Below are 210,388 nucleotides of genomic sequence, written 5' to 3' on the forward strand. Positions count from 1 at the left end.
TATAATAGAACTTAAACAAATCCATAAGTTTACCACATCAATTTTTTAAAATATTTAACAAATATTCATCTTGACAAGTTAAACGAATTATAATCTATAAGTAGATTATGAAATAGAAGTGTATCAAATACTACAAATTCTCAATAAAATTATTTAGGAAATTTTTGCCTTCTAACTTATTCGTAAAAAGCTAGAAGAGTAGAAGAACCATATTTACCACTCTATATTAAAGTTATATGTGCTTTTCCATTTGATAATTACTTTTTCTTCATTTGTCACACCGAGACAAGTCTATCAAGACGGTGGTATGAAATATAGGATGGACTATTTCAAAATGTGTGGTAGCTAGTTTAGTTGTTATACAATCATGAATGTTATTGAATTTTGTTATGTATACTCAATCATTTCTTTTAGCACAAAAGGAGATCGAAATTTAAAGATAAGGGAATACTTTGGTCAATTTTTTATACTCTTTCATGTGTCGAAAACTCTTTTTATGTCATTTTTTTCTTCCTTGCATGTCACATCATGCATCCATTCACAAACTTCAAATTACGTGGCATCGGACAAGATAATTAATTATTGAGATTTTTTTATATGCAAACTCTTCTTCTCCTCTCTTTATATATATATATATATAGAAATTTCTTTTTTATGGTACGTCTATGTCAAGTGAGTTTTTTTGATGTGGCAATGTCTTTATCCAAGCTAACTTTGAGCAGACCCGGCATCTGTTCTATTCTACATTATAATTTGACAAATGCATTAGGTGAAAAAGACCGAATACAAATATAATAAAGGGATGTATGATACTAGAAAACTTTAAGTATTAGATAATTCAACTGCTTTTGGCTCCATGCATTCGGAGCTTCTTTCCACAAAAAATGATGCACCTCTTTCGATGGTATCCTATGCCTTTTGTTTCAAAAATATAAGTAGAGACACATGCAAACGAAGGGACACACACAAAAACCCATGTTCCATTTGTTAGGGTTTTTTTTTTCAAATATTTAAAAAACCCTAATCCTCAGATGATGAATCAAGAACTGGCCAAAAAAATTTGATGATGAGTCAAGAAGAGAGGGGAATGAATTTATAAATAAAATGTGTCCGACCAAAAACGACATCCTTCACATTCATCCATTGCATAGATTCCCAATCTCTGTCCCACTATGCTACATATTAGAGAATTAATGCCCATTTTCTTACTTTGTTATTCTCTTCCAAGGGCCTGTTTGGTAATATAGAATTAAACTATCTAAATACACAGGAAAACTGATCACATTTTTTAAAATAAAAAATAGATAAGGTTATTCCATGAAATGGATTGTTTTGTTTGTTTTTTTAGCTAGTGTTCAATTGCCCTATATAATTGCTCTAAGATGAAATTAAGAAACAAGCATGGATGTTTGTGCCTCTTGCATTGCTATTGTATATGTGTATCCATCTTGAACCGAGGAGATTTGGGATTTCTCAATCTGTTTAAGTGTACCAGCTCAAATATTATTAAATTATTAATTGATTTACAAATATTTATTTTATTTGGTTTCAAGTGAAAGGTAAATTTAAAATGCCCACTTGATAGAAGTATTTCTGATCAAGGACAATACCAAATGCACATATAATAGTTGAAAAGTGTGTTTTTTTTTTTTTTTAATTTTGTACATATACAAGGAAGTTTAGGAGAGAAAAAAGACATTTTTTTTTGTAAGAAAAATATGAGGATAGATAGATTGCTAAGTCCTTCAGGTTATGGTAAGATGTATCATACCTGATAGTCTAAGATAGGTGACTGTAAGTTGTGTATTCGGGATGACTCTGACGAGTGATCACCGGTACCGATAATACTCTTAGGCTGTAAGTTATGCATTCGAGATGATTCTGACAAGTGATCACCGGTATACTCGAACCCAAAACCTCTTCTTTGAGGAGGATGAGTCTTAACTAATTGAACAAACCACTTATTGATGAAAAAAAAAAAGAGATATTCAAATCTTAAATCTTATCCCTCTTAAAAGGATAGATAATAATAATCACTATGAAGAGTAAGGATGATAGCCTCATCCATATCCTATGAGTTTCGATTTAACCCTACTTTTTAAGGTAATTTTTTTTTTTTAAATCGAGTTTTAAATCGGGTTGGGCAGGGTAATAAAATAAAATTGGATTGAAATTTAGACAAATTCATCTTGACTCGACCTGATATGTATAATTATTTATTTAATTTTATATTTATATATTTATTTAATTTTATATTTAAAAATAATATTTTATATTTAAAAAATAATATTTTATTAATTTCAGATCTAATCTACTATTTCGTAAAATATTAGATAAGGTTCAAGTATAAAAAAAAAAAATTTTTAAATCAAGCTGGGTGGGATTTAAAACAAGCAAAAACCTATTCTGATCCGACCATTACCATCCCTAATGAGATCTATAAGACAGAAAATTTTTTTTCTTCATTTTTTTTAATATTTTAGTCATGGGTATTCTAAAAGTAATTTTAGAAAAATGAAACAATTTAGATTATTAGCCGAACATAAAGCATTATTTATTACTTTGATTGTATACACGTTTGCCCATGGCAAAACCATTCTTCTCCCTGGATAATAGCCCTACATGGGGCTGTCTTTACGAGCTAATGAGGCTGCTTCAATTGAAAAGGGCATGGACTGAAAGAAAAAAAATACTTCAGTAAATACGTGAATTAATTATTATCGATTGGATTTAATCTATTTACATGTAAATGATGTGAAAAGAATAGGAATAAATGAGATATTGACTCATTGATATATCGTTTATTTTGACATAACGGTCTTCGTTAGGTTTAAGGTCTTATTGTTGGCTTTTCATTATTATTAATCTTGAATGTTTATATCAATTGCATGTGATCATGATACATCATGCTGTAATTTTGAAGAAATAATTATGTATTCCGATTTTATTGGCTTAAAGTAAAACATAGAAAGGAATAAAGGTAAATGTGTTGATGGATCAAGCTAAATCGAGTTCGGGTTCAATTGATCTTTTGAAAGGCCTGTCAAGACATGATTCATTGGTTTTAGAGGTTCAAATTTTTTAAAAATTATATTAAAATAACAATATTTTATTTTTTAAAAAATATTTGAAGATTAAAATTAAATAAAATAAAATTTTGAATTAAATCAAATTCCAAAATTCATGTTCAGAACTTGATCCGAATTGAAACCGATTCTTGAATAGATCTAAACAAGTTTAGGGAAATTTTTTTTTAATTTATTCGATAAATTCACAAATATCAAAACTTTTTTCTTTTTTTTTACGAACTTAATTAATTTTATGTCCTCAAGACTCAAACATATTTTCATGTATAATTATTTCTTCCAAATCCATATTTCTATTAATTTATAAGAAGGAAGATAAAAATGGAGAAACTATTATTTTTCTCTTTGTTGTTGTTCTTTTATTTTTTTATCTAATATAAGGAGGAAATAATATTATTTTTATTTCTTCCCCTTTTTTCCTCCATACACTGAGACCTTCAAGTCCAACGGTGAGGCAAAATTAATCCAAGTATGTGACATTGGTCCGACCATTAGGCCCCTTTTTTATGACTCACGTGATTGTCGCTCTCCCAATTTCCAGAAGCCAAAAGTCAAAATGGACAGAATATTTCTACTATTGTTTGATCTTTCCTATTACTCTTATTATTATCATCAGCTCAATCATGCCTTTAATTCATGTTGTTTGTTTGTAATTGTTGATAGCTGTCGGTGCATCCCAAAAAAATTTCTAATTAAATCGATTATTATTTGAATAAAAAATAATTACGTAATTATAACACAAAAATTAATCCAATTACTACATGAAAAATGATTTTTATCAATTTATAAAAGAAAAATAGATTTCAAAATAATAAAAAATATAAAAAAAATTATAACTAGAGTTGTGACTTATTTATCTTTTTAAGTATATTTAAAAATTTAAAATATGACAAAAATGTTTAAAATTATAGTAATAATTATATATAGATTTAATAAAATAAAAAATATTATATTTTATATTTTCTTATAGATATGAATTGTGACACATAATTTTCGTATAAAACACGTTATTAATATATAAAATTTGATATTTACATGATATAAATATACGAATTGATATATTTACTTTCGAGAAAATAAGAAAGTCACTCTAGGATTGAACGTTTATGTTGTCCATAAACGATGTAAGCGAGGTTTATTAATTATAAGCAAGAAAAACTACATATATTTATACAGTCAGTTGCCATGCAAACTCAAAGTTAGGTTGTCCATAATTTTATATTTTTTTGAAAGATTTTTTCATTTGTTTTAATTTTTAATATTAAAAAAAAAAAAGAATCAACATCCGTGCAATAAGACTTTGAATGGAAAAGGGATGGGCATGGAGCTGGAGTGATGCTGAAAGAGACATTTTAGGGTGGATAAAAATGAAAAAAAAAAAAAAAAAAAAAAGGAAAGAAATGGGGGAGGGAGTTTCCAGGCGGAAAAATACATGCAATCGAATCCCCTGGTATCAAGTTGGCCTTATTATGTCCCCCCTCAATATCCCACTTTTTCTTATGTTCTGTTTCTTGGAGTTTTGCACACATAAGAAAGCAAAGGAAAGTCTAAAATAAACAATGACACCATATCTAGATTATAAATCCCATATATATATATTTTTTATTTTCTTTTCTTTTTACTTGTCAGCCAGTTAATGATAACATACCTTAAATTTTGAATTTTAAATATATTAAATGTTACATTTTAAAAATAATTATATAAATTAATTAAATTAAATTTCGATCGAATTTTTTTTTAATTTTTACAATTTTAACTATAATAAATTTTTTTCATCTCAAATTATTTTATTTCGATTTAAATTCGAGACTCTTAAATTATGTTTGCTGAGATGTCCAAAGGGGTAGGTCTTTTCTCGCTTGATTAGTCACCATTAAGAACTTTGTATCAATTAAGTTAGCCAAATACTTTAATTATAAATCTTAAAACGCGATCTTTACAAATGATTAATCATTTTAACTACTGATTATCTGCTGGAAAAAAGCCAATAATTGGGGGATATAGCTGAAAGATGAGCATAAAAAAATATATGCATGTTAATGCTGGCTAGCAATTGGTTATTATGGGAGAAAAAGAAAGGACACCCATAAAACAACATGGAGTGCAAGCAACAGAAAATAGTGTGGATAATTGTCATTTGCCAAGTAGGTTTTGCTAAAAATAATTAAAGGCGACAATCGTTCTTGATCAAACATGGGCCTGTCTTAACCGACACTCCTTTTTTCTTTCTCTTTCAACAAATTTCCCTTTAAACAAACAAGATCTCATCATCATAAATTTGTTATATACCATCAAAACCTACTTTTGTTTGTTCTTCATATGTATAAATCTCCTACTTGAAAGTAGCAGTATTGGAAAATCTTTTTGCCAGCCTACTTGCCAAATGCTCTCTCTTGTCATATAGAATATCCAACTTAATTTTGGATTCCTTCCGCCAAAAGATTGTGCCTTTATTTTTTTGATTAATTTATATTTTATTATCCTAGAAACAGTGAATTTACTGTTACAAGTGAACATATACAAACAGTCAATTATACGGCTAAAACAAGAATTACTCTACAAATATGTCTCTACTTAGCCCCCATCTCTCGTATATCTCCGTATTGACTTGATCAAAGCTAATGTTTCTTAATCCTGTCAATCTAAATCTGACCATTTCCATAATTTGTCTCAAGACCTGCTCTTTTGTGTACTATTCATTTTTAAACTGCCCCTCGTTCATTTCCCTCCATATCTGATAAACGTATGCACTCCAGGCTAGCCTTATTAGGATTGAAAGCAAAGCCTTCGCTTTTAACCGTCTGATTGCCCATTGAAGTTCCTCTTTCCAACCATCAACCTCCCTTTGCAGGTTGCATAGCCTCAGAACTTGCTGCCAAACACCTTTTGAGTTGTTACAACTAAAGAAGATATGATCTCTGCTCTCTGCCTTCTCTTCACGCAACACAGTTTCCATCAACATTCATTCCCTATAAGCGCAGTCTATCCTTAGTAGGAAATCTATTAAGGATAGCCAACCAAGCAATGATAGCGCGTTTGGGAATGTGTAATTTGCACCAGCAGAGCCTATGCCACACCACCTTTGCCTGCTTAGGCTGAAGTTCATCCCAAACTGCTGCAATAGAGAAGTCTGCTCCCCTAGTATTCCATACTACCCCCTCCTCCGTTTGCACCAAGAACATTAAAGCAAGATTCCTTATCCGCAATAGCTTTTTCATACTCCAACTACTACTTTGATTTACTGATATCTCCCATAAGCTTCGTCCTTTCAGCACATAGTTGTGCACCCATGCAATCCACACTGATCCAGCCTTCAAGAATATGGCCCACAGGTGGTTTAACATGCAAGCTTGGTTCCACGTTTGCAGATCTTTTAGCCCCAATCCTCTCTCTGATTTTGAAGTACATATAGTCTGCCATTTAACTCCAGCTCCTTTTGCCGCATTAGTCTGTCCCTTCCAAAAATAACTTGAGCATAATTGTATTACCTTCTTTATGACCTTTTGAGGGAGTAGGAAGGGTCTGCTTCAGTAATTATGAATGCTGAAAATAACATATTGCATTACCTTTTTTTTTTGTTCTCTTGTAGCCTCCAATCATCTCCAATTGATTGGCAAATGCTTGTTTCCTGCAACCTAGAATTAAATATTGAATTTGCTTAAGCTAATTAAAAGGTTAGATCCCAAAAAGCTATGACAACAGGTCGTTTGGACCAACTGTCACAAGATCATACCAAAACATGTCTCAAATTCGTTATTCTCATCATGTCAGGATCTTAAGCTGTTAGATTTTATGTTTTTGATGACTATGCCATGCAGTCTAGCTAACTCTAATTGGGGATGGAAGGTAGATATCAACCCCGTATAAAATTCAGGGACCTGACCAAAGTTGAATTAAACAATGCCAAAGAAGTCTTTTGGAATAAACATTGGATATATACTTGCATCACTCTACAAGATAAAGATATATATCACTTGAATCCAAATTGTTTCTGAAGGGTATTAAACAAAAAATGCACCTCCTTTTATCATATAAGATTAAATGGTTCACATAATTTTTTTGCACCAAAAAGGTGAAATCTAAAAGAACAAGAGAAGGAGAATTGCAAGTGTTTGGACTAATGGTTCATATAATTCACCATATATATGATTTAATTTTGATGTTGCAACAAAAAATGGCTTACAAAATGTGCCATTTAAAATAGAAAGTTGTGAGAAAATAATTTTTCATAAATTCATTAAGTTTAATGTAAATAAACCTGCTTAAATCAATATGAAAAAAAAGATGTAACGAACAAAACTTAAGAAATTTTTGCGGTAAATAAAAAATTAAAAAAAAAAAGGAAGGGGCTGCAATACATTAGGGCCTTTGGTTCCAAACCCATCTGCCCACCTAGACGCTGAAATCAAATGTAGATCTGGCCTAGTTATGGCAATGATAACGTGAAGCACTTGAACCGTTTCGGCATACAATCTCTCCAACTAATAATTCCTAAAATAATACGGAGGGTGACAAAACAGGTCCATTGAAGAATTTATGTTCCGAAAAAGGGTCACAATATGGACAACTTGGTAGCTTTCGAATCTCTTTCGTCAAGTATGAGCCAATTTTAATAGCGTTAACAATGTCGACGTCTGCATGAAGATATAGAAACTACCACCCTATGTAATCTTTGCACTGTACTGTTCTTATATTTACAGCAATTTTGGATCGATAACATCGGCAAGAGTCATTAATCCCTAGGATTATTTCTTTAATTGATCATCTCCAAGAACAATGTTGGCAGCTTCTTCCATGGAGAAAACTAGCTCATCAAAGGTTCAGCTTCCTCATGGTTTTAGATTCCACCCTTCTGATGAGGAGCTCATAGTTCATTACTTGAAGAACAAAGTGACTTCGAGTCCTCTTCCAGCTTCAATTATAGCTGAGATAGATTTATATAAATATAATCCATGGGAGCTTCCAAGTCTGTATAATATTGCACTTTCAATGTTCTTCATCTATATTTTTTTTCCTGGCTGATTAAAAGTTTCTGTAAACTTGCTAGTTTAACTCTATCTGGCCGGCTTGTTTATTTGTCATATAGGTAAAGCTTGGTTTGGAGAAGATGAATGGTTCTTTTTCTCTCCAAGAGACAGGAAGTATCCTAATGGAGCGAGGCCTAATAGAGCAGCTGCTTCAGGGTATTGGAAGGCGACAGGGACAGATAAACCAATCCTAACTTCCTGTGGAACCAAGAGTATTGGAGTGAAGAAAGCTCTAGCATTCTACAAAGGACGTCCTCCTAAAGGAATCAAGACAGAGTGGATCATGCACGAGTATAGACTGCTAGAAACCACGATCTGGACTCCCAAGCGAAGAGGGTCTATGAGGGTAAGAAGTTTAAGTTGATGCGTAATGATTGTAATCTGATGATACAAATTGGTTGTAAAACTTTAGGTTGATGGAAATTTAATCATTTTTTTTATTTTATGTCACAGTTAGACGATTGGGTGCTTTGTCGAGTGAGGCAAAAAAGCAGCATACAAAGGAACAGTTGGGAAGATAGAAACATTAACAATCATGAACCGGATAGCTATCCCCCAAAACTGAATAAGCCATGGCCTTCAAACGCGAACTACAATATTGAGATGGCCAAAAGCTATCTATTCAATGACTGCCCCATGTTACCTTACATTTTTGCATCTCAAGACCTTCCCTTCTTTGACACAACTTCGAGCATTAGCTTTCAAAGCCGTGACAAATCTTGCACTTCTGTCCAGGAGGCCAATTCTGATAAGGATCTGCAGATTTCATTTTCATCTCTTGAAAGCCTGTTTAACCCTGTGAAAAGAAAGTCCTTGGAAGCCAGTAACCAGGCCACAAGTTTTATTCCACCAAGCAAGAAGCTCATCAGGGAGGATAAAGAGAAAACGGAAGTAATATCAGTAAGCGATGATTTCAGTGACATGAACTTTTATGGAACAGACCACTCCAAAGGCAACAATTTTAGTCCAGATCAATGGAATTCCATCATGCAGTCTCAAGAGCTTGATCACCTGGAATTCACGGAAACTGACTAGATTCACAGGGTGGGAAAAACTACGTACCTAAAATACAGATTTGGTGATTTGTTCAGTGTGTTGAGGTGTGCAGATATACAAAAAGTTTCTAATTATGGCACGGATAGACTGATTTGGTGATTTACTTCATCAGATTAGTAGGGTGATTGCGAGGCTTGAAGCCTTCATGGATATTTATTTTTGAAATTTTTACGTTGTATAAATGTATGTAGTACAATAAGTACATTTTGTAAATCAATAAAAGCCTTACGGGCTACACCAGAGCCCAGATTTAAAGCTCTATTCATGTGTTCTGAAGATGTAAATTTAGAAAGCCTTGATCTCTTGGTTAAAAGCATTGTCGCTGCAATTTACAAAGTGTTAGCAAAATAATAATGTTCAGTTCTTAAAAAGCACTATATATATCGTTCAGGAAATGTCGTTCAACCTAATGCTGCAGATGATGCCTTAAACAGAGCCATGAAATCTTGTTTTCGGCCAACTCGTTTCAGTGGTATTCTTATACAAAAGTCTATTTCCTGAAACAGAGAGGTATGTTGGGAAGAATACGTTCAATTGTTATTCAGAAATTAATTCCTTTCATTTCAATAGAAAATTTGTGACTTTCTCTTTCTTTTAAATACTAATTTCAATTCTACCAGTTCTTAGTATCTTTTCCCCCTTTTTCATCTATTATAAAGCAATGTCACTTAAAATCCGGAAAAACTTAGAAAGAATTTTTAGGTAAAATTTGTGATTTTTTTTATTAAACACGATTATATAAAAATTTAAATGAAAAATTCAAATCGGTAGATTAAAAATTTTTGTTACATAAATTATGTAAAATTAAAAAAATAAATTTTTATGTATTTTTTATATTTATATATTTTTTACTAAAAATTTTAACAAAATTTTTACCATTAAATTATGTACTAATCAAATTTAAATTATAAATAACATTTTTAATAATTTTTTTACATATTATTGCTCTTCTCATTAAACCTATTAATCTATTAATTTAAATTTTTTATTAAATTATTTTTAATAAAAACTTCAGAAATTTTACTTAAAAAAGCTTCATCCAAGTCTACTCTTACCCCTTAAAGCTCTAAAGTCTAAACCTCCAATCTATCCAATTACACATAATCTTAACCGAGTATATGACTGAAGTATTTTGAAATTAGATCTTCTTTATTTGTTGTCAACCCCAAAAGGGAGATACAAACAAAGCATGCTTATGGGCTCCTAAATAAAACCCAGCAGGCCAGGCACTAGGAGTGGACCATAAATCATGCCCTCAAGTTCAGAACTGGTAATGCTTACAAGGCCGATCGATAATAAGAAAACAGCCTGTAGCAAGATTATTCCAACAAGGGCTACATACACTAGCAGATATGATAAAGCCAAATGCTCTCTCTATCCATCGCTGCGATTCTTCAAATCCAAAAATTACGACAAGCTCTACCTAAATGAGAAATGTATGTACTAATATTACATCCCTATGAACCATATCTAAGACTAAATCACTTGAAAATTTAACGGTGGTTAGCAACAATGTTTAGTTCCCATTCAGCTATACGGTGCTGCTATGGAAAATACTCGCTAAGTTTTCATTTTTTAACTTACCTCTATTTCCGTACTGAAATTAGTTTCCAAGGGACAGACTACAGAGGGTTCAAAGCAGTCGTCTTTGATCTGTCTGCAAATCACAACTTGTATCTTTAACCAGTGTGAGATTTGAATATCACATCCTTAAATTGTCTGCATATGTGGCAAAACTGTAATGAAAGATATTTGACAAATGTACTGTGAAGAAGGGCAATGAAAGCAGAAGTATAACCTTAACCTAATGTGATCAAATCTCTACAAGTAACCTGATATACAAACATTTTCGTTTGTCCTCAATTTGTATAGAAAGACAAACTCACATTTTACCAGTGTGAACAATGACTTCTACAAAAGAAACAAATCACATACAGGATCAAGCACGAGAGCACGTCCTCCAGTTGAAAGACAATGCAGGAAAAGCTGAGAGCCTACAAGGGAAACACATCAACTCATCCTTTTATCGCTTCACTTCTTCAGAACACTGCAAGTGAAGAACACCCAAGGATGACTTCTCAATTATAACAACAAAAGAAATAAGAGAAAAAATCAGTTAATCCATTAACAGAATTCCCACCTATATCATTGCTAAAAAATCCAAAATGCATCACCGAACATAACTGAAGCACAGTATGAGGAGGTCAATTAAAATTAAACTGCATGTCCATATATAATATAGAACACAGTTTATGAATCACTTTAGCATTAGATGGAAGCTTTCCATAATGATTTTCTCTTTTTTTTGTTCTTTATAAATTCATGAGTTTGACACTTACTTGTATAAATAGGCAGCAATTCCCAGAACTATGCACAACAAGACGATATCAATACAGAAATTTCGGCTGGACCTCAACTGGAACAGAACCAAAACTTATGTCAGATCCAGCATAGAAGCAAAGAAAGCTGAAAACGGATGGGAATCTACACGTAATGAAGTTATAATGAATCACCTGGGTGACAGTAGCTTTGAGTCTAACATTGGTATTCTTAAGGTCAGCAGCAGCCTTGTCCACCTGCAAATGTGTAAGGAACAGAATATATAATGTAAATTGGTAATCTTTAAGCATTTATTAAGATACAACATGATGATCATGGTGTTCACCTTGGTGTCAATTTCATCCATCAAGGGAACTTGCCTATCCAATTCCTGCACAAACAACAGGATACAATCAAGTAGCCCACATGAATGTTACAACAAAAATAAATCATTACAAATGGTTATATGACATCAAGACAACTTCACCTCATTAATATCATGAGCCATGTTCTTTAAAGTATCCAAACCTTCTGAAATCATATCCAAACCTTGGTCCTGGAAGGATGTCAAACGAAACAAAAAGTAAATCATAGACAAATAAAAGTGGTGTATGAAATAAGAAGGCAAGTAGCTTCCTTCCAATAAGAAAAAAGGATCATAAACACTAGCATCTGGACATCTTTGACTTGCCTGCTTCATTCTCCGCATTTCATACTCCTGCCTGAATTGACTTGACTGCTCAGATTCTTGAAAGCATTCATTATCAAATCTTCCATCTATTACCAATAGGAATAAGTAAGTGCAACAAGCATAAGATCTTCCAGACATAAAAATTTCACAGATCATAAGAAAGAGTCACTGATAAGCTATGCATTATAAACCAAAAGATTGAAAACTTTCCCACCGCAAAGTGCAAATAGTCAGATGGTATTGCACTTATAAGCATAAGTAAGCACCCTCCTTAATTTATTATTCTCGAGCAATAAAAATTCAAGTACAATAATTTAAATATATTTGAGATAGCATTCAAATGCTCTCTCTCTCCACCACCTTGTTGGGTTCCTAGTTCCCACTATTATTTCTATTTCTCCATCTTTATCTCCCAAATTCTTCTCTTTTATCTTTGAATCAAATCATTGTTCTTGATCCCTTTTTTTTCTCCCAACTTTTCATTTTATGTTAGCAGCAGCTAGTGAAAGACAAAACAACATTCCTTACAGGCTCACATCATTATGGAAGCGACCACCAAATAAAACAAACCATTCGACCCCACCTATCCTCCCCAACTACAATAAGGAAGAGGAGAAAAATATATCAGCAGATGCGGGTGTTCAAGTTTACTAAAAATGGTACAAAGATAGATTTAAATCGAAAGATTGACAGTTTGGAACAGGTCAGCATATAGCTAAACATGAAGCCTACCTACATACAATCTAAATAAAATTAACAAGCAATTTCAATGAATTTAAGAATCACCCGAATCAAACTTAATTTCAGCAGCTGAAGGTGCTGAAGACATCCAGCCTCCAGCTTGTTTAGGAGCAGCAGTTCCATCAGGTATAGCTTGAATCTTGTCCGGCAATGCAAGGACCAGTTCATTACGAGCAGCCATCTCTTCAGTTGAAATCCCTTTAACCTGTAAACGAATTCCGAAATCTATCACACTGAAAAGTCCAAACTAGTCAATTCTCAAGTCCACAAAAGCAAATTCTAAATACCTCTAAACATGTAAAACGAAATACATTATAAAAAATCGCCTCTGCTTGTTTATATAAAAACATTACCAATCTATCAATAATTAAACGAGTTCACATTTAGAATAAATTGTTAAATATAATTTCGGAAATTTTAAATAGAAGAAAATTTTAACCTTCTTAACAGCCAATCTCTGCAACTTAGGGACTTCCTCAAGCAATCGAGCCTTGGTTCTACGAATCTCAGCATTCACTGCAACAGCAGATGCTTTACTTTTCTCCTTGGAAGCAAGCTCCGCTTTCTAAATCAAAACAAATTAAACATAATCCAAATTGAAGCCATAAAACCCTAATTCTAACTGAACAACTCTCGATTAAGTATAGAAAAGACTGACACTCCAAGTCTCAACTAACATAATCATAAAGCAAGCTTAAACCTAACAAATGTCAACAAAAATAAGCTTAAACCATTAGATTAGATCGGGGTTACCTGAAGAGCGGATTCAATGTCGGCTTCGACGACGGCGTATAAACGAGCGAAGGCATCGTCCCCGGAGACATTTTGGTCTCGCTGCTTTTCGACGTTGTATTTGTCGTACTTCTTGCAGATCACATCTACTCTTGTCAATATATCGATCACACTCATTTTTTTAACTAATCTGTCTTGAGTTTACAGATCAGTTAATTTAGCTGTTTGGATTAAGAGAAAATTATGAGAGAAAAAAAAAAGAAAAGAAAAGGAGTTTGATTTTCTTTGCTTCGGTTTGTTTCCCCCGTTAATGTTGGTGACGGAACAACTCCATATTCAAAGAACAAACGGTTTAAAAAATAAACTATAGCCAGTAAGTCTAAGGTTAAAATAAATATTTTAATAAATATATTTTTAAATGAGGAATTAATTAGGGGTTTTTAATTTGTTTCTTGTTTTACAAGTTAATAGCAGAAAAAGTACTTAAAAACTGCCGTTTGGCTGGAAAATAAAACCCCGCCTGAATGGTATCAAACTCTAACAACTTTTTAGTCGACACGTGGACCGATATCAATGATGGAGCAGAATGCGGGCGCCAAACCTAGACAGAGGATTTTTGTTCTCAAAATTAATTACATTTCTATACTCTCCAATTATTTGAGCTTAAAATTGCCCTTTTTTGAATTAATGCAATTAATTTTTGTTTGGTTTTAGCATATTATTTTTCACTTCATCATAAATTAATTAATGTGACATCCATATTCAAACAAAAAACAAAGTAAAAAAGTGAAGGTAAAAATTAAATTCCATTAGGCAAAATGGACCACCCAAATTAATGAATTAACAATGCTTAAATCTTAAGCCATCCACTCAAAATCTAAATAATTAAAACACCTTTTGTTCTTTTATTATTATTATTATTAATAAATCTTTCATGTTAAAGAAAAGCATGTGAAGTCATTTATTTATATTTTTTAGTCAATGAAAACCAAATTTTCATTAGTAAACAAGGTACTCAGATGAGGGTTATTGACTACATACGGTGTGGAGCAAGTGGTTAGTAATGGTACGCACTTTGGCTTCGCGTACATACTTGGTGGTTGGGTTTTTCCAATGATCGGTTAGGCCTACACATCACCAATTGACAAATTCCATTATTCATTCATTAAAGCTATGTATGAAGTTGAAATAAATGGTGGTACCATTATAAAGATAATAATAATTTTTAATTGTTTTATCAACTTCACTTTAATTTTAATTTGATCAATAAAACTAAAGTAGATAAGTATTTTAATTTCTTAAATCGTACGTAAATGTTAATTTAGTAACAAGAAAAAGGTTTTGAAATTATAAAATTTTTAATTTAAGTTTTATTACATTTTGATTCAGTCTAATTTTATGTGAATTTAATTTATTTACATGTTAATTCATTCATTAATTAATTTGTCTATTTAATTAAATAATTTTTTTATGTGTAATATTTGAATAATTAAAAAATTTTAAATCAAATAGATCAGGTATTTAAAAAAAATTGAATTTAAAATTAAAGATTATACTTACATTGTTTATGTGATGTATTTTTATCCCGTTAATAGCGCAATTAAATAAAAATAAATGTTTGAAAATTTAAATAGATTGTCATAAATCAATAAGAGTTTATGTTAACAAGTTATATTTTTAACGTTATGTATCTATCATTGGTTAGCAGCCACGAAACCTCTTTAAGGTGAAAGGGTGGCCTGAAAGAAATAGTCTTAATCCATTGCATTGTTCCCAATATTCTCATGTCTTATCGTATGTCTCTATTCACTCAAGAGATAAAATTTGATGTTAGATAAGGAAAGGTTATTTTTATAAATTTTATAAAAAAAAAAATAGTGAGAAAAACATATCATTTATTATTTATTATTATTATTTTTTAAGTTATAAATGCAACCATCAAACCAATGATGCTAATTTCGAATACATGTGCCATTCACTTTGTCCAATTCACAGTCTCCATGATTTCACATATTTTACATGTCAAAAATCATGAATTAAGTTATTTTATTATTTAATTTAATGATAAAAATATGCGTTTTTTTATAAATTAAAAAATAAAAATTAAGATTCCACCCAAGCGAGGCACAAAAGAATCACGCATTGAGCCACCTTGAGGTGCGTGATTAGCACGCCAAACAAGGATTATTATTTTTAATTATTTTTTATTAATTTAATAAGTAATATAAATAATCTTTTTTCCTTTTTATATTTTATATTAAAGTTTTTTCACATTCCCATTCCTCTCCTCTCCTCTGTTTTCTTTTCTTTTTTTTTTTTTTTTAATTTTTTGGTGGTAATTTTCCCTTTCTCTTATTTCTACACAAAGCCAGGCAAAACGCACCCAACCGCCTTATTTCATTGTCTTCTTCTTCTCCCAAACACAACCTTCACCACTTTTTTTTTCTATTTTTTAAATAATTATCATTCTAATTAAATTCTCTCAGATTTTTATCCAAAAAAAAACGAGGTACGATTTCCTTCTCCTTTTTTTTTTCCTTTTATTTTGTTTAATTATTTTTTTTTGAACCGATTTTTATCATAAAAATATTGTTTATCTGAGGTCCGATTACTGTATATTTGATTAGTTTGGTTAATTTAATGTTTGATCTTAATTTTAAATAATAATCTGTAATGGTTTCTGCTTGTTTTATTGCTTTTCATGCTTAGATTCTCTGTTAAAATTCTGTATTTATTAGAGATATTAAAAAAAAAATTGCCGTTAAAATTGGTTTCCGAGTTGTGATCATGGCCATGATCATCTTCATCAGCCTGAGATATTTTGTTATTGATCATCCGATTATGGGACTTGACTTAAAAGGTGATCAGTTGTTTAATTTTGACGTGGTTGCTGTAGCTTAAAGAAAGAAATTTTGTTGGTTTTATTATATTTAAACTACGTTTATAGAAACTAATTCAATGTTTTGTTGTCGTTTTTTTCGGCCTTTTCTACAGAGAATCATGAGGTTTTTAAAACTGATGCAAGAGTTCATACTTCATACTCATTTTTCAATGGGAGTGTGTTGACATGTGAAATTGTTATCCGGAATATCATTGGGTTTTTTTTTTTTTTTTTTCTGATTTCCTGCATAGGGTTAATTTCAAAAAATCAAGGGAAAAGAATTGGGCTTTGTGGCATATTATATCCTATATTGTGCTTTACTAATTGCTGTCCTGATTTTTATCCTGTGTTTGCGCTCAAATCTCACCTGTTCCTTTGCACGCTAATGTGGTAAGCTAAGCATTCCATTTTTTTTTGTCCAGCACACTGATGTTGTCAGTGTTGGTTTGAAGATTTAATTTTTGGAAAGAAATAGAAAATGATTATCATAAGTTGCTTCCTCACTTGAGCTCCTGTTACATGAGAAGTCAACTTTCAGTCTTTGTTGTGGTTCAGATTCCTGTTCAGAGTTGAATTACTTGTTGTAGCTTCTAGCTTGTTCAATAACTGTGTAGGATTGGACCTTGTTTTCTCTTGCTTGCCTTAGCTTCAACTAGGTTTAGCTGTTTTTCATTATGCAGGTTAGGGACTTGGTGTTTCGTTCTTGCCTTACATCTTGAGTGTGCCCTTGCACATAAACTCTAAATAGTATGCCAGTTTTGGAATAGCCTGTCTACATCTGAAGGTATGAGGCTTTGCTATTCTCCTCTTTCTCCACGCAATTTGTTTTCAAAGTAGTTGATTAGAGGTTATATGTTGATACTTCTTATAGTTGTTAGCTTTTGGGTGAAGTTTCGCAATATCTGTCCAGCAAGTGGTCTTTCATTCCCTTCACTTTCCATAATTTTCTTCCTCATAATATCTTGCAACACCGTCTCCTTTCGTTATATTTCCTATCTTAATTCCCCAGGCTTTTATCAATGTGTGTGCTTAGCTGCAAATAGTTTTTGATGTTTGTTAAGCAACTCTTTGAATGACTTATACATGGATACTGGAGTTTGTAAATATCTTAGTTGTGTTCTTTCCTGGTTCTGTTTTCTGAATTGCAAATGGTGTTGCAGGAAAGCTTCGGTCGAATGGACAACTGAAGGAAAGATTCTTCTGTCTTCTTATTAGGATCATGTGCACTCATTTTGGAGTGTTATAAGTCGGCCTTCATACAAGAAAAGAGAATTTAATGGTACTAGAGCTACTATTCTTTTTGGAGAACTCTTAGACCTTGTTCAATTGGAATTCACTTTGCCATCGGGGTCCTTCTGCTCCATAGACTGGTGACTGCTTTGAAAATGATCAAAAGAAAAATAAAACTAATGATTATAGACATGCCATGATCTTAAATCCATCATATTTGACATTCTATGTTAGCATGCTAGATGCTTGGTGTAGAGTCTCACAGGAGGTTTAGGGAGTGATATTGAGGAATTGAGAATAGTATCTTCTTTTGTATCTTGTGTTGTGCAGTTCTAAGAAGATGTAATGACCTAAGAATCCCTAAGAACCCTAGGGGCATCTGCAAGGCCTTACAGTTTCTGATAATCATCCAATCTGCGGTTTCTGCTGAAAGGTTGATTTACAGCGTAGGGCATCATGATGGCTTTGCTGAACATTGAGCTCAATATTGTCTGCTGGACAACCATTGAAACGTGCTATTTCTGGAAACTTGTTTGGTGGTGCTAATTGATGTAATCTGGCCTCTTATGGTGAAAAACTGGATGCTTAGATGATGACTGTAGCCAAGTAGTTGAGATTGTCTTTTGTTGCGTACGGTGGATATAGTTAAACCCAAGTGGTTTGAAAAAATTTAGGAATTGATTGCGGGGACTAGATACCTGTGAGGAGAAATGGTTATCTTAAGAATTTAGGGGTTCCAGTGATTATATAAAAGCCTGATGGCTTCAGGTTCACATATTTAATTGAGGTGGAGGTTCAACTTGTATTTGAATGTAAATAGTTAAGTCAACACTTATGATTGTTAATTTCAAGAATGCAAGACAGTAAAAACGCTGGACAGGAAAGCTGAATGCTTGTTAACTTTTAGTTAAGCCAATTTTGCGGCTGATATGGTCTTTCTGCTTCTTGATATCAAAGGGAAATCACTGGAGTTGGGTTTTGTAAGATTTTCCTGATTGTTTATTAGGCTTTCTACTTACTGTTACCTGCTCTTACTGAGGACTGTTTATTCACACAGTCTCGAAGCTTCTGTGTTTCTAGGGTAATAATTTCCTCTTGATTTCTATTACTAAAGCTTCATGGGTGAACCATTCAACAATTATGAAACATGCCCTTAAATTGATGGCAGATTTCTTGTAAGTAACTAAATTTATGGCAAAGTGAGGCTGGCAATTTTAAGTAATGTACATAATATATGTATTTTTTTTAGTACTCACCTCATCCTCTGACCTTGAAAGTTTTCAGAAATCCATTGTGAGGCACAATAATGTTCCTAAGAGATACAATTATGTATCGACTTCATCTCTACTTCAAATTTTAGATGAAAAAAAAGGTACTGTAGGAATCAATCTAGACCTTTCATATTGAAGCCAGATATGCTTTCGGTGGACATTATCTTTACATTAGTGATGGTGATTGACTGATTGTCACCTTGTTTATAATCATATCATACACATTCATGTTTTCTTATTATTTTCTTATTTTTTTTCTTTTTGTGATTTTATCAAAAATATAATTTATTGGATTTAGATGATACTTTTAATTTCATTTGTTTAAGGGTGCTCTTTCAATGATTGTTTTGAGGGTAAAAATAATGGCAATCACGGCAGACTATGTGCTTGCCAACAATTACAGATTATGGAAATCATGCTCTGCTTCATATATATGAATATATGGTCAATTACTTAACTTTCCTCTTGCTTTAGAAACAATTTATACATCCACACGGCATTGACTGTAGTTCCTTATGATGATGAATGATTTCAAAATTTTAGTTTCTCTCCTTTTTCTCCTCATCTATTTCTTTGAGGATGCTTGCTTTTGCTACATATTGTTCCATGTTTATGAACTTTTTTTCCTTAAAAATTTGAAATCTTCATTTCTTTGGCCAGGTTTCTATCTCAATTCTTTGGTATTCTTCTAACATAGATAGGTTTTGGTTCCCCCCCTTACAGAGTGGAAGTTCAATATTATGGAGGTTACCTCTTACTTTTATTTTCTTTTACTGAAGCAAATGTAGGAAAGAAGGAAGTTAAATTTTTTTTTCTTGGTCTGATAACTAAATTCATGGTTGGAGTGAAAGGCCTTATTCTTCTGCTGTTACTGTGGCTCTACAAACTTTGTAGCCATGGTTAAGTCATGACTACTTCCATGACTTGTATCTGCTATGAGTTATAAATCAATTCCAGGTGTGTCCTGATAAGTAATCCTGCTTCTAGTGCTTCCTCTACGAGTCTGAATCTGAGGTACTATTGCAGTGGGGTTTTAGGGTTAGTACTGGCAACCAATTTAAAGTCTGTATTTAATTACTAATCTAGTGTTATCTATCTTGCCTTCATTTTTTTACTTCTTTGATTCTTGCCCCAGAATCTGAAGGATGCTCTCCAATTATATGGAGAGGGGCAATATATAAGCAGATAAATGCAAGAGGCTAGTATGCCAGTTTATAAGACCATAGTCATGCAACTGGGTATTTAGGGTTGACAACTTCCTGTATTTGCAAAAGCCTACAAAAGCTGCCTATACATTGAATGCTTTTGCTGCAGTGTCATTTGTTTCCTATTCCTAAGAATAAACTCACATGTGTTTTTGTTGTTCTTTTATGCACTATTTTGATTTAGTGGGCCAAAGCACAAAGTTTTTGTAGTTGTTAAAATTCTAACTGAGATGTCCTTTTCATGTATCAATTTGTGTAGATGTGTATATGTGTAGTAGGTGACCTTTTGTCTGCTGGAGTGTCTGTGCAATGTATATAGAGAGCTTACTTCTAGAGTTTGATTTCAAAAGATTGATATTTATAAGGCAATATGTGTATGCTTCTTCTCTTTATGATAGCGCTTTTCAAATCAATCATTTTAGATTTTTTATAGCATAGAAAACTGTCTTCTCTTTTAGAAGGATTAAGCAGCTTGTGTTAGGAGCACAAAATGAGGATAGCTTAATATTCAATATATCTCTGATCAGTGGCAAACTAATTTATGATACAACTGAAAGATATAAATCTTGGGGTTGCATTTGTTATTTGATTTCAAAAGATTGATTCATAAGGCAATATGTTTATGCTTTTCCTCTTTTCACTAGTGCTTGTCACCTCATGTCTTTTTAGATTTTTGATAGCACTGCTGGACCTTCTTCTCTTTAGAAGGATTAAGCAGTACGTGTTAGGAGGAAGAAAATGAGGGTTGCATAATATTCAATATATCTCTGCTCAATGGCAACTAATTTCTGATACAATTAAACGTTGTAATTCTTGGAGTTGCATTTATCTGTTTTTGCTATGGATACATGAGATTCTAAACATGATTGTGTTTGTGTCAAAATTGTGGATTGCTTATAGAACCTTATGGAGGTTCTTGATAAGAAATGAAATGCAGTAATGAGTGTATGTTGCTTGGAAAAATAACACGGGACGCTGAATGCTTCCTTTTTAATTTTTTTCCTGTTGTTAGACTAAATATTTTTAATAACTCCTTTATTCTCTCCGACATATTTGATTTCTTTTTTCTTTTTGCAGATTGACACTTTTTCCAGAGTATAACTTATCTTTAGCTTTTAAGTGACTTGGTTATGGGGCATAGACTTTTATTTGGCACATCCCAAATGTTTGAGGGTGAACACGAGCAGGGCTGGAATCATATGCATACAGAGCAACCTTACGCAAATATAGGTATTGTTCTTTTAATGCCCTCGCTTTTGCATTTTATTTTTAACGGGGATGAGGTTGATTATTCTCCTACTGAGAAAGCTGGGCCTGTGTTTTGGGTTTTCCCTGCCTTTTTCATTATATTGTATCCTTTGTTTGTACACTAGCTATTGTTCTAATGGCTAATACTGCATCTTGTTCTGTTTCAGTGAGGGCAAGCACTACAGAACATGGCTCCTTCTTCTGTCCTGTAGAAAATATGTCTGTTGATGCGGTACATTTTTCTTCTCATCAGAATCCTGTGCCTATGTCAAGTGGTTATGCTACCTCAAGCCATAATGTTGAAGGTCCACATTATCAACCTGACACTTCAGGCCCATCTCATGATCTTTTTCTGCATTCATCAGCGCCTGGTGCATTTGGTGCATCTCCCGAGGATTACATGCCTCATGCATCTTCTTCCAATTATGATACTCAGACTTCCCATGGAATTGAGGGTGGTTTTGTTGATCTCACAATGGGTGGTGGAAGAGGACCTCACAAGCGAAAAAGCCCTGGAATCCCTTCAGTCTGTGAGAGGGGTGGCTCAAGCAGATATGTTGGTGCTGGAAGTTCATCTGATCTTCCTCTATCTTCTGACTTTTGGCAAGAGAAACCTAATATAGATCCTCAACACATGCATTGGGATCACTTTGCCATGCCCCCGAGTTATAGAGGCAATGGCCTCTCAATTAGGGGTGATGGTTCTATGAGGAATGTGAGAAGCCGTCCAGCACTTGATCTTGAATCCAACCTAGTTAGGAGCCATTTATCAAGCAATCCTTCTCACACTTCCTACTCTACAAGCCACCAAGTTGACCATTCTAGCTCAGTGGATCTCTCAGGTCAGAGTTCTAATGCTTTTTCAAGGGAGTTGGAGTGGGGCCATTTAAGAATGTCTCCTACTTATGAAAGGATTCAAGCTTCAGGTTAGTTTGTTGAACATTTCTCTGTTTCAACGTTTTGAATCTCCCATTATTTCTGAGCCTGTTGCTGTTGAATTGCAGATTCAAGTGTTTTTAATAATGAGACAAACCACTTTCCGGGTGGTAGCAGTGCTACAAATGCTTCTGTAGAGATTGGGGGACTTCAGCGTGATTTCGTTTCGGGTAGAAATCCTGTTCTTCCTCAGAGTTTTCATGGCAACTCAGCACAATCTGTAAGGAGTGTTCGCACAAACTATTCTCAGAGATCTGGCCCAACTTTCAGGGCTTCTTCCAGCAGTGTGCGGTTAGGACAAGTAGCACCCTCAGACGAGGATGTGCAGGTTGTTGCTGAAAGTTATTCCTCCAGACATCCTCGGCCATTATCAGCTATAACATGGCGTAATAATGACCGGAATGGTAGGTCAAGGATATCTAACCGATCACTAGCTGATGATGCAGCTTTCCATGATCGATTTTCATCCGAGGTAATTTACTGCTTTGAAGGAATTATGTTCTTGCATTAGCAATTGAGGTGGACTTTCATGTCCTCTAGCAATAGATTGAAAACCCATTCGACACAGCTTTCAGCATGTTGCATTTCTTCCAAGAGTGTTGTATTGTTTCGCCTTGGTTCACTTTTTTGACTTTATTGCTTCATAAGTGCCCTTCTTTGTTGAATGATAGTGGCCTTTTCTGTTAATGACAGGGCCGTGATTACTTTTGTTTATTAGTTTTAATAATTCTAATATAGCCAAATGCTGATGATAAGTGTTTTGCCAATGAGATACGGGAAAATTTCTTATTGGTAGCACAGCTCCTATTTATCAGCTTGTCAACTAACTTTCCTGATTTAACAAGCTATTTTAGGTGAATGTTATAATTTGTTTTCACTCTGCAGGGTTTTATGACTATGGACCGCTCAGCCTTTTATGGTTCTAGAAATATGTTTGATCAGCATAGAGATATGAGGCTAGACATAGACAACATGACTTATGAGGTATGTACATATTTCCCTTCTCTATTATGGTGTTATTTCGTTCTTGTTGCTACTTCTTTCTAAATGACCTATGCTTGGGCAGGAACTACTTGCACTAGGAGAGAGGATTGGAAATGTAAACACAGGCTTGTCTGAAGACTTGGTATCTAAGTGCTTGACAGAAACAATCTACTGCTCTTCGGATCAAGTCCAGGATGAGAGCTCTTGTGTGATCTGCTTGGTAAGAATTTCTTTTTTCTGTTTGAAATGTAAATATCTTGGATTATGTGATATGATTCAACATAGAATTGTAAAGAGTAGGCTAGCACATGTCTATTATGGTCCACTACTCACAACCTAAATATTTGCTACCTCTTTTCTATGATCCCATCCCATTTGTCCAGGCTGTATCATCTACATACCTTTGATTTTATAAAAAGGTAGGGTAAATGTTACGAATGGCCCATGAATTGTATTATAATGTTCAATGTAATACTTGAATTTTAAAACTATTTAATATGATGCTTGAACTATGAATCTGTTAACTAATGTGATACTTAAAAGGTTGTTTGTTCATTACTTGTCATCATTTTGAGCTAATCACGTTAAAGGTGAGTACCACATTAGTTAATAGATTCATAATTTAAGTAACGCATTAAAAAATTTTAAAGTTATCATATTAAATATTTTTCTATATTTCAGGGATCATTAGTTATCATAACAAGGGCTAGTTGTCGTCATATTAACTCAAAACAAGGACTAGTTCTATATTAATATTTAAGTTATCATATTAACTCAAAACAAGGACTAGTTGAATTTCTCACAAATCTTCGTAATTCACAGGAAGAGTATAAGGACATGGATGAAGTTGGGGCATTAAATACATGTGGTCATGATTACCATGTGCCCTGCATCAAGAAGTGGCTGTCAATGAAGAATGCATGTCCGATCTGCAAAGCATCGGCTCTGGCCGGCAATATGAAGGAGAAATAATAACTTTTATTATGGTTTATCATTTATCATTCTTGTATATATATTTAGAGACTTGCTAAAACAAATAATACAGACATTGTTAGGAAATTTTTAAAAAAGGGGAATGTTAAATTAATTTTAAATCCATTTGTTGTTGGCTTCCATCTCAATTACGTGGAGCCTCAAAAGTTGCCAATGTTTGATTGATTTTCAGTCCATTCGTTATCTTTAAACAAGTTTCTTCTGAGTTTTTGTTAAATCAGCAAGCAAATCAAAACAGAAAGGAAAAGATCATCAGAAGATGCAATGCCCCTTTCATTCGCTTGTCCCCTTTGCTTACATTCATGGTCTTCTCTCTAGTTAATAGGAACTTGGCAAACAAGTTGTTTCTTGTCCCCTCATCCAAAAGTGGAACTAACCCTTGTACTAGCACAAGGCAAATAGGTAGCTGCCTATTTACTTATAATCCAGAACCACAAGGAATTGGAGTAAAAATTTAGATGTATTTCTTTGTATAATTCGTGAAGTATTATATTAAAATCAATTAAATAAAATTTAAAATTTAAATTATACATTCCGTGTAAAATTTAAAAATTTTTAAATAAATTTTGTTATTTAAAAAAATATTAAAAATTTGACAAGTTTTATCTTTGAATTTTGCAAAATTTTTAATATTTTTATATAAATTAAATTTTTTATCGAATATCTTTTATTGAATTATTTATAACAACCAGTTTCACTTAAAAAATGTAGCTGTCTTATCTTTGAGATGCGCCAATTTCGTCGAAAAAATGGAATAAAGACCGAGGAAAGAAAGCAGAAAATTCTGGAATGAATTGCGGAGTTGCGTGAGTTAGCCGTTGGGTAACCATTGGCCAATTAAAAAAACCAAGTGACGTGTGCCTAAGGTTACGCCCACTCATCTGATTGAAACTTTCGTGTTTTCTCCAGACTTCTCTTTGGACTAAAGAAATCAAACTCATCGGTCATATCCTCTCCTATATAACTATTCCTTTGCCAGCCTCTTAATTTATATCGAACGTCGAAACAAAGAAAATCAAAATCTTCTGTTTTCTCTGTTATCAAATCCCTTTTCAAATGATCGCCATCAGTTTTCTCATAATAGTCTTTTAGAAGATGCAGATCTTCGTGAAAACCCTGACTGGCAAGACCATAACTCTCGAGGTAGAGAGTTCTGACACCATCGACAACGTCAAGGCCAAAATTCAGGACAAGGAAGGGATCCCACCTGACCAGCAGCGTCTTATCTTCGCTGGCAAACAGCTTGAAGACGGTCGTACCTTGGCGGATTATAACATCCAGAAGGAGTCAACTCTTCATCTGGTCCTCCGTCTTCGTGGGGGTATGCAGATCTTCGTTAAAACCTTAACAGGCAAGACCATAACTCTTGAGGTCGAGAGTTCGGACACAATTGATAACGTCAAGGCCAAGATCCAAGACAAGGAAGGCATCCCTCCCGACCAGCAGCGGCTCATCTTCGCTGGGAAACAGCTTGAGGACGGCCGTACTTTGGCTGATTATAATATCCAAAAGGAATCAACTCTCCACCTTGTCCTCAGGCTGCGTGGAGGCATGCAAATCTTTGTCAAAACCTTGACAGGGAAGACTATAACCCTGGAGGTCGAGAGTTCGGACACAATTGATAACGTTAAGGCAAAGATTCAGGACAAGGAAGGGATCCCACCAGACCAACAACGTTTGATCTTTGCTGGTAAGCAGCTTGAGGACGGGAGGACCTTGGCTGATTACAATATCCAAAAGGAATCGACCCTTCACCTTGTTTTGAGGCTTCGTGGAGGAATGCAGATTTTTGTTAAGACCTTGACTGGAAAAACAATCACCTTGGAAGTGGAAAGTTCCGATACAATTGACAACGTAAAAGCAAAGATTCAGGACAAGGAAGGAATCCCCCCAGATCAGCAAAGGCTTATCTTTGCTGGCAAACAATTGGAGGATGGAAGGACTTTAGCTGATTATAACATTCAGAAAGAGTCCACCCTTCACCTTGTTCTTCGTCTCCGTGGTGGGCAGTGATTATTCTAAAAGAAAGAAATTTGTCTTTGTTTGTAGTTGAGATTGTCATAATAATCCATAAGGGAAGGTGCTTGTTTTTCTTGTTTTTTTAATATGTGATTTCCAGGTCTTTTGTCTTCTGTAAGATGTTAATCTAAGTACCTTTAATTCTCCTCTGGAATAAAAGTTGGTGATCTTTTCGTTATCTGCTTCTATCTTGCCCTTTTATGAAATAAATGCGCTTGGAATTTCCATTAGAACTCTTTGAATCATGATGAGTAATGTCAATAACAGGAGGAGGGCTGGCTTGAAATTTTGGGGTTGGCTCTTCCCTGTTACTGATTGTTTTATCAATCAACAATGATCAGCATTAAAATCAATTGAATTTCAAGCATACTGATGATTGGTGTATTGGATACTAATTCTATTTGGTAAAAAAAGAAAGTTAATGTCTTCAATATCTTGGCCTAGTGGAAGTTATTGGAAGAGCCAAATCTAAAAATTTGTGTAGTTTTGCCAGATAGCAACCTATACAAGTAGTTGAAAATCAAAATTCCAGTGCTATATTATTTCATCTTCTTGTCCTTTGATCAAATGAGAAATCATAAGGTTCAATGTCAATTTCATGTTGTAATAACAGCTTGTTGTTGTTTCACCACTAGCTCTAGGACATAACCCAAAAAAGCCTTGAAGGACCCATTAAAAAGCCTAAACGGCTAGAATCAGACCCAAAAAGATGAAAACAATGCCCAATCTAACCCACGATCATTTCGGGATATGGTCAAAGATCAGGAAATTCCCAAGCCTTAAATCGGCCCAAACTTAGCCCAAATGGCTAAAAGTTTGTATTAAGTTCTTGGAATTCATTGCGTAGTTGCATGACTTTCTCACATTGGAGCTTCAATTCAAAGCACTTGCTTGTTCTGGATTGGTTTTTGACTGCTTTGGTTGTCCACTTTTATGGCATCCTGTGGTTAATATTACCTTGAACTTGAGTTAAATGAATAGAACAAATAGTTTCCACATCAAGTATGGGCCAAGGAGTCTCATTTGAGCTTGTGAAAGATGTAGAGTTGAAGGAATCCAAGTTCATGACCACATCCTCCATTATCCCAACCCAAGGTTCCACCACTTAACTTTCTACTATATTCCTCTACTTTTGCTTATTCTTTCACCACCACAGAAACTCCCCGCAGTGATGCCGATAACTACTCGGATTTTCCCTTTTAAGTGACCTCTCTACCCCTCTATCTCTCTTTCCCCCACTCTATCTAGCCATGGCCGACAACTTCTCATTTTGTCTCATAGGAGCCATGGATAGTCTTTGGTTTCACGAAGTTATTCTCTTCTCAGAACCCTTTTCACTATATTTCCCTAAAACTCTTAAACCACGGCTGCCCTACTCAGAATATAGTACCACTACCACTACTACAAGCCCATCATCAAGCCTCTCTTTATCATCTCTTGCAGAAGATATCTCAACGGCTGTTTGTCCTCTCCTTCACCAAGGAAACTCTGCAATTCCATCTCCACTAACTCCACTGGTAACAATTTATGTTCCTCAGCAATCTTTAAATATATATCTCCAAGTTCAGGCTTTCACCAACTTTCTTTTTCTTTTTGTTCATTTCCTATTGTTTTCATGGTGGTAAATTCTAGGATGATTCTAAAAATGAGGAAGAAGTGAAGAAAAGACCAACAAGAGTGACTCTTAACTCTAGTAGAAGTCGTTCGCATTCTTCATCACCATCAACTCAAAAACGTCAGATCAGGAATCACAGACTCTCAACTTCAGGTTCGCTTGCGGGTAAACTGCAAAAATCCACGAGTTGTAGGAGCTTGAAAGATTTGGAACTAGAAGAAGTAAAAGGGTTCATGGATCTTGGTTTTATATTCAAGAAAGAACACTTAAATGCAAGAATGATTAGTGTTCTCCCTGGCGTCCTCAGACTTGGATTTTTCAAAACTGAACTGAATCGTGCTGCTGATGAACTACCTAAAGATGATGATATTGAACAAGGGGAAGGGAAAGGTGTTATAAGGCCATATTTATCAGAGGCTTGGCTGATTAAAAGACCTGATTCTCCATTGCTGAATATAAGAGTACCGAGGGTCACTGCAGCTGCTGATATGAAGAAACATCTCAAGTTATGGGCTCGAACTGTTGTGTCTGTAGTTCAGCAGGAATGCTAAATGTAAAATCTTGTAAATTTTCCATTAAAAAAAAAAAAAAGAGACTGTCAAATCTAGCAAACAACAACTAGCTAGCTGCAACTGCTACTGCAACTGTATAAAAAAAAAAAGGAGATTGTAATAAAGATAGTATGCTATAAATAAAGAGATGAGTCAAATGCTCTTTTTAAACCACTTGTGTTTAAGGTAAGTGAAAAATTGGAACTAGGATCTTTTTTCTTTTGTTTATATTAAGTCATCCAATTTCCTGAAGAGCAAGATGATCAGGACGGTCCTACCATGTTGTGGGTTGAGACAGAAGAACCAAAGATGGCTTCCAAGAACAGCCAAGAGCTCCATTTTCACTGTTCCATCCCCAGTTTTGTCTTCATTTGATTCTGAGAGTTGCGTTACTCATGTGTCGTTTCTGTGAGATGTCGATATCATGGCCTCCATACCATGCCCATACATTTATGATCATGGTTTTCTTATGAAGTCACATGTTTTAACATATCAAATCAGCGGGAAAATGGGTAACTTCTTTTACAGTATTTGTCCTGCATTTTCCTTGTTCCCAATCATTTTACACTTTTCCTGTGGCAGCTTTAAACATGTCGTCCCATGCTAGCCAAGAAAACAATTGACTACTATAGAGACTGCAAAGATTATCCCACGGCGATGTTTCTTCCGCTGTTTTGGTCTACGAACCAATCTCAGACAGGACAACTTGCATTTATGAATTAGGTTCCAATCCAATCCCTTTGTCAATTTGTCAGTTAAATATTTTTAATATTCTTTCAAACTTCAAGCATCTCATCTTTGTTTTTTTTAAGTGATTATCAAATATACTCAATTAGTATATAAAATTTTAAAAATTTTTACCGTAACATTTAAATTATAAATCTATTAATTAAAATATGATTGATGTGAAATATGATTTATTTTAAATGATAACGTATAACAAACAAATAATTTTTGAAGTAACATGTTAATTAATATATTCATAATTTAAATATTATATAATAAATTTATAAAATTTAAGTATTATATTAAAAATTTTATTATAATTTAGATATCATTTATTATATTAAAATTTTTTAAATAATAAAAAAAAATTACAGTAAAAAAAACTCAAAAGATACCAAAAAAGAAGTCCTAATCCAAAATATTAACAAAGGAAAAGAATTCGTTTCATTGCTTGAGCTTACAAGTATCGGCCTGAAGAAGGTATGAATTGGGGAAGAATGGAAGAGTCCAGTGAAAATGAGCAACTGGGCAACCTAAATATAGAAAAAGCCCGAGCCAGCCCTGCAAATGGAACCGACATTGTAATTGAGCTTGAAAGCCATAGGCCCAAAAAGCCATGGGATAAATTTAAAGAATTGAAGGATGATTGAGGCTAAATTCTTAATAAACCATCAAACAAATTTATCAAAATAAAACCCTATTTGATCAACTAAAAAAAAAAAATTATAACTTTTACATGTAAGGTCCATGCTTATCCATTTCTTCATGGCCTTTCTTTAAAAAAACAAAACAAAAAATAAGTCAAGTAGATGAACATTCTCATTGGATTCTTTTATTATTATTATTATTATTCTTAATCTATTCTTAATATTTTTATTTTTGTACTTATTTGACTGAAAAAAATATTATGGGTATAAATTATTTTGATTTTCTTTATGTAATTAAAGGAGAAAAGAATAAGAAGAAAATAACAGTAATTCACATAATCTAAAACGTACTTTAAAATTTTAAAAATTAAATATTTAGACTTTACTTTTTTTTTTTTAATCAATTTGCATATCATCTATTCGACTAATAATGTTATGCTCCTGTGTAAATTGATAGACATTGCAAAAATCAAGTATTTGGTTACATTTTTTATACAAAATCAAGAATTTAACTATAATTCAGATGTCAAAAACAATTAACTTTTTTTTTAAATTTGATTTTTATAAATTAATCAATTCATTTCCATCCTTCTATAAGCGAGAAGTAAGGAATTAAAACACTCTACGGAACTAACTATACGTGGGGAATCCAAAAATTTTTGTTTCTCCTCAGATTCAAACAAATATTCCATAAATTCAATGGCCGAATTCAAAAGAGAATGCTTAAAGATGTGAACGATGACACAATGGCTGAATTTTTGTTGCTCTCGATAGATCAGCAACTGACTTCTGATCCAACTACGTCCCCTTATGTGAAGAAAATGGCTGCTGATGATGGACATTTCCATGACCAATTTGCAAGAGCTGTGCTGTTCGTATCAGAGAATAATCCACTAACGGAAGATCGAGCGGAGATTCGAAAGGATTGCAATTATTTGTGTACCCAAGTAACTATTTCAACGAAGAATTATCCTCAGAGTAGGTGTTCGATATTTACGATTTATTAAACTTTCATTAAATGAAAACAAAAAAAAAAAAAAAAAGAAAGAAAAATCGTTCTTTGGGACAAAATGTCACCAGCCGAAAAAAGTTTTATTTATCCAAAAACGAAAAGGACAGAGAAAAACTTACCCTAAAATGAAAGGCTTTGATTTTGATTTGCAAGCTTAAAAAATTCTCCATTTCCATGGCTCCACCTGGACCGTCCAATTCAACGGCCGGAAAAATCATCGACGATTGGATGTCTCCAGCTAGTCCATCTCCACCAAACGTAGGGCCCACCACATGCGATATATACAGTTAAAAAAATAATTTTACCAATGAAAAAAAATGTCATTGGTGGGGCCAAGTGATGAAAATTTTATAGTTGCAAAAGAAATATTGATTTATGTGTAATGTGACAACAACTTTACCGCACTTAATAAATGCGAATGGACCAAGAAAAGAAGCCGAGGAATTAGTACGGCTCCCCTGAATCAAATAAATTTCATTTTTTGTATACATACAAGTATATTAAAATTTTCATGTTAATTTAGTGTACAATTTTATTTTATGCTGGAATTAACACGAAAATTTTATGTTAAAAGTAAAAATTAAAATTAATAATATCACACAATATAAGATTATTTTTAATAAAAATTTATAATTTATAAATAAAATTCAAAATTATTAATGTTAAAATTCATCCGTTTAATTTTATGTTGAGCATGTATTAAATACTAACAAATAAGAAACTCATTCATTGAGTGCTAAAAATCATATTTAATATTTTTCAATTATTTATACTAATTTACATCAAATTTCTTAATGAGTAATGTTGCGACAATAATTCAGTCGCTGAATCAACAAGCCGCCCTCCCTCCATACCCAAAGGCATAAGCCAAAAGGTTATTTATGAGAGCGTGAAAATCACGCTTTTTTACAGCCACCTGCAACTGAATTCCTTGTAAAATAACGATTTAATTCGATAATTTATGCATACATATCATATAAAATATTAAAATTTATATTATATTTTATATAAAAATTATATATTATAATTTATATTAACATAAAAATAAAATATATTTTTTTAATTTTATCAAATTTATGTACAATTATTATTAAAATTCCTATTTTTATCTTATATTCACGTTTGTATTATATCCGATTAAGCTGTGAAGTGTGCAACAGAAAAAGAAAAAAAAAATTTTTTCTTCTTTTATAATCGCCGAAAAAGAAAACAACCGTTGCAAATAGCCACGTGTCGTCTTACCTATCCACCTGTCTTGTTCACTCACTTCCCCCTTGGATGCTCTCACTATCTCCTTCAAACTATTCCTTGTTTGTTTGTGTTTCCTTCACTTTGTCCTGTTTTAAGCCAAAGAAATATACTCTACCCCATCTTCCTTCTCTATCTTCCTCTCAAAGTTCGTGAATTTCACAATCTCTCTTCCTCATCAAATTCCCCCACCGAAACAAAAAATAAATATTTTCCATTTTTCTTCTCTTCTCTTTTCTTTTTATTTCTAATGGGGTTTCAACAATAACCGGAAACTGAAGCAATGATGTTGCCATTTTCTTACAAGGTTACATCTTTTTTTTTTGCTCTGTTCCTCTGTTTTGTCTTAAACTTCAGCAGAATCTTTGCCACGACAGAGTTCGATTTCGGAACGTTAACTCTCAGCAGCCTGAAACTGCTTGGTGATGCTCATTTAAACAATGGAAGCGTGAGACTCACTCGCGACCTCCAAGTACCCGACTCAGGCGCCGGCAGAGCTTTATATTCGAAACCGGTGAGATTCCGGCAACCAGGAACCCATTCTCCTTGTAGCTTCTCCACCTTCTTCTCCTTCTACATCACCAACCTCAACCCTTCCTCCGTCGGCGGCGGTTTAGCCTTTGTCATTTCCCCAGATGGTGATTTCGTAGGTGCCGGTGGCGGCTCTTTGGGACTCCTCGATGATAAGGGTCAGGCCTTGGGGTTCGTTGCGGTGGAATTCGACACTCTTATGGACGTAGAATTCAAAGACATTAATGGAAACCACGTTGGTTTGGATCTCAACAGCGTGGTTTCTTCTCAAATTGGTGACTTGGGAAGTTTAGATATTGATCTAAAGAGTGGCAATCTCGTTAATTCATGGATCGAATACGATGCTTCATCAGGAGCTTTTAACATCTCCATTTCCTACTCAAATTTGAAGCCTGAAGAGCCCATGTTATCATTCACTTTAAATCTTGATCAATATGTTAATGATTTCATGTACGTAGGATTTTCAGGCTCAACCCAAGGAAGCACTGAGGTTCATAGTATAGAATGGTGGAGTTTTAGCTCTTCTTTCGAGTCAATTTCAGGTTCTGGGTCAGGGTCAGGATCAACATCTCCGCCGCCTCCAACGTCTACTTTAATGAGCCCAACGGCTAATTCTGTTAAATCACCGCCACCTTCATTGGCTCCTTCAGGTTCTGATTCGATTTCTAGCACTCAACAAAAGAGTGGTAAGTCTTCTTCGTGTCATAACAAGCTTTGCAAGCAAGGTCCGGGGGCTGTTGCAGGGGTGGTAACTGCTGGGGCTTTCTTTTTAGCCTTATTTGCTGGGGCTTTTATATGGGTTTATTCTAAAAAGTTCAAGCATGTAAAGAAATCCGAGTCTTTTGCATCGGAGATTATCAAAACGCCAAAGGAGTTCAGTTATAAAGAGCTGAAAGCAGCTACGAGATGCTTCAATTCCAATAGAATAATTGGTCACGGCGCCTTTGGGACTGTCTTCAAGGGTATTTTGCCTGATAATGGCGACATTGTGGCCGTGAAAAGATGTAGTCATAGTAGTCAAGGAAAGAATGAGTTTTTATCTGAGTTGTCAATAATTGGGACTCTTAGGCATCGAAATCTTGTAAGGTTGCAAGGATGGTGCCATGAGAAAGGCGAAATTTTGTTAGTATACGATTTAATGCCTAATGGGAGTCTTGATAAAGCATTGTTTGAAGCCAGAACGCCCTTGCCATGGCCTCATAGGCAGAAAATTTTGTTAGGAGTTGCCTCTGCTTTGGCCTATTTGCATCAAGAGTGTGATCATCAGGTTATACATAGAGATGTTAAGACCAGCAATATAATGCTGGATGAAGGTTTCAATGCAAAGCTAGGAGATTTTGGTTTAGCAAGGCAAGTTGAGCATGATAAATCTCCAGATGCCACGGTGGCTGCAGGTACAATGGGGTATTTGGCTCCTGAATATCTTCTAACAGGAAGAGCAACTGAGAAAACCGATGTGTTCAGCTATGGAGCTGTGGTTCTAGAGGTGGCTAGTGGAAGAAGACCAATCGAGAGAGAGGCTAACGCGGTAGCAAAAGTTGGTGTGAGTGGCAATTTGGTGGAATGGGTTTGGAGTTTGCATAGAGAAGGGAGATTGTTAACGGCAGCTGATGCCAGGCTTGAAGGTAATTTTGAAGAGGCTGAGATGAGGAGGGTTCTTTTGGTTGGGTTAGCTTGTTCACACCCTGACCCATTGGCTAGACCCACGATGAGAGGTGTGGTCCAGATGCTGGTGGGTGAAGCAGAAGTTCCTATTGTTCCAAGAGCCAAACCTTCAATGAGTTTCAGCACTTCTTATCTATTGTTGAGCTTGCAGGACAGTGTGTCTGACTGCAACGGCATGATTACCATCTCCAGTTCCTCATCAGAAAATAGCTACATCGGTCCTGACCTAGTGTAACAATAGAAAAACAAAAATCAAAGGGCTGGAATTGCACGATCTTTTTTTTTTTTTAACTCATATATATTATTCATTTGTTTATGTATGTATGTATGTATATATGCATGTATGACTACACAATAAACATGTAATTTATTGCTTCAAAAAAAATTAAAAATAGTCAATGTTTAGTTTGGGGACTGCAAATTTTGTGTTAATCAAGCTCACAGTTTCTTCGCACCTTAATTTTTTTTTATTTTTTAAAATAAAATTACTTAATTAACTTTTTTATAATTCTATGAAATTGTATAACTTTCTAAAAATAAATTTACAAAATATATGACTTTTCAAAAATTTATTTTCAAAAGATAAAATAATAAAAAGTTTATTTAAAATATTTTTAAAATTTTCACTATTTCACTTTTTAAAAATTCATTTTCGAAAAGATTTATAATATTTCAAAAAATCTCTTTCGAAAAGGTTTATAACTTTTTGAAAATTTATGCAAAGAAAAAAATAATTAAATAATTTTATTTATAAACAAATTAAAAAAAAAGGTTGAATTATGAAGAGAAAATGCGGTGATGTGTATTTCGCAAGGAAAATGGTAGGAGTCATTTTCTTTCTCCAATATGGACTGGGTATTTTCCTTTGTGTAAGGTTGGGTAACTGCTTTCACAAGCAATCCCCATTGCCAAGGACACAAGAGTTTGATTAGAGGCTTGGTTAAGTAAAGTGAGAAAAAGGGTGCATATATCATTGACTTTTAATGAAGGGACTTCTGCCGTGGTGTAAAGGATCACATGAAAAATCAAAATTTAAGATCCAATGATTTTATTATATAAATTAATTGTACAAAATTTTAAAAATTAAAAAGTTTTAATATATATTTTATAAATAAATAATTTTACTAAAAATTATTACAAAATTTTAATATTGAATAACTATTAATAAAATTTTAATTATACAATATTTTTAATAATTATTTATATTCTTATTGAACTCTATTAATGTATAAATTTTAATTTTCAGAATAATTTTTATGTGATGGCTTTTAATAAAAGAATTTTATGAATTTCACTTGAAAATTTATTTAAATCTTACCCTCCTCAGTACAGGTGGATCAGGATATGGATCAATGAAATCAAGAAAAAAAATCATTAAGACTCTTTCCCCCTTCAATAAAGTTTCAAAATTATCATCATTAAAAATATTATCAGGGTTTAGTTTCCCCTTTTTCCATGCTCTTATGTTTATATATTTTTACATTTAAATTAACATCAATCTCACATTTAATATTGTGAATGAAGTTTTAATTTAATGATAAAGAGGAGGTTTTAGAATTCTAAAATTTTAGAATCAAGCGTTATTGTATGTGAATTGATTCGATTTATGTTAGATTTATTTAATTATATTTTAATTTATTAATTAATTATTTAATATATATATGTAATATTTAATTACGATTATAATTTTATAAAAAGACGCACGTCAATATATGATTATGTGAGATTTGTAATTTAAGACATGTTTGTGTACATCCAAGAATAATAAAAAATTTAATTGCTTAAATTTTTTTTTTTATCAATTTTGGTAGTAAGGAAAATGATTAAACAATTGCATGGTTGGTTGTTGGAGAGAAAGGTATGAAATAAAGTTAATGTAACCTTAGTTCTGATTAACTTTTATTAAGACTTTATTTAGACGCTAGTCTCTTTTGTATCTTTTCAAAAGCATTAAAAAAAAAAGATTTTTTTTTTTTTTTTTTTTTGCTTCAGAAAGTGGGATTAAAGCTGGCTTTTCTCTATCAAGATCAAACACTCCTTGAGGTTAACATCAAAGATTCAACAACACCCTCAACTCACACCAAACAAAGGAAAGGGAGGCAAATGAAATCAAAACAAGTGTCAAAACTTTTTTTTGGTCAAAATTGAGTGTCAAATTTATTTCAATTGATTCAGTGACCTTTAAAGTAGTATCTGATAAATTTAAAGATCAAACTGCGGCTACATTTGACAAAAAAACAGTTGATTTGCTAAACTCTGATAAAAAAAAAAAAATCACCATTTGAAGATGCCTAAGGACAATTAGTTTTACTGTTGATCAAAACTTAATGACGTTTACAGATTGAGGCTGAGAGACCTCTTCCTAGGAAGATTCCAACGAGTGGCAGTAATCCAGGGTAAAATTCTCCTCCACATTTTATTCTCATTGTGGCCCTGATCCAGCGAGTCATGTCAGCTTGTACCAAAAATGAATGGCTGTTTCCTGTATACCTTTCATCACCTAGATTGGACTTAAGTACTTAACAATGCAATGTTTCTTCCATTTAAATCCAGGATTTTATTGCAACTTTCGTGCACCATATGGGACCGTTTTGTCAGTTACTCATTTGCCACGTGGGAATTTTTTTTTTCCCTTTCCTAGATGGTTGTATTTTACGTTGTTTTCATTCGGGGTCCTGGATTTTTGCCGACGTGCATTGAACCTGTTCAGACATAAAGAGCCACCACCAATGTCAGAGTGCCCGACCAGCTCTAAATTTTATGTATACTGAAACGTGCCTCGATGCCGACAATTGGTCCAACCTTCAAACAGGTTTAACTCACAGAATCATGTCAGCTTCATTATCGAACCCCTATAGGCTTCTGGTCCTGAAGTTGCAGAAGATGACTAAAATAATTTTGAACTGAACAACAACCCGGTTTTTGAACTTTTACTTTAAACCTGTCTTAGATCCCACCGCACTAATACTCTCAAAATAGCATTATGAACATAATTCACTGCAACAATTTCAATAAGAAATTTTATTTATTTTAATTGGTTAAAACAAGGGAGGTGGTTTTGGATGTTTCTGCTTTACAGCAAACAGAGTCAAGACTTCACCAACATATTGATTTCGATGTTAACACACAACAGCCCACTTGCATTAAGCATTTCTAATTTTATGTAACATATATTTTGATATTGACTAATGTTATCTTGGTTCCGGTCCCTGTCTGATGATACTTTCTAAGATATATCATCTCTGTTTCAGTGTCCCCACAATTTTTTTGATAATTGATGTGCCCAAAGTTGTTTAGAATGAAATATTTTTGACATTTCCAATGTTTTCTCCCACATATATACACTGGAGATGGATGTCATCTAGTGCAATTCATGTCATTAGACAAATTCCGGGCTTTGGTCAGTCCAACTGTTTCGTTTCTCCTTCTTTATTGGGCTGGTCCTCTTTCCCAACATGCCTTTAATTCTGACGTTGTCTGAGAACAGTAATGGCAGTTAGAACTTGGTGTATGTTACTCGAATGGGCTTTAAGCATAGATTTAAAGCCCATCCATCAGTTGGATCTGTTGGACTGGCAAAGTTGAGTTTCAGATTTTAGCTCTGAATCATGAAGTTGAATCAAGGCATAAAAACAACTAAGGGAACCCGAAACAGTCCTATAAAACAAGTAGCTTCATCACCTGAAACTGGGGTTTTTTTTTTTTTTTGGTACTCTTTTTCCAATTTGTGCAACGTTCTTCCTTTCAAATTCGTGCTGGTAAAGGAGCTCCACCGTTGAGTTGCAGCCATGTCAGACGAGTTCGAGTTCGCAGATAATGTCCCTCCCTCCTTTGACCACTTGGTATTTGTTTTTTATTTTAATAATTTTTTAAAAATCTCTTTAAATCTCAATTCCAATGGCTATTCACCGAGATCAGTACTAAATCAATTCGTATTTATCCTTCTAATTTAGAGATATGCTCTTGTTTCCTTTTATTATTGCTTGTTATCGTGCAGATCTAGTGCTTTTCCAAGTTTACTTCGATTTCTTTTGTTTTGAGAGATTTGTATGCTGATTGTCTCGCTTGATTGGCTAAAGTTAACTAAGTTGAGCAGTGATCCTTTCATGACAATAAGCTTTTGCTGTTTGCTCTCTTTGGCTTTGTGAAGTTAACATGTTTTGAGCAGCTAGTTGTGTTTGTGCGTTTCTGGTTTTTTTCTTCTGCGTCAAATGATGTGTTCTTACAGGGTAATAATTTCGTTTCCTCTGATGGAATAGGGAAATAAGATTATTTATGAAACTGAAGCCAAAGGGTTCAATCCTGGGTTGATGGTGCTGCTGGTTGTTGTGGGGCTGCTTCTGATATTCCTTGCGGGGAACTATGTACTTTACTTGTATGCGCAGAAGACTCTTCCTCCTAGGAAAAAGAAGCCATTATCCAAGAAGAAGATGAAGAGAGAGAGGCTGAAGCAAGGAGTCTCTGCACCAGGAGAGTAGGATGTTAAAACTGTTTGGTCACAATTTTCTCTGTTTCATGTCCACAGTGTTGCCTCCCATAAAAACTTTAACATCTTAGTCAGAAGTTGACCCTAAATTTGGGTCGTAGACTAGGAAGTAAAATTCTGTTCTTGGTTCATCAGGCGCAGTTTACTTGTCTCATTTCTATTACATTTACTCTTATTTCTTTTTTTTTTTTTCCTATTAATCTGCATCATTTAGTTGCTTCCACAACCCATGTGAACTATTTACAGGACTGGAAGCAACCAGGATGATGCCTACTTAGGTGATCTTGGTTCCAATATGCGAGAGAGAGATCTTTAGCATTCACCAAAAGAAGCTGATGGTGCTTCATAGGTTTTTTCTTTTCTAGAGGGCATGTGTTGGTGTCCAAACTTTGGATTCATTGCATCCTATGTTGAAAAGAATGTTTCTGATCTCATCATTTTGAAAAGAAAGCATTAGAACGTCCTTCAAGTACTTTACCCATGCATTTAGACTTTCCCCTTAATACTCTTTTAACTATCACTCGCACTGGCCTTGGATCAAATGAAGGAAAGCAAGCCATGGATGAAAGGATATAGTATTTTGTTTCTTTTAGCATCCCTATTAAATTAAAAATCTTTAAAAAAGGATGTCTGAAAGGAGACCGCAAAAGGGTATAGCAAAATGTGAAACATCACACCAACTTGTTTTGAAAAAATCAAGTGTAACATAAACACACAAAATCGGTGAAACCCATCACATCAAATTATTTTGAAAAAAGAAATTGTAACACATAATATATTATACACACAAAACAGGTGAAACCCCATATATGATATGTTGTTTTGGTCTGGCCAAACCAAGCAATCATCCTCTGATGGTAGTTTAGACAATGTAGATAAAACATTTAAACATTATTCTACAACATGACATCACACTGATAAAAATATAGTCGAGCTATTAGAGTTCTTTAACTGTAAGGCAGGACATAGGCATCATGCACTCAGGCACCACGGCCCATTGTCTGCTCACCAGGAGGGATCATGACCAGGACAGGCTGAGCGTTGAACCCTGGATGAGGCAACTTTCGACGAAGCTCGCGGCCCTCCTGGCAAAGTGCACATGCATGGCAGAAAACATGTGTTGCAAAGTCACAGGCTGACTCACACTGTTCACGTTGCACCTCATCTTCAACACAGCTTCCACAGCATCCACATGACCTATTAAGTGCCTCACAGGTGCCCTGTTCTTCCAAAGAAACCCACAAAAATAAATCTTGGCAAGCTATTCCATTAGTTCATATTGTTCCTTTCGATTCTAAGCATAAAATTCCTAGTCGTCCCTCCACAAGAAAAACACAATGAAGAGATCAACTAACTCAATAGCTCATGGTACAACAACAACGCATATAGAAACGAAGATACATCGGAACATTTGACTTCACCCCCCCCCCCCCCCCCACCATCACCACAGGGCCAGTATAAACTTCCAAAAACCAAATCAAACAAGGAAGATAGAGGGACATTGAACTTTAGTCATTACTATAGGAAAAAAAATTGATCCACAAAATGTCATATAGATACCGGACAGAAAAATAAACCAAACCCATAAATTAGAATTCTCTAAAACCAACTGCAAAACCATACCATGCTTAATGAGTCAGTTAAAATTATCTTATAACCTGAGAAGCAAAGTTAAGCAAGATGAAAGATAAGGATTTACTTGCCTCCAGATTAAACTTCCGCCGAATGGCAGTACGGGTAGGGTATGAAAACCATGGTGCAAGAAAATTCCAGCCAAAAAAGGAATTTCCAATCAGGTACAGACCAGTGTAAGGCAAACAGTGATTTGCAAAGATCCCAGGAGCAGATCCAAGTCTTTCAACATTGCTTCCATACAGCACACAGGGGACCATGCTTCCAAGTAGACCTGGCCAAAATATCATAATTAGAAATCCTGAGCAAAATAAGCATACAAAAAAATTCATAACTGACAAATCAGAATACACAAAAAATGTCTGGTAAAACATTCTATTTTACTTTTTTGAGAAACAAATAATCGCATAAATTGGAACTTTGTACATATCAAAAGTAATAGATAGCACTACCCAAAACTTAATCGATCATGCAATTAAAAACAATAAACAAGGTTACAATTACAACCCATCTTTTTAATCATTGCAAAAAATACAAAAACATCATTGGCCTTTAGATTCTCCTTTCTTTTCCTTTTTTATCCCCTTCTAAATTCCAAGTTTTCTACAATCAAGATCAAAATTTTCACCAAAAAAAAAAAAAAAACCAGAATTACAGCTTTAAGTTTATAAAGTATGTCAATCATTTGCATAGTTTATATATGGAACAGTCCCAAAAGAATAGGGTTCACATCTATTATAATTTAGCTTCTAATTGCAGGAAAAATCTCCACATTCCATAAAAATTAAAAATCCCAATGTAAAAAATTTCTACAGCATCAGATCCAATTAGAAAACCTCAAATAAATCATATAAAGACTTACAAACTTCAATGTCGCTGCTGCAAAACTCATCGTTACGACCAAGACAAGCAAGGAGGGAGGAGTCCCACTGGGAACGGCCCATGGGTTCTCCGACAACACTCCCGTGGACCAACGGCAGCCCATCGGCGGTCCACCCAAACCCAGCCCCGGTACTAACTTCCGGCGAAGCTTCCACCTTGGTTGTTGCCTCCTTTGACTTTTGACCATTCAATTTCTTCTTCTCATCTTCTTCAACAACTTGTTTGCTCAAAAGAGGACTCGATTCCTCGCGATCATTGCCGTTGCTACCATTGTTATTTGCCATTTTTTGGGGATTTTTTTTTTCGATTCGATTTCAGTGCAGAGAGATCTAAAATTTAAAAAGCTTTAGAAAATTCTAAAATTAGATTTGGATCTAAAAATTGGAACCGAAGACAAAATAATAAGAGGTCAAAAAACGTTTTGATATTTCGGTCTTGGTCCTTTGATTCCATCGTAAGAAACAAAGCGCGTGACATTTTTAATCTTTATTTATTATTTTTCCTTTGCTGTCTTAATACGGAGTTTCGATCTGTCCGTAATTTGTTTGTCTTTATCATGTTCAGAGCCCAAATAGGGCCCAATCAAGGGCCCAGTAGTCTCCCTTCCTCCCCTACCCTTCTTACATGCGTAACTTATTGTCGACGACTGTAGATATATTTGTCACTAATTGTCAAAACTATTTTTCTTTCCTTATATACTAAAAAATTGCTGTTTTCTTTTTTTTTTTTTTTGTTTTTGAGTTATAAAAATAAGTGTTTAATATACGGATTTTATTTATGGAGTAACTATTGAAATTCTCATTTTAACTATTAATTATTATATTTAATATAAAATTATTATTATAAACATTAATTTAACTAATTTTAAAAATTATTTAATGAGGTACTCACTAGAAAAAAAAAAAAAAAACTTTCAGGGGATGAGCTGGCCCAAGTCCTTAATTTGGTTTCTGTTACCTAAAAATTTAGATATACGTTACTTTCATTTATAATAAAACTAGCAAAGCCGAGCATGCTTTATAGTTATGGCACTCACATTGTGCAAAACCATTGATGAATTATCCATTAAATGTAAGGAAAAATAGATAATATACTACAATAATTCATAAAATAAAATAATGAGCAGACCCAACAAATTTTTTCTTTCTTTTTTATTTATTTATAAAATTTAAATGATAAATTTGATATTCGATATCTTATAATTAAGCATAATCATTATTGGACATAAGTTAAAAACATTCATTTAATCGATCATCAAAATTTAAATTTTAACAATTTCAAATATAAAAAAATCATTTGATTGATATGATTGAAAACAAGAATTTTTTTTTTTTTGGGAAAGGTTTACGTTTTAGCTAAAATCAGGAGATCTTATTTCTTTCCCATTCCCTCAAGTAATCAAATCTTACAAGTCAGATGAGGATATGGTGATGTACTTTGATTTGTGACAAAGGAAAAACTTGGAAGAATTCAGAGCTTAGAAGAGATAGAATAATAAATAGTAAGGTTGATGTAAAATTTTTAAAGCTGAATAAAGACAGAACACTACCATTCATAATCAACAATTTCTCAATTTTCACATATAGTATTCATATCTAGAACAGAAGTCACTAAGTAACTGATAGAGCTACAAACTAGTATAAAATTTAACATTCAAGGAGGGTTCCAAAACCCTTGTTCATCACCCATGAATTTTCTTGGCCTGCAAAACAAAAGCAAATAAAAAAATTTTGCTTGTCTTTTAAGAATCTCAAATTGGTTAAGCAAAGTTAATTTCTTTGATGTGTTCTTTAATCAAAGAATGGAAACTTACAATTCTTCCTTTATTACCACCACCCCTTAAGCCCTTGGAAGATTTGTGGGGTGGCAAAATATCGGTTTCCCGGTGAACTAGATGACTGTGACCATGAGAATGATCGGGCGGAGGGATTGAAGTGTGTGTCTCCGGACCTCTATAATCAATCTCATAAACCTCCTTATCCGAAACATCCGAGCTCCCTTAACAAAAAAACGAACACTAAATGAATCGAAAGTTCCCCAAAAGAAAAAAGAACAAATGATTCTACAAACCTGTTGAAAATTGAGATATGGACAGGAGAAGAAGCAGCAAAATAATGAAGATGGGTCTAGACTTGATGGCAATTAGCTCCATGGAAAATGGTTGCTTTTCCTAGGTGATGAATGATAGTAAGTTCTGTTTGAGAAGGTGTCTAAGGGTCATTTTATAGAGGAAAGATGAGTCACAACTCACAACTCAAATCATGGGGTGTTCACGGAACAAGCAAGGACCAAAAGCAGTTGAGGAATTCCATTTTTTTTTTGCTTTGGGGAATTGAAACCGTCACCATCAACACAGCAATAAGTTGTGAAGGATCGATGTAGATGTGTAGGGTTGGAACATTTACGAAGCATAATTAGAGACCCCACGTCTAAAACATTTTAATTTATTTTAAGAATTAGATCGTCATTTTTAAAAATAATTATATAAATTAATTTAATTAAATTTCAGATATTTATTCTTAATTTCTTTAGTTATATTTTTTTGTTTTATTTTATTTTATTTATAGAGCCATGGGACAGCTCCATGTGTATATTATTGAAATGTCCTAACGAGGGACATGCCATGCCATTGGGCTCTAGTTGGCTGGATTTCACATTCTTCACACCTACTCTTATGTGTTTTGTTTCCTTGTTTATGTACTCTAAATTCGATTCATATTGTTTTAGTAACGGTAATTAATATTATTGCCAGCAAAACTCCAAATTAGTTAAGTTGTCAAGCCATATGTATATTCTTCATTTTATTACGACGGTTTTTAATCCGACAACAGAAAAGATTGGTGGGGTTTTTGTTATTACTACTATTTGCATTTTAGTAAAACAAAACAAGCACAAAAAACGAAGTACTCAACTCTCATGTTCTTCAAATAATGCAAGATTATACTGCACAAAAAAAAAATCAGCAATTTATTAAGAATAAACCCAATTCATCCAACTGATTTTGAAAATGAAAAGATGGTTGATGCTTGTTAATGGTCCCTGTCCGTCGTCTCTTCAAGATTACATGCCCATATGATTTTCTTGAATGAGTGTCTGGTAATCTGGTTTCAGTCCAATGTCAAATAGCTATGCCATGGCTGGATGGGAGTGGACAGGGGAGTGGGCATAATTTCCAAGGCAAATATATGATACTAGGATGTAATTACCTGCATGCTTTAAAGTTGTTGGATCCCAATTTCCAACGCCAGTCCTTAGAGACAGCAACTTAAATCCTTCATCTCGACCTGTCTTGGAAAATCTACGTCTGACATTGTGTATCTTCTTACAAAGTTATGTTATTGTCTTTGTTCTTCCTTCTCTAATCTAATTGTTCAGTTCCAGATCAGTGTTGAAACTTGAAAACAGGAAACAGTGAATCATAAGTTTTGGGGTTTGAGGTTGTTAGGAAGTTGAATAATTCAGAAGATGGTTAATGACCTTATAATGGAACTATGGTCAATCTCATAGTATCTTGAACAAAAAGAAAGTGATTCGGAGCCTTGGCAGTCCATTGAATTGATTGATTCGTATAGACTAATCTTTTTGGCCTTTGGTTTGATCTCTGTATCATTTATAACCTCGGACTTCAAGCTGCCAACTCAGAAAAGCTATCTTTCTGTGAGCCAAAGGCTGTGAATACTGTTGCTTTACCCAATGTCTTTTGGTGTTTATTTGAGCATCAAAATGTACCCGAACACTAGGCTTCTGCTCGACATACATGAACAAGTAAACAAACAACTGTTGGAGTCTAGTTTGGGCTTTCTTTCAGTCTAGTGGTTGACCTGAGGTACCAAACAAAATCTTAGGGCAAGATCCTGCAATGTTGGATCATAATTTGGTTCTGAACTCTGCATCTGTTAATTGCAGAGGTGTTCAAAATCTGATGCATCAGACACCAAAATCTGCCTTGAGTCAGGAATTTGGAGCAAGAATTTTCCCTGAGGGACTAATATTTGGCACAATCTTGAAAGTTAAAGGGTCAAAAGCACGCTCAAACAAAAATTTAATAATTATTTAAATTTTTATTATTTTATTATAATTAATTAAATTTTTAAATATTTATTTTCATCAATTGAATTTATATTAATAAAAATTAATTAATCATCAATATTAATTTTTATTTAATAAAAACTTCAATTAGAGTGAAAATAAATATTTAAAACCTCAATTTATCCAAAATAAAAAAAATTAAGATTACAATGAAATTTCAAAAACTTAAATATCATTGAGTTTTTATTGGAAAACTTTTTAATCTTTTTGCCTGAAATCATCATATTCACCAGCTAAGGACACTGATGTTTTTGTAAGGTTTCCATTGAAATTTTCAGGTCTTAAGTTTTTCCTTGTATGTCTATTACCAGTACTTTTAGCAAGGGAAGGTCGAGCTATAGCCTATAAAGCTAAGCTGAAACACTTAACAAATAACAATGAAATCTTAAATGAAGCCTTAGCTCAATCATGCATTCAAATGATTGATTCTTAGCTCAGCCATTGAAGAAGAATAGAATAAATGGCAAAAGATGTATCTAGAATTCAGGGTTTGCCTCTCCATTTTCCTTTTCTTTTTGTTTAGACAGTTTGTTGTGCAATGATACCTAACTCCCAAACCTAGGTTTCAAATCGGAATCCAATGCCATCTCAACCCAATTTAGAATTGGAAAATTTCCATCCCCAAGTTTCTTATCCAATCTGAAAAGAATGAATGACCCCATTTTGCTTCAATTAGTGTGGTTACCAACTTGCCAATTGCCATGTAGATTCCTCACAAATAATCATGAAAATAATCCGTTGACTAAAGCTTTCCAATCAAAGTGAACAGATCTTAAAAGGATCATTGATATAAAAATCCATAACTAAAAATTGATAGGGGATTGAGACATTCAATTTAATATTGTTTTTTCTATATCATTGCAAGATTTTAAAACCAATAATTTTTGTTTCAATTGAGTTCCAAAATCCTGCATTTGCTTTCCACCAAATATAAAAGCTGGTCAGAGTATCCAAAGATGCAAAAACCCTGGTAGCGGCTGAAACTGAAAGCAGAGAACACTTTTTCTGTCAAACAGACAAAAGCCAACTCCACTAAAGACGGCAGCCCATGAGGAAGTTTCAGGGGAAAAAAAAAATACACACAAAATTTATCATTGATTTCATTTTCCAGTGTAATAAACAAAAATATTCAGAAAATTAACTAAGAAAAGAAAGAAAGAAGAAAATTAAATGTATCACGTGAAACCCAACCTTCTCTTCTTCCAGAAACTCATCTCAGGATCGAGTCTTTCAGCTGTTCTAGCCGGTTCTGATTTACATCTTGTGAGAATTAGAAGCCGTACATTTCCAAATTGCTCGGTTTTCAACTCTTGATTGTTTTCAGATTTTTCTATTTTTTTCTCTTCAAATTCATTGCAAAAATCCGACTTTTCTTCAGTTTCCGAATCCATTTGCGAACCCTGATCCGAATTTCTACAAATGGACTCTTTTTCTGAAATGGGATTCTCTTCTTTAAATCCTCTGTTTTCTAGCTCTGTTTCTTCTTCTTGTTCTTCTTCCTCTTCTTCTTCTTGGTTAGCTAAGGGTGACCCCCCAAATCTACAAGCCAAAGAAGAAAATCTGTTCGGAGCTGATCGACAACGTGTTAAAATCAAAGCATTTTTGGGTGGTGATGAACGGGAAGAAGATACAAAAATCTTAGCTTCCTTCTCATCTTCTTCACTTTCTTTCACAGAATCTTCAATTTTGTTCCCAAATTTCGATGAATCTTCCCTAACTTTGGGTTTTCTACACAACCCCATATGGGAAAACGCCCCACATTTCTTCCAAAGGAGTCTAAAAAGAGGTTTGGCCTTGACATTCACAGGGAAATGATGGCAAAGCAGAGCATTTCTGATCCATTTACAGCGGCTGCGACAACAAGTCGGGGCTCCGGGTCGACCGGGTTTTGAACCAGTTTGTTTGACACTAACCTGACCCATGCAAGTCACTTTAGGCGAAGAAGGCTCCTGGGTTTCAATGACGGTGTGTTTTCTTCTAACAAACATTGGGCTTGAACGTAACCGTCCCCTGCTTCTGCTCCCAACATTGCTTCTCAAAAACCGCATCAACGGTGGCGGATACTTCTCAGCCTGACCCGGACTCGATATGGGTTTTGATGATAGCTTCATTTTCACAAAAAAAAAAGAGTACCCCTTTCTTTCTATCTGAAGATTGCAAAGATTTATGCTTTCTTTTTCTTCTGTGTAGAGTCTCCGTCAACACGAGCTTTGTGTGTGTGTGGCTTTTGAGTTTGGAGATTGAAAAGGTATGCACTTTGGTTACTTGTCTTTCTCTAAAAGCATGTGGGTTTTGCTTTGCGTGTGATGACTCTGGGAATGCCTGTCTTTGGTTCTGATAATAAACTGAAGAAGATATGGTGGCCACCTTCCTTAAGTTTTTTCTCTCTACTTTTGCTTTCTTTGTTTTTCTTTTTTACATCTTTTTCAATCTATTTGCACAGGAGGGTGAATCCACTGTAAATATAATTTTTTCCATTTCCTTTTGAGGCCGTAGGGTTCTGTTTGGTTGGGCCTGGCCTTGCCTGCGAGGTCAGTTAGTATTATTTTACCTGTAAATTATGAAGTAGACGGAAATAAAGTGAAAAAAAAAAAAGTTTAAAATTTAATTTAAAATTATAATATTGGATTCGATTCAGATTATTTTTTTTTAAATTTAGATTAAATTTAGATATTAAATGTATTATTAAATTTGGATCGAATTTTTAAAAAAATTGATTTAAATTTTAAATTTTTTAGTTTTTATATATTATTTAAATTTTATAAAATAAAAATAAAAATTTTGTATTAAATTTTATTTAAATATATTAAAATTTTATATTAAAAATAAAAAAATTAATAAATTAAATCAAAATGAATAAAATTCATTTCAATTAAAATAAAATAAAATTTAAATTTAAATTAGAATCAAATTTTAAATTTTTATAATATTATATAATATAAAAAAATTAAATCAAAACTTATCCAAATCAAATCGAGCCGTTATCATGCAGGGGAAACGACAGATTCATCAAAGTGCAGTTAGTTTGGTGTAGTGATAACCGTTGGATCTTGGTTCAGTGTGGTAACATCTCGGGGAAGGTGCTACATGCGTTCATGATTCCATGGTGATGAATGCATCTTTTTAAACGGAAAATCATTCCTAAGCAAATTGATTCTTTGGCTTAATCCAGTAGCATGTCATTTGTTTTTTTCAACGAGAAATGATGAAAAGGAAATTGGAACCCACTCCTTGTAGTAATTTACACAGAAAATTCCCATTTGGAGTTGGAATTCCATTCATTTATCATAATGATTTTTTTTTTGGAACTTTTATCTTGTCCTTTTCCTTCTATTAGTAAATGTACAAATAGTAGCTGCCAAGGTAAAAAAAAAAACTGTAGATTCTATAATCTGTACAGTAACTAACAATGGCTAAATCAATGCTCAACTGTTTTTTTGATCCCTAGTACTCACATTGCCAGCCTAAAGTCAACTATCTTTAAATGAAAACATCAGATTTCTAACACTGATGCGTTAAATATCAGTCAATGTACTTATTTTTGAAAGAGGTTTTTTTTTTTAGGTCGAAATCTCAAAGAGAGCACCTGCAGGACACATGTATTTGCTACGTTATCCGACGTATATGACAGAAGCTTTCAACCATGAAAGTTCTTCACTTTTTATGACTACAAAAAGTGAGATTAAAGGGAAAATTCATTTTCCTTTTGTAGATAACTCAGAGTTCTCTGACTTCGCTTGTAAGCTCTCGAAAATCATGGGAACTTGTATTTTGTAAACCTCGGCCATATAAGTGTTCTTTTATCTAGCCTTGAATGGCGCCTATATGGTGAAAGGGTTCTATCATTTTAAGTCAAAAAGGAATGCACAAGTTGAACTTGTCAGGCGAAGAACAAGCAATGGGGTCATCTCCATCTGCCTAGGATGGGAAAGGCAATCTTTCCATACCCCACCAATCTTGTATCTGTCTCTGCACAAGCAACCACCACCGCCCTATAAATTAATCTACAATTGCTCGCTTCCAACATTACCCTTTGGTACACTCAGATCAAATATGAATGGACACATTAGTAATTTTCTCTCCCAACATGACAACAAAAAAGTCAACTATGATTTCAGGTTTCCTATATCTGGCACTCAAGAAAGAGCTTGACCAAGAAGCAGGCAAACTTGCTAAGTCAGTAGGAATGACATCACTTGGTGAAGAGAGTTGAGCTCCAGACAGACAACAGGTATAAAAAATATAAACATATCCTACTAAAATATTCAGACAGAATGCAATAAACAGATTACTATTTCTTTGGTTTCTGATACTACAGAGTATAATAATATTGAAGGGTCCAGGAGATACACAGGGAATATGTAAAGCTAGAGTTTAGAATGCTATGACCTACCCCATTGGTATTGTTTTCTGATGGCATCTGATGATTGCCTATGGATTACCTTTTAGCTCTTGGCCATGGAAAATATGGTAATCATGCATCTTAATTGCACTCAGGACTCGATAGGTCTTTTCATACCAACGAATGATTTCCTTGTCTCAGATCCACTATGGCAATCCTGATCGTTCATGCATCCTTGCTTCTCTTGGAACTCGGTATCATCATCTGAAAAATATTTCATTGGTATTAAGATACACACTACAGTATTTAAAATAACTGAGAATGAGCGTAATATGGTCGGTGGTAGCCCTACAATTATGAGACAACAATAAAGCAGCCATGAAACTGATTTCTTAAGACACAGATAAGATGGTAGAAGCAAGAAGTCTTACCTGAGACTGTTGACAGAGAGAAGTTAGTCAGGCGTCTAACACAATCCTTTAGTGCTTGGAGTTCAGCTTCCTTCTCGCCGAGTTTGGATTGAGCCAAATTTAATTCAGATTCTAGCTCCTCAATTTGGTTTTCCTGCTGCTCAATTAGCAAATGGCACAGCTTCTGATCTAGTTCAGAGGGCAATACTCCCTGGCACTGGTATGAATCAAACCTCTGCCCCACTGACTCATGCAAACTTTTGGCTGAAACTTCAGTCTGCAGAAGATTTCTTAGGTCAATAGCAAAAAATTTGTAATTCCAGAAGATGCAGACTTGTTAGAACTCAAAGCAACAAAAATACATTTATTGCAGATGCATTTACATATTTTCCATGTTTTTGATGCAATTTTACTCGTGCATCAAATGCTATACTTCTGTACTCGGTCTGACAAACTGGCATATTCTATGTCTTTAAGGTCTGTGCAGTGGCCACAGTTATCAAATTTCTCCAAGTAGTGATGCGATAAAGATATTCCCTTCACCAAGGAAAGTAAATAACGGATTTCACATGCATTTTACGTCTTGATCACTCACAGAGTAAAACCTAAAAACATTTCATGCTTTTAAATTTGGTCAGGTATGGCTGTTCATTCAAAAGTGATCAGAAAAGTCTTTTATGGTGTGATAAATTTAATTGTGTCAAATAGAGAAATGCTGTATCTAGAGACAAATTTATCCCTTTATTCAAAAACTAATTTTGGATAACTCTTGTCGTAAAAATTTAGCAAAGGTGGAGATATGGGACCAAGCAAACTGGTCAAAAGGAAGCACGTTTAACTGGTAGTAATTTAAATAAAGGATGTAAAGGTACTTGAAAAAGCTCACCTCAGTCAATTTTTGCAATTCTGACTCGAGCTCTGCCCCTAGTTGATCCATTTCCACCAGCTCTGGCTCCGGTTCTGGCTCTTCAGTAAGAATACTACAGGCATATTCACCATCATCAATTACCGGCAGGCTGCATACTTTGATCTCATTATGGTCTCTGTACTTATCAATCAGCAACTGCATATTCTTGCCACTAAATTTCTTTGAGCTAGTAGCAACTTCATTTGCAGAATTTGAAGCTTGTAGATTGCAAGATGATTTTCTTTTGCATAGCTCAGTTTTTAACTCCTGAACCACTTTTGTAGTCTCCTCCATGGCTGAGTTCAGTTTATTGATCTCAGCCTTCCCAGCTGACATCATGTACATGAGACCAAAGCCAAGTCCCCGACGAAATACAGAGCTATCTAAGGAGTAAAACACAAAGTAAGATGAGATGTCAAACTCAGAGCTCTAAACAGGCTAAAAGCATAAATCCTGAAAAGGATAACTACGCCGATGCAATGCAAACTAACATAGCCAATGCAGATGTACAGTCACAGCCAAGACAATCAACATTTTGAAGCTATTGTTAAGTAATGAAAAATATCTGTTCTATTAGTGCCTTAAAAATATAATGATGGTCAAAACAAATTTAACAGTCTTCACCTGATTCCAGACCAAGTCATATAATTTTAATAGAATTAATTTAAAATACATCCCTCAGTATATCTTGAGAAAGAGACGTAGCACTGTTCACAATCCTTATTTAAAAACCATTGTTCATCACTTTCTATTATATCAATTATCGAGTCAGGAATCTCTTTAGCATAAGAAAATTTTTAATCAAATATTCGCAAAGCTCACCCCACAAGAACCCCTCTTTTCCGCATCTTGAGAATGATGCGATTGGTTCTGGAACCATATTGGAATGTTATATATAACCCAAAAGTTTTAATTTTTGGCTTGGCAATATATACACATATTATTGTCTTTCACTGTTTCATCTCTGGCCATCACAAGAACTTAAATAAGATCAATCACTTGGACCTTAGTTGACAAAATCTGAGAAGTTAAAGATATATACTTCATCAAATATATGTTACAAAATGATAATTTGAGAAGAAAAAGAATTTCATCAACAATGCAAAGCATACCCTACCCATATCCACAACTATCTAACAACTAGTGGAAGCAAATTTCAAGAATACACAAAAAGATGGCATAGAGTTCGGTAAATATTGAATTCAACTAATAACGTCAAGTTATGTCAAAATTCCAACTTTTTGAGGCCTAATTGATGAAAAAAAGAACAAAGATCAAACACAACTCCAGCATTTTCTCAGCAAACCATAATTGAAAAGAAAATCATAATACAAACAGGAATACCTTTAGAAGGGCATGATCCACATTTATAAGCCACATTCTTAGCAGTTCTCCTCTTCTTCAAGCAGACAGCAAACTTCCTTCTATTCACCTCTACACCACCACCACTTGATCTCTTCTCAGCCTTCTTCGAAACAACTTTTGTCCTCAAGTTCCTATCCTTGGCTTTAACCCCAGTTTTTCCATTAGACTCAGGACTGGAAAATCTAAAGATCCCATCTTGCTTCTGTTTTTCCTCCCAATTACTCTCAGACCGAGGTTCCAAAAACCCATTTTGGAGATGAAGATCTTGTTTTTCTTGATCAAGATTGGAGTTTGTGGTATCTTGAGAAATGGGGTTGTTGGGGTTGAGGTTAAAGAGGTGTTTAGCAAGGAGACCGGTGGATCCTGCTACAGCTGCGCCTAAGAGAAGTTGCCACATTTGAGATCAAAGAGAGAAAAAAGGCATAACTTTTGTTAGGTAATGAGAGAGAGAGAGAGATTAATGGCATTGAAGATGGTAGAGAAACAGAGTGAAGAAAGAGGTAGGTGGCAGTGGCAATTTGCTTACTTTCCTTATTTTCGGACGCATGTTTCCCGGTTTGCACCATTTTCCAATTTTGGATCACCCTTCAGTTCTTCCCTTCTTTTTTCTTTTTTATTCTAAAATTTTCATCTAATTCGAAAGCTTGAAATTTTAACCAGAAAGCTTAATTGGAAGCTGTAAAATTTTATTTTTCAAAGGTTTCTTTGATTCTTTTTCTCTCTTTTTCCTTTTGGTTTTGAGTTTCTTTAAAGTTTTGTTTTTTAATGTTCCTTTATTATTTATTTTAGCTAATGAATTTATTACAAGAATCTGAAATTGTCTTTTAAAATGTACCAAAAAGATAATTAAATAAAAATAAAAAATACCCAAAAAATAATAAAATAAAATAAAATATTATCTATCCCCTTTTTTTGAGAAAAAATTTGAGAACAAAGAAAGTCATAAATCAAAGATTTTACATTTAAGCCTAATTTTGCATTATTGTTGAAAATAATTTTTACATTTAAAAGTTATTTTTTATACATTTTCAATATTACACAATAAAAATGTAACTTTTTAATTTAAAATTTTGATTTGTTAGCCTAAATAAAAAACTCTTTTTTGCCTAAAAAGTGTTTTTGAAATAAAAAATTATTACATTATCCATATATGTTTAATATTTTATTTTTTTCAGAATATCTTTTTAAATATATTAATTATTTACAATATTTTCCACAACAAAATCAAACACTTAAATTTTTAAATAAAATTTTTTACCCCAAATTTTAAATATAATTTTTTTCATCTCAAACTTTTTCTGACGGTAAAATAATGCTAAACTAACTTTTAATAAAGATACAAATGGTTATAAACCATTCTCCTCTTCCTCCAAGTCATTATCCAAATCCACTATTTGAATTTCAAAATTGATAATAGTCCTATGAAGAAATCCAAATTTCTTGTGCTAATTTTCAAAACGGTTTTGGCATATGATTATTATTATTATTATTATTATTATTATTAACTTCTGTTTTGCTTTTGCAGGTCACTTTCAAGATTTCAATTTCTTCATCTCTCTATGCCTTCATTTTTCTACGACTGTTTAAATGCATTCGGTGGGACGTGTAAACTATGGAACTTAAAAATAAAAATACAAGAGATAGTAATTTTCGTGTTGAATGTATTAATTATATTAATCGTGTTTATTCATATCATATTAAATCTTCTCTCACAACTTAAAATATGATATTCATAATAGAGTATTACAGATCACATACAAGAAAATAACACAATTAAAATTGACAACGGATAAGATCGAAACGAGATTTTATTTGTCCTAAATTCGATCCGACTTAATAATAATAATAAAACATCGAACCCGACCCGACCTATTTTTTTTTTTTTTATATCCGAACCTAAACCCGATCCGATATTGTATAAATCATATCCTGACTTGATCGAAATTAATAAAATATTATTTTTTAAATATATAAAATATTATTTTTAAAATATATATAATTATATATAAATAAAAATTTAAAAATAATTTTTAATATAATATCGGATCAGATCGAATTTACCTAAAATTCGAATCAAATTTACCTAAAATTCGAATCAATTTTTTTTTTTAATAATACTCGATCTGACCTGAAACTCGAATTAAAAAAAAAAATTGATCCTACGTAATCGGGTCAGATCAAAACCATCGGACTCGAGTTGGGCTGCCAACCCTAGACACAACTTACGCATGCATCGCAAGCAAGAAGCACCGACTTATGTGAAAGTCCAATAGAAGTACATAACATAACTACCTCACTTCACAGTAGTTTAATTGAACAAACAGCCAACCATGGTTTTCAGATGTCAGCACGCCAAGCTCAATAAGAAAACTCTGGAATTACCAATGAAGATAGAAATAAATTCCATATTTCGAGAATCAATGCTCAATAAGAAACAGCAGAATGCTCTTAACTAACACACAGCATCCTTGACACCAATGCTCCCATCTAGCTTCTCATGCAGTGGTAGGACATGATCAGCATTCACTTAATAATTGAATCATCCGTGGGCATAGAAGCAGAATCTTGAAACAATGAGGTGCAGATGCTGACCTGCAAAATGAAAGTAGAGCATTTTTATTGACCAAGATATATCAATTCGTTATTCTGTGTTAGAATTAAAAAGCACCTAAAAAGAATGGGAGAGGGAGTTATGGAAGCACTGAATAGAACTGGTCAAAATCGTGCACCTTCAACATCAAAACTGAATGCGATGGAAAATTTTAAAATGTGATAGTTGAAATACATTTTCCAGAGAAGCACTTTATCTTAAGCACAGAGCAAATAATTCTAATATTTCTAATGAACAGAAGAAATTTGAAGAAGAATTTAGTATATTTGTGAATCATGCTCAAAGATAACAATTGAACCTCCATGTCCGCATAGTGATGGTGTCCAAACCACCAGAACCAAGCCAACTATAAAAGCCATTTAGCTACCATACCCAATGTCATGTTTCTCTATCAGATTCTAACCTGAAATTTCTTCTATGAACCTAAGTCCATTTTCCTGCTACCATGTTTTAAAGAGTAATTCAACCTTTGAAAAAATCCTCCTTTCCTATGGGGTACTAATTGAGTTATTGCACTAACTGAAACTATTAACTGGACCTGCTCTGTTTTGTAATCCCACTAATCATGATCTGTCACAATAAGTATAATCATTCCACATTCTTCTTATTGCTCCATCCTTCTAAAGATCACACTCCTCGTGTAAGCATACCATAGAAAACAATTATTCACTAATAATTGTAAGCTAACAAAGCAACTTTTAACAAAGGCAGGAACTTGGTGGTTGGTACTCACGTTCAAATTTCAACAAACAGTTGTTGAATTGACATTTTATTAAAAGTAAGGGATCGCTTAGAATCTAATGAGAAATGAACTTAAAGGATAGAGCAAGATCGCTAACTACATTTGATGATCTATGATGGCATGGTTTAGTTTTTACTGCAAGAAGTGCCCAAGAACCACAAAAGGGGTTTTTACTGCATTTTATATTCTTGTGAAGAAGAGATTTAATTCTATATGACAGAAAGGAGTGAATCACTGTAAGTACTAATAGAATTTTTTTATTAAAATGTTGTCTCGTCTAAGATTAGTATTTACTATGAATAAGTCCACTACTTCAACCACAGCCTTTAATGCAGGATCAACAAAAAAATAGCAAAGTGCTTGATCAATGTTATAATTGAATGCCTAAAAGATTCAAGGAAAATTTCCAAATCTAGACAAATGAGCTTTTATATGGATTCAACATAACACAGGAGAAATCATAGAAGTAAAAAGAATTAGTTACATGATTCAAGATCACATTTCAAAATGTCAGATAATAGCTCGTTAACATAAAAAAATGAAAGATTATTTGTGAAATTGTATCCCTACCTCGTTAAAATGAGCTAAAGCAGCCTAATTTACATTATTATGGAAAACATTATGGAAGATGCACAAAAGAGAAGTAGCTCAAATTAACAACTAAGATTTCAATTCTCCTTGTGCAACAAAAGATTGAACATATATCTGAAAAGAATAACAAAATTATTCCATACCCTATGAGTTCCTATTAGTCAACTGCTCTTGGTTGCCATGGCTTTTCTGGCAGCCATACCTTTCCTAGCAGCCCTTGCATTATCATACTCAAACTTCAACACATCTGATATATGAGAAGTATCCTTAACATAAAAGAACCTCCCAAAGGCACTCTCTTCAATCACAGGGAAATAACAGAAAAGCTTAGAATTCACCAGCCAAAACCAAACCCCACCAAGAAAAATCCCCAAAGCAGCTCCAGCAAAAACCTGAGCCACAGTATGGTAACCCAAATAAACCCTGGAATACATAGTCAAAACAGCCAACGACCAGTACAGAAACAAAGCAGCCCACTTGGTTCTAACATTCCAGATCCCACCAATCCCTTTACAAGTCAAAAGGGTGAAATAAACAGCAAAAAAGAACATATATTGAGAGTGACTTGAAGGCCAACCATGAGAATCACACATTTCTAAAAGAGCACAGGTTTCAGGCCTGGCTTGTTGAACAGATGTCTTGATGAGTTCGCTAATGAACTGAGATATTAATAGGCCTAATGCAAAGAACATTCCTTGAAGCTCTCTACGGAAAATAAAATGAGAAACAAATCCACCGAGGGAAATGAAAACAGGGACTAAAGAAACCCAGGCTAAGAAATGGCCTAGTCGGTCACCTCTTTGATACCTTACATGAGTTAAAGTCACGGCCTTTAATGGATGGTGAGTTGTCATGGGGAAAATCTGATTGAAGATTCGATCTGGGTATCTGGTGAAGTTAAGATCAAGGTTAGTTTCAGGTCGGATCTAGCATGAGAGAGTTAGATTTTAAACCGTCGTTCCGGTGTTTTGTTTCTCGGAAAACTGCAGGTAATCAAAAGGTAAGGCTGAGGAAATAAGTCTCCATTTGGATTCCATGGCGCGTTGGGTATATTATGATTAAATATATTTGTATCATAGATAATTTCAAATATTAATTTTATTAAAATTCATTTAACATAAAATTTTTATTAAAATATTTTTTCATTATAGTTACAATAAATTTTTTTATCACAATTATAATATTTTTTATTATTTTAAAAAATTTTATCAATAATCCATCTATTTATTCAAATTCATTCCGACGAACGAACAACCACAGAGTTGGGGTAATAAAGCAACCAACGCGTTTGAAAGAGTGAAGTATAAGTACTACAGTTTGAATTTTCCTTTTTTTTTTATTTTAATTCATGTTCTCAAATATATTTCTTGCTAAAGCTTTGAGACTATCAAAAATACCAATTGAAATTCACAATCCCTAGTTAATATTTTAGTAAGGCTTTCATTTTTAATTTCTCTTGGTGTAAAATATGTGATTTTTCAAAGTAATTTAACGGAAGAAATAAATAATTCGAATTTACTTGGATTAGGCTTAACTTGCATTAATTAATTAGGTAATTAGAAAGATTATTAGAGCTGCTACTTTTATTTAACTATAAGCTACTAATCACATGAACTCTATTAATTAGAGGCTTAATAGATTGGGATTAGACTGTTTATGGTCATGGAAAAAGGTTTTATAGGGATTATTGAATTTGTTATTAAAGTATTAAAAAATATTTTATTTTTTAAATATTTTAAATATTAATATTTTAATAAATTAAAAAAATTTCCCAGCTCTTTAAATCCAAAGACGCTTTATAAAAGCTATTAAAAAGTTGACCAGCACCGAACACCTCTAATTAGGACATGGAAAAAATTATTGGTTAAGCTAGTTTTTACATGCCAAAACTGCATTTAATTAATTAAAACACGATTACCTAACTTCTCTCATTTTCGTACTTTTCACTTAAATGCTATGCGTAATTTGTTAGGCCAGCTTTTTAAATTACTTAGACTCCGTTTGAATATATAATGAGTTTGATTACAGTAAAATTAAAAATAATAATTATAATGGTAATAATAATTAAAATTTTTTTAATAATTATGATAAAAAAAATATTTAATAAAAAATTATATTAAATGAATCTCACTGAAATTAATATTTAAATTCAATTAATAATATAATAAATTCAATCATATTATATAAAAAATATAATTAAATCTAAATGAGCACTTAATATACTTTTTTTTTTTCGAATGATACAAAAGATAAGCTTAGAATTAAGTTAACAATTTATGTTATCATATCGTATAAAATATTATATTTATATTATATTTTATATAAAAATTATGTATCATAATTAATGTCAATACGAAAATATAAAAATATAAATTTTGATTTTATTAAACTTATTTATAATTTTACTAAAATTTTAAACATATTATTTTTTTTATTTATTCGTATTATTTTTATATTGTATCATTATATTTTAAATTATTAAATTTAACTTAAAGGTATTGATGAAATTAAGTTTGATTAAATTAATACATCTGAAACTCAAGTTCGAGTTTGGTTTGATCTATTTGTTTATTTAAATATTTTAGATTATATATTAAAAATATTTTTTATTAAAATTAAATGAATATATTATTTATTAATAAAATAACATTCTCAACCCAATCCCACAGATTTGGTGGTCATTAAACCCACGAACAGTTCTATTATAAATTTATTCTATCATAATGAAATTCATTTCAAATCCTTAATACAACCACCAAAATACTTTATTTTTTAATCAAATGTACTTAATATGAGATCATGTTCATATATTAATTGTACCTTTTTTATTTAAATTAATAAATAAATAAAATATTATACAGGTTATCATATTCATCTCAATAAATACTATTGAAAGGTTTCATTTTTTTAATTTTTTATTAGTAATTATAAAAAAAAAAAATGTTATGATAAAAGTGAAGATATAATATAATTAATTTTAAACAAAACGATGATAATTCATTATCTCTTTGTCAAAGATTCTTATAAATTTTGATTCGATAGCTAAAATAAAAAATTTAAATGAATGTTACGAATTATTGTTAAATTATTTATTTATATTTTAATGAAATGATTAAAAAAAAATCATCACATCCAAAATTCAAAATGACATTAAATTATTAAAGGGTTAAATAATAAAAGGACGGTTCAATATAATAAGATTGCATTATAATATATATTTTTTAAGAATGATTTTATATAAAATGAACTTCAAGGATGTGACTTAAAAAAAATTGAAAATCTTAATCTAAATTTAAGAATTTTGTAACCATATATAGGCATAAGATTCCCTATTTACATTTGAGTTGGTCGATTTTTTTATTTTTATTTTGTTTGCATTGTTAAATAATTTTAACTATTGAAGAATAAAAGCCTAACTTCATCAATCCAAGAAGGATTAACAATATTAAACAAAATTAATGATAAAAATAAAATATATTTTTCATTTTTTTATTTGTTTGAAAATGTATTTTATCTTCAAAGATAAATATGATATCCGTTGGCCTTATTCAACTACAATATGTTAAAACAAACATATCAACATAATAAGGAGGATATTGCTTAAATGCAAAAAGTCTATGCTGAAAAGGATATTATCAAAAACTTGAGGGTTAAATGCAAATAAAATAAAATAAAGAATTCGAGGGCTAATTTTTTCAATTCGGGGAATTATACAGCATTCGATCAATCAAAGGCGGCGAATTTTCGCGCTTGGCCTAAAACCCAAAAATGAAAAAGGAAAAAACTCGATTCCCCTCTGTAATTTAAGAGCTCTTTTCAAATCCATGCTTTCAAATCCTTCATCAAAACAAAATGGCCGATGACTCCCCGGCTTCTCATCGAAGGGACCCCATCAAATCATCAGGTTCGTCATCTCTCGTCCATTCTAGGTTTTCCCTAACATGATACGTCTCCGTTTCAATCTAGCTGTTCTTTTTTTTAGTTGGGAATGTGGCGGCTCAACGGAGGCGGCAAAATGCGGTAACGGTGGGGAAAGAGAGGAGAGAATCGTTAGTTCGAGCGAAACGGTTATGTAGAGTGGGACCCAGCGGTGACGGAGATGTTCCCGTCGAAGAAAATGATATGATAACAGACGAAGAAGAGTTTCTTTTAGAAACCCAAACTTCTTCAGCCGTCGAAGACTTAAAATCCGCCGTTGCTTATCAGTATGTTTATCAGTGATTTAATCCTAATATTACATTTCTAAATTAGGGGTTATATTAATTTGCAAAATTATGATTGGATTAATCAATTATTAGGGGAAAAGGTGCAATGCAGAAGAGGGTCAATGCGCTTCGTGAGCTAAGGCGGTTATTGTCGAAATCGGAGTTCCCTCCTGTTGAAGCTGCTCTTAAAGCTGGAGCAATTCCCTTGCTTGTGCAGTGTCTTTCGTTTGGTTCTCCGGATGAACAGGTTCAAAGAATTTGATTTTTTTTTTTTTTGCACTTTAAAGCTGCGAATAGTTGTCTGTTTTTGTACAATGCTTGTTTATATAGTTTTGCTACGAATGTGTTCTGGTCTTTTTGCATCTAACTCGGATGGGTTTGTGTTTTATGAATGTTAAGAGTTTTTGAACAAAGTGATAATTGTTTGTAAGTAAATCGCATAATCTTTCTAATTTATTTTTTGTCTTGTTTGTAATTTTGCAGTTGCTTGAGGCAGCTTGGTGTCTTACGAACATTGCTGCGGGAAAACCAGAAGAAACAAAAGCTCTGTTGCCTGCATTACCGTTGCTTATTGCTCATCTTGGAGGTTTGGGGTTGCGACATCTAGTCTTCTCTGTCTGATAGTCAAAACCCTTGAATAACAATTTTTTTTGGAACTAAATAATTTACAAAAAGTTTCTGATGTATGTGGTGTGTTTTGTTTGTTCTGTCTCTCTCCATTGAAAGAGAACTATTTATGTTTCTAGAAATCATGCTTTAAGCTGCTGAAAGTTTGTCCAAAATTTCCTCATTTTGCAGAAAAGAGTTCCTTGCCTGTTGCTGAGCAGTGTGCGTGGGCATTGGGAAATGTTGCCGGTGAAGGGGAGGAGTTGAGAAATGTTTTGCTATCTCAAGGGGCTTTGACGCCTCTTGCGAGAATGATGTTGCCAAACAAGGGTTCAACTGTGAGAACAGCAGCTTGGGCATTGTCAAACCTTATCAAGGTTTTGAACTTTTTCCAGTAAATCAGTTTTGTGTTTATCACTAATGTGGTAGGGATTGTAGTTTCCTGTGTTTATGCATGTGTGCATTTAAACTTTCTTTTACATCATACTTTTGCTTGGACTTAGGGACCTGATCCTAAAGCTGCAACAGAGCTCATCAAAGTTGATGGAGTACTTGATGCAATTCTTCGACACTTACGAAAATCGTAAATGCTGACGTCAAATTAAACATATTGGGTTCTGTTGAAATGTACATGACTTTAGATGCACTGAAAAGTTTCTTCCCAAATCCAGGGACGAGGAGCTGGCTACCGAAGTAGCTTGGGTGGTGGTGTATCTCTCGGCCCTTTCCAATTTTGCTACTGGTGTTCTGGTGAAGAGTGATGTCCTTCTACTTCTTGTGGAAAGATTGGCAATATCAAATAGTTTGCAACTGCTAATTCCGGTAACATACGAAATGAGTTATGCTTTTGCTCTCTGTCACCAGTTTATGCTTATATGCTTCTTCACTACATGATACTGTTGCTATGATGGCACTATTGTTTCTAAATGGCTGATGGTTCAGAATGAAAGCAAGCTCATGTAAATAAAAGTAAAATAAAAATTATTACAATTCTTCATCCAAATCTCCAAAGACTATGCCATGATAAGGAAGTTGAAAGTTTGAGTTTGCTAGTGCAAATCTTCTTGTGTAGTGTTCTCTCAAGCAGTATTCATTTGGTTGTTATACTGCATTGACGGTGGATTGATATGCACTTAAGATGTTTTGAAGAACATTTCTTTCTTACTGTCTGTTTCTTATAACTAATAATTTTTCATCTAGGTGCTGAGAAGTTTAGGCAATCTTGTGGCTGGTGATTCACATACAACTTCCACTGTTCTTGTCCCTGGGTATGAAATCACAGGTTAGTTAATATCTCTGCTTGTTAGAGATGATTTATTGCAATCCTTATCATATTATATGCAAAAGATTGATGATCTTACTTGTTATTTCAGATGGTGTCATTAAAGTCCTAGTAAAATGTCTGAAGAGTGAGCACAGGGTTTTGAAGAAGGTGACTGAGTTTACTTAATTGTGCTGCTATTAATCTTCATCATTAATTCTCACTCAAAGCTTTATTGTTAATGCAGGAAGCATCATGGGTTCTATCTAATATAGCAGCTGGTTCTGTTGAACACAAGCAGTTGATATATTCTACTGAGGCGGTACCTTTACTACTACGGCTTCTTTCAACAGCTCCATTTGATATAAGAAAGGAAGTAGCATATGTGTTGGGCAACCTTTGTGTTGCTCCAACAGGTGGTGAGGGAAAGCCAAATCTGATCCAGGAGCACTTGGTTTCCCTTGTTCAGAGAGGATGCCTTTCTGGTTTTATCGATTTGGTTAGATCTGCTGATATAGAGGCTGCCAGACTAGGACTTCAGTTCCTGGAGCTGGTGAGCACATCTAGCAATTTATTTGTCAATTTTCACATCAGTTATGCACTATAGAAGTTATTTATGTTATGTACACCAGATTGTTTGACCTTGTGTCACATGATCTTAATGCCTAGGAAGCCTTGCTTACCTACTTATCTTGAATAATTTCGATCCATGCTCAATGATCTTTTCTTGGTGTTTCGATGAATAACACAAGCCTTTTTCATTTTCTGTGCATCATAGGTTTTGAGAGGAATGCCAAATGGAGATGGCCCAAAACTAGTTGAGCAAGAGGATGGGATTGATGCCATGGAAAGATACCAGTTTCATGAAAATGAAGACTTGAGAAACATGGCCAATGGTTTAGTGGATAAATACTTTGGGGAGGACTATGGGATCGACGAGTAAAGTTAAGGTTTTTATGATGATAATCCTAGCTTCCCATCTTCTCTCCATGTAATCTTTTTGTAATTTCCTTTACCCATCTTTTGTGGGATGTAAATTAAATGAGTTGGCTCATCAAAGGGCTTGTCGGCATCGCCCTTTGTCAACAAAACTTGGGCTGTATGGCTAACCATGTTGTAGGAATTTGACAAACTGTTTGTTGTTCAATCTTATTTACTCAACATATAAATTTGGCTGCTTTTTTGTTTCTTATTTTATTTTGGGACATTTCTTTTAAAATAAAAAAACATGTCTGATGTGGAACAGTATTTTTGAATTGAGTTGTGAAATTAATCTAGAAAATTTTTGAATGAATCTAGCAAAGGTTTCCTCCCATTAAGGGAAAAGAAAAAAACAAATTTCTGTATTTTCTTCTTTATAAATGCAGATTGTGGCACGTTTGAATAAATGAAAGTTGATGCCAAACATGGTCCTAGTTTGAGACATCTGATCATGATTATAGTCATTAAAAGATCCTAGAAATCAAGACCAAACAGGTTGTTTTGTGAAATTTAAGGTTCAAGAAACAAACAGAGCCAAACCGGTTAAAATATGCCAATCTGGATTAGAAAAACTGGAAATTAAGTATTTCGTGGAGGGTGAAATTGGTGTTTCATTAGTTTAGGGTCTAGTGTTATTTTGCAAAAGTCAAGGGTATTATGGGGTTTTCAGTAATGAAACAGTCAAGTTAGGGCATCTAGTTTGACGTCGCGGGAATGAGAAAAAAAATCTAAAACCATTTAACGGATGACGTGAGATGTGTCGTGTGAGCCGTTGGATTAAAGATAATCCAACGGCCGATGAAGAAACCCTAGTTAAACCAAAGCTGAGAGAGTGGCTACTTAAGCTAAAGCAGGCGACTGCGCTAGCCCTCATTCGCTTGCTCTCTGCGCTCTCTTCAGCTGCGTCGAGGAGTGCTTCTGGTCAAGCGAATCTCAAAGAGTCCTTTTTATTTAGCTTACTTGTAAGTATCCTTTTCTCAGTTATCATTAGAAAAAAATCGGATCTGATTGGTCGGTAGCTGAAATATTAGTTGTATTTTCGATGTGATTTGGTTTTAGTTCATATAAATTGATTTTTATTTTCCTCCGTTTGATTTGTATGTTTTGAAATGATTCTGATCTGATTCGTTTTGTTTGAATCATTAGTTTGGTATAGTTGTGGATCTGATTCTTTTTTTTTTTTTTTAATTTTGTTTTGATCGATGTGTTTTTAGATTTTATGCATCTATGTTCGTTTAAAATTTTATAGTTTATTTTTTGAGAAAGTAATTCATTTGATAGTTGATCTGTCGAATCAAATGTAGCCTAAAGGAATTCAGTTAGCAAAAATTATCAAAGTGGTCAACGATCATTTTCTTCTTAGGCTTATTTGTTTTGAACGGAAAGCTTTGGTTGGTTTCACGTGAAAGGATATGTTAAGATCTAGTGGCTGTAGTTCAGTGGAAAGAACTCCATACCTGTGGAGGACCTAGGCTCGAATCCCAGCGGCCACGTTTTATCAACGTCGAATCTGTTGAATTTTAGCTTTGGATAAATTTTTTCGTAAAATAAATTGATTGTTTTTTATAAAACTGTTTGTGAAAATTGGAGGTTAGATTTGTTATCTCTTATTCATAACATATTGATTTAATTGTTTGTATTTTTATGTGGAATTTATATTGTGGTTTGGAAATGGAAATTATATTCTGATTTGATTTTGAATATTTTTATGCGATTTGGTTTTTGAATTTTGTTTCTTGTTGATTTTTAGCTTCTCTCCCAAGTTTTATAATGGGTAAGGAGAAGGTTCACATCAACATTGTGGTCATTGGCCATGTTGACTCTGGTAAGTCGACTACCACAGGTCATTTGATCTACAAGCTTGGTGGTATTGACAAGCGTGTGATTGAGAGGTTCGAGAAGGAGGCTGCTGAGATGAACAAAAGGTCATTCAAATATGCATGGGTGCTTGACAAGCTTAAGGCTGAGCGTGAACGTGGTATCACCATTGATATTGCCTTGTGGAAATTTGAGACTACCAAATACTATTGCACTGTCATTGATGCCCCTGGACACCGTGACTTTATCAAGAACATGATTACCGGTACCTCACAGGCTGATTGTGCTGTTCTCATTATTGACTCAACCACTGGTGGTTTTGAAGCTGGTATCTCTAAGGATGGTCAGACCCGTGAGCATGCTTTGCTTGCATTTACCCTTGGTGTCAAGCAGATGATTTGCTGCTGCAACAAGGTGAGGTTTAGAACTTATTCATGTTTATTATTGTATTGTATTTATACCCCCTTTTCAATAATTTTGGTGATTAAAACTTGATTTTGTGACTGAACTGCTGTTTCCATTATCATTTGGTATAGATGGATGCCACAACCCCAAAGTACTCCAAGGCAAGGTATGATGAAATTGTCAAGGAAGTCTCGTCTTATCTTAAGAAAGTTGGTTACAACCCTGAGAAGATCCCATTTGTCCCAATCTCTGGTTTTGAGGGTGATAACATGATTGAGAGGTCCACCAACCTTGACTGGTACAAGGGTCCCACACTTCTTGAGGCTCTTGACCAGATCAACGAGCCCAAGAGGCCTTCAGACAAGCCACTCCGTCTCCCACTTCAGGATGTCTACAAAATTGGTGGCATTGGAACTGTCCCGGTTGGTCGTGTTGAGACTGGTGTCCTTAAGCCTGGTATGGTGGTGACTTTTGGTCCCTCAGGTCTGACCACTGAAGTTAAATCTGTTGAAATGCACCATGAAGCCCTCCAGGAGGCTCTCCCTGGTGACAACGTTGGGTTTAATGTTAAGAATGTTGCTGTCAAGGATCTCAAGCGTGGTTTTGTTGCTTCAAACTCTAAGGATGATCCTGCCAAGGAAGCTGCCAACTTCACCTCTCAGGTCATCATCATGAACCACCCTGGCCAGATTGGAAATGGATATGCCCCGGTCCTTGACTGCCACACCTCTCACATTGCTGTCAAATTTGCTGAACTGTTGACCAAGATTGACAGACGATCTGGCAAGGAGCTTGAGAAGGAGCCTAAATTCTTGAAGAATGGTGATGCAGGGTTTGTGAAAATGATTCCCACCAAGCCCATGGTTGTGGAGACATTCTCTGCGTACCCACCTCTTGGACGTTTTGCTGTCAGGGACATGCGCCAGACTGTGGCTGTTGGTGTCATCAAGAGTGTCGAGAAGAAGGACCCATCTGGTGCCAAGGTCACCAAGTCTGCTGCCAAGAAGGGTGGAAAATGAGATTACATGAGAGAGAATTATCACAGCTAGGATAGTTGTGTTAGTTTTGGCATTATTTTTATTTAGTATTTATATGGCAGTTTTGTGGACCAATTTTATTATGCTTGAGACTTCTATCAGGTTGTCGAGGTCTGCTTGCAAATTGTCTTGTTTACTTTTTCTTTTTCAGTTGTAGTTGAATGCCTTTAAACAATTCTAGTTTGATATTTTATGTTTTCTGTGAGTTATTTGATCTTCAAGGCTCTGCATGGATTGGCCTCTTTATCATAGGTTTTTAACTTTGACAGCCAAAGTTTGTGAAAAAATAGTAAATAATGGTGTATGATGAATGCGCTTCTCTGTATGATTCCAAGATTCCAACAGCTGGGATTGTGAGCAATATTTTTAAAGAACTTATCACAATCACTGGAGCCAGCATCCTCGGTTAGGTATTTGGTAAGATTATGGAATCCGGCAAAAATTAAATTTTAATTTTTATATAATAATTTCAACAAATTTAGTGTTGTATCATTGATGCCTCAAATTCAATAGTCAAAGCACTTGGGAGTGAAAAATAATAAACTCAAGGGAAGAAAATGCAAGCTCTTGAAATATTAAGTCTAAATTATGAAGCAGGAGGGAGCTCCAGAGTCATAGTCGTCTAAAATACCAAAAATGACGATTAACATCATGAATCCATCGCCATCATTTTGTTAATATCTCAAGTTCCTTCTAAAGTTCGAAAAGAGTGGCAAAAAGTAATTGGTGAACACGGAATGATATCATGTAGTTTCTAACTATCCATGACTGCAATCTCAAACTATTGTCTCAATCAAAATCGTGACTTTACCACAATCTTCAGTGCCAATTACGTATTGCTAATGTATTGTTTATTTGAATAATATATACATAAAATTCATTTCTAAGTATCTGGAATTCCCCGAAGTTTTTGCTCACCATGATAAAAAAAAAAGATTCAAGAAAGCAAGTTTTTGAGAAACCATACCACGATACTTCATCCTGCAGAACATTCTGAACTAACCTGTTTATGGGGACTTGGGTTTTCTCAGCCTGAATTTTTTTTTTTTAAATAAGGCACATTTGGTCAACTCCAGTTATTAAAAAAATGAATACTGACAGCATGGAAAATATGGTATAAATTGTTTTGAATATTTAGTTGATGGGTTCCATCTCAACAACTATTTGGTGCAGATAGCAACTGAAGCCCTCGCATATTTTGCTTTTTCCATGTTTCTTTTACTTCAAGGAACAACTAAGTGAAGCAATGCCTCACCAATTGAATAACCCCGAATGAACACAATACACATTGAGTTTGCCACGACCAATCACAAACCATCAGCTCCTATCTTACATAAAATAATACCCCCCAAAACATTCCAATATAAAATGAAACCCGATTATTCATAGTCTTCTGAATCCCCCTCTACTCTATCATAATACCAATATTTTCAAACTAGTTCAGTGGAGGTGACCAAATTTTCCACCTTAATATTCCATTTCCCTTGATCGGTTGAGAAATTAAGCAAGATGGGGTCTGTGGAGAGATCAAAGAAGAAAGTTCAGTTATGGAAGAAAGCTATTGTTCACTTCTCTTTATGTTTTGTCATGGGGTTTTTTACAGGCTTTGCTCCAACAGGTAAGGATTCATTTTTTTCTAGTGGTGTTGCTACAGAGAATAAATCACAGATTTCGACTCAGTCTGTCCAAACGTTGAACCAATCAGCAACAGCAGTACATAGCAGTAATGTTAACGGAAGTTTGATAGCAGAAACTCCGGTGCCAGTTCCAGCAAAGCCCGAGGAACTAGAAAGTCCGAAACAAGTGGATGTTCATGAAGTCAAGTTGCCATCTAGAAGACTCATAATTATTGTTACAGCAACAAGCACAAAAGATCAGTTTCAAGGGGTGTTCTTGAGGAGGCTAGCAAATACTATAAGGCTGGTTCCTCAGCCATTGTTGTGGATTGTGGGGGAAGGGCAATCAGATTCAACTGAGTTATCCGAAATACTTAGGAAAACAGGTATTATGTATAGGCATTTGGTGTTCAAGGAGAATTTTACAGACCCTGAAGCAGAGCTAAATCATCAGAGAAATGTTGCACTAAAGCACATTGAGCACCACAAGCTGAGTGGGATTGTTCATTTCGCTGGACTTTCTAATGTTTATGATCTTGATTTCTTCAAAGAGCTTAGACAAATTGAGTATGTACTCTCACCTAATTCCTTCTCATATAGTATTTCCTGTGATCCAAGTTTCAAACTACCTGTATAATTATGCCCTTGTAGGGTATATAAGAATTTAAAAGAGAAACTGGGACATGAGAATAAAATGTGGTGGCTGGTGGTTGGAAGTTTCAAAACTCAAATTTTTTTAAGGCAATGAAGATTATTTAATTTATATACAATTTGGCCAATGTGCAGGGTGTTTGGAACTTGGCCAATGGCCTTACTATCTGCAAATGAGAGAAAAGTTGTAATAGAAGGACCTGTATGCGATTCCTCTCAAGTTATAGGATGGCATCTGAGGAAGATGAACAACCAGACAGATGCAGAAACAGATGGTGAACCAAAACCTCCTATTCATATATCAAGTTTTGCATTTAACAGTTCAATCCTATGGGACCCTGAGAGATGGGGTCGCCCCACTTCTGTTCAAGGCACTTCACAGGTAAGCAAATATTCTCTGAACCAAGCTTTAGATAGTGAAAAGTGATACCCTTTATTCTACATTATAAAATCATTTTCCTCTTGTTGCAGCATTCCACAATAATAATAAATCTCTCATTTTGGAGATTCTGTTCTATAATGAATTATGCATAGCATCTTTGCTGCTCATCTGATTTTTATTTTTTAAATTGCTTTCCTAGATTATTTAACTTTTCCATAGATGAGGTTTGCATCTGCCATCAACATTAAGAATGTTTTTTTTTTTGCGTGTCCCTTCAGAATTCACTCAAATTTGTGAAACAAGTTGTTCTAGAAGATGAGACAAAGTTAAAGGGCATCCCACCAGAAGAGTGCTCCAAAATCATGCTTTGGCGTCTTCTTAATCCTATTGCAGTAGTGCCAAGAAATCTTGTCAAAACAACCTCATTGTTGGATGTTATTTCTCAAAGATAAATATGCAAGAAAAATATGATGTAGAGAAATTTCAATTGGAGGAGAAAATATGATCATATTAAGAGCATAATCTCAATTTTTTTCCATTTATCATGTTTTTTTTTTTTAATTGTTACCCATTTTTCAATTTTTTTCTTCTCTTCAATTAGTGCCAAAATTTGAATCATCTTTTTCTTGCCAGTTGCAACTCAAATCCATTCCCAAATGTTTAAATTTTGCTAACTTTTTTCACTTATATACTATAAACAACAAATAACTCTTGCCAAGAAACAAATTTTTTCTTTATATATTTAAAATTGTCAAAATTTAAATTTCGACAATTAAAATTAAAAATTTAATACTTTACTAATAGAGTACGCAATTATTAACACCAAATAACAAATATTACCCCACCTCATTTTTTTTAGCAAAAAACAGCAAAGAAATAATTGATAGATATATTGAAATTAAGCTTTAATAACATCAAGTAAAGACAAATCCACCAACCTTTGGAAGTGGTTCTACCAAACCAGTTGATTAGAGAGTAATCAAAGAACAGTTTTGGAGAAATTAATATCATTTTGCTTCATCTCTCATGGTTAGGAGATAGTATTTTCTCAAACTGTTCATATTTTTTTTCCTGGAAAACTTCATGCTCTAATGGCTGCATTATCTTGAAAAATTTTTCAAGTATTGGTTGAATCAGAACTGGCTGGACCGCTGATCAATATTCATGATCAATAATGGGCCAGAGGGGCAATGAATTGTCAACTGTCTTTCTTCATTAGCTGGAGCCTGAAATTTTTTTAATATGCATTTCCCACTCCTTTCAACTGGTAGCCCATCTTTGTCTTGGACCTTTCATCATCCTCTCTCTCTCTTTTTAACGAAGTTACAAGTATAAAAGAAACCAATTAACAAATCAATGTCTAATTGAATAAATTTATCATAAAATTAGATTAAATCCATATATATATATATTTGAATGAAATGGACGACTTGAAATATATTTTGTTTCTATTTAGACAATAATTAGTCAATTTCTGACAAATTGGACCCAATGCCTGCAAATCTCTCTCTTCCTATATACATATGTAAAAGGACATAAATTTTTTATTTTTTTTCTTATTAATAAAACGCCTACGTTATTTGCATGTACAGTTACATAAAGCATGCATATATACATACATACATATATATATATATATAATTCCTAACAAGGCATCTTAACAAATGATTTTTGAAATGTTCATTTTGATTTGAAATGGTTAAGCACGTTTATAAGATATACAAAAAAAAAGTATTGTTATCTCCCATTATATAATTCAAAGTATAATGAACTTCTTAATGTACTAATCAACTATGAAATATACATATTTTTAATCATTTTCTGCCAAAAAAAAGAATTTTGATTTTTATTGTATTTTATATTAATTATTTATATTGATTGGATTTTTTTTTCATTTATAATAACTTGAAATAAAATTATTACAGGGAGAAAATAACACAATTCCTTCTATATGGGCTTGTAATCAAAATAAATACATGTGTTTGTTGACGGGTTTTTTTTTTTTTTCACAAATCCCACAATATTTGTCAAAAAAAAAAAAAAACTTTCAACTTATTTGATGCTGAAATTTTAATTTTATAATTATATAGTATCATTTTCAATAATCCAATTCCTGAAATTAAAACAGGGTAGCTCGACGCTGCTTGACATGACAAGCTGTAGGGTTGTTGGCAACAAACCTGGTCCTACAATTTAATGCCTACTGCTTATCTTTGACAAATACTGAAATGAAAACAAAGGGTCCATTTCAAAACCTGCCTCCAACAATGCATTACTTGAAAAATCAGGAGACGAACGTTTCTGTTTTAGAGTTGGATACCTCGGATTTTGCCTTAGAATTCTATATTATAATCCTTTTATCCTGTTGTCTGATATTATTATTATTATTTTTTTTATATGTGGAAGAGGTTAGAAAATTTGATTATCGAATTCTTTGAATTATTAATTATTGAATTAAATATTCGAATTTGAATTTATTATTATTTTTATTTAGTAATAAAAGCCAAAAAAGGAAAAATTATAAAATTGTGGATATTGGTTTGGATTGGGCAATGATTAGGTTAAGAACCTACCACTTTGATTGATTAGGTAATTGCATAAAATGAGGGTTTCAACTGCTAGTTTTTTTATTAACTAAATGAAAATCCAGCAAAAGAAATTCACAAAATCACATAAAGCAATCCTTAAGCAAGAGCCAATGAAGTTGCCAGTATTATTGAAGATCAAGCTGATCAAGCACGAGACTAAAAACAAAGATAATGTGTTATTTTAATTTATTATATCAATCAAACTAACATAATGTGTTATTTAAATAGTAGGTTCATCAATCAATCATGAATAATTTCTTTTCTTTTCTTTTCCCTTTTTTTTTCTCTCTACAAAAGTTAAAACCTGCGGCGGTGTGACGGTGTCGACCGACAATTTGCCACATGGGCCTTGCTCTACATTATACTTGTAGTTTATTTTTTTTAGCTTTTTCAAAAATAGTAATATCATATCATCACTTATGTGAAAAATTTAAATATATGTTAAAAATAAAAAATAATCACAAGTATTAATTTGATCTTCAACAATGTTTTTGAATAAAATAATTTAAAAAATACATTATTTAATATTTTATAAAAAATAAATGGACCCTACATGCCATACTAATATCAAAACAAAATGTGCATGGAATAAATCGGTTTAAGTGTAAGACAAGAAAGACATATCTTTAATATATTCTCAAAGACATTTTGCAATTTTATGTGTTGATTACATTTATTTTGTTGATGCTATGCTACAAATTTGTACTTAGCAATCAATTTATGCTTTTGTAAACATTTTTTTTTTATTTAGGAGGTAAAAAAAATACTATTAAAAAAAAAAAAAGACAAGACAAAGCAGTTTTCGGTGATCTACTGAACTGAAGTGCCATTAAAATTTTGAAAACGACAGAAAAAAAGGTTGCTTTTTTAACAGCGGTAGTTAGCAAGGAAAGAAAATGATAGGTAGATGGATTTTTTTTTTTTCAACCAATCGGAGAAGAAGGAGGCAATCTGTTTAAATTAGTGGGACCCAGCTGCCCTACCCAAGAAGTGGGGTCACACTAGCAAAAGAAAAAAAACAGCTGTTTCTTCCTCACATTCACTGAAATCTTCTTGTCAAGATCTGTTTCTGTTCCTTTTCCTCTGTATATCACAAAGAGGCTGCCATATAAAGTGTGACCCTTTCAACTTTCTCGCCTTTTCTGTTTGTCTTGTGAATGGAAAACAAACGAAAGAGGACAGTTCAAGTTCTTTGAGATCTGGGCATTACAATCTCAGGTAGTTTTGCTACTTTTGTTCTCTCCTGTTTCATGGACCCCAATTTTAAAGATGGATTTTTTTAGCTTTCTTGTTTGAATTTTCTGTTGCTTGATATTGCTAATTGTCTTTCAAAATCTGGGTAGTTTCCTAATTTGTTAGGAACCAGCCATTTGTCAAATACATTTGAAGATTTTGAGCGTTGTCTCATTGTGCTTTGCCTGGTTGAGGAGAAAATCTTGGAAAGGAAGAACTTGTTTAGATTCTGCGAACAGATATACGTGATAGATCATGGGATTTTTCTTTTTTAACTTTTATTTTCCTTCTCCTCTTTGTTTAAAACTCCCATTTTCCTTCCTAATTTGCATTACTAATATTTAATTTTACCCCATGATTTGCCTGTCTTTATGGTATATTAGCTATTGCCATTTATTAACTATCTGCCTCTTTAAACGTTGGTTGGAGAAATGTTCATTTCTAAAATCCTTCTATTTTACACTGAGAAATCATTTCCAATTTCTAGCATATTCCAAATGCATTTAGGAAAGGCTAACTTTTTTTTCTTTTTTTGCCTCTTATAGGATTACACTAGGGAAAGATAAGATGGGGAAGAAAGGAAAATGGTTGTCTTCTCTAAAGAAAGCCTTAAGCCCAGAGTCCAAGGAAAAGAAAAACCAGGTCTGGAAAAAGCCCCATTCTGCTATGAATTACCTGTAGTTTATAGTCCTCAATGAGTTTTTAATATTATCATTGCTATGTTATGTTTTTCAGAAATCAAAAGAACAGTTTTTGGAGAAGCAGGTGCATTTGGGTCCCAGTGGTTCTGATGCTGCCACTTTAGAAACTGTCAAGTTGTCCCCTCCTCCTCAGCAGGAAGAGGTGGAATTAGTTGAAGCAGAAGCTGAAAATAGCCAGCAGACTTACCCTGTAGCAGTTGCCACTACTGATGATGATGTTGTTGCTCCTGCTGCTCCAGCTCAGGCAGCTGTAGAGGTCGTTCGATGTCAACTTAAAACTGGTGCTAGGTTTGCTGGAAAATCTAAGGAGGAAGTGGCAGCAATCAAAATTCAAACAGCTTTCCGAGTTTACCTGGTATGTGCTGCAATTTTCATTTTTACTCTTCCCTTCTGGGGCTGTTTGCTTAGTCATTTCTTCTTTTCAGCCACAACCAACCACCTCTCCCTCTATCACAATTGATTTTTCAGCCACAACTGAAATTTATGTAATGGATTCGCTGGTTATGATTTCTTCTTTTCAGGCAAAAAGGGCATTGCGTGCTTTAAGAGGACTAGTCAGGCTGAAATCATTGATGGAAGGGCCTGTGGTCAAACGGCAAGCAGCCAGTACCCTTCGGTGCATGCAAACTCTTTCTCGTGTGCAGTGTCAGATTCGTACCAGGAGAATCAGGATGACGGAAGAAAATCAGGCTCTTCAGAGGCAACTCTTGCAGAAACGCGCGAAAGAGCTTGTGAACTTGCAGGTAAATCCCCTTTTTCTCTGATACATTAGCGTGATTGACTTGCTTGAATTGGTAGCAGAGTTAGTAGTCTGGGCTTATATATATCCTGGAAAATGTGATGTACGAGCTGGACTGCTGTGAATTGGGTTCAAATTTTTCTCCAACCTCATGTTTTTCAAACCTAGATACTACAATTTTTTTTTTTTGGCCAGAGACCTATATCCTATAACTAGAGTTATCTTTATATTACAAACAAATAAGATAATTGATTTAGCTATTATATATAGCATACTGGGAAGTTTGGACTTCCTCCTGCTGACTATAGGTTTTGAATGTTTAAACAGATGGGGGAAGAATGGGATGACAGCCTGCAGTCAAAGGAACAAATTGAGGCAGGCTTACTGAGCAAGCATGAAGCCACTTTGAGAAGAGAAAGGGCCATGGCGTATTCATTTACTCATCAGGTGACCTTGCTCTAATTTTATATATGCTGTTGGAGTACATCAAGAGTGTCAAATATTTAAAATCTTTGCCTCTGCGTGTTTATATTTGCAAGTGAGAGACTTAACACTATCGTTAAAATGACTTGATCGAATGAAGCATAACTAAATTACTTCAAAAAAAGTTCTCCATAGCTTTGGTGATGAGGCAAGAAGTAGCAGTTTCTTGGTAACTTAGTTCCTCATCTTCCTAACCAGTTGATAACTATTAGTCTGAAATACAATAATTCCCATCATTAGATATGTGATCTCATCAAAGGGAAGTGGGGATGGAATTCAAATATCCCATTTCCAAGTCCGAACAAGAGTTTCTTTCGTCTAAACTATATATGCTGAGTCACATGACAAAAGGTAACCCTTTCCCTTTTTTTTACCTAGCTCATCCTAATGCTTAAACACGAGTCCTTTTAAGGTGGGAGTACCACCAGACAACTAGTTCTTTGGCATTCAAGTATCTGAAAGTTAAACAAAGTTTTGTGTCTGACACATACACATAACTTTTGCAGCAAACCTGGAAGAATGCTTCTAGGTCTATGAATCCATTATTCATGGATCCAAACAATCCATCCTGGGGTTGGAGCTGGTTGGAACGTTGGATGGCAGCCCGGCCATGGGAGGGTCGTGGCACGACAGAAAAAGAAGAGAACACTGATCAGTCATCCGTAAAGAGTGCACGCAGCAACTTTGGAGGAGAAATCAGCAAAGCTTATGCTCGCTGTCAACTCAATTTGGATAAACAATCCCCAAAGGCTAGCCAAAAGCATAGCCAAACTTCAAGTCTCCTATCCCCTTCTACTCCTAAGCCAGCTTCCACACCTGCCCGAAAGCTGAAGTCAGCAAGCCCTAGGAGCAGAGTGGTTGGTCCAGATGATGACACAAGAAGCATAGTCAGTGTTCAGTCAGAAAGAAACAAGAGACACAGCATTTTAGGCTCCTCGGTACATGACGATGATAGCTTAGCAAGCTCTCCATCACTTCCAAGTTACATGATACCAACTGAGTCCGCCAGAGCTAAGACCAAGTTGCAAAGTCCGTTAGGACTAGAAGCAAATGGAACACCCGAGAAGGGACCAATCGCATCTGCCAAGAAACGGCTTTCTTATCCACCTTCACCAGGCAGGCCAAGGCGGCTCTCCTGTCCTCCAAAAGTGGACAGCAGCATTACTAATACAGAAGTTGCTGTGGTGAATGCAGGGGGCAGTTAGTTACTTCTAATAAAAAAGAGATGAAGGAAAGCAAACATTATACGGCTATGGAGAAGTCCAAAGGAGCAAAATCACGAAGCAAAGAGGAATTATAGTCATTTAATTTCTGAATCTCCTACTTCTGCAGCCAAAGTTTTAATTCATTCTCATACATCCTTGTTTATTTATTTCTTTATGTGTTTATGCCTTGAGATGGCAGAATGATATTTGTGATTGACAGCAAATTATGTCCAAATTCAGTTCATCGAAATTTCTTGCGTTGTTTGTATTTTGATTTGTATGATAAATATATATACTTCTTTGTTCTTTTTTATTTTGGCATTTGGTATGGCACTGTTTAATTGCATTTTCTTTTCATTTTTATGAGATTTATTTGGTGATGGATGTCATTCATTGATCAATTCGATTGGAATACATTCACAACTTTGATCATCAAGTAATTTGGATCAAGTGCAACTTATATAATTTCTGAAGCTATAATGCCTTTTTTTTATTTTATTAGGGTTTTACCCGTGCGTTGCTGGAGGATAACTTTTTTATTTGAATATTTTTTCATTTTTGAAATTGTTTATACTTCTTTTTTTCATTTTTTAATATAGAGTAGGAATCTATTATATGATAGTTACACTTTTTTTTTTAACCTTTTAATCAAAATATCTAAAATTTAAAATTTTTATTTTGATCCAAATCTAAGGATCAAAAGAGAGTAATATATTTACATCAGTGTACTTGAATTTCTCCTTTTAATATATATATATATATATGTTACAATTACTATACCATGATAAAATCATTAAAATTATTTATATATTAATAATTAACATTATTTAAATATTTTTTGTTCATATTAATCATATTGTTATTGATATAATCAATTAAGATTCTTAATAATTTACTTTTATATATAATTATTATAAAATAAAATAAAAAGTAAAAGATAAAAATAAAATTTAAACATTTTGTCTCTTTATCTTAAGTTGATTTTTAATTCTTAGACTCAAAAAATTATATTCAATAAAAAGATAAGAGTTTGAATATGATTATCATTCATCATATCACTTTTTATACTACATATATATATATTAAAAAAAAAAACCACATCGTTATATGCTCAATAAAAATTAATCCGCACTTTTATGTAAGCACGATGGGCTGTAAAAAAATCCCCATTATCAAATACCCAATAAAAATAAAATCAACGAAGAATTTTAACGAAGTTAACATTTTGACTTGATTTAATCATATCATTGCATAGGGACTAAATACTCATTTTGATTAGGGTAGATGGACGGATTGCAGTTTTTAAGAACAGGGAATTTGTCACCCTTTCTTGTTAGTTCTTTTGTACTGGCTGATCTTTTGTTTTGTTAAGATTCATCGATTTCAATTGGCATAGCCTCCTTCGAGGAATGGACAGGTCTGATATACACAAGAAGCACATGCAGCTCAAACCACCAAACTTGACCCTCCGATGCACAGGCAAAGGTCAGGTGCACATGCCAGTCGAACCACGGTTGTGCACGTGGAGGCACCTGCCAACACAAGAAGCCTTGTCCCACTAGGAATGATTCTGAAACATGTCAGTACAAGAAGAAAACCTTTTGTCAACCCCTGTTTCCCACAAAAATGTCTTTTGGTCTTAGCTTACCAGAGATAAGACCAGGAACCCTGTTTTTAATCCAGGTGTTTTATCATAGCATTACCCGCTTTTCTGGTAAGAAAAAGTTGTCACATTCAATATTGAATATTGATTACCAACTCTTCAAGCATAGAATATGGGGAAATGCCAGAAGAATTGTTAATAGGTAAGATCAGTGCCTCCCTGCCTTGTAATATCTCACCTCTCCAGTACGTTGTCTTTTAGCCTTACCTCTCAACTCTCCCAAGTACTTGTGACTGAAATTTTGAGACATCTAAAGTGCTACAATGAACTTTATGGAGCAATCTGTGGTATTTACACAAAAATTGGGAAAATAGAAGGAAAAAGTGTAAATTTATGGCGGTGTATCATTTGTTGGTAAAATCAGTAGCTAATGATTGCTCTTCCATATCTCCTTCGGAGGGGATTTCACCTTTGTCCATTGCCTGGTCAAGAGGACCTTGAGGGCTTCCAAACAGAGTAGAGAATATCTGCCGATGGCACTCATCGCAGAAAAATAAATAGGAAAAATGGCCTTCATTTGGGAGCTTATGAATGATGGCCCCTGGTAGAACCCGGATTATATGATCCATCATTGCTGGTGGAACTGCTTGGTCATCCATCCCCTGTGCACAAATTGATCAATAAACATAAAACCAGAAAGAACTTGTATTAAAGTTGTCTTTTGTTGCTTCAACAGTCTAAATATCATTGAAACTTCTGATAATATCGTTCAAACTTGAAATGCTTGCATAAGTCAATGGAAGAGTCAATCTAAACAAAAATGAGTGAACAACTGAACTAGAAACACTTGGAGAGACTCTTAAATGATTGATATATCACATATCCATGGCTGACCAGCAAAAGACCTATGGATCATAATGTCATATTACACTATAATCTTTTCAGTCCACAACAACAGAGGAACGTACAAAGTTCCTCGAACTTGATGTTCATATGATAGTGCCAACAGATACCTTTCTAAGAGATTAAAAGTCAGGCGAACTTGAGCCGATCAATTGTCAGAATAGAATATCAGATTTATTCTATACAAGGAAACCAAAAAGGAAAAAGAAAGCAAACCTGCCAAATATGTATTGGTCCCAGAAATCCCGCCAATTCACATTCTGCTTGACTGTACAGGGACCTGAGCCAAGGGAAAATTCCACTTCTGTAACATTTCTTCTGCACCTGAAGATCAGTCAAACTGAAACCCCAGTTTGAAACCTGTAGGACAGCTTCCTCAATGAATGGTTTTGTATTTCCCTGACGGATTGACTCCTCCACATCTCTATGCCAGAAGTCTTCAAATGTTGGTCCTTCAGTCAGAATCTCATCCTGCACACATCAAGATAATATTATGCAAATCCTAAAGGCATATCAAAGACTGGTTTCAACACTAAGCATTAGCATAACAGAAGATTTTATTACATGGCGCTTCCAAACCTGGACCAAATTCCACAAGGTTAAAAAGTTCGCCCAATAGGGGGCATCATTCCATGCATTAATCCTTGTTCTATTTCTTAGTCCTATGGCCACAAGCACTTTAATATGTTTGCAAACGAAGGTGATTATTAAAGTATGTCATGAAACACCCAATAGATATGGAAATGTGCTCTTTTAAACACAAAAAATTCCCTTAAACAAGTGCCATTCTACCCTAGCCCAAAAAATGTCTAAAATGAAAAGTAACCTATAAACACAAATGAGATTTGAGAAATTATTGAAGATGAGAGTAGACTCACCCTCCTTCCAAGTGACAGAGACATCCACTTATCAATTCGGCCATGCTCACCAGAGAGGAAACTGCGGCGGTAAAAAACGGACAGCAGTTTTGGCAATCTTTGAGCTAAATAATACATGAATTTCCTTTTTGGTAACCACTCACCCCAAATACTTCTCATTTCTTCCTTAGTCATGCTAGGTTCATATGGATTGATTATTGGAGCAAACATCGCAGCACCTGCAGATTTAGTTGAGGTGCATCACAATGTAAGGTCTAGAAATTCCAACGGCTATTATATTGTGAGGATATAGGTATTATCTTAATAGGTTCAAGAATCTGCTATGAAACCAATCAGTTTCCAGGGCTTCTAAGTAACATTATGCATTATCATGTCAATTGTCAAGTATCAAAACAGTAAATTTTACAGAGGGAACCGGTTCACACCAGCAATTTTGTGAGGAACATATCTGAGTGCAGCCCAAGCATGCATGCTTCCACTTGAGTGGCCCAACACCCAGAACTTATCATTGACACCAACAGCATCAGCTAGATGTAGCATATCAAATGCTGATGAGTTGAGATTTCTACTAGGATGAGGATCACTCTCCCCAAAACCAGGAAGATCATATGTGACCAAGCGGACACCAAACTCTTCAAGGAGCGATGTCTTAACACCCGGTATACCTGTCCAATAAAAATCATCAACGAGTCCACCAATTTTGATCAAGAACATGCATATACAAATTCTAATATTTGCATCTTACCTGCAAGTCGGGATGAAAGAAAAGAATGAGGAGCAATGAGAGAAAATCGAGCTTTATCTGCTGCAACTCCAGTATCACGATAAGCCAAGTGTCTGCCATCTGGAAGTTGAATGCGACTCGCACTAGGAGGATGAACACGCATTTTTTTCGCTGGCGTTACCAATCCATCATGTCCACCATTTAAAGTCAGAGCTGCAATTTTTTTGAACATTATAGTTTTAACAAAATTCCAATCAATCATTTGAATTTTATCAATACCAACTTAAAATTATGTGAATCGAACGTTCCAGATTTTCAATAACCAACCACAATTAAATCCAACTCATAATAATAATAAATTAATAGTGGTTAACGATTTAGTACCTGAAAGTGCAAGAATGGAAACGAAGAAAATAACAGGCCAAGCATGAACTGGATCACGATCCTCAGGCAAGAACTCATTCAAGAATCTCAATCGACCGGAGACCTTGGCAACGGGTCCACCAAGCTTCTGAACTATAAACGAATCTTCAGTAACTACCGTTTGCAGCAAAATATCTCTGCATCCTCTTCCAAGTTCTAGTAGCATCTCACACCACGATTTCAAAAATTCCGTCATCTGTTCCTTCAAACTCTCCGGCGGTTCCGTTTCATGATCACTCTCAACAACCGCCGCCGCCGCTGTCGATTTCGCTGTTTTGAACGGCGGTAACGACGAGAAACCGATGGTTTCCCCGGTGTATATTATCCCCGTGTCTTCCAGTAAACTCGCCGCCTCCTCCCGCCACGTGTTCGCTTTTTTCACTTCCGCCATTTTGTTAAAAAACAAAAACACACTCTCGCTCTCTCTCTCTCTCTCGCAATCAATCATCAATCTCTATGAAGGGCGAGCCGCTTTGCTTTAACCAGAAGCCTCTTAAGTAATCATGAAACCTTTTTACAATAAGAGTTTTAAAAACAAATAAATTAATGTCAAATCAAAGAGAAGAACGAAGCAGAAACTAAAAGCTTTGAAAGCGTGACAACGAAGTTTTACATTTCTTTAATCAAACAAAAACTGAAATTTAAAAATAAAATTAAAAAACTAACCGAAACGACGGCCACTAAACCGAATCAAAGTCTCCTTAATAAAAAAGCAGAAAGTCCAAAAAGTTTTAACTCACTCTTTGAAGAGTATCCATCTTTCACTTTCCGACACGTCAGAAACCGTTGGCTCTGATTGTAATGTGAGATAATTTCTCTTTTTTTTTTTTTGTTTTTGTGAATTGAACCGCTAACTAAATCCTCGAGTGATTTTTTAAATTGAATACAGACCGTTGATTAAGAATTGATGGTAATGATCAGTCCACGTCGACAAGCTCTTTGCCGTGAACTTAACAGCTCTTGCTGGTGGGACCAGGTACGTGTCTGGCAGCAATATTCCCTATTTGACACCTGCTTTTGCCGGTTGCAGCGTACGGTAGACGTGGAGGTCGGTGCAAGTGACTTGGGAATGTTCCTTTTTTAACCTTTTCCTTTTGCCGGAAGTTTTTATTTTTAATATTCGAGGTCGTGGTAAAAATTGTCCTTCAAAGAATCTCAACCGTTGATTTTTGATTAAATTTAATGTTGAAAGTTGAAATTTGTTAAATCTGAATAGACGGTGATGGGTGTACTGTAAGTGAGGTGGATGACGATGATGGATTTGGCTGGGGTCGTTGTCGTAAATCGCGATGGAACATTGAAAAAATAAAGTTGGGAGACTTAATGCTGAAGGAGATAAAATTGGGTGGGCAGCTGATGAAATTTCCTTCATACTAATACGCCCCGTCAAATATAAAAAACAATTCAAAAACAAAAATTAAATAATTATTATTTTATTAAATTAATTAAACTCATAAATATTTATTTTTTATCTAATTAAATTATCAAATAATTATTTTTAGTTAATTAGCTATCCATTTGATAAAAATTGAAGATAATGGTTGATAAATTTTCATTCAATTAATTAAACGAAAATATATGTTTAATTTATTGTAATAAAATAATAAAAATTTAAGTGATTATTTAAATTTAATTTAAATTTTTTTATATTTCAATTTATATTAAAATTCGTTCTCGTGAAAGACTGATTGGTTGTCATGTATCCATTAATCACACTCACAGGAGAACCGTTTTATCCATTAAATAAGAACCAGTTTGGTCCTAACATTCATTTAAAAAAAACTTACCTTTTATGTTTTTTATTGTTCTTATTTTATGAAATTTAAAATTTATTTTTTATTTAAATTTCAATTCAAAGAATATGTTATGTTCATTTATCATTATATCAAACTTAATTATATATCTATTATATATTAAACATATTAATTAATGTGATATATACTCTTAATATAATTAATTTCAAATGATAACATATAATGAATAAATGACATTAAAAGTGTCACATTAATTAACATATTAACAATTCAGATGTTATATTAAAATTTTTTTAAATTTAAATATTAAATTAAAATATTTTATTATAATTTATGAGATATTTATAGCATTAACTGAAATAAAAATAAAAAGTTTCTTCTCAACTTAAATTTCTTAAAATTGTGCCATCTTGGTCTTGTGTTGTTATTTGTATACATCTATAAATTTATATAATTTTAAAATAAATTTTATTTATTTAAAAAATAATAATGTATGTGATTGCTTGTTCTATATATATATATATATATATATATATATATATATATATATATTGCAAAATTTCAATAGCATACGATCTTTAGCGTCATATGGCTTGTATAAGTGTTGTGTTTTTCAATTCTCCGAACTTATTTTTAGCAACGTATGGCTTGTCTTATTTCGGTGATTGATTTGATCGAATTTTAGATACTTTTGATAATACGAAATATAAATTTTTTAGTGATACAATTATTTTGTTTAGATAATTTATAAGTTAAGAGAACCGAAGTTCTAAAGTAAGTTTCATAAATTTAAAACTAAAAAAAATTGTATTATTTGTGATAATTTGTCAAATTTTAACATTTGAAACATAGGTTTTTAAAAATTAATTTTGCTGAAACAAAATTTTAAATTGTAGTATTATATTATTATTTTAAGTTCATGCTTTCCTTTGTCACTATGAATAGTAAAATGTTCAATATTTTATAACTCAAAATAAGTCAAATGATCACATAATATGAAAATTTTAGAATTTAAAATTTTTCATTTTTAATTATTTTAAAAATTATTTTCAGTAAATATTTGATGTATTTAGTTATAAAATTACTTGAATTTTAGTTATATTATTTTTAATGAATTTTTTACTTATTTTAATATATTTTTGCTGTGTTAATTTTATCTTATTAGTATTATTAAATAGCTATTAAGTTATATTCACACTAAAAAAATTAAAAAAATTGTAAAATTTTATATTGATTCTGATTTTTTATCATTTTACTTTTTTAATTTCATTTTTATATTTTATTTTAAGCATTTTACTATATTAAAATAAAATTTATTTTATATGAAAAAATAACATTTTTAAATAGTTTCAAATTGTTGAAAAATTTGTCACATAACCCAACTGGCTTAGGATAATGTGCGAATGGTTTGTTTTATCAAATCTATGTTCTCCAAATAAATTTTGATTTTTAAATATATCTTAAATTATTAAGATACTAAAGGAATTTAGTGAATTGTGGCTTAAGTTTCGGTTTAGATTTGATATTTTTTCAATTTTTATGTTATTAAAAATCAGTTTTAATATATTTAAAGTTTAAATATATAATATATATTATTTTGTCTATATTTTGTAAATTAGGTTGAGCATGTAAAATGTATATATAATTTATTTTTTATGAGTTTGAAATATGATTTGACATTGTTTTGATTTTTGAATATGATTTCGTAATAATATATATATTTTAATTACTCTAAGTTTTATAATTATTATACATCTATTATATGTTAAAATTATTTTTGTCAGAGTTGGTTGGTTGAATATTAATATTCTTTCACACCCTAAATAATGATTTAATTAAAAAATAGTTCTTAAATAAAGAATAACACAAAACAAATCATTTTGTTTCGAAAATTCATTTATAAAAATAACTTTTTTTATATATTATTTATTATCTTTGTCTCATGAAAATTATTCTTTAGACTTAAATCTCAATTCAATGGATATGTTATGTGTTATTTATTATTTATATTGTTTTATAATTATTATATATTTAGGTTTGAGTACAAATTTATTTATATCAATGTAAGTGTTACATTTTCTTAATCATTATATCAAAGTTAAATTTATAAAATTTACTGTTAGACATTTTGATTTAAAGGTTAAAAAAATGTAACACTCACATTGATATAAGTGGATCATTCTTTTTTAATTTTAATAATTTTTTAATTTATGCTAATAAAAAATTAAGCATAATATATTTTATTTAATATTTTAATAATATAATTATTTAGATTTGACAATATTACAGAAGGTAACTTTTTTTTTTTTCATGAAGAAATGACATAAGAAATGATATATTTTATTTTGATTTAAAAAATTAAATAATTTATCTATCTCGAATTTATAAATAAATAAAAAAAAATATGAAAATGGAGACAATAATGCATAAATACATAATGAGAAATCGATGCCAATTTTTATGTAATCTCAATTATTCCCACCATGTAATTGAAAAAAAGTACCCCACAATAGGATTGCTTGAAATGAAAATCAGACATTTGACATTATATACAATTACAAAGCAAGGAAGTGACATCTCTTGCATTCAAAACAATGAGTGCTTCCGAGCCTTCCAATTGGTTCTTAGACAAAATTACCACCGAATCAAAGCCGCCTTCTTGTCCATCCACGAGTCCTTCTTCATGATATCGAGCAACCCTTCCTGCAATTACTCTGCAAATTACAATGGCTTTCCTAGCACAAATCTTACTAACACATTCAGTCAAACTTTTCTATGTGCTCGTCTGCTGTTGTTGCTTAACGCGACCGATTCTTCACCATCTGATAGCTAGACCCGATCATTTTGCAAATTTCTCAGCATTCCCATGGCGAATGCTTGAGAACTCATCAATTCATAGGGAACAAGTCACCTTTTTTTTTAGATTCCAACCAATGAAATCATTATCTTTAGAATTATTAAGTTGAGGCAATTTATAGTTAGTATAGACATGGTTTTGGGATCAAAAACACCGAACTATAGCATTTTTTTACCCACTTCGCATTTTTTTTTTCATCATCCATTGGATCAGAAAGATTTACCCTTGCCCTAGGTCCTAGATGCTCTTAGAGTATGATTTATTATTTGCAGGATTACAACCATTGTTAAGTTATCTTTATTGATTCTACAATGAAAAGTGCTTTTCAAACTCACTTTTCATTTTTAGTTTTAATAATTGGAGAGTGATTTCTGGTAACTTCAACTATAAAAAAAAAAAAAAATACTCTTCAAAGAAGATGGGCATTGAGGCATAACTAATTGCTTCCTCTTGTCATTTTCCCCTTTATTTAATGAAAAAAACCCCACAAATATTGAGTTGTCATGTTGTTTTTGTTAGTTCCTTTGGTGTCCAAAGGGAATAATCAAGATCACAAGCACTAGATTATTAGTTGTTGCTTTCAATTGCAAACAAAGCAAAGGCCTAAACACATGAAAACACAGCTTTCTCCCTTTGATTTACAACCTTGTATATATCCTCAAGAGGAAGAAAGAAAAGGAAGCTTTTATTACATGCAAATCTGAGTGCTTTCTAATAATTGGAACCCCACAAAGGATATATTTCTCCCTTTTAATGCGCCCACAAGGAATTAGGAACACATCCAAGTCATGTTGGGAGCTTGTGATCTTTTAAATTTGTCCTCAAAGCCTGGAGACAGTTTAGGGAACCTGTAATCAGAAGTGCAACGCGTGAGACATGATAAATAATTAAGTTTATCTTCAGATGTTTGGTTTAGTAATCAAAATAATCGTAAAAAAAATATTAAGGGCAGGATTCAAATTTCAACCTTTCTCTTTTTCCTTTAATGTAAGATTTTGTTTCTTTTAAATGATCAAAAATAAAAAATATAATTAAGTTTGATAATTTAAAATATGATATGATAATAAAACATAAAAAAATATAATTTAAAATTATAATAATAATTATGTATAAATTTAATAAAATAAACAAATTAATTTTATATTTTTATATTAATACAAATTTATAACATATAACTTTTATATAAAGTATAATATAAATATATAAATTTTAATTTTTATATAATATAAATATATAAATTGTTATGTATACAAATAATATATATTTATTGTTCATATGACATCTATCAAAATGTTGGTGGGGGCAGTTTTACTTCACTTTTGACAGGAAATAGCCAAAAGAAACAAGCAAGGCCTTGGAAAATGGTCCCAAAGTGGTGACATTTCTAGGGACCCCATCAAGCAAAATGCCCTAAATAACAAGGCTTTGCACATGTGAATGCATGGTTGAAAGCGGGAACAAGACCCACACTTTAATCCCAAGTTTTACTTGACAGAGCGCGTGAGAAAGGAGAGTGGTACTTTGATCCACCACAAACTCTTGTATGGAAAAATTTCCCGATAAGCCAACGCCTTCGCTTACTCTCTCTCTCTCTACTGACATTTGAACAGAACAGTGAAAGAAAGAAAGTAAAATACATAAACGAAAGAAACACTCGGCCTTGGGGAACTGAGCAGTGACACTGCAGAGAACGGACCTCGGCTCTAACTTAACACTGTTCGGTTTTTCCAAGCTTGGGTTTTCTAGGGTTCTTTGTTTCCAAGCCTTTTTTACCTCTAAAAATGTCAACCAAAGCCTCCTTCAGGTAAAACCCGACTCTGTTTTTTCTTTCTTCTTTCTGTTTGACATTTGTGTTTTCAGGTTGCATTGCATTTTTTTGCAATGTTGTTTTCATTTTGTGTTTATTTTCCTTTGTTTGTTTTGATAATCTTTTAGTTTTCTTTAAAAAAAGTGAAATGAAGTTCGGATTTTTTCTTTTCAAATGTGTTTAAGAGTGAGTGAGGAACTGTCAATTTCTTCCTGGGTTTTGCTTACTTTATGTTATTAATTAATGATGTCTCCTTCTGTGTTTCTTTTTCAAGAAAATCCTATTTTCTCTGTTTAGTCGAAGTTTTAGTTGCAAAAGTACTTAAAAATTTCCAAACTCTGTTTCAACTCTGTGTTTTTTTATTTGAATAGCGTTCATCGATCTCAGCTTAGGTCACTGAAGATTGACCAATGCGTACCCAGCTACTGGCTTTCTCTAAAAAGATAGATCTTTACTGCGTGCTTTTTATATTTACTTTTTACTTAAGTGTGACCATTCTTCGAAATCATGTTTTCTTCAAGATTATTTGACTCTCTATATTCTTAAGTTTTGCATTGTTCAGTTAAGTCTGTCGTCATGTTTTACGTTCAGAGTTAGCAAGCAAAATTTGAGAAAGAAATACGAGATTTCATGTAGTTAAGAGCTTTAAAATTTGCAGTAGAAAGTGGAAATATGGGAAAAGTAGTTTCCTTTGATTGGATTCAATGCACTATTGCATGAGCAAAGGCACATAATTTCATGAAGACAGAATGATTCAGTTTTTGGTCCAAGACTATTGCAAATTAACAATTTTTGAATTATAATTTCATATCAAACACCAGCAGCCCTTCATGGGATGTTAACTTCATTCATTTCCTGCAGGTTCTTCGGGGTTTCAATAATATGTGTTTGGTTTTTTTGGTCGTTGGTTTCAATAATGTGTTTTGTAGCGTATATTTCAGTACAGGAGTGAACAAGGAAGAGGGCAAATAAACAGAGAAAAAAAAGGAAAAAAAAGAAAAGAATAGGTGGAAATATGGTTTATTTATTTATTTGGTAATGATGTTTAATGAATTCATTGGATGGAAACCTTTTTTTTTTTTTTTCTCTCTGCTTTTCTTTCTTTTTAAAATTTGCCATTTGGTTATGGTTGGTGGTAGTGGAAGTAGTTTCTATGGAGTTTCTTTGAAGGAATTGTATTGTTTGTTTGTTTGTTTGTTAGTTAGGTCTTTTGTATACTGCTAGAGATGAAGTTCTTTTCCTGAACTACATGCTTGCCTTTGTCTACATTTATATATCAGATTCTCTCTCATGTTGCTTCTCAGCCTACGATTTGTCTGAACTATTTGCAGGTGCTGTGCGTCAGGTGGGATTTAAAGCAGAGGACATATATATTGCCCTTTTACCACTTCCAACTCAAGGGAATATAAAAATCATGCAGACTCCAAAAGCAAGGTAAGGATGTTTTGTAGCATTTCAATCATTCTTTCCTGATTAAAGTTTCTGCTAATTATGTTTTTCTGGTACTGATGCTTTTGTAATATCCAAAGTGGACTATTTGCAATTGTACTCGATGTCCTTGAACCCTTTATCAGTTTTGTTTCAGGGAGCCTCCGCCTCCGGGGAGCACTGCCACCACTGGCCCCTCCCCTCTCTTTTTTGCTTCTTAATTTTTCCTTAAAAGGAAAAATTCAAAGTCTACTTAATCATTCATAGTTTCAAGTGTCTGTCCCAGTTTGTAGGTTGGACCTGGTAAGGTTCTGGGAAACTAGGCTTGATGAGTTGTTGTCAGTTATCAATGATTGTCTCCTACTTTTATTAGATGTTAAACATTTATATGTTGTCTTGTATAAGGTTTTGTTTCAAGAAATGCATGAAAATCTTCATGTGAACTGCATTATTAAAATGCATGGCAATATGGATCTGGATGATATATATATATATATATATATATATATATTTGGTGTAATTGTATGCACATATTTCTGAACTATCGTTGTCTCAATATCTTGTTAAGCTTTTTTTACCCCTTTTCGAGAAACAAATATGCTGGAAAGTTGGAAGGGAGTTTAGAATGATCCTAAAATGGTGGTTCACGGTTGTTTTACTTCTGCTTGAAAAAATGACGCAAGATCAGTTTCTTTATCGTGGGTGGCTGCTTAATCTTGAAGTTGTTGCTAGTCTATCAAGGGTTGACCCACCAGACCTATGGACAAGTTGCAAAAGTAGTTACATCCTCTTGAAAAAACCTATGATATGATACACCGTTTTGTTTAGCCATAGCTATTAGAGTCATCAACTAGAAGCTTCATCGATTTTCATTATATTTACTTCCATTCCATTGACTTTGACTGTAGAACAAGCTCCTTAGAAGTGCCTCAGAGAAAATCTCCTGCAACACCTCGAACTGCTCATAAACTGAAGATACCAGGATCTGATTCGGACAAAGTTTCCTCTCCAAATCCTGCAAGTAAAACACCCAAAGACAGAAGTCCTAAGGTTACTGAGCGTAAAGCATTGAGAAGCCCGGTATCTGAGGTATTCTTCAGTCACTTACGCCTAAATTAGGTTATTTTTATGGCAGTGTATCAAAATATGAAAAGTTAACTCTAGGATGTTGCAACTGCAATGAAGACAATTTCTGCACACTGTTTCATTCCATTATTACATGACATTTTTCTGTTTATTTATCTGCTTAGTTACTTCCACTTACATAATATCCACTCTTGTCGTGTGAGCTCTAGAAGAAGCGCGCAAGCAGGTTGACTGAACTAGAAGCACAGCTCACTCAGCTCCAGGATGATCTAAAAAAGACGAAGGACCAACTGACTGCATCTGAGTCATGGAAGAGGCAAGCCATGCAAGATGCTGAGGAGGCCAAGAAGCAGCTATCAGCTGTGTCAACCAAGCTTGAAGAATCTGAACAGCAGTTGCTGGAAATTTCTGCCTCTGAGGATGAGCGTGTGCAAGAACTCCGTAAAATTTCACTAGATCGAGATAGAGCATGGCAGTCTGAACTTGAGGCTGTCCAGAAGCAGCACTTAATGGATTCTGCTGCCTTGGCTTCTGCCATTAATGAAATTCAAAAGCTTAAAGTTCAGCTGGAAAAGGCCTATGAATCTGAAGCCATTCAAACTAAGCATGCTGAATCTGCACATTCTGAGATTCAGAACTTGAGAATAGAACTGACTGAAACTCTCTCCCTGGTTGATAAACTTAAGTCTGAGCTCACTGGCTGCAGAGAATCTGAAGCCCAGGCTCTTGATGTTGTTAGCAAAACCCAAATGCAACTGGAAGCAGCAAATAAAACCATAGAAATGCTGCGTTCTGATGCAACTGAAAAAACAGAAGCTTACAACATATTATCATTGGAGCTGGAGCAGTCAAAAGCTCGAGTCAAGTCACTAGAGGGACTTGTGAGCAAGCTCAAGGCAGAACTGGTTGGTAATAGCAGCAAAGTAATTAAGGATCCCAAAGACGATAAGTTACCACAGCAGAATGGACAAAAGGAGGACATAAAGCAGCTCAAAACGGAGCTTAATTTTGCAAAACTTGAAGTGGGTCAATTGAGATCAGCATTGGATGCAGCTGAGGTCAGGTACCAAGAAGAATATATTCGGAGCACATTGCAAATTAGAAGTGCTTATGAACAAGTTGAATGCATAAGAACACAGTCGTGCCGAAGGGAGGCAGAACTGGAGGCAGAAGTAAAGAGAATCAAAACTGATGTTGAAGAATTGAGAGCAAACTTAATGGATAAGGAGACTGAACTGCAGAGTATTTCAGAGGAAAATGAAGGGCTGAATTTGAAGATTGAGAAAAATCAGTCCAAAGAGAGTGAATCTGAACATGCAGTAGAGTTAAAGAAGTTAGAGGCAGATTTGACAGAATTGAAAGCAAATTTGACAGTGAAGGAAACGGAGTTGCTGAGTGTAACAGAGCAAAATGAAATGCTGAAAATGGAAATTAAGAAGGGAATGGAGAGTAGTAAAGTTAGTGATGAATCTGTTGTATTGTTAGAAGCAGCAAGGGCTGCAGAACGGGAGGCTCTGATGAAACTTGGCTATTTAACTGAGGAAGCAGATAAAAGTAGCAGAAGAGCAGCATGCGTGACTGAACAGCTTGATGCAGCACAAGCAGCAAATAATGAAATGGAGGCTGAGTTGAGGAGACTAAAGGTGCAGTCAGATCAGTGGAGAAAGGCAGCTGAGGCAGCTGCCGCCATGCTTTCTGCAGGGAACAACGGGAAACATGTGGACAGGACCATATCTCTTGAGAGCGACTATAATCCCCTAACGGGTTCACCCAACTCGGAAGACATGGACGATGATTCACCCAAGAAGAAAAATGGCACCATGTTGAAAAAGATAGCTGTGTTATGGAAGAAAGGCCAGAAGTAGATCAAGTGCATGGCAGGTTGCAAATATTTCTGCTCTAAATGTTTAATGGTCTATGGAAATTCTCTTAATTTTGCTCTTACACGTCTGCTCAAGGGTTAAAAGGTCACACCCCCTTAAGAAGACTATCATATATGCGAACACTTGCTCATTTTGTTAAGTTCTGCTCCTTCACCTAATGTCTGGTGGATTTGGATCTATATAACAAGAATCTTGTGGACAAGTCAACCAAAAGCAAATTGACATCATTTAGAATCACAAATTATTATTATTATTCGTAACAAACGACAATGTATCGTCTTGGTTAATTTTAATGCATTAAAGCTTCGATTTGATGGACGACCAATATGGTCCATTGTCCATCCAAATAAAGCCTCCTAAGTGATCATCTATCAAGCTCAAAACTTGTGATCCTAAATTCCGAATGATGTTTCTCAAGCCAAGATTTCATGATAATTCTGACACGTTCGAATAGATTACATGTCTGGTCAAGGGTTGTTTCCAATGGAGTTTCAGTGTTGGACTGTTCAGATATTTATGGGATGTGGTCCATACTTAGCGGGCTGATATCATGCCTAATATAGGAAGCGATCTCGAAGAGCTCGTCCACAACTCTTTACTGTATTTAATTAAAGAAATTCAGCTTGACCCAAGTTAGAGAACCTAGGCCAGTCAAGCAGCCCGAGGACACCTCATTCATATCTGAATCACTCTTATTGGAACCAAGCCTCCATTATGTGATTCGTAATATAACCCATTGAACCTAATTGGCGAGACCAACCCAAGTTTTGGAAGAAAGGACAAGCAGGCCAAAGGTACCTGTTCAATTAGTTTTTTCGTCCCAAACCACTGCCCATTATTAATGTAATCCCCATCTTTTCTAGGGTTAGAGCCTTCAGGGTTTGAACTCAGTGGCTGCTTCTTCTTCTTGTATTCGCCTCAATATCTCTCAAACCCCTTATTCCAGTTGAAACAACCTCTCTCACCCAACATGGGGTATGTTTTCTTGTTCTTATTTATAGCTCAAATGGATAGGTTTTCTGTTTTCTTAGCTTTTCTATGCTCCTCTTTTATTTTTTAAACTGCTCTTGCTTATTCAATAAAACGAATGGGTTTTAGGGATGAGGGTTGGTTTTAGATGTCGGTGTTTTTGGATCTTCAAATCTTTTTTTAATTCTTTTCTTTTAATAAAATGACGAAAAAAGGTGAAATTTTTATAGCGTGAAGTGTATTGCTCTGCTTTTGATTTTGATCGCTGTTTTAGGCGGTTTAGCTCCAAGTTTTAAGTAATGAGTTAAATATGGATTTGGGTTTATGATTTCTTGTCTGAGAAGTGATATTAGCTTATCTAAGGGCAGAGAATGTTGCTTGGGTTAGAGTTTTAAGATATAGTAGAATTCCAGATGCATGGCAATTGAATAATGCTTGTTTGAAATTATATATGTTGCTTTCATATCAAGCTATACCTACTCCTTCAGTCCTTAATCAAACATTTTTTAGATGCTATAAAATTTGTAGTTAATTTATGGGATTAAGGATATTTCTTTCAGGAAGACACGTGGTATGGGAGCTGGACGCAAGCTGAGAACCCACCGCAGGAGGCAGAGGTGGGCTGATAAGGCATACAAAAAGTCGAACCTTGGAAATGAATGGAAGAAGCCATTTGCTGGTTCTTCCCATGCCAAAGGAATTGTCCTTGAGAAGATGTAAGATTAGATCTTTTTTTTTTCGGTGCTCTTGTATTCATTAAACTCTAATTCAATATGTGTACTGAGGGCTTTGTAACACACAGAGGTATTGAGGCCAAGCAGCCAAATTCTGCTATCAGAAAGTGTGCTAGAGTTCAGTTGATCAAGAATGGAAAGAAGATTGCCGCATTTGTTCCTAATGATGGTTGCTTAAACTACATTGAAGAGAATGTGAGTAGTACTTGAAGTGAAATCGTATCACATTAATTGTTTGTTTATGTTAAGTCTCTCTTTGCTGCTTCTCTTATGATGATAATAAATTGCTGTAGGATGAGGTGTTGATTGCTGGATTTGGACGGAAGGGTCATGCCGTCGGTGATATTCCCGGTGTTAGGTTCAAGGTTGTGAAGGTCTCTGGTGTTTCACTCTTGGCACTCTTCAAAGAGAAGAAGGAGAAGCCTAGATCATAAGTTTGTGAGTGAGCGGATGTCTCTTGTTGTCTTTTTATAGTTCTATTTAAAACTGAGAGCATATTATTGCTTGGTAGCTTTTTGAACAATCTTTTTATATATCTTCTGGTTATTGTAATGAATTTGTGGTGTCATCTTGTTCAAAAAGATTTTGGTGTTTTATTGCTGTTTGAAAGTGTTCTCTCATCCTCAAGCTATGATTTCTAGCATTTACTATTTTAGAACTGTTTTGCTTTTCTAGTCTCAACATACTGAAAGAAACTGAATTCGTTTTTGTTTATTTCAATTTAAACATATGTAAAATACAAAAATTATGAAATATATTTTTTGATTTTCACAGAATTTATATATGAATTTTTATTAAAATTTTAAATCAATTTGCACTGATTTGCAGATTTACAATTCAAAAATCTATTCATGCGATTCTGTGAAAATATTTTCTTATTGCTAATAACTTAACATGTCAAAAACACAAATATTATAGAGGGTACTGAGAACAAGTAATGTTGCCAACATTCGAAGAAAAGGTAAAATAATAGCCATCACAATTGGGGGCAGGGATTTGTTTACATCATGTCTTCACTAGTTGAAATCTTCTTTTTTGGGTTATCTTCTTCTAGTATTTTGAAATTTGAAGTAAATGACAATAGCAACATCCATATGCGTACTACAATATGACAACAAGAACGACATTCTAAGTCCACGTTTGCACTATGATATCAAGGACTGTTTTGGTAACTTACTGTAAAAATGGACATAAAATATTGCAATAAATAAACATCCATTTAACATCCATTTGACAAACATTCTCAATGATGTGGGCACAAAATCTATATTCAGGACACCAAAATTTTTCACTGCAATGCTTGCTCTCATTGCATTAATAAAGCATGTTTGGACGCAAAATCCAAACTAAGACTCCAAGTTAAGCCCTGAATTCTACGAGATGTGCTCCATAAGACGCTACCTAGATGAAATCAGAATATCAGGTTTGACTTTGTGGAATTCGGATTTAGAACGCTCATTACCGGATGACAGTACAAATTCTGCTTAGATACAAGAGTATTTCAGAATCTACAAGGCCGTTCTATCTAAAAATTACCAATAAGAATAATTGGGAGACCCCTACCATGGTCCCTTAAAAATTCTGAAACTAGACTGGTGAACTTAGCTGCTCTCTGGAATCGGTAATGCGGTTGTCTTGTCTATTGCCACCGCTGATCCTGGTAACATCTCCAGTGGTGCATCCATATTGTAAAATGAATCCCTGGCTGAGAAAGGTATCCTTGAGCCAGAAGTAACTTCAGGAGTCATTGAAGAAGTAGAGGTGGGAGTGGGATTTGACAAACTGTTATCAAACTCCTTGTGGCCAGGAGCAACCACTTCCACAGCACCTCTGTTTCTGACTAAACCAGAAATTTGATCTTCAGTAAGAACTTCCTTCTTGTTGCTGTTATAAAGGAAAAGTGTATCAGTCTTCAGGTATGGATGACTGTATGTTTCATTTTCACCAGCTTTTTTTGATGCAATTGTGTTTTGAACATCATACCTGGAACTTAAATTATCTGTACTTTCATGTACTCCATCAATAGGAACAATCTTGGTATCTTTTATGCGAGCACCATCCTTGCCTCCTAGGCCCACTACTTGCTTCGGAAAACCTGGGCCTACAAATTTTTCTGCAGAACCAACGCCCTGAGACTTTGAGCAACTTTCTCTACCAGTTTTAGGAGAGAATTTATTCTGAAGTTTTGGAGATATGCCAGAGCTGCCTTTCGGATTTCTTGAAGCACTTGATACTTTTGCTGCAGCATTTGGAGATTTTTGAATAGATAAGGAAGATCTAGATTTTACAGCAGATGAAGTTTGCTTAACATCAACCTTGGGTCTCTGGATTGCGGTAAGAGTTCTAACAGGTTGAAATTTTCCAATCTTTGCCTTGTTTAAGCTTCCACTTGCACTCGTGCTTTTTGCTCCAATTTTAGGCAAGCCACTAGGTACACCAGGGTGAGACAGCATACTACCATTTGGAGTTCGTCCTGATGATCTTACCTGCATTCATCACAATATCACACAGGTTATACTACTTGCCCAACATAGCAAACTAGAGCTTAAAAGAATACAAGGAGGTGATTTTGTTCATTTAGATTTCATAATAGAATAGACTAGTTGTATCCTGTTTTCAGAAGATTCTGATAATGAAAATTTTTGTTTGCTTATTCTTGAAAGCAGTTTAAGCAAAAACCACTTCCCATCTGGTGCAGAGCAATATTAAGGAATAAGAACTAACCCCATCGAAGAAGCCAATTTTTGGTGATGGCATTCGAAGGCCGGAGGGTTTCATTGAGGCTGGATGAAGAAGCTCACTATTTCCAGCTCTAGTTCCAGCTGAAACTATGTTTACACTGTCATGAAGCGAACCACTAACCTCAGCACCAGCCCCCAGTGAGCACTGACCAACAGGATGGTTATGAAAATCCAAAACTTGTTGGGCATCACAATTTGTAGGGAGTCCCTTGCAAGATCCAGTGCTAAGGCTAGCTCTTAGAATACTAGACCTTTGATTAACAGTTGAGGTTGATGATGATGACTCTGAAGACCATTCACTGAGAGAGCTAGCAGGAGATATACTGGAAGAGAGCGTAGAAGACTTCAAAGGAGTAGAAATCTTTGAACTTCCTGCTTGATTTTTACCTTTTGATGCAATTTTAGATGTGGTGGTGATAGTGTAACCAGAGGAAGAAGAATTAAGTATTCTGGATTCATTTTTTAATTTAATCAAATTCAAGGAAGATTTATTAATTCTGTCAGATGATGCACTGGCACAACTTTCAAGTGAGGAACAAGAAGCTGTCAGCTCTGTTTTGCTAGAGGCTGGGGAGTAGGAAGAAGAGTTCGAAGATAGTTTAGGCCTAGGCACAATATTTCTTGCACCACCCAAAGCAGGACTCTTCAATACCGTAGTCCTCCTACCTACAACCACTAAATTAAATGGAGAGTGAATTAAACACAAAACATGGGCAAGAAAACTTCTTCTATTTTGATGAAGCTAATCTCTACGAATAGTAGTTTGAAACTTTGAATTACCAGTCACACCCTTTGCATCCTTTTCCATTTTGACATTCTTAGCACCCAAGGAAATCCTTTTGGTTGGTGCTGTTGAGATGGGACCAACCGAGCTTAATACCTTCAGTGGCTTATGAAAAGATGAAGTTGATTCTCCACTTCCAGCAACAGACTGTACAGCCTGGTGTTTATAAAACAAAAAACAAAATCAGAGTTTGCAGAGGTAGTAAATAGCAGTTATATGGTTGCATTTAGCAGTTGCATTAATTGAATTTTTACAGGATAGTTTACTATGAATCTGTATAACACCACAAGCCCGTTAATTTAACCTAAAGATTTAGATTTGGAAGTTTAAAATTTTCTTAGAATACCCTAGATTGTTAAATAATATTTTCTCTATCTCAAGTAGAAAAGGTGATAAAACTTGCAGTTACACATTTGCATCATATAGCACAATACATGCCTGTGAAATTTGTGGACGGACAACAACCTGTTTCAATGATTTCCCAGAGTCTTTCACACCAACGTTAGGCTTCTTTGGAGCAGCTTTCTGCTTCATCTGAAAAAAAAAAAAAAAGTTTTGGAGAAATACAGCTAAGTAATAAGTAATGAAAATTAACAGCAGCTGGCATTTCTTGATTGTACCTTATTTTGAGTAGTAAATTCTACCTTCTTTGAGGCTGGAAATAAAAAGAAAACAGGGCACTGTCAGTTTGAGAATGACCATGTATGCCTAGCATGTTAATTTATGCCCTAGATCAAACGAAACATTATTTAGGAAGAAGACAGAAAAAAGCCTCAGAATATGAATGAAGGATTCAAGAGTAGGCATTTTAGGCAAGTAGGTAATTAAAAGAAATAAGGTCTGGACCAAGAAAAAGAAATAAAGTAAAAGAATGAATGTTCATTTTTGCCTATGGAAAAGTAGCATACATGATCTTCCATCTAGGGATAAGCAGAATGAAAGTTCTATTGACCTAATGATCACATTTCCCTCAAAGGAAATCCTTTGAAGTTGTATTTGTGCATCAAAGCAAAACCATTGGTTGCACCAGCATAAAAGAGTGCAGAGACAAAGAGAAACAAACTATACTTACATGGCACAGTTTGAGAATCCATTGTTTTCAATTCCTTTTTGCCACTAGAATTTGCAGTCTTGGACACTTTGTTAAATTTCTGGATTGAAGCTCTTATATCTTCAAATAAATCAGCCTCAAGACTTTCCAATGTCAAAGTTTCACTATCCAACATTGTTAACGAGTTACAAGATTTGTTTACATCCTCTTCAATCCTAGGCAATGTACGCATTTCACCTTTCTCGTTGCCTCCCAGCATGCTGGACAACTCCTCCGGATCAAGAACACCTAAAATAATAGAGAAATAATCATATAAAAACAGGAAATTTACAATCATAAATTGTTAAGCGTAAATAAAATCAACGAATTTGTACCTGTACTAGTAAAGAAAGCACTATCCCATGCCAAACTTTTGCGCAAATTATATTTTCCATATTTTTTAGTCTTGTCTTGTTCCAAAGATTCCGGTGGTTCCTCTAGCTTTCCAACTTCTTCAAGGGAGCCTAATGAGATTTCTACGATGTCAGGGTCAATAGCAAAGCTAACAGTTTTGGCTTCTCTCCCCTTCTCTGTACAATAAACAAAATCCAATCTGTCAGGAAAAAAAAGAAAAGAAAAATAAAAGTTTTGCAACAATAAAATGAGATTAAGTTTCAAATTTAATATGCAAAAAGAAATGAGGATCACCATCTTTTATTTTTCAAAAAGCAGCCCAAATTATCTACTGTTAATGAGAAATTGCTTTCAAAAAAACCCAAATGAATCCAATATCAATCAGTTACAAAGCAGCTAACGTTAATGAGAAATTGCTTCCATAAAAGCAAACGAAATCCATTATTGACTACTTTGAAAGTTTATTGGAAGCAATTTGTATAACAAATACCTAGTCAAATCGATGAAACATTCGAAAAAAAAGAAAGAACTAGCTTAACATCTATGACTTTTTAACCTAAAATTTGGTAACAAAGCTGTTAATTACATGAATAAATTAGCCAGAAAGCATTTTACCATCCTTTTGAAGCATGATCAAGATGTTAGACAAATGGAAAATAGATATATAGATCCTGCAATACTTCAACAAAACCTAAAACAGCTTTAAAATTAAAGGATATTCAAATCAAGAAAGTCCAATTTTTGGTAAAACCAGAAATATTTGCATTTTTTTTTCTTATTTCCATGCAAAATCAAGAGGAAATGATATAATATTAAAGAGAAACCTGAGGATTGTGGGTTTATAGGACTGCAGAGAGGCGAGTTGAGGAGGCAATCGTCTTCAGACGAAACGTCGATGAGGCTTAGCCCTTTGATATCAAAATCGCTTTGCCTCTCAGAATCACCCATTTTCGGATGAAGACTAATAGCAGATCGAATAAAAAATGTGGCGATTAAAATAATAATTATTGAAGGCGAGATGAGTGAAAAGTAAAGAAAAAAGAGAGAAGTGAATTTTGAATTTGGGAGAAGAGGCAGTTCAAAATTAAATTAATCAATTAAATAAGCGAAGAAAAAGATTTTAAAAGAAGGGAGCGTTTGATGTACATCACACTTACACCGAGGTGTAGGTACGAATTCCTTCCTAGGGACGTGGGACCGTTACACGTGTGTGGTGATCAGGCGATTTCGACGTTGGGTTTCCCGTTTAATTCTTTCTTGGGAAAATTTATTTATTAACAATTGATTACACCCGTACTTGTCAGTTACCGGACTCATCCAACGGCTGTCGAGATTTTGATATCGCTGTGAAAGAATTCAATGGATGGTCTAGATCGTTTGATTTGTGCATAAAAATCAATTTTCGTTTTATCCAGAAGTTAGATAGAAGTACCATATTGTAGTTCTCTTGAGCCGGAAGGAATGAGAGGGAAGCATTGATGAGCAGTAACCCAATTCCCGTCAGATGAGCAGTAAGGGGATGATGCCAGGGCGCTGCCACCTTAAAATCACATGATTACAAAGGCAATGAGGTTTCAAAGTAAAGCATTGCCTCGGACCCAAGATGTTGTGAAGATGCTGCAGTTCATGATGGGAATCAAGAAATTCGCTTATCATGAGAGTGCTCGAGCCATCTGAAGCTGTTGCAGTTTGAAGAATATATCTGAACCACGTCAAAAGAGTCCAAAGCTCCCAAGCTTCAGCAAGACAGGCAGGCAGCAATTTAGGAGAAAATGCATTTACAAACCATACTCAAATTGCAGCTTTGATGCTTTTCAGGATAAAAATTTCTGTAAAAACCACATTATTATCATGTTATACTTATAAAAAAACCCTGAGAGAGAACATTGCAAAAAAGTGGTGGTGCACCAAATTTAACTAACTGAATATAAAAATGTTTTCACAACAGCAAATCAAAATGTGCAAGATGATCAGTCATATAAATTAACCTGCTTGCTAGAATTTGCAACAGTAATAGCTATGTCAACTGTTTGATCCTACCATTTTCAAGTAATACATCTTACAACAATAACTGTATATAACCTCATAAAGAAAAGAATTTAGAAGTTCAAACCTTTAGCTGTGAATGCTTAACCTCTCTTTCTACGTCAACTTGACTAGAATCTAGGGCATCAAGTAGCATTTTCATCTCCACATGTTTCATCCATTCTGCTTCGCTTAGTTCCATCTGGAGAAGCTTTAGTTGGTGTAAATGCCAGTCGCTTGAGGCTGTAACAAGTGAAGGTCCAAAAATGCTGTATCTTCCTGAACTGCTGATAGCTGTTTCTGCATCTGCACCTTTTTTTAAAAATCATTTTGGCCCAGATGCTCTTTTTCGACACTTCAGCCACTGGCGCACCCAAAGGCCCATAATGGCTAAATATCTTATTCAGGTCTTCTACTGAAGGAACCGAATCTATGTCTGAAAAATTCAGACTTAGAGCAGTTGGACATAGATCCTCCAAACAGCTTTCATTTAGAGCAGTTGGAGATCGCTTGAACAGCCGGTTGCAATTCATCAACAGAATGACTTTTTTCACTAGAAGTGTTAGGAGAAACCTCTGTGGTTTGGTTGTGCTTGTCAACTGCTAATTGCTCACAGGAAGGCATTGGATTATCCAGTTAGAACAACAAGAGTCTTTGATTGAAGTCAATTCAGACTTTCCGGCAATTTTGAACCTCGTTGATTTCTCACCCATTATGACATCAGTTCCTTGTTCCAAAGATTGTTCAGACGTTTCAGAAATGTTAAGATCCATAGCAATTGAATTCCTCAGCTCTGCAAAGAAAAAAGCTATAAAGCCCAAGAAACTATACCGTTTCAAGGGATCTGTGGCAGCCAAGCAAAGCTGTGAAAGCATCTCATCAGGGGAAGATAAACCTTTTTAAAAAACCTTCTTCCCTTGAGATTTACCAGAAGAAGATTTTCCCTTAGTTTTATTATTAACTGCAGACCTTTGAGATGTCCCATCACCATGCCTAAGTACTAGCGTTGAAACTGTTGAACCATTCAGTAGGCTTGCAACCCTAAGTATGCTAGCTCCAACTCTAAAAGTATGCTTAGATGGCAGAGACTTATCAATAGATCCACTTGACATATAACTTTTTTTCTGTTTCTCCACTGAGCCATCATGCACAGAGCCAACAGCCTTTAGTTTTTTAGCTGGGGATGAAGAAATTAACTTGTCACCAGTTTTGTTATTCAATTTCCTTTTACCATTTTGCAAACTCAAGCGCCTCTCAGCTATAAACTCCGACAAGCTCTTCTCGCTTTTGCTGGAAACTGTAGGGATTTTCTTTCGTTTATGACATGAGCCACCTCGACTCTCTGGCTTCTCTTTGTCAACTTTGACACTAGGAACATCATTTTCAATCAGTTTGCTACATTTCTTCACTTCCTTAGAGAGAGGGATCTTCGCATCAGTATCCAATCCGCAAAGATTTTGAAATTCTGGTAGCTTAGAGTAACCCTTCCAGCGAAGGAATGCCAACAATTGTGCCTGCGATTTTATGAATTGCAGTCTATCAACCTCGCTATAATAAGGTGATTGGGCCAATGCTTTCATAGTTTCAACAAGTTCAAAAGGGTCAAAAAAAGCAGCACTTGAAAACCTGTCCCCACCATCTCTTCTACTAGATTCTTCCCGGATCCCAGTATTAACAATTATCTGAGTTTTGACCTGGGCATATGCTTCCTCAGAAATGCAAGAACAGGCCAGACCAAACTCTACCCGTCTAGAAACCTCATCCAAAGCACAATCAACAGCATATTGAAACTCTTCCATGTTATTCTGCTTTTCCATATGTGAGAAATTGGGCATGAAGGGCTTGATCCGTGATGCTTCATTCCAAGCAAATGTCTGATCACCAAAATATGCAATCAAATAACAGTCCTTTTTAAAATACTTCTTCGCCTTTGCCGTTGCAGCTAAATGATCAAATATCTGTCCAGGCCACCAAGGATGACTTCTTACTTTGCCCCACACTAAATCAGAGACATAAAAATCTCGTTCTTCTGGTTTTTCTGGTTTTGCATTAACATCAAGCAATACATCCTCATCTATGCTTGTACATTGATTCAAGTCTACTGCATCATTTGACAGATTAGACCTATTTTCTTCATTCTGAAGAACCCTGTCTCCTTCACCACAGATGGCATTGATTTGATTTTTGTTGGTATCATCGGGTGTATCAATTTCCATATCCCGACTTTCTAATCTGCTAGAAGATTCTTCCTTTGAACTTATGTTCTGGTTGCCACAAGGTAAAGAATTTTCATGGCCTAAAGCCAAAGAAAGGGGCTTCTCATCAGCAGAACCTGAATCAGGAGCAATATCAGACTGAATGGTATTATCAGCAATTGAGCTTGACGGAACACTAGTCCCCTCTATCAATGAGTCCTCATTAGGACAGACACTAACATTAAGGTCCTCGGCTACCCCACCCGGAGACCTCACAGCCATTTCTTCAGTCTCCACTGGTTTCTCGTCTTCCATAAAAACGCTTTCTCCATTTCCAGTTCCTCTTGATCCTCCATCAACCTCCATCAAAGAAATTCCACCCAAGCTCAACTTGGTGCTAACTTCATCATCCACCCCTTCACCTAAAGATCCACTATCAGCTTCCAAATCAATCCCTGGATTTTTTACGCTCTCAATTTCGCTTTCTTTCCGTGACTCAGCAACCCCATCACCAGCCGACTCATTATCCTCCCCAATGTCCCAAACCCCCGCATCAACTATTCGTCCCGTTACGGTTTCGGCCTCCCCACCATTTACATCTTTATCCTCATTCTCTCGGTCAACCAGAACAGCATCACAATTTAAGTCGATTTCTTCAGGAATTTTTTTCGACATAAAAGAATCCTAAAAATAAAATAATATGAAAATATAAAAAATTCCAATTCACTAAATAATAATTAAAAAAAAACCAGTAAACCATTAATGGCTCATAATAGATACTAATAAAACCAAAATTGCGAAGAGATTAACAAATAAAATTAATTAAGCAAAAAAAACTTCTTACCGTAAAGAAATGAGGTTGCCCTAAGCCCAAAGAGTAAAATGAAGTATGAAAAATCCTGAGATATTTGGGGAAAGGTTTTTGGGAGAGAGGAGATGGGGGTCGTGCTTGTGTTTTACAGTTTTACCAGAAATGGTCATTTTCGTTTCGGGTCCCTTTCAAAAGAATGACATCTGGCGACACGTGGCGGAGATCAGAAGTGTTTTTTTCTTTTTTTAAGCTGATGACAAGCGTTTTTTAGTACAAAGAAAAAAGTTGGCTATCCTAAATTCCTACCTTGGAGTAGAATACGACGGCAATGGAGAAGTGTTGATTGCTATTTTCCACGTGTCAGTTGATTAGGAAGTTGGAGAGTGCAGACTGACTAGTCTCTTCGCTAATCATGTTTGTAAACATGTTTGTAACACGTGATGGTAACCTTTTATTATGTCCAACTTTTTTTTTTCAAACATAACAATTAGTCCACATTACCATCAAACAATATTAAATATTAGATTTTTTTTAATCTTGAGTAATTGAATACTCAACATATATTTAGTCTTGTTATTAAAATGAAATGTTTGTTTATTAAATTAAAATTTAATTTAATTAATTTATATAAATACATTTTTAAAATAATATTTAATAAATTTAAAAATCAAAATTTAATATTTATAATATCTTTTTATTTTCAAGCTACCATCTTAAAATGTTTGTTCACTAAACATTTAAAAGTTTGACTTATTATTTAAAGATAAATATCACATTACATCTAAATTTATGAACGAATAATAATTACTAATTAGTGAACAATTTAACCAACCCGTGTACATTGTTATGATATCTATTATTCACTTTTATATTTTTCTATTAGTTACTAATTACAAAAAAGAATTAACAAAGTAAAATATATTTCCATGGCACAAATAGAAATAATGCACTACTATTAAATTACTAAAAAGGATCCGGCCCATGTTAGGCCTAAGTAGGTCCACAGGCTTCAAAGGCAGTCGAAATGTCCAATTACAAAAACCAGAAAAACCTTCACGTTTTCGTTTGCCCCCGCCGCAAATCTCCCGCCAAAAAGCTGTGAATAAAATAAAAAGATGAAAATTTCATCGAAATCTTGACGAACACTCGGAAGCCAAATTTAAATCACCTGCACCTCCGTCGAGATGTTCGGATCTCACGGAGGGAGCGCGATCGACAAATACGGTTCGATCAATGCAAGCAACATTGGCTCGATCGTTGCCGTTTATTTCAACGAAAACGAGTACTCCAAGGACGAAGAGAAGCTGATTTTTGAGCTCATTCGTTTCTTCTCCGTTCCTCCAGGGCAAGATCTTGCTCATCAGGTCTACCTTCCTCTCAGATTTCTAGACGATTGAGAGTGATCCGTTCTAAGTTTAACATTTCTCAATTAGGTGAATTAGGCATATAAATGGACGATTTAAGTAGGGATTTACTTTAATTATTTCAAATTTTTTGTTTTATTACCTTATTAGTAATTTTAGAGTAGTTAAGTTCTTCTGCTGAGTGTTGACTTTTTAAACCCTAAATCAATTAATTAGCAGGTGTAATACCAACTTATTAGCTACAAACTTAGATATTTCATGATGAACAGGTAAAGGATGATTCTGGTGCCCTCTCTTTGTCTCTTGATTTCCAACAATTTCGAAAATCATGTGATATTGAAGAATTCTATGCAAATTTGGAAGATAAACCTAAAATAGCTCTCTCCTGTGTGAGTGCTGCAGTTCACCAGGTATAAAATAAATGATGAAAGAAGTGAATTTTAAGTTTATTTAGAGTCAATTTAATCGCAGAGATGTGTTGCGAGCAGGTTTTATTAAGCAACTCGGATTTCTACTTGGAGGAAGGATTGAAGATAAATATTCGTCTGCACAACTACCCTGAATCCCTGATTGTCTTGAAGAACTTAAAGGCAGCATATATTGGTACCTTTTGATTTCAACTTTTAGTTATAGTTGTTTAGTTCTCCAGCTTTCATTTAAAAAATGATTCATGTAAATGACAGCTATTTGATGACATATGCAGATAAGCTTGTGTCCGTGCGTGGCACTGTGGTAAAAGCTAGCACTGTTAAACCTCTTGTGATTAAAATGAATTTTGCCTGTGAAAAATGCACTACAGAGATTCCTCGTTTGTTTCCCGATGGCAAATTTTCACCGCCAACGGCTTGTACTTTACATGGCTGCAAGAGCCGAACATTCAAACCAATTCGATCTTCAGCTCAAGCAATAGATTTTCAGAAGATAAGGTAAACAACTAGGTGCCTGTCACCAGATGTCAAAGTATTTCTTAGTGAATCCATACACACTCGTACATCCACACATCATTTTAGCATTTCATTACATTTGAAGATAATTTTACACAAACTCCAGGCTACAGGAGCTACTGAAGTCTGAGGATCATGAAGAAGGTCGAGTGCCTCGAACAGTAGAATGCGAATTGACTGAGGATCTTGTTGATGTTTGCATCCCTGGGGATGTAGTAACAGTCACTGGAATTATCAGAGTTATCAACAATTACATGGATATTGGAGGAGGTATCATAAGGAGATTATGTTGGAACCAATTTATCATGGAATTTTGCATGTCTAATTAGTGTTCTTTCTTTTCCCCGCCTTTCCATGCCATTTGGAAATAAGTTTGCAAACAATATCTCATTTTTAGTAAAGGAAGAAATAACGTTAATGTGCAACCATTTAGTTATTTCCATTACATACATACAAACATGCATCTTCATGCATGTATACATTGTGATTTCAGAACTTAAAGGATCATTGATATTTTATGTTAGAAAGAAACTTCAACTGCAACCAAACACATGCATACATCTACCTGGTTTCTATTTGTAACATAGCTTGGAAAAAACTTTGATTGTTTTCAGGAAAATCAAAAAGCCGAAATCAAGGATTCTACTATCTGTACATAGAAGCAGTTTCCGTAAAAAATTCCAAGTCACAGTCTACACCCGAGGACTTGCAAGATTCCAATAGTAATCATAGACCGACAGACCTGGTTGAGTTGTTCTCATTCTCTCCAAGGGATTTGGAATTCATTGTTAAGTTTTCAGAAGAACATGGTTCTGATGTCTTTCGGCAAATACTTCAATCCATATGTCCATCAATCTATGGACATGAGCTTGTTAAAGGTAAACCTTGAATTCACACTTGAGTGAAACTTCTTCAATATTGTCATCTAAAATGGTAATAATATTGGCTAATATGTAATGTTGTAATTTCGTGGCACCTGCATCCATTCGGATTGCATTGGAAGTGAGGAATGTTTTAAAAGTCCACAGTTGGAAAAAAGTATTACATACAAAAATCATGAGATTCCAAACAATTCTTACATTGCATTTCTTAAGCAAATACCAACTGCCACCATGCCATCAACCCATTATATGTGCTTGTAATCTGTAAATTTGTTTGATGTAAACCTTATGCCAAGTAGCATGATTGGTGTGACCTATGGACATGGTCAATTTAATTGTGGTCTTCTATTTATGTGAATGTTTGGCTTTCCCAACAGCTGGAATAACCTTGGCATTGTTTGGTGGTGTAAGAAAACATTCAATGGATCAGAATAAGGTCCCAGTCAGGGGAGACATCCATGTCATTGTTGTTGGTATGCTTATTTTCATCTGCTTCTTTTATAATTAGAAGTCTTCCTGGCTGTTTTGCATTTTTAAGTAGGAAAAAGCTTATATCACATTACCATCCAGGTCATCCTTTAAAAAGTTTCTGAAGATAAACTGAATAGATTGAATCTTAACAATTACTACTATTTTACCAGGCGATCCAGGTCTAGGAAAGAGTCAATTACTGCAAGCAGCAGCAGCTATTTCCCCACGTGGCATATATGTCTGTGGCAATGCCACTACCAATGCTGGTCTCACTGTAGCTGTAGTGAAGGATACCATGACAAGTGACTATGCTTTCGAGGCTGGTAGTGGATTCTTTCTCTCCCTTGTTTGAAAGTTGATATTTACTGTTTTGGTCTCTTTGATGCATCAACCTAGTTTTGATGAGCATGAAATTAGCTGATTTCAAATGTATTTTGCCACCCAAGAACCAGACAGTTGTGTTATAGTGGAAAGACAAGCTTATATTCTTTCTTGTAATGACTACATTTGCTGCAGGAGCCATGGTACTTGCAGACCGTGGATTATGTTGTATAGATGAGTTTGATAAAATGTCCGCTGAACATCAGGTTTCTCCTGACTGCTTTATTTATCATTTGACCTATAAGTATCCAGGCTATCTTTCACTTACATCGGGATTAAGGCAGGCTTTACTGGAAGCAATGGAACAGCAGTGTGTTTCTGTTGCAAAAGCTGGACTTGTAGCAAGTTTATCTGCTCGAACATCTGTCTTAGCAGCAGCAAATCCTGTTGGTGGTCATTATAAGTAAAACTTTGTTAATTCTATTATTCTTTTTTTGCCCTTTATTTTCACATGCTGATAAATCAATTCATATATATATATATATATTGAGAAAGGATCGAGTTACACTGTGTGAAACTTTTACACACGAGTGATTTTTCTTGGGAACTTGTCAGCTAACTAGTCCATCAAGAGCCAGTTCTCTTTATCTTATTCAGTAGACTCATAAATTTTTTGTTGGTTTTACATTGTTTTAATAAATTTTTTTTCAAGGGATGATACTTGTATTATTTGTTGATAATTAATAAGATCCAATCTCCAATTGCAGCCGTGCAAAAACAGTCAATGAAAATTTGAAAATGAATGCAGCTTTGCTCTCACGATTTGATTTGGTTTTCATATTGCTTGATAAACCTGATGAGTTACTGGACAAGCAACTCTCGGAGCACATAATGTCAGTAAGTAATCTTTCCTGGCCCCTTTATACTGGTGAATTCCCGTGTGTGAATATATATATATATATCTTGGAGGCTTACCTTCAGCTTTTGTACCTTATAACAAAAATAAAATAGCTTATTGACCACATTGTATGTAGGCTTATAAGCCTGAGCCAAGGTTTAATAAAGCCAAATGTCATTTACCCTAGTGTCTATGTTGCAGCTTCACGCTGGATATGGAGAAAATTCACCTGCTGTGAAAAAGCCACGTATAGGTAAAGGTTTCTTTCTTTCTTTTCTTCAATCTGCCTTACAGAAATTGTTTATACATGTAAACGAATCCTGTTTACAAAGAGAATCTAACAAGAAATACATTCTGATTTACAAATGTAGCATCACAAAATGTTGAAGGAATAGGTACGAGTGTGAAAGGAGGTTCTTTAGTTTCTAGGCTTAGACTTGACCCCAAAAGGGATGCTGATTTTGTTTCATTGCCTAGTGCACTTCTTCGCAAATATATTGCTTACGCAAGAACCTATGTCTTCCCCAGGTGATTTGAGGCGATCTCCACCTTGAACTCGTATTTGCTTATATTATCAATTGGTTTTCTTTTATTGTTATCTCTTTTCTTCTATGTAAATTAGAATGTCAAAACCAGCTGCGGAGATCCTGCAAAAGTTCTACTTACAACTTAGAGACCATAGTACATCTGGTGATGGTACACCTATAACAGCAAGACAGCTGGAGAGTCTGGTGAGATTGACAGAAGCTCGAGCACGAGTAGAGTTGAGAGAAGAAATAACAGCCCAAGATGCTAGGGTAAGCGGATTACTTTTTCCTTGGCTTCTAGGTTAAGCAGGTAGGGTATAACTTGATAATGATCACTCAGATCTTATTGTCTAAATTATAAGTCATACTTAATAATTTATTTCATTTTTGTTTTGGATTTCCTTTCAATCATCTGAAAACGGTTTTTCTTTTATCAAACTTCAAAAGTAGTAAAGATTTTCCATGAAAATTTTCCAAAAATAATTCTATACACTGTTATCCAGTGAAGATTAAAGAAATTTTCATTAGTTCAGAACAACTACGCCCTCGGTTAAGACCTTTTCTTGATTATTTTTTAAAAATTTGGATTATGTTATTTTGCAGGATGCAGTTGAAATAATGAAAGAATCCCTGTATGATAAGTATGTTGATGAGCATGGTTTTGTGGATTTTGGTCGAAGTGGGGGGATGAGTCAACAAAAAGAAGCAAAGCGCTTTTTAAGTGCTCTGAACAAGCAGTCAGAGCTGCAGCAGAAAGATTGCTTCTCCATATCTGTATGAATTTTAGCTTCCTATGGCTGGTCTTTCAAATATTTTATTCTCATTAAAGGAAATCATCCATACCTACTTATTTTATTTCAGGAAATATACAGTTTGGCAGATAGAATTAGCTTAAGGGTTCCTGATATTGACACATTTGTGGATAACTTAAACAGTGTAGGTTATCTTCTTAAGAAGGGACCAAAGACATATCAGGTATGATCTCTGAAGCTCTAGACACCAGAAAACAAGACATTTGAGAATTGTTACTTATTATATTTAAATATAAGAAAATGATATATATCTGAGAGAATGAATGCTCGATTACAAAAAAAAAAAAGAAAAAATCTATGCAATTCATTACTTAAAGGAACCAAACATCCTCTAGTAGGTTTTCAATGTTTCCATCTCAATTTTATGGACGTACATAAATTATAGCCAACTCAAGATCCAGATGGAATTCATTACTACGATCTAGCATTTTCAGGCACCAGATAAAGTATTTAGGCATATAACAGGTAACTTATTGTTCATGTATTATGCTGATGTAACACCATTTGGGTAGGCTGCTTAGTGTAAATAATAACATTCAATTAAGATAATTAAGTTCATTAAAGATAAAGGATTAAGGATAAATTCATGAATGGCCTTTGACTGACCATGCTCTCTCTTACAGGTGTTATCATCATCCTATTCACGGAGCCAACCATCAAGATCAAGATGCTAAACACCTTCATAATAAAATAGGCAAGAATCCAATTACGAATTTGTGAAATTCTATCATGCTTCCACATGCATAGACATGAGAAAGAGGGGGGAATGATTCTGATGCATTGTTTTTAAAATACAATGGGGATTAACAATATGACCTATGGACAGTTCCATTGCGGTCATGTATAATCGAAACATTTACTTTTTAAGTAATTGGAAAAGTGTGCTAACACAGTTTCAGCTTTAGCATTAGCATGAATCACCTCTGTATTTCTTCTCAAAATGTTTCTAGGTTATATACAATACAATGAAACCATGTAATTTATCTGATTTTTTTGCATCTGAAATTCATAGACATTAAAGTTCATGTGGTTATACTAACTCGAGGGCATAATCATCTGTCTATAAGTTCAGAATGCCACTCACTCCCTGCCTCGATTATGAAGCATGCTTGCTAGTAAACATCCTTGAAAGCATCTCCATGGAGATTTTCTTGTACTTGGTCAATCTTTTCCAAAGCAAAAGTTCTTCCCCTGGTTTTCTAGCCACTGAAATTCCATTTGCCAGACTGCCATAAGTAGCAACATTAGGGTAAAACCCATTTTCTTACATTCTCTGGATTATTTTCTTTGCTTCTTCAACCAGTCCCAGCCCACAATATCCCTCCACCAACATGTTCCAAGCAACCAAGTCAACTTTCACCCATGAATCTCTAAGCATCTCATTGAGAATCTTGTTAGCTAACTTTGGTTGACCTGACAAAGCAAAACCTTTCATCAATCTATATGCATCCATCAATCAATCGATTATATGGAACCACATCACCCTTAATCTGTGCATCATCAGCCATCTTCCTTAGTAACCCCTTTGCCTTATCTATTTGCAACTGCTGCCTTATCATCTTGATGCCTATTTGCCTCTAGCATCCTAACTGTGTTAGTATACCTGCCATCATGTAACCAACCTTTCATTAAAGTTGTATAAATCCTAGAATTAGGTGCATACGCTTTTGGCAATAATGGTGGTTCACTGCTTGGCTCAATAGAATTAGGAAGTAATTTTCTTAAATACGATATCATCTCTCATTTTGACTCAAATCTTTCCTAACTCCTCATCTTTGGGAGAATCTTACAAAGATCATTCCTTCCTTCCCTCACAGCTGTTTCAAGATCATCAAATCCAACATAGGCAGCGATGAAAGAATGCAAACTAATCATACAAAATGCTATAGTGCAGCAGCTGCAGCTTCCTGATGAAAATTTTCTTGACAGTTCAATGATTTCGTGAAAATCTTGCATGTATTCTGAACTTGTAGAAGTGGTTACAGTTTTGGCAAATATTTTCCTTTCAGTATTTCATAAGCATCAATCTTTTTGAAAAAAAATAGTCAAGTTACAGAAAAAAAAAACACCAAATCTATTACCTCTTTGGGTTTCTTTATATAATGCAGCCAGCTAAATCTCCAATAAGCTTAATCCATTTTTCCTTTTCATTTTACTCACCATCCCTAACAAAAATCTGAGAACAGTATTTAATTTTGTTTCAACTTAGTACTATCATGTGAATTCTTTCCCAGTGTCCTTGCATTAGCAGCTGTTAGTGTTTTCAGAAAGTTCATGTACCTCATACACTATCGGAGAACCACAGAAGACACTCGTTAATATTCATTGGAACCATGATAGCTAATCTGAATATCACCAATTCATTGACGATAAAGCAAACATACCACAATTACTTTTGCATCTTTACCCATCAGAAGAACATGAATCTTTTCGGACTATGGCTTACCATTATTCTCAGAATTATTTTTGAACCCTGGAGAAATGTTATTTTATTTCTTTTTTAAGTCCAAGTACATATCTCATAAAAGCCATCACTGTAAAAAGCAAAAACAGAAGAAAACAGAGGATCTCTCTTCTGAAAATGTTGTGGTGGTAGATATTAGTTTATCATAAAACATCATAAAAGAGAAAGCAAATAGAAGCGCTAGAACACGAGTATAACAGCAACTGCAAGAAAAAGAAAATCTGAGGACTAAAAATTATTTAAGAATGCATCTTACCTGGCACCATAAGCCTAACAGAAGGACACCACCATTCCTACTGAGTACAGTCAACCATAATATATGGCACCGTAAGTCTTCAAATATAAATTTTTAACTTAAGAATAGCAGCAACTGCTTACCTGTGAAAGTCCAAAAGGGTATGGCAGGAATGCAGTTGTCTGCATCCCTAACGAGAAAACAGATTCACAAATTTACAACTAGGTGCCACTATTCAGGCACAAAAGGTAAAATATCAAACTTCTTATTCTTTCCCCATCAAATCAAACACAGGCAGCATTGGTATTGAGAAATTGTTGGTAGCATGAATCTAGAGCCCAAAACTTACAAACTAACAAAAAAAAAAAAAAAACTTAGAATGAAGCTAAATGACTGAATGAACAATTCTAAAACCTTTTACTAATATGCAACTGAGTTAATCTTACCTGTTCATGGGAATAAAGAGGCCAACACAAAGCTTACTAAGTCAATAGAAACTGAACTCTGGCTCTCCTCCAGCTGAGAATAAAGAGGAAGGCAAACTTCAAATGTAAGAATAAGTAAGAAAATTAAACACATAAAACCCAATACTTTAGCCGATATTAAATAACAACCGTACCTTATAAACTTGATCTTTCATCGTCGACCTTGCATACTCAGCCGACATCGAATTTCCCTTCTGAATCAGATTTCGCCCTATGCCTCTGTAAAACCCTAAACGCTTCGCTCTCTCCCTCATCGTACCGGCCCCAGACTTGTAAACAGTAAGCTAGTTTCAACCTCAGGATCTGAACCAAGTGCGAAGGGAGGTTTGTTACTGTTTGGCAAGTGGAAATTTTGGAGACAGGATAGGAGAGAAGTTTGTGAGGCAGTGGGAAAAAGACTTAGCGGAAAGGATAGAGACGTTTGGGAGCGAACCTAACGGCTAAATTTTTGCCAAAAAAAAATGGAACGGTTACATGTTTGACCACCGACACCGGTTACGTCATATTTGAAAAGGAAAAAATATTTATTTATTTTTAACATTCGACGGTCCTCTTTTTTTTTTTTTTTTACACGTGTTTTGTTTTTATCACTCAGTTAAATACTACAACGTCGTTTTAGGTTTTCTTCTTTTCACATCTTAATTTTATACACATATCAAAGTAGAAAAAACGACATTTTATTTTTTGTACATAAACTGTTAGAAGAAAAAGAGTGAATTTATATATAAACAAATCTACTAAAAACCCTATAAAATAAATAACCGGTTCCATTATGTCACCAAATTACAATGTGTATGTAATAAAACAAAAAAAAAAAAACCAATTTATTTTCAAATATTTCATATTTTGTTATTATATTCAACTCTAATCATATTATATCTTTTTTTTTTTTTATCTAACATCTTTGATTACAAATATTTTAATTCTTGAAAATGATTATCCAAAATTTATGATTAAATAATAAAAAAATTAAAAAAAATTCTATGAAAACTCATATCTTCTATGAAAAATTCTAAGATACTGTAAATTCAATCCACCCAAACCATTTAGAATGGTTTTGTTTTGTTTTTTTTCTTGGAAAGGACAGAAACTCAAAGGATATAAAGTTATATCATGCAACAACCTCAAAATTTTACAAGCTCAAAAACTTGTCTATTTGTACATGAACATTCAAAAGATTTAACAAAGAATTTAAGGAAAACAGAAGGGGATAGAAGAGATTTGTCTCTTTGTACAATGACAAACAAAAGACTACCGTGCTGCTGGCCTTGCAATGGATTCATCAAAGGACAGGTAATTATCAGTTCCAGGGTTAAACGAAGAATTTGCAGAGTTCCTAGACATGTCATCTGAATTACCTTCTCTCACCACCATTCCTTCCCTTTCAATTAAGATAGCATCTTGGATCTCCTTAAGAACTTCCGATATCGATGGCCTCATATGTCCATGAGGTTGAACACAATTCAGAGCTTTCTCTGCTATCTTCCACATTGATTGGATGTCGTATTCATTGCGAAGGGAAGGATCAATGATTCTTTGAATGTCCCCACTCTCAATATGCAACTTCGCCTGCAATATATTTATTTGAAGAAATCAACAAATGAAACCATGTAAGAAATACAAGAGCAAAATCATTTGCAACCATATCAGAGCTTGCAACTAATGTCCTTCCCAATAGTTCCAAACAATGTGTAGCAGGAAAGTACATATAGAAATCTAGAAGGTGATGATGCACTGAAGGAAATAAAAGTAACATTTTGGACAATTTCACTGTTGTTATTTACCATAGTTACTTTTTAGATGTGAATTAATTGTTCAGAAGTTATGTAAAACTTTATATTAATAAGATATGTACTTCAAACAAAAAGTTTCCTTGTGCCTTTCGGTATGAACTTACCCATTGGACAATGTTACGGCAATTAACACCAAAGCTTTCATTAGATATGGCTTCCTGACCAGACATCAGTTCTAGAAGAATGACACCAAAGCTATAGACATCACTTTTATCTGTTAATTGCTGGGAGATATAATACCTGTGCACCAAAAGAAAAAAAAAATTATAAACTCAATGCAATGAAGAATTTCACACTGTATGCAGAAAACTAATATTTCCCCCAATAACAGTAGATTTGGTGTGATAGCATGTCCGCAAACACAAATTAGGATGGCAAAAGGAATTTGAATGGTACACAAGGATTGACTTGATCAATATTTAAACATTGCAATAATCATCACAAATGCAAATCCCTCTTCTTCCTTGTTTCTCTGTCCGTAAACACATAATTTTGTCTTCCAAAACAATTTAACCATTTGAGAACAGCAGCAGCAACAACAGCAAATCAGTGCAAATAGTCATTCAGAAGGTTTTGGTAGAAGCAACGCCTTACTCAGGATCCAGATACCCCACAGTTCCCCTAACTATACTTGACACATGCGATGCTCCATCCACTGCAAGCTTGGAAAGCCCAAAATCTGAAACCTTTGCCCTCATTTGCTTGTCAAGAAGTATATTGCTAGTTTTTAAATCCCTATGGATAACGGCTGGAACACAGCCTGTGTGAAGGTATTCAATCCCTGAATATAGGAATACAAGAACCAAACATTCAGTCACTTGAACAAAGAGAAATTTCTGCACAGAGAAATTATAATTTTATCCCTTAGCTTAAGTACCTTTTGCAGCATCTTCAGCAATCTCAAGGCGTTTAATCCAATTGATAGCATGTTCCCTTGTTAAAGGGCCTACCATAATTTAAACACGGATGAGCACTCAACGTCATATTGCTTTTAACCTAAGAACATTTGGAACTTACCATACAGATGTTCTTTGAGAGTTCCATTGTGCATGAACTCATAAACAAGCATACTTCTCCCATCTTCTTGACAATACCCAAGAAACTGTACCAGGTTCCTATGATGTATCCTTGAAAGAAGACTCACCTACCCCATAAGTCAAAAGTTCACATGATTTTAGCTTCAAATGGCAAATTAGAAATATGCCAATTAATGTAACCTAAATTATTTAAAAGCCTCAGAACCCTCCCTCTAAAAAGAAAAGGTCATGTTAGAACAAACCCCTTCTTTTTAAGAAAAATGCTTTGACTGAAAGCAGACTTGCATGCTACCAATTCAATCATAGTTTATCAGTAAAATTCAGGCAACAAATTCTAAGATCTAACAAATTCATAATTTGTTTTTAAGTTTAGGCCTGTCAGTTCATTTCAGAACCAGTACATTAGTTGGGGAAATGCTCTTATATAAATAATATAAGAAAAGAAAATTTTACAAGTTTTAGCATTTGGCTGTCTTGCATGTGCTGCACTTAGTCGAGAACTCTCTAACTATTTACTAATTCCAGGCCGACATATTTTCATGGCAGTATGGAGATTTTCTTCCCTATGTCATAGTTTGTATGAATTTAAACAATTTATTTCGAAAGTCCAATGAAGCATTGAAGGTAGCCTAGCCAAAGTAGTGATAGAGTCACTTCAAATCTGACTATTAGTACCAACTTGCCCCAGCTTCAAAGCCTAAAATCTGATGTAATGGTCTTTACCTAATAGCCCTTAAAATGAATGAAATTCCCTCTAAAACTTCGGAGAAATTAACACCTAACACACCCACAATTAGAGGCTCATATATGAGAAACCTTCAAATGAATAAACTTAGCTCTTATTCTTTCAAGTTCTATGGTCAAACAACTCTCATGCCACCATTTTGAATTTGATCATTATTACAAGGCAAAGATAAACAACTGTTAGAAAAATTGCCTTAATAAAAGGACTCATGACCACTAGAGGTCAGAAGCAAAACTCCATAATTATGAACAAGAATTTGAAAACGAAAAAAGCTGCGTCAGATTGCAGAAGCAAGTTACAATTACCTCATTTGTAAATTCCCTATTTCCTTGGAAGGAATTACTAGTGAGAACTTTTACTGCAATTTCCTTCCCATCCTTCATTTTCCCATAGTATACAACTCCAAAGCCTCCAGAACCAATTTTCTTCTCAAAATTCTTCGTAGCATCTTCGATCTCAGCTAGTGTAAAGCAATGAGCAGCTTCTGCTGGACTATTACTCAAGGAAGAAGCAATTCTTTGACTTTGAATTGGCAAGGAATGATGAAATTGTTCTGACATAAATTAAAGAAATTAAGCATGTCAAGCCAGCTGAGATATTCAAAAGATTAGCCAAACTTTAAAAACCTGGTCTCATATGTTGTTCATGTTTCTTCTTCCCCTTGTGCAAAATAAGGCAAGACAAAATTGTAGCTATAAGCAGAACAGCAGCTCCAATTGATGAACCAACAATAATAATACTAAGGTGTCTTGTGCTTCCACCTCTCTCATGAAGGTTAATGTTTCCAGCATAGCTGTGGGAAAAGAATAAGTAAGAATATTGCATTAAACTAACACAGGAGCATAAATTAGTATGAAATGAGAAAAGGATGGAAAATGTCACAACGGAAAGCCAAAATATAGATATATTTAGCCTACCAACTAGCAGATAGAACATATTTGCAGTTTGCGTAAGATTCCTTGACTGGCTATTATCAGGTAACTTCCCATATTCATTAAAAGATTAGGAGTAGGTTTTCTATAATCATTATAAGGGAAGAAAACCAAAATAAAATAAAAAATTGCAAAGAACAAATTCAAAATACATAATATTTACTCATCAGAGATTCCACAGTGACTTCTACGGCAGCTCACAAAAAAGTTTGAATAATAACACCTGAGGATTTAGAAACTTAAAATCATGTTGATTGACACACTATTATGATAATCTGATTCTGTTAGAACAAGGGCCTTTTGCCCTTTTTCAGATTATGAAACACCACCGGTTGGCAATGTCTCACACTTTTCCAACACCTTTTTTGAATGATTCACCATTTCCAAGAGAGTTTCTATCTTTCAACAGAATTAGCATGCTGCTTCCTGTTTGTGTACATATGTTTGTATGTCTATATTTCTGTATATGAGAATAAAGGTACTTTTGACAAACTAAACAAAGAAGCTCCATAGCATTGACTTAATATGTGTAGGTTGCATACCAATTATTAAGCATGTGCAAATGCATTTCAATTAAACATTTAAATGATACTCACTTCAAAGCCAAGTCTTTACTCAGAAGGCCTGATGGTACTCTTCCAGATAACATATTATTCTGCACATACCTGCATCATGAGAGCGTCAATTACATAAGATATTTTCCTAGAAATCAACATGGAAAACACCAACACATAGCTAAAACAATAGAAAATAAATCCATCCAATTTTAAGTAGAACAAAAACTAATGTACGGAAATACATCTTAGAATTTGACTTCTAAACTATGGAAAGTTCTGTCTGAAAAAAAAATAATAAAAAAAAAACCTGACATAGAAGTTCGAATGACTTACAGTTCCCTCAAGTTTGGTAGGTTCATTAAAGACGAAGGTAGCTCACCCGTCAAGTGATTGTTTTCAAGATGACTATATCAGACCAAAATTTTAGTCAGCAATTACTTGAAAAAATATCACAATTAAGAGATGAGCAATTGATGTTTACATGATCTTTAGGTCCACACATCCAGTAAAATCAGGTATTGGACCAGTCAGGAAATTCCCATCTAGCCATCTGTAACCAAAAGATAAGAAATTAGTTTGTGTAAGGGAGTAAAATGGCTGTGTCAACTAACGGAAGTATAAAAATGAGAAAGAGAGAGATATATATATAAAACAAGTACAGGCAACAAAGTTGGAAAATACGAGCTAAAATGGGTGTCAACTAACTGAAGTAAAAAAGTGAGAGAGAGAGATATATAAAACAAGCACAAGAAACAAAGTTGGAAAATATGTGCTAACACCTAGCAAAGGTAGGAATGTAGTTTGAAGCTTACAACTCAACCAAACCGCTCAACTTTGTGAAATCTGAGGGGATATTCCCTGTCAAATTCTTGCTGGATAAAAGGCTGACAAGCACCACACAAAAAAAAAAAAAGTCATAATGTAGTAGTATTTGTTACAGATATTACTATGAACAACAATTTAACAGAAGTGGGCAAGAATCTCAGGTGGCATAAATCTTTACATCGAAACTATCTTGGGCCGTCTATTAGAGTTACACTGCACCCATGACCATGGAACTGGCAAGCATGGGTCACCACCTTCCTGTGCCCAGTCAGCTAATGAGTAGAGTGTGACCACATTAGCGATAACAGCTCCTGCAACTCATGGCAACCTAATTTCATTTACACTGATTATAACTTTCAAACTTGATCAAAATAAGATAGCCAAGATTAGGCTTGGATCATATGCCTAGCAGCAATAATTTACATGAAAATACAAGTCAGAATCCCAAGAATCAGACCAAAGAGAGCATTCCAATGATTTATATTTACTGAAGGAAACTTAATCTTACTTACCATCCATGGAACCATCATTTTTTTCCAGATACTTGTTTATCTCAATAGCATTCAAAAGTGGCCCCATGGAAGAATCGGATGTCTTCCCAAATCTAAATGATAACACAAAGGGAAGGGATATGTTAGGATATCCTGGTTCATAAACACGATATTTTCCTTGGGCATTTTCCTGGATATTAACAATAGCTTTGCTCAAATCAGGCTGGCCTGGAAGCACTAGCCTAAATTTTCTGGACTCATCTGGAGCCAAATCTTCAATTTCTGCAAAGTACGTGAATGCCCAGCCATAACCAGGAAAACCATCCAAGTTCAAGCGATAAGTTAATGATCCATTTGTACCAACTACAGCAGTCTGCATCACTTTTTCAGGCGGCCTTTCACTGCTGCTAATGTCAATTGACTTGTTGGTTGATACTTTCTCAGTGCCAGTAGCAACATCAACAAGGAAATTTGCTTTCTTCACAGAATCTGATTCCCATATTCTATCAAATGGATCATCTGGATACCTGAAAGATAATTGTACTTTTATATCATCTTCTATAGCACAAAACTGTGTTGAAGGACAACAGTTTACATAATTTCCATAAATGCACACTCCCTAAAACTTTCGAAGCCCCAATTCAGAACAAAATGTGAAAAGCAGCTTCCAGGGATCAGAATATTAGTATAACCTAATTTGCTATCTATTTGATCATTAATTACATAGTTGTTGCTTTAATTATTGTTCTCTATGTTACTTTAAATATTTATTGTTGATAGCTCATTATCTAATCTTAACAATAAGCCCAAGCATACCTGACTGGAGCTTCGCTGTCAGCACCAAAGTTGATTCTCGCAGAGACACTGAGATAAAAGCTTTCTTCATATGGTGTGTAATAAATTGAACCGTTGAACTGTCGTAGCTCTAAGGTAGAGATGAATGGCTGTCCGGTTGTAGCATTGGATAAACAGACACTAATAGTAGGGCTAATAGCGAGAAATATAAGCTCTGCCTGCTCTATAGTACTAGCATCCGAAATTACAATTGTAGACCAATGAGTAGCCCCAAGGGAAATGTCAAATTTTGGATAAACATTATTGTTGTCAAAATTGCCATACAAGAAAGTTGCCCTTACAAGATACCTAGTCCTGCTTACAACGTTAAGCTTGTAACAGTACTTCTTGGAATCAGCAGGAAAATGCCTAAGTGTCATATACTGCTTCCTTGTCTCATTTGAAACAGATATACTAGCTGTTTCTCCGTAATTAAGAAAACCATCAGAAGTCCACTGCAGGCCAAGTTCATCAGTAAAATTTCCATTACCCCCACAGTTCAAACTCACAAAACCTGTTTCATGTGTTTAGATTTGTTAGCAACCACACAAAAACTCCATTACACTTCGCCCTTCAAATGCTTGACATCATGCATCATGGTGAAAAACTAAGGGCAAATGAAGGTGAAAAAGAAAAGGTCCTTAAAGGATGTCAAGTTAAAATTTTTTTTTTTAAAAATATGTACTTTACAAGTGAATCAAATATTTTTCTAACATCTCATCTACTTGTTACTAGTAATAACTCCATAAATATACCAATAAACATAGGAATATGCACGCATCCAGAACACAGATACACACATGGATGCAGGATGCCTTTGTGGTTTACCTATGTTTCACTCTTAATGCACTAAGTTTATAATAATGAGATTTAAGACAATAACACATTATAAGATCCTGAGGAGAAATTTTTGAACTTTATGAACCTTTCCTGGTTGTTTCATACCATTTTTCTATCCTTAAATGCATGCATGTCTCCCCAGCTTATGGCATTATGTTTTAAACAACTCAGACAGCAAACAAGACTCCATAAGAACATTTAAACCATAATTTCAAAATGAAGTAAGAAGGTCATCAAACAAAATACATATTGGTGGAACTGTTTAAATTGGTCTACCAATTGCAAGTCACCCTATTTTCAGTTCTTTTACCCTGATTCTTAAGTTGTGTGATCAGTTATGACTACAAGACTCTATGGAAGCAAGTTCATAGGTTAGGATTCTCATTTCTAGCAACACTCATGCAGTCAAGGCCTTGGTTCTACTCTCCTCTTCTCTTCATCAGTTTTCCACATATTCAAAGATTTTATCACATATGCAAGACCAAAAGGATCTTCTCTTCTATTGCAAAAATTATCTTCTGCGTTTGTACAGTCATAGCCGTTGCCTCGTTTGCTCATTGACCATCGTTTAGGTTGTAGAAATGAGCAATATTTTCTCAACATAACATCTAAAATGATACCAAAATAAATACTTTCCTCCTTCTCAATTCTTACAGAAGGATAACTTGTTGTTAGCTATATTAAATGAAGTTTAAGAGACTATAAAAACCAAAGCTGTTGATCTCTACAGTAACTTTAGAAACAAAAAAAAAAAAAACAAAGATATCATTCATATTATAATCCAAAGCTGAAACAGAGGAGTCCCCAGATTGATACATATTTCCAAAGGAGAAAAAAAAAAGTATTAACAAGGTAAAAACGACTCAAAAATGTAAAACGGATACGAGATATGCATAAAATTGATGCCTTTAAACCCCATGCCACAAGTAAAGCATAAATTTCACAAAACATGAAGAAAAATACAAACAAAGAACAAAAAGAACTCATTTGTTTATAACTACACAAATATAACTAGAGAAGATGGAAATACCTTGCATCTGGGCTGAGGAGGAAACCAAAAGAAGAAGCAGAGAGAATAAAAGAAGAAAAAAGAGAACCCTTTTCTCCATTTTCAGGGTGAAGGCAACAAACGGTAAAATGAGAGACCATGAAAAAAGAAACGGTGGCAAAAGAAAGAAGCAACAGCTTAAAAAAATGGCACTTTGCGACTATGTACAGATAATAAAGTAGAAGTCACTAGGAAAAAATTTACTACTATTTAAAAAAAAACAGAAAATAAAATATGAAAAATCTGATTCTGTTTCACATTGGAAATGGTAATTTTCAATTTTGACAAGTACCCATTTATACTTCGAAGTCAGCTAACGAGAGAAGGGTGATTAAACGTGTATCATTTGGAGAGAGAAATAGTGGAGTTTAAGAGGAAAGAGGAGTCTTTCTTCTTTTTTATTGAGTTTTTGTATGTTTTGTTTGCTGGCTGCTTGCTGTTTCAATGATAATCAACTTCAAGCATGGAACTTTATTTTACTTTTTTTTTTTGTGAAAAGGAAGAGAGGTTAGGAAAATGTGGGTCCCAAGTGAAGTGGGACTCTTGTGAAACTTTGATCAAATCAAATCATAGTTCAAAGTAAAACAAAAGTAAGAAATTTGAAGGGATGATATCGTTCATCTTCATCATCAGAATTGGAGCGTTGAGGTAGGGTCCACCATTAGTTTATTTCCACGTCACATCACATCAATAATCAAACACTGCATATCTTATTTGTTTTGTTCTTTTTTTCTTTTTTTTTTCTATAAGTCCATAAGCCTACGATATTTGATCTAATAACCGACATTTATTATGGTTCCTGCAATTCCTGCTTTTTTTCCACGCGCCGTTTAAGTGCATGTGCTGCACTTCAAGGCTTTGACTCTATTTTGACCTCTAAATTATGAAGGATTAATGCATTTATTAGATTGCAATTCACAAGTGTTAATTGAATAATTAAATAAACAACTGAAATTATTTTTAAAAAATTCAAGTCTATGAGTTGTTTAAAGTTCCTATGGTTTTATTTGCTTTTGATATATAACAAGTTTCATTTAAATCAAAGTCTTTTTTGTTTATATTAATATTTTTTATCATGTGAAAATTTTAAATTATTTAAATTTTTATGAAAATTAAATAAATTTAAATTAATCTAAAATATTACTTAATTATGTTATTAAACTTGACAAGATAATAAAGTTAATTTTATGATTTATTTTTCTCAATAGTTCTTTTTTTTTTTTTGCCACATATTTTTCTCAATAGTTCTAATGATATATATAAATATATATTTATTGTTCCCTTTTTCCTTATGGGATCTTAAAATGTTCAAAATTATTAAAAAAAAAGAAAAATAATATTTTGTTACTTTTTTGTCATTCTATATCTTTCAACATTCAAAATAAATAAAAAGTTTTTCATTTGCTTTTTTATATACAAAATCACAATTTAAAAAAATAAAAGAGTTTTAATAAATATTAAAATTTAATTTTCAAACTTTTTAAATATTATTTTTAAAAATAATTATATAAATAATTTGAATTAATATTTAAATTCAATTCTTTATTTGTCAGCAAACAAATTTTCTATGACATTTACATTACATTATTAATATATTACCATGGATTGTATGAACATAGAACATGCAAACGTCAAGTCGTCAACTACCAAGGAGCCCTCGTATTTTCACGCGCTTGCGAGATGGCATTTGGCCCTACCAATTGCCAGCGCAGTCAGGGAAACGATTCTTTGGCCCTCGTATTCGATAAAAATTTCACCGATCTAACAAAAAAATCCCTACATTTTGGTAAATTTAGTTACGGATGTCACATGGCATGTCCATTTTGGAGTCTAATTTGGAGGACTCTCACTGAACTCGAGGATGCATACATTTTATAATTGAACATGTTGCAGCTATAAAACGCCACAAGTCTTTTAATTGATTGTAAGTCAAAATGATAAAAAATGAAAGTTCATTTAAAATACGAGCAATAAATATGAGAGTAAATTAAAAAAAAATCAAATATTTTTTTATAAAAAATAATTTGATAATAAATAAATTATTTAATCTATTAAGTCATAATAAAATGTATCATATTTAATAATTTAAAATAAATAATTACAAATTATAATTTAAAATAATTTTAATAAATAATTATTGATAAAATTTAAATTCAAAAATAATAAAAAAAAAATGATCCTAATCACTTATTAGTAACGAAACAAATATGACAACAGATTCGGAAAATAATGTCAACATGGGGAGTCGGCACAATAAATTCTAGGACTGTCAAGAAAAGGTCATGTCCAAATCATAACTTATTCTTTTAGATTCATAAGAATTAATAAATTAAAAATCTAAAATAAGGATTAGAAAATCAAATAATGATTTCCATCTAAAACAAGAAAATGGGTGAACCAAATTGATTACACACGGTTCATTGATATACATCAAACAAGAGGTGTTGGTCTTATAAATCTTGGATTATTGATCAATTCGTCAAACTTTCATTGACAATTAAGGGAGTGAAAAGCACGTGCGTTTCTTTGAATAATTGACTATTGAATATGACCATTGATAATTTACATAATTATTTTAATTTATTTTTTATCAAAATTTGATGTTAACCTTAAAATCAAAACATTTAATTTCTTTATTTATTTAAAATCGGGGGGAAAAAAGAAGAAGTGGAGAAATAAATCTTCGAAGGGTTACTACTATATTGAAAATGGGATGCTTTTGGGAGTGTGTGACTATTGAGAATGAAAAGTCAAACAATCTAATTCATTTGTATTCATTTAGCTACACAAATATATTTAGATTAGTCCATCTATGGAAGATTCAAGCGAATTCTTTTGCGGCAAATTGATGTTGACTTGAGTGGCGAAGAAGAAATATAATATTGAACGAAACGAAAAGAAATATAAATTTATATAAATTTAATAAAAATAAAAAAAAAAAAATTTTTTGTTTTTAGTTTATAAATATGAATTTAATACTATAAAATGTTTATATTTTATATATTTCAAATAAAATAAATATAATATAAATACACAATCTAATCCTATCTCCGATAAACTGCCAATTGAAAGTGATGCCAGTAGTTTGTGACTTTTATAAATATAGTTTGACTTCCTTCGGAAAAATGATCAAAATCCAAATTGTTCTACTTAAAAAATATATATATATAATTTTTTATTAAAAATAAATAAGTTAAAATTAAAATTAATAGATTAAAATATCTCATCTTATAAATTAAATATGTAAAATTTTAAAAAATTTAATAAATTTTAGTATATTTATTAAAAAAATATTTTTAGTAAAAATATTTATAAAACTTTTATCATTTAATAAGTATTGATTAAATTTAAATTATAAGTAATATTTTTAATAAATATTTTTATATATTATTAATTTTTATATTAAATTTATTAATTAATGGATTTAAAATTTTTATTAAAAAATTTATTTACTTATTTTTAATAAAAAATTTTACAAATTTCATGAAAGTTTCACATTCTGTCTAAAGCTCCAGCCATTCCCGTTATAGAATAGTTGCCAGCACTGGTATTTTCTTTTCTTTAAATAAATGAATTGCTTGTTTTCTTGCTGCTTTAGGCTCGAAAAACGCATCTTATCTCAACTTTTCATTTTAATTACGAAACAGGTTTTTTACTTTTTTTTTTTTTTTAATTTCATGACTTTTGGCTCTTGGCCAAGGCGCTAAACGAAGCTGAAATTTTAGTTGTTGGTGAAAAAGGAAGCGCAAACGCAATGGCTCTTCCAATTGAAATCGCTTTGTCAGACTTTGGGTACGATCTGACTTTCTTTATGGGCTTGCCTTTTATCAAGGGTTGCTTTGTCCTAACCTTTCAAAAAGATAATTCATCGGCCTCCACTTTTTTCTTTACACGTTGGATTTCGTACTGGAATCAAATGTTGCTCAGCATCACTTAGCTGATGCATCCTTTTCTTTTTGGCCTTTCATTAATTGAAAATGAACTAGCTATTCTTAACGCCGAAGGCACAACCAGTCAACCACTTCTGGAATTATTAAAAAAAAAAAAGTTTTGCTCATTGCTGCCATACAAATTGACTTGGGCCTACTTTTGCAAATTAGTGTTGGACCTGCTTGAGAGGTTCCATGGACAACTGGTTGAATCTGGCAAGACGGGTCAGATCCAGCATTGATAATTGATAAAGACCGTGTTCATTTACAAGGAAACATTCACCAAACCAAGACGAAACTCGGTCCCAAATGCTTAATAATCATACAGTATTTTACTAACCGTCTACGGGTTTTTCCAAACGGCAAAGATTCATAAACGAGAGAATTCAGACACCAGACAGCACATGATCATGTTCCTTTTGCCGGTCTCCTATTAAGGCAGAACACCATTAACCAAAAGCTCAATCATTCAAACCTTCAATTATATGATTGGGGCCGCTAAAATGACTATAGGGTATAGACCTACAGGATTTATATAACAAAAGACTGAAAGACATGAATGATACTTACTGCAGCATATTTCTCAACGAGAGGGTAAAGTGCTTTGTCGGTTGCAACTGGATAAGACCTTTCTCTCCACTGAGAAGTTCCCTGTTCAAACAAGAATATTCACACGAATCAACAATTTGGTTATCTCCTGTTTCCTCCATCATCCAAGAATGTAACATATGACTTCCAACTTCCAAGGCAATCATGTTGGAACATTATGGAATTGAATTGAGCATCGACTTTCAATAAAGAACACTATAAATAGTTCTTACTTGAAATAGGAGATATAAAAAATGAGAGGATTGCCAGTCCAGGGTCCCTCAAAGCCAGAACACTCCTTATGGCACCTGCCTTGTAAAATAGTAATTAACAAACTGGAAAATTAAACCCTTCTATAGCATAGGACGCATTGGACTTTGAACAGCTGAATCATAATAATCACTATATAATTCACTATAAAATTAAACGCCAATCATGCAATCGATGATCTGTGCATTGACAAATACCACAATCCTTATCCATTTAACTTTTTGTGAGGAGTCCAATAATCTTTTCAACAATCATACTTTTGTGCCATCTAATCTTTCTGGTCAGTTTTACTCGATGCATCACCTTTTCATTTATTATTCTTTTGGCAGTGGATTGGGGGAATGGAGGATGCAAATGTTATGTTGGGAAGGGTGACTGTGTGCTCCTCTTCTTTGTTCTTGTTCCTTCTTGTTTTTATGTTCTGATATGTATGATGACAAATCATCTTAGCGCTATCTTGAAATGAGTTTCACTTGTTCATCAGTGTCTATACGTGACCTGTATTTCTGTTTTACGTCTGCAACTATTTTATTGATGTATCTTTTTTGAGTAATACCAATGAAAACCCAATTGTAATTTACAAAAGGGAACATGAACATTTATCAGTTTGTGCCCCTAGCTTTTCAGTTTTCTCTATTAACAATAGCTAGCTAGCTAGCTAGGTAAAACTTCTAACTGTTCTCGTTGATATTCAGCAAGTCATTTGCTACAAAACTTCTTAACCAAATATAAAAATATCAAGCTCTGGGGATGTTGAATTCCTTGACCCTGCAAAACATAAAGTTGGTAAAGGGGTTATGGCTAGGCGGTTGAATAAACCAGGCTTCGTCATAAGGACTTCAGCTTCACACCGCAACAGTTTTGACTTTTGACCAAGATGCAAGGCTTTAGCTGCTGATGCATCAATCACTTTATGCACGTCATAGCCTGCGACTCCAAAATCACTGAAGGAATAGAATCTCTCAGTCCGATGATGCTTACAGCATATCAAGCATGCGTCTCGGTCAGTTCCCAGTCTATAATATTTTTTCATTCCCACGGTCAACGAACCAACAGTTGAGAAATGCTCATATGTCAAATGGACATGGGGGTAGCTGGAACGAGGCTAGGGGTTTTAATGACATGAGACTGCCAGAATTACTAAAGAACAGGGTTTGGGATTTAACAAACTTACGCCTAGTTACGAGGATCTGAAGTGTCAAGCGTCCCATTCCAGCAATCTATACAACAGAGGTTTTGCCATGTGAGTATTAGACTGTAGTTGAGGCATTCCTGTAGGGACAAACCAGCATTCAAAACCTAACCCTGTGGCGTATGTTTCAACTTAACATCTTTTTATAGTTTTGTCCCTCTGATGCCAAAAAATAAAAATAAAAAAGCCAGTGGCCAGTGCAAGTTGAGGGTTCTCCAAAAATTTTACAATATATATATGTAGCCATTTGTTTTGACTTGGTTTATGTATGCAGGGAAACCTGAATCAGAACACTGGTCTCAACAGTGCAACTTTTGCGGTTTTGGGATCTGAATGATGACTAGTGCATGCAGAGAGGGATAGATGTAGAAATAGGGGTAATAAGGCAGCTCCCTTGTCTAAAATCTTAAGCTTTCTTGTCCTAATATGTAATGACCAAAAGTTCAAGAACTGGTTTAAAGATGGATTTACAATGGCATAATGGGGGCAGCTGCTGCCAATATTATCTTAAGATATATATATATATATATATATATATTTTTTTTTTGGTAGTAAAGTTCCTATTTTGCTGTCACAGAAATTTAATTAGTATCTTTATATTTGATTCATGTTAATATTACATAACTAATAAACTGTATTTATTTTTACTTTTCCAAAATATTGTTGTATTTTTTTGTGTAATAAAAATAAATTATCTTAGAGGAAAAGTGCCTTCTAACTATTTATTGTCAATTATTTTCTTTAAATGTTTAAGTTTCAATTCGCCTTGAAATATGATGATCCATGGACTAGTTTTTCTTTGGATTGGGTTTTAAGTTTTGATTGTTGACTTCATTTGATTTTTTTTTTTGTTTAATTATAATCTATTTGTAGCTTATTTTGCTTGAAATTATGTTTTTCAAAAAAACAAAAATCACATGTTATTATACATGAAGTGGGTCTGGGCTTCATTTCTCCAATTAAGGCTGGCTCTGGGAATGATTTTTAGGCCTTGAATTTGTGGGTCAGGCCACGCATGGCAAACACAATGCTTGCTTAATTCATGGATAGGTTATTTCGGAGTCCGAACTCATAGAAATTGATTCAAAATCCCTTTAATTGTAAAATAAATTATTTGATATATTGTTAATAAAATATTTTAATTTCACAAATGAAATTAATAAAATGACACATATTCAATTTTTTAAAAATATATTTTAAATAATATGTCTAATTTTATTAAATTCATTTATAAAATTAAAAATTTTCATTATCATCTATTTGATAATCATGAATAGCTTTGAAGTCGAGCACCACTCAGTTATGGCGCTCTTGCTTCCCCTGTCAATGTCGTTTCAATACACCCTCCCCATTGGTCTACCTTACTCCTCAGCAGCATGCTAATTGCCATTGCCAAGACCTCCTTTTCTTTTTCAGAAACATAGGTTCGTTGCAGTGCCAAAACAGTACGATTGCAGGGGCTCATGAATCATGAGAAAGAAATGTACTAAGGTCCTCTTCTTTTCCACTATAGTCCACAGTTAGAAATATATTTGGTACGTGTAGTCCAGCCATGCCATTGCCATCCTACGCAGCCCACTGTCCCATAGTCGTAGTAGTAGTAGTAGTAGTAGGTGTCTAGGTCTAGTCTATATCCTAGTATATGTACGACTAGAAAATGGCCCAGCCAGATGGTTTTTTTCATGAAAAATATAATAAAGATCCTGGTTAAACTTGCACGGCTGTTATCTGTACGTTATAGCCTTACGCCACTGAATACTATTGTCACCCCAAAATATTCATGTGATGAGCGTGCATGTTCATGCACGTATCGTACTCGTAAGTAATGGTTAATTCTATTAACTTTTGCAGTGAGTTATTTCGTAGTGACTAGTGAGTGAGATACTTTTATATTTTTTTCCTGTTTACTGTTAACCCTTGAAGTGAAACTTTACCCCCATCTTTATGCCGGTGGTTGAGTAAAAAACAAGGGAGCATCAATGTAGCTGCACATGCCAAAGTGATCTGATAGAGTGATGGAGTGTTAAGTTCTTAATTTCAATTATTAAAGTTTATGATGAAGTAATGTAGCTGCATAATTAATAATTCTTTTGTCTCATACGCTTCCAATATTCAACATCTTCAGAGCCTGATACTTTTAACATTTGGTTCAGAAGTTTATTGTAGCAAATAACTTGCTGAATGGCAAAGAGAACAGTCAGAAGTTTTTGCTAGCTAGCTAGTGTCAATAAAGAAAACAGAAAAGCTAGGGGCAGAAACTGATAAATGTTCATGTTCCCTTTTATAAATTAAGTTTTCATTGCTACTACTCATAAAAGTTCTAAACAATTCATTAAGAATTGAAACTGATAATTGTTTTTAATCAAAAGTAGCAATTTAAAAGGTAAACTCACAGTTAAAGGCGCATTGGTTAATCCATTGTGTCTTTAGAAAAGTCTGAACAGCACCTTTCTAGTTTCTAACGTGCTTTCTTTGTACTTGTTTTGAAGGTTTATTTCTCTCAACTGACTTTTGAGTTTTAACTTGAATCACCTTAAATATGGTAGCACTATGAAAGTTATCTTCTCTCTATATCCTCAACACGTAGAAACCCGATAGGCTGTATAACTAATGATGCTTTTCCTCCGTCAATTTCCAAACTTAAAACTAGACGGCAAGTATTGGCCAAACCTTCACAATATCAGGCAAAACCCATGCCCTAAAACCAGGAATTTCCATGTTTCAGAGTTTTTATGAACAGCGGCTTGCCATGGGTAATGCTGTGGCCAATAGTACGTTATGACCTAGCCCCAACTAGTGTATTTAATTATTGGTCCTTCTTATGTGCCCTGTCAATGAAGAAAACAGAAACAAAGGTTGCAAGAGTTAGGCAGAAATAGCCTGTTGTTGTAGCTGCAAGACAGGGTCGACCACGTGGGTTATGTTGCTGCTTTAATTTGGACGGTGAGCGTTGTACATCTCTCCTCTCCTGTGTACTTAGATAGTGGCTCCTTCATCCGTAGTTGCCAAGAGAAAAACGAAATCCTGGAGAGGCATGGAAATCTCCAAATCAAATACTACTATAAACATTAAACAATACAAGGAACCTGGAATGAAAGGAAATGGACCAAACCTAGGATTAATCTAGTTTTCACAAGCAAAATTGCTCCATAGACAAATTTGGCTGCCTGTAGAAAACTAAACGACGGCGGGCAAAAAATGGTGGGTCTTTTTCACAGCAGCTAGCTTGTTCCCTATTCACTATTCCAAATATGAAAAATATCAAATAGCATTTGATGCAAAAAGATATATGCGAGTGCGAAGACAGTAAGTGGTTGTAGATATTGATGAATATTTACTTTAGATTGGTATAGTAATTGTCAGTGGTTTCACTTTTCAGGTAAGGGACAGGTTCACTAAATCACTGGTTTCAGAAGATATATTTCAACGAGCGTTTTGATGCAAAAAGATAAGGGTCATGTTCACCGGTTCAGGTAATTTATATTTTAAATACACCTATTTTTTTCACCTTTAGTCTTTCATGCAAACAACATACTACTATTTATGTTAATAATTTATCCTTTTATTTTACATTTGTACCAAACTTGAATATATGGATACATTGGTGTGCTATACAATCAGTACATATCATTAATTAGGTAAAAAAATGGTCTCAAAAGTATTACTAATTCAATATCATAATAATATATTGCTCTATATGGATGGCTTCCACATATACATAAATCCTAGGACAGATTGTAGTCATTTCAATCCTCAAGATAAATGCCTTCCTCTTTAGAAATAAAAGGGTTGGGTCTAAGAACCAATGTGCAAATGGTTCAAGGAATTGGGCACCTTAAGAAACCAACGGTTAGTAGATATGTCCCATAACCTGGAATCTTTGAACCCGGACACTAGCCAAGGCTAAGGCCTAAAAAAACAGAAACAAAGCAGAGGAAGTGGTTAGGGACTCTTGGTAGAGAAACAAAGCCAAAGCAGAGCCAGGTGAGGCATGACTCAGAGACACAAAAAGGCGTAAAAGTTTGAGAAGCAGCTGGCAATGCTGGAAACCGGAATGGAAAAAGAGATACGGATTATGGGGAACTTGAAAGTCACTGCATGCTGGAATAATCAAAGCCTCCAACTATGCTTCACAATGGAAGGTACACCAGGCCAGGCTTTTCACGCTGCTCATAATTCAGATTTCCCCCCCCTTTCTTTTCTTCCCCATCTTTTTGCAGTTGCAGGCGTACCACACTCGAACAAAGCCGAGGAATGCGGACTTTTTCTCTTTCTCTTTTCATTTTTTTAACTTTTAATCCAAACAAAGTTTTTTAAGGCCCAACATGTGAACTATCCCTAGTTTTACACGTGGCTATCAGAATCTAAACGAAGTAAATATTTTCTGTCACAGATTTTCTTGTTCCTGGTTTACCCGCTTGACTAATGGAAGCATGGTTCCTTCGTCTTAAAACAAGAAATTTTCGACGTAAACCGTTTGCATATCAACCAATTTTCAATTTTTCATTTATTTTTAAATTTTTTATATTATACAATCTAACTTCTATAAAATTGATTTTTTTATTTTTTGGTAGTGTTTTCTTTCATGAACTCCTTTGATTGAGTAGCTGCTAGAGTTTTTCGTTAGGCCGAATTATGGCTCAAATTGACCAAATTTTGCTAATGACCAGACCATAATACACTAGTTTGATGATCTTTACATGAAATAAACATTGATCATTTCAATACCCTATGTATACAGGGCCTACCAAATTATAACAAAATTTTTTCATTGATTGCCTGTCTAATATAATATGGTGGCATATTCTACCTTTCAGCTCCTGCAGTAGAAATGGGAGATGTTAGGGTTCGTGATCACTGGAGGATAATGGTGGAGGAATGTTGTGCTTGGAAGGCGCAGTTGGCCAGCAGCAGCTGATGGGGAAGTAATTGTTGAAGATGAGAATCCTGATGATGCTGCAGTAGGGAAGAGTGGCAATGGATTTGCCCCAACATAAGGGCCTTGGATTTGCCATGCCCAGTTTGTTGATGAATCTACTTCTATCCTCTTCTCTGTTGCTCTTTCCTGTAAATAACACAGAAAATCAAATCATAAATCATCGTATCATACATAAAAGAAAACAGTATCACTTGAAATAAACATTACACACTATGCATGGATTAATGATCAAACAATTTCATAGACTAACCAAAGAAATGAGGGGCTTACCCTATAATGCGGAAAGGAAGTGGGATTTGAACCATTCCAGTTTGGAACATGCTTGAATGCCATTGCCTGGCCAGGACTAGGTTGAACCCTCATTATTGCTGGAGCAGAGTTCTCAATCTGAAGAGGGAGAATATAAGCTTTTAAGCAACTAAATGCCTCCTGGAATCAGAAAGCTGAATTAAACTTAAGGATTTCAAACTTTTATTGGCATTACCCTTGCTCCCCTCTCAAGAGGCAGGCCATCCCAGACATGCTGGAAAGCAAAGTTTCTTGAATTGTCATTCACCCTTTGAGGATCCGATGTAAAAGGCGGTGCAATGCCCAAGTTCAGGTCAAGACCTTGATTCTGGTCTGTAACAAGAGGTCGACAATTCACATATACACTTATGCAAGAAATTGTTTATAGACATACGAAGATGACAAGTTTCTAAATACAAATAATACCTCCATTTTCAGATTCCGAGATTAGCTCCCCCTCATATGTGCTGGGCTCGAAGTTGGTGACTGCTTCTCTTCCATTACATTTTAGAGCAGCCTTGTCATAAGCCCTGATTTTCAAAGAATAACAACAAAAGAGAATCGGAAGTCAGACTGGTTTAGAATTCAATTATTTGATGGTATTACAAGAGAGATTGAATTTATGATCTAAGGACCTTGCTGCTTCTATCTCGCTATCGAATAGCCCAAGATATATATACCTGCAGGAAAGGAATGTATGCTAACCCAATGAAAACCAAGTTTCCGGCAGTTACAATGAACCAATGCATTCATGATTCAACTTCTTAGTTTACTGTCACTACTTTAAAACAACATGTCCGAACCAATATACTACCATCTCGGATGTAACAAAATTATTATATATAATAACAGAAAATTAAAATTATGTGATAAATTAGCAAAAGGATGCTTACTTCTTGCCTAGAAATTGCCCCATTCGAGCTTCCCATCGGCCGCATTTGTGCAATGTAACTCCCCTGTATTTGGAACTACCTCTTGAAAAGCCAGTGCTCTGCCTACGCAGGATATGCACAAATTCCTCCTTTGTAAAATTTCTCATCTACAAAACCAAACATTTTTAAATCAATTTTTTTGTATCACTTTCAAAAGCATAAATTAAAATTTTAAAACCTAAATGCCCAACCTGCTTAATATCATCTTCATAATCACTAACATTAAAATTAATATCCGCATCAACTCCTCGGAACTTAATTGCTGCTCGGTCATATGCCCTGTCGAACACCCCAAACAAATTTAACCTCAAATTTTCACCATTTATTAAATAAATTTTTTTTAAAAAAAAAACACTTGACCAATTTGAGAAATTTACCTTGCTGCAGCTTGAGCTGTGTCAAATCCTCCTGTAAAAAAAAAAGTCGAAAGCAGCCAAATTTTCACAAATCAAAATAAAAAACATACAGCTTTTAAGCAGCGCAAAAAGGAGGGGTGGGGGGAAAGCATTAAATTTTCCTCACCCAAGTACACTTGTTTCCCACAATCCCTACATTAATTTAAATAAAAGAAGAAAAAAAAGCCAATGAGAAAGTAGAAAATGAAAACAAGTTTAATAAATATTAGAATTAAGCAAAATTAACTAGTAATAGTCAAGGTTTAGTTAAACTTGAGCTATTGAGCAAAAAAGTACAACTCACCAAATATGAGATTCCCATCGTCCGGTTCTACGATAAAACGTGACACCACGATATTGAGAACTTCTGGAGCGGGGCCCACGTCGACTCTTCTTCACTTGTTGCCTTAACTGAACCTGCTGTTCTTGCTGGGCTACGATCCTCTGCTCCGCGCCACCACCGCCGTGCTCCGACGCTTCCAGGGACCCGCCGAGATCCAGCCATTCCTTCTGTGACAATCCCGTTGACTTCCCCCCATCTCCCTCGACGTTGACGGGGAAAAGCGGGATGGTCGTGTTGTTGTTTTCTGGTTCTTCGTCTTGGGCGGCTTTGAGGATGCCGAAGGAGTAAGCGAAAGCGTCAGTGCCAGCGGCGTTGGAAGAAGAGCCATCGTCGCCGGTGGTGGTTGTGGTGTCGGCGTGAACGATGGAAGAATCAAAGCTCCCAGAACTTTCCATTCGGTTATTATTATTATAACCATAAATGTCATGATTCTCTCCAGCCATCTCCACCGAAACATCACCAACCGAAGTAACACTCAAGTTAAGATCCAGCATCGCAACTAAGCTTAAAAAAAAAAAAAAGAACTACAAAATGAAATTGGAAAACAAAGAGAAGAAAGGCGGGCTTGGGGTGGTGGAGGAAGGAGACCTCAAGGAAGGGTTAGAGGATTCATTTGTTTGTTGGGTGGAGGCTTTGCAGGAATTAACGAATAAAGACGAGAAAAAGAAAGAGAGAGATGGGAGGGTCCCTCAAAAGGGAAAGATGGGACGTATGCAGAAACAAGTAGCTGCCTATTTTGCCATTTTGGATCATTTAAAAACGAAAAAAAAAATCATTCAAAACCCCCCATTAGTATTACTAAAATGATTTCAAAGCTAGAAATCGAGTGTGAATAGACTATCACTAGCCCTAGGCTCAGCCACTGAGAGACAGAACCCCCCCCACCCTCCACCGTCAGCCCCTCATTCAACACGTGTCGTTCATATACATCTACTTTCATAGTTTTCGACGCCCCGAAATCCCCACCAAACTACGTTTATTTAAGTTTATTTATTGGTACCAAACCTTATCAGTAGCATATAGAAACATAGCATTTACTAGATTTTTACAGGAATCAATGAATCATGATGGTTTTTGCATGGATTCCAATGTTTGGATTCCGCCACGTCCTTAATTGCCCTTAATTTTTTATTCTTGCTTCTTAAAGCCATTTTTATTGGTTTTTTTTTTTTTTTTTAGTTTGGCTTGGATTTATAAAATCTATGAGTTGATATGCTTCTGTCAATCAAAACATTAAATAAATTTTATAGCACAAAAGTGTCGCATCCTTTTCATTTATAGCAATAGGCTTTACTATTATTAGAAAAACTTTATTTTGTAAGATTTATCCAATCTCACTTCTCTTCCTAATCATGTTAATCTTAGATAGTACTTATATTATAATATTTAAAATATTTATAAGATTAATTCAATTAATAACAAATAAATTCCTTTTTCATAAATAATATTTCAAAAATAAAAATTTTAAATATATTTAAAATTCGAGGATACCTTTGATATTATAAAAAAAATAAAGATGAAACAAACACAATTGCCTTTTATTGTTTATATAATAATATTTTGTTAAAAAAAAGTTAAAAGTTAAAGTATAAATGGATAAGGTTAATTATTTTTATTATAAATATATTTACCACCCTCTGGCCTGATTCTTCAATGAGGTAGGAAGGATTACCACTATGTTATAATTAAAATCGTTAGCCTACAGTTTTTATCCTATTTGAGAAGTAAATTAACAAGACTCATAGATGAGAATTAATAATAAGGGATATTATATAATTTCCAAGCATATGATATTCATAATAAAATCTAATCAAAATAAAATATAAGCTCCGATCACGTGGTATGTACTGTATTATAAAATCGTTTGAATCATATATTTGATTATTAAGCAGAAAAATAATATTTTTGTTATCATATACACATTTTCATACGAATTTTATTCCTTGATTAAAAGTCTAGTCATAAAAATAAAATTATGTTAATAGAAAATATGATATATTTTTTCAATTTAAGGCATTTATTTTAATTTTTTTATTCACTTATGTTTTATTTGGATGATTTAATGATAAAATAACATGATGATATATAGAAAATATTATTTTATCGATTATTTAAATAAAACTTTAAATTATGTTTGATATAAAAGTTAGTGTGGTAAAATTCCATTCATTTCACACTAGATTTATAAATAAGATTTATGATATATTTGAATGGACGATACGGTTGATTTTAATGATAATAAAAATAATAGGGGAAGTTAGATTTATTATTGTAGCAATAAAATTAATTATTATAATAGTAAAATTAAAATTAATAATGAGATATATATTTGAATATAAAAATAATGATGATAATAAAATAAATTATAATAAAAATAAAAAATAATTGATAAAAATATTATATTAAAACTTATATATAATAAAAATGATAAATTATTTAATATTTATAAAATGAATAAAGAATTTATAATTTATTAAATTATTTTTTATCAAAATAATAATTATATTAATAAATAATTAAATTAGTTTATATCATATAATAATTTTATTAACAAATAATTAAAATTTATAATATAATATTGTAAAATATATATTAATTTTTAATTTAAGAGAATATTATGTGTATTAATTATTTTAAATTTACAGCCTTCAAACTTAAACTTTAATAACGTATAAAATTGATAAAAAATTAAATGGATTTAATTTTTTAAAATAAATGAATTATTAAGATGTTAACTACATAATTTCGACAAGTCAAATGCAAATGAAAACTCAAAAGAAAGTAAAGTTGGATTCTAAAAATGAGGAACAAAAGAAAAAGGAAACCAAAAAAGATAGCCTACAATGATGATCTAAAGAGGGAGTGCTCCGATGATGATTTTTTTGAATAAAATGAATGCAAGTTGGGCGAGGGATTGTCTTAGGTTTGAGAGGGCAGCATCCATACACGTCGGCTACGTTCTAAAAAGGCTCTAACTGACCATGTGGGCCCAACCCAAAAAACAGTATGGACCCTTTTTTTTGGGGGGCGATTTAAAAAAAAAAAGGAGTAAATTATTATAATAAATAAAAAATTTTATTTAAAAAAGAGAGAAATTTGTCGGTTTTGAAGGATAGAAATTGAATTCCCGACGTGCCCTCGGCAGATGCGACAAAAAAGGACGAATAACAGCACGTGCCTTTTTTATTTAGTCCACGCCAACGTGCTTTGATAATCACATTCCTTAATTGTTTAATTTTTTATGTGTTAAAATAAAAAAAAATACAAAGCTGCAATATTCGATTAGATTTTCAAAATATCCCAAATATAATTGACCAAGCTAATTAATTTTTAAAGATGTTTGTGGAATTGCAGTCAGCTTGCGACTAAAAAAGAATGATTTTTATTTTTTTAGATTTTTAAAAGAAATTAATTAAAAGGGTAAGTCTGTCATTATGAATGAAAGTGAGTGAAGTTGAATAGGTTAAGAAAACTAAAAAGAAAATGACAAGTTGTTGATGATGATAGCTTGTTCTCACTAACATTAATCAATTTGTTTCTGCTATCTGCTTAAAATCCTAAAATTATGACATGTAAAGTGCAAAGGCACTACTTCGAGGAGATCAAGAGTGTGAAAAATATTAATTTAAAGCAAGTTGGACAATGAATAATAACCTTAAAATTTTTTTTTTTTATGTTAATTTTTTTAATCATCTCGATGCATGAAAGGTATGCCTATGTTGCTCTAGTCAACCCACACATTAAAGCTTTGTTTAAAAAAAATTTGTTAATTTAATAATTAAGTTATAAAAAAACAATTATAATTTTTTTTTTTAATAATGAGACGACTGCAAGGATCACGATGAAGTGGGCGTCGGACTCCTCACTTGAAAAAACTTGCAAGAGGGCATGATATGGGCCACTCGAGGCACCAGCATTGCCTTAAGGCCGGAGAATATATTGGTAATGTGGTTGTAAAACAATAAAACAGGCCTATTTCAGATCCCAGACAAAGAAACTAGTCCGAGTTGTGGCGCATAGGCCCAACGCATAACCTTTCCATATTGAGTACTAAACCTCAAAATTAGCAATCGAAGACAACTCTAAAGGACACCGTTTTCATCATAGCTGCCACTTCATCAGTCTGCACTCTGCAGTAGTTAGGGGAGAGAAATTTTCGGGTTGGAAAATACTTGTGCTCCAAACAAATTTCTAACAGTAAGTAAGACACCGATAACCCACAATGCTAATGGTTGCATAAAGGATTGATGATATTGGGAAAAATTTCTCCTTGAAATGATTGGAATACTAAAGTAGATACTACTAACCACAAATGATTCAGTATTAACTTCAACCACCTGAAACGCTGATTTTTTTTTTTTTTTTTTTGGAGCGTAACTATAGAGATGGGTTTACTGGAAGATTTAGACACTAATAAAAGACAGCCTGCAGAACTCATAAAAATCTTCACCATTATTTATCGTAGGAACTAGTTTAGAAAACTGATGTCAGAGACATAATCGAATACGCGAACATTCTTTTGAAGCCATTCAGTTCCCTCCCGCCCAACATAAAGAAAACAAGAAGCAAAAAGAAATGAACACAGCAAACATTTCATTAACATAAAGATCAACGATACTTGTCAGCTATTTAATTCTTGTTCTCATTTCAATGGAAACTATTCCACTAGCCATAAAATGCGATAACAGGGTGGAAGCTATAAAAAGTGCATGGGAGCATGCCATTCCACTAATTTTCATCCCAGCCGTTCCCATGCACATCTCCAACCAGCAAAACAAATAAAATGTCAACACTAAATCAAAACTGATGCATTGTCTGCGTGAATTTCTAAAGCAAAATCTAAATTACTGCAACACACCCAACCACTTAGAGAAGTTCTCAAACTCTGTGTAATCACTATCAGAGATCATATTCTGATAACATGCTTTGCCCGCTGACTTGGTAGCTGTTGCCTCCTCCTGAAACATCCAAGAGAAAAACAAATGGAAAGAATAAGGAGCCGTCAATAAACTAACATCACATTAAATAAATCAACATTTCCAGAAGGCGAGTTCTAAAAAAGATATGGGATCCATAGGAATAATAATAATAATTAAAAACACAAATAAAAACATGCAGGCCAGTATCATTAATACACAAAATTTTTATAAAGGATGAACAGAGAATACAATGACATGCCATATAAAAAATTGATTAAAATGCCAATGAGGCCTGAGTAAGAATGTAAAATTCAGGACACAGTTTGATTCTTATAAAGATGCAAACTGTTGCCATCATAATTTGAATATCACAAATGACTAGAACAGGGTAAAGTGATCAAAGAGGTCAATTTGTGCTCAAAGTCATGCTCAACATAAGGTGGAGCCATTAATGCATTAAACTCATCTAGCCTAGCATATGACTAAACTAAATGACAAATAGCGCAAACTGAGCCTTCTCCCACTTCCTACTATTATATCGACAAAATCACACCAAATGAGAAACATGGAGAAAATATGACTAAGGAACAGGTATAAGCTAGTCATCTATATAAGTATCACCCCCAAAATGCAAGATATATGTTCCATAACGAGCAACCAATACTGGTATTAAACAGTGTTGCAGTAGCAACAGCACCTTATTGTCAACAAAGCTAATATCTCAACAAATAAAACGCGTAAAAACAAAAATAGGTACACTTCTAAGAGCTCTACATCAAAAAAGAATAATATCAAAAGCACAACAATGTATATACAGCAATTAATCAAACAATTATGAAGTTATGATAAGCAAAATGATTCCTTTACTCGTATAATAGTCGCAATCAAATTCAGGAAATGAAACACCCAGAGACATTAAACATCAAGTAAAAGCACACAAAATTGCAATTATCATCATTCAGAAACTAACCAACGTTTAATGCTAAACCAAAACAGAATTGATATACCTTAGAGATGGGCTTCCTCTTCTTGTCAAGCTTCTCCTTCTTAGCCTTAACACGTTGTGCCTCAGCCAAAAGAGCCATCCTCCTAGCAGTCTTTGCATAAGGGTTCAACTTCAGCAAAGCATTCAAGTTCTTAAGTGGATTCTTCTTCAAAGGTGCCCTCTTCATCTCCTTCTTAATCGGCTTCACCACCGACTGCACCTCATCAGAGTTAATAATCCTAGCGAGGTCAGCATTCACCATCTTGGCACAAGGCAAGACGTACCCTTTCTTCTTCTCAGAAGGCTTATCAAATGATCCGTAAATCGAGTCCAGCTTCTCGTAAGCCGATTTTGTCCAAATAATGAACCTTCCAAGGTGTCCAACAGGAGCGAGTTTCAACAGATTAAGCCTCTCCACGTTGGCAACCTCGACTCCAGGAATGTTCCGGAAGGCTTTAACGAGCTTTGCTCCCTCAGTTCCATAAACAATCAACGGACCTTAACCGGAAATGTACCTGCGGTTTCTCATTTTTCCTTTTCCAGGTCGGATGCCTTGGCTGTCCTTAGCCTTTTCCACGTCAGGAAATGCTCCGACCAGTTTCAAAACCTTAATTGCAGAGGAGGTTTTCTCCACACTCTCCACAGCGTCAGATATGACCAGAGGCATCTCTGGGACAGCCTCGATGCGGTGGCCACGTGCCATGACGAGGGAGGGAATAGCAGAGGCGACGATGGCGGAGGCAACGGCGTAGCGCTTCTGGTTAACATTGATTTTCCGGTGCCAGCGAAGCCAGATCTTGGTAGGAGCAAACATGCGGCCTCCACGACACATGTTTCCGAAAGCACCTTGACCAGCACGGTGAGTGCCACCGCCGGGAACACGAGGAATACGAGAAACGGCACGGCCGGTACCCCAGGATTCAGCGGAGGTTTGGTGACCAGCGAGTTTAGAGACGGCGTAGGGTTGGCGGCGGTTTTGGAGATGTTGTCGCGGACGAAGGTGACAATGTCGGGTCGGATCGAGGCTTTCATGACATCAGTGAGTGGGACGGTTGGGGCGGCGTCAGTGGCCACGTCGGATTCAATGGTTTGGACGGAGACCAGAGGGCGAGCGGCAGCAGCGGTGGCTGCCATTGTTTAGGGTTTGGCCTGCGTGAGAGAGGGTGGAAAATGAAGTGAAACGAGACGGAGATGGAGGGACGCTGGGTTTAGAGTAGTGTAGAAGAGGAGTTAAGAAAATGTGTTAGGGTTCGGGTTGTTTGGTTACGGGGATTATTCTGTTCTGTCAGTAAACGGGCCAATGGGTTATGATTTTGGGCCGCTAGACCCGAATATAATAGCCTTGTTATACCAGAGATTGGCTTGTGCCCTCGTTTAAGACTCTTTTCGTTTTGCTTCCAGAGATTGTCGTTTCCCCTCATTGCTATGATTTGTATGCATTAGTACATTAGCATGCAATGGAATCACACATAATCTTTCTCCTTCCTTGAAGCAATTATGCTTGCATCAGACACTAGCTTGATTTATCTGCTGTTGTCCATGTCTATTTAATAACTCAGCATGGTCAAATTTCAGGAAGCAAAGCAAAAAGTCCTTCTCAGGGTTTTTCCTGACAAGTATGTTACCTGGAATCCTAGACAATCAAACTATCCCATGTCTGAAGGGGTCGATCCCATAAGATCTTTGTCATCAATGAATGGTTATGACATGGGAAAGGAGGTAATGTAACAGAAACGTTCTCACATGTTTTGTTCTAGTTCTCTGGGAGGAATAAAACACTTTACTCTTGAATGATTGAGTTGGTCTATAAGAAGAATATTTTTTGAAACATTCCTTCTTTCATTGATTTACGGAGGAAGATGACATTTTTTTTTCCAAATTGGATCCCCACTCTTTCATTATTAACAGCACAATTCCCCTGCATTGTCATTGGTCTTTTGTTTTATATGCAATTTTGTCTTTCTTTGCCCCTACTAATTGGTACTATATCTAGGCTAGAAGCTACACTTGCATATGTTGACAAGCAACAGTGTCTGAAGGAGTGCAAGAAAATTCCAGCAAGCCATCATCAAAACTAGTCTAAAGCTTTATAATGTGATTCGTGATCTTCTTTTTTGTCCTATTGTGCTTCCACCTATCATCTTCCGCTACCTATTAAGCGTTGTCCGGGATCCTTCGTACAGGTTAATCAAAAGTCATTTTCAAGGATAGACAAGAATGATCGGAAATTGTAGGATAAGAGATATTGGAGTTTTGAGCTTGACAGGGTGAACGTGGACTTGGACTTTGTGAGTTATGAATCTTTCTTTGAAAACCACAACAAAATAATTTTACCTGTCTGGTAGCATTGAGTGAACTATCAAGGGAAACACAATTGAAGTTGAATTGCCAATGATTCTAGACGTGAGCGTGTTGAAGTTTGCACGATTAATGAGATCAGCCCTGAAATTAACTTTTAAAAAGCCAGATTAGAAAAAAAACAAAGTAACTTGACAATCTTTTCTTGCTGATTTTTCTTTCAATATGGAAAAACCATTGTTCATGTTGATTCCAGGTTTGCTCAATGGCTGAATCTTGGAGTTTCTTGAGAAAAAGATAGTATTTTCTAACATACGAATTGTTGAAAATTTCAAATTATACATGAAAACAAACAAACTAATATGGCAATTGTTATCCAAACGAAAATATTACAAGGTAATTCATCTGAGTGTAAAATCTTGTGAACCAAGTAAGAAAGCTAGGTCATCTGCCCCATCAATCAAACCCTTTTTTTCAACGGAGAAAAGGGAAAAAATGGAAAAAGAAAATGGAAAAGAATACAAGCTAATGGCCCCTCAGGCTCCCAATTTGCCACACCATTTCATGAAGCCTCCAGCTATATATATATAGCTTCTTTTGATCAGTTGTACTAATATTTTCTTTCCGAGCTTGCTTTCTTTCCTCTGAAACCTGTTCAAATTTTAAAAATTGCCATCAATGGCTATGGCAAAGGCACAAGGTGAGCTAAAGAAAACAAGGGTACCAAAAAGAGGGCAGATCAAGGTTAGAATCATATCCATTATAATGGAGTCTGTGTTAAGAGTAGCATCAAAAGCAGGTAGAGTATTGCAAAGAAAGAAGAAGGTGACATCAAAGGAAATGCAGCTTCCAAAAACAAAATAATAAGGGTGATTTCATCTCTACAGAAAATGGCTAGTTAATTTCAACAATTGTCATCTTCAGCATTGTTTATACAAATAAGCTGGTTTAAGCTATTGCTTTATCCTTTCCTGCATTGTTCCCTGAAAGTAGTACTCTCCAAGAGAATTCTCATCTGTATCTTTCTTTCGATTATCCCCCACTCTCCCCTTTTCGGTTTATTGTTTTTCCTTTCTTTCTCTTTGTAAGACAAATCTTGGCAGCAAAGGTTTTATCTTTAATCACTAGCATTATTCTTTTTTTTTTTTGTTTTTGTGCTGTAAATTTGTGAATGGTTCCATGCCTTCAGCCATCATCTCTGGTTCTGCTGCATGAAAGTAGAACTTAAAGACCAGATGCAATGGATGAAACAAAACTTTGTTATCTGTACGGACAAAAGTACCAAATAATTGGTTTTCTGTTTTTTTGGTTTAGTTTTGCAATTGCGTGTATGAAATATTTTAGTGAGACTGTGGGAGCATGTGGGGACAGGAATCAAAGTGCAATTACACCAAAAAGCTAGGCAAAGTCATATATATTCTGGCTGGAAATGCATTTAAGGCTGCCAACAGAATTTTTTTACTGGAATGTTTCCTGTAATTTACAACTTCTTAAAGGCAATTTTATGTTAAGATAAGAGTAGAATATTGTTGGATAAGGTACTTTCTTATCAAATTTTCCGACATGATCAATTATAGTATGAAACAAACAAGATGGTCTTCGCAGTGAAAAAGAAATCACAAGGACAGACAAATAAGTCCATGAATCAATACTATAAACAATTCGCCTTGTGATTCTTCCCTTTTTTATAAGCTCATATTTCACCACAATTGGATCTAAAGATTTTGTAGATTATGATGCAAAAAGTAATATAAAACATGGGTTTTTTTTGTGGTAAAAGTTTTATGCTTCCTCAATCAAAAAGGAAAAGGGAAAACTGACTACAGTAATCCTCTACCTTGAAACTTGACAATGTTCATGAACCCATTTTTATCTGAAAAAATTACTATAATTCTTCAACAGCATTATTTGTCACCTCAAAGGTGAACAAACTTTCTTCAGTGACCCGGCAAATCTAGAATGTGTTCTTGACTAATTCTAGCCTAATTTTTTTTGCCACATAAATTGAAACAAAGCAGTACTATTCAATTCATCCTTGTAAATCTTGCTTCATCAGTAATCATATAGCCAGCCGGGGTGTTCTTCACGCACACAATGTTGTTGAAATTTGAACCTTGAAATTCAAAATATGACACTTTGGAAACCTGTGAAATTCACAATTGACCAAGTTTGATTGGTCTATTTACTATGGTATGATCAGCATTGGAGATAAACCTTTTTCTGTTGATTTGCATTTCCACAATAAATTATTTAATCCATCGATTCATCTTTGACATAAGAGAAACAAATTACAGAACTCCAATCAAAGTTTTGTTGTAAAGAAGAGAGAAGAGTAAAATTATTGTTATTATTATTTTGCAATCTTCTTGTTTTCATATTAAGGTCAGACCAATGGGAGGCACATAGCACCTGTCGTGCGGCAAAGTTGATGAACACAATTAATTCTGCTCTCTCCAGCAGTGGAAATTCAACTGGAATTCATGAGCTTAAATCTTTCCCTCGGCGAAAGCACAACAGATATATAAATGCATGCATCTGGGATCGAACAATGACACTGCCAACGATGAAATAAAGCAAAGTAAATAATTGGACAACGCATGAGAGATCAGTGTAAATCAGGTTAAAACAATGTTTAAAAGATTTTATTCCTCACAAGAGAATCATGCTTAAATGCTTCAAAGCTTAAATGAATAACAAAACCACAATTATACTCGTGATCCTCTTGTCAATACAGATTGAGAGACACCCAGCGTAAAAATTAGGATACAACTTGCAATTCAACCATATGCTCATGCAGCACTAGGCTTATAGGTGAACCTTGCAAAATAAGATAAAGGACGATAACTGCCACTCTGCCAGGATAACAGCAAGTTCAGCAGTCTTAAGCTACAGGTGAAATTGTGATGGCAAGTAATTTGCAGCAGGATCGTAGAATCAACACTTTAAAAGGCATTTGGACTGAAGACTCCGCGCTTCTCAAAATTAAGCTTCTGCATTAGGCTCGTGAATTTGAATAGACCTTTTTGCTAAGCTTGCTTCTAGTTCATTTAATTCATCCATGTCCAATTCATCATCGTCATCGTCATCATCATCTGGAAGAGCTTTAGCATCAGCAGCAGATGTTGCTGAGGTACTTGGTCCAGCAAGCCATCACCAAAACTAGTCTAAAGCTTTATAATGTGATTCGTGGTCTTCTTTTTTATCCTATTCTGCTTCCACCTATCATCTTCCGCCACCTATTAAGTGTTGTCTGGGATCCTTCATACAGGTTAATCAAAAGTCATTTTCAAGGTAGACAAGAATGATCAGAAATAATACGGTAAGAGATATTGGAGTTTTGAGCTTGACATGGTGAACGTGGACTTTGCTAGTTATGCATGTTTCTTTCAAAACCATAATAAAATAGTTTTGCCTGTCTGGTAGCATTGAGTGAACTATCAAGCTGAAACACAATTGAAGTTCTATTGCCAATGATTCTAGACGTGAGGGTGTTGAAGTTTGCACACTTAATGAGATCAGCCTTGAAATTAACTTTTAAATAGCCAGATTAGAAAAAAAACAAATTAACTTGACAATCTTTTCTTGCTGATTTTTCTTTCAATATGGAAAAACCGTTGTTCATGTTTGCTCAATGGCTGAATCTAGGAGTTTCTTGAGAAAAAGATAGTATTTTCTAACATATGAATTGTTGAAAATTTCAAATTATACATGAAAACAAACAAAATAATCTGGCAATTGTTATCCAATCCAAAATATTAGAAGGTAATTCAACTGAGTGTAAAATCTTGTGAACCAAGTAAGAAAGCTAAGTCATCCGCCCCACCAATCAACCCCTTTTTTTCAACAGAGAAAAGGGAAAAAAAGGAAAAAGAAAAAGGAAAAGGATACAAGCTAATGGCCCCTCAGTCTCCCAATTTGCCACACCATTTCGTGAAGCCTCCAGCTATATATATATATATATATATAGCTTATTTTGATCAGTTGTACTAATGTTTTCTTTCTGACTTTGCTTTCTTTCCTCTGAAACTTGTTCAAGATTTTAAATTTGCCATAAATGGCTATGGCAAAGGCACAAGGTGAGCCAAAGAAAACAAGGGTGCCAAAAAGAGGGCAGATCAAGGTTAGAATCATATCCATTATAATGGAGTCTGTGTTAAGAGTAGCATCAAAAGCAGGTAAAGTATTGCAAAGAAAGAAGAAGGTGACATCAAAGGAAATGCAGCTTCCAAAAACAAAATAATAAGGGTGATTTCATCTCTACAGAAAATGACTAGTTAATTTCAACAATTGTCATCTTCAGCATTGCATACAAATATGCTGGTTTAAGCTATTGCTTTATCCTTTCCTGCATTGTTCCCTGAAAGTAGTACTCTCTAAGAGAATTCTCATGTGTATCTTTCTTTCGATTATCCCCCACTCTCCCCTTTCTGCTTTATTGTTTTTCCTTTCTTTCTCCTTGTAAGACAAATCTTGGCAACAAAGGTTTTATCTTTAATCACTAGCATTATTCTTTTTTTTTTTTTTTTTTTTTTGTGCTGTAAATTTGTGAATGGTTCCATGCCCTCAGCCATCATCTCTGGTTCTACTGCATGAAAGTAGAACTTAAAGACCAGATGCAATGGATGAAACATAACTTTGTTATCTGTACGGACAAAAAGTCCCAAGTAATTGGTTTTCTATTTTTTTGGTATAGTTTTTCAATTGCGTGTATGAAATATTTTAGTGAGACTGTGGGAACATGTCCGGACAGGAATCAAAGTGCAATTACACCAAAAAGCTAGGCAAGTCAAATATAGGCCGGCTGGAAATGCTTGGGTTTTAGGTTGCCAATAGAATTTTTTTACTGAAATGTTTTCTGTACTTCATAATTTTTTTAGGGTAAATTTATGCTAAGATAAGAGTAGAATTTTATTGGATAAGGTGCTTTCTTATCAAATTTTCCGACATGATCAGTTATAGTATGAAACAAACAAGATGGTCTTCGCAGTGAATAAGAACAGACAAATAAGTCCATGGATCAATACCATAAACAATTCGCCTTGTGATATATATAAAGGAAGAATCACAAGGCGAATTGTTTATGGTATTGATCCATGGACTTATTTGTCTGTTCTTATTCACTGCGCATATTTCACCACAATTGGATCTAAATGTTTTGTAGATTATGATGCCAAAAGTAATATAAAACATGGGTTTTTTGGTGGTAAAAGTTTTATGCTTCCTTAATCCGAAAGGAAAAAGGAAAACTGTCCACAGTAATCCTCTCTTTGAAACTTGACAATGTTCATGAACCCATTTTTATTTGAAAAAATTACCATGATTCTTCAACAGCATTATTTGTCACCTCAAGGGTGGACAAACTTTCTTGAGTGACCCGGCAAAATCTAGAATGTGTTCTTGACTAATTCTAGCCTAATTTTTTTTGCACATAAATTGAAACAAAGCAGTACTATTCAATTCATCCTTGTAAATCTTGCTTCATCAGTAGTCATATAGCCAGCCAGGGGAGTTCTTCACGTATACGATGGTGTTGTTGAAATTTGAACCATGAAATTCAAAATATGACATTTTGGAAACCTATGAAATTCGCAATTGACCAAGTTTGATTGGTCTACTTACTATATGGTATTATCAGCATGGGAGACAAACCTTTTTCGATTCGTTTGTATTTCCACAATAAATTATTTAAACCATTGATTCATCTTCGACATAAGAAAAACAGATTACAGCACTCCAATCAAAGTTTTGTTGTAAAGAAGAGAGGAGTAAAATTATTATAATTATTATTTTGCAATCTTCTTGTTCTCATGCTAAGGGCACATAGCACCTGCCGTGCGGCAAAGTTGATGAACACAAGTAATTCTGCTCTCTCCAGCAGTGGAAATTCAACTGGAACTCATGAGCTTAAATCTTTCCCTCGGCGAAAGCACAACAGGCACATAAATGCATGCATGCATCTGTGATCGAAAAATGACACTGCCAACGCTGAAATAAAGCAAAGTAAATAATTGGACAACACGAGAGATCAGTGTAAATCAGGTTAAAACAATGTTTAAAAGACTTTATTCCTCACGAGAATCATGCTAAAATGCTTCAAAGCTTAGAAGAATAACAAAACCACAATCATAGTCGTGATCCTCTTTTCAATACAGATTGAGAGAAACCCAGCATAAAAATTGGGATACAACTTGCAGTTCAACCATATGCTCATGCAGCACTAGGCTTATAGGTGAACCTTGCAAAAGAAGATATGGGGCGATGACTGCCACTCTGCCAGGATAACAGCAAGTTCAGCAGTCTTAAGCTACAGGTGAAATTGTGATGGCAAGTAATTTGCAGCAGGATCATAGAGTCAACACTTAAAAGGCATATGGACTGAAGACTCCGCACCTCTCAAAATTAAGCTTCTGCATTAGGCTCCTGAATTTGAATAGACGTTTTTGCTAAGCTTGCTTCTAGCTCATTTAATTCATCCATGTCCAATTCATCATCGTCATCGTCATCATCATCTGGAAGAGCATCAGCATCAGCAACAGATGTTGCTGAGGTACTTGGTCCAGCAGCAGCTAAATCATTATTGGCCTGAAGATGAATGTGCAAAACAAGAAATATTTGGCATCAACTAGTCCATCTCATATCAGTATGCCCACAGCACATTAGAGTGTCAGAAGTGTAAATACTTTGCATGCATTCCAATTCTATTTCTATGATTAAAATCCACTGTTAAGCACCAACCAATCATATTTCCAAATTTTAACCATAATATAAATGCATCACAAAGAAGGGCTGAAAAATTTCCTCAAAGATGACATCAAACCAGGAAGAATACATGTTCGATATGACAATTTATACCTATGACAACCAGGGAGGTGTTTCTTTCAAACCCCCTCCCTCTTAGGATCAAGGTAGGGCAAGGTATGGAAACATAAAGATCCTCAGGAGCAGGGGTAGTTTTAGCCTGTTTTGAGATAGGTATATTCAAAATATTTTTTACAACGGTCTTACTCAAATTTCCTCTCACCAAGCTCTAATGTGAGCTTTATATTAGTTTCATTGTCAAAAATATGTGCATGATGGCAGGATTCTGTGGAAATTGATGAATGAAAGGTGATTTCGATATTTGTAACTCAGCAGCGGTGGAGGTAGCATAATGGCAGCAGGTGTTTTTTTCCTTTTGAAAGCAACAAACAACAATTTATGTCCTTTAAAATTTAAAAACTCTTATCACTAGTCATAGACTAATATTTTTTTTTTCCTTTTAAATAACCTAGAAAACACAATGCCAATCTACCACTTTTATCTAGCACATAGAAGCATCCTACACGGTATCAGAATTTCCACCTCTCATTCAACAGAGTGATTCATGAAGCTCAGAGAAGCTTCAAGGAAAATATAGAAGATGCCAAGAAAAAGAGTACCTTATTTTCTGGAACATCAGATTCTTCCTCTCTTTGGTATTTCTCATATGCCTCGGCATCATCCACAAATAAACTAGCGTCTGACATAAATAGTTCACGACCACTGCAACAAAGCACAAAGAACAAAACATTTAGACAATGACTCTGAAGAAAATAAGACACATGCATGCACAGTCTCTATCTATTAACAGAGATGTGTGAAAGCACAAAGACCATGAAGGACATACCTCATGCGGTCATTCTTAGCCCTTTCTGCCTTTTGTACAGCCAAACTTTCGTCTCTTTCTGCTATCTTCTTCTTCTTCCATTCCATAAATAACTCAGGAGTCATAGGAGTTGAAGTTGTTAATTTGGCGCGCTACAGTACGGGACATGTATTAGTTAGGTAATCTAAATATCTAACCAAAATAAAGTAAAAAACTATGCTGATAGAACAATGGCAGGTTGAGTCCAGCAAATCTAATTATTACCCGGTTCTCAATTTCATCCTCAATTGGTGTTTTTTCACTCTCTTCCTCTATCAGAGCCTTCATCTGAGACTTTAGGACATATCCTGGGGGAAGCGCATGCCTGTAATGACAATCTTTACCACCATTTGGGCAGACCCAAAACCAGCCATATTGTTTCTTTTCCACAGCTTCCAAGAAATATTTACAAACCTGCATATACATACAAAGCAGTCCAAAGTAATTCAAAGTTTGGTAAAGAGGCACAACATGAGAAACAAATATATAAAGTCACCCAGATAAAGCCTATAACTAACACCAACTTTATCCTCGTAGCCATCTGATTTTACCTCTCCCTCTCCTTATCCTCTGAACATCTAATTAATAATTTCCCATTAGGTGAATCTCATAATATGTATTCAGATGCAAATGCTTCAGAATATAAAAAAGACATCTCACACTAGTTTTCTATTGGCCTTCGTCCACAATAGAAGAAATTCCCACCAGAGTTCAAAAGCATGACTCTTACGTATAAATGAGAAAACTTATGCATTTAACAAATACAGAGTTCAGCAAAATATACATTTTGACATAATCAACAAAAACATATACAGGACCAACAGCAAAAGCTTACAATATCAGTAGGCTTATTCTGCTGATACTCCTTCGTCTTTGACTCCACAACCTTCTCCAAAGTTTCTTGATCCCAGTCCTCCATTGTTTCTTAAAGAAAGAAACCACCAACAATATAAAAATAAGAACAATCTTCAATCTTACTGCATAATTAAATAGATAAGAATCAAACAACATAAAATTTCATATAGAATTTACCTTGGTCGCGCTTATCACTGTAAATGTCAATCTTCTCCCCTTTCCTCTGAACATTCAGGTCATGTGAGAACTTGCATTTAAAACCTTTGGCACACTGTCCTACTTTATAGAATTCACATACTATTGACTTTGGATCAACCCCTGCTCAAGCACCCAATTATTAGTTCTAAACTTTGAATTCCTACTAACCCAACCCATGTAAACACATACCAACAAGAAAAAAAAAAACCATCATCCAAAAACTTAAGCCAGTGATAATCATGACTCAACCACAGAGAAAAAGCTGGGGCAATTACCAACAGGCACTTTTGGCTGAGTAACAGCAATCTTGAACAAGTCATTGAGCTCCTTTTCTTTGGCCTTTTCTTCCTCTTTCTTTTTCTGTAACTTAAAAGAATTGGTTAAAATAATAATAATAATAACATTTTGATGTCTAAGCTCGATTAGTATAGGAAAAATACTATTTTTTTTTCATTTGATTTTATCTTCATTGAATTTTTCACTTCCTAAAGAACCCAAGTTTCCAATCAATTGAACTAATTAAACATGAAAAGAGTAAAACATTTAGATTAACAATAAAAAACATATACTTTTCATACATAAAATGCATACTAATTTATATAAAATTTTAATTTTTCACATCTATAAATTAAGAAGTATAAATAAAAGGAGTAATCGGGGGAGGATCCGAACCTTTTGAGCCACTTTACTCGGGTCGGGTTTGGGTTGTACGGCTTGCTTAAGATTTTGGACGTATTTTTGAACATTTTTGCTCTTGTTTTTGTTTTTGAGACCGAAGGTCTTGTCCTCTACGATCTTCTGCTTCTTCGCTAACTCTACTTTTGAGGCTTGCTTCGGCGGCATCCCTTATCACCATCAAACAACTAGAAAGTCTCCTTTTTTTTCCTCTTAATCAATCGAATCCAAAATTTTTTTTCTGGAAAAAGGTCTGATTGGTACAAATTTTAGTTCCTAATTGATTTTTGATTATTTAGGGTTTCGGAATTTAAACGAATCGGCGGATTTGGGCGAGGGAGAGTGGCTAGGTGCGTGGTTTAGATATCTGGACCAGGACGGGATCCAGAAGCAGCGGCTGAGTTGAATCGTAGATTGTAGCCCTGGTTCTTGACGTGGCATATTTCAGGGGTTTTTTGTCGGTTTGGTGTGTGCTTTATCCGGGAAAGGTTGCATTTACATTTTTTTTACTTTTAAAAAAATTATTTAATTTTAAGTTTTTAGATTTTTAAATTCGAAAGTTTGTAAAAGTTTATAAATTTATAAATTTAAAAGTTTTTAAAATTTTTAAAATTTGTAAATTTGAAAATTAAAAAAAAATTATATTATTAAAATAAAGAAAAAATCTAAAAATTCACATATTATAATTGAGTGCTTTTTCTATTAAAATTATAATTTTTATCTATTTATTTATAAACAAACTTATAATTATTTAAAATAAATTATGTATTTTTTAAAAATGTTGTGACAATTTTTTTAGAATTTAGTTTTTTTTTTCAAAATTAATAAGTTTTGTTAGAATCTCACAAAATTAAATAAATATTTTTATTAGATTAGAATGATATTGATTAAATGGGTTTATTGAAAACTCTAAATGTAATTTTAAAAAATAAAAATTGGATATAAAATTTTAATAAATTATAAAATTTGTTCAATTTTTATATATGATAAGTTTTAATAAGTGATAAAATTTATTAGACATATATATATACTTAAAATTAAAATAATTAAAAATTTTAATTAGAAATGAATTTTGAAGGAAAAAACTTGGAGAGAAAAATTGGATGCATAGAAAAGTTCGGATGCCATCTCATCGTGTAAGCTTTTTTTCTTTTAATGATGGTACCCTTTTCTTTGCTGTAATTTTTTAATAATTAAATTAGTCAGAAATTAGATTTTAGTATTTCTTTTAATAAAAATTTAATTCCCAAAACACAAGTCATCCTCAATTACCAAAGCCCAAGTAATAGACGGTGCCCGGGCTTTCGATTTTATGAGGCATTTGAGAGATAGGCCGACTTAAGGCGTGCCAGTTGACACACAGGCCACGGCCCATAGAAGAGTAGATAAGATCTTAAACCTTATATCGACGGCATCATGTAGGATGAGCAATTTCTCACCGAGTAATCGAATCGATGCGAACCGAACCTATTAAAATTGCTTTAAATAATTAATTTTTTATTATAAATAATTATTTAATTATCAATTTAATCTAATAATATTTAAATTTAAGTATTATTTAAATTAAATCACTAAAAATTTTAATAAAATATTTTACAAAAAATAAAAATATTTATTTTAAAAATTTTATCTATATTTATTAAAAAATTAATTAATTTGATTGATTCAATTTTTAATTTAAAAATAAAAAATTGATTGAATTAATTAATTTAAAAAAATGATTATAATAAATATTGAATAGATCAAATCAAATAAACTAATTTCACTTTACTTTAATCAATTTGATTATCAATTTTAAAAATAAAAAATAGACCAAATTAATCAATTTAAAAAATCTATTATAATTAAAATTAAATAAATCAAATCAAATTAACCCAATTATTCAATTTCAATTAATCCAACCAATTCAAACCAACTTTTTATTACCCCTAACACCATCCTCTTTTGGTCCATTCTACCTTATTATCATTTATTTGGTATTCTTTTTGGGCCAAGTCATTTACATTTATAAAGTTTGCTTCTTCCTCCAGCAGGAAAAAAATTGGCTCACTAACGTTCACTAACAACAGAAAATACCTGCCTTTCAAATTCAATCCAAAAAAAAAAAATTCTTACCCAAAAAAACCCATAGAAGAACAGCACCTTGAACCCAGCATAAGCAAGACCTCACTTCCATAGCCAAGAATGAAAGACTTTGTCATCATCCTTGGCAGTTCCTACATATCTACCCCTCCAAATCTCTACCACCACCACTACTCTTCAAGACCCAAGAAACCCAATTCCTCTCTCCACAAGCTTTCTGCTTCCAAAAAAGAACAACTCTTGTCTTCTTCAATCCTCACCGTCCACTCTCATCAACACCCTTACCCCCTCTTATCATCCCCCATCCGATGGGACCCCACTTCACGTCACAACTCCCCACTCAAGTACTACGCCGAGCTTGCTTCAAAGCTGGCGGGAGATGGCCGTCTCGAGGACTTTGCAATGATAGTGGAGATGGTTGTTGCTTCGGGAGCTAATCCTTCGCGTTTTGCTTTAATGTTGAGCCTTGAGTTTGTTTCCAAGGGGGCTGCTTTGAGTATTCAAGAAGGGAAAGTTAAATGTTTTGTTGAGGTGTTGAAGAAAGTTGAGAAGCTTGGGGTTGCTCCTCTGAAATTGGTTAATGGGTTTGGTTTGGATTCGTTGAAAAGGGAGTTTCAAAGGATTTTAGGGTCTGGTGAAGTGGAAGAAGCTGTTGACTTGTTGGAAGCCCTAAGAGGTAACCACAAGTTGAGTGTACTAGATGTTATGTATAATTACTCTTGTTTTTTAAGAGATTACATGCATTGCTTGACAGATTTTTTTTTGGTTCAGGTTTTCAATTCACAATCAAGGAACTAGTGAATCCATCTTGCATTGTTAAAGTCTGTGTTGATAAAAGAAACCCAAATTTGGCCATAAGGTAAGAGTTCTTGCTATCTTTTATTTGTTGCCTGTGGGTCTCAATTTTATCATCAAAGTTGGTAAAGTTATTTCTTGAGTGTAGCTTCAATAATTTCAAAGCTCAACAGTTCTTCTGTTTTTCGGATTGGCCAGTGCTAATTCTTGGAATTTTTGCATTGAAAAGGTATGCGTGCCTGCTGCCACATGCCCATATATTATTCTGTAGCATTATAAGTGAATTTGGAAAGAAGAGGGATTTGGCATCTGCACTGACAGCATATGAAGCATCCAAGAAGAACTTGGATGGTCCTAATATGTATGTATACCGTGCAATAATTGATGTTTGTGGTCTCTGTGGTGGCTACATGATATCTAGAAACATTTACGAGGTATTGGCACACCTGCCTTCTGAAATTCTATGAAATTTTCTTGTAAATATTTTATTTGGTTGTGCTTTCTACCTTAAGGTCAACACAAAGATTCTTACCATCATCCACATGCCACACCCATATTGCTGCTAATTTGATAGTAACTGGCTTAATTAGATATGCTTGGCAGTATGTGATCATCATGTCTTCAGATTTGAATGCCTGTACTTGCAAAATTATCCCTCGCTTTGTTGCTTTTCTGAATTTTGATTCTTTGGGCTTACCTTTTGCTTGAATTTTGCTGCAGGACTTAGTCAATCAAAGGGTCACTCCAAATATATATGTATTCAACAGTCTCATGAATGTCAATTCTCATGATCTGGGATACACATTAGATGTGTACAAGGACATGCAAGTATGCCATCTCCTTCTCTTTTCTTCTATGGTACTTAATATCATTGAAGAATCTTTCTATTTTTCATTTTGTTTTATTTAATTTTCTTTTTCCATGTACAGTCCTAAGCATTCTAAGTAAACTCACAGAGGGTTTTTCGAGATTTCTAATTTTTCAGTAATTGCCTTCTCTTCTCTCAGAGGGCCATTCAAGATTTCTAACTTTAATGCTTCTCATTCTTTTGTTTCAAGAAGATACGAATGCTTAAAAAACTGGACAGGAGGTTGAACCGGTGTAGGCTCCAGTTCCAGGTTCAACCACCCGTTCCAATTAGGGGAGGATTTTAGCATTAAATGCTTGATATTGGTATTGAATAAGTATCAAGTATGGTCAATATTTAACAAAAACATGTACTAGGCTAATTGGTTTCAAATCTCATAACTTACAAAAAGTTTTTAAAACAATTAAATAATAAATTAGCATAAAAACTTTCAAGTACCAAACTGGTTTGACAAAATGCTGGTTCATTATACCTCTTTGGACCAGACAAGTCAAACTGTTTCAAGCACTGAATCGGCATTTAAACCAGTTCAACAAAATGCTAGTTTATTATACCTCATTGGACCGGACAGGCCACTGGTTTCCTGTCAACTGATCCTATCGTTCTGGTCCAGTTTGTTCAACACTAGAAGATACAATATGTAATTTTTAATGGAAAGTATGGATGTATAAAGTGTTATATTTCTGATGATCTAGTGTCAAGCTTGCGGAAGGCCAAAAAAAAGTGTCAGCATGTGATGGAGATAAACTTTCCCTATTGAAACATTCCATTGAACTACAGCACATGAAGCTTTATGCTGCATGCATATTAGCAAGATAATGTATTAAAATGTGTTTCTTTGCTCAGAATCTTGGTATCACAGCAGATATGGCATCTTATAACATCCTCCTAAAGGCGTGCTGTCTTGCTCACAGAGTTGATTTGGCCCAAGATATTTACAATGAAGTAAAGCGTCTGGAGTCAACAGGGGTGTTGAAGTTGGATGTCTTTACATACTGCACAATCATAAAGGTATTTCTTGCTGCACTGTGTGAAAGACAATTTCAATTCCTAGAAACCTGCTCAATGAACCTTTTATGATATATTATTCTCTTAATAATGCATGCACAAAAATTTAGGTCTTTGCAGATGCAAGGTTATGGCAAATGGCACTGAAAGTTAAAGAAGATATGCTATCAGCTGGAGTTACCCCTAATACAGTTACATGGTCATCATTGATCAGTGCATGTGCCAATGTAGGCCTAGTTGAGAAGGCATTTCAATTATTTAAAGAGATGATTCTCACTGGATGTGAACCTAATTCACAATGTTGCAATATTCTTCTACATGCTTGTGTCGAGGCTAGCCAGTATGACAGGGCTTTTCGCCTTTTCCACTGCTGGACTGGAGTTCAAGAGGGTATGTCAACTACAAAGCAACTAAACAACAGAACTGCACTGAACTACATAACTAATTCTCATCATCTAAGTTTTGCGAAGAAGTTTTCTTTCAAACCTACTACGGCAACATACAATGTTTTAATGAAGGCCTGTGGTACTGACTACTACCGTGCAAAAGCTTTAATGGATGAGATGAAGTCTCTTGGCCTTTCGCCTAATCATGTAAGCTGGTCAATTTTGATCGATAAATGTGGAGGTTCAGGCAATGTAGAAGGTGCCATACAGGTTAGATATCCTTCCATAAAAGATTTATCTTATTTTGCCCTTCCATTTTATGTCGCTTCTCAAACATTATTACATTATTGCTTCAGGTGCTATCTTTTCAGAATCAAGAAAAAAATTTGTTATCACATGTTTATTGACATGTTGGTGTGGCACATTTTTAGTCAGGATAAAGCATTAACCATTATGTTGCTTGCCTTTGTTTCCCTTTTATTTAATACCCACTTTGAAGTACGGACTAATGCTGTGGTCATACAGTTTTAAAAGTCCATGAAAGTGCCAGGCCTAAAAGATTAAATTATCTCACCCTAATAAATAAAAGAACCTTGGAAGCAAATGCTGGTTGTGAGATGTTTACAAGTTTCCTAACAAATAAAAAAGAGAACACTTACAGAATTGTAGTTTGCCAGGCCACAATTACGTGAGTATTGGTTAATAATAGCTTTTGCTTAAATTGCATTATGTTCTCAAATGACTTAAATTTTACCTGATAATCACTATGTTGGCAATAACTATACCTGAAATACATCAGCCTCCATCTCCATGTAGCTGTATTTTCCTTATTCTTTTATTCCTAAGGTTGGCCTCCGATACAGTACTGTCTGTTGGCAGAAGTTCTATGCAACAACTTACTTAATCTGACAACCATTTTTTCTTTCCAGTGCAGATCTTGAAAACTATGCATGTGACTGGAATTAATCCTGATGTTGTTGCATACACAACAGCAATCAAGGTTGAAAGCTTTTGTAATAAACTTGGTTGTTCTATAAGTGCTGCCCTAGACACTGTGAATGGTTTTTTCTGTTACATAATCTCAAATTGATTGCTGGATGTTAACATGTTATGCTATTTTGATTAATAGGTTTGTGTGGCAAGCAAAAATCTGAAGTTAGCTTTTTCATTATTTGAAGAAATGAAGAGATATCGTGTACAACCTAATTTGGTAAGTGATCTTAAATGATGCCTTTCTGTTCTTCAATCTTACAAATTAAATAACATTGAAACAGTCCAGGTATATTCAGCTAATAAACTTTGAACTTTGTTTTTACAGGTAACGTACAATACACTTTTAAGAGCCCGTAGCAGATACGGTTCCTTGCATGAAGTACAGCAGTGCCTAGCTATATATCAGGATATGCGGAAAGCAGGGTATGTTAGAATTTGATGCAAACTCCCTTTCTGTATGTATAGGTGGTAAATTGCAAGTTGCCTCGAAAAGTCTTTTATGCTTCATAGACAACAGTATCATTCTGTTGCGGAGTCCTTTTTCGGACCTTGAGTTGTCATTCGGAGATTTTGATATGACATTGGGAGTTTGAAGCCCAAAATAAGATACTTGATTCAATTCTTTTCTTAATTCAATCAAATAAATAAAGAGTTTTTTTATTGGGCGTCTTACCTTTTTCTCTGATGAAGCTATAGCACTACTATTCATCATTAAATGCCAATATAACTTTAGATTCAGTCTTTAAGAAGGTAACCATTGCAGGTACAAATCTAATGATACTTATCTCAAGGAACTCATTGAAGAATGGTGCGAAGGAGTAATAAAAGAAAACAACCAGAAACAAGAAGGGTTAAGTTCCTGCAAAAGAACTGACTTGGAGCGACCTCACAGTCTACTTCTTGAAAAGATTGCAGTGCACCTACAGATGAGTACATCAGAAAGCCCAGCAATTGACCTTCGCGGGCTTACAAAGGTTTGGTCAATCACTGTTAATGCAAATTGAAGAAGCATCGTTGATGTGGATGTTTTAATTATAAATTGCTTGCTTGATTCAAACTATGGTCTGATTTATCTCATGTTATTATCTGACTGCTCTTTTGAAAGAAAGTATCATCTTTGTACTCTCCTGGGACCTATCTCTTATAAGAGTTTGTGTAATGCCTACTGATAGGTTGAAGCTCGGATAGTTGTTCTTGCTGTTTTGCGAATGATCAAAGAGAACTACATCCTAGGTAAACAAAACATCTTCATTAACTTGCTTAGATCAATACTTGGAATATTTTGTGTAACTTTTCTATCAGGCCAGAAAACACTATTCATATGGATGCATCTGACATCTAAACTGTGTGATAAATTGGTACATAAGTTGACGTGCTTAAAAGTTATATTATGATGTTTCCACTAAAATTTTATTGCAGGACATTCTGTAAAAGATGATATGTTCATAATCTTAGGAGCAAGTGAAGGGCACAAGGATGCAGCCAAGGCAAAATCTGAGGTCCAACATGCAGTGATGAAACTTCTGAGGGATGAATTGGGGCTTGAGGTACTATTGGTTGAACCTCAAGTCAAAAAAGTTAGAGGGGTAGAGTTGCAGACTCCTATTGATGCAAATCCAGCTCTATTAGAAACAGTTGGAAATAACAGTTTATCCTCGGAGCCCTTATCTTCTACCAGGAGACCTGTGATTCTGCGCCGGTTAAAGGTTACAAGGAAATCATTGAATCATTGGATCCAGAGAAGGGCAGATGTTATTAGAAGGTTCTGATTATGTAACAACCTCAATTTTGTGCATTATTTTTTTTATATAATTTTTGAAATATTTTATAATCATTTTTAAATAGATATAGAAGGAAATAAGTAAGCATTGCAATTAAAGTTCAGGTCAACTGTATAGAAATGTAGGACCATTGACCACATTAAACTCTTGTGATCAAATTAAAAGAGGTTATTTCATTTGTTTCTACAGACTACTTTATTTCTCATGCATCAACTCAGTTTTATATTTTGTTCCTCATAACTGTTACAACCTATACAGGTTCTTACTTAGCATTTTCTACCAGTTTAGAATTTTGTTCTTGAGAATCATAGCTGAGAAACAAAACAAGTTGTACCAAAGACGCTAAAACTTGCTGCAGTTGAAAGGCCTAAAATCCTAATCCTAAAAATTAAAGTGATCAAGGCTTTCAAATGCATATGATTTCTTACAAATTGTAATTTTTTTTTTTTCAAATTTCCTGCATCATAAAGATTGTGAAAACTACTAATCCAAACCACTCAATCACTCCCAATAATAGAAAGTAACTCAACAGATGAAATCCGAAAGATTGCTATCATTAAGGAAATAAACATTGAACAATTTGCCAGTTCTCATACAAAAACATAAAAAGACTCCACATTCTTACCAGTCCTGCTCACAGCCAGTCCTGCTGCTGCAACTTCAATGGCAAATAAACGTCAGACAAGTATTGAAACCCAAACGAACTCAATGCCTGAATCTCCGCCTTCTGCTTAGTCTTCACCATCAAATTCAACTCCTCAACCCACCCAGGGTTCTTCTTCACGAAATCCTCCTCCAGCAAATCCTTCCCAGTCTTGATATCCTGTTCTGTCATTGGCAACCTACATTGCTCCGGTATCTTATACTTATCCAAATCACTCGGCCTAATCCCCAACCACTTGATATCTGGGGTAGTCAAATTCGCACTGTCATACGACATGTTCTTTGATCCACACCCATAAACAGACAAAATTTTTAACCCGTAAGGATCACTATCGACCAATGCCAACACCGGAAGCTTCAACTCCGTCTTCATTTTCCTCAAAAACAACCTCGTTGCCACATCCGGCTGCCCTTTCGCAGTCACAATTATACAAGGAAACCGATTATAAAACCTATCTTCAGCTAACCTCATATAAGCTGCATCTTTTTCTACCAACAGAATGAACAATGCATCGCTTTGCATATCCCCAACTCGATCGATGTTTGGAGGGATTGCTTTTCCTCCCATTCCCATTTTAGTACAATCGATCATGTCTCCGTTGTCACTAAAAATAAGTCTTCCAACGACGACTCCTTTTTCCGCGGCGATTACGTTGAGGCTGGATCGAGTGCAGCCGAGCATACAGGAAACGTCGTCTAGAACAGCGTCAGATTGAATCTGGTCTTGGAAGAGTTTAACGTCGGTGTAAAAAAGGTCACGCTTGGTGACGTGGATGTTTTTGAGACAGAGTTGGTGGATTAAGGAGAGGATTTTGGCCGTTATAGTGGTTTTGCGTACGGAGGAGATGTGGGAAAAGGGGCGGACGGTGGATTTGTCTTTTAAGACGATGCGGTCGAGTTCGGGGACGTAGAGTTGGTTGGAGGCGGAACGGGAAGGGACGGTGAAGGAGAAGCCTTGGCCGGAGAGGATTTGGTGGGTGAGCTGGAGAACGAGGGTTTCGATGGCGGATTGGACAGAAGAGAGGGAGAGGTCGGATACTTCCCGACACGTGGATGAAAGGGATAGGTCGGCTAGTGTTAAGGATTTTGAAGTGGAGGAAGAGGAAGAGGCGACAGATTTAAGTATTCGGAGGATGTGGTCATCGGATTTGAGAAGGTGCTTGAAAGGCTGGGATTCTGAATCGGAGTCAGAGTCGGCTCGGCGGCGCTTTTTCTTGTCCGACATGGAGATGGATTGTGGAGGGAATATATCAAGTAAAAGGCGGGAATTTGGGAAATGACGAAATCTAAGAGTTAGGGCATCTGCTTAAACTGTTAAGCATATATATGGTCGAGTAAAGTTGAGATGGAGTGTTTACCAAACGGCGTCGTATCTCGGTGTTTGAATGCACTAACTGAAAATGTTGCTATTTCACACATTAAAAAGAAAAACTAAAAAATGTGAAAAAAAAAAAAAAAAAGGAATTTGCCGAAAACTTGAATTTCCATATTCACGCTATAACAGACTCTAAACACGAGATTTCAGGAGAAGAAAGTGAGATGTTTACAGACGATTACAAATTTATAGAAGGGGATGTCCTATTTCTCACGAGCAACAGGCTTTCAAAATGTCTTCAATCTCCGGATCATCCCCTGCTTCTTTGTCCTGTCAAGGAAAAAAGGCTGTGAATCGATGACAAATTATTAAACATAAAACGATATCAGATGAAGTAGTTGGTAAAATTCCCATTGTCATGATGCCAAGTCAATCTTGTGGCATTCGGATTTTTGTCATCTTGGCAACGTACCTTATGTATGCATGAAATGTTCCTTTTGCCAGCCACCTTGCTGCCTGCAGAGAAAACAATATGTACAAGTTAATATACCCTGTTGTTTATAGTAAAGTATGCTGATACAGAGAAGAGTTAAATATTCAAGTAAAAATTTTAACTTCATCCCAAAGGTAGCCATTTTTGAAGAATGTATCCGCTTTATGCCAGACTAGCTTGCGAACCTCAGAGGTGATTCATAAACAGGGTAATTGTAATAAAATAGTTTGACATACCAGCCCCCTCTCTTCACAGTATCCTCAAACGAAAGCTTCGAGTCTCGTCGGTAGCCTTCCATGTACAACTGTATTAACTTAAGACCTGCCTGGCATGTCAAGCAAACAACTAAATGAGAAAGGTTGCTACAATCACAGAAATCCATTTTCATAAACATCCAATCTATGAGGCATTCGTATCATTGCCAAAAAGCAAAAGCCATGAATTGTACTATGCTTTATTTTTTACATACTTTGGGAGTAAATATGGTTGAAAGTTGAAACCCCAGAAACAAATCTTAATGCCTCGTATGATGAGTGGCTTGGATCTGCATAAACATCTGAACCAACAAGATAGCAGCATCACTTTCTTTTCAATATGCAATAAGAAGACAGCAAACTAGATGCAAGACAGGAATTTCGTACCTCCTTTGAATTTAGTTTCCTCTACAGATGTTTTTGCCTGCATTTGATAATAGCCTTGGTCATAAGTCATAGCAACTATCCAGCCAAGTTCATAGTTTCAAGCATTAGTCTTAAGCAAACCTATCTACTCATTTCTTCCACCACAGCAAGGAAATGATCAAATGAATGCATAGGCCATCAAATTAGAACAAGCTTCAAATGTAATGCTTTCATGCATTAACCAACCCACATGGGGTTGTGCATTTGCCTGTTCAACGCTCCCAGGTCCAATTAAAACAAGTGCCACACCTGATTTATCCATCACATCCTGCCATAATCTGGACTATGTTAACACAGATCGCATACTATCAGGGGAGGGTCCAACAACTTCTTATTGCATACTATCAGTCAGAGTCGGATGGGTTTTCAAGTTCAGGTTAGCTTTGCCGACTCTAGTAGTATGCAATAAGTAAAGAGATCCAAAAAAAGAAGAAGAAGAAGAAAATATCACTCTCATATAGAAGCATGCAATATTTTAGCTTCTTGGAGGCAAGATAATCAGCCCGTTTGCGGCAAAAGACATCTAAAAGCAATGAAAAACTGAGAAATATTAGGAACCTTAGGTCAATTACTACACGAATATGCAAGTAATCACCCGAAATGGCGAGCAAATGCTACAAAAGCTTTCTGATCCTTCCACAAATCAGAAATTGAAATTCCATTTCCATTCAAATCAAACACTTTGACCGTATCTAATAAATCCACAGCATCTTCACTCACTCCAGAAGATTGGTTTCCTGTTAACAAAAACAACCCATTTTCAAGCTCAAATAATTGATAGCTTCAAATTGGAACACAAATTTTGCTACAACAAAATGAAGATTTATAGAAAACGAAAGAAAAAATTAATACTTCCCAGCAGAAGCAGAGACAGCGGAGACCACAGGTGGGTTCCATCGTGCCGAGATTTTGTTCTTGTTTTTACAGTGTCTGAGACTGAAATTAAATGGATGGTTAAGAAATACACGTGTCAAACAGTGATTTTGGTTCCCAGTGGATTGGAAAGTGTTAGGCAAGAGACTTGTCGAGAGAGAAATCGCCATTGCCTGTGAATCTAAACTGCAACCGTTGGTTGTTTTATTGGAGCAAGTAGTGACACGTGGCAGAGATTAGCGATTATACTGAAAACAAGCGTACATGATGATTACCATTAACCGGCTCACGTCAGCAAAAAGTGCAAACTTTTTTTAAATATAAGTTTTTTTATTCAGTCCAAAGTCAAAAATAGGAAACATACTCGAAAATGTAAAATTAGGGTTTCCAGGCCGAACAAACAGTGAACTCTCTCTATACCATTCGATGGCGGCCATCACTTGCTTCTTGAAACGCTCGGCTATCTCTCACATAAGGAGATGCTTATATTCTTCTACTACTGCCGCCGCTGAATCCAGTCCACACGTGACCTCCCCCTTTGGAAATTACAAGATCACGCGCCGAGATCCGAGCCAGAGGAACGTGCAATGGGTGTTTATCGGATCTCCAGGAGTCGGTAAAGGAACCTACGCCAGCCGCCTCTCGAATCTCTCTGCGTCCCTCACATCGCTACCGGTGATCTCGTCCGTGAAGAACTCGCCTCCTCTGGAACCCTCTCTAAGCAAGTTCGTTCCTTTTCGCCTCATCAACTTTTTTAGATCTGTTTAAAATCCGTTTTCCCGTTATCTTCTATCACCGTTACGAATTTACAAAATTAATTTCTAGTAACTTTTACGGTTTTTTTATTTTTGTTTTCTGAAGTGAAGTTATTAATTTATTGCTTGGCTAAAGCTAGCGGAAATTGTGAACCATGGAAAATTGGTTTCGGATGAAATTAGAATAAGTTTATTATTAAAAAGGCTTGAAGCTGGGGAAGCTAAAGGCGAATCAGGATTTATTCTAGATGGCTTTCCTCGAACTATAAATCAAGCGGTGAGAATTTAAATTCGAGTAATTTTTTTCCCCAATTTCGATTTATGAGCACGAATCTCAGCTGGCTTTAATTTTTACTTTTTTAGGAAATGTTGGAAGGAGTAACGGACATTGATTTGGTGGTAAATCTAAGGCTTCCGGAAAGTGTCTTGATTGAGAAATGTCTTGGTAGAAGAATTTGCAGTCAGTGTGGGAAAAATTTCAATGTGGCTTTGATTAATGTGAAGGGTCAGAACGGGAGCCCTGGAATTAGTATGGCACCCCTTTTTCCTCCCTCAAGTTGTATGTCAAAGCTTGTAGCTAGATCAGATGATACCGAAGAAGTGGTGAAAGAGAGACTCCGTATATACAATGAAAAGGTATAGCTTCATTCTTTGGCCTTGCTTCATGTAAATGTTTATCTAATTTGAAAGAAATTTCTTGAAATGTATATACCAAATATTATATTTAGAACTTAGAATGAGATTCTTGTTCTCTGACAATCCTGGAAATTTGCTTTCTTTATATATATATATATATATAACATGCCTTCATAGTTATGGTAAATTTTCATCAGCTCTTTATTTTATTCACTTTGTGAAGGAGTTGAAATTAACCTTTGTTTTGGGGATACCGTGGGAATCTATATGCTCATATGGGGGGTGTGTGTGTGTATAATGAAAATTTTCATTTTTAGATTCTCTTTACTGCTAATTTGCTTTCATCTTCCACTAATCGTCATGTGGTGGTATTCAATTGTGCTCACAGAGTCAGCCTCTGGAGGACTACTACTGCAATCAAGGAAAGTTGATGGAATTTGATTTGCCAGGAGGTATTCCTGAATCATGGCCAAAGTTGCTGGAGGCTCTTAATCTTGATGATTTCGATGAAAGGCAGTTGGTTGCAGCATAAAGTATTACTGACTACTGTAGTTTTATTGGTGAGTCTAGTATTCTTTGCATGCTTATCAATTTTGCATTGACAAGAGAAAATAACTTGTCGGTTTTTGGGAATAAAATGGCTGATTACAAAAACTTTTGCCTAGATGAGCTATAGTAAATTTTTGTTTACAAGGAGATTCCTCTGTATCTTTATTTGAGAGAGATACAAAGGGAGGGTTTTGTGACAAATTAGATATTCAAGAACAGCTTTGAGAAATAATATTTCAAACATTGGCAAAATCACTGTGTACCACTATTATTATTATAGTTAGTATCTTCTTGCTGCAAAGTATAGTTGTTATCAAAATGTGACTTCAATTGGTTAATCCTTACCTCATGATATCTTATGATTAGGAAGCTGAAATCTAGCAAAATTGTTCAGGCGTGTCACTGCACAGATTTTTTATTAGTTTATTTATTGCTGTATTTGCATGATAATTTAATCTCTGATTGCCAATTTGACATCCTGGCAGCTGGCCGAGCTGGTTGGCTCTAGTATAGCCAGGCAGTAAGTTATCACAGCTGCATAAATGAAACTGGGACGCATAACCAGCTCTTGACTGCGAGAGTTTCAGCTGTCCAAGATAGATTGTCCCATATATATAAGAAGAGAAAATTGCTCTCAAACAAACATGAGAGATCAAATCCAACATCTATAATTTTTTACCCAAGCCAGGGTGGCTGTGGCTTCATAAAATCTGTCCTCATGGTACTTCAATTTTCCTTTTTCTTTTGGGTACAAAATAGGGGTAAAAAAAAGTGGGACACATATCCCATAGGAGATATTTTAAAAAATAAAAAATGATGTGTCATTTTGTTAATTTGATTGTGGAGTAAAAAAGAAATTACACATATAGTGTATTAAATAATTTTTTCTTAAGAAGAGCTTAATCTTGTTGTTGTAACTTCATATATACATAGTGATAAAAGGTAAGAATTTTTTTTTCACCAAAACTTGTTTGGTAATAGAGTGCAAACCAATCAAATATAAGTAAATTTTACTATATTCATAATCTAATTAATTTTAAAATATTATTTGTGATCGTTTATTAAATTTAATAGATAAATATAAATAAGGTTTATTTATGAATTATTGGTTAAATATTTTATTCGTTTACATTTTAGATGTAAATGAATTGAATATAAATTTAAAATTGTGATTATTTAGTAATTTTAAAAAATGAATATAAATAAATGAAAATTAAATTTATTTACGAAATTGTTCATAAAAAAATAAATATAAGCTAAAAAAAATAATGAATTTGCTCACAAATTGTTTATAAAATATTATATTCGTTTGCTTTTTTATTTACCCCTATTTAATAACACAACAATGTTAATGTCAATATTTAGGTATCTAATACATCTTAATTTGTTTTTTATTGTCGTGATTAATATTAAAATTAAATGCTTTACAATCCATATAAAATGTGATAATTAAAGAGATAATATTTTTATTTACATCAATTAAAAACTAGACTCGTATCATTGCATGAACTTATTTTTAATATAATTAAAATTTATGAAAAAGAAAACAAAAGGAATTCTTGTCATTCCAGCAAAGAGAAGTTTTTTGTTCTCATACTTACGAAGCCTGAGAGACTCTTAATTCCGAATAACACCGTATCAAGCACTTACCTAGATTTTATGCAAGCCAAGTTAAGGTTTTTCTAGTCATTTATCGTAACTACTTAACGCCGTCACAATCGCCTTTTTTAACAATATAATAAACCAACGGATCCTTAGCATAGACTCCTTTGACGTCCGTGGAAACGACGTAACCGCCGGCTCGATATTCCCACCTTTTGACATGCCAAGTGTCGAACGGAGAGACTCCAGCTACCGGCTTTTGATTTTGTCCAGCTCGGCAAGCCTATCGGCCCCATAGTTTTAGCTACGTGGAAATATCCACATCCGACGTGGGACTTCTGGAACGTTCCACGCTTCCATAATATCCAGGTCAGTATCCCTGGACTCATCCTAATATCTTCTGCGCTCTCCCGACTCCTAAACAAAGGTGGGCGATGTCTCTCTTCCTATGCTCTCTGTTGCTTAGGCAGTCAATTGCTGCTAGGGTTTTGGCCTAGAAGTCATTAAATTTTATTTAATTTTGATAATTTGAAATTAACTTGCGGTTGCATGTGTGTGTATAAAATTAAGCTTGTTTTGTAGAGCGATGAATTTGTTCCTTAAAATGAGGAAAATATCCGGTTGCTTTACTTACTCGATTGAATTTAATGGTTAGGTTTTAGTGGATTATTTTGACAGGATGCTTTGTTTCTTCTCCAGGGTGAAAGCAGCTTCACTGAAGCTTAAAAGGAGTTATATTTTTTTAGTGGTGATTTGTTTAATGTTTTAGTTATGGATCTCCTTAGTGATTTGCTCGTGTTTTAGGTTGATCTGTCTATATTTGCAGAGGTTTGGCTTCTCGAAGATGAAGCTATGTACTATTTATTTTGCGAATTGAAGGAGGATTTTTACTGTTCTAATGTTGAACTGTCCTTACTGTTATCAGTCTTTTCTAATCTGATTCAGAGGGGAGTGTCTAGATGAACCCTGAAAAAGGGTTACAAGAACTAAGTTATCGGCTATATGATGCTAACAAGAGAACTAGAAATGAAGTTGTGGCTGAGGAACATGTGACGCTGGAAGGAGATGATGTGAAAGTTAAGGAGATTATGCAAAATGTAAAAGATAGTTATGTTAGGGCTGTTCAGGCCCCTGCTGTGCTGCAAATGCCACTGCAACAGCCTCAAATGCAATGTTTTGTTGGCAGAGATTTCTGCATGTAAAAACAGTTACGATTCTGCTTGTAGAAAATGATGATTGTACTCGCCATGCTGTGACTGTACTTCTCCGCAATTGCTGTTGTGAAGGTTAGTGACTCAAGTCTTTCTAAGATTGTAACACAGAACAATTTTGCTCTCTTTTCTGGCTGAACAGATGCAAAATTTAGATTTGTGCCTCATAATTGCTAATCATGCCCTTGTTTTCTGACAGCTTGTGGTAATCTGCCTTGTAGAAGTTACTACAGATGCACTAGTCTAAAATGCAATGTACGCAAGCATGTGGAAAGAGCATCAGATGTTCCAAGACCTTTCATTACAACGTATCAAGGTAAACATAACCCCGAGATGCCACTTAGGAACACAAATCCGGTAGCCTCTGATCCAGATTCTAACTCACCTGCTACCAACCGAAGAAGGTATAGTTTCCAACTTGATATTTGTGATAAAGTCATAAAGGCTCTCAGGACTCAGAGGGCATCAGAACCAAAGCCCTTAGGCCTGAAGTGACTGTGAAGCTCACAATATATGACTTTCTGTTATAAAGGCTGCTTGATGAAGGCAGTTTTCTGTGGATAATTCAAATTATTAGGGGGACATTATGAATCCTCATCTTCTTCTAATGCTGTCTGCCTTAAGCTTATTATATTTTTTTCTTTTTTTTTTTGTAATTATTTTTTCCCCCATCATATAACAAGTAAAACCTTCGCGCATCTAATATGTGATATATAAGCTCTGTCTTGTTTCAGTTTTCTAGAGGTCTCAAAACAACATCAGCCTTCTTTGGGTCTTTGTTACTTATCCGTTCTGTAGGAAAGAAAGCAAGAGCAAGGAAAGAAAAAGTTGGCCGGCAAATCGAATCCAATTACAAAAGTAATAAAAAAAAATAATTGTTTTGTAAATTTTGAAGACGAAAATGGTTTGTAATCCAAAATTTAAAGATTGCTATTAAGACAGCAAAGTATTTCTTCACGAAAAAAAAAATGAAAAAGAAGATTTCAAAGTGTTTGGTCGTTGGAAGTCACGGAATTTGACCGCTATCTCTCATTTCTCGTTGTTGCTTATGCATGCTATAAGACATTAGGGAGAAAGCAATTCATAGGTTTGACATTGAAATTCACTGCATATTTGCCATTTGTTTTACATTTACACTTGATAGCAATATTTTACTACCAATTTGAGTCCATGGTTAGGTTCAATAATTCAAAATATAGTATAATAATATAATATAAAAATAATACGAAAAAAATATAAAAATAATAAATTTTAAAATGTTAATAAAAATTATAAATAAATTTAATAAATTTAAAATATATATTTTATATTTTTATATTGATATAATTTATATCATATAAATTTTATATAAAATATAATATAAATATATAAATTATCAATATTTTATATAATATAAAATTTTAAATTATTAAATCTATCGGGATGCTGGACTTGGTAGTTGATTATTGTTTAGTTTAGTCGTATTGTTTCCTGGATGATGTTAACAAAAAAATAATTCTAGAATCGGGAAAAACATTTGACCACGTCGCCTTAAATATTTTCATTCGAAGAAAGTAAAACCAAACCATAACTAATTTATGTCCGTGACTTTCACGTAAAGATTCTTTTTTTTTTTTTTTTCGGAACCAAAGAAACAGATTGGTCGTTGTTAGCATAATGAGTTCGAACCACACATTATTTTATCCAAACCAAAAGAACAACAATTACAACATTTAAAGATGGAAGATTACCACAACAACCTTAATTTCATACAACATGTCTTGCATATAACATTTTATAATACAACAAAATTGACATAAACAGACAAACAAATATGACAAATCTAGCTCAAAAATTCTTCTCATTAATTAATTACATATTTATCCTTAATTAACTATATATATTTTTTGAAAATTTATTTTTTTATTAAACAATAAATTTTTTTTATTTATGTCAACTTTCATAAATTCGCAAGGAATTACGCTTTAACAATCTTTCAGTAAATTTGGACTTTAAAAAAAACCAATGATTCGTCGGTAAAAATTCAACTTTTTTGTCGTAGTAAATTCAAATATGGATATTTATCGGCAACAAAAAAATTGGATATATGGCCAGAGTAAAAAAAATATGTATGGCTAAAGAATTGTTTCCTGACCAGCTGTTAAATTTAAAGCCAAGCAAAAATTTTCACCTAGAAAGGGAAAATTGATAGTCTTAAACTACTATTACTAGTATAGTTAAAAACTTTTTTTTTCATAGGCGAAAGTTCACGTGTTAATTTCAATCATATCCGTTAGTTTTATTAGTAGTCAGTTTTTTATTTAATCAGATCGGACGGTTAGAAAATCCATATTTTTCTATTGAAGGAGATAACATTGAATTCCTTTTAAGGGGCCTACTTTTTTTGGCCAATAAAGGGGCCCACGTTAGAGGACCAGCTTTTTTTATTCCACTTCCACGCTAGGTTAAACGACGCCGCATCAGGTAATTCTAAAAGGAACAAAAATAAATATAAACTAGTTGAAAAGAACAAGTAAACGTTACTGAAAAACAAGAACGTCATCATAAAAAAAAAAAAAAGGCGCTTGGCTCTTTCATCTTTGTAATAAAACTTGTGAAATCTCCATCAATGTTTCTATGTTTTTTTGGTTGTTGTTAAGGGTATTCAAGAAAGGGTTGATGTTGCTTTAATGTTTTGATTTTTTTTTATAGCAGTAAATTTTATTTTTCAAGTGAAAAAGGAGAGAAAGAAGCAAAGAAGAAGAATCATGGGGTGGCTTCCTTGTTGTGGCAAATCCAATACCAAAGCTAATAAGTCTAAGAAGAACAAAAACATGCAGCAGATGCCACTTGATCAAATCAAACCTACTTCAGGTAAAGCTTTGTCATAATGTAAAAGTGAATAAAGGTCTGAACCCCTTTTTTTTTTTTTTCGTTTTGTGTTAATCGTGCTGTCACATGAAGAGAAGGTCATTTATGCTAGCTGTTGTGTTGATTAAGTAATATGATTTTTTATGTGTTTTATTGGTCTTTGAAAATAAATACTTGTTCTTTTTATCTGGGTTTTATGTAAGTTGATCAGTTGTGAGGTAATTTTTGTTTGTTTTGGATAATCAGATTGAATTTGGATCAACACTTTGGATATTTAGAAGGGAAAAGGAAAAAAAATTAGAGGACTTTATTGCTTGTTGAATTATTTATTTATTTTTCTTTATTTAATTTGCTTTTAGTAGCTTAAAGTTAATTCGTTTGCATGCATATTGGTAGGTATTAGGTAATGAATGGAACTGGTCCTGTTTTGCAAGCTAGACTGTTTATGGATTTTACTTTCAGCTTTGGATTCTCTCTAATTTTATTTTTTAATGTAGAGCATTAGGATTTCTAGCTGACAAACATATGTGAATCATCTTTAAAATCAGAAGGATACAACTATGAAAATATTTCACTTTGTCATTGATTATTCTCTCCCCTTTTTATTTGTAATTCTTGGCAAGCCTTGATCCTTTTTTTCTTTTTCCTTCGTTTTGTTTGTTAAATTGAAGTGATGGATCAAAGCAGCAAAATCCTTGTTCAAGTTGGATTTTGGATACACCTCTTATATGTTTTGCATATGACTTGAAATATAAAAGAAGGGTGTATGTTAGATTTTGTGAAGTGAAGTTGTGGTATGAGGATGGATTAGTCTTAAAGCACTTGTTGCAAAATCCACCTGAGTGCCTCCTTGATGTTTGTATTTTGCATTTCCGGTTTTATTATGAGGTTTGAGTTTATTGTCTTTTGCCAGCATTTCCATCATCTTCTATTCGTTTAGACAAATTGAAAGGAGATTCCTCATCGAGTGGGGAGACATCTAAAAGAGGAGGAGGTGTACATATTGCTGCACTGACTTTTTCATTTCGTGAATTGGCAACAGCAACTAAAAATTTTAGAGCAGAATGCATTCTGGGAGAAGGAGGTTTTGGTAGAGTGTACAAAGGGCGTTTGGAGAGTACAAATCAGGTTAGTTGTAAAATGAACAACCTGAAACAAAGTCATCAGCTTACACAAGTTAAATGCAGGCTTGCTTTTGCATGAAGGTGGCAAACTGGCTACTGAATCTTGTTTTTATGCTCGATGCAGGTTGTTGCTATAAAGCAACTTGATCCTAATGGGTTGCAGGGGAACAGGGAATTTCTTGTTGAAGTTTTAATGCTAAGCCTACTTCACCATCCTAACCTTGTTAATCTTACTGGGTACTGTGCTGATGGAGATCAAAGGCTTCTGGTTTATGAATATATGCCCTTAGGATCTTTGGAAGATCATCTACACGGTATGTATAGCATTAACTCCTCATGTTTTGTTATTTCTTTCCATATGCTCTATCAGGAGGATGATTTCTTATGCTTATTATTTGCAGACATTTCATCTGGTAAGAAAAGACTGGACTGGAATACAAGAATGAAAATAGCTGCTGGGGCTGCCAAAGGATTGGAGTATTTACATGACAAAGCCAGTCCCCCTGTTATATACCGAGATTTGAAATGCTCCAACATTTTACTTGGGGAAGGATATTTTCCTAAGCTATCTGATTTTGGCCTGGCCAAGCTTGGGCCTATTGGCGATAACACCCATGTATCTACAAGGGTTATGGGCACCTATGGATACTGCGCCCCAGAGTATGCAATGACTGGTCAACTTACTTTAAAATCAGATGTTTATAGCTTTGGAGTTGTTCTTCTAGAAATCATAACAGGCAGGAAAGCAATTGACAATTCAAACGCTGCGGGAGAACAGAATCTAGTGGCATGGGTAAAAAACAGATAACAATATATCTAAACCATCAGCTTGCTACCAACTTTGTTGTAATTAGTTTTCAAACGTTAATTTCATTAGCTATTTCACATATTGATGAGGAGTGCCAAAAGAACAAGCAAAAGTTTCACTTCTATCTTGACCTTTTATTGCAGGCAAGGCCATTATTCAAAGACCGAAAAAAATTTTCTCAAATGGCTGATCCAATGCTTCAAGGTCAGTATCCTCCGAGGGGCTTATTCCAAGCTCTTGCAGTGGCAGCAATGTGTGTTCAAGAGGAGCCAAATATGCGGCCGCTCATTGCTGATGTAGTCACAGCTTTGACTTACCTTGCTTCTCAAAAATTTAAACCAGATACACATCCATTAAAGGGTTCCCCCTTGGCCCCTGGTACTCCAGTAATGGCAGTGGGCATGAAGGGGATCGAATGAAAAGGTTAAGTTGTTACTTGCTTGGATTCTTCATGCTCATTATGCGGTTCTCTGGGATCTGCCAACTGTTGATCGATGCTGATATTGATGACGTTATTGTGGAATCTTTAAATGAAAATGAAATCACAGGGGTAGTAGTTTTAGGCTAAATGCTACTTGCCTGCATTATACAACGTGTCTTTTTTATCAAATTTTGCTTAACTCTTACAAAATAAAGTCACAATTTTATCAGCTATTGTGTTTGTTGTCAGTAGATATATGTAGCTGATGATGTAAATGAAATTTCAATCATGTTTGCAATGTGATTGAATATGATAGCAATGTTGTTAAATTGCTTTTGCACATTGACAGTTGTCTTTAAGTACAATAAATGAAGTACTGGATCAGAATCGCACTTATCAGAGAATTTTTATAATCATCATATTCAACACTGCTTAAAAATTTATTTATAGAGATGGCAAATACTAGTACACAAGTCTTTCACATTGGCACAAGTACAGCATAGATTGGAGAAAAAAAAAACACACTGATGACCGATCAGGGAGTACCCAGCTTATTCTCGTGTATAATATATATCCTAAGATGGCAGCAATTTCATTCATCACTTCTGGGCCTGCAATAAGATTTTATTACAGTAGTTAGCAACTTCTGGCAATTTGGTTCCAGTGATGGAAATGGTATTAAGGATGTCCATGGTATAGTACCGAGAAACGCTGCTTATAGAATTCCACTAGTTCTTTTGGATCAGTTTTCTTTGTCTGCTTATAGGCATCGATCTTGTTCACCTCCTACATCGCAAATTTATGACAACGAAAAAAATTACTCAAGAATCGAAATAGATAAGATGGGACTGGGGGTGTGAAACTGATGCCATTGTAATTGGAAGATAAGAGGAAAGAAACACCAGTAAGAGATTGCTCAGCAAACCATAAGAGAAGAAAATTATGTAACCAAAACAACTCTCAATGTGCAAAAGCAATTTTCGGCAGCAGACTGTTAATCTGAAGGCCATTACTGTGATGAGGTTTAGATGGCTACATAATGTAGCAAAGCAACAAATTTTAAACCAAAACAAGTAAACATGATGGTTGAACCAATTCTTTCATTGAAAATTAGACCATAGCATAGCAGGTAAATTTCACAAGTGGATGTAGACAGAATATATACCTCAATCCATGCTGCCAGTCTAGGCCTGCTTGCTGTGATGTCATACTTAAACACCTCCGATAAGAAGATCTGGAACCTTTCAACAAAAGTAATGTAGGCAATATCCCCCTGAAAATGACAAAATTTCCTTCATATATCTAAGCAGAAAAACTCATCAAATGATACATAATAATATGGTTACGGCTATATTATTGATGACAATAATGCACCAAACTATAAGATTTTCTGACAGATTAATTATCATTAATTCTTTTTATATTTTTTTCAACACATTGCAACTCAGTTAGGAAAAAACAACGAAATAAAATTGCAGCACCAAGAAAGCAACTTAGCATCACTGGAAAGCCAACTTACCAGACTAAACTGGCCAAGGAGGAATGGGCCATCATCAAATTTTTGAAGAGCATTTTCCAAGTAATCAAAAGCAGCATCTGATGCGAGTCCTTAATTTTAGTTAGTCCATATCATATTATATACAAATCCAAGATACAGTGAGTAAAATAGTAGCATTTTTCAGACTAACCAGCTTCTTTTGTTGGGTCTCCTTTAAATGAAGCAAACATTGTCCTTACAAATTTGTCCACGTATGATAACAACTCCTCAAAGAACTTTTTTTTGTCAGGATCCTAAAACATTTTCAGAAGATTACTTTAGTTGATATAGGTAAAGATAGAAGCCTCCATTGAAAGCACTAAACAAATTCACAGATCTTACATCAGGTAAAAGAGAAGGTCCTTCAAAGTTGCTATCAACATATTTAATCAGATCAAGAGACTCCCCAATGATTTTGCCATTATGTTCCAAAGACGGCACCTGAAAATGAAATTAATCAACATAATAAATAACAAAGGAAAAGGGTACAAAAAGTTCAAACTTTCAATAGTCACCCCAGTTTGAGCAAAAAACTCCAAAAGGAGTGACAGGAAATCTATCAGTAATTTATTATTAAAAAGATATCTTTAGCCAATAGCCATAACTCAATATATACCAGGAAAAAAAAATGCAATTTCATAAACTAGAATGAAGCTACCCACTCAGAACAAAAAGTCTAATAAGTCCAAGCATCAAAATATTCCAACAAGTTGACAAAGTAGCTTGGATTAACATTTTCCATAAAGCAATTTGATTCTCATACAATTCTTTTATTGACAAAATTCTGCAAGGAGCTTGGATTTGCAATCCTAAAAAATATCAAATAGCTCTACCAAATTCATAACAGACTTTCAACCTTTTTTTTTTTTTTTTTAACTTATTCATTGTTGAAAACGCATAATATCTTGATATCTTCACGTCTCACCTTGTTTTCAGGGTAAACTATTTCCTTGTACCAAGCAGGCCTATTCTGAAGGTTCAAAGGAACCAATTTAATCTTGTCTTGCAACCCCTGCAACTCAAGAAAATTCACATGAAAAAGTGGGGAAAGGAAAACTAATCAACAATTTCATGCACTAAAGCTTTACAAATCAGAGGTGAAAAACAAGAAAGAAGAATTCAAACAACCTTATAATTTCTGGTGATCCAAACTCGCTGTGCAAAAGGGCAAGAATAAGAAGTATACAACCTTGAAAAGGACGAAAAAAAAAAGAAGATCAATTTTACAAGTGGGCAATAAACACAAGCAAACAAGAGAAAAAGACTATTCTATAGAACAGCCAGAAAAAGAAAGTGTGAAACCTGGTAGTTCCATCAAAGAGAGGAGGTTGCTCTGCAGTAGCATCCAATGGTGGAGGCAAAAACTCCACAGTACTAAAATTACAAACCAAAGAAAAAGACATGATTTGTAGAGAAACCCAGAAGCTAACTTGACAGAAAAGCTTGAAATTTGAGAAAGTAGTTCAAGATTCTTACTCAGTAGCCATTGCTGTTGGGGAATTCTGTGAGTTAAGTTGCAAACTCGGCCTGTTTTGGTTTGTTGGATTGATTTAATCTGGTTCACAAATGTGTCCACATGCATAAAGACATCCTTGCCTTTATAAAGGGGTTAAGGAGGTGTTGAAGTGATAGTCAGCAGTGACGAAATTGAAGAGTTTTTTTCGGAAGTAAGTTACTTTCTAATTTTATTTCCATAATAAGAGTATTTTTAAACTTTATTTCACAATAAGATATCTCGAGTCAATTATCCTCCATGTCAATATTTTATTTCACTTCATTGTTTTCTTGTCTTTTTACATTCTCTTTTTCTCTTGCAAGCCTGTAAAACATTCATTCATTTCTTTTGTTTTTTTTTTTTTTTAAATCATTCTACAAGAACAATATCTCCGTTTTACAGAAATCTCAATTACGAGACAAAAATAAATTATTTAAAAAAAAAAAAAACAGCTTTGATTTGCAACGATTGTTCATCAAAAAATTTTTACTATTGCAATTGAAATTCAGACAATAAAACAATAAGATCATTGTTGAAGAAGAAGACGTACATTTATGTGTTTGATTGTTTTTGCTCGAAATGAGTTTTGTTGTTATTGTTGCGCTTAGAAATTCCTACTTTATTAGGTATATAAGAAATACATGCTTGTTACAAATATCAGGAGTTTGAAGTTTATGAAGTTCATTATTAAAAGTATATGATAAAAATTGTTAATAAAAATTTAATATTGATAAATTAATAAAATTTAATGAAAAAATAAAAATATTATTTATATTTCAAAATTTTATCCTAAGCATTTATAATTCAAAATTGATTATTATTTTTTCAATCATAAAATTTATGTCAAAAATTTTAAAAAAAATCTATTTAAAAATATATATTTAAATTTTTTCAAAATTTACAAACTTAATTTATCTTTTAACTTATTGATTTGAATTTCTAATTATAATTTTATTTAATTATTTTTAATAAAAATTTTTACAAATTTCACCTAATTAATTTCATTTAATTCTTTTCTATATCATTTTATGGCTCATAATTTAGTAATAATAGTAAATTTTCACTTGTAAGGTGATATAAAAAAATTTTGGTTAAACTTATAAAGTATGACTTTATGTCATCAAACTATGATGAGTTAATAAAATACTGATATATAATTTCATTAGAGATGAAAAAAATTCACTTTATAAATTCCAAAATTATATTTGGAAAAAAGGAAATGGATTGAGATTAGGGTCAAATTTATTATAATATTAGATTAGATTTGACATTAAGTTTTGTACTTATTTACTTCAATTTTATCAATTATATAATTATACTTTTAATTTTATTATTTTTTAACAAAAGTAATTAATTAAAATATTTTAAAAAATATTTTAGCGATACATGTGGTAAAATTTCATCAACTAAAATTAATAAGATTAAAAATCTAATAAAAATTTAATAATTAAAAATAATGACAAAAAATAATATTAATAGATAATATACAATAATAAAATTGACATTAATTTAAAATATATTCCTATCAATATAATTACTCTCTTGCTCTTTTTAAAATTTTGAATATTAAAAGAAAAATTACTTAGATTTACTAATTATTAGAGTTAAACAAAGGTTTTTTGCCCATGGTTAAAAAAATAAGAAATGTAAAAATGCCGGATAAGTAGAGCTTTGACCGCCAAACATGACCCTGAAAGAACGACAAAACATCCCACCGCGTTTTACATTTGGGCTCAATATTTTCTTTGGAGAGAAAATTGGAAAGAAGAAAAAGAAAAAGTTCACGCCTTTTTTGATTTTTTATTCTTTGCTTGCCTTACACAAACGAAAAAATTAGCGAGTAAAAAAAAAAAAAAAACTTCTGGCCGCCTCACGCTGTTAGCCGGCTACCTACCAACCTTTGCTTTCATTCTTCACGTAACCCTACTTTCCGGCCTTCCTACCTCTCCGATGGCAACCGCTGAGAAACCCGTCGCCACTACTACCATTACCACCACCACTCCAGGCTCCGTCGCCAATTCATCGGCAGATCCAAACTCTAAGAATACCGTGTACCCCGCCCCGCCTTCCACGGATAAGTCAGATCCTCGTATCACTGATACTCCTGCTTCTGAAGTATCTCTAAAGGAGAACGAGATTTCGAATACCATCGGGACTACTGTGGGCTCGGTCACAGGGGATAGCGGCGGTCCCGTTAACGATACCCAGAAGAAGATTCGCCGAGCTGAGCGGTTCGGCGTACCTGTCCAGTTGTCCGAGCAAGAGAAGCGTAATTCCAGGGCTGAGAGGTAACAACTTTTATTTTCCCTATTTCTTTGCGTAATATTCGGGGTTTATCGGGTATTTAGGGTTTTTCTTTTTGTTTTGTACCTTGTCGATGAGAATTTCTGAAGAACAGAGCAGAAATTGTTTATTTTATTTTGATTTATTTCTTTAAATGCCATGTTTGGTTCTTGATGTGCTGAGAAGCATAGATTAATGCTCTTGAATTGGTTTCTCGTGTTTATTTTCTTGTTCTATAGTGTTTCTCTTAGCAGCTCATCATCTTCAAAATTATTGTGTCTTAAATTTAATCAATTTATCCATTGGTTATCTAGAGATGAGTCTAACCCCTTCATAGTCTTACCTGTTACTAAGCATGCCTGCGTGTTTGGCTGGAACAGCTTGGCAAGTTAAGACGAATCTTACCTTAGTTTTATGTGGTTACAGAGAAATTCTATGGATCCTTATAATGTTGTAGTGTTAAGGGTTTTTGTTGATGGTAAAGCTGTAGTTTTTTATGTCGAACTTCATTTCTTGACCTTTCCTTGTGTTTCTAACTTGTTGACTGTGGACCAATCATGTTTAGGTTTGGCACTGCACCCAGTTCGAATGGATCAGAAGCATCAAAGCAATCGGAGGACTTGAAGAGGAAAGCCAGAGCAGAGAGGTTTTCTTTTTTTTTTTGTTTCCACCTTTACCCAGTGTCTATATGGCTTGCAGTTGCATTTTGTCAGTTTGTTAAATTTTGTATGGTTTCTCAGGTTTGGGCTTGTTGTACCCTCTACAGCTACCGATGAGGAGGCCAAAAAGAAAGCACGTCTTGCCAGATTTGCACCATATTCCAAAACTGATACAGTGGAAGAAGAAAAAAGAAAAGCAAGGGCAATCAGGTATGTTCCAATGCTGAAGAGCTGTTTCCTACATTGTTAGAGATCTGTAAATGCCCCTTCAGAAATCTGTATTGAAAAGGTTTATTGAACTGTGATTTTTCCCTGTCTTTCCAGGTTTTCTACTCCTCCATCAAGTTCTTTACCACAGGTGAACGGCAAGGGGAATATTGAACCAGTACGGCCTTAATTAGTTGTTTCTCTGGCGGATTTCTCTGATAGGAGAAAATCAATTGTTTTAAAGGTGGTGTCTAGGATACTGATTTCTATTCCTTTTTTGTCAGGAGGCTCCTATTGCTGGAAAGGCTGGTGGAGGACCCTAAATAGACTTGCCTACATATTTAGAAGGTATCTTTCGAGATATATATTGCTTTAATCTTGCATATATACATCTATGCACACAAATATATTTGTTTAAATAAGTCCATTTGTATTATGATCGATTACTTATATTTCAATTATCTCTTTCTTTTCTTTGTCAGGTCTAGTGTCCTAACAGCTTCTGATTCCCTCAGCAGCTACTTTACAGTGTTTTCTATCCAACCTTAGAATTCTTAGATGCAGTACTTCTTTATCCCCAGATAAATTTCTAAAGCAGTGAAGACGTTTCTTTGGCAGTATGGATGGTTTTCTTCTTCTTTTTTTTTTTTTTCAGGCACCGCTATGGTATCTATTCACTTGTTGAGGCCTAGAGAGGAAGCAGCAACCACCTGTAGTGCTAACCTATCTCAAATCCTACAAAGAGCATTAAAAATTCTGGAATAATGGCTAAAAATTTTCAACTTTTCCCTTTTGGATAATATAATTGAGAGAGTAAGTGGTTAGTAGTTTCCTCTTGAAAAAATTAATCGATTTGTTTCTTTGCCATTTTAATATTTGGGCAGTATCTTATACTCTTCCAAGTTGCATAGTATGATCAAGTGTGAGACAGCAGTAGTATTCATATCAAGTCTGACTTATATTTACTTGGGTTAAAGAACTAAAGTAGTAAATGGTACATGCTTCATAGGATTTCTCGGGGCTCTCTCTCTTTTATAAATAGCTAAAACCAAGAGGAATTTCTATTTTATTCTGGTTTTTATATGTCAGGATAGGGTCTGTAGGTCTTTTTTTGGGGAGTGGGGCTTTTGGCTGTAGGACAAATGATAGACTTAAATGCCTTGGATCTGAGCAGACATGGATAAGTTCGTTTTCTGTATTTACATTAAAAAATGATTAGAAAGGCAGTATTGTGGGAGTTTTTGAGGATGCTTATGTTTAGATTGTTTTTGCTCATTTGATCGCTGACTTTTATCTTGTTATTTTTGTTCCTTTTAAATAGATTTGACATTTCCTTTTATTAAAAACAGAAATGAAATCATTTGTTGGGTATGTGCTTGAGCACGCATGGTTATTCATGTGATCATTTGCAGGTTTGTTGCATATCTGTGCTCTGTATCATGATACTCATGGCTCGAATGGCATTGATTCAACTTAGTTCGTTAGTTATCTTTTTATGAAAAATTATCATTGCAATGCTGTTGTGGATATGTTACTACTGCTGTTTAGCATTTGATCATGAGAGAAATATTGAAAACTGGGAATGGTTTTATAATGTGAAGATTGCATGTGGAGAATATTTTCAATCAATGATGAGATTATGTGATCCAAAAGCTAAAACTCTTTCTGAGCCTGTTACATGGGAATTTCTGATTTTTCTGGTTTGTATTTGAGATAAGTGAACACTACAATTTAAGATGATTGCTAGCTTCCCTTGGTCTCACCAGGTGAATTGGATGATATGCGAGGTAATTATGCTGGGATAGAAGGCTGTTAACGTTTCCTTAGTTTGTTGTCTAGTCATGTAATAATATTTGTATCTTCTTGTCTGAAGTTGTAGTGTTCTTGTCAAATTAACAGCTTCTTTGGAATTTGTTTTTTGGTGGGATGTTTTTTTATGGTTAAACTATGACTGGGGGAGTCAGAAAATCTAACATTTTTCTTTACAACTTTTGTCGAAATTAACCCTGATCATCGTTTTTTATTTTTGTTGATTGGTGTACATTGAAATGGGGTGCTGAGCCACTCTATAATCTTGAACGAAGTTTGTTTGGGCTTTCTTGGTAGGAAAAGATTAAAAAACAGAAGGATAGAAAGTGAGTGAGAGATATAACAATGAGAAAAAGGAAATTATTTTCACTGGATTGCCATGGCAGAGATATGTTTACTATTACATGCTAAAGTTGATGCAATTCAAAAGAGGTGATAAAAGTGAAGTCACAATATTTATTATTATTATTATTCTTAAGTGAAGATAAATTGTACGGGTAAAAGTTATTTTCTTTATTTTTTTGCTTGCCCGGGGGTTTATAAACTCTGTATTATTTTTTTTTTTGGCTAAGACTAGTAGCATCTGTTTAAATTTAGGTTTGCCCTTCCCAAATACAAGAGAGATTGCAAATCAAGCTGCATTGTTGTTGAGTGTCTGTTGCAAACTTCATTCGTGACTGGTGCATGTTGCATAAGGACTGAAATTTACTCTTAGACATAGACATAGTTGGACAAACGATTGGTAATTTTACAAGAAATTTTAAAAATGACAAGATAAATAATGCCGTAATAATAAACTCACATGCAAATCAACATTTACCTCTTAACAAGTGCATTTGCTCAATATCAAGTAATATGGTATTTTAATCAATTTTGGATTGAAAAGAATATTAGCATTTCGTGCCAAAGAAAATCACCTTTTGATTATCCAAAGATGGGTTTAAAATAAAGTTAAACAGGAATATTTCAGCGTGTTCAGGCTTAACAACTATAAATTGGGATTGTGAATGAGATATTATCAACTATAAATGGAAGCTAAAAACGAGTTATTTTAAAGGAGAGCAGACAATCAAATAAAATTACATGGAAATCATATATCTACAGAATATCTAGCAGTCTCATCCTAAGTTTCTTTGGCAATAAAAAAACATTCTCAATGTATTCCTATTACCCTTGATGGTAATGTTTACACAAGTTTACTGGAAGTTGAGACTCCAATCATTGCTGGCTGGCGATGAGAAAGCAGCAGCAGCAGGGACGACTCCTCCACCTTTTGTTGTTAAGGAAGAGTTGTAGGAGGAGCTCCCATTGATCAAATGGGGATCCAGAAACACAACTATGACTGTGATATCATCATGAAAATGTCTCCTCACCCCTTCATCAATCTTTTTCAGGTCTGAGTATCTCATTTCTCTTTTCTTTGCTGCTTCCTTAAGTGCAGCTTTGATTAGTCTCCTGGCAATTCCCTGCATTAAATGGGGAAGCAAAAAGAACAGTCAAGCCCTGCTCAACAATTTTTTTGTGCTGATCCCAACCAGGGGAGTTGCAGTATCATTCATCATACCACAGCTATCTGGTAACTTACATTTCTTGGACTACTCTGGACAATTTTGACAGCCTCCTGGTTGCTAAGGTGCTCCCACAAACCATCAGAAGCAAATATGAGAAATTGATCGTCAGGGCGGAGTTTGTGTATTAACAATGATGGCTCTGCACTAAGGATCGGCTTTTGGAAGGACTCTTTAGGCAGCCTAAATTTAGGCAGGAGAGGCTCTTTGTTGAACTCTAGCTTCTTTAGATATGCATCACCAATGGATCTTGTAATCTGCAAAGATAAGGAGTCAGAAATAATCCACAGATGAATTTATTTTCAGTCCGGCTATGTTAACTTTTACCAGAACCAAAAAAAAAAAAGGATGAAGAAAGAATAAAATATAACCTGTATCAGGCCCTTTACACGCCATACTTTGTGTTTCATCACAACAATCTGTGGATCATGAGGATGCAATGACCGAAGCTCTTCTCTCGCAGCATCTATATTTGCATTATGTTCTGTAGATAATTGCATTGCTATAAGTTCCTTGGTTCCTCTTTCTGATCTGCCTAAGACTACTCTTGAATCACCAACATTTGCAATAAATAGCAGTCCATTGCAAATCACTCCCGTCAAACAGCATGATCCCACTGACGCCATCTGTGGCTTACCAATCCACTGTTTCCTCACAAGGGAAAGAAAACTCTCTTCTGTTGCCGAGAAAGCCTTTCTTAGAACATTTATTGATATCTCTTGATGCTCAGACGCAAATGCTGCATATCAAAGGAAACAGAATAAACATTTTCGCCATCAAAACTAAAATTTCATAAAAAAAAAAAAAAAATCAATGGAACTGTTGGAGTAAACTGTATCACCACTATCGGTGCTTCGAGAAACTAGGGAGAAAAGACGAGTTCATTCTTGCTTGTGTTAAGCAGGAATTGATTGAACAACATACATAATTGCTTAGTCCCAATCCAAATTGAAGTAATAGCAAAAAAGTGAAGTGGAAACGTACACTTAAGATTGCAGAAAAGGTTGTCATTGATGAAGCGGGACGCCTTAGCTCCACCATGTCCATCATATACACCGATGAAAGTCCCATAAGGACCGGAACTACTCGAACTCAACGGCCCTGATTCGAGTTGGCTTTGATCCTCTATCAAACTATTGGCTTGAATCACAGCCATTGAGAATTCTCCATAAACATGTTGCCCCAAATCTTTATACCACAACAACCCATCAACACGGCCCCCAGAATCACCCTCAACAGATGGCTTCCAACACGATTTAACCATTTTCAGGTAACCAATATTTCACATCTATTATTGAAGTGAACCATCAGACAATATATTCATAAAACCCTGATAAAGAAGACCAAGACTCAATCTGTTCTCAAGTTTCTGTTTGTTCTACAATACTAGAAACCCCAGTACTGGGAACTATATAACCAGGAATTAGACTCGATTCATCTCGGTATCTGACCAATTCTCAGACAAGGACCAAGTTGGGTATGGGCTAACTCAACTGCAAAGTGTGTGCTTGAGACAAGAAAGCAATAATTTTTATGTGAGTTCAGGGAATATGGAGCTGTGCTGGTGGCTGTGTACCTTGAATCTCGGTTAAATGTTTTTGGTCCCTTCACTGTGTGCCATGTTTTAGCAACAGACTTAGCTGGAAAAGCACATTGGGATTTGATATAGACAGAGATTGGTCTGAGATCGAAGTGATCTAACGAAGCAATGGATAAGAGGAGAGTTTGGAGTTTTTTGGCAGAAATTTTGAGTTTTGTAGCCAGAGGAGATCTAAGATGAGAAATAAAAGAGATTTAAATCACCGACTTCTGACATTGTTGTAACATTGTTCTTTGGTCCCCTTCTTGTTTTTTAGCCTCTTGTGTTTTTCCTATGTTCTTTTGCCCAAGTGGTTGTCCTAAGTTATGTAACTATTGCATGGCTAGGATTTGAAGTTTCCTTAGTGTTTATTTGCAATAATCCAACGTTTTAGGCAATTTTTTCTCATTTAATGGTATGTTTTCACTTTTCATGTTTGATATTTTGTAATTACTTTAATCAGCCATCATTTCAGGAGTTCTGTTCTGAGAAAAACCGGGCTTCCTTTAGCATTTTTTCGTGGCTATTTTCGTACTTGACCCTTTCCTAAACTCCATTAACAAGCATTTCAGGCAATCATCAATTTTTAGAAACTCTTACCATGTCAAGCTGGGATTAGAAACTCTTTGCAATTGAATTTTACTCATATTATCCTGTAATTTGGCTATCAGTGACTGATTTCCTCATTCATTTCCTACTTACGTGTCAAGGGATATCTGTAAAAGAAGAAAAGGGAAGAACTTGTTTCAATAGCAAAGTTTTACTGACGTCTTTGTCTGACTTGCTGAAAAGAAGAGAAGAATTGCAATCTTTTCCAGTTAGACAGCTGAGAAACGGGTCCATTGCCCTGGTATTGGATTGACGGATATATATTTGGTACATGCATTCCAGCTTTTACATGTTCCGCAATCAGATCAATTTGGTTGGCTCACCTTCCACGTCCTGGACCATCTACAACCATGAACACCATAATCTGACTGTACAACATTAATGGCTGAATGGCCACAATACAAGAACTTGATCAATTATTTGAACTTGTCAATGAATCTAGAAGCCAGGAGATACAATAGTGACACATTTATTTACTACTTTTTAGGAAGGCAAGGTAACTCGCTTTACATGGATTTGTTCTTATTTCACTTTTTGATGCTTACATATTCCAAACTCATGATGTGATTAAGGCAATATAAAAACAAGCGATATAATGCAGTTTCACACTATTTGTCTTGCCATTTTGCTTCAATGCAAGAAAAGAACATCTGTCACTTTCTGTTTTATTATCTGAATGGGACAATAATTCACTGTTGTATGAATTCAAGATGGCCTAACTCTAATCTTTTGTCTTCTTTCCATTGAGCTCTGAATTTTTTCCCTACCATGCCTTGGAGTATCAAGAACTTCACCTGTACTTTTGTTGACTATCTTTATCTCGGGAGCCAGCTTGGTTTCTTTTGTATCAGATTAAGCATTTCATTTGGAGAATGTTTTGTATCAGATTAAGCAGTCCCTGGGGAATTTGAACATGAGGTGGACCACCATTTTTTTTTTTTAAAAAAAATTGTCTTTTTTTTGGAGTGCTGCTGAGTAGTGCCAGTTATCTTTTGAGATGCATACTTTCATCCCATGATAATATGACTGTCCAAATCTTAAGTTGAATTAGTTCTTCACCTGTTTATTTCTTCTTTTTTTTTTTTTTTTTTACTTTTGTTTTGTGCATATTATATTTTGTTCAAATATATAATAAAAATGACAGAGTGAATCAGAGATTGCACCCCCAAATCCAATCCAATTGATTTTTATATCATCTTACCTTGGAAATATCAGAAGAATTGGATGCCCGAGAAGTTTATGGGCTTCGAATAAAAAAGAGGACCAACTGAAGCAGGCTGCTAGAGCCTAGCTTGTTCCTATTGAGCATGCATAAAAATAAGAACTTTTGCCACTCGCCTTGATCAGGACTCTCCACAGCCGTTGGATCTCACCGAATATATCATCTCAGGGAAGCTGAAACATGCAGCAGGGGCATGTATTCCTCTTCTTCAGCCAAGGCAATATGCAGGTAAAATGAAACAAGTGCTTGCATGGCAATTTACACACGTCTCTTCCTTCTTTCATCTCCTCCTTGCATATCACACACTCGACGCCAACCCCTCTCACCTCCACTGGTAGTAACGCCACCACCGCTGCCGTTGATGCCGCCACCTCCTTCCTTTCCTTCCCACCTCATTATTCCAAAAAACCTCGACACCTCGCCACCATTTCAAAATATGGAATCAAAGCAGCACCATCGAAGATGCCAGTAATACTGGTGATCCTTAACATGGCGTCAGAGAAGATGTTACTTAAGACTTCGCGCCATTCAGCATGAGGCCTATCTTGGACTTCTGTGTTACGTTGGCGTGTTTCATAAAGAAAGAGGAGGAGGAGCACAGCGTCAAGGTCACGGTGCTTCACGCGGTGGAAGGGTGTAGCAGCAGTGGTGGCGGAAGCTGAGATCTGAGAGTTGAGAACGGCGGAGGGCGGAGAGTGCAGATGTCGGTTTTTGGCTTCATTATTCCGTGAAATCTCTAGTTGGGCAAGCAATGAAGTTATCCCAATCCCCAACCATGAAATCCGGCCATTAGGGCGCCGGGATTTGCCATATGAAGCGTCCAGGTCGGTGGCTTTTAAAGCAATATGATCTAGTTGGATTTTAATTGCAAATTTTTATTTATTAAATATCAATGTGACATAATTACAAAAATATTAGTATAATTTAGGAAGCAAATATGTATTTAACTCGATAAAAAAAAACTTTTGGTTGCATGTTTTCATCACATGGAATGCAATTTTCTTCACTTCAAAGTGCTACAAAACCCATTTCCATGGAACTCTCATATATAGGAGTTGTTCAATTATTGCATCCAATTTCCAGTCAAGTGAAGTTACAAGAGCATGAAATGAAGGAGAATGATCATGTAGAACTTGAGGAAGAGCACCAAAAAACTGATAATGTAGGTGTGGGAAGTAAAAGGATGAACACAAATGAGTCTGAAAAAATATAAGAGAAAGAATTCTCATTCTCAGGATGAGCATGAGCATGCTACTATGGTACTTTCATGGAATCTTTTTGTTTTGCACTTACTAGTTACATTGAAATTATACCATCAAGCTATGGAAAATTTTCTTTTTTTTTTTTTATTCAATAAAGGGTGGTAGAACAAAAAGTACGCTTGCAAAACGGAAACACCCACCAAACAAACTTCCAAATGGGCCCCTAACTGAGCCCTTTTACCGTCACTCTCCTTGTCTTGCTTTTGTCTTTTTCTCAAGTGTAGACCCCCACTTTAAAACGACACGCAATCGTTCTCATTTGGGTCGTCGAATGGAATGCATATAAGCACGGTTCTTCATCTTCTCTTCTTCCCTCCTTCTCTCTGTCCGTTTGTTTTCCAAGGGCTTCAAAACAATCTTGATTTATTTTTCGTTTCTAGAGAACATAGATTGAGGTAAAACTTTCAACTGCTTAACTTGATAATTCTTTAGAGTGTCCAATGAACCACAAATACACCAACTCCGGAAAACAAATAGGAAAATTTTCACTTGTTTATTTAAGACTCTTCTGCTCAGATAGATTATCTTTTTCATTTTATATACGCTTGGACGCTTTATCTTAGAAGAAAAATGAAGGAACATGAATAGAACTGTCAATTATCTATGCTATATGAAAGTGTACTGGGCTAACAATGGAGTATTAACAAAATGTTGAATAAAGCTAGCCTTTTTCTTGTTCTCTTTAATCAAGGGTGTTCTTTTGGTTTTTTTGTGTTAGATTTTGTACTTGGTTTATGATTAATGACCGGACGCTTAGATGATTTGATTCTTATTGGATTTTTTATTTCCTCTTTCATTATCATAGAAATTGAATAGATAATGTTAGTTTTTCCCAAAGGGTATTTTGTCATGTTGTTTGTCTCTTTGAAAGCTGAAGAATTCGGTTATGGTTGTTTCCGTATTCTTCTTTATTGATTGTCTTGGATCTACATGTTAGATGATGATAGCAAAGAAAAGGATCAGACTTGCGAGTGTACCGGAGACAGATGACATTTTCAATGAAGGAGAGATACCTGATTTTTCTTCTGAAGCAATGCTTAGTTTGGCCTTGAATCCCAACAAGCGCGGCAAACAGGTTCCTGTAAGTAAATTGAAGGACACTGGGTCGAAAGTAACATCAACAAGAAAGTTGGGAGTTCAATTTCCTGCAGTACAAAGTGTGAAGTATCTTGAAACAGATGGTTCGATGCAAGGGCCTTCTTATAAGGAACATGTAGCTCAATTTGGTAATATTTCAAGGACAGCTAATTGTGCTAAAATGGGTCCAGGAAGCAGTGAGGGTAGTGTGGAAATAGCAGAGCACAGAAAGCGTATCCAGAAAGATATAGAAGCAGCTCTAATTTTGATGCAATTATCCAATGATAATTCAGGATTGCTCAAGACTAAAGTGCAATCACCATCATCAAAGGGAGCTTGCCTTAGTCAAAGAAACCAAAACACAAGGAAAGTTGGCAGTTATTCTACTTGGCCGTGGTTGGAATATGTGAACAATGATGTTGTTGAGCAGGATAATCCGTATAACAGACATGGGAAATTCAGGACTAAAGGATTAAGCTTATTGAAGCTGAAAAAGGCAGCAGAAAGAACAAAAATGGGTAGGGAAATTGAACTTGATTACCATTGCACCAAGGGTGAAAATGTCCTTAAAGAAAGTGAGTTGCCCATTTCTTCTTTGAATAGAAAGAAACTGCTGAAATCTTCTTTGGAGAAACGTGGTTTAAAGAAAGTGAAAGCTGAACTTGGTTCCTTTGAAGGGTTAACTGCTTATTCATCCTATTCTATATCAGAGATTGGGAATAATACAGTTCAAGAGCCAAAACCATTTAAGAAGATGCAATTCAATTCAAGTTGTCCTACTGCTCATACGGGGTTCTCATTTTCCATTATACATTTTCTTTCTGCCATTCGCACAGCACTGATTACTCCAGGTGGAAAAGATCATCCTTCGGCAGTTAGCAAGTATCCTGCTAAAAGCAATCCTAAAAGCGTTAGCAGGTATCATGAGAGAAAGGGAATCGGTAATTCACAAGGCGAGCAGAAGAGTTTACCTTGTCTCACTATGCATGAAATTGTTGAGCGTGTCAGATTGAATCCTGGGGATCCTTGTATTCTCAAAGCTCGGGAGCCACTTCAGGAGTTAGTTAGAGGTGCTTTGACAATATTTTCTTCAACAACAGCACCTCTTGGCGCAAAGGCCTGGAAGGCTCTCACTCTTTATTCCAAGTCTAACAAGAGTTGGTCCTGGATTGGTCCAGTAGCTATTAAGCCACACAATCATATGAAGGAAGCTGTATCTTCGGCAGCTTGGGGTCTTCCAAGCAGGACCCTTCTGAAATTGGTCAACTGCTTTGCAGATTGGTTGAAAATTGCTCAAGAGAGTCTTCAGAAGATTGGTGACCTTCCTGCACCACCATTGACTTTGATGCATCGGACTGTCAATGTGAACGAAAGATTAAGAGAAGTTAGACCTCGAAAGATGGTGGCTACCATTAGTCAATGCCCTAAAGAAATAAGGGACTATTTCCGCAAGGAAGAAGCGATTAGGTATTTTATTCCAGAGAGGGCCTTTTCTTACACTGCCTTAGATGGTAGAAAATCCACTGTTGCTCCACTGAGAAGGTGCAGTGGCAAGCCATCATTAAAATGCCGAGAGCATTTTATGCTTAAAGCTGATAGGCCCCCTAATATCACAGTTCTCTCTCTCGTGAGGGATGCGGCTGCCAGATTGCCAGCCGGTATGGGTACTAGAGCCGATGTTTGTGTTCTGATAAGAGACTCGCAATACATTGTGGAAGAAATCTCCGAAGAACAACTTAATCAGGTTGTCAGTGGCGCCTTGGACCGATTGCACTATGAACATGACCCATGTGTGCAATTCAATGGAGAGAGGAGGTTATGGTTCTATTTGCATGGAGACAGAGAAGAGGATGACTTCGAGTATGATGCTACTTTATCTACAAAGAAACGGAGAAGGCAACGAGAAATCCCATGAAGGAAGCTATATCACATATTGTTCAGCTTTTTGCTCCCTAGCATTTCAGCTCCAATGAAGCTATACTATATCTCTTTTGTAGTCTGAGTTAATTTTTCATCTTATAGTGAGATGGTTTTTAGTATGAATAATAATTTTGAGTAGGCCAAGTTGACACGATGAACATTTCAAAACAAAGCGTTCTGGATGAAAATTTTAATGGGTTAATGGGTTAAGAGTCCAATTTATATTTCTTCAGTCAAGGCGATGGTTTTGGTTTTAGTTCTCCATTCTACGCTACTGATGATGACCTTGAACTGGTAGTGTCCCCAACAAAGATTATGATTCATAAAGCTTAATTTTTTATTTTTTAAAAAAGTAATAAAATAAAATAAAGTAAAAGACAGCCAACGCCACACGTGTATAAAAATTCTCGTTTCAATCCTGTAACTCGTTGGCGTTCTGGTTCTAACAAGTAGTAAGTAGTAAACAATAAACGGCCCAGGTTTTTACCCTTCAGTTGTTGAAAACTGGATTCATTCATTCATGGGTGCTCTGCTCTCAGCCATGAATATACTTCTACCTAAATCAGTTATTCAAAGGAAGTCCTTTCTCTTCTTTCTATCTCAATCTAGTCCTCTCTCTTCTTACAGACTAAAAATGAATCCTCTAAGGAAGAAACTAAACAAGGCATTGCCATTGAGAATCAGGGACATCATATCCTCCAAACCAACTCCTTCCACTTCCCGCCACAACCATCTTCGTCTCGTCCAAGATTTTTTACAAACAGATTCTGATCAATTTGCTGCCCAACATTTCTTCAATGATTTTGCTTATTCAGATTCACCAACAGAAAATCTCCCAATTTTCTTCAATGAATTTCTAGAGTCTCCTGTTATAAACAAAGAAAATTCAAAATTTAATCCAGTTGTCCTGTCGAATGCTATAAGTTCATGTGGGTCAAAACATAACCTTTGTGGTGGAATTCAGTATCATTGCTTAGCAATAAAAACTGGGTTTTTCCCAAACGTTTATGTGGGAAGTTCTTTGGTTACTCTCTATGGGAAATGCGCCAAGTTGGAAAAGGCTTATAAAGTGTTTGAAGAAATGCCTGTTAAAAATGTAGTTTCTTGGACTACTATCATTGCTGGATTCGCACAAGGATGGCAGATTGATATGTGTTTGGAGCTATATAATATGATGAAGAATTTGACTTTAAAGCCAAATGATTTCACATTGACAAGTCTTTTGACAGCTTGTACTGGTAGTGGAGCTTTGGGGCAAGGGAGAAGTGCTCATTGTCAAGTTATTCAAATGGGTTTCGATTCGTATAATTATATTTGTAATGCTCTTGTTTCTATGTATTGTAAATGTGGGAGTGTTGAGGATGCATTATTTATATTTGATAAGATGGGTGGTAATAAAGATATTGTATCTTGGAATTCAATGATCGCAGGGTATGCTCAACATGGCCTTGCAATGGAGGCTTTAGATCTTTTTGAAAAGATGAAGGAGGAGAAGATAAAACCTGATGCTATTACTTTTCTTGGAGTGCTCTCATCGTGCCGTCACGCGGGTCTTGTTGCACAAGGCCGTGTTTGTTTTGATTCAATGGTTGCGCATGGTGTTGAGCCGGCGCTGGATCATTATTCATGTGTTGTTGATCTTCTTGGCCGCGCTGGATTACTAGAGGAGGCTCGAGATTTTATTTTAAAGATGCCGATTTGTCCCAATGCTGTTATATGGGGTTCTTTGCTTTCTTCTTGCAGGCTTCATGGGAGCATTTGGATTGGGATAGAGGCTGCCGAGGGCAGGCTATTGTTAGAACCTGGGTGTGCTGCTACCCATGTTCAGTTGGCGAATTTATATGCAAGTGCAAAGCGGTGGGATCAGGCAGCTAGAGTACGTAAACAGATGAAAGATAAAGGACTCAAAACCAATCCTGGGTACAGCTGGATTGAGGTTAAGAATGAACTTTATAGGTTCAGAGCAGAAGACAAATCAAATACTAAGGTGTCTGAAATTCTTGGTGTTTTGAGTTGCTTGGTATACCATATGAGAATGTTAGGTTATGTGCCAGAAATGCACGAGGAAGATGTTGATGATGCTTTCTGTTCAACAATTTAAGTTCTGTACCGGAATCAGGATGTGGTTATAAGCATCATTCAATTCTGGTTTTCTGGCTTTTCACTGCTTTAGAAATGTCTTATTTTGTTGCCAGAGGATTATGCAATATGATGCAAAGGGTCATGAACTCATGATTGTCTTTTCAGTGTACAGGCCTCTGATGAGGATACTTGGTCAAGCCTTTTCAAGACGTATGAAACATTGAATCATCGTTGCGGATATAATTGCATGGTGAATGGATCAAGGATGGATATGATGATATTCGTGATCTGGCTTGCTGCAGTTATAATCAATTTCTGGAATCTTAGCAATACGATTGGTGAAATTTTCACTTGAAGCTTAGGGCAGGAGAAAGATAAACAGCTAGGTGATAAAATCAACAACTTGAAGAAACCTTGAATATGATCAGAGTTTTGGTTTCTCTGATCCATAGCAAGTTTTAACATCCTCCAAGTCTAATAACAGTCATTGTTGGAGGGCCATTTCAGGATATTTGCTAATTGGTTTCCGCCCTTCTGCAAGTCAAGTTGGTCAAAACGTAAACAGTTTTTAGTTTTGATTTGCATGTATCTGATCATCTGAGATTGAGGTCAGTGGTGTGAGAAGGGGGGGGGGGGGGGGGGGGGGCATCCAATTGAATTTTTTTGGTCAGAAGAAAACACCTAGTATACGTTTTAACCTTACTGTAGATTGAGATATCGTGTAGGAAATTGTGTTTGCTCAAATTGTAGTCCGATCAGAATTTTCAATGTTGGACGAGATTATTGTCAAATGAGATATAAAAACATCAACATTTCTGCTGAAGTATACATCCAGTTGTGAAATTAAAAAAAAAAAAAAAATCACTGGCAGCCAGTATAATGATTAATCCGGCTAAATGCAGGTCCTAACTTCCAATCTTCCTCCCAAATTACAATCAGCCTAAGAATCAATTTTGCCAGTAGAATATAAATATAAATAGCAATTATGATACACTGATATGATATCAAAACAATAAAGAACTATAGTAAGAACCACCAAAACAAAACAAGCTGCAATATTTCATTATTTGCTACCAATATGATTTCAATAATCAAATTGTCAAAGTCTAGCACCATAGAACTTATGTGCTAAAAAATATAGATAGCACTCACTTATGCGCTCAAATATATAAATAGCTCCATCGTGTCTCATGATTACCAAACAGGAAAAATTTTCACATAATTCAATTGAGGCAGTGAAGCCTAATATTATAGTCAATCTTAAAGCAATACCTCAAACAGACTGAACTTTTAGTGCAGAACTCGCATTGAGATTTGATTATTGAGACAGAGGTTTCTGTTTTTGCTGATGCATGCATTCATTGCTTGGATTTGTGAAGGAAATTGCACAGTTGTTAATCTGACAAGGTTGGTGGATCCTGGCCTTGTAAATGTAGCCGTCTGTATTGAGAATGAATCATAGTCACAACCAGAAAGGAAACGCTCTATATCCTCTAAATTCACACTTCGAGGGAGTCCTTGCAGTACCACCTGAAAAATTTAGGCAAACTCAGATAAGATCAATCCTTAACGAGTAAGCCAGTCTTAAAAATGACATAAAAATATTTTCAGCTGCAAAGTTTTGGACATTGTTAATATCAAATGATGGAAAATTTATGGAAATGCTCTTAAATGACTATGATAGAAGCTCTATCTAAAATCTTAAACAATTTAGACCCTTACAAAGAAGACAAGTCAAAATAAAAATATAAACCTTATGGTCCAATGTAATAAATGGAAATTTTGTGTTGAAAAGATAAATCCTGTATGCCACTACCACCACTACTAAATACTGTAAAGATTATTTTATTCAGCAAGAATGCTGTAATGTTTCAGTAAAGATTATTTTAGTAAGCAAGAATGCCATAATGTTTTCAAAGATTTAAAAAATCTATTCATAACTAGCCAACCATATTTATATCATGTAGCTAATAGTTTTATGTTGTAATCTTATGCCGTAATGTTGTAATCTATTCATAACTAGCCAGCTATATTTATATCATGTTCTCAAAAATGTAAAAAATCCAATCAACTGAACAATAAATCTTTGACTTACAGTTTTCCCATTATATGGTCTAACTATATCCCAATCAGAAGCATTAACCTGATATATCCAAAAAAACCACCCAGGTCATTACCACAAGAAAAGAACCAAATATCAACCCAACATTATCAATCAAACCTTGTCAGACTCATTTACAATCAAATTAAACTTACCCTTTCCAACCTGTACAGCCGATCAAACCTTCTAATCGTCCTTGTTGCATTACTAAATACACCAGGTGATGAAAACCGCAACATCCTAATTGCAAACAAAGAAAGAAAATTTCATTCCTTTCAAAAATCTAAAGAAAACCCAATTTCCAAAATATGTAATCTTGAATAAATTCTAAATAGTTAAGAAAAAGTAAATAAATAAAGAATTTTACACTGCAACAGGAAGAAGGCTGCGACTGTAGCTGACTTTAATATCATCAGCCGTTAGATTACACCCTTCAAACAAGCTGATTATATCGCTCTTCATTGTATACTTTGATGTTCCAGAGAGTCTCGCATAAACAAATCCTAAATAGAGTTTAAAAATTGTTAAGTATTTCAGTGAAAAAATAAAAAATGGGATTCTGGATAAACCCTAAACCATAGGAGCCTACTTTTAGAACTGGAGAACAAATAAAGAGATGATTTAGGGATTAACCTCTGTTTGCCGCTTCCATAAATTGATCGACAGAGGCGTCGGGTTGTGGTGGTTGTGGTTGATCCGTTTCGGTTGAGAAACGTTTAGGCGATTCGCGAAGGAACGAAGGTAAGGCGTGGATTGGCCTGATCGTTCGAACCGAAACGTGCGATTTGATTGCGTTTCGGAGGAGATTCATTTTTCTTTCTCTAAATGCTGTTCGAGGTTTTTGCCCCTTTAGAATGCAAGCTGAATATGGAAGAATGAGCAGCAGCGGCCGAGCGAAACAAGAGAGTGAATAGAGTAGAATGTGGTTCGGCTGCTGTGCGTCGTTTTAGAAATTCAAAACTACAAATTTCTCCCTAATGTTTCTTTGATTTGCATTATTATACTTCGGCTTTCTGATTTGGGCTTTAAAGCAGATTTTGGGTCTTGTTCCAAATTCTCAACCCCAAATTTAGCTCAATAATTTTCCATCTGGGTCCAAAGCTGAAACATACTAGATTGATTTTTAACTAAGATGATAAAAAAGCTTTTAAATTTAAAAACTTTACTTAAATAAATTTTTATATTTTTATTATATTTAAATAATTCATTAACCTTTAATTTATATCTAAATAATTTTTTAAAATCTTTAAATTGTACTTAAAAAACCCTTAATATAAAAAATTTTTAATTTAAAATAAAAATTTATTTGAATATAAATTAAAATATATATACTTATTTGACTATAATAAAAATATAACAATTTATTTTAAAAAATAATTCAGATATTTTTAAATAATTTAGCTTTACTTATTTGTCACATTAGAAACATGCACCTTTTTTCATAAACTTTTTCAATCCTAACCCAAAGGAATCGACCACCTTCCAAATAAAGCCATTAAATAAAAACTAGTACTTTGTCATTTACAATTATCACTGAATTCAACCACTCCGCCACTGTCCAACCGTTGCTCTCAACATCCATTTGTCCTTTCCCAAATTCTTTCTATTTTCATACAACAGATTCCACGTTAGACCAGACTAGTTCCAACTTGACAGGTGATATCTGAGGTATACTTGGTCCCAAATAATGTTACTATTATTATTATTTTTTACAAAAGTGTTGCAAGCTTGAACATGGAGGGAGGCGGTTAGATATGTTCTATTGTTTTTTATTTAAATTTTGATTATTAAAATTAAACTTTTAATATTTTATTAAAAAATTGCATAATTTATTTTTGATTATAAAAAAATTTAGAGTCCATTTAAATGAGTAATAAAATTAAAAAAATAATAATTATTATTATAATTGTAATTAAAATAAATTATAAAATAATTTATATTTAATAAATTTTATTAAAATTAATATTTAAATTCAATTGATGTCACAATAAACTTAATTGTATCGTATTTTAAAGTACGATAAAATCTAAACCCTCGTTGTTTTTACTTCCCTAGAATTTGTCCTTTAGAGATAAATGATCTGAACAACGTGCAGGTTCATCTGTTACCAAAGTAGATGAGTGAGGGAGGGTCATTGCCCTTCAAATGCAACTTGTCACATTTTTATTTCAACTAGATTTTCTTTTGCATTTCAAACAACTTTTCGCTTGTTCTCATCCACTCACACGTTTCCACGGGGACAAACCTTTCCCGTTTCGTATCAATCGTCCGTACATCCCTGTTACTTGCGCCAAATCATTAAAAAATAATTAAGTAGAATCGTCTTTTGTTTAATTTTTCTAATTATAAGCCTCTCTAATCGTAACTCCACGAGATGACTCAAGTGGCAAGCTTTCTCATCAGGGGAAGTAGCTTCTTCCTTCCTTTTACTTCAACCATATAAAAGAATAAGCACCAAGCAAAAAAGGTAGCTAGCCGCTCTGTAATGAACATCAACTTGGTGGATTTTCAGGCACATCTCCAACTTTCAATGGATTGGGATTGGTTGTTTGAGTTTCTAAAAGGCATGATCAAGCCAGTGGCTGCCCTTGCGGTGGTTCTCATGGCGGTGCTCTTGTCTTTCATGCAAAAGCTGGGTATAGAAAAAGAGATGATTTATTCTATTTTAAGAGCTTTTCTTCAGCTTTCCGTTATTGGGTTTATTCTTCAGTTCATTTTTAACCAGAAGAACAGTGGGTGGATCGTTCTTGCTTATCTTTTCATGGTTTGTCTTTAACTTTCTTGCTTTTCTTTCTGTTTAGCTAATTTGGATAAAGTTTTTATCCTTAGATTAATGTTTCTTTTTAGTAAGCTGAGAAACTGAAAAGTGAGATATTTGAATATTAAATTTACTGCCTTTCTCACTCCATTGACCACATGAAGCAGAATTCTCGTTCTGTTGTGCTTTTTTGGCTGCCATTGTTTTCGGGATTCTTCCCAAATAGTTGGATTTCTAACATAAAGAAAGGTTACCAGAAATACTATATATGCTTATGGAGTGTTAAAATCATATAAGAAATGTTTATTTGTTATTCCCAAGTTTGGTACATAGATTTTATGCATATAGTTTTGCTTACCTGGTACGACCAAAAGCAGAATCATCTACAGTAGTCTTGTTAAAGAAAAATATATATGAAACCCCAGACAATGACTATTTCTTAGTATATATTTGTCTATGTAGAATTGCAGATGCTTTCCAAAGTGTGCTGAAACGAAAGCGGAACAAATAATTTAACTGCAGTTCTGATGTCCTCCAATTTCAACTAATTATGTAGCCTCTTCAATAAAAATAGCAAAGAGGAATTTCCTAAGTTTTCTTTGGTTCAACTTTGTGACATTTCTGAATTTAAATGGATATTGCTTGTCAATGCTCTTGATTCCCTCTTAAGTTTCATCACAATATATGTTTGGAAAAATTCCTCACAATGTGGCATTCACCGTCGATAGTCCGAGACTAATGGATGCATGGAAACATGGATTGCAGGTGTCTGTTGCTGGATATACAGCTGGCCAACGTGCTAAACATGTGCCCCGCGGGAAGTATGTTGCTGGAGTGTCTATCCTGGCTGGAACAGCAGTGACCATGTTTGTTCTTGTTGTACTAAATGTATTCCCTTTCACTCCCAGATATATTATCCCTGTTGCAGGAATGATGGTTGGGAATGCAATGACAGTAACTGGAGTGACAATGAAAGGACTTCGAGATGATATCAAGATACAAATGAACCTGGTAAGTTCCAATATAGCAAATACCTGCCTATGTTTTTAATGAAGTTAGGAGGAACTGAACATTTCTGCAATGTTGTTTCTCGTTTGTGGGGAAATAACATGATTTTCTCGCATTCATGATCAAGAAATTCAAATCTTTCATGATACTGTAGCCAATCCTGAATATGAAATAAAGCTCCTTGGCCTTCAATTTTCCCTAGGCCTCTGGTTTTCTTAATATCCCTTGATTTGATTAATAAGCCCTTCTAAACATCTTTGTTTTTAAAATATTTTCATTGTCAACAAGCCTTCATTCTGAAATTCTCCTCTGTTATTGACTTCATATCGCTTTGCTATCACTTTACAGGTGGAGACAGCTTTGGCTCTTGGGGCAACTCCTCGTCAAGCAACGTTAGAACAAGTGAAAAGGGCTCTAGTTATTGCACTCTCTCCGGTGTTGGACAATGCCAAAACAGTGGGTCTTATCTCACTTCCAGGGGCGATGACTGGCCTCATAATGGGAGGCGCTTCTCCCCTAGAGGCTATTCAACTGCAGATTGTTGTGATGAACATGCTAATTGGTGCCTCTACCGTTAGCAGCATCATGTCAACATACCTCTGTTGGCCTGCCTTCTTCACTAATGCATATCAGTTGGAAACAAAGGTCTTCTCTTCAGATTGAAAGCTTCCATAGTTTCGCTTTGTGAGTTTGTGTGGTGAGAAAATGTAAATACATGTAAGGATTTATCTTTCTTTTTTGCTATGATTAATTTCAGATGCATGAAACCCAGATTGAATCGTGAAGGTTATAGATCAGAGGTGCAATCAATTTCCACTCATATTAAGTTATGAACATTAAATCGTCAAACAATCTCAGATACCAATGGAGGAAACTGGAAACCCAACAATATATACCACCGTCTACAGTTTAAGTATAAAACTTTTAAATTTCAATATAAATATAATATAAAAGACAAGCACAGACCGCATTTCTTGCCATGTTTTAAGATATAGTAAAAAAAAGAAGATAAATTTCCTGGAAGCTGATTAGCCAAGCCATGATCAATTCTCCTTAAACTCCCACCATATTATTCACCAATTTGCATAGGCTTTTGGCGTTACGGTAGTGGAGGTTTCGGCAGCAATGCTAGTGAATTATTCAACAAATTCCCAGGATTAGGCAAGTTGCCAAATGGGTCTTCATTGATATAATTGCCGGGTGGATCATAGTTACAAATCACGTATATTCCTTTGTTATCGTTACATTTAATACGAGCACAACCAACCCTGAGCGTATCTCTCCAGATAACCTGGGTGTAATGTCCGCACATTTGGCCACTGGCACAGGAGTTTGACTGTGGATCATAAAAAGCCTTCTCCTCAACCCAGCATTTCACCACCGCGCTAGGGCTCCAATGGGTTCTGCCACCCCAAAACAGATTCTCTCCGTAAGGGCCATAAGAATGGATCAACTTGCAATCATCTACACGCTTTAGAGCCCACTGTTTGGCGAAGTAGGCAAGGGTATAGTTCCATTTTATGGGTGCATGTCCGAAGGGGAGTCTTACCATGTTGTGGGCAGAAACAAAATCGCTGATAAATTTACCATTCTTCCTCTTTGCCGGAACAACGTTCGTTGTTGGTCGTGCTTTTGTTGGTTTGGGATTTGCATTTGCAGTTGCATTTGCATTGGCAGTTGCATTCTTGTTATAATAGTTGTTTGTTGGCTTGGGGTCTTGTTGTGGATCCACGCTAGACGAGACGGCGATGAAAAGAAGGCAGAAAATGATCAAGGAAGCGAGGGATTGTGGCGACAAAACAATCCTTATTGTTGCCATTTTTGAGTGGTGCAACCCTCACTTGAGGCGAGAGAGCATTGGCAGAGGCCAAGCGAGAAGGAAGATGGCATGAACTTTTTAATCTAAAGCATGGGTTCTAAAAATGGCTCGTTTGTTAAAATCCAACGTTTTCATCTAACAAAAAGTGTTGGGTTCAAATATAACGATGTTTTTCATTACGTAAGAAATTTTTTGTTGTTTATCATTTTGAAAATGTAATAACTAATGTTGAAACGACTTTTTGTTTCAAGTAGATAATAAAACCATTTGATTATGTCCGAGTGAGACATCTCCGGATCTCCATTACTAAAAATGTCAACAAGCCAGCCCATTCGCTAACTTCCTTGAAAAAACGGTTGGTCTCTTCCATAAATGAAAACACTACTCTATTTGGAGGGATATTTAGATTAGATTCAATAACACTAAAAATAATTATAAAAGTGAAATTAAATGTTGTAACGTTAAGATTAAAATTAATGTTAAACTATGTATTTACATGCAAAAATAGTAATGATAAAAATAAAGTTTAATGAGAAAAAAATTCTTATTAAATATATTAGATTAAATTTTGCATATAATAAAATTGAATATTTATGATGTTAAAATAATTAAATTTGATTTTATATCAAATAATATTTTTAATAAATTAAAATTTATTAAAAAAAATTTTATAATATAATTTTATTAATAAATAATTCAATTTATTAATTTTTTTTATAACAATATTTTTTTATAATTAATTTGAATACATATCTTTATAAAATTGATATGTAATTATCAAATTTAAGAAGGATATTTTAATCCAAACGAACAAAATTAAGGGTAAAATCATTATAGAGATAACTTGAGAAGGATAAAATTGTTTAATTTGGGTCCAGTTTACACTTAAGCACTTTGTTGCGAATTAAATCACTTGATCCCACCGTTTATACGGTGATCAAACTTAAGATGTAATCGATTAAGTTTGAATCAATACAATATTAAGTTTAAATTTGAATTTGATTTAAAATTTAAAATTTAAAACTTAACTCGAACTTAATTGAATTTTATTTTTTTAACTTGAGCTTGACTCAAGATATAAATCTAGTTATTTGAACTTATTTGATCAGGTTCGATTAATATGTAAAAATAAATTTTATTTTTATATTTGATAAAAATTCGATTATTTGTGTTCGAATTCGAACTCGAGTTTGAAATATTTTATTAATTAAAATAATAAAATATATTTAAATATAAAAATTCGATTAGGCTCGTTAACTATTCTAATCGGATATAAGAATACTCAAATTCGATTCGATCGATAAATCAAGCTATTCGAACTCGAATTCGATTTGATAATAATCGAATCGAATTCGAATTTTATTCGAATCAAACTTAAATAACTTGTTAATATTAATATATCATTTACACTTTTTATTCAAACCCAAATTCAAAGTGAAAAAGGTGTTCATGATGTATTAAATTGAAAGTTAACTGAAATTCAAATAAAATATAAAAAATAAATGAAATGAAACACAAATTTTGAGATTACTACTTTTTTTTACATGTCCAACGAATAGATATTTATAGGCGATGATCAAAGATTGTCGAAATGGCATTTTACCAATAAAACATATATTATAGTTTTTTTATAAAATTTAAAAATAATATATTAATTAAAAATTTGTTCTTAAACACAAAAGATTATTAAAATTTAATTTTTGATGATTAAAATTAAATATTCAACATTTTAATAATAAATCAAACGATTATTAACCACCTTAATTTGGATTTAATATTGATTAATATTTTCCATTTTTTAGTTAAAAAAAGAATTTTCAAGAGGAGAAATTACATTAATTTACTCACTAAAATTTAACCCAATAAAAAAACTTAACTAAACTTTTTTATAAATTACTAATTAATAATTAAGTATAACTTAATTATTATTAAAAATTTTTGGTTACATTATATTATAAAACGTTATTTATTATAATTTCTAAATGAGAATGTACTGACTAACTTACCATATAACGGCTCGTCGTGTCAGTTAAAAAGTCCAATCGCACCCACTTTCCATTTCCTAAACTCAAACCACAACCGACTCGCCACGTGTAAAATACCTGCTTCCTTAATGACGTGGCGAGATCTGAAAAGAACGATGCTCATTGCGCACACTGCTTACCAGAGACGCTACTCCCCTCCCATCACCCGCAGCGCGAACCGGTCAGCAACCGCCCTTTTTTTCTTTCTTTGTTTCCTCGTCTTCCTTCCCTCTCTACCACGCAAAAGATGACTTTCGAGGCCGCCATTTCTCTTACGATATTTTTTACTCGTTTGTTTATCAAAGATTAAATTAAAAAAAAAAAAAAAGAGCAAGGAAAGGTGCGTAGTGCGCACTCTTCCTAATTTCCGTGATTTATCGTCTCCTTTTTTCTTATCGAGAAATTGATATTGTTTTAGCTCGCTATGTCGATTCGCCATCTGCGAAATTCGAGAATTTTCTTCCGTTTTCTCGTTTGGTGGATCTTATTCAGCTGTTTTCCAGGTAAATTAATTTTCCCGAGAAACAAACAAACGGAACTTGTGTACTATTTTTCTGGTAGGCGGATGGTGTTTACTTTTGATGTTGACAGGTTTTTAGTCCTTTTGACTTTCTTAATTCTCTCCTTTTCTTTTTTAGATTAAGTTCATGTTTTTGAGATGAAAATTTGAAATTAAGATGCAATCTTTTCTTTAATTCGTTGTTTTAGGATTAATTTCATCGGCGGTAGTTACATTGGATTCGATTGAAATATTCAACACGCACGAGTGGATAGCAAAGCCGACGGTTTATTTCGTGTGTAAAGGAGAGAACGGGACGGTGTTGCCAGATGTCACCGAAAAAGGCGTTGTCTATTCTTTCAAGGGTGAAGAATCTTGGCAGGTTCATAAATAATTCACCTTGATTTTCAACTTTTTAATTCTCCTTGTTTTTTCATTACTGTCGGCAAGGTGTAAAATGAAATGATAGAATAAAAATCAGTTCTCAATAGTCAATTGTTTCAGAACCTTTTCTTGATCGTGTAATTAGTAGAAAATTGATATTAAAGCTTCAATTATGCTTAGTTTTATTAAGTATGCAATCCCAGTAGCTGAAAAGGTGTCTTTTGGTGTTCTATGAGGTTTTTTTTGGGTTGTTTTTTAGGGAATTTTATGCTTCTATATCATTTTTTATTGGTTAGGTTTTTAAACTTATCATAACATAATACACTTGTTTTTTTCTTTTAATGGAAACCTAGTGAAAGTTATAATCTTTGAATTTGTTCTTTCTGTATGGATGCTGACTTGCTCGTTATGCATACTGATCATTAGCTTTTTAGGGACTTGGTTAAATTTTGGCAATCTGTGTATTACTGTTACATTGAAAGCCAGATGAAATAACTGACCAGACTGACCATGTGAGCTTCATTTAAGTTTGGTCTTGGATAACTTGATGTTCTGGATAAGTGTGCTATTACATTTTAGTTTAAATAAATCCTTCAGAGTTGTTGCCGCCATACCAAATTTGCTTGTATGACAATTTTTGCGAAGAGTATGAAATTGTTATCTGTGTGATTTCAGCCATTGACAGAACTAGAAAGCAAGAAATGCAAGCGGTGTGGATTCTATGAGAAGGACACCATTAAATCAGATGATGTATATGATGAGTGGGAGTTCTGTGCGTCTGACTTTAAAGCTCCAGATGGGAAATATATATTGTTTAAAGAAAAGGAACTTAATGTTACCTTCAGCTGTCCAGAATGCACTTCTCTTCCAGCTGGTAAGGTTTTTATTTTGGTCATGGAATCTTTCCAACTTTATTCTCAGATGCTATTGTACCATGTTAATGCGCTAGTTCTTGTCATGCCTGGTATCTGAGTGCATTTTATGGAAATTAATCATTCCATTTCGGTCAATGTGCTTACATTAGATTTTCTGGTTAGTTATTCTAGAAGAAAAGTTAAAAGCATTGCAGAAATTAGCTGGCTTCTTTGGCCTCATTTAACTAGAACATCAAAAGTTCCTTTGGTATCATAAAAGGAGCCAAATGAGCAATGTATCATGACTACAATTAATTTTCACTCTAAAATACCGGCACAATAAAGCATTGGTAATCCTTGAAGGCTAAGGTTGGCCATAACAGTGGGACCTTGGAATTGTCTGCGAAGGTTTAAGGCAGGGAAGACAGCTTTGTGGATTTTTTTTCCTCTCTCTTACAGTTGTTCTGAAATTGTATGATTAAGCCACCAATGTTTACCTAAGCGCATACTTTCATTTGTGATATTGCTGTTTAAATTCTAATGCACAAGTTCTTTCTATTATATGCTGACAAATTTGTATCTACTGTGTGTTTGTAGCTTCCAATACGGCCCCTAAAAAGCATGATGACGGGAATGGAATGCATGTTGCTGTAGTTATACTGATTAGCGTGCTGATTTCAACTGTTACAATAATTGCACTGGTGGTGGCATATAAATATTGGCAAAGGAAGAAGAGGCAACAAGATCAGGCTCGGTTCTTAAAGCTGTTTGAAGAAGGGGATGAGATCGAGGATGAACTAGGCCTTGGTACTGTAATTTGATAAAATAGCTTGGTTACCCCCTGTACAGTAAGTTGACCTTACATAAACTTTACTTCTTGTGGGAGGGGAAAAAATAGTGTCACATCTATTAGTTAAACATTAAATATACTCTAGATCCCATTTCTGATAATTAAGAAAAATGCTTAAATGGTTTCTGCCTACTGGTACAAGTACCCGGTGTTCATTAGTTCATCACTGCATGTTATTATATTGTTTTTGCTCTGAAAGCAAACGAGGGAAGTAACCAAGATGCCTGCACAAAGTCCCACTTCGTCCATGCGGTAGCCATATTTAGTTCTTCTTTTGTCTCCGTCGTAGCTGTAAGAATCTTCATCTTCACAATATTGTGATGGGATAAAATAATCTTTGATGAGATAAAATAATTTAAAAAATATTTAAACCGAATATATCACGTAACGAAAAAATTAAATTGTCATTTTCTTGTGTAAATCTAGTAAGAATTAAATAAATAAAGTTAATAAATAAATTATCAAACGATAAGCACAAAGATACAAGTAATTTATGTGAAAAATCTCATTCAAACAAGAAATAAAAGTCACGGACAATAACAAATAATATTCACTATCAAAATAATGAGATTACAAAGTTTTTTCTAACTAGAACTATAGATATATAATCACAAAATTTTAAAATTAAATAATTTTGATAAAAAAATAATCTTGTAAAAGAAAATTAAAAAAGTCTCAACAAGTTTATGGATTAATAAATACTTACAAAATCAGTAGGTAAAAAATTTGATATTCGATCTTTATCGTTCAAATTGAAAAACAATAAATTGTAAATATATTGATAAAATTTTAATTTAATTAGATAACGGATTGATCTCAATCAAATTACATAACCGAAACTGCACAAAACTAGCTTTTTTCCCTTTTTTTTTTAATCGTCATACTCTCTTATTTCTTTTTTCAACCGTATAAAGGTTTAAAACTTTATAACTAAACAGGACTAAAAATTCCTTAACGAATGAGCTTTAGTTTTAGGTAGAAACTAAGCCCAACATATTGATGGTACCACCATGGATTATGATCACAGTCAGGCTGGCTAAATTCATCCTCACAATAACCGGAATAACTTTGATTGTGGTCTTCACTTTGGCTGGAGTCTTCTGTCTTAAACACGGGGTCATTACATCCATAATCATCCCCGCTGTACCTATCATCGTAGAATAGATCGTCTCCCAGGTAACCTTCAGATAGCCAATGCCTGCAATCAAATTCGGATCGTCTCTCGTGTTGCTGATAAGCCCTCTCTTCCGGATAAAGATAGCACATATCAAGCAATGAAGCCGGTTCTTCACCAATACCGGTAATACCATAGCTGTTATTGAACCGAGAAGTATAATTATCAACGACTCTTGTTTCTTGCATGTCAGAACTGAAGTCATCCATTAGTGCTACAACAACCAAAGCTCCAAGGATTTGCAGTCCCTCGGTTGTACAGACAGTTGCAAAATTCTTAAATGTTTTTCCTGATCTTGGAATATTTAATCCTTCTATGGAGACTGTAAGATTTTGGAAAGAAAGAAACGAGAAGTGACGGTTCTAGAATACCACAATGGAGTTCGCCCAATGTATAACACTATCTTTAAAATTGGTGGGAGATTCTCCATGCTGAAACTTCAGTGAATCGAATCTGTTTTTGGAGGAAAAGTTGGGCGCCTTTTACTGGAAGATCGGGTTCGGTCGTCAGAGCATCTTACCCCCGAATTTCTCAATCACCAAAATGCACCCACTTTCTAGGAAAAGTGTTTTTCTTCTATTCTGGCCATGCAAAGTCGTTAGCACAACATCCCCGTGTAGAAAACACTCGATCATGTTTCCAAGCGACATTAGCAGAATTCAGTTTTGGGATCATTCTACAAAAATTATGCTAGGTTCCTTAATTCAGAGTTCCCCTGGTTCTTAACCTTAATAATTGTGTTGATTGTATTGATGGATGACGGATGGTTAATGGCTTATTATTAAAAAACTAATAATAATAAGTGAAAAAAAAAAAAAAAGGAAAGGAGAGGATAACCCAACCCACCAAATTGGCTTGCAAGTCCCAACTTAGTTGCTGAACCCAAACGGCTTTAGGCCTATGTAATAAGTAAGATATTTTTGTTCTCCTTGAACCCCAAATGGGTTTGTTATTTTTTAAGGTTGACAAAAGCATGAAAGATTGAGAATTGTTGTATGTATTAATTCTTCTGAATTTAATTCTCGTTTTTTCACAAATATCAAAGCAGCCATGTCAATAATGCACCTTTTAAACAAGTTTTTAATTCTATCAAAATTTGCTACAAAGCCTCTTTTTCTTCCTCGAATAGGAAATTAGGAACAGAGGCGAGCTTGGTGTGGACTCTGAAAGCCTGTTAATGCAGTACATACAAACTGTTAGACAAGGAAGATCGTCTAAAAGAACTCATATATGGGCCAATTTTAATGAATTGACAGAAGGAATAAGTTGAAAGACATTGAGAATTTCGGGCAGCTGAACCAGAACCAGACCGGTTGAAGTTGTCAAAATCTTTGATGACACCCCACTTGGGGAGTTTCCAGTTCCATTGAAGATTGATCTATTGAAGACTGTAGGCAATGCATTGGGCACAAACATTACAGGCTTAATCTGTCTAACAACGGGAAAAGCTATCCTGTTGCAGCAAGGGGTTACCCAGTTAAGCAAATAGAACTGCTTCTGGATTAGTATTGGTTGGGGTTTCTTTTTTAGGATTCTATTCTGCTTAACTCTGTTGTTTGGAAGCAAGAATAAAAGGAAGTAAGAAAAATGTAACAAAGATATTGAATGGAATCGTTTCCATTTGTCTTTACGATTTTCTACTTAATTTGTTCTTGAATTCTCATGTCAAGGTCTTCAATTAGCTATCAAAATTTATCACCAAGAAAAATTATAATTAAAAAAGAACCCAAAAGAAAAACAAATGTATTCACCGAGTATTGGTTTTTATTAACATTTTCCTTTTTTCATTTCACTTATTGGTTCATTGAATATTGGTTCCCAGAAGAAAATTTTTAAATGAATTTTTATCTCAGTCTTATAAAAATTAATTACCACAATACTTTCACGTAACTTATTATATCACAAAATTTTAACTCATAATGAATATATAGATTTTGTTTTAAATATTTCATAAATTTAATTTCAATTTTACATTTTAATTATTGTGATTAAATCGTGTGAAGCTTTCATAATAAGGGACGAACTGATAATATCAGAAGTCGACGAAGTGAGGTTCCGCGAGCCTATATATGTATACTAGGTTAGGTTTGTAATTGTAGTAAAGCAGTCTTAAAACACTTGGATATTAGTTTTTTTGTTAATGCTACTGTACTGTTATATATTTAGATACGAATAATCAACTGCTTTAATTTTGATCTGTCTTTTTTTTTTTTTTTTGTCATTCAAAAGGGATAGAACTCTACGTTAAGAGAAAAAAAAAAGTTAAAATTTGAATCCCGACTTTAATATTTTTTTTAAAATTACCTTGACTATTAAATCAAACAATTAAAATTTGATCTGCTACTTAATAATTTAGTAAATATGTCATGCTAACTGCTTAAAGAAAATAAATAGAGTTTATTAATCTCATATTAGATAAAAAAGATAAAATCATTAGATATATAAATATTGATGTTGTACATTTTAATAAATCAATTTTAGAGAAAAATAATAATAACCATATAATAAATGATATCAAAATCAACCCTTAACTTATTTAATTTCATGCCAAACATCTTAGTAGAAGTAAACAAAATGAATTAATCTGACTACTTTGAATTCAATAATCTCAAGTTTAAAAATAAAACAAATTTAGAATCATGCTCCAGGGTGTTTGATTACTATCGACGTAACTAAACTCCAAATAAGTAAAAAAATTTGGTACAAATGTATTAAATGAAGAGTTAATTTTTGATGTAATAGTGAATAATTTTTTAATTTTATAAATGAGATTAAAAAATTATTATATATTTAATTTTTTTAATTTTTTAGTTTTAATGTATTTTAAAAAATAAGTGTCATTTTGTTAATCTTATTTATATAGTCTAAAAAATTCATGTTTCGAGATCATTTTTCTTAAATAAAATATTAAGTTGGCAAAATTTTGATAGTATGTTGTTGCTAAAAAAAATCTTGATACCAGGATTACAGTCTGATAAGAAATCCTCAAATTGCACCTAATCACGAGTTAAACAACTTCACAAACAAGACAAATTAAGCAAATCTTTGTCATCAGTCTTTTCAAATTGTTGCTTAATAATACTATTTGACTGATTTGACAGAAATTTACATGGATTGAGTTTGATAGTTAGTCATCACTACTAAGTTTTTGCTTTAGTTTGATCACAAAAATTAACATTTTAAAAGAGAATAGAACAGGACTTTTCTTAGCCACATATGATGGCTAAGAAACATCTATGAAAGCAAAGCATGTTTCATTTGAACAATGTCAAAATAGGTCTAAACAGAGTTGAAGTTTGAAGCTAAAGGTA

General features: G+C 34.3%; 34 protein-coding genes, 1 long non-coding RNA gene and 8 pseudogenes across 93 annotated transcripts; 21 read left to right on the forward strand and 22 right to left on the reverse strand.

Moving 5' to 3' along the window:
- Window positions 1-6,055: 6,055 nt before the first annotated feature.
- LOC149515178 (uncharacterized) lies at window positions 6,056-6,827 on the reverse strand. The gene is made up of 3 exons (XM_089743007.1): window positions 6,820-6,827; window positions 6,653-6,721; window positions 6,056-6,608 (listed from the first exon to the last, which is right to left on the reverse strand). Exons 1-3 carry the CDS (start codon window positions 6,825-6,827, stop codon window positions 6,056-6,058), a joined length of 630 nt encoding a protein of 209 aa, XP_089599133.1.
- Window positions 6,828-7,726: 899 nt separating this feature from the next.
- Window positions 7,727-9,278, forward strand: LOC111294916 (uncharacterized; annotated as a pseudogene).
- A 1,580-nt stretch (window positions 9,279-10,858) lies between these two features.
- On the reverse strand, window positions 10,859-13,979 carry LOC111295416 (syntaxin-71-like). 3 transcript variants are annotated; one of them, XM_089744051.1, is made up of 10 exons: window positions 13,674-13,979; window positions 13,360-13,485; window positions 12,966-13,125; window positions 12,180-12,265; window positions 11,976-12,044; window positions 11,835-11,879; window positions 11,683-11,745; window positions 11,509-11,585; window positions 11,310-11,352; window positions 10,859-11,216 (listed from the first exon to the last, which is right to left on the reverse strand). In XM_089744051.1, the coding sequence occupies exons 1-9, from the start codon at window positions 13,827-13,829 to the stop codon at window positions 11,340-11,342; spliced, it is 795 nt and encodes a 264-aa protein (XP_089600177.1). In that variant the 5' UTR covers window positions 13,830-13,979; the 3' UTR covers window positions 10,859-11,216; window positions 11,310-11,339. The 3 variants fall into 3 exon arrangements, with proteins under 3 accessions (XP_089600177.1, XP_022744626.2, XP_089600178.1); XM_022888891.2 differs by lacking the exon at window positions 11,310-11,352; XM_089744052.1 differs by lacking the exons at window positions 10,859-11,216; window positions 11,310-11,352 and having other exon boundaries at window positions 11,505-11,585.
- A 2,058-nt stretch (window positions 13,980-16,037) lies between these two features.
- Window positions 16,038-24,546, forward strand: LOC111295758 (uncharacterized). Of its 21 annotated transcripts, none has more exons than XM_089744058.1 (12): window positions 16,038-16,161; window positions 17,214-17,317; window positions 17,694-17,812; window positions 18,094-18,938; window positions 19,041-19,135; window positions 19,695-20,072; window positions 21,317-21,469; window positions 21,655-22,413; window positions 22,492-22,895; window positions 23,309-23,407; window positions 23,490-23,627; window positions 24,230-24,546. In XM_089744058.1, exons 7-12 carry the CDS (start codon window positions 21,370-21,372, stop codon window positions 24,377-24,379), a joined length of 1,650 nt encoding a protein of 549 aa, XP_089600184.1. In that variant the 5' UTR covers window positions 16,038-16,161; window positions 17,214-17,317; window positions 17,694-17,812; window positions 18,094-18,938; window positions 19,041-19,135; window positions 19,695-20,072; window positions 21,317-21,369; the 3' UTR covers window positions 24,380-24,546. The 21 variants fall into 21 exon arrangements, with proteins under 21 accessions (XP_089600184.1, XP_089600186.1, XP_089600181.1 ...); XM_089744060.1 differs by having other exon boundaries at window positions 19,695-19,780; XM_089744055.1 differs by having other exon boundaries at window positions 19,048-19,135.
- Window positions 24,547-25,495: 949 nt separating this feature from the next.
- On the forward strand, window positions 25,496-26,597 carry LOC111295760 (polyubiquitin). Its single transcript, XM_022889484.2, has one exon. The coding sequence runs from the start codon at window positions 25,496-25,498 to the stop codon at window positions 26,411-26,413; it is 918 nt and encodes a 305-aa protein (XP_022745219.1). The 3' UTR covers window positions 26,414-26,597.
- A 1,072-nt stretch (window positions 26,598-27,669) lies between these two features.
- LOC111295761 (uncharacterized) lies at window positions 27,670-28,802 on the forward strand. The gene is made up of 2 exons (XM_022889485.2): window positions 27,670-27,936; window positions 28,052-28,802. Exons 1-2 carry the CDS (start codon window positions 27,670-27,672, stop codon window positions 28,583-28,585), a joined length of 801 nt encoding a protein of 266 aa, XP_022745220.1. The 3' UTR covers window positions 28,586-28,802.
- Window positions 28,803-32,293: 3,491 nt separating this feature from the next.
- On the forward strand, window positions 32,294-34,835 carry LOC111294156 (L-type lectin-domain containing receptor kinase VIII.1 pseudogene; annotated as a pseudogene). Its single transcript, XR_016327842.1, has one exon. The product of XR_016327842.1 is annotated as an L-type lectin-domain containing receptor kinase VIII.1 pseudogene (transcript).
- Window positions 34,836-37,821: 2,986 nt separating this feature from the next.
- LOC111294206 (DNA-binding protein S1FA-like) lies at window positions 37,822-39,031 on the forward strand. Of its 2 annotated transcripts, none has more exons than XM_089744071.1 (2): window positions 37,822-38,232; window positions 38,674-39,031. In XM_089744071.1, exons 1-2 carry the CDS (start codon window positions 38,203-38,205, stop codon window positions 38,890-38,892), a joined length of 249 nt encoding a protein of 82 aa, XP_089600197.1. In that variant the 5' UTR covers window positions 37,822-38,202; the 3' UTR covers window positions 38,893-39,031. The 2 variants fall into 2 exon arrangements, with proteins under 2 accessions (XP_089600197.1, XP_022743171.2); XM_022887436.2 differs by having other exon boundaries at window positions 38,040-38,256.
- A 589-nt stretch (window positions 39,032-39,620) lies between these two features.
- On the reverse strand, window positions 39,621-41,877 carry LOC111294205 (cell number regulator 8-like). Its single transcript, XM_022887435.2, has 3 exons — window positions 41,395-41,877; window positions 40,604-40,806; window positions 39,621-40,120 (listed from the first exon to the last, which is right to left on the reverse strand). The coding sequence occupies exons 1-3, from the start codon at window positions 41,696-41,698 to the stop codon at window positions 39,881-39,883; spliced, it is 747 nt and encodes a 248-aa protein (XP_022743170.1). The 5' UTR covers window positions 41,699-41,877; the 3' UTR covers window positions 39,621-39,880.
- Window positions 41,878-42,903: 1,026 nt separating this feature from the next.
- On the reverse strand, window positions 42,904-43,745 carry LOC149515179 (uncharacterized). Of its 2 annotated transcripts, none has more exons than XM_089744069.1 (3): window positions 43,485-43,745; window positions 43,228-43,412; window positions 42,904-43,152 (listed from the first exon to the last, which is right to left on the reverse strand). In XM_089744069.1, the coding sequence occupies exons 1-3, from the start codon at window positions 43,564-43,566 to the stop codon at window positions 43,096-43,098; spliced, it is 324 nt and encodes a 107-aa protein (XP_089600195.1). In that variant the 5' UTR covers window positions 43,567-43,745; the 3' UTR covers window positions 42,904-43,095. The 2 variants fall into 2 exon arrangements, with proteins under 2 accessions (XP_089600195.1, XP_089600196.1); XM_089744070.1 differs by having other exon boundaries at window positions 42,904-43,116; window positions 43,485-43,731.
- A 2,684-nt stretch (window positions 43,746-46,429) lies between these two features.
- LOC149515180 (uncharacterized) lies at window positions 46,430-48,054 on the reverse strand. Its single transcript, XM_089742927.1, has one exon. It carries the CDS (start codon window positions 47,612-47,614, stop codon window positions 46,679-46,681), a length of 936 nt encoding a protein of 311 aa, XP_089599053.1. The 5' UTR covers window positions 47,615-48,054; the 3' UTR covers window positions 46,430-46,678.
- Window positions 48,055-49,737: 1,683 nt separating this feature from the next.
- On the reverse strand, window positions 49,738-53,105 carry LOC111294399 (uncharacterized; annotated as a pseudogene). The gene is made up of 4 exons (XR_016327843.1): window positions 52,507-53,105; window positions 51,142-51,545; window positions 50,277-50,532; window positions 49,738-50,109 (listed from the first exon to the last, which is right to left on the reverse strand). The product of XR_016327843.1 is annotated as an uncharacterized LOC111294399 (transcript).
- Window positions 53,106-54,762: 1,657 nt separating this feature from the next.
- LOC111294278 (lipid phosphate phosphatase gamma-like) lies at window positions 54,763-57,511 on the reverse strand. The gene is made up of 2 exons (XM_022887537.2): window positions 56,615-57,511; window positions 54,763-55,119 (listed from the first exon to the last, which is right to left on the reverse strand). The coding sequence occupies exon 1, from the start codon at window positions 57,323-57,325 to the stop codon at window positions 56,633-56,635; it is 693 nt and encodes a 230-aa protein (XP_022743272.1). The 5' UTR covers window positions 57,326-57,511; the 3' UTR covers window positions 54,763-55,119; window positions 56,615-56,632.
- Window positions 57,512-60,021: 2,510 nt separating this feature from the next.
- LOC111295473 (importin subunit alpha-9) lies at window positions 60,022-63,735 on the forward strand. Its single transcript, XM_022888970.2, has 11 exons — window positions 60,022-60,375; window positions 60,454-60,676; window positions 60,770-60,923; window positions 61,160-61,262; window positions 61,475-61,659; window positions 61,786-61,865; window positions 61,954-62,104; window positions 62,483-62,564; window positions 62,656-62,714; window positions 62,791-63,096; window positions 63,322-63,735. Exons 1-11 carry the CDS (start codon window positions 60,324-60,326, stop codon window positions 63,484-63,486), a joined length of 1,560 nt encoding a protein of 519 aa, XP_022744705.2. The 5' UTR covers window positions 60,022-60,323; the 3' UTR covers window positions 63,487-63,735.
- Window positions 63,736-64,396: 661 nt separating this feature from the next.
- On the forward strand, window positions 64,397-66,998 carry LOC111295474 (elongation factor 1-alpha). Of its 2 annotated transcripts, none has more exons than XM_022888971.2 (3): window positions 64,397-64,486; window positions 65,275-65,756; window positions 65,879-66,998. In XM_022888971.2, exons 2-3 carry the CDS (start codon window positions 65,295-65,297, stop codon window positions 66,764-66,766), a joined length of 1,350 nt encoding a protein of 449 aa, XP_022744706.2. In that variant the 5' UTR covers window positions 64,397-64,486; window positions 65,275-65,294; the 3' UTR covers window positions 66,767-66,998. The 2 variants fall into 2 exon arrangements, with proteins under 2 accessions (XP_022744706.2, XP_089600199.1); XM_089744073.1 differs by having other exon boundaries at window positions 64,397-64,464; window positions 65,288-65,756.
- A 1,082-nt stretch (window positions 66,999-68,080) lies between these two features.
- On the forward strand, window positions 68,081-69,971 carry LOC111294542 (beta-1,4-xylosyltransferase IRX9-like). Its single transcript, XM_022887906.2, has 3 exons — window positions 68,081-68,967; window positions 69,187-69,433; window positions 69,712-69,971. The coding sequence occupies exons 1-3, from the start codon at window positions 68,294-68,296 to the stop codon at window positions 69,883-69,885; spliced, it is 1,095 nt and encodes a 364-aa protein (XP_022743641.2). The 5' UTR covers window positions 68,081-68,293; the 3' UTR covers window positions 69,886-69,971.
- A 3,085-nt stretch (window positions 69,972-73,056) lies between these two features.
- Window positions 73,057-76,695, forward strand: LOC111295575 (protein IQ-DOMAIN 2-like). The gene is made up of 6 exons (XM_022889115.2): window positions 73,057-73,239; window positions 73,800-73,896; window positions 73,990-74,310; window positions 74,477-74,698; window positions 75,022-75,141; window positions 75,684-76,695. The coding sequence occupies exons 2-6, from the start codon at window positions 73,822-73,824 to the stop codon at window positions 76,380-76,382; spliced, it is 1,437 nt and encodes a 478-aa protein (XP_022744850.2). The 5' UTR covers window positions 73,057-73,239; window positions 73,800-73,821; the 3' UTR covers window positions 76,383-76,695.
- A 1,394-nt stretch (window positions 76,696-78,089) lies between these two features.
- Window positions 78,090-81,383, reverse strand: LOC111295604 (uncharacterized). The gene is made up of 6 exons (XM_022889150.2): window positions 80,875-81,383; window positions 80,512-80,703; window positions 80,192-80,431; window positions 79,767-79,984; window positions 79,105-79,359; window positions 78,090-78,647 (listed from the first exon to the last, which is right to left on the reverse strand). The coding sequence occupies exons 1-6, from the start codon at window positions 81,359-81,361 to the stop codon at window positions 78,390-78,392; spliced, it is 1,650 nt and encodes a 549-aa protein (XP_022744885.2). The 5' UTR covers window positions 81,362-81,383; the 3' UTR covers window positions 78,090-78,389.
- A 5,643-nt stretch (window positions 81,384-87,026) lies between these two features.
- Window positions 87,027-91,867, forward strand: LOC111295133 (interactor of constitutive active ROPs 2, chloroplastic-like). Of its 4 annotated transcripts, none has more exons than XM_089744078.1 (4): window positions 87,027-87,328; window positions 88,663-88,765; window positions 89,668-89,848; window positions 90,055-91,867. In XM_089744078.1, exons 2-4 carry the CDS (start codon window positions 88,746-88,748, stop codon window positions 91,708-91,710), a joined length of 1,857 nt encoding a protein of 618 aa, XP_089600204.1. In that variant the 5' UTR covers window positions 87,027-87,328; window positions 88,663-88,745; the 3' UTR covers window positions 91,711-91,867. The 4 variants fall into 4 exon arrangements, with proteins under 4 accessions (XP_089600204.1, XP_089600205.1, XP_022744246.2 ...); XM_089744079.1 differs by having other exon boundaries at window positions 87,094-87,328; window positions 90,058-91,867; XM_022888511.2 differs by lacking the exon at window positions 87,027-87,328 and having other exon boundaries at window positions 88,492-88,765.
- A 695-nt stretch (window positions 91,868-92,562) lies between these two features.
- On the forward strand, window positions 92,563-94,040 carry LOC111295135 (small ribosomal subunit protein uS12). The gene is made up of 4 exons (XM_089744080.1): window positions 92,563-92,703; window positions 93,258-93,413; window positions 93,500-93,626; window positions 93,725-94,040. Exons 1-4 carry the CDS (start codon window positions 92,699-92,701, stop codon window positions 93,863-93,865), a joined length of 429 nt encoding a protein of 142 aa, XP_089600206.1. The 5' UTR covers window positions 92,563-92,698; the 3' UTR covers window positions 93,866-94,040.
- A 589-nt stretch (window positions 94,041-94,629) lies between these two features.
- Window positions 94,630-100,229, reverse strand: LOC111295132 (uncharacterized). Of its 5 annotated transcripts, XM_022888508.2 has the most exons (11): window positions 99,833-100,229; window positions 99,558-99,744; window positions 99,225-99,361; window positions 98,382-98,576; window positions 98,029-98,295; window positions 97,577-97,611; window positions 97,422-97,490; window positions 96,953-97,112; window positions 96,156-96,847; window positions 95,415-95,917; window positions 94,630-95,315 (listed from the first exon to the last, which is right to left on the reverse strand). In XM_022888508.2, the coding sequence occupies exons 3-11, from the start codon at window positions 99,346-99,348 to the stop codon at window positions 95,033-95,035; spliced, it is 2,328 nt and encodes a 775-aa protein (XP_022744243.2). In that variant the 5' UTR covers window positions 99,349-99,361; window positions 99,558-99,744; window positions 99,833-100,229; the 3' UTR covers window positions 94,630-95,032. The 5 variants fall into 5 exon arrangements, with proteins under 5 accessions (XP_022744243.2, XP_022744239.2, XP_089600202.1 ...); XM_022888504.2 differs by lacking the exons at window positions 99,558-99,744; window positions 99,833-100,229 and having other exon boundaries at window positions 97,395-97,490; window positions 99,225-99,535; XM_089744076.1 differs by lacking the exons at window positions 99,558-99,744; window positions 99,833-100,229 and having other exon boundaries at window positions 96,156-96,838; window positions 99,225-99,490.
- Window positions 100,230-100,358: 129 nt separating this feature from the next.
- On the reverse strand, window positions 100,359-103,599 carry LOC111295134 (PWWP domain-containing protein 5-like; annotated as a pseudogene). The gene is made up of 2 exons (XR_016327844.1): window positions 103,465-103,599; window positions 100,359-103,304 (listed from the first exon to the last, which is right to left on the reverse strand). The product of XR_016327844.1 is annotated as a PWWP domain-containing protein 5-like (transcript).
- Window positions 103,600-104,405: 806 nt separating this feature from the next.
- MCM8 (minichromosome maintenance 8) lies at window positions 104,406-110,554 on the forward strand. Of its 4 annotated transcripts, XM_022888358.2 has the most exons (17): window positions 104,407-104,795; window positions 105,065-105,205; window positions 105,284-105,398; window positions 105,499-105,721; window positions 105,846-106,009; window positions 106,354-106,617; window positions 106,998-107,093; window positions 107,262-107,414; window positions 107,608-107,678; window positions 107,757-107,875; window positions 108,180-108,309; window positions 108,512-108,563; window positions 108,682-108,838; window positions 108,933-109,107; window positions 109,441-109,611; window positions 109,699-109,812; window positions 110,273-110,554. In XM_022888358.2, the coding sequence occupies exons 1-17, from the start codon at window positions 104,616-104,618 to the stop codon at window positions 110,321-110,323; spliced, it is 2,376 nt and encodes a 791-aa protein (XP_022744093.2). In that variant the 5' UTR covers window positions 104,407-104,615; the 3' UTR covers window positions 110,324-110,554. The 4 variants fall into 4 exon arrangements, with proteins under 4 accessions (XP_022744092.2, XP_089600207.1, XP_022744094.2 ...); XM_022888357.2 differs by having other exon boundaries at window positions 104,406-104,795; window positions 107,608-107,875; XM_089744081.1 differs by lacking the exon at window positions 106,998-107,093 and having other exon boundaries at window positions 104,406-104,795.
- A 77-nt stretch (window positions 110,555-110,631) lies between these two features.
- Window positions 110,632-113,476, reverse strand: LOC111295017 (uncharacterized). 2 transcript variants are annotated; one of them, XR_016327846.1, is made up of 3 exons: window positions 112,968-113,334; window positions 112,795-112,867; window positions 110,632-112,700 (listed from the first exon to the last, which is right to left on the reverse strand). It is a non-coding gene; the product is annotated as an uncharacterized LOC111295017 (long non-coding RNA). The 2 variants fall into 2 exon arrangements; XR_016327845.1 differs by having other exon boundaries at window positions 110,632-112,867; window positions 112,968-113,476.
- A 443-nt stretch (window positions 113,477-113,919) lies between these two features.
- LOC111293931 (putative LRR receptor-like serine/threonine-protein kinase At1g67720) lies at window positions 113,920-122,070 on the reverse strand. 2 transcript variants are annotated; one of them, XR_002690674.2, is made up of 15 exons: window positions 121,918-122,070; window positions 120,030-120,561; window positions 119,235-119,740; window positions 118,901-119,033; window positions 118,710-118,781; window positions 118,379-118,447; window positions 118,231-118,302; window positions 117,937-118,005; window positions 117,035-117,201; window positions 116,714-116,961; window positions 115,644-115,770; window positions 115,504-115,572; window positions 115,023-115,407; window positions 114,731-114,866; window positions 113,920-114,402 (listed from the first exon to the last, which is right to left on the reverse strand). XR_002690674.2 is itself a non-coding variant. In XM_022887002.2 (15 exons), the coding sequence occupies exons 1-15, from the start codon at window positions 121,994-121,996 to the stop codon at window positions 114,085-114,087; spliced, it is 2,784 nt and encodes a 927-aa protein (XP_022742737.2). In that variant the 5' UTR covers window positions 121,997-122,070; the 3' UTR covers window positions 113,920-114,084. The 2 variants fall into 2 exon arrangements, 1 of the variants encoding a protein (XP_022742737.2); XM_022887002.2 differs by having other exon boundaries at window positions 115,221-115,407.
- Window positions 122,071-132,396: 10,326 nt separating this feature from the next.
- On the reverse strand, window positions 132,397-135,688 carry LOC111294353 (APETALA2-like protein 3). 2 transcript variants are annotated; one of them, XM_022887632.2, is made up of 10 exons: window positions 134,773-135,688; window positions 134,596-134,621; window positions 134,451-134,481; window positions 134,265-134,352; window positions 134,035-134,180; window positions 133,777-133,821; window positions 133,568-133,671; window positions 133,338-133,474; window positions 133,124-133,240; window positions 132,398-132,979 (listed from the first exon to the last, which is right to left on the reverse strand). In XM_022887632.2, the coding sequence occupies exons 1-10, from the start codon at window positions 135,303-135,305 to the stop codon at window positions 132,728-132,730; spliced, it is 1,479 nt and encodes a 492-aa protein (XP_022743367.2). In that variant the 5' UTR covers window positions 135,306-135,688; the 3' UTR covers window positions 132,398-132,727. The 2 variants fall into 2 exon arrangements, with proteins under 2 accessions (XP_022743368.2, XP_022743367.2); XM_022887633.2 differs by lacking the exon at window positions 133,777-133,821 and having other exon boundaries at window positions 132,397-132,979.
- Window positions 135,689-139,429: 3,741 nt separating this feature from the next.
- Window positions 139,430-141,942, reverse strand: LOC111294150 (large ribosomal subunit protein uL4-like; annotated as a pseudogene). The gene is made up of 2 exons (XR_016327847.1): window positions 140,738-141,942; window positions 139,430-139,769 (listed from the first exon to the last, which is right to left on the reverse strand). The product of XR_016327847.1 is annotated as a large ribosomal subunit protein uL4-like (transcript).
- Window positions 141,943-148,654: 6,712 nt separating this feature from the next.
- On the reverse strand, window positions 148,655-152,872 carry LOC111294955 (zinc finger CCCH domain-containing protein 11-like). 4 transcript variants are annotated; one of them, XM_022888259.2, is made up of 9 exons: window positions 152,402-152,872; window positions 152,005-152,089; window positions 151,709-151,849; window positions 151,512-151,600; window positions 150,902-151,090; window positions 150,659-150,789; window positions 150,432-150,534; window positions 149,404-149,595; window positions 148,655-148,989 (listed from the first exon to the last, which is right to left on the reverse strand). In XM_022888259.2, the coding sequence occupies exons 1-8, from the start codon at window positions 152,570-152,572 to the stop codon at window positions 149,413-149,415; spliced, it is 1,092 nt and encodes a 363-aa protein (XP_022743994.1). In that variant the 5' UTR covers window positions 152,573-152,872; the 3' UTR covers window positions 148,655-148,989; window positions 149,404-149,412. The 4 variants fall into 4 exon arrangements, with proteins under 4 accessions (XP_022743994.1, XP_022743993.1, XP_022743996.1 ...); XM_022888258.2 differs by having other exon boundaries at window positions 148,776-148,998; XM_022888261.2 differs by lacking the exon at window positions 148,655-148,989 and adding an exon at window positions 149,049-149,283.
- A 1,514-nt stretch (window positions 152,873-154,386) lies between these two features.
- On the forward strand, window positions 154,387-160,499 carry LOC111294077 (Tetratricopeptide repeat (TPR)-like superfamily protein). 3 transcript variants are annotated; one of them, XM_089744083.1, is made up of 13 exons: window positions 154,389-155,162; window positions 155,258-155,345; window positions 155,511-155,715; window positions 156,002-156,109; window positions 156,996-157,160; window positions 157,268-157,813; window positions 158,478-158,543; window positions 158,673-158,753; window positions 158,862-158,959; window positions 159,300-159,510; window positions 159,709-159,769; window positions 159,956-160,141; window positions 160,172-160,499. In XM_089744083.1, the coding sequence occupies exons 1-13, from the start codon at window positions 154,589-154,591 to the stop codon at window positions 160,303-160,305; spliced, it is 2,523 nt and encodes an 840-aa protein (XP_089600209.1). In that variant the 5' UTR covers window positions 154,389-154,588; the 3' UTR covers window positions 160,306-160,499. The 3 variants fall into 3 exon arrangements, with proteins under 3 accessions (XP_089600210.1, XP_089600209.1, XP_022742977.2); XM_089744084.1 differs by lacking the exon at window positions 158,478-158,543 and having other exon boundaries at window positions 154,387-155,162; XM_022887242.2 differs by having other exon boundaries at window positions 154,391-155,162; window positions 159,956-160,499.
- A 351-nt stretch (window positions 160,500-160,850) lies between these two features.
- On the reverse strand, window positions 160,851-162,346 carry RHL2 (Spo11/DNA topoisomerase VI, subunit A protein). The gene has a single exon (XM_022887243.2). It carries the CDS (start codon window positions 162,203-162,205, stop codon window positions 160,952-160,954), a length of 1,254 nt encoding a protein of 417 aa, XP_022742978.1. The 5' UTR covers window positions 162,206-162,346; the 3' UTR covers window positions 160,851-160,951.
- A 98-nt stretch (window positions 162,347-162,444) lies between these two features.
- Window positions 162,445-164,543, reverse strand: LOC111294079 (thioredoxin-like protein AAED1, chloroplastic; annotated as a pseudogene). Its single transcript, XR_016327849.1, has 6 exons — window positions 164,064-164,543; window positions 163,430-163,736; window positions 163,258-163,344; window positions 163,025-163,113; window positions 162,768-162,811; window positions 162,445-162,625 (listed from the first exon to the last, which is right to left on the reverse strand). The product of XR_016327849.1 is annotated as a thioredoxin-like protein AAED1, chloroplastic (transcript).
- A 136-nt stretch (window positions 164,544-164,679) lies between these two features.
- On the forward strand, window positions 164,680-169,702 carry LOC111295374 (adenylate kinase 1, chloroplastic-like; annotated as a pseudogene). Its single transcript, XR_016327848.1, has 5 exons — window positions 164,680-165,066; window positions 165,233-165,373; window positions 165,460-165,732; window positions 166,121-169,169; window positions 169,294-169,702. The product of XR_016327848.1 is annotated as an adenylate kinase 1, chloroplastic-like (transcript).
- Window positions 169,703-171,588: 1,886 nt separating this feature from the next.
- LOC111293787 (putative serine/threonine-protein kinase PBL7) lies at window positions 171,589-174,690 on the forward strand. Of its 5 annotated transcripts, none has more exons than XM_089744085.1 (6): window positions 171,592-171,675; window positions 171,789-171,947; window positions 172,858-173,072; window positions 173,193-173,382; window positions 173,470-173,861; window positions 174,020-174,690. In XM_089744085.1, the coding sequence occupies exons 2-6, from the start codon at window positions 171,842-171,844 to the stop codon at window positions 174,293-174,295; spliced, it is 1,179 nt and encodes a 392-aa protein (XP_089600211.1). In that variant the 5' UTR covers window positions 171,592-171,675; window positions 171,789-171,841; the 3' UTR covers window positions 174,296-174,690. The 5 variants fall into 5 exon arrangements, with proteins under 5 accessions (XP_022742467.2, XP_089600211.1, XP_022742470.1 ...); XM_089744086.1 differs by having other exon boundaries at window positions 171,629-171,675; window positions 171,786-171,947; XM_022886732.2 differs by having other exon boundaries at window positions 171,589-171,675; window positions 173,193-173,861.
- Window positions 174,691-174,701: 11 nt separating this feature from the next.
- GSTL3 (Glutathione S-transferase family protein) lies at window positions 174,702-177,408 on the reverse strand. 2 transcript variants are annotated; one of them, XM_022886737.2, is made up of 10 exons: window positions 177,311-177,408; window positions 177,137-177,208; window positions 176,963-177,023; window positions 176,760-176,846; window positions 176,177-176,275; window positions 175,986-176,088; window positions 175,817-175,893; window positions 175,463-175,570; window positions 175,000-175,083; window positions 174,702-174,908 (listed from the first exon to the last, which is right to left on the reverse strand). In XM_022886737.2, the coding sequence occupies exons 1-10, from the start codon at window positions 177,319-177,321 to the stop codon at window positions 174,897-174,899; spliced, it is 714 nt and encodes a 237-aa protein (XP_022742472.1). In that variant the 5' UTR covers window positions 177,322-177,408; the 3' UTR covers window positions 174,702-174,896. The 2 variants fall into 2 exon arrangements, with proteins under 2 accessions (XP_022742472.1, XP_089600213.1); XM_089744087.1 differs by having other exon boundaries at window positions 174,817-175,083.
- Window positions 177,409-179,164: 1,756 nt separating this feature from the next.
- Window positions 179,165-182,501, forward strand: LOC111293685 (uncharacterized). Of its 2 annotated transcripts, none has more exons than XM_022886552.2 (6): window positions 179,165-179,617; window positions 180,178-180,258; window positions 180,353-180,481; window positions 180,596-180,656; window positions 180,763-180,826; window positions 180,961-182,501. In XM_022886552.2, the coding sequence occupies exons 1-5, from the start codon at window positions 179,280-179,282 to the stop codon at window positions 180,799-180,801; spliced, it is 648 nt and encodes a 215-aa protein (XP_022742287.2). In that variant the 5' UTR covers window positions 179,165-179,279; the 3' UTR covers window positions 180,802-180,826; window positions 180,961-182,501. The 2 variants fall into 2 exon arrangements, with proteins under 2 accessions (XP_022742287.2, XP_022742288.2); XM_022886553.2 differs by having other exon boundaries at window positions 180,596-180,629.
- A 781-nt stretch (window positions 182,502-183,282) lies between these two features.
- LOC111293684 (putative protein phosphatase 2C 38) lies at window positions 183,283-185,680 on the reverse strand. Its single transcript, XM_022886551.2, has 4 exons — window positions 184,840-185,680; window positions 184,227-184,594; window positions 183,873-184,112; window positions 183,283-183,753 (listed from the first exon to the last, which is right to left on the reverse strand). Exons 1-4 carry the CDS (start codon window positions 185,117-185,119, stop codon window positions 183,484-183,486), a joined length of 1,158 nt encoding a protein of 385 aa, XP_022742286.2. The 5' UTR covers window positions 185,120-185,680; the 3' UTR covers window positions 183,283-183,483.
- Window positions 185,681-187,265: 1,585 nt separating this feature from the next.
- On the forward strand, window positions 187,266-191,724 carry LOC111294393 (uncharacterized). 2 transcript variants are annotated; one of them, XM_089744088.1, is made up of 2 exons: window positions 187,266-188,089; window positions 189,475-191,676. In XM_089744088.1, the coding sequence occupies exons 1-2, from the start codon at window positions 188,077-188,079 to the stop codon at window positions 191,517-191,519; spliced, it is 2,058 nt and encodes a 685-aa protein (XP_089600214.1). In that variant the 5' UTR covers window positions 187,266-188,076; the 3' UTR covers window positions 191,520-191,676. The 2 variants fall into 2 exon arrangements, with proteins under 2 accessions (XP_089600214.1, XP_089600215.1); XM_089744089.1 differs by having other exon boundaries at window positions 187,323-188,089; window positions 189,465-191,724.
- LOC111294918 (E3 ubiquitin-protein ligase SGR9, amyloplastic) lies at window positions 187,430-187,986 on the reverse strand. Its single transcript, XM_022888223.2, is given in 2 exon segments — window positions 187,430-187,890; window positions 187,893-187,986. Coding segments are annotated over 2 exon segments (555 nt in total).
- Window positions 191,725-191,884: 160 nt separating the features above from the next.
- On the forward strand, window positions 191,885-193,754 carry LOC111294394 (Tetratricopeptide repeat (TPR)-like superfamily protein). Its single transcript, XM_022887685.2, has one exon. The coding sequence runs from the start codon at window positions 192,045-192,047 to the stop codon at window positions 193,623-193,625; it is 1,581 nt and encodes a 526-aa protein (XP_022743420.2). The 5' UTR covers window positions 191,885-192,044; the 3' UTR covers window positions 193,626-193,754.
- An 893-nt stretch (window positions 193,755-194,647) lies between these two features.
- LOC111294395 (Ribosomal protein S24e family protein) lies at window positions 194,648-196,626 on the reverse strand. Of its 2 annotated transcripts, XM_022887686.2 has the most exons (5): window positions 196,341-196,621; window positions 196,075-196,210; window positions 195,863-195,947; window positions 195,702-195,749; window positions 194,648-195,136 (listed from the first exon to the last, which is right to left on the reverse strand). In XM_022887686.2, the coding sequence occupies exons 1-5, from the start codon at window positions 196,516-196,518 to the stop codon at window positions 194,897-194,899; spliced, it is 687 nt and encodes a 228-aa protein (XP_022743421.2). In that variant the 5' UTR covers window positions 196,519-196,621; the 3' UTR covers window positions 194,648-194,896. The 2 variants fall into 2 exon arrangements, with proteins under 2 accessions (XP_022743421.2, XP_022743422.2); XM_022887687.2 differs by lacking the exon at window positions 195,702-195,749 and having other exon boundaries at window positions 194,745-195,136; window positions 196,341-196,626.
- Window positions 196,627-198,083: 1,457 nt separating this feature from the next.
- LOC111295168 (protein ALUMINUM SENSITIVE 3-like) lies at window positions 198,084-200,258 on the forward strand. Its single transcript, XM_022888558.2, has 3 exons — window positions 198,084-198,471; window positions 199,231-199,476; window positions 199,822-200,258. The coding sequence occupies exons 1-3, from the start codon at window positions 198,193-198,195 to the stop codon at window positions 200,134-200,136; spliced, it is 840 nt and encodes a 279-aa protein (XP_022744293.2). The 5' UTR covers window positions 198,084-198,192; the 3' UTR covers window positions 200,137-200,258.
- A 184-nt stretch (window positions 200,259-200,442) lies between these two features.
- Window positions 200,443-201,339, reverse strand: LOC111295445 (pathogenesis-related protein PRB1-3 pseudogene; annotated as a pseudogene).
- Window positions 201,340-203,484: 2,145 nt separating this feature from the next.
- On the forward strand, window positions 203,485-206,044 carry LOC111294046 (uncharacterized). Of its 2 annotated transcripts, none has more exons than XM_022887204.2 (4): window positions 203,485-203,819; window positions 204,025-204,197; window positions 204,875-205,073; window positions 205,651-206,044. In XM_022887204.2, the coding sequence occupies exons 1-4, from the start codon at window positions 203,741-203,743 to the stop codon at window positions 205,872-205,874; spliced, it is 675 nt and encodes a 224-aa protein (XP_022742939.2). In that variant the 5' UTR covers window positions 203,485-203,740; the 3' UTR covers window positions 205,875-206,044. The 2 variants fall into 2 exon arrangements, with proteins under 2 accessions (XP_022742939.2, XP_022742940.2); XM_022887205.2 differs by having other exon boundaries at window positions 203,760-203,907.
- The last annotated feature ends 4,344 nt before the right edge of the window (window positions 206,045-210,388 follow it).

Source organism: Durio zibethinus, chromosome 14 (genome assembly GCF_047325235.1).
Source record: "Durio zibethinus cultivar Kanyao isolate XHJ-2024 chromosome 14, ASM4732523v1, whole genome shotgun sequence".
In the NCBI taxonomy this organism is placed as follows: Eukaryota; Viridiplantae; Streptophyta; class Magnoliopsida; order Malvales; family Malvaceae; genus Durio; species Durio zibethinus.

Bases quoted from the DNA above. Each gene is read 5' to 3' on its own strand.
- LOC149515178 (XM_089743007.1), bottom strand. The intron at 6,609-6,652 runs GTAATGCAATAT...TTACTGAAGCAG, and splicing joins CAAGAGAACAAAAAAAAAAG to ACCCTTCCTACTCCCTCAAA.
- LOC111295416 (XM_022888891.2), bottom strand. From the start codon at position 13,829: ATGAGTGTGATCGATATATTGACAAGAGTAGATGTGATCTGCAAGAAG. The intron at 13,126-13,359 runs GTTAAAATTTTC...ATTCGTTTACAG, and splicing joins AGAGATTGGCTGTTAAGAAG to GTTAAAGGGATTTCAACTGA. The intron at 11,746-11,834 runs GTGAACACCATG...ACACATTTGCAG, and splicing joins TGGATGAAATTGACACCAAG to GTGGACAAGGCTGCTGCTGA.
- LOC111295758 (XM_089744053.1), top strand. From the start codon at position 21,370: ATGGGGCATAGACTTTTATTTGGCACATCCCAAATGTTTGAGGGTGAA. The intron at 21,470-21,654 runs GTATTGTTCTTT...GTTCTGTTTCAG, and splicing joins GCAACCTTACGCAAATATAG to TGAGGGCAAGCACTACAGAA. The intron at 23,628-24,229 runs GTAAGAATTTCT...CGTAATTCACAG, and splicing joins GCTCTTGTGTGATCTGCTTG to GAAGAGTATAAGGACATGGA.
- LOC111295760 (XM_022889484.2), top strand. From the start codon at position 25,496: ATGCAGATCTTCGTGAAAACCCTGACTGGCAAGACCATAACTCTCGAG.
- LOC111295761 (XM_022889485.2), top strand. From the start codon at position 27,670: ATGGCCGACAACTTCTCATTTTGTCTCATAGGAGCCATGGATAGTCTT. The intron at 27,937-28,051 runs GTAACAATTTAT...GGTAAATTCTAG, and splicing joins CATCTCCACTAACTCCACTG to GATGATTCTAAAAATGAGGA.
- LOC111294206 (XM_022887436.2), top strand. From the start codon at position 38,203: ATGTCAGACGAGTTCGAGTTCGCAGATAATGTCCCTCCCTCCTTTGAC. The intron at 38,257-38,673 runs GTATTTGTTTTT...CTGATGGAATAG, and splicing joins CTCCCTCCTTTGACCACTTG to GGAAATAAGATTATTTATGA.
- LOC111294205 (XM_022887435.2), bottom strand. From the start codon at position 41,698: ATGGCAAATAACAATGGTAGCAACGGCAATGATCGCGAGGAATCGAGT. The intron at 40,807-41,394 runs GTAAGTCTTTAT...TATTTTGGCCAG, and splicing joins CAGCAGCGACATTGAAGTTT to GTCTACTTGGAAGCATGGTC. The intron at 40,121-40,603 runs GCAAGTAAATCC...TTGGAAGAACAG, and splicing joins GGCGGAAGTTTAATCTGGAG to GGCACCTGTGAGGCACTTAA.
- LOC149515179 (XM_089744069.1), bottom strand. From the start codon at position 43,566: ATGGAGCTAATTGCCATCAAGTCTAGACCCATCTTCATTATTTTGCTG. The intron at 43,413-43,484 runs GTTTGTAGAATC...TTTTTTGTTAAG, and splicing joins CATATCTCAATTTTCAACAG to GGAGCTCGGATGTTTCGGAT. The intron at 43,153-43,227 runs GTAAGTTTCCAT...GATTCTTAAAAG, and splicing joins GTGGTAATAAAGGAAGAATT to ACAAGCAAAATTTTTTTATT.
- LOC149515180 (XM_089742927.1), bottom strand. From the start codon at position 47,614: ATGAAGCTATCATCAAAACCCATATCGAGTCCGGGTCAGGCTGAGAAG.
- LOC111294278 (XM_022887537.2), bottom strand. From the start codon at position 57,325: ATGACAACTCACCATCCATTAAAGGCCGTGACTTTAACTCATGTAAGG.
- LOC111295473 (XM_022888970.2), top strand. From the start codon at position 60,324: ATGGCCGATGACTCCCCGGCTTCTCATCGAAGGGACCCCATCAAATCA. The intron at 61,660-61,785 runs GTTTTGAACTTT...GCTTGGACTTAG, and splicing joins CATTGTCAAACCTTATCAAG to GGACCTGATCCTAAAGCTGC. The intron at 62,715-62,790 runs GTGACTGAGTTT...TTGTTAATGCAG, and splicing joins AGCACAGGGTTTTGAAGAAG to GAAGCATCATGGGTTCTATC.
- LOC111295474 (XM_022888971.2), top strand. From the start codon at position 65,295: ATGGGTAAGGAGAAGGTTCACATCAACATTGTGGTCATTGGCCATGTT. The intron at 65,757-65,878 runs GTGAGGTTTAGA...CATTTGGTATAG, and splicing joins TGATTTGCTGCTGCAACAAG to ATGGATGCCACAACCCCAAA.
- LOC111294542 (XM_022887906.2), top strand. From the start codon at position 68,294: ATGGGGTCTGTGGAGAGATCAAAGAAGAAAGTTCAGTTATGGAAGAAA. The intron at 68,968-69,186 runs GTATGTACTCTC...GCCAATGTGCAG, and splicing joins AAAGAGCTTAGACAAATTGA to GGTGTTTGGAACTTGGCCAA. The intron at 69,434-69,711 runs GTAAGCAAATAT...GTGTCCCTTCAG, and splicing joins CTGTTCAAGGCACTTCACAG to AATTCACTCAAATTTGTGAA.
- LOC111295575 (XM_022889115.2), top strand. From the start codon at position 73,822: ATGGGGAAGAAAGGAAAATGGTTGTCTTCTCTAAAGAAAGCCTTAAGC. The intron at 73,897-73,989 runs GTCTGGAAAAAG...TATGTTTTTCAG, and splicing joins CCAAGGAAAAGAAAAACCAG to AAATCAAAAGAACAGTTTTT. The intron at 74,311-74,476 runs GTATGTGCTGCA...TCTTCTTTTCAG, and splicing joins CAGCTTTCCGAGTTTACCTG to GCAAAAAGGGCATTGCGTGC.
- LOC111295604 (XM_022889150.2), bottom strand. From the start codon at position 81,361: ATGATTGATTGCGAGAGAGAGAGAGAGAGCGAGAGTGTGTTTTTGTTT. The intron at 79,985-80,191 runs GTGTGAACCGGT...CTAAATCTGCAG, and splicing joins TGTTCCTCACAAAATTGCTG to GTGCTGCGATGTTTGCTCCA. The intron at 78,648-79,104 runs GTTTGCTTTCTT...ATTTGTGCACAG, and splicing joins GACCAATACATATTTGGCAG to GGGATGGATGACCAAGCAGT.
- LOC111295133 (XM_022888511.2), top strand. From the start codon at position 88,581: ATGCTTGCCTTTGTCTACATTTATATATCAGATTCTCTCTCATGTTGC. The intron at 88,766-89,667 runs GTAAGGATGTTT...CTTTGACTGTAG, and splicing joins ATGCAGACTCCAAAAGCAAG to AACAAGCTCCTTAGAAGTGC. The intron at 89,849-90,054 runs GTATTCTTCAGT...TGTGAGCTCTAG, and splicing joins TGAGAAGCCCGGTATCTGAG to AAGAAGCGCGCAAGCAGGTT.
- LOC111295135 (XM_089744080.1), top strand. The intron at 93,414-93,499 runs GTAAGATTAGAT...TGTAACACACAG, and splicing joins GGAATTGTCCTTGAGAAGAT to AGGTATTGAGGCCAAGCAGC. The intron at 93,627-93,724 runs GTGAGTAGTACT...AAATTGCTGTAG, and splicing joins TAAACTACATTGAAGAGAAT to GATGAGGTGTTGATTGCTGG.
- LOC111295132 (XM_022888504.2), bottom strand. From the start codon at position 99,348: ATGGGTGATTCTGAGAGGCAAAGCGATTTTGATATCAAAGGGCTAAGC. The intron at 97,612-98,028 runs GTAAGTATAGTT...TTTTATTTCCAG, and splicing joins GGATTCTCAAACTGTGCCAT to CCTCAAAGAAGGTAGAATTT. The intron at 96,848-96,952 runs GTAATTCAAAGT...CATTTAATTTAG, and splicing joins GGATGCAAAGGGTGTGACTG to TGGTTGTAGGTAGGAGGACT.
- MCM8 (XM_022888357.2), top strand. From the start codon at position 104,616: ATGTTCGGATCTCACGGAGGGAGCGCGATCGACAAATACGGTTCGATC. The intron at 105,399-105,498 runs GTACCTTTTGAT...TGACATATGCAG, and splicing joins CTTAAAGGCAGCATATATTG to ATAAGCTTGTGTCCGTGCGT. The intron at 107,094-107,261 runs GTATGCTTATTT...CTATTTTACCAG, and splicing joins CATCCATGTCATTGTTGTTG to GCGATCCAGGTCTAGGAAAG.
- LOC111293931 (XM_022887002.2), bottom strand. From the start codon at position 121,996: ATGGAGAAAAGGGTTCTCTTTTTTCTTCTTTTATTCTCTCTGCTTCTT. The intron at 116,962-117,034 runs GTTTTTAAAGTT...AATTTATGTCAG, and splicing joins TGAACAACATATGAGACCAG to AACAATTTCATCATTCCTTG. The intron at 115,408-115,503 runs GTACTTAAGCTA...TCCTATATTCAG, and splicing joins TGCTGAAGATGCTGCAAAAG to GGATTGAATACCTTCACACA.
- LOC111294353 (XM_022887632.2), bottom strand. From the start codon at position 135,305: ATGCTGGATCTTAACTTGAGTGTTACTTCGGTTGGTGATGTTTCGGTG. The intron at 133,822-134,034 runs GTAAGCATCCTT...CCTTTCCTGCAG, and splicing joins GGGCAATTTCTAGGCAAGAA to GTATATATATCTTGGGCTAT. The intron at 133,241-133,337 runs GTAATGCCAATA...CTCCCTCTTCAG, and splicing joins CTCTTGAGAGGGGAGCAAGG to ATTGAGAACTCTGCTCCAGC.
- LOC111294955 (XM_022888259.2), bottom strand. From the start codon at position 152,572: ATGCCGCCGAAGCAAGCCTCAAAAGTAGAGTTAGCGAAGAAGCAGAAG. The intron at 151,601-151,708 runs GTAAATTCTATA...TCTTTCTTTAAG, and splicing joins CAGTGATAAGCGCGACCAAG to AAACAATGGAGGACTGGGAT. The intron at 149,596-150,431 runs GTACTCTTTTTC...ATTCATCTTCAG, and splicing joins CTGATGTTCCAGAAAATAAG to GCCAATAATGATTTAGCTGC.
- LOC111294077 (XM_022887242.2), top strand. From the start codon at position 154,589: ATGAAAGACTTTGTCATCATCCTTGGCAGTTCCTACATATCTACCCCT. The intron at 159,511-159,708 runs GTTTGGTCAATC...GCCTACTGATAG, and splicing joins ACCTTCGCGGGCTTACAAAG to GTTGAAGCTCGGATAGTTGT. The intron at 159,770-159,955 runs GTAAACAAAACA...ATTTTATTGCAG, and splicing joins CAAAGAGAACTACATCCTAG to GACATTCTGTAAAAGATGAT.
- RHL2 (XM_022887243.2), bottom strand. From the start codon at position 162,205: ATGTCGGACAAGAAAAAGCGCCGCCGAGCCGACTCTGACTCCGATTCA.
- LOC111293787 (XM_022886732.2), top strand. From the start codon at position 171,842: ATGGGGTGGCTTCCTTGTTGTGGCAAATCCAATACCAAAGCTAATAAG. The intron at 171,948-172,857 runs GTAAAGCTTTGT...GTCTTTTGCCAG, and splicing joins TCAAATCAAACCTACTTCAG to CATTTCCATCATCTTCTATT. The intron at 173,073-173,192 runs GTTAGTTGTAAA...TGCTCGATGCAG, and splicing joins GTTTGGAGAGTACAAATCAG to GTTGTTGCTATAAAGCAACT.
- GSTL3 (XM_089744087.1), bottom strand. The intron at 176,847-176,962 runs GTTGTTTGAATT...CTTGAGTTGCAG, and splicing joins GGATCACCAGAAATTATAAG to GGGTTGCAAGACAAGATTAA. The intron at 175,084-175,462 runs GTATATATTCTG...TTTGCGATGTAG, and splicing joins GACTGGCAGCATGGATTGAG to GAGGTGAACAAGATCGATGC.
- LOC111293685 (XM_022886552.2), top strand. From the start codon at position 179,280: ATGGCAACCGCTGAGAAACCCGTCGCCACTACTACCATTACCACCACC. The intron at 179,618-180,177 runs GTAACAACTTTT...AATCATGTTTAG, and splicing joins CGTAATTCCAGGGCTGAGAG to GTTTGGCACTGCACCCAGTT. The intron at 180,482-180,595 runs GTATGTTCCAAT...CTGTCTTTCCAG, and splicing joins AGAAAAGCAAGGGCAATCAG to GTTTTCTACTCCTCCATCAA.
- LOC111293684 (XM_022886551.2), bottom strand. From the start codon at position 185,119: ATGGTTAAATCGTGTTGGAAGCCATCTGTTGAGGGTGATTCTGGGGGC. The intron at 184,595-184,839 runs GTACGTTTCCAC...TTTGATATGCAG, and splicing joins CCTTTTCTGCAATCTTAAGT to CATTTGCGTCTGAGCATCAA. The intron at 184,113-184,226 runs GTTATATTTTAT...TTATCTTTGCAG, and splicing joins GTGTAAAGGGCCTGATACAG to ATTACAAGATCCATTGGTGA.
- LOC111294394 (XM_022887685.2), top strand. From the start codon at position 192,045: ATGGGTGCTCTGCTCTCAGCCATGAATATACTTCTACCTAAATCAGTT.
- LOC111294395 (XM_022887686.2), bottom strand. From the start codon at position 196,518: ATGAATCTCCTCCGAAACGCAATCAAATCGCACGTTTCGGTTCGAACG. The intron at 195,948-196,074 runs GTAAAATTCTTT...GTTTGCAATTAG, and splicing joins AGCCTTCTTCCTGTTGCAGT to GATGTTGCGGTTTTCATCAC. The intron at 195,750-195,862 runs GTAAGTTTAATT...TGGATATATCAG, and splicing joins GGCTGTACAGGTTGGAAAGG to GTTAATGCTTCTGATTGGGA.
- LOC111295168 (XM_022888558.2), top strand. From the start codon at position 198,193: ATGAACATCAACTTGGTGGATTTTCAGGCACATCTCCAACTTTCAATG. The intron at 198,472-199,230 runs GTTTGTCTTTAA...CATGGATTGCAG, and splicing joins TTCTTGCTTATCTTTTCATG to GTGTCTGTTGCTGGATATAC. The intron at 199,477-199,821 runs GTAAGTTCCAAT...ATCACTTTACAG, and splicing joins TCAAGATACAAATGAACCTG to GTGGAGACAGCTTTGGCTCT.
- LOC111294046 (XM_022887204.2), top strand. From the start codon at position 203,741: ATGTCGATTCGCCATCTGCGAAATTCGAGAATTTTCTTCCGTTTTCTC. The intron at 203,820-204,024 runs GTAAATTAATTT...TCGTTGTTTTAG, and splicing joins CTTATTCAGCTGTTTTCCAG to GATTAATTTCATCGGCGGTA. The intron at 205,074-205,650 runs GTAAGGTTTTTA...GTGTGTTTGTAG, and splicing joins ATGCACTTCTCTTCCAGCTG to CTTCCAATACGGCCCCTAAA.